Here is a 234,239-nt window from a genome sequence, read left to right on the forward strand (position 1 = left end):
GGGGCAATAAAACACAGAAATGTCCTCAGTGCTGAGGAAGATGCCTCGGTCACATTAAAAATGAATCTTATTATACTAGAAACCAGGAGTGAAGGGAGGTTTAATTTTTTATAATATCTATAAATTAAAGCTAAGCTATTTTTATCACCACAGCTCATGACAAACCACTGCCTGGCCCTTCACCTGTGTTGCACTTTAAATTCAGCAAGATCGTGGATTTCTCAGGATTAAAAAAAAAAAATTAAGAAGGTGAAAATCCACCATCTTCCTGAAACTCTGTGGATGGCAGAGGAAAAATTGGATCATTGGATTTGAGGGCATGGATTGGGATGGGGAGTGAGTGTGTTTGGGAGCCAGGGGGGTGACACTGATGTGCTTTTCCTCGTTGCCTCCCTGCACCTCCCCACCACCACTCTGAGCCAATGTCCATCTGTGTCCACAGACTTAATTTCCCTCCTGCTGAAGCTCCTTGTTGGCCATAAACCTCTGCCTGCCACAGAGGCATTGGGAGAGCAAGAAATTGTGAGGAATTAATTGTGAGGAATTGTGAGGAATAATTACGATGAATTGTGAGGAATTATGAGAAATTGTGAGGAACTGTGAGGAACTGTTAGGAATTGTGAGAAATTATGACGAATTGTGAGGAATTGTGAGGAATTATGAGGAATTGGATCTCTTCGCTCCCTCCCCTCCAAGCAGGCAGTGAATTCCAGCCAGGTCTGCGGGCTGAGCCCTCGGGCAGGGATGGAGCTCCGGAGCATCTGAGGCTGAATCCTGCCCTGGCTGCTGCAGATTAAAGCTCCTCGTTGGGTGCTGGAAGTGTCACCACTCAGCCCTGGCCGGGGAGAGCCTCTCTCTGTGCCCACCAGGTGAAAAACGGTGCTAAAAAAGCCTTTTTGTTCACAGGCAGCGCAACAGCGGAGCTGGGCTGATCCAAGGGCTGCAGATCCTCCCTGAGGAGCCCAGAACAGAACATCTCACCCCAAAATGAACAAACCATGGAGCGATTTATAAAATCCAGGGTTCTCTGCCTTGTTTCTCTGTGCTGACCCCTCAGGCAGCCTGGGGTGAGCTGTGCCCAGGTCTCACCTGGGGACAGATGTGGCCACCTGAGGCTGTGCTGACTTCTCCTCTTGGCTGAGCTCTGTTTGCCCACCCTGAAATAACAGAGGCCACAACCCAGCCCTGCCTTTTCTATCCATCCCCATCCCTGCTGGGGATGCTGGAAGCTGAGAGGAAGATCCCAAAGGTGTTCTGTAGAGATCCCAGGATCATTGAGGTTGGAAAAGAGCTCTGAGATCATCGAATCCAAGTGCTAACCCAGCACTAAATCATGTCCCTAAAGTACAACTACATGATTTTTTTTAACACTTCAGGGATGGTGCTTCCACCACTTCCCTGCACAGCCTGTGCCTGACAACACTCGCAGTGCAGAGATTTTCAATAATATCCAACTTAAATCTCCTCTGGCACATCTTCCTCTTGTCCTGCCAGTTCTCACCTGGGAGCAGGAGATGCTGCAGCCTCTGAGCCTCACTTGGATCTAAACACTGCCCAAGCCGAGTAGGAATGACACTTCCTTTTGGCTCCGTGCCTCAGTTTCCCCATCTCCACGCTGTGATATCTCCCTTTGGAACAAGGTGATGGGGTTAACCCCCTCCCTTGCAGGGCTAAAAGTGGGAACCTAAACCCCCCCTGGGAAAGGAGCCGGTCCCTGCCTGGGGCTGCCGTGGCCCGGGGCTCCCAAGGCCGGCTCCCCTGGCTCGGGGTGAGCTTTGGCAGCCGCCACGGGTCCTCTCTCTCAGCAGCTGCCGTGACAGACAGCTCCCGAGCCACCCCCCTCTGCAGTGCTGCTCTAAAATAAAAATACCTCCCGCCTGCTCCGCTCCACTCCCAGCCAAACTTCCTCCAGGGGCAAGGTGGGGGACGGCAGCCCAAAAATACCCGCGCCCTCCTTCCCCGCTCCCCAAGCCGGGCTGAGAGATGCTGTAGGGCAAATCAGCGACCCCCAAACCCTCTGTGGTTGTCCCCTCTCCCTTTGTCACCTCCTGTCCCCATCGCGGTGCCGGACGCTGGATCCCCGACCCTCGCCCGCCTCCCCCCCGGGGCTCAAGGTCAGTAACGGGGGGCGATGCGGGGCTGGGGGCGGGGGGACACCACGCTGAGGGTTGTGACAACGCTGATCCCGCCACCTCCGGGGCTTTCTGTCACCTCTGCCTGTCCCCAGCGCCCGGCCGGGCTGCGGGGAGAGGAGGAGGATGATGAGGATGATGAGGATGATGAGGATGCTGCTGGCACTCGGAGCCTCGGGGGGCTTTGCTGGGACCCCTCCGAGCCTCGCTGGGCAGCCCGGGAGTGATCAGGAGTTAAAATTAATTATCCGAGGGGTCCCCGGCAGTCCCCTCGCCCCCCCGCAGGGTCCTTCGCGGGGTGGCCTCGTCCTCCGCCTCGCCAAAAAATAAAAATAAAAATTAAAGAAAAGCTTTGTAAAGCGTGGAAAAGAGGAAGAAAAGCTTTTTAAAGGCAGCTCCGTGTGCTCCCTCCCGCCGCAGGGGCACCGCACCGCACCGGGACTGACCGCGGGGCCACCCCCCAAATTCCCCCCGGGAGGATAAACCCGAAATTCCCCCGGGAAAAAACGCGTTTGGTCCACGCCGGGGGGAAGATGGGCTCACCCCGCATCTCCCACCCCCCTTAAAACCTCCGGCGACCAAAGGAAAAATAAATGTTCAAAATGAAAATATTAATTTTAATATTATTTTAATTTTCGTGCGGGATTATTTTAATAACTGCAGAAGCTTCGCAACGCGGAGGGTCACCAGAGCAGGGTGACGCTTTAATCCCTTCAGCGCTCTCAGGGATGGTGGCGGGTCGGGGGACGCTGTCCCTGTCCCCTGTCCCCTGTCCCTGTCCCCGCATCCCGCCCGCCCCAGCCCCGAGCCGCTCTTTGGCAGTGCCGGACACGCAGCCGACGAGGCTGAGGAGCTGCAGGGCACGTCGCGCCGAGGTTAATTAACCCCGGCAGGAGTAATTAGCCCAGGGCTAATTGCGGGGCTGGGTGTCGCCATCCCCCGAGCGCTGCTAATGACACCGGGGGGGTTCAGATGTGTCTGCGGGGTCCTAAAGGCTCCTGACAGGGGAAATTTGGGATTTGGGAGCCCCCCAGGAGCCGGAAATTGGGGGAAATCTCGCAGAAGGTGAGAGGGGAGGTGGGAAAACCCATCACGTCCCCTCCACCACCAGCGGTGTCTCCGAGCTCTATCCTGGATCCCCCCCAAGGATCCAACTGGGAATTAGAGATGGGAACATCACAGACACAGGAGCCCCATCCTGGACATCCTGGAGCAGCTCTGAACATCGGGATAGATGGGAAGAGCCCCTCATCAGGAGCCCCTGGCCCCAAATCCCGGTCCCGGGTGGGGTTTGCAGGAACCTCTTTGCACCTGAGTTGTGCCCCGGGGGCTCAGCCCCAGGTGTGACCCTCCTCTCCTTCCCTTCAAAGCAGAGCTGGGGAGGAGCAGCAGGAGTTCAGCTGTCTGAGGGGTACGAGGGTCTCATCCTGGGTTTTCCTCCCTCCTGTTAGGAAAATTAATCCACAAACGCCAGAGGTTTGTGTCCAAAAAGGAGGCAGAGGAGTCCTTTTACTTTATTTGAATAAAGGGAGAGGCCATGGGGCGTTTCCCCTGGGGTCCCTCAAATTTTGGAGGACCCAGCCTCCTATTTATCCCAATTTCCCGGCCACATTTCCCTCTCTCTTTCCCCATTGGCTGAGACACTTGAGAGTTACAGACTGCCCAGAGTGCCTAATACCTAAAATTCCCCTTTAATGTATAACTCTTCTTTAAATTTTTTTAATTCTTCTGGAATTGATGGCTTTTCCTCCATTGTTTCTTTCATCTTTCAATATCCAATTTCATTTGTCGGGAAACTACAGTTTATTCATAAAGGGAAATGCCTTCTTTTCCATTCATCAGTGATGATGATGGTTTCTTTTACCTCTCAGTGCTGGTTTTATCTGCCAGCAAACCTACTGCTTGTTTGTAATGACAAATCTGTCCTTCCTCTCCTCTTTCCCTTTCCCAGGTGCCGGGCTGTGACCTCCTCTCACCATGGGGGTTAAATCGATGCTCCCCAGCTACGAGCTGGGGTTTTATGCCCTGGTGGTCACCTGTGCTGTGCTCTACAGCGGCAGCGGCATCTTCGAGGCATCCAGAGGTAACTCTCCCCCATCACATCCCCCAGGAGGGGCGACGGGTGCCAGGAGTCTGATTTTACAGTTGTTGATACCAGCAGCACAAGCCTGGCTTTAACTTTTGCAGAGAACAGCTTGGAAATCCTTTTTAAAGGGATTTTTGCCTCTTTTTTTTGCCTGATTGTCTTTTTGTCCCTATTTCCACTGCTTAGGGCAAGAGGCTGCAGGATGTCACAGGTCCCCAGGGAGTGTCACATCAGTCAATCACCACCACCTATAAAGGGCTGATTCCCTTTTTGTTTGATTTGGTTTGGGGGGTTTTGTTTTGGTGGGTTGGTTTGTTGGTTTGTTTGTTTGTTTGGGGAGGGTGTATTTGTGGGTTTGTTTTGGGTTTTTTTTTTTGTTTGGTTTTTTGTTGGGGTTTTTTTTGTTTGTTTTTGGCTTTTGTGTGTTTGCTTGTTTATTTTTGTTTGGAAGCCCACAAACATGAAAACTTTACAGGATCAGCCAGGGAATGTGTAATGAGAAAAAGCCTTTGCTAAAAATTCCTGCAGAAACCTTTGGTCACTGATTCTTTTGACTGTCCGTGACACTTTTGGGACGGGGTATTTGAGCTCTGATGGCTCCTTATCACAATGATGAAAGGGCTGGGTCTGGTTTGAATGCGGATCCCATTTCCCAGAGCTGTTTATCTTCCATAACTCTGGTTCTTTTGCAGACAGCATGAACAGAAAAGCTTTTCGGGATGGCATAAAGCCAGGCTGGCACTACTTTGGCAGGAAGATGGTGAGTGAGGAGGGGCTTTTCTAGCTACAGACAACCTGGTCAGTGGAGAAACAGAGCTGGTTTTTCTGCTACTGACACTCATTTGTGAAGTCCAAGTGACTCGTATTTTTCTCCCTAAAATAATAGGGAAAATCCCAGCCCTGTGGGATGCTCCATGAGTGACTTCTGCGCATCCCTCCTGGGGTTTTATGCCTGAGCTAAAGTGCTCTTGGGTGGCAGATGGGCAGAAAAAGCTTTAAAAGTGGTGGGGCTGGGGGCAGTGAAGTGCCTGGTGCTGCTCCTGCAGGACGTGGCCGATTTCGAGTGGGTGATGTGGTTCACCTCGTTCAGGAACATCATCGTCTTCGCCCTCTCGGGACACGTCCTCTTCGGCAAGCTCTGCTCCATGACCGTGCCACAGGTGAGCAGGGATGGGATGGGCACAGATATGAGAGCACCCAGGGGTGGCCTGAGGTCTGTGGAAGGGTTTTTGGGGGTGTTATAAATGAAGCAGCCAGATGTAAAAAATAAAATAAAATAAAAAAACCCAAAGTTTATTTTCGCGTAACAATAAATTTGGAAAGCCATGATAAAAGGACAACCTTGACTCCGGGACCGGGACTAGGTGAACGTAGGGACAAGCCTCTATCCTCCCCCATTCACACATCCCACCACCATGAGTCCAATTCTTATACAGTTTATTTCCCCCAAGGCTAAATCCTTTGTCCACTATTCTGGGATGATGTATTTTTGAGATTTTCTTTCGAGGCTGTCCAAGTCGTTGAGTCTTATTTGGTTCCACTCATCCTTAATTAATCGTCACCAATGGCTCTTTTCTGGGGCCGGGAACTTTCTTTCAGGTGTTGGTTTCCATTATTCCCTTGCTGGAGATGTCACAGTTAGGGACATGAAAACAATCACACTCACCCATCAGGTAGAAGCAGGGAAAAGAGGAAGGTTTATTATGATTTAGGGTTTATATAGTATTTGGGATTTGGTCAAGGATTGATCCATGAGAGGAACACCTCTCTGACCCCAGTGGTGAATCCAGAAGTCCATCACCGAGAGGAATGAAAACAATATACATTGTTTTGAGAGACTTTGAAGGAAAGTATGTAAACAATCATCAGAAGGCTTAGTATTATGGCAATAGGAGACACCCAACCTGGAATGCAAGCCTAGTTTTCCCAGAACTGGGGCTTGTCCATTAATTTATTTATATTATATTTCAGCACAAATTATTAAATGCAGTACATTCCCTATAACAGGGGGGATGCTCTGGGGCTGGGGCTTTCACCCCGCTGACCACAGCCTCTCTCTCTCCCCAGCACCGGGCTGTGATGTACATGATCTATGGGGCCCTGGCTGTGCTGGCCAGCATGGGGCTGGTGTACCTGATGATCATCCTGTCCCACTGCCTGCTCCTCTACTCGGTGGCCCTGGCCAAGCAGAAGTGGCTCTGCTACGTGGCCGGGCTCTGCTGCCTCGCCTCCTTCAAGGTGGAGCCCTTTGGCTCGTGGCAGGTGAGTGATGTCCTGGCCCTGTGTCTGTCCTGTTTCCAGCCCACTGGTGTCCATCTCCTCGGGGTTATCCCTAAGGAAGGCTCCTGGGGCAGCCCCAGGTCCTGGCCTGGCTGTGTCAGAGCTCTCACAGCATTTTAGAGGGAAGGGACTGTTGAGGTGTGAGTTTGGGGATAATCCCATGGTGTTTATATCATGTTTTGGTGGCTTCGTGCTGTTCCAGTTGAGTCCTTCTTGCTGCCCAGGCAGTAATTTGTCAGCCTGTTGCTGCCCTGTGCCTCAGTTTCCCCAGCTGTAGCACAGAGCTGGGATGGATTGGGTGATGCACATCTCTTAGGTCACAGCCTAGCTAAGATTTTACCTCACTGGTGAGTGGAGAGAAGCCAGGAAGGACCTTATAAAAATATTCAGTCCCTCAGCAGGACAGTGTTGCCTCTCCCTGCCTCCAAAGATGTGTTTTCTTCCTCTCCATCAACCCCATCCATGGGGACACCTGTGACAGGGTCACATTGCCACCCCAGACCAAAGCCTGTGTGCCACCAACAGCTGCTTGGTGACATGGCCAAGAGGATCTACCCCTTCCTGACTGCCCTGAGCTGCAGGAGCCAGCTGGGAAATCAAGCCCCAATTTTATCTTCACAGCTCATTAACTTCAGAGACAATTGGTGTCAGAGCATAATTAAAGGTTTTCCTTGAACTGAAAACTAAACTGACAGAGGTCAGGGTTAGATGAAATGTTAGGAAAAAAATTCCTTGTTGTGAGGATGGGGAGGCCCTGGCACAGGTTCCCAGAGAAGCTGTGGCTGCCCCTGGACCCCTGGAAGTGTCCAAGGCCAGGTTGGACAGGGCTTGGAGCAACCTGGGACAGTGGAAGTTGTCCCTGGCCATTGCAGGGGGTGGCACTGGATGAGCTTTAAGGTCCCTCCAAACCAAACTATTCTCTGCTGCCCCAGGAGTGTGTCCTGTAGGAACAGGATAAAAAGCTACCCTGTCATTTCTCCTAAGTGCAGCTCACAAGTAATGTGTAAGTTCCTATATGAAGCTGTTTTGAGAATGAGAAGTTCCTTTAACACAACAATCTATTCTGAGGGTGAAAAATGAGTGCACCTGTAATAACAAGGGCTTTGTCCCATGAGAATCAGTAAAGAAAATATGTAAACAGTCTAAAAATAGATAGATTTGATAGACAAGTGAAATGTCTTTTACTACCCAATAGAATAATTAACAAGAAAGCTATTATTAACCAATTAGAAGTTGCCCTCGAGGCTTGTAAAAGCTGTGTAAAAGACAGCATGGGGCCATAATAAATAAATATAAATAATATGTAATATATCTATAAATAATATAAAAATAATTTTATTATATTAATAATAATAGTTATAATATATTGTAATGTAATGTTATATAAATAATATTATATAATATTATATATTATGTAATATAGAGACTATTATGTTATATAAAATATATAATGTTATATATAACATTATTATATAATATATAGAATATTCTATAAGATATAGAATATTCTATATATAATTTTATATATAATTATATATATATATAATTTTGAAAAAATATATATCCCTTTATTTTTTAATATATATATATATATAATAAAGGGCTTTCTGAGCCTTCTGAATTTTTATGGTGTCACTCCTTGTGTCGTGACCATCCCAACAACAGTGTCCCCCACAAAGCAAGGCAGCTCCTGGTGGTAACTCTCTCTCTCTTATCCAGAGTGGGTTTGTGACAGGAGCTTTTGATCTCCAAGATGTCCTTTTCTATGGAGGTTGCACCTTCACCATCATGCGCTGCATGAGCTTCGCCCTCGAGAGCTGTGAGAGGGAAGAGGGCATCTACTCCATCTTCGACCTCCTCAAGTACAACTTCTACCTCCCTTTCTTCTTCTTTGGGCCTGTCATGACGTTTGACCAGTTCCGCGCCCAGGTGAGTGATCCTGAGGCCAGACTGGAGCAAGGTTTCTCCCCAAAAATTTATTTGCTTGGGGTTAATGTCTACAAAACTTTTGCCACAGTGAAGATGGAAACAGTTGTAGCATTTCTTGTGGTCACCTCTAGCCTGTGGCTGTGCATTTTTGTGGGGGGAGGGCATAAATTGATGGATTTTTAACCTTCTTTTTGGCCAGCTGCTTCACCCAGGGAGCAGGAGCTTCCAGGGATGGCTTGTGTGTCTTTAGGTCAAGTTATTTCTCAGGAAATAAGTAAGATTGGGTGGAAGGCTGAGTTCCAGCAGTTGGGGGCTCCATGCAATACCCTGATGTTCCAAGTCTTTGCCTATTCCACACAACCAAGGGAGCTTTTGGATAAGCAGACTTCAACAGAACTGGAAAACACCAGGAGCAGCCTCCCAGCAGAGGCTGGGACCTCTGGAGCTGTTCCACAGTCCAAGATCAAGGAAACCAGCAGTGCTGTGTCTCCCCCCTCACTCTTCCCACCTCACCCTCCCTCTGCACCAAGGATCAGCCTCAGCAAACTGGGGACTCTGGCAAAGGGAGGTGTTTGGTCAGCAGTGATGCTGTGGAGGATTCCCACCACCACCCCTGGTTCCTTTTGCAGAAGAACAGCTACATTGAGTTTTTTGACCCAAATTGATGCCTGGGTACAAGAATGTTTTGAAAAAACATTTGTGAATTCAGAAGAAAAAACCAGCCCAGGGCAGGGGAGAGCAGCCAGAGCCTCCTGGTGAGGAGAAGACCAAAGACTCACCAGCCCAGCACCTTCTCTCACACCTGGTTCTGGTTACCTAAGAAAGGGGCTGCACTGGGATGTTTCCTCCAGGATGAGCCATGATCCCAGTCCTGCTCCTTGCCTGCTTTTCAGCTGTGGAATTATCAACTTCATGATGCCTCTTAAAAAGGAACAAGAGCCCTCGGGTCCTACTGGATTTATCGATTTTTTGAGCATTTGACCCTGAAGATCAAAAGTGTCCCCATCAGGGATGCAGCCAGGTACTTATAAATGGGGGCATGAAACTCATGTCTCCAGCACCTGAAATCCCACTGCTCCTGCAGAGCTGGATCCAGGCGGAGTTTTATTTCCTGCTGCTTTGCACAGCCCCAAACCAGAGGGTCTAAAGCCACTTAATGAGCAGTTCCCCTCTCTGCTGCTTCAAAGGCTCATCCCAAAGGCACAAGGATGAAGTTCCCTGCCCCGGCCAGGGGTCGTGGCTTGGCCTGGCCACCACTGCCATCTCCTGGCTACATCCCCCCTGCACTGCTGGAGCTCTGTCTGGCTGCAGAGGGTGAATTCTTAATTGCCCAAGAACAATTAGGGCAGGAGGGAGACAGAACCCTTCCCCGGGGTGGGATGAGTGTCCCAGTTAGGGATTGGATCTGTCCCTTTGGATCCTGCTGGCCCTACATCCTGGTGGAGTTCTTACATCCCTGTGTGAGATGGGAACTCAACTGTACCAGGGCTTGGCCAGCCCAATTTGGGTGGAGAAGCTTCTTTCTTACTGAGGTCAAGGGAACAAATCCCCTTCTCTAGGGCTGGGAGTGTGGGGGACACAGCCCTGATCCCAAAGGGGACAATGGCCAGGTGCTGTCACCACACACAGATGTGAGGACGAGAGGAAACAACCTCGAGTTGCACCAGGGGAGTTTTAGACAGGATATTGGGAATAATTTCTTCAGGGAAATGGTTGTTGAGCATTGGAACAGGCTATCCAGGGCAATGGAATAGTCATCATCCCTGGAGATGTGTAGATGTGGCACTTGGGGACAGGGTTTAGTGATGGGCTTGGCAGTGCTGGGTTAATGGTCAGACTCAGTGATCTTAATGAGTTTTTCAAGCCTAAACCATTCTGTGATTCCATGGAAGGAGGGTTCTGTGTTGTCCCTCACATCTCCATACCAGACCCTGCCCTCCCTCAACTCAGGGTCCAGCGACTTCTTTGTATCTTCAAAGCACCTGGTACTTAACAGACGCACACAAAAAAAATCAGGCAAAGGCTTTAATTCTCAGGAATCATCTGGATTTGACAACAAGGCTGGTGCAGCAGCCTGTGGATTATGCAGGGAGAGCTCCCACCTCTCACAGGGAATAAAGGGGAAGTAATAAACATAAGAGGATTTTGAATACAGCAGCAATTTTACGGCAATGCGGGGAAGCAAGGACATCGCTCTGCCCCGTGTAATCCTGAGAGCTCACCCTGCTGATGTTTATGTGACAACAACCAGAGATGTGACAGCTCCTGGAGGCAAACCCCAGCCCCTGTTTGTGCAAGGTACAGCAGAGGTGAAATCCCCATCAATCAGGTCCCACTGATTCAGGATGGCCCCTCGAGCAGGTTTCCCTCTGGTTTACAGCAGGAGTCTGCAGCAGAAGCCTCAGACATCAGCAGCCCTCCTCCTCCTCCCAGATGACCCTGGACAAAAATACACCAGGCCCTGGCAGAGCTGTCAGGTTGGGATTCCAGCCCTGGAATCCATCCTGGAGATGTGATGGGTGCAAGCATTTGCTCCCCCTTTTGAAGGGGTTGTCCTTAAGCAAAGTTGATTTTCTGGGCACGTTGTTGCAGAAAGAACAGGAAATGCTGGGACCTCCCTGGTCAGAGGGGATTTCACCCCACCTGGAGTCCCTGAGTTCAGCCAGACCTTTGTCTGACCCCTGGGAAACCCCTGGGAAGAGAAGGATGCTGCAGTAGGGACATTCCTGTTGTCCTCAGCACTGCTGTGGGTGGAACATGTCCTCTTCCTTGTGGATGTGCTCACCTGAGCCAGCCCTTGGGTCCTCCTTAATCAGTGTAAATTTGGGCTACGTAGTCCATGGCGTGATTTCTAAAGGAGACTGATGATCAATCCCTATTTGAACCTTGACCATCCTGTGTGACAATTTTGGTTTCTTTCCTTCTCTGCCAAGGTCAAGATGAATACACAGGAAACATCAAGTTCGCATTTGGACTTGGAATCTTTATTATCTCTTATCTATTTACAGTATTTACAGACTTGCACACTGTGAGCTCTTAGAAAATGAAGATAAAATGGAGAACTTCTAACTCTTTCCAAGATTATTTAAGTGATAATTACCCAATACCAAGGTGACAGCAATATTATTTATGCTTTTGACTCAATAATGACCATCCAATGCCCGCAATGTGGACCTTTTTCACCCAGTTACAGAAAACCACCCAAACCCATGAAGAAGAAGGACTTAGATAACACCCCAAATCCTCCATCTTGACTCACATGTGTTACTATACACTAAAACCCCAAATTCTAAGTTTCTATGACACCAGCACTTCTGGATGAAGGAACAATGCCCATCCTGCCCCTGAGCTCAGCCCTGTCCTGGTTTGTCCCTCCCTGCAGGTGAGCACCCGAGAGTTGCGGCGCAAGGACGATGAGATGAAGAGCATCCGTGTCAACGCCCTGCTCCACGTGGGGGCCATCGTGGCTGTGGACATCTTCTTCCACTTCTTCTACATCCTCACCCTCCCTTCCGACCTGAAGTTCGTGAACCGCCTCTCGGACTGGTCCTTGGGTGAGTGGCCGTGCTGGGGCACGTTCACCCCTGTGCTCAGCTCCAAGGCAGTGGTGAGTGATCCAGATCTCCATTCACCTCTCCTGAGAGGCTTTGGGAATGCCTGTGTTGGACAGGTTTGAGTAAAAACCCATTGTCCTCACTCTGGACACATGCAGAGCTGGGGTTGGGCAGCCCTGGAAAGCTCATGGTGCTGGTCTGGGCTTTTCACAGCATAAATTGGTTTGGGATTTAGGAAGCTGAGCACCAAGATTTTTTTTGTTACCTTTGGACTGGAAGGGAGCTCAGCACCTCTAAAAAATCAGCAATATGCAACAAACCACATGCAGCAAGGCAAAGCCTGATTGCATGTAAGGAAAATTGTCCATAGAGTGGTCATTCACTGGGAGAGATGCACAGAGAGGTTGTGGATTGTCCCAAAAGAGTCATATTCAACATTTAAATGGACAATGTCCAGAGCAGTGTAATCTCTACCTAAAGTTGGGTGTTCTCCAAGCATGGCTGGGCTAGACACCTCCAGAAGGCAAATTCCCAGGATAAGCGGTGGAAGCAGCACTGGCCATCAACTGGCAGCTGGATGGAGGATTCCAGATGATCAAACCCATGTCTGGTGGCAGCATTCCAGACACCACTACACAGCAGAGGCCAAGCAGGGGCCGGAGGAGCCTCATGTCTCTCCAGAGTGGCAGCTTGAGGCCAGGATAAAATCCTGATACAGCTGGAGTGGCACTAACATGGATTTAGGGTGTCCCAAGAGCCCTGGCTGGATGGATCCTGTGCTACTCCAGAGGGAGCTGAGCTCTTCTGACTGTGCTAACCACACCTGCCTGGCCCACACTGGGAGTATCCCTTAATCTGGGAGCTGGATCCCACCAAGACAGGGGGAATTTTAGCAGCTCTTTGCAGAGACATTTGAAATCTTTAGCAGCTGCCCCTGCAGGGTTTGTTTCCCAGTGTCAGACACCTCTTTAAGGCAGAGGTTCTGACCCTGGCTCTGCTGTAGCATGGACATTACCTCCATGGCCAGAGGGAGCTGGGGTGGGGGGAATTCTGGTGGAGGTGTCAATAAAACCTCAGAGGCAAGGCCTGAGAACTGTGATTAGCTCATCACAGCCTAACAAGCCTCAGAGGGAAGGCCCAATGATGGAATAAATGACTGTACAAACAGAATTGCTTGGCCTACTAAGACCAATAAGCACTTTGCTCCCTAATACTCTGAGAAGGAATTGTCTTTTTGTTCAAGCCTCTTAAAAAACTTAGTTTTAAAATATTTGCTCTGCAGAAATCCTGATGCATCCCATGTTCCTTTCCCCCCCTGTTTGACTCCCATTTTTGCTCCAGCTGGCCTGGCTTACTCCAATTTGGTGTATGACTGGGTGAAAGCTGCTGTCATGTTTGGGGTCACCAACACCATCGCCAGACTGGACCACCTGGACCCACCCCAGCCCCCAAAATGCATCACCATGCTCTACATCTTTGCTGAAACGTGAGTACCCCATGAGCACCAACCAAGAGGGTTTGAGCTGGACAGGACCTGCCTAGAGGGGAGGACACCTGGGCAGCTGCTCTGTGAGTCGGGGACCACCTGAAACCACAGTCCAGACCTGGCCAGAACCCAGGGAAATATTTTTAAGTGGGGAGAAATTGATAAAGAGAGAAGTTAAACCATGTCTCTAGTGGCCTGTGTCCAAGGAAGGAGCCTGGAGGATTTCTGTGAGCAAGGTTTAAGATGTGCCTTGCCAGGGGATTGGGTGTTTTCTCTGTTTCAAAAGGTTTTAATTGTCACTGTGTGTTTTAACATTGTTCTTATCATCTTATTTTAGGCATTTTGACAGAGGGATTAATGACTGGCTGTGCAAGTAAGTGTCCAGTTGATCACCTCTAGTCTGGTTCAGTCTTCCCTTCCATCCCAGAGCAATGTAGCATCACATGCTGTTCATCCCAAAGCTGGGGTGTCCTCTCCTCTGGATAAATCCCATTATTTGCTCTGTTTAGCTTCAAACCTGTTGAATTAATTGCACACAGAGCAACAACCCCTTCCTCCAAATCTGAGAATAAAACAATCTGTCACAAAATTCCTTCGAGTCTGGTGGGTTTAACGTTCCCTCAGAGGAGGAAGAGCCAGCTTTATATTCCTCCAGGAGGAAAGGGGAACTGAGTCCTGTAGCTCCACCTGCATCTTCCTCAGCCCTTTACCTCCTTTCATCCCTGAGTTCACACCAGCAAACCTCTACTGAGGGGGGTGGTGGCTGATTTGTGATAAAATCCTGAGCACCAGCAAGTCTGGGAGAGCCTCCAGCTCTAGACACCCCAAGTTTTACCTGCTGGAGGGGGAAAGTGGATATTTTGTCCTTGAGTATTTATAGGTTTGTAGGAACACAAGTCACAAGCAGTTTGGGCTCAGCAAAAATCAAAAGTTTATTGCAGAATGAGCAATAAATTTGAAGTTTAAACCAAAAAGTTTGTTGCTAGAATGAGCCAGAACATCCTTCCTGTTTTACTGGGATGTTCTGGACTGACCTGTCTGTGAGGAGCTTGGGGGAAGAAACTCCAGAGGTATCTCCTGGACTAGAGGGAGCACCAACCACCTTCCTTGGCTTTTTAGGTATGTGTATGACCACATTGGGGAGAACCACGACCACATCCTGAAGGAACTGGTGGCCAGCATTGCCACCTTTGCCATCACCACACTGTGGCTGGGGCCCTGTGAGGTCGTTTACATCTGGTCCCTGGTCAACTGCTTTGGCCTCAACTTCGAGCTCTGGGTGCAGAAGTTCTTCCAGCTGGGGCCCTTTGCCAAACTGGAGGTGAGGAGCTGGGCTGCAGAGGGGGTGGGAGAGGTCAGGGGGGCTGGGGACAAGCTCTGGTGCTGGAAAATATCTGTGACTGCAAGGAGGGAACTCACTCTGGTTTGTAGGAGTTGGATTTTTGACTGAGGCTGAAGAGCAGAATCCCTGAGGATGCCATGAGGCTTCCATGGCCTGGCCACCTGCATGGAGACCTGAAGCTCTTTCCTTAAAAATCATGGAATCATTAAGGCTGGAAAAAACCATCAAGTCCAGCTGTCTACCCTGCACCCCCATCATGTTCACCCCTAAACCACATCCTTAAGTGCCTTATCCACACATTTTTCTGAATGTTTCCAGGGATGGTGATATCCCTTGGGATCAGCTACTGAGCTGTGCAAGGGAAGCACAGTCCTGGTGCTCTGTGTCCCTTCATTTTACCCACTTTGTCACCCACCCAGAGCAAATAAACTCCTGCCCCTGTGATGCTTCACAGGAAATTTAGATTGGGGTGGAAATTCCAGAGAGAGAACAGAGGTCCAAGAGAAGCAGGAATGCATTTCCAGTGAGGCATCAAAGTCCCACAGATAGACACAAAATACAATTCTGTGCTTGAGAATATGTCTATGTATATGGAATGCCCAGATTCTGTGATCCTATGGGGAAATTTGTATATATTTCCTTATGGGAATAATTTGTTCTTGTTCTCCAAAGCATCTTGGCATTCTCAGTGGTTTTGATCTGATTTCTTTCAAAAGCAAGTGTTTGGATGCTAGAACAAATTATTTTTTAAAACGCTCCAAAGTTCAGTGCCCTGTGTCTGTTTGGGATCAAGGTGCCTCAGGGACATAATGGGGGCAAAAAAAACAACTTTAAAGCTTCTACCCTGGAAAGAATTATATTCCTTATTTTTTATTTTTTTTCTCAGCTTAAAGTCTGGAGGTCTTAAATGAGTTAAATAAAGATCTATTTTGAATAAAAGCCGTGGAGAGCAATCCTCCTGTTTGCTCTCCTTGTTGAACTCCTAATCAGATTAAAGCTCTCCCAGGCAGTGAAATCTCCTTCCCTGCGGCACCACAATTGCCAGCACTAAGTGGCCTGGGGATTCACCGTGCTCTTTGAAGGCTCTATAAACTCCTTCCCTGCTCCACTCACAGCAACTGATCCTGGAGATTATGTGCCAGTGACAATTCAACTCTGCTGTTGTCATTAGTTTTCAGCTTTTTTTTTTTCTTTTTTTAATTCCTAAGAAACTATTTTTACCAGGACCCAGGAGTGATTTGCATGTAGGGCTAATAATAATCCTGAGAATACAACAGGATCCTTCTGCCTTGAGGAGTGGCTTACCCAAGGCAAGAGGTGGAGAAAGCAGGACTCAACCATTTCATTTTAAAGAAGCTCTGAGAGGGCTGGAGAAGGACTTGTGACAAGGACATGGAGGGACAGGACAATGAGTAATAGATTTAAACTGATGGAGGGCAAGGTTAGGTGGGATATTGGGAAAGAATTCTTCCCTCTGAGGGTGCTGAGGGGTTGGAATAGAACTCCCAGAGAAGCTGTGGTTGCCCCTGGATCCCTGGAAGTGTCCAAGGCCAGGTTGCTCAGGGCTTGGAGCAACCTGGGATAGTGGAAGATGTCCGTCCCCATGGCAGGGGGTGGAATGGATGATCCTTAATATCCTTTCCAACCCAAACCCTTCCATGTGTCTGTGATTCTACAATTATCATGAAACTGTGTCTGATATCTTGGTCCTACCCATGGGACCCAGCCCAGAGTCCCCAAAGCAGCAGGGCACTTTTGCCTTGTCCTTTTATTTCTCCATTCCAGAGGCACAAAAAGCTGCTCTGATTTTTTGCCTCCTCTCTGGGAGAGGAGTTGCACCAGTCACCCCTTTTCCTTACAGACCTTTTTCCCTCTGTTCCTCTCCCTCCTCCACAGGCCAAGCTGTCAGGGGCCATGTCTCGGAGGATCAGGGCAGCTTTTGGGGCAGTGAACTTCTGGGCCATCGTCCTCTACAACATCCTGGCCCTCAACAGCCTGGAGTTTGCACTGCTGGTGACCAAGAGGCTCCTTGTGCTGGGTAAGGTGCTGCCAGCCTTATCTTAATGGGGGGACACTGGCACAGCAGCTGAGGACGGGGATTTTGGATCCTTTTGGCTCCAAAGTGCCCTGGCCACAGGCTTGTGGCGTGGCTGCTCCAAATGTCCTTATTTCTTAAGGTGCAAAAAGTGCAGGTAGTGGTTTCTTAGCCCCTCGCTGAGTGCTCTGGGGTAGTAGCTGCCTTCCAGGTGTGCTTGCCCAGCTCTTGGCAATGGTTTAGTCTCCCTGGAGCACTGCAAAGGTCATGTTCACCTCACTAAGCAAAGCTGAGTCTCTGCTTGTGAAATTGTCTCCTTGCTGGAGAAAAGAATTTACTCATCCTGCCTTGTGCTCACTGCTCCAGCAGACACTCCTGCATCATCCCAAAGGTGACAGGCACAAATCCTCATCCTGCAGTCTGTACACTTCTAACCAGTGGACTGTGGCACGGCTTTGAAGTCCTCTTGAGCTGCCCAGGGTATAAATATAAATAAATGACATGAGGAGCTGTTGTCCTGCAGCCTCTGCGGGACGGGGCTGGCACAGGGAATGGATAATGTCACACTTGGTGTGCCAGGAGTGCCTGCCTGCTGAGCTGGCTGCCTTTTGCTGGTTGCATTATTCATTGCAGAGCTCCTGGTTTAGCAGGGACAAACCCTGGATCCACCCCAGGATCTGCTGTGGATACCAGGTTTGTGATTGCAAACACCGTCAGGCCCTTCTGAAGAGGAGGGAGAGCTCCAGGCTCTGTCACTGACGTAGGTGACAAAAATACGTGTTTTCCTGGGTGACACTGTGTCCCCACTAAATACAGGACAAGGCTGGGGTTGATCCTCAGCATCAGTGGGGCCCAAATCTTCCAGAAGGTCACAGTGTTGAGCAACAATTGACAGGGGCAGGTTCAATGGGCAGAAAGTCAACATGATTTCTGACCTTGGGGAACAGGAGGATTTTTGGGGGTAAGAGGAGCTCAGAGCCCCTCCAGCACATCCCCACATTAGCTGCAGTCCATGGTGCCTTGATGGGCTCAGGAAAAGCTTCATCTAAAATCCAATCCTGAGGATTTCCTTCCTCTCTCAGTGAAGCTGCCGGGCTAGATCTGTGATGAAAAATATCATTGACCACCATGAGCCTGTGGGACCTCCCTGTGCCACCTCAGAGGCAGCTGTGCTGGTGGAGAACTTGCATTGTTGGGCCAGCAGCCACAGGTGCATGACCATGTCTCCCTCCCTGCCCTAGGTTTCCCTGTGAGCACCTTGTCCATCTGGTTCATCACCTACTGTGGGGTGCAGCTGATCAAGGAGCGCGAGCGCATCCTGGCCATCGAGGAGGAGGACAAGGGTGACAAGGCCAAGCTGGAGTAGGGGGAGGCACCACAGGCTTGTCCTGAAGCCTCCTCTCTCCTCCCAGCCACTGCTGCCAAACCAGCCACTGGCCAGGGCTCTCCAGGCCCTCCTGACAATCGGACTGCTGTAGCTCATCCATGTAGAAGTCACCTGGAAGGCACAGGTCACCCCCTTGCTGCAGGAACGATTTTCCATCAGGCACAGCGGGCGTTTCAGTCTCCCCAGGCGTGGCAGGATGCTGAGGCAGCTCCCAGGATGTTTCTTTCATGCCAGAGCCATCCCCATTGTTCTTCTGACCCTCTGACATTGTGCAGGCCCAGAGATTTCACTCCCTGCTTCCCACAACGCTTGGTCCACCAGCACTGGCCTCCCCCACAGCCCTTGTCTCCCAGAAAAGACTCTCTAGGTCCCATGGCTGGAGGTTTTAGGGCCTTGCACTGCTGGATGTGACCACCACGACCACCCCTCTGTGACACACGTCCTGGGACTCAAGACAAACTCCTCAGTTTTTTTATACGCCACGGACAAAAGTCTGAGCTCACATTCCTGCCACGGCTGAGGGACAGAACTGTAGCCAACCTTTGCTCATCTCCAGCCACCCATCCCTTTCCTCAGCTGCCTTTGGTGTGCACAGCCCACAGCTGTAGGGCTGAGTGAGCACACAGGTGAACACAATCAAAGGACAAAAAAAAAAAAACCCAGATGAAGGGCAGGGACTTGGGGCTGGGTGGCGGAGGGAAAGCCCATGGGAGACTCCTTGGAGAATTAGACTTTAGGAGTGTGTGAAACACGGTGCCTTTGGGGGAAAAGGTGGGTTTGTAACAGAAGAATAGCTCTGTCTCTCTTGCACTTTAGAGTAACTCTCAGTGGCCTTATGTCTGAGTTATGTCGCTGTTTGGCGAGGGCAGGATCCACAGCCTTCACAACAGGGGTCCAGACTCTTGGTGCATCCCTGTGGATGAAGCAGGATGGGTTCCTAGCCAGCTTTCAGCTCTGCCAAAGTAATTTGTGGAGTCCCTGATAATTGTCACTTATTTATGTAGGCAATAAATGTTGGATAACTGTGGCACCTGCTGCTCATCCCTGTCACCCTGCAGGTGACACCCCCAGGAATGCCTCACCATGGGAGATGAGAGGACAAGGGTCTGTTTGCAGGTCCTCACTTGCCCCCAAAAACAGTGACACAAGACATTTTTGACTTCAGCAGAAACCCACTTTGGATTCGTCACCAGACTGAAGGTTGTGCTGCAGCTGGATTCATATTCAGCTTTATTTTGACTCTGCTTTCATGCATATCTTGAGCCTGTGGTCAGCAAACTGTCACCTGTGTGAGTTTTGGGTGAGAAGCCAGGTTGATTTTCCTTTTGGGAGCCTGAGCAACAATGCTGGGGGTAAGGAAAGGTATTATGCCTTGGTGGCATCTTGTCACATCCCTTTTTGACACATCTGTCACTGCTGGACGTTTCCTGGGTGTTTCTTGGCATCTCCATTATTTCAGTTTTACTTTTTCCCCTCAAACCAGCTCTGCCACCACGTGCTTCCTGCAGGGTTAAATTCCTCTCTTCCCCTCCAGAGGGGTGTCCTTGCACAGGTGGCAGCACCCTGAGGTGCTGACACCAAGAGCTGTGTCACTGTGGTGGCTCAGGTCAGGTCTGTGGCTGCCTGGGGGGGCAGAGTCACCTCCCAGTGTCCAAGTGAGTGACTCACATGGCAAAGCCCAGTGACTGCACTGCCCTCCTGACTTGGATACTCCAGGAGAGAAAATAGCCCATTCACTAAGGGTCTATATTTACCCAGCAGCTGCATCTGCTGAAGCTGCCAGAAGGAGCTAATCTTAGACACCAACCCAGCCAGTGATCTGTTAGAGACAGTTCATGGGAGGATTTGGGTTTTTCCCTCCTTTTCCAGGAGTTATCCCTTCAGCTTTTGCTGCTCTGACAAGCCCAGGAGGTCTGGTGGGCCAGGAGCACCACCCTGGTGCTGTCTCAACCAACTCAGCCTTGCACAGGTCACTCTCAGCCTCACTGGCTGCCTCTGTAGGATGAGATTTATCCATTGCTCATCTCTCTGGAAAAGATCATCTCATCTGCCCTGATTATTATTGCCTGCCCCTTCATAAAACTCTACCAAGAAGCCGAGAAAAGCAATTTTTTTAATTACAATTACAAATCCCAGTTAATAGTCTTACACTGGACACTTTCTTGATGTGGCTAAAATTCCTTCATCCATCCTTTTTTTTCTAACATTTTGTGTGGGTGGGAGTGATGCTGCATCCCTTTAGGATGTACCTGTGTCTCCTCACTGTCGTGGTTTAGTCACACACAGTTTCTCACTCACTCCCTCCCCCTCACCCCGTAAGGAGGAGAATCAGAAAGAAAAGGTAAACAGGTAAATCTGTTGAGATTAGAACAGTTTAGCATTTAAAAGAAAATACAATGATGATAATAATAATAATGACAATGAGAGGAGGAACAGCAACAGTACCCAAGAGAATCAATTTATACACAACAAAATTGCTCATCACCCACTGACTGATGTGATGCCCAGCCTGTCCCCAAACAGCAAATGGGCTCCCTGCTGGGTAATTTCCAAAGTTAATACCCAAGAAATGATAGTTTGTGGAATGGAATATCCCTCTGGCCAATTTGGATCAGCTCTCCTGGCTGTGCTGCTTCCCAGCTTTTGGTGCAGCTCCTCACTGGCAGAGTATGAGACGTGGAAAATCCTTGACTCAGAGTGAGAACGACTCAGCAAGAACCAAAACATCAGTGAGTTATCAACATTATCCTTGTCCTAAATCAGGAAACACAGCACTGTGGGAGGAAAATTAACTCTCCCACAGAGAAAACCAGGACATTCACCCATTCCCATGTCCTGGGGGATTATTGCCCACTTGGGGACACACTTAATGACTGTGGGAGTCCCCCTGGTGATTGGAAATCCCTGGCTGTGGCCTGTCAGATCTGAGGGACAGTGTGCCCAGTCTCTTGGAAAACCAGGGCTGCTTCCCCAAGCCTTGGAGCTGCTCCAGCTGCTGGGCAAAGCCATGGAGTCCCCAGGGCAGGTTTGGGAACAGCACTGTGCCCTTTCCTTGGGTGAGCCACCAGCCTGGGAGATGCCAGAGAGCCCCAGGTCCCAGAGCTCCTCCAATGGATGGGATGTAGCTGCATTTTAGCAGTGACATCTCGTGGGGTGAGGCACAAGGAAGCAAAACTCGGATGACAGCACAACGAAAAGGAAAACAACGCAGGGCTCAAGGGAGATTAAAGGCAGAGGGAGGGGGGGAAATCCCAGCTGGTGGCACAACAACACAGGATTAAACTTGGGATGGCACAGAGCTGATGCAGAGGGAGCAGAGAGGGGAGGGTGGAGGTGCCCAGCCCCAGATGTGGCGGAGCAAAGACTCCTGAAGTTCAACCCAGTTCAGTGATCAGCACTCAGAGCTTGATCCCGTCACAGATGAGCAGCACAGAAGAGCTTATGATGTGATCTCTGAAAACAGCTTGTGATTATTTCCCTGCTATTTTGGTACTTCCCAGATGCTGCTGGAACCACACCAGTTCAGGAGGGCTTCATACTGGTATAGCTCCCTCTCTCTCCCCACTTTTAGAGATAACCCATCATGGCAATTTTTATAAATACATCCCTGCCAGGGTAAGGGGTTGTGTGGCTTTAAATACACCAAGAATAATGGCTAATATTTTTTCATGGACTTAATTAAATCGTTAATTAAATCTGTGCCATCACTGAGTGTCAGACAGCCCAGGGGGTCCACAGTAAGAGATAAAACAGATTCATGCTCGAGTTTTACTATGGCTATAAATAATTATAGCTACTCTGCTCGCCCATGTCTGTCAAAACTAATTTTCTTCTTTGTGAGCTCCTTGGGAATAGCTGGACCTGGACTGGCCATTTGAGGGCCCAGGGGACTTCCTAGACATCCATGGGTAGGCAAGCAGGACACAAGAGCTGCTGGAGAGCTCAGCCACTCTGCAGCATCAGCTCCAGGCCAGGCAGGTTGTCCTGCTGGGGCTCTAGATCTCATCATGGGGGTGATGAACCAGAAGGTCTGAGCAGAAGACCCTCAATTTACCTGGAGATATTTGTGTTTAGATATCTTAATCTGTGAGTTGAAGCCCACCATTGTATTTCCTTTACTTCTATTCTGCCTCAGACACTCTCTCTGTCACCAGGATCTGGAAAGGATGGATTTATTGGTGCCAAGTGTTACAGCTCTAGCTTATTTTTCTCTGCCAAGGTCAGGATGAATAATACACAGGAAGTAGATTTTGAGTTTGGACTTGGATTTTTATTATTTCTTATCTATATTACAGTCTCGCAAGCCATGAGTTCTGCAGTACCTCTAGTTAACAAGGTGCAAAATGGAGCTGTTCTCTATCTCTACCAGGTCTTTTCAATGACAACCTGTCCAATATGAAATGCCATCTATATTATTAATATTTTAAACCCAATAACTAACTACCTGCAATGCAGACCCCATCAACCAATTACAGAAAACCATCCAAACCCATGAAGAAGAAGCAGGTGAAGAAGAAGGACTCAGAAAACACCCAAAATCCTCCATCTTGACTCACATGCATTACTGTATACTAAGACCCCAAATTCTGAGTTTCCAGAATTCCAACACCAAGGTGCCCAGAGACTGTGCCACTGAGGCCATTTGCATGTATGACAGAGCCACAGAATCAGAGAGGTTGGAAAAGAGCTCTGGGATTGACTCCAATCTATGATTGAGCCAGACCATGGCCCCGAGTGCCTTATCCAGTCTTTCCTTAACACCTCCAGGGATGGTGACTCCATCATCTACTGCAGGGAAAAAGAGTCATCCCTTTTCCATAGTCCTTAAATCTCCTCATTTGGTGAGAATTTTAAAGAAACTTCCAGCACAGATCTCATATCCCATACAAAGCTGTAAATAAACAGCTCTATCTCCATTTCCCACCCCCTTCCAGAGCCTTGAAAAGTGACTCTAGAGGAGAATAAAGGACAAACCTGTGCACCAAAGCAGCCCTGGGCAGGAGCTGGCTGGAGCTGGGGATACCACAAAGCCCACACAAGACCCTCCCTTAGCACATCTTTCCAGCTTTGACTTCATGCTCTATTTTTAGCTCAGCTAAAGGTCCAGCACTTTCAGACCAGCCCATTTAGCATCATCAGGAGGAAGCCCCAGCCTTTCCACCCATGACCCAAAAGGCAGATTGGGCTGTTAGATTCACCCAGAGGCTGCTTCCCAAAGCCCGAGGGTCACACGTGTCCCCCCGTGGTGTCACAGCAGCGACACCTCCTGCTCCCCCCGCGGTGACTCACGAGCTGACAGACCCTTCCTGAATTACTGAGGCTGGAATTACAGCTGTTCCCCCGGCCCCCTCCCTTCCTCCTTGTCCAATGTGTCATATTAAAGGGTGATCGGCTTACACATGCTGCAGTATGGATTCCTTAAGCCCTGCAGGGTTGTGTCTATATATAAAGCCCCGAGCTGGGAAGTGAAGTGCACAGACAGCTGGGAGCGTCGCGAGTGTTTCGCATTCCCGGTGTGCCAGAGAGCCCGTGAGGCTGTGAGCTCTGCTTTCAGCAAGTTTCTTTACTCAGGTGTAGATATAACCCCCAATATTTATCCATAAAAGGAAGGATTGGGAGCAAAGAACGAGCCGTTACTGATCACCATGGGCTTGCCTCTTGATCAAGTGGAAGAACTGCGTCTCTACCAGCAAACTCTTCTCCAGGACGGACTCAAAGACATGTTGGACCACAATAAGTTTCTGGACTGCGTGTTAAAAGTGAAAGGGAAGGAGTTTCCCTGCCATCGGCTGGTGCTGGCAGCCTGCAGCCCCTATTTCCGGGCCATGTTCCTCTCAGACATGGAGGAGAGCAAGAAGAGGGAGATCAGCTTGGAAGACGTCGACCCAGATGTCATGGGCAAGATCCTCCACTACATCTACACCTCCGAGCTGGAGATCACTGAGCAGAACGTGCAGGACATCTTCTCCGTGGCCAACATGTTCCAGATACCCTCCATCTTCACCGTGTGCGTGTCCTTCCTGCAGAAGAGGCTCTGCCTCAGCAACTGCCTGGCCATTTTCCGGCTGGGCTTGATGCTGGATTGTGCCCGGCTGGCCGTGGCCGCCCGGGATTTCATCTGCGACCGCTTCGCGCTGGTCTCCCGTGACGAGGAGTTCTACCAGCTGTCCCCCGACGAGCTGATTGCCATCATCTCCAGTGACTCCCTCAACGTGGAGAAGGAGGAGACCGTCTTTGAGGTGGTGATGAAGTGGGTGGGGACCAAGGACCGCGAGGGCCGGCAGAAGGCCCTGCCTGTCATCTTTGAGAGCATCCGCTTCCGCCTCATGCCCAACGACTACATCAGGGACCACGTGGAGAAACAAGCCCTGGTCAAGTCCAGCCCGGAGCTGCTCAAGAAGCTGCAGATGGTGAAGGATGCCCAGAAAGGCAAATTCACTGTGGTGAAGAAGAAGAAAGTGAAGAAGAACAGTGAGAATCAAGCAAAGGAGAATGTTGTCAATGGAGCAGTGGATGAAGGGGAAGATGCAGAGGAGGAAGCTCTCCCTGGGATCTTGAATGACACGATGCGCTTTGGGATGTTCCTCCAGGACCTCATTTTCATGGTGAGCGACAGTGGGGCAGTGGCCTATGACCCTAATGCCAACGAGTGCTATTTTGCCTCCCTGTCTACTCAAATCCCAAAGAACCACGTCAGCCTGGTGACCAAAGAGAACCAGATCTTCATTGTTGGAGGACTGTACTACAACGAGGACAACAAAGAGGATCCCATGAGCTCCTACTTCCTACAGGTACCACCTTTATCTTCCTTTTGTTTCCTTGTCCACCTGGGAGCATCACCAAGCTTTAGCTTCCATGCAAAACCCATAATATTTGTTGTTATGTGATGTTAAAGTGAAAGTTGTAAACAAAGGAGAATGATCTGGGTTGCTTTACTGGAGATTCTTCTCCTTTTATTTTAAAGGCAGATGCCACTGAGGGGTGGTTGTGATAGATGAACAAAAAGGTTTGACAGTGTAGGAAATAGGAATGAGCCTTCCTGATCCAAATCCTGAAGGGAGGATTGTTTAGAGCAGTGAATTTGGCCCAGCCCTGGCTGCCATAAGGTTCACAGACTGGGAGGTTCATGACATCACACCCAGGTTCTGCTTTGCATCCCCTGGAGTCCCTGGTTGTGAATGCCAGGAAAACCCAAGGGTGATGAAAAAGGAGCAGCAGCAGCTGCAGCCACAGAGCAAACACCCCAAGGACACAGGGCATGTCCCTGCCTCCCAACATGTGCCCCATTCCCAGTGCTGTTCCTGCCCCTGGAGATGGGCTTGGTCCAGCTCAGAGTCTCTGCCTCAGCCATTTCCATCCTGCAAGGGGAAATGACACTATGAGGTATCACTGGGGATACTCCCCAGGGGAAGTGGCTGTTCGAACTCAGCAGTGCCCAAACTGTGACTGGTTTGAGCTGTGCAGGCAATCTGAGCCCCAGCCTGGGCTGCAGCCCAGATTTCTTTCCTTGTAGACAGCTAACACAAGGAGCCTACCCTTCCTGCTGACCCCGAGGAATCCAGTAAATCCTCTATTCTTCCTCCCATACCAAGAAATCCTTTTTTGTTCCTCTCCATGGCTCGAGTCTTCTGGGAAGAAACAATAACATGTCCCAGGCTCACATCTTCTGGAGAAAACAATAACATCTCCAGGCAGAAAGGATAAAATGAGGGTGGTTGCCAAGCTTAGAGCCCTGATCCCTCCCTTGACTCACTGCCCTCATCAGTAGGGCTGCACATCATGCGGGGACCATGCTTGTCCTCCCCTGCAAAGGGGCAGGGGGTTGTGCAGGCCAGGTGAAGTCCAGGGAATGAGAAGCCAGGAGGAAGAAACCCCAGCCCAGTAGAGCAAGAGTGAGTGGGGAAAGCTGAGGAAGTGCTGGGGGTGTCCTGTTTGAGATACAGCCTTTCACACTGGACAATCTATGATGACAGAGATGTGGCCAACCCCATCAGTTACCTGTGAAGAACAACAGGCTGATGCATTCAGCCCAAACGTGGGCCTAAAGATATCTTCCCAGCAAAGGTGGAGCAAGGTCCAGAGAGGTCACAAAACCTTCATAGGATCATAGAATGGCCTGGGTTGAGAGAGACCTTGAAGATCACTTAGTTCCAAACCCCTACCATGAGCAGGGACACCTTCTACTACACCAGATTTCTCAGAGCTCCATCCAACTTGGCCTTGAACACTTCCAGGGGTGGGGAAACATCTTTGGAAACATTTAATATTTGACTGCACAAAGCCCTGGCAAACTGCTTTTACTCCAAACCTGTGCCCCTTTGAACATGTGGGTTGGATGAAGAACCTTTGGTGGTCCTTCTCCCCAAAGTACTTTGTGATTCTAAGCTGCAAACACCAAGATTTCTCTATTCAGTTCCCAGTTTGACACTGACTCAGTGGCAAATGCCTTGAGCATCATGATTTTTAGCTCTTCCCCACAAGAAGGGTCTCTTCACACATCACCATGTCACCTATGCTTGGGAGAATTGGACTAATCCTGGGATTGGAGAGTGCCATCAGTTTGCAAATGTTTAATTTATTACATCAGTGTCATTATGTAGCTCACCATTGCTGTATAAGCAAGAGAGGTTTTGAAGCCCTTTTTTTTTCAGCTCAATGTATTTAGACATGCAGGTCTATGAGAAGCCACTGTGCCTCAGCTCATTACCCTTTCTGACTCTTTCTATCTTCCAAATTTCACATTCCCCCTGCTGAAGCCAGGGGCATTAGGTCAGGAATAATTTAGATTTAAGTACAAGCACCAAAATATAAAAAATCCTGATAAATCCCAGCGGCCTTGCAGATTCTGGCAGGAGCAAAATGATTCCATTGACATTTCGGATGGAAAAGGGTATCCTTCCTTTGTCACTTGCAAGATTTATGACTCGAAAACAATGCAGAATCCATCAAGAAGCAGGAACTATCCTGATGACTGAACTGCTCAGGGTTGCACTATAAATAACCCGTGTGTGGACCACAGCTTACAAAGAGACAAAAACCACAGGCAGCCAGCTGAGGCCGAGTCTTTGGAGCCAACCCATCAGGCTGGAGCTCCTTGGCCTGAGCCCATGGCAAACAATGCTCCAGGCAGTGCTGCGTCACAGCTTCATCCTGCAGCCCCACAAAAACTGCCTGCAAGACATCCCTCCCTCCTCTATCAAGCTACATTAATTTTTCCCCCATTAAGCCACAGTGCTCAGAGTCTCCAGCCTAAGAATTTTCCTTTTTTTTTTTTTTTTTTCCCTGGTGGGAGATGAGGCAATGCCTTGACCTACAGATGCCAAAGGATTTGGTGATCTGATCCAGCAGCTTGCTCATCTATCAGATGGGTCAGGCACACTTTGTCTGCTACCTGGGAGAGATGGAAAATACCAGGATGAAATACTGTAAGGTGTTCTATGCATGTAAATGTTCAGGAAAATTTCTAGGATTGAAATGCTTCCATTCCTCCAGTCCTAGGAACAATCCATTATTAGTCCAGCAAGGGAGTCTTTCACCCAAAGATGACCCTGCTTTTTCCAAGTTCCAAGTTTAGAAGAGGAGACTCAGGAGGGAGCTTATCACTCTACAAGTCCCTGAAAGGAGGCTGTAGCCAGGTGGGGGTTGGCCTCTCCTCCTGATGCCTTGGGAAGGCTGAGCTGGAACAGAGACTGGATAGAGCTGGAGAATAAAGGAGATATTTATTAAAAGGCCTTTAAGGTACACCTTGGGCAGAACAAGAGCCTGGCCAGGGCTACACCCAAGGTAGACCCAAAATGGACACAAAATGGACAAACGGTCACGAGGTCTCACACTTTTCTAAGTTTTGGTCCATTTACATCTTAGGGTTCAGCTGTACAATTACAGCTTCAGATTAGGAAGACCCATCCTTCTTGTTTTCTCCCTTCTGCCCACTTTAATCACTTCAGTTTGTGCTTTTGGGCCTGAACACTTGTGCCAGTTGTCCTTGGTGTGCAGCAGGACAAGGGTTTGTTTTGTGTCCCTGCTGTGTGCAGAGAGCTGAGTGACACTGACTGTGAGCTCAGAGCTGCACCCCTGGGCACCATGAAATACATGGAAATAAAACTTCAGGCATCACTCCCAGGCAAACAGTGACAGGATGAGAGGACAAGGCCTCAAGCAGCATCAAGGGAGGTTCAGGTTGGACATCATGGAGAATTTTTTTACTGAAAAAGTGGTCAGGCATTGAGATGGGCTGCCCAGGGAAGGGGTGGAGTCACCATCCCTGGAGGTGTTCAGTAAATGACCTGATGTGACACTCAGTGCCATGGAATTGACAAAGAGGTGACTGGTCAAAAGTTGGACCCAATGATCTCAGTGGTGTTTTCCAACTTTGATGTGATTTTGTAAAATCCAGGCTTTGATGAACGGAGCAGAACGTGTTGCTGTAGACCTGTCTCTGCTCTATGCCTTGTCATAAAAGGTTTATTATACAATATCTGACTTGAATTTGCTCTCAGATCTCCCACCTTGCTCCAGGTGACAAAGGCACAACCACAGGAACATTCCAGGCAGCGCTGCTGGGCTGCCCAAGCTGCACATGGGAACAGACTTTGCCCTCCACCTCTCCACCCTTTCACTGACCAAATGGGCACACCCCAGTGACCACGTTTTCCCTTCCAGTACGACCATCTGGACGCAGACTGGCTGGGGATGCCCCCCCTGCCCTCCCCTCGCTGCCTCTTCGGGCTGGGGGAGGCGGAAAACTCGATTTTTGTGGTTGGAGGGAAGGAACTGAAGGAGGGAGAGAAGACCTTGGATTCGGTCCTGTGCTACGACCGGCTGTGAGTGATCAGTGTGGGGTGGGAGGGGGCTTGGGGGACAAGGGGGAGCAGCTGCCAGGAAAAGTGACCCCATGCAAAGTGACCCCACCTCCCCAGGGGTCAAAAGGTCTGGGAGAAAGGCTTGAACTCTGCATGTGGATTCTGGGGGTATCTGAGCTGTGCCCTGGGGCTTTGGGCTGCCTTGCTCCAGCTGCTCCCTTTATTGAGCCTCCTGGAGAGGGAAGCCTTTATGGGGATATTTTGTTATCTGATATTAGTAGATGTTCATGTGAGACATGTACAGAGGTGTTTTTTTCTCCTGCTAAATCTTCTGCTCTTGCCTGTTGATTAAAGGTTCAGTGACATCCGCTGTGGTCTCACCAAAAGAGGTCTGAACAGAAAAGCTTGTTTTTAAAGTGTTCAGATGTGTCACAGAATGGCTCATGCTGATTGATATCATGCTCAATATCTGATTATTTTTGGACAATAGGCTCTGACCCATGCTGGCTCGTGAGCTTTATTAAAAGGCACCATCCTGTTCTTCTCTCAGGAGACAGAAACTTCCAAAGCCTGCTGCTCTCTGCCCCAAAGAGCCAGAGCAGCAGGCATCAACAAGCTTTTGCTTGGTCTATATTTAGATGTGTGTGCTTCCAACTCTGTTTTATAGGCAGAGATTTGAAACCAGTTCCATCCCAGCAGAGCAGGGCATTTATCTGCCCCTACAGACTCTGGAAAAGAATTTTTCTGCCCCTGCTAAGTGTTCAGGGGTGGTGTGAGTACCAGTTTGAAGCTGATAGAGATGTGATCAGCACCTCTTTATCTCTGGTTTTGTTTGGTTGATATTATTTTGCTTGACAATGCCTGAACATGAGCCAGCTGTGTGCCCAGGTGGCCAAGGAGGCTGGTGGCATCCTGGATGTATCAGCAGGACCAGGGAAATGTTTCTTCCTTTGTGCTTTGGGCACTGTGAGGCTGCAACTCAAATCCTGTGTCCAGTTTTAATCTCTCATGACAAGAAGGACATTGAGGAGCTGGAGTGAGAAGGGAACAGAGCTGAGAAAAGGTCTGGAGTGCCAAGAGCAACTGAAAGAACTGGTTGGGATCAGCTTGGAGAATAGGAGGCTCAAGGGGTCATTATTGCTCCCTATACCTGCCTGAAGACCTCAAGAAAATAATGGATATTAGCATAAATATTCTGCTAATTTCACTGTCACCCTCTTTTGGGATCACATTTACTGTCTGAGCCTGTCTCATTGTGTTTCTGAGATTGAGTCCAACCTTGTGCTCCCCTCTAGGTCTGGGAAATGCCATCTCCTCTAGGTGTCACCCAGCAAGCTACAAATCCTTTTGCTTCCCATCTCTCCCTGACCCAGGTCCTTCAAGTGGGGTGAGGCTGATCCCCTTCCCTACGCAGTCTATGGCCACGCCGTGGTGTCACACAAGGACCTTGTCTACGTCATCGGGGGCAAAGGAAGTGACAAGTAAGTCAAAGAGCAAGAGAAAATCCAGGAGGCAATCCCCCAAAGCAGTGGGAGTGCAAACTCAGCCTGGTTTAAAGAGGGCTGGATGGGACGGGAGATGTGGATTTTTCCCTCTCTGCTCAACTTTGTGCTTGCAGCCCTTTTCAAAATCTTGGGAGGCCAACAGGGACATCAGGAAGATGGCAGTGTCCTTACAGTGCCCCATTCCTGGAGGCAGGCTGGAGAGAGCTTTAAGGAAAACTGGTCCAGTGAAAGGGAGATGGCCTTGTCCATGGGGGATGGAATGAGATGAACTTCAAAGATCCTTCCAAATCAAACCATTCTCTGCCCACAAAAAAGTAAATGTCACACAGATTGGGAGAGGCATGAACAAGAAGCCCCTTCACTTTTAGGATCTCCTGTCTTGGACTTGTGGAGCAGAGTGGTCACCATAGTCAAATCCAGATGTGTATTTGCAGCAGGAGGGAAAAACCTCAACCTCCCTGACCCCATCCCACCCTCCTGCAGGAGATGAGCCCAGCAGGAAAAGCCTCTCTCAGGAGCATCACAGTGGCTGCCCTGCAGGGCACAAATATAACTGTTTGCAGAGCAAACATTCCACAATCCTGCAAGGATTGGTCCTGCTCTGGAAGGGTTTTGATCTGAAAAGTGTGAACCTGCATACAGTTCACACCTCACACTGCCCACCTGGTGATAGGAACGTCACTGAGGATATTTTGCAGCATCACAGTGGATCAGGAGCACTAAAACAATGCCTCGATGGCTGTGAGAAGTCCTAAGAGGTTGTTGGCTGCCTGGACCTGTATCCAGGTGTATGAGCACCAAGCTGAGCTCTCAGGACTCCTATCCAAAGTGGGCACAGCAGGAGGGGATGTGTTACACACACAGCTGGTGACCCCAGGCATGTACATCCTTGAGTGTACACTCAAAAAAGGGGGTGTGTTCCTCCACTCATGCTGATGTGAAGGAGCAAAATCCTCCCTAGAGACCCCACCTTCCCAGAAGACACCCCCAAACCCCTGCAGTGCCAAACCATCCCTTGGCAGGCCATCAAGGCTCCTTTCCCTTCTCATTTTTCTCCAGGAAGTGCCTGAAGAAGATGTGTGTCTACAACCCAGCCAAGTTTGAGTGGAAGGAGATGGCTCCCATGAAAACTGCTCGTTCCTTGTTCGGGGCCACCGTGCACAAGGACAAAATCTACGTGGCAGCCGGTGTGACCGACTCTGGTTTGACCAGCTCGGTGGAGGTCTATGACATTGCCACCAACAAGTATGTCCTGAGTTGTGGTTACACAAGGAGTAGGTGCAGGTGTACCTTCAGCAACTTCCAAATATTTTGGGGTTTGTTTACAACTCCTGATAAACTCAGTATATGCCCATGGCAGGGGAGTTGGAACTGGATAATTTTTAAAGTCCCTTCCAACCCAAGCCATTCTAGGGTTCTGTGGTTCCTCAGAGAGCTGGGCATCACCAAAGTCACTGTAATTGAGCTGTGGATCATCTCTGGCTCATCCTCAAAGTGGTTTCACCCACTGGGCCATCCTTGGGTTCCCTGGCAGCTTCACCCAACACAATAAACCCTCTGAGTCTGGGTGGCTCTTGCAGCTGCAGTCCCAGAACTGGGACACACTGGTCCATGTACTCAAAGCAAAACAAAGCTGAACAATGATGATGGGAACAGTTTCCTTAAAAAAACAGCCAAGGTATGGTCCCATCCCACCTAGACCTGCATGACTGGATCTGTCTTTAGTGAGCTCAGTCGTTGAATCCTGATTTGAGGCCACGTATCTGTCACTAGTGAGCTCAAATCCTGATTTGAGGCCATCTTCAGTGCGGGGGTGGCCAGGATGCTCTAACTTGTCCCCTCTCTCAACGTGGCAGGTGGGACACCTTCCCTGAGTTCCCTCAGGAGCGCAGCTCTGCCAGCCTGGTCAGCCTGTCTGGAGTGCTCTACCTGCTTGGGGGCTTCGCCACGGTGGAGACAGAGTCGGGAGAGCTGGTGCCAACAGAGCTAAACGACGTGTGGAGGTGACAACCTTCCCCAGGGCTGTCCCAGGGAGTGTGGGAGGGATGTTGGCAATGATGATGCCTGGAGAGGCTGCCTGGAACCAGAGGTGATGCCTTAAGTTTGAGCTTTCATGTATTTCAGATTCTGTGGTGCCCAGGGGTGCAGCTCTGAGCTCACAGTCAGTGTCACTCAGCTCTCTGCACACAGCAGGGACACAAAACAAATCCTTGTCCTGCTGCACACCAAGGACAACTGGCACAAGTGTTCAGGCCCAAAAGCACAAACAAGGGTGGGCTGAAGGAAGGAACAAGAAGGATGGAACCTCACAACCTGAAGCTGGAATTGGACAATTAAACCCCAATATACAAATGGACCAAAGCTTATAAAAATGTAAGATCCTGTGACTGGCCAGCCATTTTTGTGACCATTTTAGGTCCACCTTGGGTGTATCCCTGGTCGGGCTCTTGTCCTGCCCAAGGTGTGTCCTTAAAGGCCTTTTAATAAATGCCTACTTTATTCTCTATCTCTGTCCAGTCTCTGTTTCAGGTCAGCCTTCCCAAGGAATCACAGAGGCTGTGACAGTGTTAAAGGAACAAAATAAGTATTTATTACAAAGGCCTTCAAAGGATACACCTTGAGCACTACAAGAGCCTGGCCATGGCTCCACCCAAGATGGACACCCAGTCACAAGTTTTCACACTTTTATAAGTTTTGGTCCATTTACAAATTGGGGTTAATTGTCCAATTACAGCTTCAGGTTATGAAACCCCATCCTCCTAGACTGCTCCCCTCAATTTGCTGTTGTTTGCACTTTTTGGGCCTGAAGCTGCAGTGATGTCCTTGGCTCTTGGGCTGGAAAAGGATTGTTTTGTCTGACTAAACTGTGAGGAAAACTTGCTACCACTTTATATGAAGTTCAGAGTTATATATCAACGCAGTACAGAATCTGGAAAATACAGAAGCTAAAACTTAAAGCATCAATGAAATAAATAATTTCTGCCTTTTTTTATGCCATCAGTGTGAGATGGAGGTTGTCACCTCAGCATGAGGCTGCAGGCTCAGCACAGGATGTCTGGGAAGTTTGCCCTGTGCTGTGCTGGAGGGCATGTTGGTGCTTCAGTGATCTCTCCCAGCCTCACACAGCAACAGACCAGGGAAAAATCAGTCCTTTGGCTTTGTTGTGCATTGACATTTTGCCTGGAGCTGGTTCCAGCCTCCCCTTTGGTGTGGAGCAGCATCTGTGCAATTCTTCCTCTCCCTGGGAACAGCCAATGCTTGGGCTGGGAAGCAGATAGACTTGGTTGGGAAGCAGAGTCTGGACTAGGAAGCAAAGAAGCAAATAGGCTTGGCTGGGAAGCAGATAGTCTGGGCTAGGAAGCAGAATCTGGGCTGGGAAGCAGATAGTCTGGGCTAGGAAGCAGAATCTGGGCTGGGAAGCAGAATCTGGGCTAGGAAGCAGATAGTCTGGGCTAGGAAGCAGAGTCTGGGCTGGGAAGAAGATAGGCTTGGCTAGGAAGCAGAGTCTGGGCTGGGAAGCAGACAGACTTGGCTAGGAAGCAGAGTCTGGGCTGGGAAGCAGATAGGCTTGTCTGGGAAGCAGATAGGCTTGTCTAGGAAGCAGAGTCTGGGCTGCGAAGCAGATAGGCTTGGCTGGGAAGCAGATAGTCTTACATGCAAGAGGAGTGGGCAGAAAGCACTCAGTGACAGCTGCTAATGCAGCGTTGGCTGCTCCTGTCCCTCATGTTGGTGCTCTGGCACCCTCAGCAGGATCCTGCTGTCCTTCACCATGGATGTTCCACCTTGGTGCCATCAACTCAGTTCCCAGAAGGAAAATATCCGCTCCCCTGAAAGACCATGTGTTGATACCCACATGCCCCAAACCAGAGCATACCAGGGCTGAAAGTCCCCATGCAGACCCTTGTGGCCAAATAACCCCTGTGGGATGTCACCACGCACTGACCAGGGTTCCCACCACTGTGGAGTGCAGCTGGAGGGAGGGACAGGAGACCTTTCCTCACCATTAAACATCTGTCTGTCTCTCCCCAGGTATGATGAGGAGCAGAAGAAGTGGGAAGGGGTCCTCAGGGAGATCCAGTACGCCTCAGGTGCCACGTTCCTCCCCGTGCGCCTCAACGTGCTGCGCCTAACGAAGATGTAGCCAGGCTGGATTGGGCAACTTTCCACGGGGTGTGGGGCAAGGAGGGGTGGGGGGAGATGGGGAGATGCTTATCAGGGATGTGGCATCTGGACACTGCTCAGGACATTGTATCTGTGATTGGTATTTTTTTGGGTAAGTGGGAAAGAGCGGGGAGTATCCATAAAACCTCTGGGAATTTGAAGGCGCTCGCAAGGTAATTAGAGAGGGGATCTGGAGCCTGCAAGGAGCTGGGGAAGACTGAGAAGCACAGGAAAATTAGTTATTCCAGTCTCAGGAGACAGGACAAATAGATCATACATTTTTTAAGTTCTTTCTCCATTTTTTCAACTGCTGTTGGACCTCTCCAAGAAACAGTAGATGCAGAAGTGGGGAATAAGATGATGTTCCCCAGGGAAAGGTGCCTACAAAGTATTTCCCAACCTAAGGTGTCTGTGAGCATGGTGTTCCTTGGAGAGGAGAAGGAAGGGTTAAAGTGATGTGATACAGGAGAGACCTGACAGAATTTGATGAGTTCCTGAGTGAAGAGGGTTGCTGGGATGAGACAGTTAAAAGAAAAGATCATGTGAGCAGCAGAAGCACCTTGGAAGTTGCAATGAAAAGCAAATAATCTTAGTTCTTTGCCTCCACTTTGACTTTGGAGTGATGAGAGGAGAGTCTCAGGAAGGGAGGAGTCATGGAAGTTGTAGAGTGGGAAAGGGGGAGAGATGGACAGGGGATGCCATGAGTGGTCATCTCCAGCCTTTTGGGCTCCTCATCCTCAATCACAGATCACAATGTCCTCACCTATGGATAGACAAATGCTGTTTTTTAAGGAAAGGTTTTATATTTTTGCTGTTTGTCTTATTTTTAATGTTCAGACTTTTTTTTTTAAGAGTATTTTACTTTGTTAAGGAGATCTCAGATGTGTTTGGCTCAAAGAGAGCTTCTGATTGAGGAAAAATGTGTATTTATTTCAAAGTTTTCAATAATGATGTTTTGATAGAGACATGACTGTACAGGCAGCAGGGAAAAAAGATCTGTAAGAGCAAAAATCTCCTGATGCTCAGTGGTTTATTTAAAAATAAATGTGACTATTCCAAAAGCCTTGTATTTGCACATTAATAGAGCTGAAATTTATCCTTCACAGCAACCAAAGACAAGGACTGAGCACGAGTTGTAATGGACACATGCAGCAAAACTGCCCCCTGGAGAGCCCTATCTTTTCTTTTTATTTTCCCCCATTTGAGAGCTGAAATTTTAAGATCTGTATCCTTACAGATCTTCCCCATGGATACCACAATTAGGAGTTTACCCAGGACTAGGAGGAAGCTGGATGCCTACACTGACAGGTTGAGAAGCAACAGCCTCAGGTTGTGCCAGGGGAGATTTAGATTGGATATTAGGATGGTGTTTTTCACAGAAAAGATTGTAAAGCACTGGAAGAGGCAGTGGAGTTCCAGTGATGGAGTCACCATCCCTGGAAGTATTCAAAAAACATGTGGATGTGGCACTTAGGGACATGGTTTAGTGGTGAATATGGTGGTGGTGCTGGGCTGGTGGTTGGACTCAAGTAGATTAAAGGTGTCTTCCAACCTTAACAATTCTATGATTCTGTGATGCCATAGTACCATTAACAGGAGTGATAATCAATGATAATTTACAAAAAAAAAAAAATTTATATATATATATATATATATATATATATATATATACAAACCTTGCAAAATAATTGCCTCAAAGTGGTATGAAAATTCTGGTATCACAAATGATATCTGGCTGATTCATCTAGATCAAAACACAGTTGTGGAGAAACTAAAACATGTTTGAAAGGAAAAAGAATTCAAAGAAAGTAAAGAAACCAAAGACTTGTCCTGGTTTCACTTGAAGGATTTAGGAAGTTACAGGATAAGCTCCTTAGAGGACAATCACATCAGAACAGTAATGAAATATTTCAGAAAAAAAAGAAATCCAAGATGACTGGCTGTCACAAAGCAGCTTAGAAAAAAAAAAAAAAAAAGGAATAAAAATCTTTGAAACAATCAAATGTGTGAAAAACGCACGGAAAAGAAATAAACACCTTCTGCCTAGTTCTGCAGAAATTCATGTAGACAATTCCCAAGCTAATTAAAGTTGAATCTTCCAAATAGCTTCTGGCAGAAAAGAGAAAAAGAAAAATTAAGGGAAAAAAAATCCCTGCATAGAATAACAATTTTTAGAAGTCATTTATTGCAGTGTCAGGATACCACGTCCTGCCTCCAGCAACATCAGATCCCTGAAAGTCTTCAAGGAATGAGTGGAAGTTGCACTCAGTGCTCTGGTCTGGTTGACAAGGTCCAAGGTTGACTCAATGATCTTGAAGGTATTTTCCAGCCTTAATGATTCTGTGATTCCATGACCTTTTTTTAACTCTTCTTGCTGAATGCAGGCTGGAAAATTGTTGATGATCCTAACAGAGGTTTAATCCCCACTCACCTCTTGCAACATTTCTTGGCTCTCCTGGAAGAATTCTGGGCTCTTTAAAGCCAAGAGGAGAATGCTGCTAGTCTTCCATGAGCTGTTGTGATGTGGGCCCTGATAAGGGCTCGAGACATTTCAAATAAACTGGAGTTTGGTGGTCATGTGTGGTTCACATCCTTACAAAGCTGTGGAGAAGCCACCACTGGCACAAGGCAGGAAACTATAAAAGGAAAAATGGTTATTATATGAAAAGACCCAGAAGAACTTGAAATATCCCATTGCTTGAGCAACAAGAGGCAAATCTCAGCACTTGTTGGTCTGAGGAAGGAGGCAAAGCTGGACATCACCAAGTGAAATTGTGGCCTGGGGATGTTCCTCCACATCTCCAAGAGGCTGTGTCAGTTTAAAGGCCATCACAGATAAGAGATGCCACCAGGAATTCTCAGAGACATCACTCCTCCCTGCTGCCTGGTGTTTTTCTGGCTCAGATGCATTAGCTCCAGTGGCACAGGTCTCCCTACAGATAATGACAGTGGCAGCAAAGACTACATCCAAAGGCTGGGGGAAAACTGCCTCCTCTTCCATTATCTTCCCAAAATCCATGCTGATATTGTTGGTGAGGTTCTCCCCGGTCCATTTTAAGTCAATAAAGGCACTGGGTGCTTTTGGATGTGCTCCTTGATTTCTCCACAGCCAATAGAGGAGATCAGAGAGCCCCTACTCAGAGTTCACACTGACCTGATGGAGCCAGTAGGACCAGGTGCTCAGTCCTTACCCCAGGGCTGTAAGCACCGAATTCCTACTTCTATCCACTCATCACCCTTCCCTGAAAAGCTCTTTTTTTTGTTGGCCCCACAACAGTCAAGTTGTCTCACACACACACGCACACACCTCCCACCAAACCCAACACAGAGCCTAAACATGCCAAGCAGTGGCAGCAGTCAACATTCCATAGGAAGCTCATCCTCCCTGTCTGACTGCTCACACACAGTTGCCTGAAAAAAAAACAAACAACCCTTTTAAAAGAAAAAAGAAGAAAAAAGGGGGGGAAGAAAAAGATAAAGCAAAATTAAAGTAACAAAGAAAGCAGTGGAGCTTTCGGTTTTCTTTTATAAAAGACAAATCGTTTATTGATTCAGTCCTTCCACTTGCAACCTCTTTGGTAACAGTCATAACACTTCCAGACTGGGAGAACGCAGTGGAAAGGCCCAGTTCTGACCTCTCACCAATTTCAGAGCTCAGCGAGCCCCAACGTGCCTTGGTGAGAGGCCAAAAGCAGATTTCAAAGCATGGCCAAGGACCTGGCCTCGAGGGACAACCCAAACCAGCCTCCCCACCGTGACTCGTCGCGCTCGTGGGCAGCACAGAGAGCAGCCCCAGCACCCCCAGGCAGAAGATGGCTTGGGATGGGGATGTCTGACTGGGAGTTGTGCCCTGGGAGGTGGCTTTGATGAACTTCTTGGGACCTCCTGGACATTGGTCAACGGGACCATCGACGAGGCAAGACTCGCCCGTTCCTGCGGTAGACAATGACTTGCCTCAGTTGGCCCCATGGGGATGGACTAATCCAACCATCTCAGCCTCCCCCTCCTCACACCATCCCAAAGAGAGTAACTGCTGTACTTGGAGTTAAAGATAAACATATATTGATTACACATGGTCATAAAAAAAAAAGTAATAATAATAATACATTTCCTAGAACATTACTTAAGACGCTTCCGAAAAGCATCCAAGCTTCCCCTCCCCTCCCCGCCTTCCCTTAATCTATACAGAATAAAGTGCTTCGTTTAGTTTGTTCACACTTGTAGAGCCACCAATACACTCTTGGCATGTTTGGGCAACCGATACTGAATGCCGTAAAATAATACAGAGCCAAACACTAGGCATGAGAAACTAGTTTTGAGGCAAGTGCTTGGGGTTTCATTCATTTCCTTCAAGTTCCATGCTACAGAGGTTGTTCTTATTCCTATTTTTTTTTTCTTCCTTTTTTAAAAATTATTATTTTCCTCCTTCGTAAGTTCAACCCAACTCCTGTCGTGGTTCCGTGTCTCTAGGCAGGGCTGCGTGTGGGGAAGCTCTCGCCGTCCGTGTGAACAAAGGGCGTCTGTCCATCTGTCCTTCCCTCCTGACTTCAGGCAAACCAAGAGTCACCTCAGAGGAGTTGTCTAGCAGCGGATGCTCATCTCTATTGCACTGTCACAGCCATTCCCACCCGTCCATCCGTCCGTCCATCCGTCACCTTCCCACCGCGCCAGGGTTATGGCTGTGGTCCGAAGGGCCAGCTGTGCCTCGTGGATACGTGAGGCGAACTGGTCTGTGCTACCAGGCTCCTGGGATATATAAACCAAAAAAATGACCCTCCCCACATGATTCCCTCCCCCCCCCAAAGTTCAAATGAAGGGTGGAGTGGGGGGAAAAAAAATTTCCAACCCAGACAGGTCTGGGGTTTAGGAGTGTGGGAAGAGCTGTCAGCTGAATGTTGCGCTACGGCGTATTCTGGAACTGCGTAATGGAAATCAAGCCCCTCTCCACCCTCGCGGTCTGTCAAAGAAGGGATGTGAGAGATTAAGGTGCAAGAGTTAAAAAAAAAAAAAAAAAAAAAAAAGAATTAAAAAAAAAAAATTAAAATAAAACATAAAAAGCTTGAAAACAACGGACCCAGCTCTCCTGCCTTCTGCCCTGTCTAACCCCAAGGGGTGCGACAGCACTGGCTGGGATGGATCCGGGATGGACGAGGCACTGCGGGAGTGACTCGTCTGAGCTCTTAGTAGGCAAATGAAAACCAGACATGAGGACACACTGGGGCTGAGTCAGGGTGTAGACAAAAGGGCTTGGAGGCCTTGTAGGACTCCTGGGAACTACCCGGGCCTTGGAGAGGGGAGGGAGCAGCAGGGATCTGGTTCTCCAAAGTGCTGTGTGCATGGTCACATCTCGACGTCTCCAAGTGGCTCCACGAGCAGGCTCTCGAAGGGGACCGGACGTGGCTGGGATCAGTCACTGGGCTTTCTGCTGGGCTTCCAGCCTCGAGGAAGTGCTCTCATCTCACAGAGATGTCCAAGGGGGGCAGGTCCTCACTGGGAGAGGATGAACCGGGACAGGAACAGGGAAAGCCACCTCCAGGTGAGTGGAATAAGGGAGCGCAATGTTGGCATGGGTGTTTACATGGGCAGAAGTCTATCAGATGATGGGCTCCATCACAGAAGACCATGAAAGCAAGGTGAGCCCTCCTCGGGGCACAGCGCTCCCATCCTGTCTCAAGGCTAAGCATGAGAGGAAAGAAGCACAAGGAAGCCCAAGGGGATGGGATCTGGGAGGCAGCAGAGGAGGAGGCAGCACGGATCACTCCAACTCCTCCACGGGTTTCACTGAATGCTTCTCTAAAGCAAACATCTTCCAGTATGGGTCATGGTCCCTTCAGACAGCCAAGGGCCCCAGGAGCCTTCATCCCTCACAGGTGTGTTTGAGAAGGCTTTGCACCATCCCAACGGGCCCCAGGATCATGGAGGGGGACAGCAGGGAAGCCCTTGGAACTCACCTGAGAAGGTCAATATGGTGAGGCAGCTCTGCCACAGCAACCTCCTCATGCGTGGAGCACATGGAGAAGGGGGTGACCTTACTGCTACTGTGGGCCATGCTGGGAATCCACAGAACCCCAGCCAACACAAAGAAAATGACTTTGTGGCTCCAAAATGCTAATATCAGTCAGCTTTCCCAAGATGCCAGGCACCAGTGGGGCACCACTCAGCAGGAGGTGACACCAGTCACCTCAAAGAGCACTCAGGAGGACAGCAGATGCTCTCCAGTGCTGTCCTTGTCAGGCTCCTGCATGTCCCCAGTCAGCAAAGCTCATGAGCATGTGGCTGAATCCTCCCATCTCTGCAGGGACAGCCTCAATGCTGCCCAAGTGCTTGGCTGATTTGGTCCAGGAGACAAAGCACCAAGACTTTTCACAGAGCCAAATGTGGCTCCCTGTCCCCAGCACTCTGCTGTCACCCAGCACAAGCTGCATATGAGAAAATGTTCCTGCAGCCCACTCAGTGACCTCTTCCCTTCTTACCTACCAACAGTGCTTTCACCACCTCCTCCATGACATGACCCACAGGTGACCTCAACACTGGCTTTAGAAGCACTGGATCAGCTGGAACACCTCCCACACCTTTTGTCAGCCCTTCTCTGCCCATGCTAGCTGCTCCCTGTATCCATGCTGGGTGGTGACTCCAGAGGGGGGCACTTCCCCAGGCAGGGACCACACAGCCATGGTCAGGACAATGCATGGCACCCTGTGGCATAGCATAGCAGTGAGAGATCCTGCTGGGACCTCTGTGCTAAAATAAAAAGGGGACAGCAAAGCCTTCCCTCTTCTCCTCCTCCTCAGCATGAAGCCAGCCATATTATTTGTAAGTGAAACCAAAGACCAACTTGATTTCAACATCTCCAACAAGCACTAAGCAACACCACAGGACATCACCAAAACAACCACAGCCCTCACTGGTCCCCTCTGGTCCCCCCAAACCAGGACAGGGCAATGAATGCCAGCACCACAAGAAGTGAAGCTTGGGAGAGCAATGCAGACAACAAACTGGAGATTGGGACATCATCACCCCCAGGCTGAACAGGGTCTTGCTGTAGCTCTGAACCTTGCAATGGGACCGACCTGGAGCTCACCCATCCCTCAGGGGTTTATTCAGATTGTTAAGGCACTATTCTGGGCCGATTCTGCCGAGAAACAGAAGCGTCCTGCTCCTCTGTCCCAGGCTACCCTCCTGCCAGTCCCAAAGGTATCTGAGCTCTCCCAGGAACAGCTCCCTGACTCCAGAGCATCCCCAGGAGCCCAGCTTCTTGCTGGGATTTGCAGAAAGGGCACACCAAAACCCAGCTCCCTTAGGGCACCCCCAAACTGAACTGACAGTGAGCTGTAGATGCCCCGAGATGCAAGGTGGGTGTTTGTGCTTTTGCCTGTGGAGGAGGAAAACCTGTTGTAGGGAAGGAAGACGTGTTGAGGGCTGCTAATGAGAGCATGCTAATGGCTTTCCAATGGGGACACCTGCTCGCTCGCCATGGGCCACTGGAGCTGGCAGTGGTGGGCTCCTCTGGGGTGCCCACCTTTCAACCCCGTGGGTGAAGAGCCTGACTTGAAAGACCAGCTTTACAGTACAGGGATTCAAGCACCACTAACTAGAATTCGGCTTAGAAATATTGATGCACCGGCCAGCAAGCTCAAGCCTGGATATCCTGCTCCTCCCAGCCTCACCAGCATCCCAGCAGGAAGATGAAGCTGGGTTGTGGGAAGATGAAACAGAGAGTGACACCTTTAACCTACACCCTTATGGACGGACGGCGGTTTCCCCCACCAACACCCACATTCCTTGGGATGAGGGTCTTCCTCCTGCTCCCCCTCTCTGCAGAGAATGAAAAAAGGAATAAAAACCCAAAACAACCCCAAAATGAGGAGGGAGGGAGGGAGAGTAGAGTAGGCAAGCAAAGCCTTGGCTCCCCGGGGGAAAGGCGTTCCCGAAGGGCAGAGCAGTCCGTGCAGGCGCATGGCCGGGGTGGGGTGCTGGGGAGGGGGCACCTAATTGTTGTTTGAATTTATCCTCCCCGCTGGAAACAGGGGAGGGGGCGGCGGTAGGTGAGGAGGAGGAGGGAGGGTCTGTGGAAGAGGATGGAGCAGCGGCAGGGGCAGGGGGGAGACACCAGGGCCAGGGGGCAGCGGAGCCGGGCTGGTGGCGGGTTGGGGGACGGCCGTGTCCGAAGCCAAGGGGTTGCTGACGCGGAAACATTTCTCCTTGTGGGCTTTGAGCATGTTGGAGAAGCGGAAGCGCTGGCCGCAGACGTCGCAGGGGTACGGCTTCTCCCCGGTGTGGGTCCGGCGATGCCGCTTCATGTTGGGGCGGCTGGTGAAGCTCTTCCCGCAGATCTCACAGATGTAGGGCTTCTCCCCTGAGGGTGGGAGGAGAGGGGGGAATCAGACACTGGTTTGGTGTCTCGAGGAATTTTGGAGTGCAGGTGTGTTGTGCTTTGCCCTTGTGAGGCAGTGAACGGCCCCACATCCCAGCCCTACGGCCTCAAATGACCACAAGTCCCATGTGGGAGAAAGGCCTTTGAGGACCAAGAGGTATTTAAAGCCAAACACCAGGACATCACATTCATCATGACCCTGCATTTCTCTTGGAAGTTCTGTCTGAACCCAGGTGTTGGTAGCTGTATATGCGCTCTTCTCTATCTTTTCTGTCTTTCTCTCCTTCTAATTCCCTCTCCTTGGAATATTTTGAGTACCTTAACATCATCAAACTTTAACATGTTTAAAGTTTGCTAAGTTGAATGGGCCAAGTTAATGCTGAGAGAAGTGTTTTATGTTGTTTAAGTGCTATACAGAACCTTTTGCCAAAGCTCTCCTGATTTTTCTCAAGTTTGCCAGCCAAATTTTGTGCTGTTTTGACCTCTTGAGAAGATCTTGTTGGTCTCTCTCCTGTGTGTCCAGCTCAGAGATCATGAACCATTGGAAGCCATTCCAAAAGTCTTGCTAAACGAGTTGATTGGGACCTTACCAGTCCCAATCCTGCCGCCCATCCTAAGATGTTACCCCCACCCCATCACTCTTTCCAGGGAGATCTGGGGCCAGGCAAGGGGGGTCTCACCCGTGTGCGTCTTCATGTGCTCATCAAAGTACTGCTTCATGTTGAAGTCCTTGCCACACCACTGGCACATGAACTGCTTGTGGCCGATGTGGATGCTCATGTGGGAGCGCAGCTGGTACTTGTACTGGAAGCGCTCATTGCAGTTCTGCAGGGGCGAGAAGTTGTTGATGAGTACCCAAAATATCCCCACATTCCCCTCAAATCACCAGCAGTGAAGAAATCCTTTTCTTTCCCCCCAGGAAAGCCCCCAAAGGTTTTTTTGGGACATAGCCAGCCAGGTTTGCAGGCTGGATGGGCTTGGATTGGATGCAAAATCCAGGCATTTGCGGTCAGATCCTGGCATTGATTTAATCATAAATTGGGTGGGACCCAACTGGTCAGGAAACTTCCTGGACAAGGTTTACCATAAAGTTGGTGGGACCCAACTGGTCAGGAAACTTCCCGGACAAGTTTTACCATAAAGTTGGTGGGCCCCTCAAACCAGGAGGTGATGCAAAGTTTGTAAAAGCTGTGGGACCATCCCTACAGCTGCACTGGCACAAAGCACAGTGGAAGCCCCAAGGAGTGGAAGATCTTTCCCCAAAGCAGTTGTTTGAGAGGCTGAGGGGTGGGGTGGCAGCCAGGACCTTACCTCACATTTGAAAGGCTTTTCCCCAGAGTGCTGGAGCGAGTGGACCTTGAGGGACATGCTGCGCTTGAAGGACTTCCCACAGGTCTCGCAGGTGAAGGGCATGTCCTTGGTGTGTGCTGGTGGGGACAGGGGCAGGTCAGGAGCCTCTACACACCTCCACCATCCATCTCCCCACACCCCAGCTGTGCCTGCCCAAGCCCAGCAAACTCAAAGCATCTCTGGAAGATACATGGCAGCGACATTGCAAGCATTTCTCTTCCTGTCCTAGGGTGACTTTATGATGCTTGTATCCCCAATCATCTGTTCTGTTTGTGCTGTATGTTGAGTTCTGTGCCTTTAAGACTGGTTTTGAGGGTGAAGCAGGGAGAAGAAGGGTGCAGTTTGTTTTGAAAACAGTACTCACCCTCTCTGCATTCCTTCTCTGGACTGTGTGTGTTTGTCTGAAGCACAGACCAGCAATGGGGCAGAAATCTCTTTCCTTTTAGTTAGTTTTAGCTAGCTGAGGCAGAGAAGCTTCCTGGACTGTTTTTTTCTCTTTTTTTGGGGACTGTTTAAACCTTCTCTAAACTGAAAAACCCAGAGGAGCACTGAGGGCTGGCACCTGCAGCCTACTGGGGCCTGGACCTCTGGAGGGACTGGTGGGAGACTGGGCAAGCTGAGCTACCCACAGCAAGGACTTTCTGAATTTACCCTCTCACTTCAGAGCAATGAAAGGTTTTATTGTTTCATATAATTCAGTCTTTATGCTTGTGGGCACTTTGTTTGTTAAATAAATAGTTTTTTCCACTTTTCTCCGAGGAAGTTTTTTGCCAGACTGGTTGGGGGATGGGCTCTTTGGGTTTGCTTCCCAGAGGGATCCCATTTGGGAGGTTTTCCCCCAGATTTTCCCTAAACTAGGACACTTCCAACCCCCCACTCTTTTCGATCTCTTTGGTGGCTCCAAGGCCTAGGGACCCAACCACCAAACCACCATTTGCTTTTCAAAGCTACAGCACTGGTGCAGTCTGGTCCTTTCACACTGGTTACATTTCAAACCTTCCTCTGATCACTTCTGATCAATAAAATAAATGGGATTCCCCAGCACCACGTCCAACCCCAGCACTGAGCAGACATTTGCTCAGCACTGAATATCAGGCCAAATTTCAAGATGGGGATGTGAGAAAGCTCACCCAAGAGTAATCTCAGCCTGGAACACCCAACATGACAGCAACAGAAAACACCTTTCATTTCCAAGTTGATGGAACAACACTCCTGTCCTGGGTTGTAGTGTAGGATGTGCACAAAGTATATATTCTATCACCATCTTCATGAGCTATTGGAACCAGGTGGGGCAGTGTTTTCCCAGGCCCCTCCTTTGGGCTCTTCTGCTAATGGCCCATCAATGCCTTGCCCAGGACTCACAGGGAACTCCTTCCAGGAGTTATCTCTGTTTAATGGGCCATCAAGGACACACTTCACGACTCATCACCCCATTGGGAAATGCTCTGCCCAGGGGGAGGAGCCAAGCATTCCCACCTGGATATAATCTGGGATTTGGGACAGGACAAGCAGCCCTTACCCACTGGATTCCCAGAGTTACCAGACCTTTCTACAGGATCACTGCCTCAGGAAGAGCACCTCATCTGGACTGCTTCCAGCACCCTGCTCAGGTTGTGTTTTGACTCTGTCAGTGGTCTTTTGTATTATTGCATTTATTTGATTTTATTTTACCTTTTTACCTTTCTTCTTATTAAATTATATTTCTGACTTAGAGCCTCTCACTCGTTTTGCTTTCAAACCACGACAACCCTCAAAAAGATCTCCCTATGACGCCTCCCACACTCACCAACCATGTGTTTGCGCACGTGGGCCATGGTGTAGAACTTCTTCTCACAGATCTCGCAGGAGAACTTCTTCTCTGCATAGCCATGGACGATCTTGTTGTGCTCGTGGAGAGACCAGAGCTTCTTGAACCCCTTCCCACATGTCACGCACTGCAAGGACACAGGAGATGGTCAGGGAATGGCAGGGGAAGCAGCTCCGTCCATGGAAAGGGAACATCAGTGTGAAAGCTACAGCTGATATCAAAAATCCTAACAACCTGCAAGTCTGGTTGACCAAGACCTTTTCACTTCAAAACCTCCAGAGTTCATATTTCTACCCATGGGATGAGCAAGGGACAGTGACCTTCCAGGGGACGATGTGGAATCTCCCACAATGGCTGTATCAGGACTTGGATAAGCAATAGCTCATGCCCTATTCCCAACTGGGCATTTTATTCCTAAATGAGGATGTTACGTAAAATTATCCCAACTCTCTGTGCATTGGAAATCTGCAAAAAATATAAAAACAAGGAGAATCCCAAGCCAGGGCAGTACAACTTCAATCTTCAGCAGATATTATGGATACTTCACCACTAAATTGGTTTTCCAAGCAGATTTATGATTCCATGATATCCAAAAGGACAAAAATGGACCCAAACCACCAGTCCATCAGCACAAGGAGAACAACGTGACATGCAAACTCTTCCCAAAGAATTTAAGGTAGAAAATCTCTTCAGCTCCAACAAGTTCAATGTTCTTCTGGAAGTTCCCAGGAAAAGCTCCAGATTCAGTGTGAGATTTCTTGGAGTCATGTGAGACCAGTTCGCTGCTCAGGGAGATGCAGGAGAGAGATGTGATGTCCACAAAGGAAACCATGCCAGGAGCCAAGGGTCAACTCCTTCCCCTTTACCTTTCCATGGCTCACATTCCCCTTGCTCAACAGGGTTAAAACCATCCCTTCTCTCCTTGCAGATTTGTTGAGAGAATAATCCATGCCTTTGAAGGCATCTTGCTACAACGTGGCTGAATTGTGCTGGTGACCCTGGGGAGATATTCCTCCACTTCTCCTCCTTCCCAGGGGAACAGATGCTCCTTGATGGGCTTCAGCCAAATACCGTGGAGAACACAACATTATGCTGTGAAGTCACTGTATTTTTCCATATATATTTATATTTAGGGGCCCCAAAGGAAAAATTAAAGCAACAGAGCCGTTTCCAAGCCTCATCATCTTCATCTTGCCATGCTCAAGTGTCAACATGAGTAGTCCTCCAAGTCCTACTGTTCCCAAGTATGTATTTCCGTGGATTAAAACAGATTATTTCTGTTTTAAGGGAAATTTCAGAGCAAATTCAGGGCTGGAGCCTGCTATCAAAGACACATCAATATCCGTTTTCTTCACTTAAAATGAAAGAGGCAGGGGAATTTCAAAATGAAAGGTAGAGAGAAAGCAGCAGAGGTAGAAAAACCCCCAGGGCTGAGACAAAACACCTTGGAGAGCTGAGCTCTGTGTCCTCACTTACAGCTGAAAATCATCACTCAAAAATATGGAAGTAATGTCCAAATGAGGGGGTAAAAATGAGTATATAAATTCTTGCAGGTTAAAAGAAAAACCATACTGAAGCTGGCCAAAAAAGAGCTTGAGGGACAACTCAATAAAGCAAAGGATGAATCACTTCTTAGGTGACAGAGGAAGGATGCACATTATGGAGACGGGGAATGAACACAGGGAGCAGGATGGTGCTTAAATTCCAAAACTTTATGGATTAATTTTGGGAACAAAACAGGGAAAGCAAGCAAGAGACCAAACTAGAAAAGATGGGCAGTCCCTCCACGGATTTTATTAAAACACAAGAAATAAAAACTATTATATGTAGAGAGCTGAAAAAAAAATCCTCTTCCATCCAGACATAATTCTGTGGGATGTTGATTAAAGTTATTAAATACTATCAGAGCAAATGGAGTGGATTTGGCTATTTGTAAAATTAAAAATGCTCAGTTAAGTGGGAGACAATGATCCCTCTTTATGCAGAAGGAGGTCACTACACAGGCAGTTCTGGTTCATCCTATTCCAAAATGATCTGGAAAAGGGATAAAAAGGAGAAGGGAAAACAAAAAACAAACACTGGTGACAGCTCCATGTTATCCACCTGGAAAGCAGATGAAGCTGAATAAACATTCTGGTAATACTCCTTTTTAACTGCCCAGGATTTATGTTAAGCTCTGAAATAGCCACCACTACGCAGTATTGGAGCTACACTCATCCATCCTGGGAAAAAGCATCCAAAAAAAGCAATTTCAGCACTGTGAATTTGTCAGGAAGATGCACCAAAGGGTCAGTGACTGCTTCACCTACGAGCCAAGACTGTTCCTGCTTCCGTGTTCCCTGCTTGCCAAGATCTGCCTCATTCCCTGTTTTGTTTGGGATGCCATCAGTGAATGGCTCCAGTAGCACTTGGGTTGTGTTACCTTCATCAGGGAGAGCTCTGAAATCATTCAGAATCTGGTGGCAAGGGTGATGGGAGAAGCTCCCATCATTGGTATATTTGCAATTATTAGCAGCAGCATCCTGTAAAACAGCTCATCAGGAATTAAGAGATGGGAATTTGGAGGGATCTTCAGGAGCACACGTGCTTGCTGCTCTGATTGGGTGCCTCCTTATCCCCCCAAAATTGCACTGATTTAACCAAGTCAATTTGCCAACACACAATCTCATTAGCACAGGGAAAGGCCACACCAAGCCCGAGCCACGCATGGATGTCAAACGCACTCAGGAATTTGCTAATACGCACAAAAAAAGCACAAAAGGCAGATTAAAACCATTTTAACTCCTGTCAGCAAATCTTCAAATTAAGCTAAAATGGGTTCAGCCTGGGTGGGAATGCTGGAGTGTGTCTCCATCATGGGCTCACAGTGTTTTATCCAGATTAGCTGAATAAACTCAAAAGAAAAATTACTCCTCAAAAATTAACTCCGTGTTTCCACCCATCCAGTCAAGGGGAAGCCACAGCCCCCCTGGCACAAATCCTCTGATTCCAGGCCACTGTGGGACCCTCCTGAGTCTGAATACAAGACATGGGTGAAGGAAGGTCCCCTTCCAACCGCCATGTGCCAACTGCAACATCAATATTATCTGAGCACGAGCCCATCCCATGGTGTAGCTGGATGGAATGACCTCTGTGGTGTTTGGGATGCCCTTCCCTCACTGGGATGTCCCACAGGAGTGAGATGCTACTCTTTTGATAGGATGTCTCCACCTTGATGGGACATCCATCCACTTTGGTGGGGTATTTCCCCCTTGGAGGGACATCCATTTCTAGTGGGATGCTCCACCCTGGGGCAAGGCATTTCCCCCTTGGTGGGGCATCCATCTCTAGTGGGATCCCACCCCTTGGTGGGATGCTCACCCTGGTGGGATCCATGCCCTGGATGGGTCCCTGCTCACCTGGATGTTCTTCTCACAGTCAGTCTGGTGGTGCAGCAGGAGCTCACTCTCCAGCAGGAAGCGCTTCCCGCACTTGTCACAGATCTGCATCCGGCTGTGCGTGACGTTCATGTGCTTCTCCAGGTACCAGCGGTTGTTGAAGATCCGGGGACACTTCTTACACGGGTAATGCTGCTTCTCCTCCAGCTTCACCTTCTGGCCCAAGCCATCTTGCTCCTTCTTTCTCTTCCTTCCCCTCTGGCCTTCTTCTTCCTCCTCCTCCTCCTCCTCTTCTACCTTGGCCATCTCCTGGGACCTGGTTGCCATGGCAGGTTTCGTGGCTTTGGATGCCCGGCTGCCCCGGCGAGGCTGCCCGCTCTTTTCCCTTTTCATCTCTGAGGCGTCTTCATCGTCATCATCCTCCTCTTCCGTCGTCTCCTCCAGGTCTTCCTCCTCGCTGCGCTCCTCCTCCTCCTCCTCTCCCACCTCTGCATCCTCCTCCTCTTCCTCCTCCTCCTCCCCTTCCTCATTCTCCTCCTCCCCATCCTCCTCCGTGTCATGCCCGTCCCCATCCGGCCGCCCCATCACAGCTGCCTCACTGGCGGCCGCCTTCCCCTCAGTGCCCTTGGAGACGTTGAGGGTCTGGTTGTTGAGGTTCACCTCCACGATGATCTGCTCCCTGTTGTAGGAGCCCTGGCTGTCCAGATCCTCCTCGGACTCCTCGCCCTCCATCTTACAGACAGCACCAGGACCTCCATCCTTCTCCTCCTTGTAGTACTGCTTGGCCGGGCCAGGGGGGAGCGTCCCGCTGCCTGTCCCGTCCTCCACTCGCACCGAGAAGGGGTCGTTGCCCTCCCGGGCGTAGATCTTGGGGTGGGGAGCATCCACCTCCTGCTTGATCTCGCAGTAGTAGGGCGGGGGTCCGGCACAGCCCTCGGCGGGCAGGGCCATGTCGGTGGCCAGGCTGAGCGAGCGGGTGTCCAGCAGGTCCTGGCAGGATGACGCGATGTTGTTCATCTGCAGCACAGCGGCCGCGTTCAGCACATCCTGCACATTGCAGGAGTTGACCAGCAGCTTGGATGTGTAGATGAAGTTGAGGATCTGCTGGAGGCCCTGCGAGGTGAGGGCCTCCAGAGAAAGCTCCACGCGCTGCAGCTGCTTGTTCTGGGTGAAGAGGGAGTGGAAGAACTGGCTGTAGGCCGCCAGGACCCCCTTGTGCGCCGGGAAGATGCTCTTGTGCTGCACCAGCACGATGTCCACGTCGCACAGGTCCGGCTGAAAGAGGCGCTGCTCGTTCAGTCTGTCCATCAAACACGTGAAGTGGAGGGCTACATCCTCCACCAGGGAGTACTCAGCCGAAGGGTAGTCAGTCGTTTTTTCGACTATCAGCTGTAGGGAGGAAAGAAATAAAATCATTCAGGGCTCTTTCCCCCAAAAAACATGCTTCTGGCCATGCCATCCGTCTCTTTCTGTGCATCCCCCAAGTCAGAGATGCCACCTGAGAAGCTCTACTGCCTCCCCAGCTGGGAGATGCCAACCAAAACGTTCCGTCACCAACCCCAGTTTGGAGATACCAGCCAAGAAACTCCATCACCAACAGTTTGGACATGTCAACCAAAATGCTCCACCACCAGCCCCAGCTTTGGAACACCAAGAAGCTCCACTACCAGGCCCAGCTTGAAGACACCAACCAAGAAGCTCCACCACCAACTTGAGTCCAGGAGACCCAACCAAGGAGGAGAAGCCCCAGTGAAAGGGCAGGTCAGGGCCACAAGAGCACCCTCTGATATTCCTTCAAGGAATGGCCTCCATGGTCATCAAGAAGGTCCAAAGGCAGGCTCAGGTGTCCACACTCACTGAGAGATGTTACACAGGAGAGGGGATGCCTTGACCTCTTGAACCAGATGGACATCCAGGTGGATATCTGCCCCAAGCAGGAAGCCAATTTTAGGCACCTGCTGAGATTTAACCCCCTAAATAAAAGGAAATTAGGATTTTATAGCTCCCTGCTTCTACAGATAATTACATAAAGCCCAATATCCTCTGATATTTCTGAATTGCACCGCGTGCTCTCGCTCACGACAGCAGCTCACTCACAGCTGGATTCATTGGGATGATTTATGCACTTTTTAATGCTCATTTTCCATTGCCTGGGGAAAGGCACTACCTGGAAAAATTCAAATCAGGGAGCAGCACCCCCAGGCTGGGAGATGCTGCGACTGCCAACCTTCCCCAGGCTGAGTTTTCTGGGCATTTAATCCAACTCCCAGGTATTTCACATGGTCCAGATCATCCCTAGTGTTCATCCCCTCTCCTGGTCATACCTGAGCCCCAGGATGAGTCTGCCTGCTCCATCCCAAATCCAATGGATATCCCCCATCCTAAATCCTGTGTCCTGTATTAAAAGAAGGTGGGACACACCCTTTCTCTCTGCTTCCTTTGCTGAACACCCAAATCCTGGATGGAGACAGATCCAGACTCATAAGACCCTCCTTCCTGACCTTTGTAGGATGTGACCAAGGACATGGCGCAGAACCTCCTGCTCCAAAAAGAATTTTTTCAGCTCCCATTTTTTTCTGGAACAAATGGCAGCTCTTGATCAACACACAAATTCCAGCAAGACATGTTCTGTTTGTCTTTTTTTTTTTTTTTTTTTAGTGGTGAGCCAAAGGCAAAAGCACACACAGACAAAAATGTTTAAATAATAAAAAAGGGTGTTTTCTTCGCTGTTTTCCCAATAAGCAAAAAAACTCTTTCCCCTCCCTGCCAAATTTTTTTTCATTTTCATTGGATTTCTGCTCCACAACCAACCCATCCAACCAATTGAGATCTCAGCTTTGCATGGTCCTGATAGCCCTGGAGAGCCCCAGCAAGTGCTGGCACCCAGGAAAAGCATGGAAAAAGCAGTTCTGCTCCAAATTCTTGGCTCTGAAGCCTGGAGTGGGGCAGAGAGGTAGGAAAAGGGTTGGGTGTTTATATATATTTTTATATCCTTTTTAATAATTTGTATATATTTAATATTTTCAATATTTTATACATTCGTGCTTATATATAGTTAAACTACTTATATATAAATATATATGTATATTTATATAAATGCATTTTTATATGAATATACAAATATATAAACATATACATAAACATTCTTTATATACATATTTGTTACAAAATGCTGCATCCCAGCTGGAATATCCATCCACCCCACCATTTTCTGAGCCTCTCATGACTGCCAAGAACATTTTGATGAGATCTTGGATGGTTCAGCACCCCCCCCTCCCCACCAAAACACGTAGAAAATAATTAGGGATATAATAAATATCAAAAACTGACGAGACAGCAGGAATTCAGCAGTGCAGCTTGCTGTTTGCCAGGTTCTCTCCTGAAAAAAAAAAAAAAAACAACACTCCACCTAAATTCAGGTTTTTCCTCCAGGAATCCATCTCACCTCATTCCCTATTTAGGGTACACCAAGCTTGACATAGGAAGAGCCACAGAGAAATGGGTGCAAAATAGGGGGAAAATGGGTCTGTGGGGCGGCATCGCCCAGCCTGGAAAACAAAAGCCGGCTATTTTTTTTTTATTATTTTTTTTTTTCCCCTCCGGATCGAGGATTTTTGGCAAAAGGGGCTGATCCCTCACCCAGCGCCGCTCTTTGCCAGGCAGCTCTAATCAGTCCCAGCAGCGGCGAGGACAATGCGTGTCTTGGCCGCGTCCCGCCGGTGACTTCAGCCCAGGCTTGTCAGCGGGAGCCTTTTGCTCTTTATTGCTCTCAGATGCTTTTCGTGAGGCTTGCCTGGAGCCAGAGCCCCGGCCGAGACAAGAGGCGCCTGCCGGGGTGAGAGCCCGAGAAAGACCCCAACTTGCCCCAAAATGCCCCTCCGGCAGCTCCACGTCCCTGCAGCTCCGCTGGAGCGGAGAAACCTGACTAATAGGGGATTAATGGGGAGGTTAAATCCAGGGCTCTTCCTCGGGGAAAACGCAAATATTTGAAATATATATATATATTAATATTTCTTATATTAAAAAAAAAAAAAGAGAGAGAGATAAAAAGGAGAATCACGAGTTTTGCTCTTTTCCATCATCACCACCTTGCTCCTCTGCCAGAAGTAGGTCTCCCATCCCATCGCATCCCATCACATCCCATCGCATCCCATCTCATCTCCATCGCATCTCATCCCATCCCATCTCCATCGCATCCCATCTCATCTCATCCCATCCCATCCCATCTCCATTGCATCTCATCTGATCCCATCTCATCCCATCCTCATCCCATCCCATCCCATCTCCATCGCATCTCATCCCATCCCATCTCCATCGCATCTCATCCCATCTCATCTCATCCCATCCTCATCCCATCCCATCCCATCTCCATTGCATCTCATCCCATCCCATCTCATCCCATCCTCATCCCATCCCATCCCATCTCCATTGCATCTCATCCCATCCCATCCCCATCCCATCCTCATCCCATCCCATCCCATCCCCATCCCATCTCCATCCCCTCCCAGACCTGGGCAGCTCACCGCAGGTACTAAACCAGGGTGAACCTAAAAAACTGCGGGGCCCCACCACACCCTGCCAACGTCTAAGCGAGGTTCTGGCATCATCAATGCAGAAAATAAAAACAACAAACCACTCCTAAAAATTATTAGAAAGCAGCGTGGCCGTGAATTCCACACCCCGAGGGGCAGGCGGCGCCTCCAGCCAGCCCTCCCCGCCCTGACTCTGCCTTCCAGCTCTATTTTGAGAAAGTTTTGACGTGATGCTGCCCCAAGTCCCATCCCAAAACAGCTGCTGGGGCAAGAGGGCGGCCAGAGGATGGGGAGGATGCTCAGGGTGAGGATGAGCCCCGAAGACAGAGGATGGTGGTGGAAGGAGATGCTGGTGTTCACTAGAGCAAGGAAGCCTCTCTCCAGCCAAACCACCAAAAATCCCACCCCAAGCTCCATTTCCATCCCGCTATGTGCCTCAGTTTCCCTAAACAGCCCCACGAACACCTGCCCACCTGCCCTGAAAGGTGTTTGCTGCTGGATTTAAATCAATGTGCTATGACAAAATGCAGCTATTGAGAATGAGATTCCCCTGAATGTTCCTGCAGCTCTAAACCTCCCCAAAGGACCAGAAGGTTGGGCCACTCTGGATATATTTAAATGCTCAAATCCTCAGGCCCCCAGAAGATCATCTCTGACCTTCACCAGCCTCTTATTTATTTAATTCATTAATTATTAGTTTCTAGCGCCCTCATCGAGGGCCATGAGTAATTCTTTCCCACATAAGCACAAGGAAAGGGGATTTTAGGGCATAAAAATCACATTTAAGTGGTGACAAGACCGGCTGCCTGTGAACCACTTTCCATTCAGCACAAAACTTGGGGATTTCTTTAAATTTTTCACCCTCAAGATGTTTAAAAAAAAAAAAAAAAAAAAAAAAAAAAAAAAAAAAAGCAATCTGCTTTTCTGTATCATTTCCAACCACCAAAGCATTCATAGTTGACCTTCAGTATTAAATTGCATTAAAGAAAAGTGCTTTAATAAGGAGCTAAATACAATGTCAGCACTTACTCCTCAAAAAAAAAAAAAAAAAAAAAAAAAGTCCCCCATATGCCCTCTTCTCAATTTGGACATTGCTGCACTCCAGGACAAAAGAGCTGGGCTGGAACTATTTAATGTCAAAACTTGACTTTTTGCTACAGAAAGAAATAACACGAAACCCCCATTTTTTACAGATTAGCTCGGATGACACAAAAGGGGCATCGTTACCAATCCCCAACACTCGCGCTTTCGGTTTTAATCCTCGCCCTCCTACAACTTGCCCTCTGCCTTTCCAGACCCTCGCATGAAACTTCCAGCCTTTCCTCCTTAATTTTGAAGCCATTAAAAGATTTTTTTTTTTATTTTTCCAAAATGATGTGACGCTCGTGCCTGCCCAGAGCCTCCCAAAACCGGGATCCACCGAGCCGAAACCGCCCCAGAACGAGCGGACCGTGCACATCCCATCCCAATCCGCAATTCCGGAGCACAGAAACCTGGCAGAGGGATGGAGAACATCCCAAAGCTCCCGCCCCTCGCCTTGTCGCCTACCTTCACCTCTCTGCTGTCCCCTCCCTCCCCGGGGAGCTCCCCGTGGGTGCTTTGCTCTCGGGACCGCTCCGGGGGTGGGGTCCTCCCGCTCCTCCGACGGGTGTTTTTATTTAATTAAGAGAGGGTTGTCCGGAAAAACAAGCAGGAAGGGAAAACAATAGCCCGGCCACAGCCCCGCCTGGCGAGGCGCCGGCCGGCAGGGCCCCGAGCGCCCACCGCCGGCATCCTGCCCACCGCCGGCATCCTGCCCGCCGGGACGTGCCCGGCCCCGCTCCCCACCCTTTGGGGATGCTGCTGACACCATCCCAAGGGGGGATTTTTTTTCTCTCTGTGTTGCCTAAAGCAGAGCCATGTGCAGCTACAGTGACAACAGGAGAGGGGATGGGGCTCGACCTGTCTCATCCTGGGGTGTTGGGCACACCGAAAAACCTCACAGCTTCTGTTGGGTGAAGAAGAGCATTAACTCAGCTGTGGGACAGTCAGATGATTCTCAGGCTTTTTTTTCCCCCCTCTCTCTTTTGGTTGTTCCTAATTTTTTATTAATGATACTCAGCATTGACAGCCTTTGGCTCAAGGATGCTTTTCCCAGGAAGTTGGTAGCAGCACCAGGCCCACCAATGGAACAGGGACAACTCCTTTTCCCATCCCTGTCTCCCTGCAATCAAAAGGACACCTTGGAAAGGGGAAAAGGTTAATTTGGGGTTTCGTTGGAAGCACCATGCAGTACGGGGAGAGGAGCAGGGTGAGGTGGGATGAGCAGCACAAAGCTTCACCCACTGGGAACAGGCACTGTTCCCAACAGACAGCCCACAGAGGGTTAAAGGCTTCCTGCTTTTTTTATTTCTCCCATATTTTTAATTTTTTTTAAACCCTATCAGCCACTCTGGGTGCTTTTCTCCTTTCCTTTTGCACACAGAGCTGCAAAGCCACTGTGAGAGTTCCAAGGATGGATGGACCAACCCCACTGTCATTCCCCATATCCAAATCATCCCAGTGAGGTGATGCTGCTCCTGCGGGATGCCACCACCGTGATGCCATCGAGGACACTGTCCCTCTGTTCCACCAGGGGTGACAGTGAGGGCAGTGCCAAGCCCTGGGAGTCCATACAAAAAAAGTCAAGCACCATCCCTTGCTCAGACACAGCCTCTGCTGCAAAAATACAGAAGCTCCAGCAACGTTGCATTATTTTCATCCCAGGACAAATCCCAATCCCTCCAAGAGAGCAGAGGCACCAAAACCTGGATGGATGCACCTTTCTGTGTGTCCCTGTCCCCTGGGTCAGGGCTGAAAGAGGTGCAGCTCAGTCAGACCCAACACGTGGTACAAAAGCTCTGCAGGTGATTCCAGAGCCGCGCAAAGCCAGGTCTGGGCTTAAATCCCGAAGGGATGATGCTGGATTTCAGCAGAGCTGGCACAGCCCTGGCAAACGCTGAGGGCAGACAGGACAGACAGGGCAGACAGGACAGACAGGGCAGACAGGACAGACAGGCCATGGGGGCCCTGCCAGTGCCTGGCACAGCCAGTGACATCCAGCTGATGGAGATGTCCCCAAGCCACGGCGCTGGCACAGGAGCAGGCGGCGGGATGGGATGGGGTGGGATGGAATGGAGGAAAATGGGGTGGGATGCTGCCCTCCATCTGTGGGATCCAGGCCTGCCCACAAAGTCACTGCCGGGCTGGAAGAGCCCGGGGGACACGCACACACACGCAAAGCCACTGTCTCCCTCCCTCCCCTGCCCGAGACAAACAAGCAGAGGGAAGACTGAGGGAGGAAACGAGGACAAAACCCCAGGATGACCTCCCCAGCTGGGCTGGCGGCCAAGTGGCTGCGCCAGGGGCCAACTCCAGACCACTGCCCAGCCCAGAGCACTGCACAAAGAGGAGGCATCACCCCCCAGAGATGCCCCCACTGCCACTGAAGGAGGGCATGGATACAACAGGACAGGCGGAGCTCAGAGACCCCCATAGCTCAGAGGATCCCCCTCAGGAACCCCAAATTCAGTGCTGGGAGCAGGGAAGGGAGGAATGGAGGGAGGGAGGGAGGGATGGATAGATGGATAGAAGGATGGATGGATGGATGGATGGATGGATGGATGGATGGATGGAGAGATGGAGAGGTGGAGAGGTGGAGAGATGGAGGAAGGGCGGGACAGATGGATAGGTGGATGGAGGGATGGAGGGATGGAAGGATGGACAGGTGAATGGATGGAAGGGTGGATGGAAGGGTGGATGAATGGAAGGATGGATGGAGCCTCCTCCCAAGCACTGCTGAATGAGGTTTCCATCAAAGGGCAGCATCCCCTGCCTGGCACCACAGTGCCCATCTCTGGGGCAGCCACCATGACCTTCCAGGATCAACAATGTGGTGGGAGGTGACACCTCCAAGGTTTGTCCCACACTCAGCCCTCAGTAAACCCCAAAACCACAGCATTTCCTAACCCAACCACAAACTTGCCACAGAGATCCAAGACTGACCCTGTCCCAACATCTTAGGCAGGATTTTCCATCCATTCTTTCCAAACCCAGGAAATGGGACTCTGACCCCAGAGATGGTTTCTATCTCCAGTTCCATCCTAACCCCAGCCTTGACCGGGGCTCTTTGGGGATGAGCCACGCTCCTCTAATCCAGCCAATGAATGGTTTGGGCTGGATGGGACCCTAAAGATTATCTTGTTCCAACTTCCCTGCCATGGGCCTTCTTCCTTTAGATCCAGTTGCCCAGATCAAGGATCTGGATGCACCCAACACTTTCAACATTTTTATCAGCATGCATTATTTTTATCCTTACTTTTATCACAATTTTCCCAGTAGCTCGGGGAGCAGGGCTTCAACAGACAGGGTGTCAGCAGCCCTGGCTCCAGGCAAAAGATGTAATCATAAAAATAATAATGAAAAAAGACAGTTTATTGTAATGAAGTCTTCTACCCATCACATCTGCGCCACCATGGCCAGTCTTTCCCCATATCCAAAGGCATCCCAGTTTTCATCATCAGGAGAGGTGGGAGCTGGCTGAAGAGGGGACAGCAGTCCCAAAGGACATAGGGACAAGTCCTCAGGTGTCCCCATGCAGGAAACCCAAAGGTGCCATCCCTGCCCTGCACAAACTACTCCAACAATTCCCTTAAAAATAAGGAAAAATTAGGGGCAGGAGGCACAGAGCCTGACCCTGAGCTCATCCTGCCCAACAATGTCCACTCCCCTGGATTTACAGGGACCAGTGGAATGTCAGGGGACATTCAGGACACAAACCACATAGAGGATTTAGATATCCACATTTTTTATGGCCAGGCAAATGTGGCAGCAAATTAAAAGCTTTATCCCTTGCTCTTCCTGGAGAGTCACTTTGTCACGGCCACAACCAGGTCCCCTCTATAAAGGCGTGGGAGAGCCCTCAGTTTTCTCCTCCAGCTGGAGCACGGAGGGAGAACGGGAAAATCACCGATTCCCCAAAAACCTTCAAAGACCCTCTGATGTTTTGACACATTCAGTTCATCCGCAAAAGGTTTCAGGATTTTTTTCCCCCCCCCTCCTTATTTTTCCTCGAGCAGAAAAAATCCTCATCTTAAAAATAACCAATATTTCATCAACTCGCGGCCAACCGACCTCTCCCGTCTCTCCCTCCCTTTTCCAAAGGATCCATCTCCAAAGGCGGGTTATTTTTGTGGAGGGGGGTGACAATGTCTCTGCTCCAGACGCAGACACAGGGCCGTTTATCTCGCCTGCCGAGAGCCCAACGCTCCGTTAATTCCTTCCGGGGAGAACAAAGCTCCGCCGTCATTTCCAAGCCCAGGTTGGCAAAGGGGGACCCTCGAGCCATCCCAGGGAAAATCCCCCCGGAGCGGTGCTGAGCCCAAGAGGAAAACTCTGCACTTGGGAAGGCAGAACGTTTGCACCCAGAGAGATTTCATCACAGATCCAAGGAGGAAAAAAAAAAATAAAAAAAATTAAATAATAATAAATCCCTTAGTGTCTTTCCAAAGGGAGGAATTTTGCTTTGTAAAGCAAATCTTCCTCTGGTTCTTTGCCGAGGCAGGGTGTGGAAGGAAGGTTGAATTCCCAACTTTTCTTCCTCGTGGGGCTGCTTGCTTGGGTGGGCTCTGGGTGTCTCCAGCCCCAACCTCAGGGCATGAAACGCCCCCCAAAACACCCCGGGGTGCCCCCAGCATCTCCTCTGGGAAGGGATGCAGGGGTGGTTTCAGCAGGGATTCCACGCCAGGAGGAATTTCACAGGCCGGGTGTGAGTGCCCGGTGTGATCCCAACCCCAATCCCGACCCGTTTAACCCCAGTACCGCGGTCTGGGGGTGCCCAACCCCATCCCGCCATCCCATCCGAGCTCGCACTTTCTTCCCCTTTCCAAAAATTCCTCTCGCGCGTTTCCCGGGGCGTCAGGACGGGCGCGGAGCCAGCGCTGGGGCAAACCACAAGCCCGCACTTTTAGGGATGGGGGAGGCTCCGAGGGACCGGGAGCGGCGATCCCGCGGTCACGGCACATCCCAAGGGGATTTCCCGTGGATCCTCCGCAACTCCAACTAACCTCCCTCCCTCTCCAAAAAAAAAAAACAACTCCACGGGCCGATAAAATAGGTCACTGCTGCAGGCGAGAGCCCCAGCTCCGGTGTTATTATTATTATCATTATTATAATTAATTTTTTTTAAGTGCAGGACTGGAAAATCGCTTTCCCCACCAGGAGAGGGGTGGGATGCTGCTCCCTCCCTGCAGCTTCGCTCCTCCGGGATGAGACCCCCGAGACCCCCCCGGGAAAAGGGGGGCCCACGACGGGAACCAGCCATAGCAGGGAGGGGGGGGAATGGAGGGGGAAGGCGGGCAGGAATTGGCAAAAGGATGGAGTCATCCGGGGAATGGGAATGGCCGAGGAAGCGGCAGATCCTGCGCCCCCCCCCAACACTCCCCACCAGCGAATCCTCCGGCCTGGGGGCTCCAAAAGTGTGTGCGACCCCCTAAAATCCTCCCAGTGACCCCCCGAGCTGGGCTGGGGGTCTCCCAAAGAGGGGGAGGAAGGTCAGACCCCTCCTCACGCCCCTTCTGCACCCCCATCCCCCCTAAAGGTGGTGGGGGGCGCCTTTTTAATGCCATTTTAACAAAAACCAACCCATTTTCTCCTTGCGGGAAGGGGGGACTCCCACGCAGCCGCCCCAGCAGAGCAGCACCGGCCCCAAACCCGGCCGGGCTGCGGGTTTTTTATATCCTTTCCCTCCAAAAAAACCCCAAAAAATAATCCACGACACCCCGTTCTCCCCCTCCAGTGGTGGACGCAGCATCGCCCCTGCAGCCTCCCCCTCCCGCATCCCGCCCCGGCCGCGATTTGGGCAAGTTTCGAGGCCTTTTGGGAAGTCGGGAAAGGCCCCGGGAACGCGGCGGAGGAAGGAAAGGAAGGAAGGAAGGAAAGGGAAGGGGAGAGGTGGAAAATAAAAGCGAGGAGAAAAGGGAGAAAGGGATTGAGGGGTTGGGGGGGGTTCAGGCTCTACCATTTTGATGCAAAGGTCTCCGCGCTGAGGAGTCCCGGTCCTCCTCCGCTGGCCTGGGGTTTGTGCTCTCCATGAAAAAAACAAGGAATTGGTGGGTTGGGTGGGTTGCTGGTTTGGTGGCTTTTTTTTTTTTTTCTTCCCCCCCTTTTTTTTTTTTTTTTTTTTTTTTTTTTTTTTTTTTTTCTTTTGGCTGCCTTATTTCTGCTTTTTTTTTTCGCCTTTTGAAGGAGGAGGGGAGGGAGGGGGGAGGAAATCACCGCGCCAGCGCTGCTTGCATCCCCGTCCCTCTTTTCCTTTTTTTTTTTTTTCTCTTCCTATATTTCCCTTTTTATATTTTTCCTCTCCTCCTGCTTTATCTTCTTTTTTTCTTTCTTTCTTTCTTCTTCTTTTTTTTTTTTTTTCTTTTTATTTTTAATGTTTTCCTCTCCTCCTCCTCCTCCTCCTCTTCACCTCATCCTGCCCATCGCCATGTTCGCCCCTTTTGGGAAGCCGGAGGAATGCGGAGCGGCGGCGGCTCCGGCTGCCAAGAGCCCCGGGGCCGCTGATTGGAGCCGCCGCATCAGCTGGGGCCGCGGCTGCCCCTTTAAAGCGACAGCAGCCACCGCCACCCCCACGGGGACACCCCCCTGGCCCCTGTCCCCGCACCCCCAGCCCTCCGCTACAGCCGCCTCTGGCAGCGCAGCATCCCCCGGGAGCATCCCCTGCATCCCCTGGGGAGGGGAAACTGAGGCACGCACAGCCCCTGCATGACCTCATGGAGGGGTTTTATTTGGGGGGGATGTAAAGCCTCAGTTTGGGGTGTTGTGGGTTTTGCTTAAAACGAGATTGAAAATGCTTAAATGCTTTAAAATTAAAAATGTTTTAAATGCTTATAAAAGGTGTCTGTTCGCTTAAAATGGGATTTTTGGGGAGAGCGTTTTCTTGCTGTTTGAATGAAATGAGGGTACCCTCATCTGGAAGTGTTAAAGGCACATTTGGTGCTTTAATTGGGAGCATCCTCTGGATCCTGCTATGGAGGGGGAAACTGAGGCACGCACAGCCCCTGCATGACCTCATGGAGGGGTTTTATTTTGGGGGGGATGTAAAGCCTCAGTTTGAGGTGTTGTGGGTTTTGCTTAAAACGGGATTGAAAATGCTTTAATCCATTAAAATTAAAAATGTTTGAAATGCTTATAAAAAGTGTCCATTTGCTTAAAATGGGATTTTTTGGGGAGTGTTTTCCTGCTGTTTGAATGAAATGAGGATGCCCCTACCTGGATGTGTTTAAGGCACATTTGGAGCATTAATTGGGAGCATTCTCTGGATCCTGCTGTGGAGAGGGAAACTGAGGCACACACAGCCCCCTGAACAACCTCATCAAGGGGTTTTATTTTGGGGGGATGTAGAACCTCAGTTTGAGGTGTTGTGGGTTTTGCTTTAAATGAGATTAAAAAGGCTTAAATGCTTCAAAATTAAAAATGTTTGAAATGCTTATAAAAAGTGTCCATTTGCTTAAAATGGGATTTTTTTTTTTTTTTTTTTTTTTTTTTTTTTTTTTTTTTTTTTGGGAGGAGTGTTTTCCTGCTGTTTGGATGAAATGGGAAATGGGGATGCCCCTACCTGGGTTTAAGGTACATTTGAAGCATTAATTGGGAGCATCCTCTGCATCCTGCTGTGGAGGGGGAAACTGAGGCACGCACAGCCCCCTGCACAACCTCATTGAAACAACCCAAAGGTTTTATTTTGGGGGGATGTAAAACCTCAGTTTGAGGAGTTGTGGGTTTTGCTTAAAATGGGATTGAAAATATTTAAATGCTGATAAAAAGTGTCCATTTGCTTAAAATGGGATTTTTTTGGGGGGAGTGTTTTCCTGATGTTGATAAAATGGGGATGCCCCTACCTGGATGTGCTCAAGGCACATTTGGAGCATTAATTGGGAGCATCCTCTGGATCCTGCTATGAGGGAGGGAAACTGAGGCACAAAACTCTTTACTCCCTCTTCAAACCAATAAAAAAGTCCCCAAGGCTTTTTGGCGCATAAAACCTCATTTTGGGGTGTCATGGAGTAACAGCAATTAATTTAACATGGGATTTTTGGAGTGTTCTCCCAAGGTTTGGAGGAAATGGGGATCCCTCCGCCTGGATGTGTTTAAGGCAGATTTGGTTCTTGGGAGCATCCTCTGGATCCTGCTGTGGAGGGGGAAACTGAGGCACACAACCCCATCACCCCCTCTCCAAATCCACTGAAAAGACCCCAAAGCTTTTTGGGGAGTAAAACTTCAGTTTGAGTTGTAGTGGAATAAGGTTGGTTTATTTAAAAATGGGATTTTGGGCACGTTCTCCCACTGTTCACAGGGAATGGGGGTCCCCCACTGGGATGGTGTTTAAGGAACATTTCCTTACAGGAGAGGGATCCCCCAAACCCCCTCAGGGCCTGGGATGGGACCTGTGGGACACAGCCAGCCTCCAAAATAAAGCAGAGCTTCACTATTTCACCCCTAGAGGTGCTTGGCTCTCCCTGATGCTGAGCAAGGGATGGGTTTTATCACCCCAACACCCCCAGCCTCATCTAGTACCCCAAAATCCTCATTCTGGAGACCAAGAGGGCAAAGCTGGAGCAGCTCCAGGGTGTCTGTGGAGGCCCCATGCAGAGTCCCAGGGCCATCCCACACCTCCAGCACCCAGACACGCTCTGCCCCATGGCAGGAAAAGCCCCAGAGGTGCTCAGAGAGGCTCATTGGGATGGTGACCACCCCCAAAACCCATTCCTGCCCCCAACCCTGCTGCAGACACCACCCAAAACATCACGGACACACGGATCCTCATCCACCACCCTAAAAACAGAGCAGCACAACAGCTCTGGAGGGCACTGGGGGCATCCCCAGAACCCCCCAAAATGGGATTTTCCCCCCATCTCTGCTCCCCTGGTTCCCCCAGCCCCTCCCAGCTGCAGACATCCACATGTGGTAACGTCTTGCACTTGTTTAGACTCTGCCCCGGTTGCCGTGTCAGTAACTCCTTCCAGATGTGAGCAGCTCTTTGCATAACATCCCCGTGGCCACGTCCTGCCTGCACCAGCTTCATTTCTGAGCTTTTTCAATTTTTTTCTTTCTTTTTAAATTTTTTTTAATGCCCTTTCTCGCTCTCAACCCTGCACTGCTCTACAAGAGAAAAAAAAAAATAAATTCCTGGACAGTACCACCAGAACATCTTCCCCATCAGAAGGCTTTTTTTGTGAGATGAGTGTTTGGCCTGTCTGACATCTCTCCTAGCCTGGAAACTTTTCCAAAAAACTACATAAGCTCCTGGAAATGCAGCCAGTGCTGAGGGTGAGGGTGAGATGAGGCTGGAGGTGGGAGACAGAGATTTAAGCTCTGCTCCAGAACCCAAATCCCTGTGGCCTTTTCATGGATGTGGCACTTGGAGTCCTCATAGCTCTGAAATATGAAGGGGTGGTCCAAGCCCTGAGGCCACTCTGAGGGGCTCACCAAGAGGTCCTGGCTTTTTGGAAGGAGCTGAGCCCACCTCTCACATGGAGATCTGGTCTCTGTCAGGTGCAGTTTTTCCTTCCTGAAGGAAGGAGAAATGAAGAGATGAAGGAGAATCTGCTCCTGCAGTGGCCACCAAGACAAAGGGAAAAATCTTGGAAGGGGCACAGGCAATGTCACACTTCAGTGAAACCCTTTATTTTAGCACAGAAGTTATCCTGAGAGACAAACTCAGGTGGTTTCTTGGCCACAACCACCCAGAGGCTACATGGGGTTTGCTGAAACAACTTCCTGAAGCTCCCTGCAGATCCCACCCCACCCAGTTTAATTTCCAAAAGGAAAAGCTCCAGGAGGTGCCCAAAGAGGCTCATCGGGATGGTGACCACCTCCAAAACCCATTCCTGTCCCCAACCCTGCTGCACACACCCCCAAAATGTCACAGGCACATAGGTTTGTGCCCCTACCAAGGTTCTTCCCCTTGTTTTGGTGGCCACTGCAGGAGCAGCTTCTCTCTCTTCAGGAAGGAAAAACTGCACCTGGCAAAGACCAGATCTCCATGTGAGAGGCGAGCTCAGCTTCTTCCAAAAAGCCAGGACCTTTTGGTGAGCTTTCATTTGGTTTGGGGGCTTTGTTTTGTTGGTTATTGGGGCATGTGGGTGACTGATCCCTCACTGGAGCTTCTTCAGCTGCTGAGATTTCTGACTGGGGATAACTCCAAGCTCTTGGTGTCTGGAAGTTCTGGAGTCTTCTTGGAAGGCTGTGGGCTGGGAATTGGCTCTGGCATACCTTGCACAGCATCATTGACTGTGAAAAATGATGAAGGAAAGGTTAAACAGGGTCCACAGAGGGATCTGAGAGTCCAGAGCTCAGTTCAGTTGCTGGTTGGGAACAGTTCTCCCAACCAGGAAGTTGAAGTTCTGGATAAACTGGCAACAAGGAGCACATGGAGTGAGCTTGTTGACACAGGAGAAGTGTTGGGTCTCCTCCCTGGGACTTTCCAGCAGCTTGGTGGCCACAAAAGGGACTTTTCCTGTAGCTTCACCTCTTCCTTTCTCTCCCCAGGCCATGAGATGGCAACTGGAAAAACATGAGGGTCTTAAATGAGAGATCAGCCTCAACAACAGAGAAAAAAATGTTTGGGGAAACCAGAAGAGGTTCCTATTTTCTTGGTTAAACTGATAACTGATATTTCCATTTGCATTTCCGTAGTCTCAGACTTCTCCAGAGGAAGTGTCATCAAGGACAAGGGACAAGAAGAAAGCTGAGACCCTGTGAGAGCTCAGAGCGCTTTGGGTTTGTGAGGAACTGTGGAAGAACCGGGAGGTGTTTGTGTAGAGGGAGCCCTTGGGGACAGAGTTTGGTGGTGGATGTGGCAGTGCTTGGCAGTTAATGGTCAGATTTGATGATCTTGAGTGTCTTTTCCAACCTAAAGGATTCTGTGAAGAGCTGAGTGGACCTGGAATGATGAATTCCGAGGTGGATCCATGGCTCTGCCTGCCTGGAATTCCCTGCTTTTACAGCTGGACTCTGCTGAGCATCTCCTGCAGGCTGGAATTCCCATGGAAAGGTGCTCCAGGAGGTGCTGAGAGGAGGTTCTGTGGTGTCCACCCTTCCTGAGCAGGTCAGAGCTTGGGCAGAGCAGGAGGGAAGAGCCCTCCAGATTCCCTCAGGACACAGGATGGAGGCTGGGGACATGCTCAGCCCTTTGGGGACGTACCCTGGGCTTGGGCAGTGGTTTTCACTTAGCTGCTGGTTTTCTGAGCAGGATCATGGGAAAGAAGGGATCAAATCAGGCCAAAGGAGGGAGAGACAAAGAATAAAAAATAGAGGAAGCAAGAACATTCCTGGAGGCTCTCTGGCCTCTCTCCTGAGAGGAGCAGGAGGAGGAGAGAGACAAAACAAAAGGCACAAGAAAAAGAACGAGCCAAAACAACACAAACACGAGGGTTGTGAGGTCCAAAGCAAGCAGTGCCGGGGCAGGCCCCTTCCCAAAAACCCGTCAGCTTTCGGAGGATCCGGGGGTCCTGCAGAAAACGCTGCCCTTTTATGGCCAGGCGAGGAGGGCCGAGCTCGGGATGCTGCCCTACTAAGGGAAAACATCTCCCGCTCAGTGTTTGCAAGGAGAACACCCACAGTGAGTATAGACAAGCTCTCAAAGGACGACTGAAATACTGCTGCTCGTGTTGACCCCGATTCTTCTCTTCTTTTCTCCCTTTTTTTTTTTTTTTTTTTTTTTTTTTTTTTTTTTTTTTTTTTTCCTTCTTTGAGTTCTCACTTCTGCCTCCAAACCAGGGCCAGGGTGGGGGGTGTGGGAAAAAAAATAATAAAAAAGACATTTAAAAAGAAAAATGATGATCCAGGCAAGGCTGGCTGGGTCCAGGGACACCCTCCCAAGTAGGGAGCAGGTTCAGGAGGGTTGGGTGGGGAGGTGGGTGAGTGAAGCCCCCTGAGCTGTTCCCCTTCCTGCAGGCAGCAGGAGCAGCAGCTGTGCCGGTGTTTATCCTGCCCTGGGCCGGTGTTTATCCTGCCCCGGGCCCTGGAAGGGCTGTGATCCAAGCAGGGAAGACGTTGTTACTCCACTCTCAAACACGACAATCTGTGCCAAGCTCATCCATCCACTGCTGCAGATCCTGGCCCTGGCTGACCTGGAATTTTGCAGCCTGGGAGAGAACCATCACCTCCCAAAGCTGCAAAAGACACTCCATCCCATGGCAGGTGGTATTTTCACCAGGAATAACTGTTTGCTTTTGCTTGGCTGAGGTAGGGAAGGAAATGCACACTGCAAGTGAGACCCTGACTCATAGAAACCTCACTGAATTTGTATTTTCCATGCACCCAAAAATTTATCCACCCATGGGTATCTTCTGGATCTGGCAGCAGCCAGGTTTTAATTCTCAGAAGAGTTCATATTGGATTCTAGGCCTTTTTTTTTTTTCTACCAACTTTGTAACCACCAGGTTTAATTTGGTATTTGGTAGCACCAATATTGGGAACTTTTATCCTTTGAGTCAGTACACAGCGATGAGATGATCCAACAATTAATGAAAAAAAAAATGCTTAGAGGAGTGAATTTGGTTTGATGGTTGGGTTTTGGTAGTGGGGGGCTACAGGGGTGGCTCCTGTGAGAAGCTGCTGGAAGCTTCCCTGGCGTCCAGCCGAGCCAATTCCAGCCAGCTCCAGCATTGACCCAGTGCTGGCCAAAGCCAAACCCATCAGAGATGGTGGCAGCACTTCTGGGGAAAACAGATTTGGGAAGTGGGAAAAAAAAAAACAACCCTGTACAGCTGCAGACAGAGAGAGGAGTGAGGACATGTGAGAGGAACAGCCCTGCAGACCCCCAGGTCAGTGCAGGAAGAGGGGCAGGAGCCAGACCTGCCATTCCCTGAGATTCCATGGGGCAGGCCATGGAGAGGCAGCCCCTGCAGCCCATGGATCCACCTGCAGGACATGGAGCAGCCCATGGATCCACCTACAGGACATGGACCAGCCCATGGATCCACCTGCAGGACATGGAGAAGCCCAAGAATCCACCTGCAGGACATGGAGGATCCCATGGATCCACCTGCAGGACATGGAGGATCCCATGGATCCACCTGCAGGACATGGAGCAGCCCATGGATCTACCTGTAGGACATGGAGAAGCCCAAGAATCCACCTGCAGAACATGGAGGAGCCCATGGATCCACCTGTAGGACATGGAGGAGCCCATGCTGGAGCTGGGGGATGCTCAAAGCACCTTTTGACCCAGGAAAGCCCAGGCTGGAGCAGGCTCCTGGCAGGACCTGTGGATCTGTGGAGGAATGAGCCCACCCTGGAGCTCCTGGCCCATGCTGGAGCTGCATCCATCACAGCCCAAATATCTGCCCAGCTGTTGGACTTCAAGAAGAGCTTATTGGGTGCAGAACTGGAGCCAGGTGAGGCTGTGCTGTGTCTCTCCACACTGCCTGGCTCAGCGTGGCTTCAGTGTCTGTGTTGATGTTGGCAGACATCATTAGAGCTGGGGCCTTGGGGGAGGTTTTCATGGAATTCTGGAATTATTTGGGCTGGAAGGAACCTTAAAGATGGTTCATTTCCAACTCCCTGCCATGGGCAGGGACACCTTCCACTCTCCCAGGGTGCTCCAAGCCCTGTCCAGCCTGGCCTTGGACACTTCCAGGGATCCTGGGGCAGGTGGGTCACCTAAAGGTGTAACAAGTGAGGAGATCATGGAGCAGCTGCCATGACCCTGCTTTTGGAGCTGGCTCTGCTCATCCCTTTGGATGAGTTACAGCAGAGCACTGCCAGGTCCTCGTTTTTGGGTGGAAAAGGGCTTATTTGGAGAGTTATTTAAGAGCAGGTTTTACGACCAAGGTCTGTGCTCTGCATGCACCGAGCCAAGCCAAGCCAAGCAGCCCAAGCCAAGTTGTCCTCACTGCTGTTGTGTTGGAGGAACAATCTCTATTAACAACTTGACTTGGCAGTTTCAACATTTTGGGGAGAGAAATATTTTTATTCTCCCACCAGGCCTTTCTCCAGCCATTATTGGCTACTGCTTTCCTGCACAAACAATTTAACCCCCGTGATGATCACGGCACTGGACAAAAGTAAATTTAGTAAAATTTCACCTTTTCCTGATAAAGCATGTGGATTCTGTGATTTAGTTAGGAAAACCACAGGATTTTACTTTTTGTTTTTAAGCCCTTCACAATAGAATTAAATAAACTATGTTTATTTGGCTGGAGAAAATGTCCTTCTGTTGTTTGAAAACTGGTGAAAAAGACAGAAAGTGAGAGGTTTCAATGGTCATTTCTCAGGATGGAAATGAGTCCAGAGTGTGGGTACAGCAGAGATTGAGTCCAGGGTTTTTCAACATCCTCCTCCACAACCTGCAGGAGCAAAAGCAGCCCCACATCTCCATTTCTGCAGGAGAGATTTGCTGAGGGCATCAAGTGCCACACTGAGGGCAAGAAACTCCAAAAGGCTCTTAAAACAAATGGAAAAGCTGAGGAGAAATTTCAAACAAGCTTTGATGTAGGAACAGATAAAGCAAAGCATCTGGAGAAAAAAGACTTGAACACTTCTTGTGCTATGTCAAGGCTGGGCCTGGCACCACGAGCTGAGATCTTGGACAGCCCCCAGAAATCACTGGCTCAGCATGTGGCCAAGGAGTGCTCAAGGTGGCAGCTGAAAAGAAACAAGAAATTGTTGTTCCTCAGCCTTCCCTGTGCACATCCAAGGCTGAAGGCATCACTTTGCTGCTGCAGGAAACCCTGATGTGTCCTCATTTCAATTACTCTGTACCCTGATCTCCAAGTGGAGTGAGGAGGTGTTGGAGAGGAAAAAAGAACAATTTAGTGACTACTGAGAAGGGGCAGCTGCTTTACAAGGTGAGATGGCAGCTCAGGATTGTTCAGCCTGGAGAAGGGAAGGCTCATGAACCAGGAGCAGAAAATCCTGGAGGTAATGAGGTCAGTGAAATGTGAGATTATTGATCAAATTATAGAGATCATAGAATCCTATGGTTTGAGTTGGAAAGGGACCTTAAAGCTCATCCCATTCCACCCCCTGCCATGGGCAGGGACACCACCCACTAGACCAGGCTGGTCTTGGAGTGTTGCCTCCTTTTGCTTCAGGAAAACACCAAAAAGGTTTGGTAACACATAGAGATGGGGCAGTTACGGGAGCAGACTCTGTCAAATGCACTTGGATCACTGCTCACCACCTGCAGACTTCATCAGTCAGGAGCAATAAACTCCATCCCTCTTCCAACACACATTCCAAAGGTGGATCAAACAGTTCGTGCGTTCTCCTGTGCAAAGTTTGCCCCTTAGTTTAGGATGGACATTGAGTGCTGTGTCCAGTTCTGGGTGTCTCAGTTTAGGAAGAACATTGAGATGCTTGAGTGCATCCAGAGGAGGCAACAAGGCTGGTGAAGGACTTCGGAAACAAACCATATGAAGAACAACTGAGGGAGCTGGGGTTGTTCAGCCTGGAGAAAAGGAGACTGAGGTGACCTTATCACTCTCTACAACTCCCTGAAAGGTGGCTGTGCTCAGGTGGGGTTGGTCTCTTTCTCCAGGCAGCAACTGACAGAAGGAGAGGACACAGTCTCATGTTGCGTCAAGGGAAATATAGGTTGGATATTAAGAAGTTTTTTAATGGAAAGAGTGATTAAATACTGGAATGATCTGCCTGGGGAGGTGGTGGAGTCACCATCCCTGGATGTGTTTAATGAAATACTGGATATGGCACTTGGTTTAGTTGAGGTGTCAGGGCTGGGTTGGACCCGATGATCTTGGAGGTCTCTTCCAAGCTGCTCATTCTGTGATTCTGTGAAAGTTAAAGACGGAATTCCTGTGACAGCTCTGAAGGGCGTTGGTGTCACCCCCAGGCTTTGCCAGGTGTGGATCTGCACGGTCTGCCCAGCACGGGGCTGGCAGCTCAAAGGCAGCTTTGCATATCAAAGGAGAACGCGGTGAGAAGCAGCTTTTCATTAGTCAGGAAGTTATAAATTGATACCTTGATTGAAATAATTATCAAGAATTACAGGAAATACCCGGAGATGCATTTATATTCAAGAGAGTCTCCAGGGAGTTGGGGAAACTTTGCCCCGAGGAGTTTCTGTTTGGGGATGCAGCACTGCAAAATGAAGCCCCACCTTTCAAACCCCCACTATCAATCCTGCCTTTTACCTGTTTTCTTAGAACAGATCCTTATTTTCTCTTCTTTAGATAATCCTGATTTTTAAAGCTGCGCTGGAAGTGCTGGAGTTGCAAAGCAGATATATGGGAACTGCAATAATTTCACAGCCCTTTCTATCCCCTCTGGCTTTTAGGATTCCCTGGAATCCACAGGGAACTGCCCATCATAACAGGAGTATCCAGAGAAGTTGTGGCTGCTCCTGGATCCCTGGAAGTGTCCTGAACTGGTCTTGGAGCAACCTGGGATAGTGGAAGGTGTCCCTGCCCATGGCAGGGCATGGAATGGGATGAGTTTTAAAGTTCCTTCCAACCCAAACCATTCTAGGATTCTGTGAAATTGATGACATGAAAGACAAGAAACCATCTCACTCTGTAAATATTCATATACAGGAAGCATCCAATGAGTTTTCCTCCCTTGCCTAAGCCATGTTATATAATGCTCCAGACAAAACCAAAAATAAAAACAGAACAAAACAAAACCAAACAAAACCCCAAACAAATAAAAAAACAACAAAAAAACACAACAAAAACCCACAAACAAACCAACCAACCAACCAAAAAAAAAAAAAAAAACAAAAAAACAAACAAAAAAAAACAACAACAACAAAAAAAAACAAACAAAAAAAACCCACAAAAAACCAAACACAAAAAAACAAAAGAAGAAAAAAATCCAGGATGAAGAACATACAGAAATAATCTGATTTATATTAGTGCCAAAATCCCCCATTAACTGCTGGTTTTTGTGCTGAAATATTCAGCAGAGAAGGTTCCCTGCCCAAGGCAGATGGAGTGGATGACCTTTTAGGGTCCCCTTCCAACACAGGGTTTTCCATAATTCTATGATCCCAAGGATGCAGGGGTGAAGTGAAGGCCTCAAGGAGGTGTCTCGGGGTAGGAAGCTCAGCTTTTCAAGGATAAATTTTCAGGAGGGTTTAGAACCACCAAGGCTCCAAGGGTGGGTGTGGAAAAGAAGCCATGGGCACCTTCAGCCACATTTTTTTTTTGTAAGACACAAATCCAGGAGCTGAAGTCAGACAAGCTGAAGTTCAAATTAAAGATTTGATTTTAAGATTGATGCCAGGCAGGCCCTCCTCACATCCCTGCAGCTCCAGCACAGCTGGAAAGGAGGGAGGATGGCAGGGACAGATGACACTGAGCCAGAAGAAAGCAGCGCTGGAAGGAGGGAACGTTGCTCGCTGGAGTTATTTGTGATCCACCAGGAAAGCCAGGAGATACACAGCCTGGGACTCCCTGGGGATCTGTCCCAGGCCTGCCACTGCTCAAAATATTTTTTTAATAATTACTTGCATGAATAGAAAATTTGCTTCTTACAGCTGCAAATGATGCCGAGCCGGGAGGGACTTGGAGAGCTTTGGAGGATGGGCTGGGACTTCAAAACAATCTTGACGCAGTGGAGAATTAGGCTGAGAAAAAAAACCAAAACCAACAAAATAGTCTGCAATTTAGGAGAAACAAAGGGAAAATGCTGCTTGTATAAGAGGAGATGGGCTGCAGAGCACGGCCTGGGAAGGGAATGGGGGAGCAGGGATGCGGCAGAGGCGTCACATCCCAGCCTGGGATGAGCAGCCCTGAGGGAAAAGCAGAAAACCACAGGCAAGAGCAGGTGAATTGTTGCCTGCAGGACACGTGGAGTGGTGGTTTAGATCCGTGTGGCTCCATGGATCCTCACCAGGAATGGGTTGTCTGCATAAATATGGAGATTCGGGGGGGTTGTGAGCTGCACTCCAGGGGTTAATCAATCTCAGAAGCTGGAAAAAAGAAATCAAAACCAACTCACCTAAACTCCAAAACCCCCTCGAAGCTTCCCCAAAATAATCAAAGGACTTGGAGTTATTTATTGCAGAGAAGATCAGCTTTGGGCAAGAGCTACCTTGCTACCTTAGACCTTTTACAAATATTTAAGGCAGTCTGTTCTCTTCTGTTTAAATATTTACAGGGGCTTGGAGTGACAGGACAAAGGGGAATGGATTCACACTGCCAGAAGGTTAGATGGGATATTGGAAAGGAATTCTTCCCTGTGACGTTGCTGAGGGGTTGGAATAGAATTCCCAGAGAAGCTGTGGCTGCCCCTGGATCCCTGAAAGTGTCCAAGGCCAGGCTGGAGAGGGCTTGGAGCTGCCTGGGATAGTGGAAGGTGTCCCTGAACATGCCAAAGGGTGGCACTGGATGGGCTTTAAGGTCCCTTTCAACCCAAACCATTCTGAGATCCTCTGATTTTATTAGAAGGAAACAGGTCATTCTCTTCCTCTCTGTGACCAGCAGTGATGGGCTTATGCAACAGAAAAGGAGCTTTAATTTAGACAGCAACAACAACAACAACAACAAAAAGAAAAGTGGAGAGTTTGTCTTGGTTTGGTTTTGGATTTTTTTTTTTTTAATAGAGTGCGTAGTTCAGGCAATTTTGGTTTTGGCAGCCCAACTGCACAGTATCAGCCCTGATTTTTTTATTTTTTTTTTTTAAATTTTTTTTTTTTTTTTTGTAGATTGGTTGGATAAGAACTGCTGTGATTTATACAGCTGGAGTTGATCCTGACTCTGCAAAGGAGGAAACTGTGCAGAGCTGAAAAGGTCCCTTTTTGCCATGTTCTCTGGCACGAACTCCCTGTGAAAGGTGTCAGCTCAGATCTATTCATGGAAATGAAGGATGGGCATGGAATCTATGCAGCTTCCTGCAGAAAGTCAGGAGGAAATCCATTGCTAAAGCTGGATTTCTCCATCAATATGTGAGGTTTTGTTACAGAGAGCGGTTTTGAAAAAACAGAATTTTTTCTTTTTTTGCTTTGTTTTCCCCCCTGGTTTAATAGAAGGGAGGTGTATTTCTACACTCTTGGAATCAAAAATCACACCCGAGACCCAGCCAGGCAGGTTTGGTTTGAGATGATGTGAGCTCATATTCCCACACTCCCTACTGTTGACCAAATTTTCCTTAGACAGCTCTCACTTCTGTAATAACCAATCCTGCCAAGTCCAGAAGGGAATCACATCCTCACAGCAACCTGTGAGCTCTCAGCAGCTGAGAATTGTTCCAGAGGATACTCAGTGCCTTTGGTGGCACAGAGAAACCAAAGTGCCCCTCAAAGTCTCTGGAAGGGCTCCCACTCACCAGCCCTGCTTCCCACAGATGAGAACAACCAGTCCTTGCTATCCTCCCTCTCTCTTTGGTTTGTTTGGGTTTTTTTTACAATTTTTCATTTTTAAAAGGAGCAATTGCTTGTCACAAAGGGAAATATCTGAGCTTTGAAGAAGGGAGAGGTAAGGCCCAGGGTGTAGAGCCCATGGGCTGAGGGTGATTCCTGTTCAGCCAGAGGTGAAGAACCTGTGGATCTGTGTGGAATATTAGAGTTCCAACATGTTCCCTAAAATCATCACAGAATCCCAGAATGGGTTGGAAGGAATCTAAAAGCCCATCCCAGTGCCACCCCCTGCCATGGGCAGGGACACCTTCCACTATCCCAGGGTGCTCCAAGCCCTGTCCAACCTGGCCTTGGACACTTCCAGGGATCCAGGGGAAGCCACAGCTTCTTTGGGAAACTTTTTCCAGGGCCTCACCACCCTCACAGCCAAGACTTTATTCCTAATATCCAACCTATACCTATTCTCTCTCTGTTTAAAGCCATTTCCCCCCATCCTGTCACTCCAGGCCCTTGAAAAGTCTCTCTCTGTTGTTCCTGTAGCTCCTCCAGGCACTGGGAGGCCACAGTGAGGTCACCCTGGAGTTTGTCCCCTCCAGGCTGAACAATCCCAGCCCCTGCAGCCTTTCCTGGGTGCCAAACAACGATGGCACTTGGGGAGCAGCAGCTGCTCTGTGCCAGTGACACCAGGTGACACCAGCAGCTCATGGGGACATCCCTGAGCAGCCCCAACCACAGGGACTGATCTGTCCCTTCAGGGGAGACACTGGGAGTAAGGGAAATGAAGTGATAGGGGATATAATATCTAAAATTGACATTACTTATCAAACATTTTTGGGTTTTTGTTTTTAATCTTTATGCCAAAACATTTGTCCCTCTCAATGGAACGGGTTTGTTCTCATTCTTTCTTAAAGATCCTGTTTCTGCTGATTGATTCATCTCACATTCCCAAGAGCCAGGTGTTTCTTCTGGAAGTGCAGCAATCTTTGCCCTGTCTCCTTCACGAGGACTTTGCCAACTCTCCTCATGATTTTTCATTAGCCAAAATCCATTGGGGTAAAGTTACGTGGATGCTGCCCAAGGGAGTGGCCAAGGCACCAAGGAGAGGGGAAGGATCTTCCTCATCCTCCCTCACTGGGTACACCACGAGCTGGAAGAAAAAGACACCCCAAGAGGGAGGGCAGCCCCTTCCTGTCTGAAGGAATTAATTAAGAAATTTCACAGCCTGAGGCCAGGGCTGGGACACAATGGCAGAGTGGGAGCTACAAGTGTTCACAAGCTGTGTGGAGCTCAGAGCTCTCCGTGTCAGAACCACAGAATCCTGAAGGTTGGAAAAGAGCTCCAAGATCGAGTCCAAGCATTACCCCAACACTGCCCTGGTCACCACAAATCCTGTCCCCAAGTGCCACATCCACAGTTTTTTTTGAGTGTTTACAGGGCTGGTGATTCCACCACTGCTCTGGGCAGCCCCTTCCCATGCCTGACCACCCTTTCCATGAGAAATTTTCCCTGATATCAAATCCAAACCTCCCCTGGCCCAGCCTGAGGTTGTTCCCTCTCCTTCTGTCCCTGTTCCCTGAGAGCAGATCCCAAATCCCCTCTGGCTGTCCCCTCCTGTCAGAGAGTTGTGTAGAGCCACAAGGTCCCCCCTGAGCCTCCTTTTCTCCAGGCTGAGCCCCTTTCCCAGCTCCCTCAGCCTCTCCTAGTGCTCCAGACCCTTCCCCAACTTCATTCCCTTCCCTGGACATACCCCTCAATGTTTCTTGTGGTGAGGGGCCCAACCTTGCACACGAAATTCCAGGTGCAAAGTCAGAGATAAGGACATTCCTGTCCCTGGGCTGCACCCCATTCTTGCAAGGACAGATACACAGCAGCAATATCAATTAATCCCAAATTAGTGCCAATCCCTTCTTTGTGCACCCACCATGCAGAAATTTATTACCTTTATGAAAAAACTTCCCCAAATCTGGCCCTCTGATTTCACTCACACAATCCCATCCACTTCTCAGGGATTACAAGGATATGACAAAATTCAGGCCTGGGTCCCTTTAATTGTTCAGATGATTTGTAAGCAGTTTTAATGTACCAGGTGGAAAATCATTCCTGTTTCACCAGCACCTAAAATATAATTATTTCCATGGCTGTGAAGCAGGGGCGGGGCACACAGAGCTTGATCTCCTCCTGATTTAAATCCCAGGCAGCAGCTCCCTTTGGGAATGACACCAGATGGGATTCCAGGGTGCAGCTCAAGGTCATCCAAACACTCTGCTCTGCTCTAAACTGCGAGTGGGATCATCAGGAACCACACAAAGCCAGAAGAGAAATTTAATCCACTGCCACAGACCCAGAGATCCTCGGGAAGAGCACTGGGAATGCTCCTTCCCCTCGAGTTGAAGGACACAAATAGCCCTTGGTTGGAAGTGATAGAGTGGGAAGGAAATCTCTTGGCACAGAGGTATGGCAGGGAAAGTGTGTTCATGCTGTGGCTCTGTAAATCTGTGATTTAAAAGAGGAGAGGCAGATGGTTCATTTAATATTGTCTCATTTAAGACAAGGCACTCACCTGCAACTGAAGACTGAGCCACTCCACAATATCCTGTGGATAACCTATTCCCAAAACAACCCCAGACCTGTATACCAAACCTTGCTTAGAGCTTTTTTTTTTTTTTTTTTTTTTTCTTTTTGATGAAATCACTCCTAATTGAGCACTAATTTCACTTCATTGCAGGATTTCAGACCTGTTTCAATCCCGAGCAATCCATGCCTGGGTGTCACCACTCTATTTTTACCCAGCACTGCTCCAGCCCTGCCTCCAGAGCTGCCTCAAGGTGACAGTGTGACCTCCACAGCAGCAGCAGCACCTGAGAGCAGCCCTGGGATCCCCAGGATTGACTCCTGCAGGGAATATGGCTCTGGAAGCATTAAAAACAATGTGTTCTTAAAGGAAAGGTTGCTGACTACTTCTAACACTCTGTTAGGGGGGGATTCTGCCCCTTCAGCCCACCCTGCTGAGCTGTACCCAGCTCTAGGGTCACTGGAGCTGCAGGAATGAGACCAGAGGAGGACACAGGGATATTCCAAGGGCTGGAGTCTTTCTGCTCTGGAGCCAGGCTGGGAGAGCTGGGAATGTTCACCTGGAAAAGGATCCAGGGAGAGCTCAGAGCCCCTTTCAGGCACTGAAGGGGCTCCAGGAGAGCTGGAGAGGACAAGGGATGGAGGGACAGGACACAGGGAATGGCTTCAAACTGAAAGAGGATTGGGTTAAATGAGACAACGGGAAGAAATTGCCAATTTTCTCTGCAATGGCACAGGTTCCCAGAGAAGCTGTGGCTGTCCCTGGATCCCTGGAAGTGTCCAAGGCCAGGCTGGATGGGGTTTCGAGCAGCCTGGGACAGCAGGAGTTGTCCCTGCCCATGGCAGGGGTGGCACTGGATGGGCTTTAAGATCCCTGTTGAGGTCCCTTCCAACCAAGTCATTCCATGACAAGCTGGTTTATGCTGCCCTATGACACAAGTGTCCAACACTCACTATTTTACCTGCTCTGTGGTGGTGCCACTCCCCCTCCAAGGTCAGGCAGTGCCAGGTTATCCAGATCACACTGAAAACCAAGGAACCACCTCCCTTCATCCTTTTAACCTCAGACCCAGGAAATTCCTCTTTCCCTCATGCCAAAGGCAGCAAATTCCAGTTTCTGTGGAACAGAAGGTCTGAAAGACTAAAGGATCAGTCTGCAAGCCACCACATCTGCTGCCATGGACTAATAGCACATTTCCAATATTCTGAGGAAATGTGTATTTGGCAAAGGAGATTTAGCAGAGTGGATATGCTCAGCCCTTTCCCAGATTTCCGTGGAGATCTGTTAAGTGTTTCTTTTCACTGAGGAGAGGAACCTTTTATAGATCTCGAGGAAATGGCCAGACCTCAAATCACTTGGAAATTTCAAAATATTTGTTCCTCCAATGACTATTATGTAAACCCAGAGTCCTGCTGAGAAATCGTTCCCCTATGTAGGTCAAGAAAAGGAAAAGCAACTTTGTGTCTGAGTCTTGCAAGGGACAAAAACGAATTCTGAAAGTGTATTTTTAATGTTCCTGCCTGTTTCCTTCAAGCAGCACCACCAGATTTTCCCAGATGTAGAGAAAACAGCATTTGCAGATATGTACAAAAGTTTATTTTACAAACAGCAACTACTTTGGAATAGCAAAATTGCAAAAACATAGAGCAGCGTTAGAAAACCAGCTCAGGGGGACATTTTCTATCTGAAGCACAATTTAACAGACTTCACTAAGTAAAAATACCCCCAACCCTTCCCTCAACCCCTCCCCAACCATTCTCTACCTGGTGGAATTTCTTTATAAACTTTTGACTGAAGATATGAAAGACTTTAGTGACAGTGCAGTAATTTTTGATAACTACAATTAATTGTTTGACTGTATTTCCATTAACTTTTCCTGGCCTTAAAAAATCAAATCAGTCCTGAAATATGATAAAAATCTGATCCTGGAGCAATATTTTCACTAACAGGTATTGAATAGTAATGGTTCTGTTTGTATATTTTGTAAACTCTAGTTCTATTTTCTTAGTAAGGGGAAAAAAACCAAGTTACAGTTGTAGTGAAAATGATGAAACAACAACAAGTATCACTGAAATATTTGCTCAGGACTCAGAGGTGGCTGCTGCTGTTAGAAACACATCTGTAAACGTATCCTGACTTGGATATTAAATGTATTTAATGCTAAAAAGCATAAGAAGTTTACCAAAGGGTGGCAAAGTTGCAGGCACACACTTTGTCACTAAACTTGGAGTGTAGGAAAGGGGTAAGAGCAGAGTTTTGGGTACTTCTAGGAAAGTGAAAAACCTCCATGGCCAATTCATTTTCAGGAACGTGCTGTGGGTGGGCAGAAACGGAGGGAATCATCAGCATCTCCCTTTGAACTTGTTTTTCATATTTCATAAGTGCACCAAAAATTCATTGAATTTGGGGGAGCTTAATTCAATCAAAGAGAGAAGGAACTGATGCCTCAGCGAGAAATTACCGCTTTTAATTTTCAAAGCTACTGGGTCCTGATGAGATTAAGAAAAAAAATCATTTCCAATATTTGAAAATGAGGAAATGAAAGCATCTCCAAATATTACAGAAAGTCAGTAATGGAAACTGTTATGGTACAACAGTGCTTGTTAGCTCTAATCAAACCACATTTGTTTTGTCACTACGACCCCAATTTTCAGGTTACATTATGCCATTAAAAAATCTGGTTCTCAGTACACAACTTTCTGAACCACCCCCAAAGAACTTTACAGATTTTAAATCAACTCAATCAGAATATTGCAAGAATTACTCAATGGTCTTCAGCCTGAATCTTTTTTTTTTTTTTTTTTGCAAATCATTTGCCTGTAACCTAAGAGTAATTTTTGGTACTAAACTTCACTTGGAAAATATTGTCCGTGTTTTTTATGAGGCATCCCAGTATTTTTGTAGTCCTGCTTTAACAAGATATAGTTCAATATCTGCAATATCAGTATCTGATATTCCTTGTGGTGAATGGGATACAGAGCTTTTAGAAAGGATGTTTTATAAAGGAACCTTTATGGCTGGTTTTCTCAAAAAATTATCATCATGTCAGTTTTTGAAAGAGTGCTTTGGACAAGCTCATGGTTTACCACATTCAAAATGTGTTGAAGCATGCCAAGCACTGTAATAGGAACTGAAATCAAAGTCAGGAAGTGTTTAGAAACACTTTTTTTAGTTTCTGAAGGACATGGCTGTTTATCACAAAATTCCTCTTTCAAACATAAAAAGTTTAGACAAGTTGGATATTAAGCTCCAAACTCATTCATCACACTTTTGCTCACTGCTTGTCAGTTTGACAATTCCCACTGTGTATCATCTCACCTTTTCCAGCAGAATTCTGGAACATCACAGTTCAGGAGGGATTAAGACAGAGTGGCAGGCTTTGTTTTCCTCACCTATATCCTGTATAGAATGCAATAATCAACAATCAAGACAGCATGGAAACAGCTTCCAGCAATAAAAAAAAAGCATTTTCATCAACTAGAAATGGCAGCCTTTTTAAGAAATTGACTTCACAGTTTAATAGTTGCTAGCACATCTTTCCTAAGGTGTTTTATAAAGAAACTTGAAGACAGTCCTGACTGCTGCACCCAAAAAAGTGGCAGCAGCAATTCACCTAAGTGTCATTCATGGCTTGGAAAAGCTGATTCAAGGAAACCAAACCGGGGTGGTTTTTTTTATTATTATTTTGTAAAAGTTGCATTTGACATTAAAAAAAAATAAAAAATAACATCAGCTGTCGAGCTCAGTCCTTCTCTCTGTAAGCAGAGTTGAGTTCACCGTTAAACGGGAAAGTTTCAGCTAATTCAGCAAACAACCTTCACTCCTTCACTTGTGACACTGTCAGAACAGTTTTGTTTTTGAATGTAACACTGAAAAGATTCTGGAATCCAGTTTCCATCCTCAAAGGAACGTCCTCAGCTGTATCTGCTGCTCTCACTGGGGCTCCTGTTGTTGGAGTAGCTGCGGTCGCTGTCGCTGTCGGAGCCATAGGACCTGAAAGAAGAAAAAAAAGATTTAAATGCCCTCAAAGCTGCAGTTTGAGCTTCACATTTAAAATTGTATCATGTCAAAAAGCTGTCACAGATAAAAAAAACACACCAGTCTTTTACAGGATTGTATTTCTTTTTAAGTGAAGTATTCATTAAAGGACACCCAAAATGGAAATGATCATTAACTCCATATGATGAAAATTTTGTGCAACTCAAGTCAAAGTGTTTGTAACTTCTTGCTTTCTCTGTTACAGCTAAAAACTATCCAAAATGAATGTTTTAATATAAAAGCTAATTGAGCTGAGTGAGAAGTGTATTCTAACTGTATCCACTAAGTGGAATTTCACACTGCAAGCATTTCTCAATTAGGATAATTTCACAAATCCTTGATTTATATATTTTATTTTCTTGTTTGAAGGAGGGTCTTAAAAATTAGGCCCCATAACCACAACAGAAGTGCATTTGTGTGTCTCCAGTGTGGAAATTGTATTTAAAATGTTTTGGCTCCTCCAGACAAATTCCAAGCTCAGCACCTGGCCAAATGTCAACACAGAGCCCAGATGGTTTCAGACAAGCCACAGGACACGTTCAAATTACACAGAACAAGCTTTCAGAGATTTTCCAGCCTCCTGCCTGTAAGGGAAGCTTTCTAAGTGAAAGGTGAGCATTTCCTAATCCCACACTGTTTCTCTGAAGCTCCTGAACATAGTAAAGCAATGGTTTTTAAGTTTATTTCCACATTCTTCATTAAATCTCATTTATTTTCCCTCCGACACAAGGTAAAAGTTGTCTTGTGCAAACAGGTGAGAGCAAAATTCCATTAAGAGTTGGTATAAAGCTGTGAAAAAATTCATATGAGGAGAGGATGAAAATGTACAGTAGTCTTAGAAACCTGATTTATGACTAATAGGGGACATATTAAAAGGTATAAAACAAATCATCAGTGATATTAAATATCACTGCAACTCTCCATCCAGATCTCTGATCTCTGTGAAATGTGCTCACTTACACTTATATATCCCCTAGACTGCAGAGAATAAGATTTATTCTAAACTCATCAGATTTGCAGGTAAAAATATTCTTTCAAAATACATCCTATGTAGTTAAATTAGCAAAACCTTTAATTTCTTTTCCAGATTGTTTTAAATCCACGTCTACAGCACAACTAAAAAGAATTTACCATCCAGTGGAATTCTCTGCATACCAGGCACCTTTTAATCCATTACAGAGCACTTGATTTAAACCTTGTGAGGTATGTGGGTTTTAAGAAACACTTAATTATTATTAAAAAAAACCCAAATCATAGAATCATTAAGGTTGGCAAAGACCTTTGAGATAACCAAGTCCAATGGTCAACCCAGCCCCAGTATCTTCATTATTAAACCATTATATAAACTATTAAAATGCCATTTCCACAAGTTTTTAACACTTCCAGGGATGGGGATTTTATAATTTCCCTGGGAAACTGTGCCAATTTTGAATACATGGATACAATGAACTAGAAATCAACTTTTTCTTATCCTGGTTGTTTCCCCATCCTCATATTTGCAATGTCACAATTTCCAGCTTCCTCACTCACACGCACACTCTGATTCTAATTAGAATTTGGTTTGAATTATTGCTTTTGCTGAGTGTAGTTCTTATTCTTACAGGGAAAAAAACAGCACTGTGGGCTTGTTAAACATCCTCTGTTTGTGTTCAGCAAATCCTTGTGCACCAAGGCAGGGTCAGACTCACCTGGATCTCCTGTCGTAGCTCCGAGATCTGCGGTAGCTGTCGCTCCTCTTGCTCCTGCTCCGGCTCCTGCTGTAGTAACTGTCATAGGTGTAGGACCTGCTTTAAAGGGGGGAGAAAGTAATTGTGAATTCACCATTTCTGGTCTAAAATGCTGTTTAAAATGCTGGTTTAAAGGATATTTATATAGAGACATGAAGGGCTGTATAGAAATTACTTTTGAGGATGTGGCGAACAATTCTACACTTTATAAAGGTTTTGACACAACAATCTTCAAACTCACAGGAAAAATCTCAGATTTTATTAGGAAGGTCATACTAAACATTTATGAAGTTTTGTGCTTTCTCTTTTTTTTCTAGTAAAATTCTTGTTTGCTGATGCTTCCGAAAGCAAGCAAAGTGATTCCATTTATAACTCAATTTTATTTAAAAAAACAAAAGCAAATGTGTTCACTACTACTTATAGCATTACCTGCCACTGTAATGCCAGGATAGTTCGGGTATTTTCAGCTTTTGAAAGTGTCTTGTGCTCATTTAGCTTTGATTCCAGTTGCCATCATGATATTATATAATAGTTTTAAGTACTATAGATCCCTGGAAGTGTCCAAGGCCAGGTTGGATGGGGTTTGGAGCACCCTGGTCTAGGTGAAGGTGCCCCTGTCCACGGCAGGGAGTTGGAACTGGATCATCTTTAACGTCCTAACTCAAACCATTCTGGGATTCTATAGGATAAAAGTAATCTTAAAAAAGTATTTTAATAAATAAACATGTATTTAGGTAAGTAATTGTATTATAGTATGCATAATAAAATAGGTAGTATGTAGGATATATAATAGTATCACATACAATAATTACATAATCAAGTCTATTTTAAAGAAATGTAAATAAAAGTACACTTAGATGATTTGATGGGCAGCACATTCCTTGTAAAATTTGTATAAAAGGACAATCCCTACCTGGACCGACTGTGGTGACCATAGGAACTGCTCCTGGATCGGCTCCTGCTGTAGCTCCGACTGACAAAAATCAAAACCACAGAGGGGTTTTTAGTCAACAGAAAGCCAAAGTGCTGAAGAGAGCAGGGGCAGAGGGGGAACAAGAGGAGGAGAACACAACTGGCACCATCTCCAGCTGGATGAACTCACCTACGGCTCTTGTAGCTGTGGTAGGAGCTGCTGCGGCTCCGGGAGCGATCCCGGCTGTACCAGCCCCGGCTCCGGCTCCTCGAGTAGCTCCTGGACCTGCAACCAGGAGAGAACACAACTGAGGAGAAGAGCAGCAGAAAATGGGAACCAGAAGAAGTTATGGATCTTTAGCTTTCTAGCTAAATATTTATTCCATATTTGCTAGATGAAATGAGTTAAGTTAATCCAAGGGCTGGAGCCCCTCTGCTCTGGAGCCAGGCTGGGAGAGCTGGGGGTGCTCACCTGGAGAAGGGAAGGCTCCAGACAGAGCTCAGAGCCCCTTCCAGGGCCTGAAGGGGTTCCAGGAGAACTGGAGAGGAACTTTGGACAAGGGCCTGGAGTGACAGAACAAGGAGGACACTTCACATTGACACAGGGTGCCCACAGAAGCTGTGGCTGCCCCTGGATTCCTGGCAGTGTCCAAAACCAGATTAGATGGAACTTGGAGCACCCTGGGATAGTGGAAGGGGCCCATGGCAGGGGGTGGAACTGGATGGTCTTTAAGGTCCCTTCCAGCCCAAACCACCCTGTGGTTCTATAACACAGGACTTTTAAAAACCAAAAACCACAACCTGAAAAGCATTCCTTGAAAATATAAGAATATTCATTTTGCCAGGGCTGGCTGTGGGAGCAGCACAAGCTTCTCACCTATATGAGTATGTAGAACTTCGGGATCGACTTCTTGAGTGACTGTAGGATATGGACCTTGTTCTGTGTCTGGATTTAGACTCAGATTTACTTCGTGACCTGCTGAGACTCCTGGAAGGGCTGTTGTCATCTCTGCTTGGAGATTCCTCCTCACTGGAGCTTTCTTGGTTCCTTGGCCGACGATTTAGCCGAGCTGTTTTCCTCACTTCATCAAAAAGAGACCCAGGCCTTACTTTATTTTTTGCTTTTATTTCAATTCTTAAACCTGCTGGTTTAGGATCTGGTGCTGATGCTACATTTTTAACTTCTGTGGTTGTACTAATTGTTGCTGGTTTTAAGTTACCAACACCTTGCAAAGGCTTCCATTTATTGTCTATCATATTGCTTGGTGTATTTTCAGAAATTTCACTTTTTAAACTACAGTCTTTAGCACCAGACACAGGGGCAGAGTTACTTTCTTGCCTTCCCGTTTCTTTTTCTTCTTTAATATTAATAAAGTCTCTTATGTTGTTTCCCAGTTTGACAGCATCTTGCTCAGGGGTCTCAACCTGTAACTCTTTTTTTACATCAGCACTTAAAGGTTTAGCAGTGAGAATGACGGGAGACAAAACATCCACATCCACCTTCCCTGGCGAGTTACGATCTGGAGTACAAATCTCCATGTTGTCATCTGTCTGAATAACATCTTCCAGCCCATTCTGGTTATTTTCTTCAGCTTGTTTAATCTCACTCTTGCAGGCAGCCACATTTATTCCTGAGTTTAAAATACCAGTTGAAGTGCTTGTTTCAATGGGCTCTTTATTAAGGTTGCTGCGATCTGGCGAGGCCCCACATGTGGTGTTTTTATCTAAAAGGTTTTCATTCACACACGACTTTTCACCATTTCCCATTTTATCTGTGACTATTTCATCTTTTTCATAAACTTGTTTTTTATCCTTTATGTCCCTGCTAAGCTGCTTTTCTTTTTTATCATCCTTGGTAACCGGCTTTTCATTTATCTCATCGTCCTCTTCTTCCCCAAACTCAAGGGGGGGCTGCCAATGAAACATTTCTTTTCTTTTCTGGACTTTGTGTTTTTTCTCCTTTTTGCCTTTCGATTTTTCCTTTGCTTTTTTGGAATGTGATTTTTTAGGAGTCTTTTTCAAGCCATGTTTGTGTTTTTTCGACTTGCCTCGAGTGTCTGCTGAGCTGGAACAAGAACTCTCAGAGTCAGAAGATGACAACTGTTTGCTTGTCTTCCATGCGCAGTCAGAGCCCAAAAAGCCCTCTGAGGAGTTGGATTGTTTTTTTATCCTTTTGGTAACACTAAGCTCTGTGTCAGACCCTGAGGTGGCCTCTCCTTCTTCTTTCCCAGAGGAGGGTCTGGAATCCCCCCTATTATGCTTTGCCTCTCCTCTTTCAGAATTCGACTCCGAGTCCCATTTGCTACCTGAGTAGGATTTGCGTTTTGTTTTTGCACCACCTCTGGGTTGCTCTGAGCATTTCTCCTTAGCTGCTTTCTTTCTCGAGTGATCAGAATCTCGCTCACCCTTGGCTTTCTCCTCCCTTCTCTCAGAACTTACGCTGTTTTTATCCTGTTTCTCAGCATCCCCTTCTAATGGAAAGTGGCCTTCTTTTTCTTGGACCACTTTGGCTTTGGCAGAGTGCTCGCTGTCGGAGGAGAAGTCTGAGGATGACAAACTGTCACTCTCCTTCAACCCTTGGGAAGATTCATCGTAGTCCTTTGGATGCTTGTAAGGCAAAGTGCTTTCAGAGCTCGTTTCCTGCCTCAGCTTGAGGCCCCGAGCTTTGGGATCGCTGGATGTGGATTTCCTTTTGTTCCTGTGCCTGTCCTCATCGCTGAGGGAATAGTCAGACGTGGACTCGCTGTACCCCGACCTGTCGCTGCGGTATTTACTTGGGGACGGTGACCTGCCAGAAGAAGGAGATTTTGTCCTCGAGCTCGATGGGCTCCTAGATCTTGAGTAAGATCTGGAGTATGACCGGCTTCGAGAGGACCTGCTCCTGGACCTCTGCCAGCTCTCCGAGCTCCTGTCACTGCGGCCCTTGGAATAACCGCTCCGATCGCTCTCGGAGCTCCTCTCCTGCTTGCAATAGGAGGATGAAGTGTTGGCCTCCTTAACGACCACTAAATTGTAATTAGTTTGGGTGGGAATTAAGTGGGTTGTTTTAGCTTTCATCTCCTGAATTCGCTCATACGATGGCTTCCAAGGTTTCTGCCCAGGTTTCCACCTTGAAGGTGGGGGACTGTCACTTAAGGGTATGACGGGGAGATTTTCTGGGACGACTGGTGGCACGATAACCTTGTCACTGGGCAGGATCACTGCTCGGACAGGCTCAGCAGTCTTGGCCAACTTAGGGTCAGTTAACCGTGCTGAAATATTCCGTGGAGAGCTGGGAACAGTCTTTTGCTGCCTGGGGTTAGAACTTGACCGTGACCTACTTCGAGATCGTGATGATTTAGAGGCTGATCTTGATCTAGAACTTCTTCTGGAGTAAGATCTTGATTTAGATCTAGACCTGGATCTGGATCTGGACCTGTAGTATGATCGAGATCCTCTGCTTGATAAAGATGACAAGCTCTGGTCTTCCTTATCAGATTTAGACCAGTCTCTCCTGGACGAACGCCTGGAAGACAACGACGAAGAACGAGATTTCCTCTCACGATCACAAGATGATTTTGTCCTCCTGTGGAAGGAATGGGAGGATTCTACATCTGAGGAGGCTGATGTTTTCTTTTTCTTTGTTTGCTTGTGCTTCTTGAAATGCTTCTGCTTTTTCGATTTCTTTTTATGCTTCACCTTCTTCTTCTCTTTCCTGTGCTTCTTGTGATGGCTGGAGTATCTCACAGTGCTTAGATCAGCATAACCGTTATGGGACCAAGATCTGGATCTCCGGGATGCGCTTCTCTCATCCCATCTGCTTGTACAGGGGTCACTCAGCCTGGAAAACAAACAGATGAACCCCAGAGTAAGTGCAGCTATTTACATAAACCCTAGCACACACACTTTAATACCAGAGAACTGCTTTGAGTTCCTTACACTCATTTTAAGAATAGAGAATTGCATCACTAATCAAGAGCTACTTCTCCCTGAAAAATAAATCAGCCAACACCAGCAAATTTTGCATATTTTAAAGAGATTTAAGGTTTTAATTACCCCAGTCTGCAGGACTCTGACCTCTACAGCTACAGCATCCTTAAACCACATTTAAATACAAGTTTTAAAACATCTCAGTACATAAAAAAGAATAATCAGAAACGTTTGCAATTATTCACTGATAGTTATTGTCGTCCCTGAATTTCTTGGTTTCAAAGTGTTTGAGTCTTTGCAGCACCTTCTCACGCTGCTTCATGTAAACAATAAGTATTCTTAGAAATTATATCTATGTTTTGCATTCTTGTTCTCTGAGAGAGAACTTGACTGATGGTCATATTGACCAATGGAGTCAGGAGGTTGTAACCTCCTTGGGCCAATCTTGGCCCTCTGTACAAAATGTATATAAGCCTTTGGAGTCAGATAATAAAGAGCTTTCCATGTTTCACCAAGCTGCTGCCTGCTGTCCTCTGTCAAGGTCCACTCCCACGTCACAACGTGTTGCCCCTCTAAAGGCTGGGTCGCATCTGGTGACCCCTCCGTGTCTGGACTGCAGCCGAGTCACAAGTTATATTCAATATTTTTAAGTTTTCTTTTTAAGATTTATCTCTCATAATTTGATAGAAGCTTATATTTAATATCAAGCCATCAGGAATTTTGGAGAGCTGACTTCCATTCGTCACAGAGTTTGCAACTGCTGAAAGAACATACAATTAAAACAACAAAGGCTTGGTGGATTTGATTGTTTTACTCCAAAGGAACTATGTAATCCACTTTGAGGGTAAGGGAATCCCTGAATCCTTCAGGCTGTAAAAGGCCTTTAAGATCACCAAGTCCAACCACCAGCACCACCACCACATTCAGCACTAAACCATGTCCTCAGGTGACACATCCACAAGTTTTCTGAACATTTCCAGGGATGGTGATTCCCCACTTCCCTGGACAGTCTGTTCCAGTGTTTTCTGCGAAAAATAAAATTTCCTAACATCCAACCTAAACCCCCCATTGAGGCACAACTTGAGGCCGTTTGCTCTCACCCTGGTACATCCACCCAATAAATCCTGGCTTTTTATGGCCAGGACATTTCCAAGCTGTGTAAAGGCTCATCTTACTTGTCTCCTTTGCTCCACTTCTCCCCGCTGGGTGCTCGGTAGGTGCGCAGCCTCTGCATCTCCTCCTTCCAGTGGGGAGGGGTCTCGCTGCTCTCGTCGTCGTCGGACTCGGAGCAGGAGCGGGAGCGCGGCGGGGTGTGATAGCGCTGGGACAGCAAACACACACAGCTGCAGGGAGGCTCTGCTCACACAACTGCTGCATCTTTTATACTCTTTTATACGTTCTGCAAAGCCTGAGGGAGGCCAGCAGCTCACCCAGCTTTTTGAAAGGAGGAATCAAGGAAGAGGCCGCAGATTCCCTTTTTGGAATAACACAGTTAACTGCAAATAACCACCCTCATTTTTAAGGCACAGATGTTTTAGTCAGACACTTCATGGTTTGTAGGAGTAAAGACAAAACCCCATTGCAGAAGTTACTGCTGCTCGACTCTTCAGAAATGGGAATCCAGATTAAGTCACTTTAAAGCAATTTAAAGAAATAGAAAACCAAACAAAAAAACTCACAAAATACCTCCCAAACTCTTTCACAAAAAAAAGAGCAGTGATGCTTCACATTTAAAAAATTATGCATAGGCAGAGCATTTAAGTAGGCAACAAGAGCTACTTGTGCAGCAGAGAAAGAAGAACTGTGCTATTGCTAACTCATTATTTTCCATTACCCAGTGGGATACACACTTAGGTAAATTCTGTGAGGAAATCAGATGCTCCTTGACTCAATAAAAGCACATCTGGATTTGACTCAATTATTTTGAGCCACTTATGAAAGCAGTAAAAATGGGGGGGGGAAAAGTGTTGTCCCCCAGAATAAAATCCCAAAGATGCACGTATTTATTTATCCAGGTAATTACAGAAGGCTTTAAGACATCCTTATATAAAAAAACAAAATCAAGATAATCTGCCACTCAGAACTTCCCTATTGTTTCAGCTGAAGCAATGACTACTTAAAAAACAGCTTTTACAGAAGAATGGCCTAAAAGATTGCAGGGTGTCATAGACCTCCCTAATTCTCACATTTTATACTCTGGAGTCTCGTGGAACCTACAAACAAGTATTTTGAAAAACATCAGTGAACTTCACCTAGATAGAAACTGTGCTAATAAAGACTATTAGAGATGGAAGGAAAATGTGCCTCTCCAACTGCCAGCCCTAAATGATATAATTTTTCATTCTTAATTTTGCTGAGAGGGTGCCAAAATGATGAAAAGAAGATAGAAACCCCAATATCTGGCAGAAGCCAATTCCACTCCTCTTTAAGTTATTTTTCCCCCAAGTCTTTATTTACATAAGTACTTCCAAACAGTCCATTTAGGCTTTTTTTTTTTTTCTTCAACCAATCTTTAAGTAAAAAGACAGTAACAGGAAGGATAGAAAAAAAGTGTTTTAAAATCAACTACCTGACAAGATTTGAATGCTTTCTAAACTGGATCCTACAACATATAAATAAAGTGTCATACAAAGTCCTCCAGGGAAATTCAAAGCTCAAAGTCAGGGAAGATACTCTGGGTGAGAGGAAATAAAGAAATAAATAAAATTGTCACTTACTATTGTGCCTCTTCCTCTAATTTTTCGTCCAGATTTAGAGACTGATGGTTTCTGGTCAGTCAGAACTGGAGCAGCATCAAGAAGCTTCCTACATAAAATAATAGAGTATGAAGCTAAATAGTAAAAAAACAATTAACTTACAATTAGTTTAAGTTAAAAATGAGAAATATTCATCATCTTATTCATTCATTTTCAGACAGAATGCAGCTTTTTTTTTTTTTTCAAGAAACAAAGCAAGAGAGTTCTGCAACAAGGGGCAAATCAACACGTATTTGTTTTCAACCAAATGTGCAGCCTGATGTCTTGACACAGAAATTAATGCTAACAATGAACTTGCAAAACACTGTCACAAGAAGTTAACTTGTGTTTAGGGCACAAATCCTGAAGACAACAGGGGCAGAAGAGTTTCAGCATCTCAGTTCAGGATAGTTCACAGGTTCTAAAGCTTTGCTTCTTTCACCTTATGTAATATCCCCAGAACTAGTAAGTGAATCTTTAGGAACGTAAGTAATGTTCCAAGAAAAGATTTATGGGAGACTGTACCATTAAGGGAAATTAAAAAACCCAACACCAAACAAACCCAACACTGATTTTAGAGGTACCTGGGACTGTAATGGATTAGCTCTGTTACAAAAGCAAGGAAATTTGACAGTGGAGGTACAAAAACATTGAAAATATCTTGTGAACTTGTGACTTCCTTTTTAGCAAAGCAAGAGTATTTTCTCTAATTTTCAAATACTGATAAGTCACGAAAATCCAGGCGATTGATTCTGAACCAAAGTTTCTTCATCAGTCTAAGAAATATGAAAAATCACCTCTCCCAATCCTAAGTTTCCCTTGCAATCAAGTATTTCCTCTGGTTTGCACTGCATGATTACTTCTGAAATTATTCATTAATTGTTCTAAATTGAGTTTAACATCCTCAAAGACCAATGAAACAATTTTGAGATCTCACTGAAAACCCCTGGCACAGGTCACAAGGAATATTACAAAGGAAACTGTAAAAAAGACAACAAAATGACCTCATGTAGCAATTCTGACACTGCAGGCAGCAGCACCAGGAAGAGAACGTTAACAGGAACATTTCATGCACACTTTTGAGCAAGTCAGAATAAAAAGCTTGGAGATCCTTACGGTTCAGGCTCTACATTGACAACAGGCACATCTCTTCTGAGCAAAAATCTATTTTCAGGCACTGGGGGGATTTCTTCAGGACGTACCACGGGCTTGTCCCGCTTCGTGCTAAGGTCGACTTTGTCCGCGACATCGCTCTTGTCAGAAAGGCTGCTGAGGGAAAGGGCAGGGTGAGAAATCACAGTTACCTGCAAAAATCCCTTTCCCAATGGATTCCAAGGCAAGCTGCACTGAACTTAAAGTTGGCTTAACAACCAAAATGTGTTCCACCACCCATTTCAGGCTAAAGGGAGGATGGGCCACTGTTACTGGAGAGAAAGTTCAGATCTTGCTTTACAGCAGATAATTCTCCTTTTCATTTAAAACTTGTTGTGAAGTATTTTTAAAATCTAATCAAATGCATTGACAAAGTTCTGCAATTTGCATTAAGTCTCACGTTTACACAGGTGTGCTGAGCCCTGAATAGTTTCACATGCTGGGATTTAGTTATTTCAACATCACTCTTGTTTCTACCTACAAAGATCTTCTCAATTTCATGGAAAACTCAACAACAAGCTCAGCTTTAGAGCTTTTCGTTTTTTTATAAAATCATGCACCAAACCCCCAAACTTAAAAGCATTTTCATATTTATTGCTTGAGCACTTCATGAAAACAAAGCAGAATTCCCCAGATTTCACTGCAACTGTTGAATTTAAGAGACCAGTCACCGTCTTTGGCTTGAGGTTCGCTTGCACCTTGGATCCTCTTTCCTCCTCTCCTCCTTCCTTCGTTTCCTGGACTGTTTGGTTTTAGCTCTTCTTTTCCTCTTTCTCCTCCTGCTCCTTTCATTCTCAGCCTCACTCTCAGAGGAGGATTCTGAAGAGCTGGATGCACTGGAGGAGGACTCTGAGGCTTCTGAGTCAGAGCAAACCTTCTTCTTTTTCTCCAAAGCTGGAACAGTTATTTTCAATTTACACTCTGCACACAGGTATGTGCATGTAAAAGCACAAAGCACACAAGTTTATAAATGTATAAATACACAAATGGGCCATTTTATAAAAGCTCAGTGAACTTTTTCACAACATTAAAGAATCATAATAAAAATTCATCTGATTTTGCCCAGTCTAAATCCATGTTGGCATGATACAAATATTTTCCAGCAAAGACAGAATACAAAAATAAGCAAAGACCACTCCTAGTAAAAAAAACTTAGGTGCTTTTGGAAACAATGCACAGGTTGCAAATCAAAGATTAAGAACAAATTAGTTGCTGGCTCAGTTGTGTATTTTTGATTTTTAAAACTTTGTCATTTTCTCTTTTCTGCATCCTCACACTTTTACACTATGGCTCCTCATGACTTTCTCTAAAGGACATAAATAACCACCTTATCCTTAAGGAAAATCAGAAATTAGGTAAAAAATGCAAACTTATAACACTCCACTAATTCACAGAGACTGTCCAAACATATAGTTAAGATCATTTATTCTCCTTAAATCTTCATGAAAAGGAAAAATAAGCTTGACCACATACATTGCATATATTAACTTGACAGAATCGTGAAATAAACTTTTGGAAAGTGCACAAAATCCAACTTAAGGAAAAGTGCATTTGTATTTCCCTCTTTCAAACACAGAAAAAGGACTTTTCACTCCTTTTTGAGTTTGTCATGTCAACTTTTACCATGAATAGGGGACAAACGTTGAGGGCAGAAATAAATATATATTTTTTTTTGCTATGCCTTCCTCTCCTACACCAAGATCTACATTTTACAAGCTCACAAGAATTAATTAGGATTCTACACGTTGACCATAATGATTTTTAGCTGTTGGTGGAGTTTTTGTACTCTCAGAGAACACCAACATCACTAAATTTGGGAATGCTGGCACTCACCATCTTTGGCTGACCTGGTGACCAGCACCCCGCAGTCAATGACCCGGACGTCTGCGTAGGGCCTGCTCGCCGTGTCGGTTTTGAGATTTTCTATCTGTTCTATCACTTCAAACCCAGAAATAACCAGTCCAAAGACAACGTGCACACTGCAGGGCAAAAAGGGTATTCACAAAGTACAAAACATCTGTGAACCACTGAAATGATTTACCAATTAATTTCACATTTTAAAAAGTCAGTCTGAGGTAGAAACATTGAGCTCTTAATGCATTAAATAAGACTTTTCTTAAATTATTTTAAGTTTAACATTGACAACAATGCTAAGATTTTATGCAATGTGAAACAAATTTCCATTCTGACATCAAGTACTTCCCTCAAGTTGAAGGAGTCTTCTCTCCTCTACAAGGGCAGGGTAAACAGATTATAATTCCTAACCCACTCTTCTATTTTTGCAGTTTTGTGCAACAGAGATCAAAAGCCCATCTATAAACATGACAAAAGTCTTCCCCCCAGAGAAGAATAATTTATAGGTCACTACAAACCCAGGATACAATTCCCCCCCGGCATTGCAGGCACAGTTAAAATAAAAGAATCCTCGGTTTTGTTCTATGGTACCACATTTCTCTTTCTGTCTTCCATTTCCCCCATAAATTTTAGGGATAAAAACATGCCCCAAAAGAGATGACTGCTCAAATATATTAAACTTGGCAATTCAACTCCCAGATTGATGGGCTGAGGGCAGCAACCAGTTTTAAAGAAATAATCTTAGGATTTAAGACAATTCAAGTTTTGTCCAGCTTTAGGAAATAAGTTGCGACTTGAAATTTTTACAGAACTGAATCTTTTGTTTTCCATCTCGTCCCATTGTATAATCTTGCACAGAATTAAGGATTTGTTTCCCCATTGTTGTCTACTTTCAATACAACCCTCAAACTTTAGGAACCATTTGAGAAATTGGAAAGGATTCTTACCCATCAAGATGAGGAGCAGGTTTTGTTGTTCTGTTGGACAAACAGCAAGATGGGAAGATGGTAAAATAAAATAAAATCAGGGATTCAGATGAAGTAAAAGAGGAGAATGACACAGAAAAAAAAAAAAAAAAAAGAGGTGAAGGTAAGACAAAAATAGTGAAAAAATGCAGTTAAATACATGGAATTAACAAATTAAAATTACAGATTATACATATAGGCTTTATTAAACTTTTACACGGTATTTGTTTGAAGTTTAGCTAGGTGTGCATACTGAAAGCTGTACCAAGGATCATTTCATGCATGCAGTAAACGATTCCCAAGTGTCTCTAAATACACATTTCATGTAACTTTACGATTTTTAATCACAGAGAAGATACAATTTGGTGATAAATATTATGTGACCAGTGGGATTTAAATGTTTCTGAGCTTGTTAGATTGCAAGGTCACTTTAAGGACAGTTTATTTAAAAAAAGAAGAGTTATGGTACGTCAGAGATTCTCTGCTTCCCCTCACTTCCCACCACTTCTTTCTCACTCCCCATTTACCTGCTTGGCCTCCTGACTCAGAATACAAAGCAATATTTCGGTCTTAAATCATCAAACACTTCAGCTCAAAAACTCACAGGCTTCCCAAAATCAACAGCAGACATTCTGTGCCACCTACACTTCACTGATAAATGCAGATTTCCTCCCTGTTTTTCAGCTTCTCAACATTGAGCCTGAATGGAAAATGCAACTGCCTTTTGTAGAAATCTTTTGGATTCTAATGCTGTGAATTCTTTTCCAAAACCAAACTAAGTTACTTTTCCAAGTGAGCCTGAATTCCTGCTGCACAGGGGATCCTGCTGTGCAGGAATATTGAATAAAGAACATCAGAACATACTGAAATATTGGGGAGAAATAAAATAGAAATCACTTTTGAAGTTACTTTAATATGTGAAAACATTCTTCCTCTCTCTCCTCCCAAACACTATTGTGCTTTTAAAGCCTTCTTCCAATGAACTCTCCTCTCTCAAAATAAACAATCAATCACAAGTGATTTTTCTAAATTTACCATAACACAGATTTGGTATGAAGAAGTCAGTTTTTCACTGCTAGAATAAAATATTACTTCTTAAACACTTCTCTTCCCTCGAGTTTTGAACTATTAGGTCACAAAGCACTTCAGTGCTGAACACATCCCAGAAGGTGGAACTGTGAATCAGGAGTGTTTACACTCTTGATTTTTTTTTTTAAGCTCCAAATGTCAACCAGCCCATCCACTTCAGTAATACTGAATAATGCAGAAAACTTCTTTGGGTTAACACAGGGGAATAAATGCTATTAACACAACATTAAATTTCTCAATAGCAGTGGGTGTTCTTCGATTTTTTTTCCTTGCTAACACAGCATATTGCTAGAAAGAGAAAAAATCCTTACAGCTTTTGAAGCTCTGGAAGCAAGAGTTAACTGCATTAACAACCTGCTGTTAAGTAAACAGTTTAAGTGGGTTTAATTACGAAGCTGATTTAAAGGGGTGAAAAAAATAGAAGTGGGTTACTTCAATGAAACCAATAGTAGTGAAGACTTAGTGTTTAGAATTAGCTGCAAACAGCAATAGGATCAAACCCAGGGCTGGGGAGGCTGCAGGTGCTCCTGCCATGCTGCAGCAGCGTTTGAGACTAATTAAGCAAATTACCTAAGCAGGAGCTGCCTTTAGACTGGTCCCTACTGAGCAGAGAAAGGGGTGAGTGCTGCATTAAAACCCAGCAGAGCTTTCCCCACTCTCCTGGCTACTGGAGAGATAAAATGGACATGGTTTCTGTCCTTGTTCACCAGGAGAAGCTTTGTCCCAAAGGGAAACCTTTCAGCTGCACCACAAGGACTTGGGTGACTGAACAACTTCCAGAGCCCCAAATCCTTGTGGTGCCTTTGAAAGTTTTCTCACCTCAGTGTTAGGGTTGTAATCTGACATTTATTCTGCAAAGGTGCACTTTAAAAAAGCATTTCAAGGTTTTCTGCATCAATCCTTGAATGTTTGCTTTGGCTTCAGAACTTAACCAGGAGCAAACCTACCTCCTGTCTTGGCACTATGGAAACCCAAAGTCATGATGAGTTCATCCCCCAAAATAATATTTTGTTAGAACATTTCTATATAGAGCTCTTGTCATTTAAACCATTCAAAATCTGCCTTTTAATAGACACTGTTATGCAAGTTTATTTACAGAAGGACAAACACCTTGCTTCACTCAAGTTTAAATTAAGATACTCCTGAAGAGAAAAAAAATCATCTTTATGATAAAAGCACCTTCTCACCCTCCCCCCACAAAGAACCTCAGGCCTAACAAAGGGTTCAATGCACATAACAATATGATCAGAAAAACAAGAAAGATAAAAAACAGAAAGAAAAGGAAAGGACACAGCCTTAGAGGAATGAGACATTACCTTTGGAGCGCACGATGTAACACTGTTTCTGTAAATTTTACACAAAAATGGCAGAAATAAATTGTAATACATTTTCAGACAAAACTGAGTCTATGTTTTATTAAATACAAGTTCAAAATTAATATTAATCAAGTTGTATGCAGAAAAAGGATGCCTAAAAGAGGGCTCTAAATTTTCTTTAGAATACAAGGTACTTTGAAAACTAAAGTTCTCCTTAAAAACAAAAACAAAACTCAAGACAAAACCTGCTTGCAAAACTACTGCAAAAACAAACAGTTAGAAAGAGAATGCCCCCAACTCCCCTCTAAGTCTCAATCCAGCAAAAAATGCCCAACTTGAAGCAGATGAAGAACCAATTTCTGTGGGTTTATTCATGTGCTTGCAGCTCCACAGGGGTTCAAAGGTTCTGCTGAATTCATCCCTAAACAAAAACTTCCCAGGCTGCCACACAAACGTTTGGATTCACAAAGGAAACATGAACAGCCAGGAAATTCACAACTTCAGACATTTCATAATCAGCTGCCATCCTCCTCCTCCTACTATGAAGCTTTTCTACAACTAAGGAAAATCAGTGTTTTCTCTAAAATACGTGCATTGATTGCTTCTGTTCAGAATTTTAGAACAAAAACCACATTGCAGCTGCAAAAGAGCCTAAACAGCTGCAGCAGCTGATACTGGATTTGTCCTCTGGTGTAATTCTGAGCAGCAGCAATGTTTAAAAACTGGATTATCAGTTGAGCTTATCCATAGCCCCGCCCCCCCCACCAATAAACTATTGGTGATTAATTATCTCTGCATAGTCAAGCACTGAAACGGTATTTTTGTTACTGATTAAACATGAAAGTATCCTGGGAATGTTTCCATTTTTCCATAAGCTTTTGATTGAGCCAATGGGACTTGCTTGTGTGAGAAGTGCACGTGTACCAATCATGCTCAAAGATAATGCAACATCATCCCTTCCATTTGACATCTTTTCATTTTTGTGTTAGTCAACTGTTCAATAATTAGCTCAAAGGTATTTCATTCACAGAAAAAAAAAAAGAAAAAAAAGAAAAAAAAAAGGAAATTATTAACTGTTGATTAGAAAAATACCTGGTTTGGGACACCAAAAGGATACAAACTACTTTTAATGAGCTGGTAACATCTAGAAATAATTTGTAAAATCAAAACAAGAGTCCTCCCAAATTATTTTATCCTTCATTTAGCAGATCAAAGCAGTCCCTTTGTTTCAATTTATGAACTGGGCATGGCACCACACGTTAAAACATTTTTAAAACAAAAAATTCTATTTAATTCTGAGCAAGAAAGCTGAACTTGAGAGACACATTAAACCAACAACACCCTCAATAAGAAAAAAAAAAAAAAACAAAACTGTCAGTAATAGGAAATCAGACTCAAGTTTTAAATAGCTGTGGAACAGAGAGGCAAGAACTCCAAGCATTTGAGCTGATAAGAGAATCCAGGACTCCTCTTAAGGTTGCACTAAGGGCTTATTCCTCAGCAAATTCCACAGCTGGAAGAGGCAATAAAAGAATTATTACACAAAACTTCCCTCTTTTAACCAAGAGGTTAATTTGTTTTGCTTCCTATTGCTGCTCTACTCTTCCTTCTTGGGGCACTTGTGGTTTGTTACAAACGTAGCTTGGCAGATTTGGTGTGAGAGGGGAAACAGAGCTGAGCCCCTGGGAGGACCAAGAGTCTCATTAATGTGACTTTATTCCCCCATTTTCACCAGAGCTGCACTATTTTGGGCTGTGAATTTCCTCCCTGGCAGGTGGGAGATGGTCACAGGAATGATGGAATGGCTCTAAAGAGACAAGATATTCCCAGATGAGCTGGACTGAGAAGGGAGCACATGGCTCCAGAACATCACCCAAAGGAATCCAGCCACTGAGATGGAATTCCCAGGAACAGCCCTGGGTATCAGGGCCCTGAAGAGCTCAGCTCTGTTTGTGCAGAGCTCCAGTTGTGTTCCCCAGTAACTACTGCTGATGTTGGCAGCAGCATTTCAAAGCAGCTACTGGAGATAGAGAAAAAGAAAAGATTCTGGAGTGGTTCCTGCCAATCTCTGCCCCATCCTATGGATTCTGTATCTCAGCACCCACATGGAAACAGGACAGTTACAGATTAACATCCCCAGATGGTTTTAGAACACTTGCAAAATCACTGAGGGTTCTGCAGGAAGTTATTCACAAGGAAAAAAAAAAATCAGAGTGGGGCTCCCTGAAGACACAAAGAGCCAATTTCTAACCTTGTGCCTTTACAGTTCTCTTCACAAGCCTGCAATGAACTGCTCCAAACCTTTGGGTAAAGAAAACTGCAATTGCAGAATTTCACAAATCTAAAGGGATTCTCTCTGGATCCTCTCTGCTGGACTGCAAAATGCTGTGTTCCTCCAGAGCAGGAAATGTTTCTCAGGCACATGAGACAGACTTGGCCTATTTACAGCACATGTGCACAGAACTCACAATCCTCCCTCAGCTACACGTTCTCCTTCCCACCCAACTGTTGCTCCTACTCAAGTAAGGGAAAAAAAAAAGAGAGGGGGAATTAGTCTACAAGCATTAAACCAGCACTTCTGATACTACACAGACACACTTGTGACTCTTCCCACCGCTGCACTGTGCACTCTCTACCGAAGCTTTGATTTCAGCCCATGCTTTTCCTGAAGCTTCCTAACATCACCTCCACTGCCTTTTCCATGCCCAGTTCTCACTGCTGCCCATAAATCCTCCAAGTTCCTTCATGCCAGAGAAATTCCTGACTAATCTAAGAAAGCTGATGATTTTTTGAGGATGGGTCAGATGCCTGTTTACATTAAGGTAACTCTGGAGATTTTATTTCAAGTAAACCTGACCACTTTAAAGCAATTTTAAAACAACTTTTAGGCATTCCAGAGTCTTGTTGTGCCTGTTTTGTGGGTGCCTGATTACTTCCTGTGAAGACTTCTTATTCCAAATAAAACTTTTCTGTGGTGAGCAGGGAATTCTGATGAATTAACAATACTGCTAATAGCCAGAATCCTTGCTATTATTTTAGCCCTACTGAGACAAACTATTACATAAAAGAAAATCATTTATTTGCACTCCTTATCTGCTACATTAGATGTGGACAAGATACGGAGTTCTCATCCCTGAAAACAAATGCAGAGCTCTAAAGAAGCTAAAGAAGCTTCTAAAGAAGCTTCTAAAGAAACTCAAATGAACTATTTCCCTTTCTATAAACTTAATCAATTAAATTAAATAGATACAAATGTTAAAAAAACCCTGAAGGCTACCCCTGAGGATTGCCTATCACACACTTTTCGGGTTAAACATTTGAAGAATATTTTTTCTTATGATAAACTACAGAGAAACTGAGCATTACTGGGAGTATAAAAAACCTCACATTTTAATTTCAGCTTAAAGTGTAAAGGAAGAAAATATTTTACTAAAAGAAAGCTCTATAGATGCACTCTATATTCCCTAATGTAATCAGACAAATGCCACCCAGCAAGACTAACTGCTTTAATAAACTACATTTTAAAGTGAAGGCAGAAAATGCCTTTAGATAAAACCTTTAGGAGCTGTTTTTCCCACTTGGAATCCTGATTGTCCTCCCTGGCTCCAGGGCAGGCTGGTGCCTTTTCAGACATCAGAGATACCCCAAAAACCTGAACAGGCAGGCAGGTAAGGCAAGAGCTCCAGAGCATCCTCACCCTGAAGGCCACAGAGGACACCCCAGGAGCCTAAACCAGCTCTGGATTCCTGCAGGCAGCTCAGGTGGAAGATTTTAGGTCTCTTATTCTGCCTCAATTCCCACTGAACTCACACTTCTCCTTACAGTGATTCTATGAAAAAAAACCCAGAATTTTTCAAAGAATCTGCACCTTTTAAAATACTTCTGTATTTTATCAAAGTGCTTCTAAATAGTCTTCATTTATTGTCCTGTGTTAATTATAATTTAGTATCCAACACAATCTTGGGCTGTTTTGGTGTGTGAGGAGAGACAAGGTGTTTAAATCTGATTGAACAGGCTGAGCCTACCAAGCATCAGGGAAAAGAAGATGACTTTGGAATCAAATGCAGGAGAGAAAAGAAACTTTAGAGCCCTCAAATGACAGCTGCTTGACTGATGTGACATCATTAGGTTTTCATGTTTAATGTTCAGATAAGCTTAAAAACGGAAAATTAAGGCAAGAGAACCCAAAGGCAAGTCATCAAGGGAAAAATAATGAACAAACTCCTTCAGAGAGCTTATTAAGCCATGGAGTTGTATTTATATAAACTCTTTTCCATATTAATGTGCACATAAATCCTTTCAGATTTATTGTAATGAAGCACAACATCTAAAATTTCCTTTGAAGCGAACACAAAACAAGCTTTTGAAACTATTTTATTTCTCTTGCAGTAGTAACTGTGATAGACTTTCTTTTAGGTTCCCATGCATCTTCCATTTTTAGGACATTTTTTAGGAAAAAGACCTAAAAATGTTTCTTATCTGAACTATGTCATATCATACTGAAGATCTTTTTCAGGCAAAGAAAAGAAAAAAACAAAAACCAAGACTCTTGAGGACAATTTACTCCTTTACTGAAGACAGGGAAGCGCCATTCATTCTTATCCCCCAAGAAAGATGGCAAAGAAAAAAAACACTTTTTCTAGTTAAGTAACTATGCTAAAATTTACTTTTGAAACCCCAGTGCTGCTTCACAAAGTATTTCTAGACTGGAATTATCAACCTGCTCTTCCCAAATACAAACTGTTCAGCACTAACAGGAGGCAATTTTGAAAAGGGAGTTAAGAAGAGGAATAATCACAGAGTTTGCAAGCTGAAAAATACTGATAGTCAACCTAAAATACACCTGCTTTGAGCAGGAAACCCTCAATTATCAGACCTGAGTGTTTTATTTATGAGTAAAGGTGAATGTGTTTTATGTAATTTCTATAATTTAACAGAGTGTGGTTACTAAATTGGCATTTTTTTAATGGTAATGAAGTAAAAATCTGCTTATCAGCACATAACTTTACATAGTGTTGGTATATGCACAAGTTAATAGAATTATGCAGGATATGTATTAAAAAAAAGCATGTCAGGAACAAGTACTCAAACAAAATTAATAATAGTAATCACCATAATCAAATTAAAAAATAAACAAATAAACAAAAGCCTCACTCATTTTCCTCCTGAAAAAACAACAAACAAAAACACCCCTCTCAAAAGGAAACCATAAATCATCATTTTTTTTCAAGAGCAAAACCATACAAAGCACCTCTAGATCTCACTCCTCCTTGAATATAACACTCATCATGATCATCTGCAGATAATCTGATGAGATTTGTGCACACACAAAGGCAAAGAATCTTTTTTCTGGCCACTAAGAACTCACCATAAACCATATTTTTAGGGAAAAAAAAAAAGCCACAAAGGAGGAACATCCATGGAGCAACCAGCTTTAATCCAAATGAATGGCACAAGGAAACAGAGTGATGTCTAACATTTCCTACTGCAGTCCTAGCCAGGATCTGGATAATGGAGAATTTAGCAATAAATGGATCATGGATAATTTAGCAATACCATCTTTCTCATGAACAGCGCTTCTCTGTGTAAGAAAAGCTCCACTGTGGGATCACATCTACTCACATGAAAAATTGGGAACCATTGGTATGTTTCCCTCGGTTTGCCATTGACAAAAGGAACGCTCTGTCATGTTTGAGAATAAAGTTTTCATCTGTTTGAAGAAAAAACATGTTTGTCAGATTTTTCCCCTGGCAAGGGAGGCAGGTTGTTTTCTTAGTAACTTATGGATGATCTAAGGAGAAATTCTGCTGCTGCTGGAGAAAGGGGGAACAGGTTGGAGGGAAAAACAACAATCAGGTTTAAACAAGTCTCTTCAGCTCAAGTTACAGTTGAGACAAAGCTTTGTTTCTTAAAGAAAATGGTGCAGATATATATATAGTGCAAACATTTCTAATTAAAAACAATTCAAGTCATTATGAGTGTCTTCAATAAACATTCGATTATGGATTTAAATCCTGAATTATTTGGATAAGAACAAGGTTGGCAGAATTATTGACATTCTAAACCAAGCATTAACATACATGATATTGTTATTTACACTCCAGGTGGAATGATCAAGAGAAAAAGCCATTTATTTCCCTGCTATGGCACACTAAAAGATGCCACCTCTCCACTCAAAACTGGAAGTCTCAGCAAAAAAGGGAAAAAAACCACCTCTCTATATCTGAATCTAAGCATAAAAACAATTAAGACTAAACTGAACATGCATTTCATATTGCAGTGAATTAAAGAGGAGTTCTGGTTGTACAGCAGAATATAAAACCAGACCTTCTCAAGGTCATTTCCAAAGATAAAAATACTAATTTGAATGTGCAAAGCTATTAATTTTTAGATCACATATCAAAACACAATCCTGCATATTTAGCACTCACCGTGAGAAACAAACCCTCAGTAATTTCTTAGTAAATGGATCTGTTCAAGCCTTTCCTTCACTAAAAACTTAAATACTCCCACATCAAACTCCATCTCTTTTTCAAGAAAAACTTAATTTCATGCATCTAACCAGAGCTACTTGCAATATACACAGAACCAGCGGCTGTAAATAAATATATTCACTATCTTAACACTTGAATATCACAGTAACCACCTGGTTTCTTTTCAAGAAATAATTGTACATCTTTAAACAAGCAATTTATAAACTCACCATTTTCCTCCCAACAGATTTTTACAAGAGGTAACATAGTTCTACATTTATTTACCAATTCTTCGCAAGGAAAATTACTTATGTAGCATATAAATAAAATCAGGAACGAACCCTGAGCATACAAACCTTGAATAGGGAAGGGGAGGAAAAGGGACATTAACAAAAGAAGAAATCACTGTTTAGAGCTGGAATTACGGAGATTCTCTCTCAGAATAAGTCATTAACCCTCAGAAAGGTTAGACACAGAACTCTTCATTTCTCCAAGCAACACAGAAATCCATCTACAAAGGGACTTAGCAGTTGTCTATATATTTACTAGGGAGGGGACAAGGGAACAGAGTTTGAATTTGTGTTACTGAGCTTTTGTCTCTTACCTTTTCATTTTGCAAAAGACCACATTCTCTATAAACAAAAGAATATGTTGACAGTTTTAGGCAGGAAGATAGGAGTTTATTCATGAATAAAGTTGCCTAGCCTCCATGCTGAAAGTCATGTTTAACCAATTATGTTAGCCTTAATTAATTGTCAATTTAAGTTAAATATTAACAAAAAAATTATCTGAAAGTCATGCACATAAAAGGAATTCTCATGCAACATTAGTTTCATGCAAAAGGTGATCTATGAGTGGACCTGTTTTCATTAAGTAGTTTGGGAATCAAGACTTGTTTATCTCAGAACTGAACAAAGAATCTGCAAAGACATATTTGCTCTTACCTTTAAAATAGCCACCATAAATAGATTCACCTCCTTTTCCATTACCTACACATTAAAAGCAGCAATTAAAACTTTTGGTTTCATTTACACAAAAGCTGTGCACAACATCCCACCAGCACCATTTTGACTCTCAAAATAGGATATTTGAGGCTCATTTCATCAGGCCCAGCATTTCAGGACAAAGTGAAAACAAACATTTTGGTAAGTACAGGTATTAAAAGAAAGGAATAAAAAATCCTGGAAAACTCCTTCTGGAGACTTTTAAAACATTTCTAGCTCATTCAATGCTTTGTTATTAATTTTAAACTTATTCAAATGGTTACATTCCTGTACCAAGAGAACACCATCAATGTTGCCTCTACTGCAGCCACAGGAGTGAAAGGCAGTTAAGACTCAAGTTTGGATTTGAATTGTTTTAATAAGATGGAATATGATAAAACCCTCCAGTGAAGAGTTTTTAATACACTTTTCCAAACAAATATTCCATCAGTTGAAACATTTTAGAACTTCTAAAAATTAACAGTGAACGGGTGATCTATGCTCTACTTCACAGTAAATGAAGCATTTTTATGGCATTTTAATATTTTCATGGTATTCCCTGAAGTTATACATTAGAAACACATAAATGATAACATTTCTGTTCCATTTTAAACTTGGCAGTTTCCAAAGGCCATTTTACCTTCGCTGAAGTCCCCACCCTGAATCATGAAGTTTTTAACCACACGGTGGAATGTGGTGCCTTTGTAGCACAGCTTCTTTCCTGTGGTTTTGCCAATTCCTTTTTCACCTGCAAGAGGGTGGAACAAAAATAATCTACAGATTGTCACTGACCAAATTCCAAAGGTTTTCCCTCCCTAGTTCTAATGGATATAGGAGCCATAACTAAAAGATAACACAGTCCTACCTGATGCCTTTTCACCATCCAGAAGGAAAATCTTTAAAAGGGACTCTGAGGTGAAAATTAAATTGTTTCTTAAAAAAAAATCCTCCCCTCCCTCAAGAAGGAGTATGTAAATCTACCCAGGATAATTTATAAAAAATCAAGAGTTCAGGAAAATGGTGGGTTATTTTCTGTGGGTACAGCTACACTCCTATGCAGATCCCAGTAACCTTTTCAAACCGTGCCAGGTGATTCCCAGGAGAAAAACCAGGAAAACAGATTTTGACTCAGTCTCAATGTGACCCACACTTGGAAAAATGGGATTGAGCTACTCCAAGCTCCCACAGCTTTACCAATCCATGCACAGTGTCAGGCCACCCCTTTACACCAGCTGCAGATCAGGTGGACTGGGCATTTTTGAGTCAGTGATCCCAGAACCTCAAGTTTTATTAGCACTTCTTCCAAAATTCAGAGGAGAAGCTGCCCTGGGCTTGTGGATGAGGTCACAACGAGTGGCAGGGCTGAGGTTCTACAGTAGGTTCATGAGGGATTTATACTGATCAAGAGACACTGATTTGAGCTTCCCAGAAGAGGGGAGCTGGGAGAATGTGGCAAAAATTAAGAGTAAAAATCCCACATTATCCACATGTCCAGGAGATGCTGTGTACTGAAACAGGAATCAACAGGATAAATAACAGGACAAATAACCCAATGCTCAGTTTTATCCCATCACTGGTTATGGAATAGGGACTTGACACTGGGTTAGAGGATATTGCACCAATTTTTCTGCACTCTCAGAAATGCAGCTACACTCATTATCCAGAGCCAATACTCTCCTGCTGTAATTTATTACTCTGCCACCCCAAATTAACTGACAGCTCAATCACCCCAAATTTGCCATTCCACACCCATCACTGCCAGGATGAGGGCAAAGGGCAGTTTGTGGCACAAAAGCAACTCAGGGCATTGCTGTTTATCATCCTTCACTCTTGGGATAAAAGTTATTTACCTGGCTCTCCACACCCATAATCCCAATCCATGCCTCCTCCCACCCCATTTTTGTTTTCCACATGAGTTATGCAAGCAAAGCTATTTGTTACTGGGATGGACACACTCCTCCCCCAAAATATGCCCCTCTTTGCTACAGCACTGAAAACCTCTCATCCAACAACCCCATGGAATATCTGTCTGCATGTTTGGTCATGTTTCAGGATGTCCTTCAGGGTTGTGGAAAATCTCCTTAGAGGATGGGATGGCACCTGAGCTGGTACACTGAGCTGGGAGATTTGGCCAGAAGTCACAGTCCCTCTTCTTATTCCCCTTTAGAGTTCTGCCAGTCCTTTCCCAGTCAGGTAAAAGACACAGCAGTTGTTCCCCTGGCAAGAGCTGCAGCACCTCCCTGAGCTCAGACACTTTTCCACAACAACCAGGACAGTGCCTGTGAGCTCAGCTTCTCTTTTGTTTCAGGCCAAACATCAGCCTTGTTCTTCTTGCTCTAGACATGCATGAATTTTGTCTGGAAGAGAAAAATCATTGTCTTTACTCTCACCTTTCTTGCCTAAGGAGCTCCTGCCATGTACTTCAAATCCCTTGGAAAAGGGATGGCAGAGGAGAAGCAGCTCTGGACACCTGCACTGGCAGCTCAATGTGACCCACTTTGAACTGGGGACCAGTTTGAGATCAGAGTGGAATCAGCTCCTGACAAAGCACCACAGCAGATGGGGCTGTGTTCATTCCATAGGTGAACAGCATCTGCAAGTCCAGCTGCTGGAATTTATAAGCAGGAGCCTCTCTCTGTCTGGGCAGAAAGGACCTTTCCAGGGGCCAAATCTATTTCTGACAGCAATGCCAGAACCACCCTGTCCTCCTCCACCTGCCAAAAACACTCTGGCTTGATGATGGCTTTATGCAGATTATATGGGCCAGAATGGGACAGCATCTCCTCTCCATTATAATTCACCTCCTCAGGTGGGCACAGGCTCTTGTTTGTACTTGTATTATCAAATAATCATTGTAAGCAACAATAAAAATCTGAAATATCAGCCACGTACCTGAGCACAAGCAAAGGAAGTTTTTACAAGTCTTCGGACAAATGTCTGAGAAGAGCTGAAACATAATTCGACCAACTGGAAAATAATTAAAAAGAAAAAAATAATTAGCATTTTAGAACTGTTTGGAATGAGAAAAACTGCATATCAATCAATCTGTATGTTGCAAAAATGTAATTTTCTGAGAAAAGGTTATTTTATCAAGCAGAATAAGAAAACACCTTAAGTATGCATATATTAAAATACATAGCAAGGAAGAAGAATAACATAATTGTAAAAAGAAAAAAAAAAGGACATTAAATAATATCATTCCATCCAATTTATCAGAAGTCCTAGAGATTCCACTGTGATTTGAACCTGGAAAGCCAAGCTGATTTACTAAAATAGTTTAATCATGTCAGATCTTTTCCATTTCGAAAATGATTTCCCATAAATACAGCTCCTCAGAGAGCTGGAGCAATTCCCTCCCCAATTACTGTGTTTATACAAATACATTAATAATCACATTTCCACAGTTTTCCCTGTGATCATTACCTACAAAATCCAACTGGCTCAGCTCCATATTGTGCTGAGGATTACAGCTGCATTGGCACTCTTGGCCTAAAATCCTTTAGTTTAAAAAAACCCAGATAAACCAAACAGGGAGATGAAAGGCAGGCAGGACAAGTGCTCCACCTGCCAGGTACTATAACCAAATATTTTGTTTTTGTTGCTGGAGGTAGTTGTGCTATGCGCTTTCCAAATCTATTAAAATACTGTTGAAAAGTTGAATATAAAGAAAACTGTTTTAAAATTGATTTACATTCTTTATTTTCCAAGATACTGTGATGTATAGTACAAAAAAAACCAAAAAAAACCAAACCAAACCAAACCAAAACAAAACAAAAAAAAAAACAAAACACCACAACAAACTGCTCCCAAATGTATGAAATCTTTAAAAAATACATAATTAATAAAGAAAAAAAAATGGTATCTCTGTAGGTTGTAAAATAATCCATAGGAACCTCACTGTTGGGCAGGATTACAAAGAGACCAGTAATAATCTGTCAATGAGCACTACACTCTAGTGGTGCACACTGGTAAGGCTTCATCATTTTAAAAAAGTAACTACTCCAGGAACAACTTCTCTTTTCTTTAAAGAAAAAGACATTTTAAATTCAAATATATTTCATTCAATACTTAGTCACAAAAAAAGAATTTGAGAGGCTCCTAAGAAACTGCATTCAATTTTAAAGTGCTGTCCAAATATATACAATTATAAGATGGTGAATTGTTGGTTCAGAAAGGAAGAAATAAAATGACAGCACCAGTACTTGATAATCATAGATAAAAATTCAAGATGCTTTGAGCTGTTGAAAGGTCTGTATCCCATTAACTGCAGTAAGAATGTTCTTTAAGCATTCAGCACTACAGCAGGAAAATCCAAAGGAAATGGGTAATGAAGAAATAGGGACTATTCAAAGATCTCTCATCAAACAGCAGTTCTGTAACTACCACTATTTGCAAGTGAAGAGACCAGTCTAAGCTGTGAGGGTTGAATATTCCTATAGGGAACACAACAGAGAAGACAATTCAGTAAGAGAGTTATTGATTTTCATTATAGCCCAGGAATTCAGGAGAACACAAATCCCACTCCTCTGCTGCAAAAGCACCAACAGAACAGTGACTGAGTGCTTTAGAGAGCCACGTCCAGAGTTTACAGAATCATGGGAGAGAATCCCAGAATGGTTTGGGTTGGAAAGGACTTAAAAAATCATCCAGTTCCAGCTCTACTGTCACATGCAATGACACCTTCCACTATCCCAGGTTGCTCCAAGCCCCATCTAACCTGGTCTTGGACACTTCCAGGGCTCCAGGGGCAGCCACAGCTTCTCTGAGAACCTGTGCCAGGGCCCCAGCAGCCTCACAGGGAGGAATTTCCACTCAATATCTCATATAAACCCATCCTCCTTCAGCTTAACCCCACTGCTCCTTGTCCCATTGCTCCATGCTCCAATCCAAATCTCTTGGGGCCCCTCCAGGTCCTGGAAGAGACTCTAAGATCTCCCTGGAGCCTTCACCCTTCAGGCTGAACAGCCCCAACTGCGTCTGTCTCTGCAGAAGAAGATTCCTCCTGCATTCACAGTGTGAAATAACACACGACACTTTCCAGGGAAAAAGCTGTCACTACCCCCATCCTGCTCTCCAGCCCAGCTGCTGCTTCACCAAGGTGCCACCTGCCAAGTCCCTGCAGGCTCCAGAAGGGACTTTCACCCTGAGGCACAAATTGTAGAAGGATTTTGCTGCAAGCCCTACTTACAAACCCACCACATTTAGCACCTGAAGCAGCAGACACCAGCACTGTGGTGTTCCACTGCAAGAACTCTCTTATGTTCCTGCAGATGACAAGGCAGAAGATGGAAAGAGACATTCAGAACTAAAGTATCAGCTTCAGCAGTATTTTTCACCAGTGCTTTGTCAATAACAAATTCTGCCAGGTGCTCATAAAACCACAGAATGATTCGTGCTGGAAAAGGGAACTTAAATCATCCAGTTCCACGAGCAGGGGACACTTTCCACTAGATCAGGTTACTCCATGCCTCACCCAGCCTGGTCTTTTTATGCCCTTTAATCCTACAAAATGTAATGTACATATATCCAATATCCAAAGATTACAGTTTCTAAGGGAAGGGCCTGTCTCCTCCATAAAACCTGGAGCACTGCTTAGCCAGCTCCATCCAGCCACAGTCTGCTCCTGAGACACAAACCACACACTGTGGATCCATCTGCTGGGTTACTGTCTGCATTTTACTGCAACTGCATGAATACCATTAGCACTGAAAGGTTGTGTTTTCCACTGACAAACAGGCAATGAAATGTGCCAGAGAAAGATCAAAGCCACTTTCACACCTTGGTCAAAGATGGATGAAAGAACAGCTGATAATAAAAAAATTAATATAGGTATGTATGATTAGAACTTAAAAATCTTTCTCTTGCCTCATTCCTCACAAAAAAAAAAAAAAAAAAAAAAAAAAAGAAAAATCTCATTTTAAACTTGGAGCTGAGGTATATGCTGATATAGCACAGATAAAAAAAGCATTTGAGACGCTCCTTATTTCCCCAGATTTAGACACCTCTTCTCTCAAATGATACACCTTCACTGCAGAGAATTTCCAATGCTTTCTTCAGCTTCATTTCCCTGATGCAAAGGTTAAGTGATTTGCTGAGGGAACAAGCTCTCTGTGACTAACCATAATATTTAAACAGTAAATTAAATAAACAAACAAAAATCACTTAAAAAAAACCCAGTCAAGTAGGCAAAAGCTGCTCACAAACCTACCCAGAGTCCTCAGCTGGCTTTAACCAAGAAATGAGCCTGCACAGACACCTCAATTCCAGGCTAAAGTAAAAACTGCTGGGATTACATTTGCCTACTATTTATGAAACAATAATTTGATAAAGTGTTACTTGTAAGCAGGCTTTGAACTTATTTTTTAAATAATCAGAGTAAAGTGGTGAAAGAAATATGTACATTACATACAGCAAGTGATGCCTATTTAAAATCTAAACTGTTTGGGAATTTGATGAAGTGTTCTCTGTAGCTAATGAGCTGTACCAGCTACAGAAACCAGAAAGCAAAATGACCAAAAATAACCCAATTTCAGAACTCTGTCTTCAAAGTAAAAGATGAGGTGGTTTTTTTCTTTTGTTTTTGAACTCCTCAACAATTTTGAAGCTGAGGAAGGACTAGTACTTGATACAAATTAAGTGGCAGAAACTCAGGGTAGGAATATCCATGCAATACTGAAATAAGGGCTCTTGCTAGCCAAGTTTATTAAAATAATAATTGATATCAAATGTTTATTGTTTCAAGGGTAAATCCTCTAATTTAGCTGCTTAACTCTTTGGAAAAAACAAACTTGGGAGGCAAACACATATTGACTCAAGTAATTTTCCAAGTAATGTGAACTGTTTTGCTACATTTTATTATGTTTGGACCACACAGGCATCAAGTTCAGATACCCACTCCCAAAACAAACCTGGTTTTTTGAAACTGTTTATCTTTTTCTCAATTTCTTAGAGTAAACCAAGCCAGAGGTACTTTTCCCCAGCCTATCAGCAGGAACATCCTGCTGAAGGAGAAAGCAGGGATTACAAGCAGTGAGACAATGATGCACAGCCCAGGACGGCTGCCAAGGCCCCAAAGGCTCAGACAGATTTCCATACGAGTTTAAATAACAGCTCACTAAAAGGGCCCTATTTGAATTTTATTCATTTGTTTATCCTTAAATCTGTGAATGCTAAGGCACATGAATTTTAAAAAAACCTGCTTCAAAAGAGAAATGTGGCTACAGTTTTCAAGGAAATAAAACCTTAGCATGGAACAAGAATGGATTTTATTTAAAATATGAGTTTTAAGAATGGATGCCCCAGTTCCCCTGAGCAGGGATCTGTAGCCCTGACAGATTAACACTTTGTTAACACCTCCCTGCTCTCTTTGCAAGGAAAACCTCCATAAACGTCTCTCCCCTGCTCTCAGCCCATTCCTCCACAAATACCACCTGAAGTTCCCTCCATTCCCTTCTTCCTTGGTCTCCACAAACCCAAACTTATTTCAGTCCTGCACACACCAAACATTCCCTGGGGTCGGTTTTCCAGGGCTATGGAAGTGAGAGGCAGCACTTGACTTTTCTCCTCCCAGAAAAGGCTGAGCAGTTTTTCTTTCATTTACTGATCCAACTTGTTCCAGACCTCAAGGTGAGACTTCAGGGTCTTTCATCCTGCACTGACAACAATTCCACATGATTATTCTGAATAAATTTTTTATTGAATCAATTCCTTTCAAATCTCCATCCTACCACCCCTGAGAGGGGTTTTCTCCATATGGGATCCCCCCTGGCTCCTGCTGTCTCATACACAGTTGCTCATGGGTTCAGGGTCAGCCAAAGCTCTGGGTTTTATTTTCTGCCAATATACAACTTTTTCCCTTGTAAAGATTAAAAGTTAACGTGGAGCCAGTTGAGAACAGTTTCTGTGTTTAGGAAAGGTAACAAAAACCCCACAAGGCATCACTGGGTCTCTTGCTGCAGGCACAGCAGAGTGACTATTGCAGGGGAGCTCATTTCACATAAATTCATAGCAGCTGAAGTCCCAAAATACACCAAACTTCAGGCTGAAGTGACTAGAAAGAGAGAAGCAAGGAAAAACCAGACTGGCTGTTATGGGAAGGGACACACCCCAGGAATGAAAGAAACTAAAGTGGAACAAATCAATGAGCCAGGGGTCAAACAGAAGACAGGACAAAAAAAAGGAAGAAATAAAAAGATTTGATAAATCATTCTATGAATAAGAATGAAACAAAGCAAACCTGAGTAAATTTACCAAACTTTATGATGGATGAAGCCAGTTCAGGGGGTGGAGATGTGGGAAAAAGATCTTGGATGGCCACAGGAACTGCTACAGCAGCCAACTGCATCTGTGACATCCTAGTGGGACATCTGTTCCAATTATCACGGTACCTGAAAGGCTGCAGCTTCACACGGATTTTGCCTCACAGAGTAAAGACAGAATTATTTAAATAGGCATCTGCTGCCATCCCAAAATTCCTAGAATACTGTAAGCAGTTTAATCCTGTGTGCCCAAATCCACTGGTGGGGGGGCCCAAAAGAAGGGAGAAGCAGTTTGTGCCAACATCAAAATAAATGCTCCTTCCTGATTTGTTTTCCATTTGCCCTTTAAAAATTATGAGCCACAACCTGCATTCATCATATAAAAAAAAAATGCTTAACAGGCAACTTATTTAAAAGCAGACTAAATTTAGCTTTCAAAAAGCACCAAGCCGACAAAGTTTGCCCCACTGCAAGAGACAAGTACAAGCTGGCACTGAGTTTTAGTCCAACATTCCGTAGCTGGAATAAAATATGGACACAAAAGCTGTAATAAAGCTTCTGGAAGCACAGCCAAAGCAGAGATATTCACTCCTGCATTTTCCAAGGGATCTTATTAGAGTAAGAACTGACCTGACTTTTAATTGCTACAGGTACCCTGGCACACCCTGGCTGGGCAAGCAAGCCTGGGAGGGCAGAGCCAAGATTTGGCAGCTGCGTGGGGGGAACGTTTTTGGACTCGCAGCAACCAACGGTGTGAAAAATGACACAGTTTTTGTGTTCTGCAGGCAAAAAAGATGCTGCAAGAGGCACATCTCCTTCCCTCTGCATTTTGTGGAGATGTTGGTTCAGCTTTTCCATGCACACAAGGCCTTTTTTCCTTGGCTAGCAACAAAGTGCAGGGCTGTTCTGCTCCCCACTTCTCCCTACATCTCCTAAAATTGAGTAAGTCTACCAGCTTATTTATTGAAGTCAAAATAATCAAAATGTTCATTTGGAAATCTGCTGCCAGCTTAGAAGTTCAAATGAATACCTCCCCAGTGCCAGCAGGTGAGCACATCTCTCAGAGTTAGTGCTTGGTGTCATCTGGAGCTACTGATTTACCACTTGGATTCAGCTTTTGAAGGTCATCTTAGAGCTAAGAGAGCAACGTTTAAGCTTTTTAAATATATCCTTAAATCCCGAGACAGAGTTGCAGGGTGAATGAACAAACAGGCCCCAGAATAAAGCAGCGTGCCCAGACAGCACACAAGTCCCAGCACCAACATTTTACAAACTGGCATTTTTTCCTGCAAAAACAAAAAAAATCCAAGCCATGAGTCAGGTGCAATGAAACCAGCAGGGCTCCAAGTCTGGGAGATTCCTGTTACTTTCAAGAGAAAAAAATAAATGCAGAGACATACAGAGACAGAGCCAAAGCTCTGGGTCTGCTCCAGGTAAGGCAAAGCTCTGCACCACCAAGAACACCAACGCTGCAATTCCTCCCTGACAGCTCCATCAGTCACCAACACAAAGAGGTTTGGGGGAAAACAAGGTAATCCACTTTCACTGGAGATGCACAGCTCGAGGCTGAGGAGGGGGATGAGGCAGGAGGAGAGATTATGAAATGGGAGCAGCAACCTGTGCGGGGAGAGCAGAGAAAACAGTGCAGGGAGATCCTTCAGATGGAGTCAGAACAACAAAAAAACAAATCTCCACACTAAACCTAAAAAGATTAACAACAAATGAGATTGAGAATGAATTGTCTTTGCCCTAAATCAACCCCATCAAACTACCATTCCTAACTGGAATCCCATCCAACCTGGAATAGTTTCAGTTGTCTCATTCCATAGTAAATTCCACCCGAAATTAAAGCCACGGAACATGTTAGAACTCCATTCACATCACCACTTATCTGCTCGTTGGAAGTACTCAGAAAACACAGTGTCAATCAAAATAACTCAGACAGGAGTTACAACAGCAACAGATTTATAGATACGCCCTATCAGGTCTCTGAAGTTAGAACAGAACCTCTCCTCTGAAATCGTGGTGGAAATAAAACACTAAAAGGATTTCAGTTGCACCTGAATGAGGATGAAATTCGGAATCTCTGAGATATAAGCTCTTAATTCAAAGGTTTTAGGAGAAACATTGAAGCAGAAAATGAAAGTGAAAGCGTAATGAAGCCATCACATACATTCATTTTTTCCAGAGACAAGTGGTAGCAAGATAAAGCACGGAGTACGTATGAGACAACTAATATGGATTGATAAATGCGTGTTCAAAGAGATGGGTGAGAAAATCTCCACTCCCATCTTTACAGAGTGGGGGGGAAAACACAAGAGGGAACCAAGCTGCTGTTCAGCATTAAAACTCACAGCCTATCGCTTCTGGGCATTACATTTGTATTGGGAAAATCTGAGTTAAAAAGAGGGATTTATTTTAATTATTTTTTTTTTTTAAACAGGCCAGCTGGTGAGGTGTTTTGTGCTTCGATGACTGAATGCCCAGTTCCTTCCTTTACATTCAGGACAAGTAAAGATTTAGCCCAGATGACCTCCTAAAGTTCCTTCCCAATTTTAATTACTGTATCATTAAAAATACGTATAGGAGTAAATATCCAGTCTCCTCACAGCCTGCCCCGATTTTCCATAGTTTATAGAAGTGCCATAACAAAGGTATAATACAAAAGCTATAATACATCACCAGACGGCTTTTCTTACCTTCAGAACAGCGTTTTTCAGCCCTGCCAAGCTTTCACATTCATGCGTGCAAATAAAAATAGATCTCAAGGTAGAATAAGGAGCACTCAGCACCCCAGAAAACATCCGAAGTTATTAAAAAGTAACTCAGAAATAACGCATCAATGGCCAAACTCGCTGCTAGCGGCTTGGGCCCATTATGCAGACAAAAAACGTGCTTTAAAAGCCCCGAACACAGCCTTACCTGGCTCCCTGTTGATCTCTATCTCGAAGAAGCACTGGGGCCGGTCCTGCACCCCCATGGCCGCCCCTCGGCCTCGCCACCTGGACACACAAAGCACAGAAGGAGCCCCCGCGGTCCCTCCCTCCCTCCCTCCTCACCCAGGGGTTCAATTACAGCGGGGCGGCTCCGCCTCAGCCCCGACCCCGGCGGCGGGGGAAAAACTCGCTCTGAGGGGAAGCGGTTCCTGCCGCCAACACGCAAGCCGGAGCTCGGTGCCGTCAGCGCGGCCCATCTCCTCCTTCCAGCCGCTCCCCCATCCCTCCCCATACGGCTCCTTTCCCCCGGGGTGTTTTTACCTGGCGGCTCCAGCGCTTTGTCCCCTCACGGCGCGCCCCCCTCAGCCCCCGCTGCCCCCCCGCCCCGCCGCCAGGCGGCGCCGCCGCCCCCGGCCGCCATTACCCGCCCGGCCCCAATGGCCGCGCCAGGCCCCGCCCCTTTGCCCGCCCTGCCCGCCGCGCTTTTTCCCGCCCTCTGCGTGAGGGGCAGGAAGGGGGGCGGCGCCGTGAGGGGACGTGTGACCGACCTCACCCCGTGCCACGTTTAAAATGATGAATGTTTAAGTTATAATAATAATAATAATAGTGTTAAAAATAAATCCGACCCTTAAGTCATACTTTGAGGGGAAAAGGAGTGGCGCCGTGAAGGGAAGGGGGCTCCCCTCGCTCCGAGACACGGCGTGACGGAGCTTCCCCTTTGCCGCGTTTAAAACGATCAATGTTAAAAAGAAAAAAGGGAAGAAAATCCAACTCTTAACTCATGCTTTCCCCCTATGGGAAGTGTAATTGCCTGTAAGTGGTAGGCTGTGAGTTTTAATCCTGGAAATAGCGGCTCGATTCCCTCTGGTGTTTTCCCCTCAATGTGAAGATGGGAGTGGAAATTTGCTTGCCCACCTCTTTGAAAGCGGCTCGGGGAGGAGGAAAGGGGCTTCCCAGAATACATAACGAGAATAAATAGCATCGTAAATAACCTTTGCAGACTAAACATAACGAATAAATAACAGAATAAATAACCTTTACGGAATAAATCGTCTCCATGGTGAGGATATCTAACTGCCCTGACCCCTCACCCTTACGGCCCTGCTGACGGCTCCCCCCAGTTCCTTCACCCTTTCAATTTGACGTTTCTTAAGACAACTCTCTATGAAAGAAAAAAAATATTTTTCCAAGTATAAATAAATCCCTCAGAAGATTATGGATGGAAAATGTTTGCTGCAATGCATTCCTGGTTCCCCCTCAGGGTGAGAAGGTGGCTGCTGCCATCCCGGGATCATCCAGCCCTTTGCTCATTTTCAGCATTACCATGTCTTAGAAACTCAACAAAATTTAAACCAAATACATTTTAATGATTGCAGCAAGCCAGAGGTTATTTATTCCGCGCTGGTAATGTTGGATACCATGCTGGAGTGTGGAAGTGGTGATGAGAAATTGAAGCGTCAAACTGCTTAGGAAGGAGTATTAAAACTGTAAATCCTCAGCCTAACACACCCTTCAGGCCAAATCACTTCACACCAAGGATATCCAGAAGCTTAAAACAGTTTGTTTTATTAATTTAATTTACATAAATACTCTTGTAACAGTACCTTGAGTAATTCTAGAAAGAAGTCTTGTTTCTTTCTAAGTCGGAAGGACACTTAGTCCTCAGCACCCGAAAAAGCAAATTATCTCCAATGTTTCCCAAAAGTTGTACAAACCAGAACTCTGCAGTAATTTTACCTGGCAGCAGTATCTGCAATTATGTCCTTGTCTGAGGAGAAATTCAGAGATTTTAGATGAAAAAAAAAAAAAAAACCATCCTGCTGAGAATAAAGTAGCAATGTTTTAGTAGCTGGGAATGCAGCAAAGTGGGATTGTTTTAGATGTAATTTATCTATAGTTTAATGGTTGCTGTCACTATAGTGTTTGAGGATCTCTTGAAGTTTTAACAGCCAGATTCTGTCATTCTTTATTAGGTCTAATAATACGTGACTGTGCAAGTGGTCCCTCAGGAATCCTGTCACTGGAGTTGTCACACTGGTTTGCTGGTCCTTAGGGGGATACTTACAGGGTAAGCTGTCAAAAAATGTGGGGAAAAAAAAAAGTAGCAAGTCTTGTCCTCAATTATTTGGCTGTGAAATGTTCTTGTAAAGTAGAAGGGTGTTATTTGCCTCACTTTTCCGTGGTAGCTGAGAAACAAAACTACTGAGAGGTTGAGTTGCAGGAGGTCGGCAGGAATTCCTTGTCGGAATTAAAATTTAAAAACACATCTCCTTGATTTCCTTAATCTTCAAATGGATTATTAATTCCCTTTCACCTGCAGTTTCTTGCTTTTCTGTCCTCAGAACATGAACTTGCTGGAGGCAGATGAGCAAATAAATAAGCAGAAAATCTCAAAAAAGACATGGAAATGTGCTGCTTGCTCTTGATGAAAATAGCAAAGATTGTGAGTAATAAAAAAAAAGAAGTTGATTTCAAGCCCTGATTATTTTAATAAAGAAGCAAATTGGAAAGAAGTTCTGATCACTTGGGAGATAAGCTCTTAAGATTATGTCTAGGACTAGAGCTGATAAATATGCAGCTTGGTGGAAAAAAAAAGATACCCAAAAGAAGAGTTTCTGAGGCACATCTGAAGCTGGTCTTTTGAAAGATGAAACACTCAGTTACAAATGAAGATTTTTTTTTTTTTTCCCTCGTGTTCCTCTCTGGGAGCTGCTGCAGATGCTGCTCTGGTCATATCCTGTGTCCATTGAAAGCAGTGACAAAGTCCCCTTTGATGGCAGTGGCTCTGGGTGTAGGCTGTGTGAGGGTGATCACACTCAGCACAGTTATGAATAATTGCTTCTGTATCAGTCTAGTTTTTGATAAGCCATACATTTGTGAAACACCCTCCTTTTATAGGCTAAAATTTTCCTGGTTGTTTTCCAGTCCGAGACACAACTTTTGCACGCGCCAAGATCCGCGGATCCAACTTTATCCTACCTCCAATCGACTTTAGAGATTTCTTGGTGGTACAATTCATGCCTAAGAATGCACGTTGACAAATCTTGGCTGGAAGCTGCATTCTTTCCTGAGACAGAGCCCTCTTGGTCTGGGAGGTTGAAAAGTAGGAGGCTGCAAAGCTCCAGAGCCTGCGGGTATTTGGGGTAAAACTGCTTGAACTGGGGCACAGACTAATTTCTAAAGAGTCTTTGATTGCCTTAATAACTATTAGTCTCCATGTGGCCATGAAAGCTTGGACTAAGCAGCTTTTGTTCAGGTATTTGTAGAGGCTTTTCCTTATCTTTTTTTGCAAATTGCATGCATGGAACCTGAGATTGCAATGGGAAATGAGTTATTTTTCTGAGCAACAAGTTGTTGGTGGAGGGCTTAGTGCCTGAAAAGCCTCTGCTCTGCTCCTTGGTGCTGAATATTTTCCTATCAAGTTTGTTACTCAAGGAGAAGAAGGAATTTTCAACAAAGCTTTTCATTATCTGGGTCATTTGGGTTCGGGGGCTGGTGCTCAGAATACTTTGGTGAGGCAAATTCAGGGCTGCTTGTTCAAAATCTCACTCTTCACTGTTCCATACAGATTCTGTTCCAGGAGAGATGCAAAGTGTTGATACCAGGAGAAGAACTGACACAGAGCTCTTCACGAGGGTCACTGAGGTTTTCAGCATTGAAAGATAAAAAAAGAGCCCGAAAATTCTACATTTGAATTTAAAAAAACTTGTTACTGAAGAAGAGATGAGCACCTGGAGTGTTTCCTTCAGTCAGTCAGTCATGCAAAGCCATTTCTTTGGTACTTGTTATGAAAAGTAAATATTGCAATCCAGAATAAATGAAAAGGGACTTTAATTATGGCAAGCCTCAGTGCTGAGCACACACGAAATTAAAAGTGAAAGGCTGATAGGCAGTTTATCTGTTGAACAAATGGGAACAGCGAAAAGGGGCTTCATTAAAAAATCCCCAGGTCAGCATTTGAGTTTAGAGAGCTAAAGGGGAGAAAATAGCACATCTCATGCAAAACTTTTATCCCAGGAGTTTTTCTGGGAAGGACCATTGATGTGGGGACATACTTGGACAGGGTACAGGGGTATCTGTAACCTCAGACTTCCAAACGCTGCCTGTGGTTCTCTTGACTCAGGCTTCCCTTTCCCATGGGATTTCCTGTGAACCCACTTAATACCTGAACCACTAACACACTTCCTGAAGGATTACTGAGCATCCCCCCATCCTGCCCTGAAGCTTTAGGAGTGTTTCCATCCCTGGCATGAGTAGGTGGCCCCATCTGCTATCCAGGCAGTAAACAGAATTTGTTAATGACTGCCCCAGCGTGATAGAAATATCAGCAACTCATTAATCCATTATGTGTGAATTGCTTAATGGGGCAGGCAATATTCCTGTGCTCATGGCTTTTTCATGCCTTGAAGTCCACATTTCATCTGAGCTGCTGTAGGATAATCCCTACCTCCACAACCTTCCTGTCTACCTACATGCTTATTTGCTCCCCTGCCGTCATTAGTATGAGTTCTCCCCAAATAATTTTACAAAAATATCTCCATTTTCAAAATATTCCACTGTGTGTCGATAAAGGGGTTGATGATTTTACATTTCCTTAACTAAGAAATGCCTGATGTGTGGGTCGGTGTCTTGTGAATGTCTCAAGATCACACTTGGCCTGATCCCAATCCTGAAGTGATTGATTTTTTTTTTTTTTTCCATTTACTTCAGGGTGTTATAATTCAGAACTATGGAAAAAAAAAAAAAAAAAAACCACCCTGATGTCTTGCTAGCACTCAAAACTATTCTTTATGCAAAGGCAGAAGTGCATTACCTCATACCAGACACGATTTACCCACTCAGTAACACTCAAACTAGGTCAAAACAAGAGGTTCCTTTCCACAGCGTGTAATTAACCAGTGAAACCTGGTGCCGCGGGAGATTGTGGACGTTAATGATACCACGTCTGGTTCTGCATGTGGAGTCTTGCGTGGAAAGCCAATAAGTGGGACACGCTACAGAACAGCAGCACAAGGGAGTTTTTACCCTTTCCAATAAAATTAGACTGTTTGTGTTACCGCGTTCTTGCCATCTCCCATCTGTCTCCCCGCGCCTCTTGTCTCTCGTATTAAATCCTGAGCTCTCGGAGGGGGTGACAACAGAGAGCTTTTGGTAGGGACTTTGACAACCTCTATCGGTCTGCTGTCGGGAAAAGGGATAAGGCAATTTTGCCTAAAAGCTTGCTCTTGTTCGGAAGTGACACCGAGGCAGAGATTAGAAATAAAAAATGGTACTCAGCAAGTAGAAAAGGAAAATTCATGTATTGCTGGAGGCAGCCACACAAGCCTGTAAGAGGCTTGGTGTGAAGTGTAATATCCCCAGGATCTCTCCAATTCAAACTAATATTTAATTAATAGCTTTTTGAGGGGAACATGGCAGTTGATTCCTCTCCCCTCGATTTTTCCTTTTCTTTTTTTCCCCCCTAAAGTTTAATTTACCTTTTTACCTTTGCATTATTAAAGACATGTAAACCCAGCTCGATATTCTCACCCAGCACAGTCTGAGAACTCTCTGTTATGCAGCTTGAAACGCCTGAATCTGAGTCAGCTCAGGTGTTCAGAGCTTGTTAGCTTTAGCTCAGACAGCTTCTGCAGCCTGGTGCCAGCGCCGGCTCGCAGGAGGGATTGTTAATTAGCTGAGATGCAAATGTACGCAGAGATTCAGGGCCCTGCCTGTGCCGGGGACCATCAAAGCAGCTCTGCAGAACGGCAGAGATTCATCACTTTGCTGTGCTGAGCCAGAAGTGACTTCACATAGCACCAGTGGGACACCTTGTCACTGCTGTCCCAAACCTTCCTGCTCCAGGGGTGTGACATGTGGCACAGAGAGGCTGGAGCTGGCTCCGAGCAGAACCATCTGAGCTCTGCATTGCACCGAGACCCAGATTGGCCCCGGAACAAATACAGCTCCATTTGTATGCACTGCTGATCCTGAACCATTAAATCGTATGGAAACCACGCTGACTCCACACAAAGCCATCTCAGGGATGGATAAATCCATACAGCTGCCAGTGCTTTAAAAATAAAGAATTCAAGGCACAACGCGAAGGGAACTGGGTGAAATGTGGTGGCTCCTGTGAGCTGGGAGGTCAAAGTAATTGATACAGTGCTTTGTTCTGCTGTTAAAGTGGTGAATCTGCAGCTGAGGCTCCAGAGCAGAGTGATAATAACAGCAAGAGCAGTGCCAGTAAGGAAAAGCTGAGCAGTTGGCAGAGCCGTGGCTGCAGTGAGCTGGGGAATTCACAGAGGATCTGAGTAGGCAAAAGGGAACAGCTCCCTGCTCTTGAAGCTGAGGAATGAACAGAGAATCCTGGTAACAAATGCGGGAAGCAAAAAAATTCAGGTCAGCAGGTCAAGGGTGCTGATTCTGCTGCTCTACTCTGTCCTCTTGAGACCCCACCTGGGAGTGCCCTGTCCAGCTCTGGCATCCTCAGCACATGGCAGACATGGATCGCTTGAAGCTGGTCCAGAGGAGGCCATGGAGAGGCTCCAAGGGCTGGAGCCTCTCTTCTCTGGAGCCAGCCCGGGAGAGCTGGGATGTTCACCTGGAGAAGAAAAGAGCTGTGGGGTGACCTCAAAGCCCCTTTCAGTGCCTAAAGGGGTTCCAGGAGAGCTGGAGAGGGAATTTGGAGAAGAGCCTGGAGTGGCAGCAATAGAGGGAATGGCTTCAAACTGAGAGAGGGCAGGGTTAGGTGGGATATTGGGACGAAATCCTTCCCTGTGAGGGTGGTGAGACCCTGGCACAGGGTGCCCAGACAAGCTGTGGCTGCCTCTGGATGCCTGGAAGTGTCCAAGACCAGGCTGGACAGGGGTTGGAGCAGGCTGGGATAGTGGAAGGTGTCCCTGCCCATGGCAGGGGAGTTGGAACATGATGATCTTTCTGGTCCCTTCCTTCCCAAATAATTCTGTGATTCTATGACCCTGTGAAATTCTGGCTTGTGGGTACAGGCAGGATGGATTCCTGCTGGGAGTTCCGGCAAAGAAGTGGGCGGTTTCTATCGGAGGAATGAAGGATTGCCAGAAGCCCTCGATTGGCACAGTGCCTTTAAAGAACAGCAGTAATAAAACACTCAGTGCCTCCTGGTAGCAGTTCTGGTAATACCCATCCAGATGAATATTGATGTTGATATAAATAAAGCACTATGCAATTACAATCAGCTAAGGTTAGGATGATATTATTTTTCCAGATTGAACAATTAAGTGCAGTGTGTGCACTTATGGCTAGAGCAGGTTGGAAGAAGGGGAGGATTTATATTGTCTTCTGAAACATTCAACACTGGCCACTGTCAGAGACAGGAAACTGTATTGATCTGTTTGGGAATGACAATTTCTCTTTCCTGCAGCAGCAAAATATCTGTGCTGGGAGTTCAGTGTCTCACTTAATTTGATACTAAAAGATATCTTGGTGGACAGAGATATATAAAACTCTGGCATGATGCAGTGAAAATCTTATTTATGCCTCTGCATAGGAAGAGTTTGCCTTATGATGAGACAGGAGCATAAAGTAAAACCTGAATTTAAACCTGTCAATAAAATGTGAATCAGGAAGCAGCCAACCTCCATCCTGCTTCCTTCCAGTGCCTGCCAAAACTTCCCTTCCAGTGTGAGAAATTAGGATTGGCCATGTGAGAAACCACACAGCAATTTCAAAAATTATAGAACAGTTTGGGTTGGAAGAGACATTTTAAAGATCATCTTGTTGCAGGTGTCATGTTGGTGAGGTGTCCTGTATCTGCACTTGGAAATCCTGATCAAATCACATGTTCTTGTCAGTCAAATCCAGATAAATGCTGCTTTTCTGATGGGGGATTATGGATCAGCTGGGAAATCATTTCTGTTACATTCTGCATCACCCTATTAGATTTAGTCCTGGTGCTCAGATCTACCAAATGTTTGTCCAGGGAATCTGGCCTGGCCTTTTGGAGAGCAATGATGAATAACTAAGCCTTTTACAATCACAATAATAATGAAGTTTTAATGGTGAATTAAAGAACAGAATGAGGGAAAATCCAGCCATGAAGCTGTTGCTGCCAGTTGGTATCTAACTAGATACAGTCAGACGTGGAACTGTTAATAGATGTGGGTAAACGAAGGAGTGATAAAATCACACCATGTCTGTAAACATAAATCAGGATCAATACAGGCATGGCTGCACAGATTCAGCCTCAGATTCCGAGGCAAGAAACAGCTGTAAACCTCCATACAGGTTTGTATATAAACCCCATGGAACTGAGGCTGTTTAGTCCAGAGAAAAGGAGGCTCAGAGGGGACTTTGGATCTCTACGCTCCCTGATGGGAAGGTGCAGCCAGCTGGCGGTTGGTCACTTCTCCCAGAGAACAGTGACAGAACAAGAGGAAATGGCCTCAAGTTGCACCAGGGGAAGTTTAGATTGGCTGTTAGGGAAGATTTCTTTGTGGAAAGGGTGGTCAGGCATTGAACATGAACAAGATGCCCGGGGAAGAGGAGGAGGCACTATTCCTGGAAGGATTTAACAGATGTGCAGATGTAGTGTTTAAAGACATGGTTTAGTGGTGGTCTTGGCAGTGTTAATGGTTAACTTTGATTTTAGAAGACCTTCGCAACCTGAACAATTCTATGATTCCATTCTATGACTCTTTATGCCTAGGCTTTTAGATCCTGGCTACACTAGAATATGTTTCTTCCACATTCTGTAAAGTGCTGGCCACTTCAGTGCTGCTGACCAACATCTGCAGAGCTGACCAAACTGAAACCCACAGAATAGGAAAAGGTTTTGAGTAAAATTTCTGACCCGAAAACTGGATCTAGTCTAGTTAGAACATATGAGCCAAGGAAAATAATTGGAAAACTTCCTTAAATGGTATTTCATCAATCTCCATGGCCACATTTTCTCCTGCATCCCTGCTGCCACTGACAAGTAAGGTGGGGCTGAAACAAATTCTCCTGGTGCTATAAATGGGATTAATGTGTCCTTTAATTCTGAGGTGAAAACAATTCATTTCTTGAAGTAAAACTGTGTCTCTGCCTTAATTTTCATTCTATTTTCCTGCCAGAGCACCACATCAATCATTTCCCTTCTCTAAAGTCAACCTCAGCCACTGACTTGTCTCAAACAATTGTAGGATGAACCTGCTGTCAGAACCACCTTCTGCTGCTCAACCTGACTGAGCTGCCACTCACCTCTGGCAGGAACTCGCTCACACCCTCTACTACACCTTTTATTTGCTGTTCTACTTACAGGGAAATGAAGGGAAAAACCATAAAAATAACGAGCATGTAAACAACTCTGCCGGGGGAGAAAACAGCTCTGAGGAAGAGCCGTGAAAAATCACACAGAGCAGAGAAAGTCTCCGGAGATAAATGGGACTATTTAGGGCAGCCAGACAGTAATTGCAGCGTTTGCAGAAGTCAGCATGAATATGCCACATTATTCCCGGCAAACATCATGTTTGAGGGACACAGCTCATTTTCTGTTCCTGAGGCTGGTGATTTTCCTTTGGTTTCTTCTCTCCCTAATGGAGCAGACTTTTCAAATCATTTTCCCCGTGCTTTGGTCTCTCCCTTGCAGTTTTATGGGCTGTTACCAGCACTGGTGGTATCTGGTGTGTGAAAACTGAGACAAGTTAATTTGGATTAGATGTAACTGGAATGCTGTAGTGCCACGGTTGGATGAGCTTTGTCCTAGAAGGGAGGTTTCTGGGAGAAACAAGATCTGTGAGCAGAGGCATCATTTGCTGAGAGCATTGAAATGTGGAAATTTCTTCCCAGGAAAACTGAGAAAACAACATTGAAACCACTTGCAAGCCTGAGCCTGCCTCCCTGACTTCTGGGATTTTTGTGAATGTGAGCACATTGTCATTTTCTACATCCTTCCCTGCTTAATACCCACCAAATATTTGTTTTGCGGGATGCAAGGGATGTGTGGGCATTGCTCAGGGAGCAGCTCTCTGGATCAGGCTGCCGTGAGGTGTTGAAGGATGTGGGAACAAGATGGGAAAGTTTCTGTGAGGGTGGGGAGGCCCTGGCACAGGTTGTCCATGGAATCTGTGGCTGCTCCATCCCTGGAAGTGTCCAAAGCCAGGTTGGATGGGGCTTGGAGCAGCCTGGGATAGTGGAAGGTGTCCCTGCCATGGCACAGTTTCTATAGTACCTGGATAAATCACCTCCAGATGCTCATCCCTCAAGCCCAACCCCAAAGGACCATAAATCCAACTTAAAGCCTCTAAGATTTTTAAAGAAAAGACAGCTGGGGTCTGCTTTTTTAAAAGACAGCTGGTAAGCTTTTTAAAAAATGCTTTCAGGGATTCATATTTTTGCTCTACTCTCCTGTTATGATATCTACAAAATACCTTTGCTCTGGAAGGCAAGCTTGGATTATCCTCGGTTTCCCATTATCCCAGAAGTTTGAAGTTTAAATCCTCATATTTTAACATTGTAGTAAAACACTTCCCTGGAACTGTTCAGGAAATGAGTGGATGTGCCACTTGGGGACATGGTTTGGTGGTGAATGTGGCAGTGCTGGGTTAATGGTTGGACTTGATAATCTGAGAGCTCTTTTCCAATTGAAATGATTCTGTGAATCCATGAGACATCTCAAAGGTTGCATCCCTGTGGACAGGGACATGAAGCAGGGGAGGGAGCAGCAGCACCACTGTTATTCTCTCTTTGGATGAGCAGGGTGTGCTACACCAGTAGTGTCACTCACTGCAGGTGCCACAGTTCCTCCTCCTGTGTTAATCCTGTCCCCAGGATTCATTAAACACCATTTTGGAGGGGCTGTGAGCTCTGGTGCTCCTGGCTGCTGCTGCCACATCACAGTTCCCCCTCTAATTATCCCTGGCTACTTTTGATAAGCTGTTGTTTTTTTTTTTTTTTGTTTTGTTTTGTTGTTGTTGGTTTTTTTGGTTTTTTTTTTTTTTTTTTTTTTTTTTTTTTTTTTTTTTTAATTTGCAGCTCTCCATTGCTGTCAATTCAGCATGAAGATGCTCCAGCAGGGTGTGTTTGAGGGGTGGATGATGTTGTTACTCTCAAACACTAATTCTAAAAATCCCCAGGAGGAAAAAAGTCTTCTTTGAGCATTATAAAATTGCATATTTACCTACTGCTAATTAGTCAAATATAACTTGCAGTCTGAATCTTCTTGGAGACGGGGGAGAATAAAAATACCCTGAGAGCAGGCGGGGAAGGGTTAACAAAGGAAACTCGAGCTGTGAAATTGAAATATTCCTTCTGGCTCAGAGAAAGCAAGAGCACTCATCAAGCACAGAGGCTCTTTATCTGGTGTCTGACAGTGCCACAGGGGACAGCGAGATGCTGCAAACCAAGGTCGTTCCTGCCTCTTTGAAGTGATGCATTCCTACATGCTGGCACTGAGGGAAAAGCTGGACCTCCAGCTCAGCCAGACTGATCAGTGACACAGGTCAGGCAAGAAAAAAAAAAACAAAACAAAGCTGGAAAAGGCAGAAGTATCAGCACTCAAATCCTCAGATACTGAGAGCTAAAAGGGATGAGGATATTGTCCCATCTGACCTCATTTGGGATTGGATTTTTCCCCAAGTATTTCTCCATATAGTCTGTAACTTGTCATGTAAAGAGATGGAAGTAAAAGTCAGTAACTTGTGTATTGATGGCAGGTACATTGAAATTCTCCCGTTTTGAGTTGGGAATCAGAGGAGAAAACCAGACTGTTTTTAGGATCAAATCTTACAAAGAGTTGAGTACATATCCATCCCAAGGACTACATGGACACCTCCAAACCAGTGAAGATGGTCAGACACTGGTATGGACACTTGTCTGTGGCTGTGCTATGCAGTTGTTGGCATCACTCTGGGATGCTGTTGGCGTCTCCTGGCTGACTCAGGCTTGGTCTGAGAGAGCCATGGACCAGCAGAAGGAAGGAGCCAGCCTGCCCTGCGGGGAAAACAGGAGCTCAGTTCAGCTGCATAAACAGGAGCCCTGCTCTCAGGTCAGAGGATAAACCACGACCTTTATTTACAGGTAGAGAGACAGTCAATTAGCTTATTTGTGGGGCAGAAAAATGCCTGAGCTTTTAAACCATGTCCTGTTAGTGCTTGCAGCTGCCACAGCAACTCCTGAGAAGGAGGAGGAGCAGCAATGATGGAAGAACTGTTGTAACATTTATTCTGAATGACCTGTTAGTTCCCTAGAAACACCATAGCTCTCCAGTATGAAGCAGTTGACAATTTTTAAAGCCTGAAGATGTTGTGAATTACAGGGGGAAATGGAACAGAGAGAGGGAGGCTCTGTTTTAAGGAGCACAAAGCTGCAAACAACTCCCTCACAGTCCCAGTCTGCTGGAGAAGCTCCTGGCCTATGTCTGCTCTTAAATGTTAATGCAGCATGACAAGAGGATGTACAGGGAGAGAAGAGACTTCATCGGGGCCTTGCATGCACCACCGAGCTCTACAGCCTCCTCTCTTCCCTGGAACTATGGCTGCCTGTGCTGGGGGGAGCTCTGACAAGGTTCAGCCCTGGCCTTGGGTCCTTCTGCTGTGCTGTGAGTGTGTCAGAGGACCTGTTTGGGGTCTCTTTCCTGTATTTCAGGAGCTGCACTGAAGCTGATCCCCTTGCCTGAGGTCTCTCTGTGCCCTGCCTTGTGCCTTGCTGATCCTGACCTGCTCCTGACTTCCTGGACCTGCCTTGATGCTTTGGATTTGTCTGGCATCTGCTGGACTCTTGGCCACCCTCACTGGACCTGCTGTGCCCTCCTTGCCCAGGTGCTGTGGGACCAAGCCCAGGTTGGGAGGTTCTCATGGGTTATCAACGGCATTTCAATTCCCCTCCAGGTCACTGCAGCACCTGAGTGCTCCAACTCTGCCCTGCCCTGTCCTGCACTCTCAGGATTTGGCCTCTGACTTGGACACAGGATTCGCTTCCTCATTCTCAGCCACAGTCCCAGATTTATGAAGTGACCACCAACATCTTTCATAGACTCATAAAGTGGCCTGGACTGGAAGGGATCATCCAGTTCCACCCCCCTGCCATGGGCAGGGAAACTTTCCACTATCCTAGGGTGCTCCAAGTCCAATCCAGCCTGGCCTTGGACACTTCCAGGGATCCAGGGGCAGCCACAGCTTCTCTGGGTACCATGTGCCAGGGCCCCAACACCCTCAGAGCCAAGAATTCCTTCCCAATATCCCATCTCACTCTGCCTTCTAGCAGTGGGAAGTCCCCTTGCCATGTCCCTCCAGGCTCTTGTCCCAAGTCCATCTCCAGCTCTCTTGGAGCCCTTTTAGCTGCTGGAAATTGCTTTAAGGTCTCCCTGGAGCTTTCTGTTCTCTGAGTCTCTCAGTCTGACTCCAGAGCAGAAGTGCTCCATACCTCAGAACATCTTTGAGGCCCTTTGTGAGGGGACAGCAGGGGACAGAAGCCCTGCCACATCACTGCCTTGCTGGCTGGTGTGATCCCAGCACCGGCAGAACCTGCTGGGTGCATCTACACAGCTTTGCACCCCAAACTGGTGGCCCCTGGACACCTTGAAGCGAATCTGGCCTCTGAGGGACAATATCTGTGCACCAAGCATTGCACACCTGCTTCTCCAAAGCCGGACCTTTGTAAGGTGTGGGGACAAACAGTGATGGGAGAGGAGGTGGCTGTCACAGCCCTGAGTGCACCAACAGGTTCTGCAGCCTCTTCCCTGCCCCTCCCAGGGCTTTAACTGCAGGTGCTCAGGGTGTGAAAAACGAGGTTCACTTTTTAGTAAATTTTAAGGAATATGTTTAATAAAATAATTAAGACAATTAGGAGATAAGAAAAAACCAAAAACGGCCGGCCGGGTGACTTGGCATTCAGCCAAGTCCACACCTTGCTTTCTCAGAGACACTCGTTAAATATCCTTTTCGTTATATCGATATATGAAATTCCATAAACTAGTTTCCATATTCCAGGAACTGCCCTGCATGGTCCCTCCTTGGGTCCGCCTTTTTAGAGCATGCGTGTTTCGTGGCTGTGTCCTTGTTATCGCGTCCAGCTTGGGCCTTGGTCCGTGCCTTCTGCGGGTGGTAGATGCTGATACTTGGTGTTACCAGTAGCAGAGTCTTCTTTACATGTTCACTGGATGTTATCCCAACCAAACAGACAGTTCAAGCAGCTGCCGCATCAACTACTCCCTTTATATCTAGTCTTACCAATAGCAGAAATAAACTTATATCCTTAATATCCTTACTATGTTATTAATCATATAGCACACATCTTGCGAAAAGCCAATTTTATAATACACACATATAACAAACCCCACCTCTTCTTTTTTTTATAATTAATTTGGCTTTGAGCCATATTCCTTGTTTTCTAGCTTCCATTATTCCTCTTATAGACACTTACTTTCCAACCAGTCACCACTGGTTCTTAAGTTTTCCACAATTTAATATTTTCCCAATTATGAATACAACTATCTAATTTGGATGGGTTATAACAGTGACTGTCGATACGGGTATGTGTAATAAGAAAGGAACCTCGGTGTCTTTTCATATAGAACTTTCAGTAGTATCTGTAGCATGATTTTGCCAATATCCTATAAGGCAAAAGACAAAGAATGAGTGAAGTGACAGAAAAAGGAATAACAGAGGTCTGGTATGGCTTATACCTCCACCCTCCATGCCTATGGGGTTGCTACCCACAGCAGGAGTATATGATCTTCTTGGTGGCAAGTACAGCGGCCAACCCAGTCTTGCCCTCTATTTCCTTGTTAATTCTTTTTGTTTGTTTGTTTGTTAGTTTTTAGACAAATTGCCTTTGACTTTTTTTTTTTTTTTTTTTTTTTTTTTAACCGTAATTCTCTCCACTGTTCCTCAGGTATTTCCCACTCAACAGGCACTGGTAATCCCCATTTACTGGGATATATGTACACATGCATCACTAAAAGGCAGTAAAGTCTTTTAATCCAAAGGCCAGCTGCAAAGCCTTTTTAGAACTGACAATTAATTATGCTGGCCAGAGCTGCACTTCGAGTAAAACTGCATCTTTAGTTCAGCTATTCCATGTACTGTGATTTTTCCGCATGATCATTTTACTGAAATTAGGGTGTCATCTTCCTCTCTGAGGAATCACTTCTGCTACCATTTAATTTTTGAAAGCTTCCACCTTTTAACTGTAACTAGGATTGAGGGACAGGTTAAAAAGAAATTTAAAGAGAGAAAAAAATTTACTCAACAAAAAATAACTTAAAATACAGAGTGAAAAGAAGAGAAAAAAACCAACAAAAAAAACAACAGAAACTTCTTTTACCCCTTCTGATGTTAGAGTTTTATCATATTGAAGGTTTCTGTTGGGCCAATCCTCTGCTCAGCCTATTCTTAGGGCAGGAAGACAATGAATTCTTGCTATTCTAGAAGATTTTCCTTCACTATTTAGGAGAACTTAGAAAGGTACATACACTATAGGATTTATTTCTATCTAAGGCAAACACATTCACTCAATTTGACATGCATTGGTTTGAAAGATTAGATACTCCTTAGAAACTTCGATAAGAACCCCCTTTGACAATCAACACCACCAGTTTTGTGAGCCAGGTCTTATCTGCAGCCAGCTGGAAAACTAAGAAAAAAACCTTCCAAAACAGTTTCTGCAAAATTCATAGTAACTTATCAAGCAGGGAAATAAATGAAACTACTAGAAAAATTTTGCATATACCACAATAATATTTCCAAGCAGCAAGTATCTTGTCATTCATACTATATCTCCTTATATTCCACAAGAAAATCTGACATCTTCTTATATAAAAAAAAACAAAACACCTTTAAAAGTTTCTTAACAAAGACACACAAAGAACTGCCCATAGAAAAAGAAAAAAAAACCAAACAAACAACAAAAAAAAACTTCTCACCCAATATCTACATCTCAACCTCTGTCTAAGAGGCAGATGACAAATTTTTTCCACCTTATAAAGTTATATAATTAGTACCTTAAATTATTTTTGATCCACCCAATTGAAGAGCAAATCTTTATATTCCTTCTCATGACTTCTAAATAGTAGAAGAAAAATTTGCTCTTGAGAATAAACCTGACAGAACTAGATTTCTATCAGTAATTATCTGTACCTTTTTGTGGGGACAACGCTGCCAGCGTAACTGAAGAATGTCCTGTATTGGTTACAAATGTTGTGTGTGTACACAAAGGAATCACAGCTCCTGTATTAACTTTGACACAGTACCAGTTTAGTTGAAAACTCTTTCCTTAGTTCCCACTCTGCCGGGTAGTAGTTCACCCTATATTTTGTGAGCACTAACATATCCTCTTGGTATTTCACATAGGCGCTCTTCTCTGCCCTCCTTCTTTAAACAAAACAGATTAATAAGTAATAAAATGTCTTTAAGTTAGTATGAAAGAAGTACCTTAAACACACACAAAAATAAGAAAAATAAAGGAGGCAAAAACATATTGTTTGTTCTGTAAGATATAAAACCTAAAATAAATTAGCCAAAATGTTAGGGATATGGAGCCCGTCTTCTTCTTGTGATTTTCATGTACCTGCAATATTATACAGTGGAGTGACATAAACACTTTCAAAAAAAAAACAATATTACATATTTCAATTTCAACTCCCCACACTAGAATTACTTGAAAGTCCATTTCCTTTGTAGCTGTGAAGAAACAGAGGTAGCATTTGACAGACCGGACTGATTTTTAGGTGTTATGCAGAGAAGTAAAACAGAGAAAGTCCTTTGTCCACAACTTCCAAATTTACTTGAGTCTTTTCCAGTTCATGACCACTCAGCTCTGTTTAAAATTCAACTTTGTATCACCTGGTTTAGATGCTACAGTTCATTCTTGGGTTCTCACACTGGTCTCTTGATTTTGCTGACGTTGATTTAAAATTTGCAGCTTTAGTTTTTCAGCCATACCGCAGCTTCAGTTGCCTGCAATACCTGAAAAAGCATCTTCCCACTGTGGGGTTAAAGAACTTCCTCTCCCATTTTTGCAACTGTAAAGCTATACCCTCTTAACATTAATTTCTCTTTATTTCATAATTTAAACATTATCTCATAGGGTGTTACTTTCAGGTTCCAATCTGGGTTGCATCTGGACTCCCAACATACATTTTACTCATGGCATTTGAGCATTAATTTTGTTAAAAAAAATTCCCAATAACAAAAGATCTAATTTCATCCATAATTCCTTCTTCTTCTAATTCCTTCTTATCGAACACCAGAACTCTCACAACTCTTTTGACTCCAATCTCCTGTTCCATTAAAACTATTCCTTCCTACTTCTGAGGTCACCCCCCAGCATTTGATGTCTTATAGCTATCTCTTTAGGCAATTTCAATGCACTCCAAAAAAACCAAAAAACCAAACCAAACAAAAACAACTTCTAAGACCTCTAAGAATTTCCAAAATTCTCAAAAAACCTTTCAAAACCTCTAACATAAGACTCTCCAATCTTCTGTCCCACCTTCAGGATTCCATCCAGTCACTGCCTGGTCTCCTCTCTGCCATCCAACAGCCCGAACATCACCCCCTCCTTTTTTCCCCCGAGGCACAGAAAACTCATCAGCTCAGCAGCACAGCACCATGTGCTGCATAGACCATCTTTCAAAACAAAAACTCCTATTTTACTTCAGCAGTCTATATTACACATACATTCACTCAAGAACAACAATAACAACAACAATAAAAACTCTTCAAAATGAATTTCCCCATTCATCTGCAAAACTGCACCAATCCTCTTTTTAGACAGCCCTCTTGAACCTGAATTCTTCATTAATTCCCTTGCAGTTCCCCCTTTTCCATTCAGACATTTTAACCGTTTCAACAATTCACTTCCTTAACACAAATAAACTCCACAAAAAGCACACCTCTTCAGCTGCACTTACTTCCACTTACACAAAGACAACACAAAAAGATTGGTACCCTTTTTTAAAAAAAAAATTGTTAGTTTTTACTCATAGGTATTTGACTAACCCCCAGATGTTCTTAGATTATCACACTTTTCAAGCCTTTAGTATTCCTCAACCTGGCAGCCTTTTCCAAAGCCCAGGTGTCTTGGACCCTACACCTGCAAGGCTTTTTTGTGTTTCTATCCTCAATCTGGCAAAAACCCAAAAATACCTATATTTGGCCAAACCCTAAATGCTCTTGGGTCTTACGTAACCCTTTTAATTCAGCAGCAAGTCTAGGTGTCCTTTGCTTTCTTCCTTTAAGGGGTTGAACCCCTTTTCCTCGGACCCCGTCCCAGACCAGGGGGTTCAAACGTTTCCCCCCCCAGTATCCCGTTTTCCCAGTGGGTTGTATAGGAAAACTATCGGCTCCCTTTCTGAGGGTCCAACCCCTCCCTGGGACCATCCCAGCCACCCGGGGTTTTTTACAACCCCTCTTTCCTCTGGGATCCCGTCCCAATCACCCGGGGTCACATTCACACTTTTTATCTTTTGCTTCACCTCTGTGCTGGCCGTTTCCCTTGCGAGATAACGAACAGCATGAGAAGCCACACCACACTCACTTCACCAGTCTGAGGTACCCAGCCAGTGTCCCATTCACACAGCACACAGACCCCCCTTTTAACCCGCTCCCCTGAGAATTACTCACAACCATTTTCTTCCTCAGGTTCTTCGTGCACGAGGTTTTTACGGAGCAAAAAATACTGCAGTTTTAGGGAGCCTTTTCCCTTTTCCTTACTTGCTTTTTTCTTTCTCCTTGCTTGTCTCTTTGGATGTTTACCTGCAATCCCCAATTCTCACCAGGAAAAACAAAGTTTTGGGCCGCCAAAAACCAGGCGGGGCGCCTCCCTCGCTCTGCTTTTCATGGGGTTTCAGGGTCGAGGTATATCCCGGCAAGAGCCCCCAAATTGTGAAAAACGAGGTTCACCTTTTAGTAAATTTTAAGAAATATGTTTAATAAAATAATTAAGACAATTAGGAGATAAGAAAAAACCAAAAACGGCCGGCCGGGTGACTTGGCATTCAGCCAAGTCCACCCCTTGCTTTCTCAGAGACACTCGTTAAATATCCTTTTCGTTATATCGATATATGAAATTCCATAAACTAGTTTCCATATTCCAGGAACTGCCCTGCATGGTCCCTCCTTGGGTCCGCCTTTTTAGAGCATGCGTGTTTCGTGGCTGTGTCCTTGTTATCGCGTCCAGCTTGGGCCTTGGTCCGTGCCTTCTGCGGGTGGTAGATGCTGATACTTGGTGTTACCAGTAGCAGAGTCTTCTTTACATGTTCACTGGATGTTATCCCAACCAAACAGACAGTTCAAGCAGCTGCCGCATCAACTACTCCCTTTATATCTAGTCTTACCAATAGCAGAAATAAACTTATATCCTTAATATCCTTACTATGTTATTAATCATATAGCACACATCTTGCGAAAAGCCAATTTTATAATACACACATATAACAAGGGTCAGCCCTGGTGCAGGGCAGCTGTAACTTTGGATCAGGCTGCTGTGGAAACATGGAAACATGAGAATTCCTGCTTGGAGTTTTTGCCCATGAACCTGCAACCCTGGCCTTGAGAGCTCTGTTTCAGCACAATGCCCTGCCCCTGGTCCTTGCCTGAGCTGGGGCTGAGCTGCTCTGCCTTGCCAAGGAGTTCTTCCTGGCAGAGGGAAGTAGGAAGTAATAGAATAAAATCAAAGCTTATTCCCATTCTGTGCACTTAGATATTATAATGGTGGGATTCTTTGCCAGTATAAATGTGTAATTGATTATTAATTCCCTTTCCAGAGGCATCATGCCCTCTAGTCCCGTTTCACATGGACTGCAAATGGACACAGAATGAAAACTCGGTGATGGGGCTGCATTTAGCAGACAACAAGCACATCTGGCTTATTGCTTATGCTGTTCAAGCTTTTAAAAGTCAAAAGTACTCGGGGCTCCCTGCTGATAAAAATATTCCGAGCTGCTGCCTGACTCCAGGATGAACGTAACGTGAAACCTCCTCAAAGCTTAAAACACTCTCACCTCCTCCTGAACCGCTCCTTTGGTTGCACCGCCTGCCCCGGGGCTCCGAGCACGGAGCTGACAGAGCTCACAGGGAGACGAGTAGGTGCATCTCCTCTTTTTTCTGCCTCTGGTCTCTGATCTGTCTCACGGCTGCCCTCACCAAAACCGTCGTGGCAGAGCGGGACAGGGATGAGCAGCAGGGTGTCACAAGACTTCAAGCCAGTTGTGTCAGTTCTACCTCCTGTAAAACCTGGGCAGAAAGCAAAAAGCTGCTGAGAGCTGCCTGGAGGATCAGGCTGCTTTCCTTGTCCTTGGAATGGGAACCGGGGGGTGGAAGAGGAAGCCCAGAGGCTCCGGGTTTGCTCAGCGCTCATGGGACAGTGACAGCAGGAGCAATGGAAATTATCTGTGTAAGCCATGATAACATGGCAAGACACGAGAACTCAGGGTAAATTCATCATTTAAAAAACAAAACAAAACCAAACGAACAGGGTAGAAAAGGAGGTCACTGTGGATTTGCATATTTCAATATTAATACAGGGGAAGAAGAGATGTTTCTTCATGCTGTGAGCAGCTGAACCTTAGAACTCCTTGCCAGAGGTTGTGGATGGAGAAAGCTTTCCTGGCTTAAAAAGGAAATTAAGACAGGACTTTAGAGAGACCTGCTGAGGATTACCAAGTAGAAAAACCACATAAGGTTCACAGAATTCTCTGGGATGAAAGTAGTTGGAAAGTCTAGTTCATGTGGGAAATACCACTTATCCTTTCTTTGACATGTGCTTCTAGATACTTTTGAAAACTACTTACACATTCCATCTGAATCAATATCCCTTTGTCTGTATCAGTTCCTTTGCCCTTTTGATAGTATTTATATATTACCAAGAAACTATTAACATGAGTATGAAAAAGCAGAATAATTATTCAATGATTCTTCCCATATTAAGTTTAAAACAAGCCCTATATCCTGAGAACATTTAAACAAACCAAAATTACATTTCTTAAAGGCATGGATGCATTCAGTTCAGGAAGAGCAGTCAGACAAATAAACCTCCCATGTGCTCATCAAATGCTCACAAGATTGAAGATTTGGATTACAAATTTTGACACGTTCTTCTGCAATAATGTACAGCAAATAGAAGGATTTACCTCCTGCTACAGTACTAAATAAGTTGTTCTAGAGGTAAACAAATCTGCTTCCCAAGTTCTTAGGAAATGGAAATTTAAGACTTTCTTTCCTAAGTTACTCCATCATGGATGTGTTGGGAAGAAATGAAATGAGCATTATGATGTGGAAAATGTCATTACTGTTTGAATGAAGAGCTCAGCCAAGGTCTTACACTGATGTGTTGGTGACACAAAATGTTTAACGACGTCTCTCACGACATCCTATCAACCTTTCTGACAGTGTGGGACAGAAATGTGGCTGCTACAGAAGATCCTGAACTACCTGGTCTTGCCAGCCACTGTCAGAGGAGTGTCATGATCCACTGCTGTGGGTAAGACATCAAATCTCCACTCAGAAAGTGACTGATGTCTCCTCCAGCACCTTTCACTGAGGCTCTCATTCCTGGACAGGTGTAAAATTGAGTGTGCTGAGGTTTTAATCTTACACTCCTCCTCCACTTTGCAATATTTTGGATTTCTGTTTGCATGTCTAAGGTCACTGAATTGCAGAATGGTTTGGGTTGGAAGGAACACTAAAGCTCATCCTGTTCCACCCCCTGCCATGGCAGGGACACCTTCCAGGTTGCTCCAAGCCCCATCCAGCCTGGTCTTGGACATTTCCAGGGATCCAGGGGCAGCCACAGCTTCTCTGGGCACCCTGTGCCAGGGCCTCCCCACCCTCATAGGGAAGAATTTCTTCCCAATATCCCATCTAAACCTTCAGCTACACAGCAGTGGTTTAACTCCACTACTCAGACACACACAAGGCGCATCCACATATCATAAATAAACATTTGTGAAAGGCATAAGGGCTGTCAGAGTGTTGTCAGACCAGGATGTACCTTTCCTGTCAGGCAGAGCTGTGTGCTATCAGTTGAGTAATTCACAATTATTTACCTTGGAACCAGCACTGTGGCCTTTTAAACCCAGGGTTCGTGTCCAGCCCTCCTGCTCACTCAGGAAATAGTGGTGAAGACATTTGAGCTCTAACAAGCCGTTATGTCTATTTTAACACAACCACCAAATGCCAACTTGAATTCATCCAGAGAGCTGTCAAGGGTTTTGCATGTCAGTGTGTTCTCTCCTAGTTTAATTTAAAATTTTAGGGAAAGCTACAGTATTCGCCATGGTCTGTTCTTTCCCAGTCATGGCTAGGATCATTAAATCCTAAGAAAATCCCAAAGACAAGCAATCTAATAAAGCAGTCTTTTGTTTGGAGGCTGGCAGGGTAATTCAAACAGGAGGTCAGTCAAAAAATCTCCTGAGTGCGTGGGAAGCTGAGTAGATGAGTGCCCTGCCTATTTCTAACCCCTATTCCATGGCAAGAAGAAGTGAATTTGCATGTGATACAGCCTAAAAAACCCATTCAGTGAAATAACTGCAAGGTATTTTCACAGCAAGGCCCTGCTCACGTTGGCTGGCGCTTCCCCAGCTCCCTGGGGATTTAGGGAATAAATAATGCCTGAGTTTGTGTGATCCCCTTGCCTGGGCTGCCTGAACCTGCATGTGCCATTTCCAAAGTGTGCTGACCCGACTCCACAACATCCTGAGGAAGGAAACTTTCAAATATATTCAAATCAGGCTGTCATTTCAGAATGTCCTGGGTTTGGTTGTTTTGTGGGTTTTTTTGTTTGTTTGTAGTTCTTAACACAGAAAGATTGTCCCAATGATCCAGTATTCAGTGTTGCAGGTTTATTTTTATGCCTTTTGCCCCAAATACTCACTCCATGCTTTTCTCCAGTTTTTTTCTTCGACATAAGGATTTTCTGCTTAAAAATGGAAGCAAAGATTGGCTTCAAATTTCCTGGCAAAGCTTCTCATATGGGATACAGATTGTGTCAGCTTATCTGGTTCAAGCCTGGCTGCATGTAAACTTGTTTTCTTTGGAGCTTCAGTGGTGCTCTGTGCCTCATTGTTCACATTTCTTACAGCTGGGGTTGTGGCAGGAGAAAAATCAGCTTTTTGTTTCTCTTCTGCGCCACTGGGTAGATCATTGCTGATGTGTAGATGGAAATATTTTTTTTTCCTTATAAATGTTTGTACTCAGCAATCAAACTGGAAGTGTTCAAAGCCACGTTGAACAGGGCTTGGAGCAACCTGGGATAGTGGAAGGTGTCCAAAGCAGCAACCCTGAGCAGGGATGGGCAGATTGTGAAGCAAGGCAGACCTGCAGCAGTGGGATGTGTCCAGGGGCAGTGGGAGCTGTGAGAGGAACAGCAGAACACCAGTGGTTATTCACTGCACGTGGTGCTGAGCAGGGCTGCTACTGCTTAGAGACAGCAGCGACTCAGATAACATCTCCACGTCAAGGTTTTTGAGTTCAGAGCTCTCCCTTGTTCAGGAATGATTTATTGTTTACTCTTTTTATTCTGCTGTTTTTCTGATGAATGCTCTGTGAGAGCTATTTTGTGTTGTGTTACACCTGCAATGCGAAACACAGAATGATACCAGAGGATGGTTTGGGTTCATAAAGATCATTAAAGATCATCCAGTCCCACCACCTGCCATGGGCAAGGACACCTTCCACTGTCCCAGGGTGCTCCAAGCCCTGTCCAGCCTGGCCTTGGACACTTCCAGGGATCCAGGGACAGCCACAGCTTTTTTGGGCAACCTGTGCCAGGGCCTCTCCACCCTCATAGGGAAGAATTTCTTAAAAAATATATAACCTAAGTCTTTCCTCTTTTAATTTCAAACCATTCCTCCTTGTCCTATCACTAGCTGACCATGTAAAAAGTTAATTCTCATGCTTTTTTATAAGCCCCTTTTAAATTCTGAAAGGCCTCATTGAGGTATCCCCTGAGCTGCCTCTTCTCCAGGCTGAACAACTCCATGAACATGAACAACCACAAGGCACAGGTATCATGTCAGGTTAGAGCCTCCTGACTTGTTCCTATGCCCAGCAACCTCCAGAAGGAAAGGAGACGGGAATTTGCTTTGTACCCCAGTTATCTGCTGCAGCAGCTCCTAATTAAAAAGAAAAATCCATCTGTCACCTGGGATGTACAGTGGTACTGAGTTTGTCTGGAAGCACCAGCACAAGAACTGAACTCGGTTTTATTTCAACCACAGGTGCCAGGAGAGCTGGGTGAGCTGGCTGTGGTGTCCGAGCTGTATCACTGGATAAACCCTGCTCTTTCCCTTGGTGTTCCAGCACAGCTCCCACTGTTCAACTGGACAAGTGCTTCCACCCAAAGGCCCCCCTGACCCCATCCCCTCTGCCTCATCTCTGCACCCCATCCCATTCCAGTACCCCATCCTCCTGCCCGTCTGCATCCCCACATCCTCACATCCCAATCCCTGTTTATCCCCATCCTCATCCCCCACCCTGCACCCATCTCTCTCCCCATCTCCAGCCTCATCCCCATCTCTACACCCTGTCCTCATTCCCAACCCCATTCCCATCCCCATCCTCATTCCTGACAAGGAAGATGTGCACTGATGTCTTTACAAACAATTCCATGGGTTGAGGGGATGGTGTGAACGGCTTTGAAATGGGGGTTAATGTGTCTCTACTAACTTGGGGCAGCAGGTTTGTCACAGAGCCCAGTCTGACTCCTGAAACAGCCAAATGGGGCCGCACAAGCCTGAACTCCTGAAGTTTGGGGTGAAATGATGGGTTCAGGGGGGAGATGTGGTGGGTGTTGGGGAAGGCTGTGCGTTCCTGGTGCCTCGGCCAGTGGGGGAAGGAAGAGGGCAAAGAGAGGAATTTGGGATAAAAGGAGTCTGGACCCTCTGAAACCTGGAGAGAGAAAACCCCGCGGGGATGTGCCCCAGTGGCCTCTGTCCCTTTATACGAATACAGCTGTTGGACTCCTCTGTCTCCTTTATAGACACTGGCTTTTCCCAGCGGGATCTTCCGTGAAATCTCCACACGCCATCGCCATCCCGAGGCCCCGTTCCCAGCCCCCGGTCCCGTTGCCAGTTCCCGTTCTCAGCCCCGTTCCCAGTCCATGTTCCCGGTCCTCGTTCCCAGTCCCCACTCCCAGTTCCATTCCCAGCCCAGCCACCATTCCCATTCCCGTTCCCAGCCCCCGTTCCCAGCCCAGTCCCATTCCCGGCCCCGTTCCCAGCGCGTTCCCAACCTCGCTCCCAGCCCCGTTCCCGGCCCAGTCCCGCTCCCGGCCCCCGTTCCCAGCCCAGACCTGATCCCAGTCTCCGTTCCCAGCCCAGCCCCGTTCCTAGTCCCGTTCCCAGCCCAGCCCCGCTCCCAGTCCCCACTCCCAGTCTCCGTTCCCAGCCCGGCCCCGTCCCCGGCCCCGTTCCCAGCCCAGCCCCGTTTCCAGCCCCGTTCCCGGCCCGCTCTCTCCGCTCCCCGCGGTCCTCCCGGCGCTGTCCCGGCGCTCCCCGCGCGGCCGCTCCGCGCCGCCGTCTCGCTGGTGAGGCGGGCGGGGCCGGCGCCGGGCGGAGCGGGAGGCCGAGGCCGCGGGGCCGCCGGGGGACGGGAGGTGAGCGGCGGAGGGTCCTGGGTGGGCAGCGGGACAGTGACCCTGTTCCTCATCCTCCTCCTCTGTCCCCGTCCCCTCCGCGTCCCCGGGGCGGGGCGCTCCGGGCTGTGTGCGCGGCTGGAAGGGCGTGGGGGAGTGAGCTGGGAGGGGACTGGGGTGAACTTGGGCTGTGGGGATGTCTGGGCGGGTTTGGGGTACTTGGGAAGGCGATGAGGGGAGTTTGGGGATGTGGTGGGGAGCAAAGGGATGTGTGTGTTTGGGTTAGGATGCCGTGGCATGGATATAGGATTTGGGGTTCCTTGGGATGCTGGAGGGGTGGAGAAGGGGGCGTGGGTTGGGTTGAGGTGAGCAGGGATAACGTGAGGGTTTGGGAGCTGCGGGATGGGGATACGGTTTTAGGGGGCCTGCAGGCTTGAGGGATGTGTGGAAGGCCTTGTCAGTACAAAGCAGAGTGGGAGCATGGGTGTGTTTGCTTTCAAGGTGTCCGGGTTTATTGAGGAGTGTGGGAAGGAGGTTCTTTTGGGGATTTTAGGATGCTTAATGCGGGGGAGGAGAGGTGTGAGAAGGGTGTAGTTCTGTGTAATGTGAGTGGAGGAGGATGGATGTGGGATGGGTCCTTAGTTACATGGGCTTGTGAAGAGACAGGGATGAGGTGCTGGGCTTGGGGAGGCATCAGGATTCGGCAGATGGGGTGGGTGAATATTTGGGAACAGGTGAAGGAGCTGGTGTTTCTGAGGGGTGAAGGTGAGGTAGAGCCTCAGAGCATCACAGAGTTGTTGCGGTGTGGTTTGGTTAAGGGTTTGGAGGATTGTGTGTTGGCATAGCGGGATTGATGTGGGAGCTGGGGTTGGAATTTTCTGTGTGCTTTATTTCTGGTAATCCACAGGAGTGTGTGCAGACAGATTTGTGATGGGAAGGGTTTTCCACATGCTTCCCCTTGGGGATAAGAGTAAGCCTGTAGGATTTATAGGAGCCTAAAAGCTCTGGATGTGCACAAATCCTGAGTTAAATTTTGAGATAGCAGCATGTTTTCAAATTACTTTTATTCACTGCTCAGTCTGGAGAGTTGGTCTGGGGTATCTGTAGCTGCTCAGCACTGCTGGAGGCTTGGAGAGAGATCAGGTGGATACTGGTGCAATCTCAGAAAACCAGAAGTTTAACAGTGTTCTGGGTTTGTTTTCTTATATATATGAGAAGAAGATAAACTCCACGTTGTGATCCCTCAGGGATAAACCTCACTCGTGAGCCACATCCTTGTTGGGTGAGACCCAAAGCAGCACTGGAGCTGCAGCTCAGGTTTTGTGTTTGATGAGTCAACCTGAATCTCTTTCATGTTCACCCCACCTGTAGCTGTCCAGGACTCCCTCTGGGGTTCACCTGCCTGAGGAAGGATGCTTTAGTGCCATAGTTGTGGTCAGATATAGCTGTTGTGTGCCCAAAAAAACTTGACATTCTGCTTCAGGACCATGAAACAGAATAATAATTTACCATTGTCTGCTAAAGCTTTTGGCTCTTCCTTCAGCAGGAAGGACAAAACAGATGGGGTTGAAACTGGACACCTCTAGAGAGTAGGAAAATGTGTCTCTGAACAGAGAATACTTAAGAGAAATCCCGGTCACATTTTTTTTGTGAGCATTGCGCCATTCTTGGAAAGAAACCTGCTTTTGGTGGTGAGATAATTTCTGAAAGAACCAGGTGTTTGACATAATTCCCTTTTATGAACTCTGCACTGGTTTTGCATTTGCTTTCACAGCCTTTTGAGCAGATTGTTTCCTAAGTCCAGGCAATAAAGCAGGAGTTTGTTGAGCATTTGGGGAAGTGTGGCCTGGTGAGTTGGATGTAATCTTCTTACCCAGAGGAGCTTGCATAACACGCAATGAAGTGCAGGAGCTCTGATTGAGGCTGCCTTGATAATCCCTGCACAGCCACTGGAGAGTTGGCTGCTCCCTAGGGAGTGAGGGAAAGGGGGAATTGTGCTCCAGGTCGCTGAGATCCACTGAAGAATTGTTTATTCTCAGATTGGTGCTGTTAATGGGAGTCTGTTTCACTCTGAAGCACCCTTGGATGTACAGGTGCTTCAAGAAATGAAAAAAAACAACTTTGTTTCCTTCAGTCATAAATTATAACTTGTTCCTCGGAAATAATTGCTTGAAATACTTCCCAAGGTTCTGCCTTGTGCCAAAAGGGTTGGTCTGATGCCGACACGATGTTATCAGTTGTGAACTCTGCAAGGTTTGAATCCAAAGCCTGGAGTTCATTGTCCAAGCTCAGAGCCAAGGTCAAAGAGCTGCCACGTACAGGTGGCTGCAGATCTTTGGGCTGCTGATGGTGGTGCAGAGACTGCAGGAGGAAAGGGCAGCCAGTGTGACACAGTGACAGTGCTGAGCCACCTGCTTATGGGCACACTTTGGCCTGCCCAGGCAGCTGGGAGACTTTGTGCCTGCTCACAGGCGACGTGGCAGGGCTGGCTTGCAAGTGGTTAAAATTCCGAGGGCAGTACCATTGGTGCCATTTGTCACTGGCCAAAGCAGCACAAGCTCTGAACATCATCATCATCATCTGATGGGAAAGTAGCTGTGCCAAAGGAAAACCCAAAGCCTCATTGGTGGGTGCATTTCCTGAGGAAGGAGTGTGGAGTCATTTCTCCAGTGAAGTCTGGCATTTAATTTGGAAGTTTTCCTGGTGGACACCATCTGATCTCTCTTTCCCAGAGCAAAGGATCCCTCTCTGATGGGCAGCAGATACTCAGTGGCAGCATTTTGCACTGCAGCAGGAAGGTTTGTGTGTCTTGGAAAGTTGGAAAACTTCCTATGTGCAGTTGGTTAACTGTACATTTTGTTATTCTTGGTGATTTTTTAAACTTAGATATTTAAATTTAAACTCTTGCTGTTAGTGGCATAGGGAGCTGAATAATTTCGTGGACTGGGTAGGTTTTAGAAAATGTCTTTGATTTCTTGGTTTGGGACTTTTTCATTGTCCTGATCATCTCGTGGCTGTTTTGGAGTTATTTTGGAGCTGAACTTAATCATCATTACCAACCCTTCACTCTAAAATTGCAATTTTGAGCAACTGTGCTTAGAAGTTGGCTGTGTTAAAGTTCATATTTCTGTTAAACTTCATATTTTGGGGGTTTATTTCACTTTCAAGTAAAAGTTTTCTGCACTGTTTTATCAATGGCTACAAGCACATTGAAGATTGATGGGATGTTTCAAACTGGTTTATAATAATCACGATTATTGTTGAAATTGTTTTTGATGTGTGTTGAAGTTGGTGAGCTTAGTTTGCTTTTATAACTTAAATGACAGCTGGAGGAGAACTGTTGAGAGGGATTGTGGAAAAAAAAAAAATCACATCTAATTCTTTAATCTCCATTTGAAAAGTTCAAGATAACACTTCTCAAGAGACGTCTGATCTCCTGTAGTTTTAATCTGCTTTTCTAAGGAAACAAGTTTTGTGCCATTGTGCTTTCTGCTAATTCCCCTGATAATTATCCTGTGATAATTGCAGTTGCTTTAACGTGTCGGCACCTTGGACAGAGGGATGGTTCTGTGGGAATGATTCCTGTGGGGTGGAAATGAGACCCTCTTAGTGCTGCCTGTGGCAAGAACTCAACCCTTACCAGACACCAGGAGAGTTTGTGGTGCCTGAACTAGAAAAGGTTTTGCTCTCTGGACTTCTCAGGCAAGAAAAGCTCGTCCTGATGAGCCACATTTCAAAGACACTTTGAGCATCCTAATGAATTGTGTGATACAGGGCTGGTCAAAGCAGTTCTCTCTATCAAAAGTTTGAGTTCACAAAGTGTTTTATTTTTCCTTCTTTTTGTTTTCCCAGTGTTTTATTTATGTGGTTTACCGGAAGCCAAGTAAATGCCTTTGGTTTTCCTTTTTTCCCTTTTTTTTTAATTCCTTGAGTTGTTTGTGATAATACCTTAAAATCTGCTGATTTAGAGCTGGTTTTTTACTGATATAATTTAAAAAAATATGATTGGGGCATCATAAATATTTCGCATATCATTCCACAGTATCTTTGAATGAGTCTAGAAATGAATATATGGGATAAGGAAATGAATGGTTTGTTTTCCTTCAGGCAAAATAGTTTCTAGGATATGTTCTCCCACTTCACAGGAGATCTGGTTGTTAATATGCATGTAAATATGGCTAATTAACTAGGTTTTTTAACTAATTTTTAATTAGTTCATTCTGCTTCTCTTTCAGAGATGGTGTGGAGAGCTGTTAATCCTCTGACACAGTGCCCTGGATCCTCATGGTATGTCTGAAGGACACATCTCTGCATGTTCTGAATATGCCAGGTGAAGCCCAAGAATAACTTTCCACAGGAGTTTGTGACCTCTTAAAGAGGAAGAAGTCAAGAGAGGGCAACTTTTATTCTATATTTAGCCTTAGGTGAGTTTGTAAAAAAAGAACCTGACAGGCTTTAGCCTAAAATTTATTTTTGGATTTGTGTTTTACGCTAAAAAATAGAGAAGAGCCACACTCAGGCAGCTTTTTGGAGCTCCAGTGGAGGTGCAGAACATCAGTGGGGCTTAGCAGCTCCCACCAACACCTGGAAGGACTTGGCTCAGCGTTTGGGCAAAGCAGGAGGGAAATCAGAAATATTTTTCAGGTAGATAATTCCCCTATCAACTCCCTTGCCTCACCTTTTAATCTGAGAGGCAAGAATTGGGCAGAGCCATGAGCTTTGAGAGCAGTTTGGTGGCCTTGCAATGGCAGGGCTGTCACCAGAGGTGCTGCTCAGTTCCAGTGGTGAATTGACTCATCCTGACATGTTCCTGCCTGGAATTTTGGAATTAACTGACTTAAATCTTTCTTTTCCAGGTTGTCCTCATGAATACTCCCGTGGAGAATGTCCATGATCTTCTTTGCCTGCGTGGTGAGGGTCAGGGATGGGCTTCCCCTCTCAGCCTCCACGGATTTCCATCTCAACCAGGACTTTCTGGAGTGCAGGAAGAGACTGAAGGCGTTGTCCTCGATCCTGGCGCGGTATCCCAGCCGGGGCACGGCCAAAGGACGTAACCTGAGCATCCAGTGAGTGCCTGCTCTGCTTTGCTGGGCTGGTTTTTGCCTTTAATTCTTGAAATAATGCTCTTGGGGATTAGTATTTGATTGAAATGATATTATGGGTGTGGTCTGCAGTGCCTAATTCCAGCCTGACATCCCACAGTGCTTCTTTTGGGTCTGAACTCCAATGATTTTGAAGAGTTATTCCTCAGCTCCTGCTCAGTGTAGTGAGCATGTGCTTAATTACATATTTCTATATAATTCTAAATATATTCATATATTGTTTTTTGCATGTTAATTTATAGAAATATATGTACATAACTGCTATTTATTTTATACTGTATTATATTTCAACAAATTTCATTTTACACTTGCATTTATATATCTACATTCATACATATAAATATTTACATACACATACACAATATTTAGTTACATGTTTATATACACACGATATTTGTACATATTTAGTTATATATTTGTACATATTTAGTTATATATTTATACATATTTAGATATATATTTATATACACATGCATGTATATATACATGTATGTTTATATACACATACATCTTTATATATATTTAGTTATATGTTTATGTATTGTATGGATTATTAATTATATATATATACTTATTATAAATATATATATATATATAATATTTATTTAATTTATATATATTTGGCTCATTTCAATTTTCATTTTGTGTAGCAAAAAGCCTCCTGCCCAATGGGCAGGGCTTGTTACTCTTAGCAATTGGAGTCTCATGGATTTCTACAAATCTCTTTAAAAAAGGCATCCAAGTGCCTTGGAATGATTTAGTTGAGGAGAAAAAAATTATTAAAGAAATTAGAGAGAAGGAAATGAAGAAATTTGTTTAAACTCATTTAAGAAGTGAATTTTAGCTTGTGACTGCATTTCTGGTGAGCAAATGGAAGAAAACTTTAAGTGACCCTAAGTTGAAATTAAGCATCCCTTTTTGGGAGAAATTAAAAAATACACAAATTTACACTGAAACAGTTGGAAAAACAGAGATTTTCATCTCAATTCCTTTTCACTCAAAGCACTTTGATGCCAACAAGTCCTGCTGCTTTTAAACTGCTGTGACCTGTGCAGCAGCTCAGCCCTGGCTGTGGAATGAGGGCAGTGCAAGCAGATCCGTGGCAAAAAGGCCATAAATTATGGGCAACTTGGTAAGGTGGTTTTAGGCAGGCATGGTGTTGATCCCAGCTGGGAGCTGGGAGCAGCAGGAATTTGAGGAAGCTCTCCAGTGGCACTGGGCTGGCAGAGCCAAGCCAAACTGCAAATCCCAAGTCCACAGAGCAGCAAATAAATAAAAATGTGGTGAAATAGAAACCAGGAGTGTGAAATGAAGTTGGGATGAAATATAGGAACGGTAGGAAGGAGACAAACTGTTCAATTTTCAAAACTTGGGGTGTTGAACTGATTTCCTGCTGACAAATGGAAGATATCCCTGAGAAATTTCCTGGACCATCTGCAAGTGGAAGCTTTTACATAAATATGGATTCAGTGTTTGAGGAGCCCCTTTTAGAATAGAATTTTTATTGTGATGTAGCAGGAAGTGTTCAAAAATCTCGAGTTGTGCAAATTAGCAAATATTTCTTGCTGTTAATAAGATATTGCCATATTCAAGAGAAGCAAGGAATCCATCTGCTTCCTGGGCACAAACTTCCTTGCTCTTGCTTTTTTTTCTGTATTCTCCTTTAAAATTGGTTTTCTGGCCACCTTGGTTTTTATTAATGTGATTTAAAGCCAGCCTGGGAAAAGAAATGTCCTCGATTTGTACTGATGTACCAATTTAATAAAGTCTGTGTTATGCTCTTCACTGTGCTCAGGCATCCTGGATGAGTTAAGAATAAATAATTGTGTAAGAAAAAATAGATCTACAGGGATTGCAGGACTTTGACAACAACAAAAATCCCTTTTTTTTTTTCTTTTTTTGCAGTCTGCTGTCTCAGCTCAGTCTGTACATTTTGTCCTGACAGAAAAGCACAGCTTCATCCTCACGTTCAGCAGGACTTCCACCTGGTTATGTTGATGTGATTTTTAAAATTTTTTATTTATTTTCTATTTCAGTTTCCTTTCCTCTGGGGATATTGCCTGCATGGCAATCTGTTCCAGCAGCTACTCAACCATCATGGCCTTCTGCTTCCTGGAAGAGCTTCGGTGGGAATTTGCTGCTTCCTACAACACCAGGAGCATCAACTCAGCTTCCAGACCATATGCTTTTATTGAATTTGGTTTGTAGCTTTGTTCTCTAATAGTGAAAATCCTCTCTCTGCCAAATTGATGGTGTTAAACAACATCTCCTGGCCAAAGGGTGATGATAAAAGTGACTCAGGGTGTGCCTTTGTCTGCATGTGGAGGAGGAGGGAGATATTAAAGCCCTAAACTGTTGAAGTGTCTGGTTTGGAGTTCCTGAGAGTTCATCTATTATGAACAAAATGTTGTGGTGATTGATGAACAAGCAGAGAAGAAAAAAGAAATTGATATCTCAGACACTTTCTGACTTAATTAAAAAAATCTGATGAGTGGAGACAGATGAGTACAGGAAAAAAAGGAGACAGAATAGATTATTATGGGCAGCTTTATTTCTGGCATGACTTGGAGTCAGAATATTTCAGAACTGTGCCCAGTGGTTCTTTTTTAACCTGAAGTCATTTGTTTTCTTGCCAAATAGCAACTTCTCTACTGAACCTTACACCTTTGAAAGACACAATTTCCTTGCAGTGAGAAAATTTTCTGGAAAAGTAAAATATCCTGCAGTGTGTTTGTACATTTCTGTCCAGATTTCATGTAACAGTGTTCAACTCAGGCTTAAAAACTGGAAAAATCCATCAGGAAAGTTTCTTTTGGAACCATCTTGGATTTTGAGTCGATTCCCTGCAGGGCAAATTATAGCCAGGATCTAATTGCATATTGAGATCCACATTGCACCTTTTCTTTTTTTTTTTTTAACTTGAGTAGGAGTAGGGGAACTTCTAGCTTCTTTTAATTGCATAAAGCTTATTTTTTTAAAGAAAAAGCACGTTTCTAAAATAATTTTTTTACTAATATACTTTATTAAGTTCCTGAGTGCCTAATACTGCTGTGTGGTTATTAATTTATTTATATATAATTTTATATTTATTTATTAATTTAATCATCTTCTTTCCTGTGTTTAGATCTAAGACGCAGTGGATGCTCAAGATTTTTATATTTTGTTTGGTAGTTCCTGATAATTTTTATTATTATTTAGAGCAGATATTAGAAGAAATTCTTTCTTGTGAGGGTGGGGAAGGCACAAGGTGCCCAGAGAAGCTGTGGCTGCCCCTGGATCCCTGGAAGTGTCCAAGGCCAGGTTGGACAGGGCTTGGAACAACCTGGGATAGTGGAAGGTGTCCCTGCCCTGGATAATCCTTAAGGTGCCTTCCCTCCCAAACCATTCTGTACTATAAAATACCTAAAAGAAATATTTTTATTCTCTAACCAGCAGTGGAATTTTAATCCCTGAACTCAGTAAGAGATGAAACAAAGAACTGAAAACAACCATAGAGAGCTCCATGATAGGATAAAACATCACCATAATTAAGCTTTTAATGACACTAAGGGTTAATTAAGCAGTGATTTGAGCAGCTTTTCCTGTTGTTTCAGATAACACCATCCAGAAGGTGAAGCACCATTTCAACAGCAGCCGCGGCTCCCGGGCCAAGGGCAGCTGGGAGAGGGTGGAGGAGGAGCTGAGGCTGCAGCCCCCAGTGCAGCTGCAGCTGGAGGCCACAGAGCTGCTCAATGGGCTGAGCAATGGAGGGCACGCTGCAGGCCATGTGGAGGTTGGTAAGTTACTTCTCCACCAGGTGACAGGAGAGCTCCTCATCCTCACCCTGCACCTGGCAGGAAAAACACCTGGGGGTTCCTCGTGTCCTGAGAAATGTTTGTTTACTTCATGTGTGTGAAGCCATGAAAAGGGTTTTCCCATCGTAGTAAACAACATATGGGCTTTACATTGCAGCAGGTATTTGCAGCAGAGCTTTGGAGGCTGCTGTGGGGTGTTTTTCCAGCCTTGCGTCTTCCTCTCTGTATGGAAAATGTAGGCTGGGGTTGGTGTTTTCCGTGTGGGATTCTCTTTTCTCGAAATCCTCGCTTGTTCAGATTTCTAAAGAAGCTCCACTGATTCATTGCTTGTTGCAAATCATAATGAGAGGTTTGTAATTACAGTGTGAATGAGTTTCTTCAGCCATGAGGGAAAAGAAGATGAGAAAAATACAAACTGAGGGTTAAAACTCTTATTCTCACATTGTCTGGCTTGAGTCATTCTCCCCTCTTTGCTTTTTCCTTATACCTTATTTTCTTTTTAAATTTAATCCATTTGATTAAAATTCTGAAAGAGGCTTTGTGTGTCTTTATAAATAACACAGAGGCTTGACAGGGGCCTTTTTTATAACAAAACCTGACATTTTACCCGCTTTTGAAGTACCAACCTCTATTTATAATAATGATGTACCTCTTACTGGTGTTTCAGTTGCACATTCAAGGACTTGCCTACCTCCTCCACAAAGAAATCATAAAATTATTTAGGTTGGAGAAAACCTTTCAGATCATTGAGTCCAACCAGAAACCAAACCCTGCCAAGTCCACCACTAAACCATTCTCTGTTTTAATCCTATTAGCACAGTGGTTTAAATGCAGCTGAAGTGCCAGGAGCTTGTATTTCCTTTTTTTTTGTTGTTGTTGTTGTTCTTGGCTTATGAAACACTAATAAAATTAAGTTCCAGTTGCTCAATCTTACTGTTTGTGATAGATGAGCTGGAATCTGATTTGACATAGGTATTTTAAATTAGAGTATGGAAGGGCACTGGCCAGGAGGAATTAAAAATAGAATGGAAACCACTTTATTGCCAGTCAGATTTGTGAGTGCTCCTCAGAACTGTGCTTGAAGGTTAAATCTCTTCATGTTATGACAGGGCTTAGAAATTCTTTGCACTTTTTCTTTAAATTTCAAACAGCTTCAGTGCCAGTAAATATTTGTGATCCAGTCTGTGTCCACAGATCAGAAATATATTTTCACTTCCCTCTTATCCCTAATTGCTTTCCTTTACTTTCCATCTGGCTTTTTATTTCTGGCTGTTCTCTCTGGTCTAACCCAAATACTCTCACAGATTGTTCTGCCTTTATTTTAAGGATCATGTTTATGATCATCTGTTTGCCTCCACTGGAGTCAGCTTTCCTGGCTTGTGTCTCTCTCTCCTCCCATCATTCCCTCCCAGCTGAATCCCACTTTGCTGCTCTAAGTTTAGCTGTGTGCACAGTGTTTGTTCCATATTAATGTTATTTATACGATGGCTCTGCTCTACAAGAGGCTGTTTGAAATGCTGTGGCTGCAGGAGAGCAGGATTGAGTTGTGACTGCACTCCCTGGTGCAGATTGATGGATCCAGGGATGAGCCAAACATCCCTCTCCTCACATGGCTGGAACTGCTCCTGGCCTCTTTGGAGCTGGCTGAGCTCATCCTCTGGCTCTTCAATTTGGTGTGAAAAGGGGCCAGAAAAGTCAAGGCAGCTTTGTCCTCGTTAGTATTCATGAGAACAAGAGATTTTTCTTTTCTTACTTCCATTCTTTCTGCTGTTTGTTCTTCCCTGTGTTCACTAAACCCAGCCCAGCTCTTTGCTACAAAATCCCTTCCCTTGTACCCTTGATCCACACCCACACAGCCCTGGCTGCTGCTCAGAGCCTCACTCCTGGCAGGGTGGGCACAGCTCCAGGGGACACTGGGGCTGTCTGCAGGGCACAGGGGGGGCTCTGAGGAGCTTTTCATGGCCAGGGGAGAGTTTGCACATCACAGCTGGCTCTGGGAAGCAGCAGAACAATTTGTGAATCCTGCAGCTCTCCTTGATGAGTGTTCTTCATCTTCCACAGGCACGCAGGGAGTCCTTCAGAGGCCTTTTCAAGGGGCTGTTTTTGAAGCTGTCTCTCCCTCTGCCTTTTGTGTGCTTTTATTTTAGTTTAGGCTCTTGGAGTGTGATTTCGTTTCTCACTCCTGGTGCTCTTTCTTGCAGAGCTTTGAGTGACTCAATGTCCAACCTTGTGCTGGGCCTGCAGGAGCCAGATCCAAGCTGCTGCACACTCTTGTGTCTCCCTCCAATGAAATGGCCACAGGCCTCTGCCAGAAAATCTTTTATGGGCAGAGGTTTCAATTTCTTCACTGTGTGAGGGTGTTTGCAGTTGTTCTGTACATGTTCAAACCTGCTGGTGCATCACCCACACTCCCAGAAAGGTTTCTATGTGGATCTTGTGCTCTGAAGTGCACAACTTCTCTGCTTGAAGAGTCAAATCAATGTGAAGCCTAATTAGTGTTTATTTATGCTTGTGCAGAGTTGTGCTGTCTTGGACTGAGTGTTTGTACTTTTCCCTTTTTTAATGTAATAGGCCATTCCAGTATGAAATTCTGTTTATAAAAATATGACTGACTTCACCCAGGGAAGTGAAATAATTTTCCCTTAGCAGGACCCATCTCACTTCTCTGTGCAATTTCAGCTTGTGAGTTAAACCTCAGAATTTAACAGCAGAAATAAATCTCTGCAGCAGACCATTTCAAGGCCAGTTTTCACAGAATCTGAACCCTGAGCAACTGGATGTTTTAATCTTCCCTGCATCTGTGACAACAATTCTTTTTATCCTCCTGGACTAAAAAAAAAAAAAAAAAAAAGTAACTTTTACATAATATTTCATACTGCAGAAGCAGTATATTGAGACCTACATTGTTCCTCTCTAGAGACTGGGAACTCTTGGCACGTGTAGTTTGCAGGCTCCTGCTCAATGAATGACACTTGTGCTTGATAATTATAATTTGAGGAGACATTTGATGCCTCTGAAGTAAACCTTAGAATTTGAGGAAGAGAAACAGCCTTTATTAGGAAATATCTGTGGGAGAGTTACACATATATATAGCTGCAACATTATTTAATTAATCAAAAGTAGGAAGTAGGAATAGCAGGAAAAAAAATAGAAGGAAACTGAATTCTGGGGTCAGTGAAGGAATAAAGATGCTGCTACAAGTTCTTTTTAAATGTCATTGTGTGACAAAAGAAAAGCCAAATTGCCTTTGAGTGACAGAGTTCGTCACACCATTCTGTCTGTAATCTGCAGTAATGCTCCCTAAAGTGACACACATCAAATTGAGTTGATCCAGATCCTTTTGTAGTTGCTTTGGAGCTGAAATTGTGGATGTGTGAGTGCATGCCAGACAAATTAATTACAGAGACACGGATGAAAGGTGCTTTACATCCCTAGATTAATTTGGCACCAGAGTTTTTTACATCCATCTATCAATATGTGGCATGAAGGAGAAGTCAGGAGTGTTTTCCTCTCTGAAACCATGTGCTGGCTGTTGTGGTGGTTCATCTGTCACTCAAAAGGAACTCAGAGATGCAGTTTGTCTGTAACAGGATCTGGATACACCTGGACACAGGGAGAAGATCCTGAGGCCTGGATGGTTTATTTGAGGGCTCATTCCTTCATTCTCTCCTGTGTCTTGGGGACATTGGTGCAGGAGAAGATCTGGATTTGGTATCTGAGCTGCAAATTACCATTTTTCATTGAACTGACAGTGTCCTACTTGTGTTGATCCAAGGGCAGGGATGAAATGTGGGTGAGGATCAAGCTGTGGGATCTGTTGTTGAACAAGTGAGGGAAAACTGGAGGTGGGCTCTTGGACAAGCCTGGATTAAAGGCAGCACATTCCAAAGCTAAACACACATTTATGATAATTACTTTGACCTTAATTAGGGGTGTATCAATGAGATTATCCTGCAGAATTGCTGTTCAGCAGTGTGGGTGTTAAGTAGTAGCAGAGAAGGTGAGGAAGGGAGGCAGATAATTCACTCCCTGTGAAATGTGGGCAGCCTGAGCCCTCAAACTGCCATGGGTAGAAACACTTAATTACTGCTTAAGGAGGAGATGAATTGCTGCCCTGCTGTGATGCGTGGCTGAAATCCAAGCCCTGCCCCAGACCTTTGGGTGGTGAAAGCCTCTGGCTTTTCTGCTGACCTGTGAGGAGTGCTGAGCATCCTCATCTGCTGGAATAAACAAAAAAATTATCTCTGTGCACCATAGTAGGAGACGTTGATGCCAAATAGGTCAAGAAAAAGTCTGTTGTTGACCTATTTAAAAATACTCCAGAGCTCTTGATGATTTCTGGATGTGTGAAGAGCTGAATACTGCAATACAACAACAACAAAAGGAGTTTCTGTTCATAATCACTCTTCCCTGGAGCAAGCATGAAAGGTTTTGAAAGTGTTTAAAACTCACACAGGGTTTTCTATTAAAAGATTGAAAGGAATAATGCAAACTTTCACTAATATCTGGTTTTCATTTCATTTGAAGCCCCTACCTACAGGATGCAGCCTGTGACCCCCCTGGGGATTCTGTCACTTGTTCTGAACATCATGTGTGGAGCTCTGAACCTCATCCGAGGAGTTCACCTGGCTGAATATTCCTTTCAGGTAACCTGAGCATGAGTGAAAGGCAGAGAGTTTTTGGGTGACCAGTTCAAGGGTGGCTGTTCTGCCCCCTTGGCTGAGCACACATCTTTCCACAAGAAATGTTTTATTTCTCCAGGGAATGTACAGTTGGTTACTCACCTGCTGCACCTTGTGTGTTTTGCTGTACATCACAATATTCTGCATTTGATTCTGTTCTAGAGGAGTTTTAATTTTTAAGAAATATTTTATTCTTACCAGGCTGCCTGGATTTTTTTTTTCTCCATTCTTGTATTTTATTTTAGACCCTTTTTGGTATTTTTTTAAATAAACATGAGACTATAAACAACTTTAAAAAAAGGTGAAAAAAAAGTGTCCTGATTATATCCTGACAGTTTTATTTAGCAGGAACTGTCACATAAGCCTCAGTTCTTGGTGTCTTACCCAATGATATTGATCTTGGTGTTTAATACTGGTACAGTCAATCAACATAAACTGGGATAAGAGGTTCTTGACTATATTTATAAATGTTCTCAGATATCAAGCAGCACTTGCTAAAAGCTGTGCCTGACGTCGTTGTCACTTCTTTTAATCCCAACAGGAGGACCATGAAGGAATTGGAAATGTGATAGCTTTTTTTCTACCTTTTCTAGCCTGTGTTTTTCAGGTATGTTAAATGCAAATAATTTTGTTTTGCTGATTGTTTTGCTGTTACAATTCGCAAGACAAAGCCATTTTCAGCTAAGCAGAGGTTTTTATTATCCTACCTAGGTGATTCCACTGATTTATTCTAGCAGAGTGGCACAAAAGCAGTTCAGGGCACATTTTGACCCTTGGAAAATTGCGTTTGCAGGATTTTTCAGTGCTCTCATGTTTTGACAAGTCAGAGGGGGCTGAGTGTGATGGATAAATGCCATCCCAAAAATAGTTTCTTCCCAAAGGGAGGGACACCACATCATCCTGTCACTGTCAGACTCAGTGAAGGGGTTTTGGAGCACGACCACCTTGAAGGCTGAGCAAATATTGCACAGCAACATCATTGAAAATGGTGTAATTTACATGAAAAATTATGTTCAATCCTGGTGGTTCCTTAGATTTTTTTTCCCATGATGGGGTTATTTTCTCTGACCTTACACAGAAGAGTTTGAATGAGGAAAATACAAGATGTTCCAAATAAGTTTTTCATTAAAGGCTCCTTGAATTCCTAAAAAAATTCCACAAGCTTTAACTTGAGGGTGGTATATGCTGCAAAAATCTTCAACTTTTAGCCTGGCATTGGAGAAGGGTGCTGCAGTTTTGTTTCTAGAGATAACTGATGCCTACAGTGTATTCATTGGCTTTGTTGCACTTGGATCAGGGTTTGGGGACCACTATCTGCAGACTTTGAAGTATTTATGGGACTATTTATTGAATTAGGATAAAATTCAGTGCCTTTCAGCCTTCTTACACCTTTGCTCACGGCAGAGCTTTGAGGTGAAAAGATTAATTTTGATCTAATAGATTAATTTAGATCAAATAGATGAATTTAGATTACGAAATTAATTTAGATCTAAATACTTGGTGCAAGTTGTTTTTTCACAAGGAAAGGCTCTGTGCTGCTGCTTTCCCTGTTAGTACCTGAAGCCAGGGAAGCTGAATAAAGATTTCTCTCTTCTCCTTTTGATTTATAGCAGCTTCTTCCCAAAGTGCCTGTGCACAGCCTGCAGTGCTGACCTCTGCCCGTGGCATCAGCACAGTTGGAAACTCTGACCTGAGGTGGGAAAGGCTGATCTGTCACTGCCTGAGGGGAAAAAGTGACTCCTCTGTCAGCTCTGGGAGCTTTTCATTTTTTCCTCTTGAGGGTTTTGCTCTTCACATGCTCAGTAGATGGGTTCCAGCTGTCCCAGGCAGTAATTCCCAGCTGGATCTCTGGTTTTGTGCAGAGTTCAGTGCTCACTTTCCCCTTCTGCTCCTTTTGCAGTGTTACCTGTACCTCTTCTACAGCTCAGCCAGGAAGGTGAAGACATTTGTGCTCCTTCTCTGTGTCTGTTCATGCAACATCTACCTGTATGGATTAAGGAACCTCTGGCAAATCTCCTTCCACATAGGAGTGGCTTCTCTTTCCTCTTACCAGATCCTGGCAAGGCAGCTCCTGGAGAAGCAGCCTGACTATGGCGTATGAAAAAAACCAACCAAAACTTGGGGTTTGCTACTCTGTTCTTACAACTCTTTGGGTTTTTTTTGTATTCACCTGGCCAAAAATAGCTCAGAGTGTTTTTTAACCATCCATGGCAAGGAGAACAGTTCCAAGCAACTTGGGATAAGCAGAATCCTGGAGTTATGTCCAGCCCACAGCGAGGGGTGCAGCTGTATTTCACATGGTAGAGCCTGTCAGGTGTCACCAACACATGGAAGTTCTCACCATCAGCAGGCTCTTCCTCCTTGCCTGCCACCATCCAGACAGCATTTTGCCATTTGTCTCACTGGCTCTGGGACAGTTTGGCAGGTCAGTCTTACCCTGCTGCTGCAAATACTCAAATTGTGTGGTAAAACGAAGGTAAAGCAGTGGGTGACATTTTTGTCTCTAGAATTTGTGAAGATTCTTGGTCAGTGGGAGTAAAAGGATTGTTTGCTGTAATTAGATCAGCAGGAAAAATGCTGAGGGTGAGATTCAGGGTCATTTTTCTAGCTTTGGAAGGACAGGAAGAAGCTGTGGCTCTTTTATAAACCATAAAGCCTATAAATATCTCCTTGGCTGAACAGCACATTGCAGCTAAGTGTGTGCTCATGGGTTAATTGCAAATATGCTTGGGGCAGCAGAAAATAATCCAAGTGGGTGTAAGTGATCTGTGAGCTCATTTGGCCTTTGTTTCCTTGGCTAAGGTCACTTTTAGGATAAGGGCAATTCCATGTTTGCTTGGCCTGTATGGATAATAAATCTTCCAAGCCTATTTATGACAGGCCACTGACTCCTTCAGCTTTTTTATTTTTTAAATGAGTAATTGGTGAGCAGAAAGCCATTTCCAGGAATAGAAAGCAAGAGCAGGTTCTCTTTGTTTTATAAAACACCTGTGGTTAATGGTGATGAGTTTCTGAGTGTGCACTTTGGAGCAGGGGACTGCAGGGCTGGAATTCCCAACCTCTGCTGCACTGAGAGTTCTGCTCTCTCATGGATCGAGGTGCACGGGGGCATTTTAGGGCACAGAGGAATAATTTAGGCTGACTGTTAAAAAAAAAAAATGCTTAGCAGTTTGATGCAGCTGTCCTTGAGGGGTTGTAGAGATTCAGACTGAGCTGTAGAGAACTGTAGGTGTGTTGTTGTGGAATTATGGTCCTAAAATTTCCTTTTATATATATTTTTTTCTTTCTGGTCATTCCCATTTCTTTCACCAAAGATTTATTTTTCCTCTCACATAGTCTCTACCTCTGGTTGCAAAGAGATTAACATGCAGCAGAGTTGTCTTTTTTGCAGGAACACTTGACAAAATTCCTTTCTTTTATCTCAGTGAGTTTTCCTGGGATCTCAGGATGCAAACATGAGGATCAGGCCAGGAATTTGTGGTGCTGTACCTTGGAAGCACTTCTGGATGCAGCTGACTGCAGCAACAGCATCCATGGGCAGCCCATTACAACCTGGACAGTTTCTAGGACATCAGGAGACTTAGTGCCAGAGCTTTTCCCAGGAGGAAAATGGAGGGATTTCTTTTTCACTGCACTTGCTGTAACAGCAACGTGATAAAAACCTCCAAACCGTGAGGAATAGTCTGGCAGGAATGATGGGGGAATATTTTAGCCAGGCATTTAAGGACACAGCTCGAGCTGTGTGCCATAAGGGAAAGGTTTTCTGTTATAAGGGAGTGGATTAAAGTGGTTTGTCTGTCATTATCCCAGTTTTCTGTCAGAGTGCAAGTGGAGAAATGAAGCCACAATTCAGCCACTGTCCCTGAGACGCCAAGATGACCCCACAGATGTGAGAGGGTTTTGTACTGCTCTTAATTTTCCTGCTGTTCAGTCACAGTTCTCCTTGGTAAAATACTTTTGGGGACTGCAGGGAACTCAGCCATGAGTTTGGATTACAAGTTGTAAAAAAAAAATTGGGAAAAAACCACCCCAAAAATCTGACATAAGAAATGTTTCAGGATAATGGATCTGATGGCTGGTGGTGTTTTCCAGGAGCATAAATTGGGTATCAACCCCCTAGATTCCTGTAGGGAAAGGATGAAGTACTTTATACTACAGACAGACAAAACTTCACGAAAAGGACTTTAGGACAGGAGCCAACTCCCTGCTCCTGCCTTTTTATCCTCACTCTGGCTAAAGAGTCCAAAAGAGCTTTTCCTGTTTCTCCTGGGCTTGGCTGCAGCCAGCCCTGCTCTGGCCTGAGGCTCACAGAGCATTTACAGCTGGGCATTCCTCAGCCTTGTACAGAGCTGACTGGAAAAACTGTCACATTCCTGATGCTTCCTGAGCATCCAACTGCTCTGTCCTAAGATAGATCCATCCCTGAGCCAGGGGATGGCAGCCACAGCTCTGCAAAGGAGAGGTGGAATGGGGTGTTTGGATAATTGTGCAATTAACAGAGAGTGGAGAAAGGTGAAATTCAGCTTTTAGTGAATTTATTTTCCTAGAAATGATTCAATAAAATCAAACCAAATCAGTTGGTTCAGTTCTGCCTTTGCCTAAACTTCTATTTATTTTTTTTTTTCTCTCTGTGGATTTTTGAGGATTTCTGACTGAATCTTCAGCTGTTTTCTCCCCAGTGCCACAGCTCTGTTTTGGTGTTGGTCTTAATCCCTTTGCAACCTTTTATTTTCCTGCAATGTGTGTAAATCACATTAAGGAATCTACATGGGTTAGTCTGTGTGCACTTTTGGGATTCCAGGGCGAGGCAGAGCACACGGAGTTTGACCTGTTTTTATTTTTAATTTGGTATTTATCCCATATCCACACGGTATTTATACAGGTAAACATTTTCTCCTGGCAGAACAGCAAGAGGAATAAAACAGTTTACATTGATCTCAGTGCTTTAAGATTTAATAAAAAAGAATGACTTGCAGTTTGAGAACACAAAATCTGACTCATAACATGGGAATTTTCCTGTATTGAATCAAGTCCCCAAAGAGGAATCCATCCCTTTTTTTTTTCAACTTTAAACTGGTTAATGTGGTTTGAATTGCATCTTCTTCATTCTGTCATTTTGCAAGATAAGTCTTTTCCTCACCCAGCAGCTCAGCACAAGCAAATTAGCAAAGAATAAACTTCAATAATTTCCAGATTTGCAGTGCTTAGTCACTTTATGAAGCTGGTAATTCTCTGGGTTGTTTTTTCTTTATTTCCCTTTTCTCCCAAAGACCTATTAAGTTTGTAGAAGGTGGGCTGGTACCTTTTTTGACATTTTTGCACTGTATTAATAATTGAACCTGTGTAAATGTGTATAAAATCATTTTGCATGTATATGTATATATGTACAGATATCTAATAAATGGCTTTTTTTTTTTTTTTTTTTTTTTTTTTTTTTTTGTAATGTCTGTCTTCATTTAGTGTTTGGAATTTATTGATTATATGATAAACAAGGTTGATCAATCATTTCATTTTTGCAGGCACCTTCAGTCATCCCTGTGGCCAATTCATCAGCTGAACTATATAAACATATTTATAAACACATGTATAGAAATTTAGTTCTCCAAGCAGGGCTGTGATAGAATCTCTCTGTGGCTTTAACAGGCTTGCTCTGTATTTTCAGGGACTCTTGGAGGCAAAACTTCCGTGTTGAAGTGGTGAAATGAGATGTAACACATCCCAAAAGTGCCTTTCCAGCTGCCTGGCAGGGAGCAGTGAGGATGTGGCAGTTTGCAGGTGGATTTTTAGCCTTAATGAAAGCAGACCTACTAATTAGTCTGTCCCTACTAAGAGCTTGTGGATTTTTTGGGGGGAATTTCAGCCACCTTTGGTAATGGCTCTGAAGACACCAATTCACCAGCTTTAAAGCAATGACGGGCTTTAATGTGACAGAAAATTCACTTTTCCCCTCACTGGAATGGGATGGGTTCATGTGTAGGGGAGATGCTCTGTGTGACAGGACTCAGAGGATTCTGCTGAATCAGGAATCAGAAAATAAACCAAAAATCAAAGAGCTGGAAGAAATCAGGCTTGTGGAACTACTGCTTCACATTTTCTTCACATTTTTCCGCCCCCTTGCTTCTCCACAGGATATCTAATGGCTTCAAGCTGACAGAGGGCAGGGTTAGAGTAAATATTAGAAAAATTCCTCACTCTGAGGGCGGGGAGACCCTGGCAGAGAGTGCCCAGAGAAGCTGTGGCTGCCTCTGGGTCCCTGGAAGTGCCCAAGGCTGGGTTGGACAGGGCTTGGAGCAACCTGGGATAGTGGAAGGTGTCCCTGGATGATCTTTAAAATCCCTTCCAAGCCAAACCACTCTGGGATTGTGTGGCCAAAGCAAAACGATGCTCAGAGAGAGGGAGAAGCGCCTGGAATGGGGAGAGAGGCAGAGCAGGGGCTGTGCAGGCACGGGGTGGGAATCAGCAGAAGCTGATGGCTGGGGAGGGAGGAGAGAGTTCCTCTGCCCTTTGAAATACAGATGTTATTTTTGTTCTGTAAATAAATGATTGCTCAAAGCTGTTTCTTCTCAGGATGCCAGTGGAGGGGGAACAGCAGCCTCTCCCTTTCTTCTGTGGTGAGGGGGGAAAGAAAGCAATTATAACTCCCTTTCTCTTTTGAAGATGCTGATAAAAGGAGGTGGGAGGATCAGAGGGGTCCCTGTGCCGAAAGAAACAACTCCTAAGGTGATAGAAATACATGTTTTTATTTTAAACAAAGTAACTCCACTTCTGCTGACTTTCAAAGGTGACCCAGTTGCATGGAAAAGCTGTTTGTGATGGGGGAAGGAAACCATGGCTACAAAAGCAGGGGCAGGCAGGAGAGGGGGAACAGGTGAAATGTCTCTCTCAAGTGGTCATGGCTTTAAAAGCCCTGGGCTACTTGTCCTAAATTCAGGACAGGACTTGGAGTAACCTGGGAGAGAGTGGAAGGTGTTCCTGTCCCTGGCAGGGGATGGAATGAGATGATCTTTTAGGTCCTTTCCAACCCAAACCATTCTGGGGTTCTGTGATTCCCTCAGGCCATTTTTCTCCAGCCCTTGGAAAATTCCTTTACAGAGCAATTAAATGGCAACACCAAAGAAAGAGCCCTAAAAGTGTCTTTGCTTCCTGTTCCCACTTAAAGTACACAGTAAGCCAAAGACAGATGCCTTTAAAATTCCTGTTGGTGGAATAAATGTCTTATGATGTAATAATGGTAAGGAAGGCTTGAAATAATGACCATTAAAAGGTAAAGAACCTTTCAGTACAACATAGAAGGCTGAGATTAATCCTTTCATTATGCAGGGCAAGACATTAACATCCCAAATCCTTTATTTCATGGGCTCCTGTAGAGAAATAATAGATAAATTAGGCAGAAAGTTCAGCCCTGAAATGCTTTAGTGCCCACCAGAGGGTAAAGCAAACACGAGCTGCAAAACCTTCCCCTGCTGTGGTGGCCTTGAGTGGGAGCAAAGGACAAAATATGGCCCCAAAACATTCCTATTTACCTGCTGGATGAGCTCAAAAACCCCACCAAGCTGCAGGGAAGGTGCTGAACAAACCAGTGCAGGTTCCATTAAGTTTGCAGCAGCAGAGCCCCCTGTGTTTGATGGGGCTCAGCGTGCCCTGAGTGCTGCTCAGAGGATGTGACAGAACAACCACAGCTGCTGGGACAGGGACAGGGACAGGGACAATCCCTCGTGCTGGGATTTGCTGTCTCTGCATCACCCAGATCCATTTACAAGTGGTTTCTTGTGCCAGGTAAGGGACAAGACCAGAGGAAACAGCCTCAGGTTGTGCCAGGTTCTGTCCCTCAGCCAGGGGAGGGTTGGGTTAGATTTTAGGAAAGATTTTTTTAATGAAAAGATGGTCAGGCACTGGAACTGGCTGCTCAGGGGAGTGGTGGTTGAGAAGCTTAGGTGATCCTGACGCCTGAAGTTTTATTTCCATGTATTTCATGTGTCTGTGGTGTCCAGGGGTGCAGCTCTGAGCTCACAGTCAGTGTCACTCAGCTCTCTGCACACAGCAGGGACACAAAACAAACCCTTGTCCTGCTGCACACCAAGGACAACTGGCACAAGTGTTCAGGCCCAAAAGCACAAACAACGGTGGCTGAAGGGAGAAAACAAGAAGGATGGGACTGCATCACCTGCAGCTGGGATTGGACAATTCAACCCCAAGATGCAAATGGACCAAAACTTATCAAAGTGTGAGACCTTGGGACTGTTTGTCCATTTTGTGTCCATTTTGTGTCCATTTTGTGACCTTTTTGGGTCTACCTTAGATGTGTAGCCCTGGCCAGGATCTTGTCCTGCCCAAGGTGGATCCTTAATATAAATGAATATCTCCTTTATTCTCCAGCTCTGTCCAGTCTCTGTTCCAGCTCAGCCTTCCCGAGGCATCAATGCATCAATCCAGAGCAGGAACCTCTGGTGCTTGAGGCATCTCAGAGCTGCCAGCTGGGTTTTTGGTTTGGACTCAGAAGCTCAAATTCCCCTGATGAGTCAGAATCACAGAATCAATGTGGCTGTAAAAGCCCTCTAAGAATTGAGTCCAACTTTGCCCAGTCCCCCACTAAATCATGTCCCAAAGTGCCACATCCACACGTTTCTTCAACACTTCCAGGGATGGTGTCCTGTGCTGGTGGTACTGAAGCTTCTACTTTGTGTCTGTTATTTAAATAAATAAAATTTATTTATTAATTTTATAATTAATAAATAAATAAATTATTTAAGTAATAAAGTAATTTTCCTCCTCTTTGAAGCTTCTTCCTAATACATTCTGGGGCTGGAGGGGGCAGGTGGGGAGCAGCAGCACTTTGTGGTTAATACACTAACCCGAGCAGGGAGGAGCCTTGTTCCCCCCATTCCCAAGGCTCCTTGGCTGTTCCCTGAGTTCACAGAGGATTTCCTGATCCCCTCCAACCATTAACAGGTACATAACACTTCCCTGGAGGTGCTCAGGGTCAGGTTGGATGGGTTTTCAAGCAGCCTGACCTAGTGGAAGGTTTCCCTTCCTCAGAAACTGATGATCATGAAAGTTTTCCCCAAGCCAAACCATTCTCAGATTCTGTGGTTCTATGACGGCAAGGGATACTTGCATGTAAAACAACAACAACAACAACAACAATAATAACAATAATAATAAATATAAGAACAATAATAATAAATATAATAACAATAATAATAAATATAATAACAACAATAATAAATGTAATAATTATATATATATATATACACACACAATCTTAATTTCTCCTCCTGGAGCTTTCTGCTTCTCCCTTTTCCCGGCACTGGGAGGCACCAGTGCACAAGGCTGGGAAGGGAAGCCGAGCAGCTCACTCGGGGAACCTGCTGAATTTTTTACCTGCTCCTACAAAAGCTACACTTTCCCCAGCAGATTTGCTGTAGGATTTCTGAAACGGAGGTCAAACACCTTGGAGACTACAGGAGGATCATTTCGGGGCTGGAATCAGTTTGTTAGAAGAAAAAGGTCACTGCAGCTTTTATTTTTTTTTGGTTTTGCTTGTCTTTAAGGAACAAAGCCTCACTCTTTGCGCTGAGTGCTGGCACAGCTGGTCTGAGCCCTGGGTTTTGTCTCCAGCCTGAAGGATTCGGGAAGGGACTGGAGGGTTTCTGAGCGGAGCCACACATCCACAAGTTCCTGGTCCATAATCCATCTGCAGAAACTGCCTGGAAAGTTGAGTTTTGGAAAGGGACTTGAGGCAAAGCCTGGTTTCCAAAACTGGTGATAAATGGCCAAGGGGTGATGCTGCCCTTGCAGTCTTTGCCTTGGCAGGAGGAGGTGGCACAGAGTCCCAAGAACAGGTAAAAGGGATGGATTTCTCCCCAGCTTAATACCACAGTAAATTTGCTGCTGTTGAGGAGTGAAGAGGAGCTGCCTGGGGAGGAGAGTCCTGTTTGCATCTATAAGAAGTTGCCAAACTTCTGGTATCACCTGCAGTCAGGGGAAAAAAAATCCCAGCCACAATTTTAGGGATTTTTTTTTTTTTTTCAGGAATTTCTTTCCCTGTAGTCTGGATGCTGCCCAGCTACTTCACACCACTCAGGTCTTAAATTAGCACAGCATTGAAAAAATCCCCACCAACAACCCTAAATCAAATTTTTTCTCCCTGAAGGCTCTTTTGGTAGAAATTGAACATCAATAGAATTTAGAAAATCCTTTATTTTCGCCCCATTATCAGGGATCTGACTCAATAAACTTTCAATTTACAAGTTTCTAATAGGTTCATGGGAGAGTTACAATAACCTGACACCACCAGTGCCTGCCAAAGCAAAAGTGTGCTGGGGATAGAAATGTGGTGTTGTTCCCATATATTAAGATAATTAACTTTTTTCTCATAATTGAGACACATCAGCCTCCAAAAAAGACTTAAAAATACTTTTAACCTCAGATTTGCGTGACTGTATCTCCCCATTCCTGGAAATGTCCAAGGCCAGGTTGGACAGGGCTTGGACTAACCTTGGATAGTGGAAGATGTCCCTGCCCATGGCAGGGGATTGGAATCAGAAGATCATTAATGTCCCACCCAACCAAACCATTCTGGGATTTCTGGTGTTTCAGTCACAAGCAGAAAGAATCCAAATTTGTCCTTAAGAAAAACAAACTTGAAATGCTGCAATTTTCATTCATACTGATACTTCACTGTCAGCCTCAATCCTGATAAAAGTCAAAGAGAAAACACCCTGAAAATGAAATATTTTGTTCAACTCGAGACAGTTTTTGTCCAGAAAAGCCTTGAAACAGCAACAGTGGGCCCTGATCAAAGAGTTTAATCACATCAAGATTTTAAAGGCAGGGTAGAACTGCTCTCAGCCCTTGTTCTGACAGCCTTGAGTCATTAAAATTCACTGCTCAGTTTTGTGGAGACCCCATTGCCTTTTAAGACTGCCTTAAAAATTTAAGTGCTTAATAAATTAATGATTGCAAATTAAGTCATTCTTTGGTGCCTGGTCAGCGGTGTAGTCCCCAAACCCATTGATGTACTGAGGAATTATGGGCTTCACTTGGTTAATTATGGCACCTCCTGCTGCTTTGGGCACACTTGGGGATGTGGGCAAGAAAAGAAAAGGGCTTTGAGAATATTTCTGACCCAGGTTATTAAGCAGCTCTTCCCCTCAGATCGGATCTTTCCATCAATCACTGCCTGAGAGGGAAATCAATCCTTTTTATAGCAATGAGCATCTTCAATAATGCAAAAGGTCGTGGCATTAAACATGACGTGGAGGTGCCTGCAGTGAGTGATGGGGTTTGCCTTTTCAAACCTGCACAGCTCTGGTGATGCACCCCACACACCCAGCAGGTGTTTCCACACAGGGGAAGTTTAAGGCTCATTTGTTGGAAAAGATGGGACAGGAAGGGCTTCTGGATATGATTGCCTGGTAAGAAATACTGGAGATGTAAAACCTGTGAGTGAAATAGAAATGAAGTCCAGCTTTGAGATGTGATCATGGCAGACAGGAAGATGGTGATGAGCTGGAAATAAGTTGAAAGACAGAAAACAAAAGGACCCAAGAATGCAGCCCCTCTCCACTCTGCCACAGAATCAGGGAAAAAGTAGATAAGAAAAGTAGTCTTTAGAGTTTAGAATATAGGATGATATGGTGATATAGCAGTTCTCACAGGCTGTATGCAAAGTTTGTCGGATTTGTATCTTGCTCCGGTTGGTCACTGTAAATTAGAATATTCAACACAAAAGGAGATTTAATGTATTGTAACAAGGTCCTCGCTCTCTCTCTCTCTTACCTTACTCTTACCTCTCTTACTCCTCTTATCCCTCTTAGCTTTTTTACCTCCCTCACCTCTCACCCTCTCTCTCCCTCTCTCTTTGCAGCTTCCCTCCAGCCCAGGCTGGTGGCTGAAGGCAATGCCCATTTTACCCACGACCCTTGCAATAAAACAAAATGTTTCTAGTATATCTCAAGTATGCAGAGTTCCTTCTCCCTGCCCTCCATGGATGCTCCTACATCACCCCTTAAGGTAAAGAACCTGGATTCTTCCATGCTCTTCCTGACAAGGATTGGCTCAGGGCCAAGAGAGAAACATCTGTTGGATCTTGTCACTGTTCTTCAAACCCTGTGTCCCTCTGTATCGGCTGCAAGCCAAGTTATCCCTCCTAAAACATTTAGTACTTGAGAAAGAACACAAAAGGAAGAAAAGGCTTTTTGAGGTGTCATAGCAGGGTGTCTGAGGTTTTCTCAGACACCTGTGCATGTTTTATTATTTGTTTTCTGCAACATTTTGTTTCTTTGTTATTTTTTCTTTATTAAACCTTTTGATTTACGAAACATCCTGGAGGAGCAGTCTCGCTAATTATTTTTCTGCAAGGCTGGACCCTCAGAGTGTGGAGTTAAACCTACACAGAGCCCCACTGCAGTTTGGCACCTCCTGCACATCCATCTCCCTCAGGATGGTCAAAAAACCCCCATCCCCTCAGAATGGTAAAAAATCCCCTGGTGTGAGGACCTCTTTCCCATTGGAATCCACTCTATCCACACAGAGAACTGGCCAGGATTGACTGAGACCCCAGAGAAGCTGTGGCTGCTCCTGGATCCTTGGAAGTGTCCAAGGGAGGCTGGATGGGGCTTGGAGCAGCCTGGGATAGTGGAAGGCATCCCTGCCCATGGCAGGAGGTTGGAAATGTGGTGATTTTTAAGGTCCTGAAGGTGGCTCACTGGAGCAATTTTGTTATTTTATTTCCCATCCCATTTCTTTCACTCTTGACAGTGGAAAACCACAGAGGAAGTGGCATGTGGCCTGTTTGCCCTGTCCCTAAGCAGGGACAGGAAAACAGGGAAAGAAATACCCAAATTTAATCTGCTCTGGGTTATTTTGGAGCCCCATCTGCACAGTTCAGCTTTTCTTCCCTCCCATCCCAGGGAAGGGAATGAACAGTTCAGATCAGGGATGCACCAATCAACAAAACTTGAGAGCAAATCCCAAGGCAGGTGAAATCCTTTCAGCAGCTTAAGTGGCTCAGAAAAAAAGAGGGAAAGAAACTTCTACACAGGCAGAGAGTGACAGGACAAGGAGGAATGGTTTTAAAATGAAAGGGGGGAGATTCAGATCAAGACTTAGGAAGAAATTGTTCCCTTTGAAGTTGGTGAGACCCTGGCACAGGTGCCCAGAGAAGCTGTGGGAATCCACTCCCCTGGATCCCTGGAAGTGTCCAAGGCCAGGCTGGACAGGGCTTGGAGCAGCCCAGGATAGTGGGAGGTGTCCCTGCCCATGGCAGGGAGTGGGGCTGGATGATCCTTGGGGTCCCTTCCAACCCAAACCATTCTGGGATTCCGAGATTCCCTGAACTTGCCATTCCAGCAGTATCAACGTGGATAGATCCACTAGAGGGAATTCTCTCCACAGCTAATCCTGATTTTCAGCAGCTTAGGACTCAGGTGATCTCCTTTAACCCATGAGAATCAAGTGAAGCTGGAATTTCTCATCATTTCTTCTCTCCCTTTTTTATTGTTTCATATAAAATGCTGCTGGGCTGCATTTCCCTCACCAACCCCCACCAGCAGAGGAGTAATTACATTTATTGGAAAAGCTTTCTGATCACATATTCATTTACCAGCTGCTAAAGGAAAATGAACTGGGCAAAGTGCCACTGGAGACTTGGATCCACAAGCTGGGGAAAGCAAATGAAAGAACTGCTCAGTGTGCATTTGCTCTCCCTCTCCAGCAATTCATTATCCTCCTGTTCAGCTGATTTAGGAAGTTAAAAGGCAGTCAGGATGGCAGCATGTGAGGATTTTCAGCACGAGGACAGCTTTGGGGTTGCCAGATTTACCTTTGGCTGCACTGCAAAGGGCACTAAAACTATTCTAATTTTACATCTTAAATATGATGTAATAAATAAAACCAGAACCACTATATTCTTACTTCTTGGTTGGTCTCAGTCACTCTCATTGGTGTTGTTACTGACCCATTTTCACCCTTCTTGTCCTTCTTCTCCCTCTCTGCATCCCAGTATCTCTTTTCTGTTTTCTGGATCCCACAATCAGCATGGGAAACAACCAGCCCCAAATGAAGAAACCCCTCAGAGGTTGCAGAGACACCACTGGCAACTCCAAACCCACCATGGAATTATTTGGGTTGAAAGGGAACTTAAAGATCATTTTATTCCACCCCCTGCCATGGGCAGGGACACCTTCCACTATCCCAAGGTGCTCCAAGCCCCAATGTCCAACCTGGCCTTGGACACTTCCAGGGATCCAGAGGCAGCCACAGCTTCTGAACCAAATTCCAAGCTTATCTGTAGGTATCCATAAGAAATATATTAGTTCAAGTCCCGGACAAAGAGAGATTTCATTCCAAGTACTGCCAGAGAGCCCAAGGTGGTGAAAAAACCCACAATGAGCAAAATATTCAAAATAATGCAGTCAGAGACCCTTCAGTGCCCAGCTGAGGATATTTTCCCAGGCTTCACCCTTTTGTGTCTGCTCACTCAATGCTCACCACCAGGAAAGACCAATAAGATCTGTTGGAACATGAACCTTTCCAGTCAAACAGATCAACCTACTGGATGTGGGGGAAATCTTTGGGCTTTGATTTTATGGTACATCACATTGCCCCTTCCCCACTCTGTGCTCATTCCCCACACCAGTGGCAGAAATTATTAATAAATTTGATTCCTACAGCTTCCTCATCCCATTATTTTGTGTCTCAGGAGGTCTGATAAGCTTTTAGCCCTACCTGAGTTCTGCAGGTGTGAACTGCTTGCTACTTGCAAGTTGCCTAAATTTCTGGTTTCGGTAGATTCAGGGTGTTTCCCTCTCAATTTGTATTTTCCTGCAGAATTTTATTTCAGTCTGAAAGTTGGAGCTCACCCTCTTTGGCTTTATTTAACAGATGAAGGAACTGATTAAAAACCTGGTCTAGTGGAAGGTGTCCCTTCCATTTAGATTGGATTAGAACCAGATGACCTTTAAGGTCTCTTCCATCCCAAACCATCCTATAATCCTGTGGTAACTCTAAAGAACACGGGAGACTCCTCTGATTTTAGATTCAAAAGTCACTTGGTAGGGTTTCCATCATTTTGCACCTCAGGTGCTCTTTGTCAGTGTGGCTGCATTGTGGTTTTCATCCAGAAATTTAGACAAAACTTGTCAATCTGAAGACAGGTTATTAAACTCATAAAATTCAAACAGAGTGTGTAATACACAGCCTAGACAAGCAGACACTGGGACTGGGATGAAAAAGGCTTGAATTACTTGAAGAGAGCTTAGCATAATTGCTGGTTTCCTTCTGCAGAGAGATTTCTGCAGAGCACACAAAAGCAGCGCTTAAAGAGAAATGATTTGTGGCATAAGTGGTGTGATAAACATCTGAATATTAATGTCGTTCTGGGGAAGAGCCCTGTGAATGTGTGTCTTTAAATGTTCATGTTCCTCAAGTTGTGCACAGGGACATTCAGGTGTCTGAATATGTGTGGATGGTGCCGTTTGAGGTCTCCTGTTTGGCCCCAGGAAGTTTGGGTCTCCTGTAGGTTTTGTCCCAGTCCTGTGGGGACATCTCAGGTGTCACAACACTGATTTCATGGAGCCACAGCACCCCAGAATGGCCTGGTGTAGCCCTGGTTTGTGCCTGAGGTGTTTTGGTTTTCTGAAATTCCTTTCCCAGGGAATTTTCTGTAAACAAGAGACAGGTTTTTGAAATGGCAAATTTGTTTACATATTTTCCCTTGGAGGGACTTCTTCTTGATGACCCTCTGGTCTGACCAATGTGAGTGAAGAGGTTTGTCTTTGTGTCACCAATTAAATTGGTCTGTGTAGAATAGTATAAAAGGGAGACACATCTCAAGAATAAAGGAGTCATTTTTCAGCCTTCTGAAGCTGGAGTCTGTGTCATTGTGGTGTAAAACAGCGTCAGCCTGGGGTTGAAGGAATCTTAAACATCATCCAGTTCCACTCCCTGCCATGGGCAGAGACACCTTTTCCACTATCCCAGGCTGTTCCAAGCCCTGTCCAACCTGGCCTTGGACACTTCCAGGGGTCCAGGGGCAGCCACAGCCTCTCTGGGCACCCTGAGGTCTTGTATTGGCCTCAACCTTTTATCTTCATCTGCAAATGTGATTTATTTCTTGGATCACCACATGCAATAAAGTGTCTCCCTCAGAACACAGAACTCCTTCCCTCAGACACCACTGAACACCCACACAGCTGGTGGGGTTGATGATGGGGTTCATCCTGCCCAACTCCTCCTGGATGGCTCTGCTTCAATCAACTGCTTTCCTATTTTATCCAGATTTCCTGGTCTAGGCTGTGACAGTGGTGTAAAGCCAGTCCAGCTCAGGTGTGTGTCCTCTGGAAGTGAAGTTATTTCTTTATTTCTCTACTGCCCCTTACTTTGTTTTGTGTTTACCTTGAATTTACTTGGGGCAAATTTACCTTTTTTTAAGTCAAGTCACTGGACTCGAAAGTGGGAGGACCAGGTGACAGTGGGATCATTCCTCATTCCAAGGCGTCAATGATCTTGACTTGCTAATTCTCCTTATATTCTTGCACAATTTCAAGGTCTGAAGCTTCAGGGGAAAAAAAAACCAAAACAACAAGGGTGCCACAAGACTGACACATATTCCTGAGCTGGCAGAAGGGTGAATGATGTAAATCTTTTGTGTCTCTGTTTGCACTGGGAGCTGTTCTGGAGTCACAGAAAGGCTGAGGTTGGAAAGGACCCTCTGGAGTCACCAGCTCCAATCCCCACCTAGGTCAGGCTGCCCACAATCATTCCCCCTTCAACGAGCTGAATTTTCTTTTGAAATACAGATTTTGCCTCTAGATCTTGGCTGAGTCCTTTAAGAAGAGTGATGAAACCCATTTATCTCTGCAGAGGGAGGTTTGCCAGGAGCTCTCCTGCATTATCCTTCACACGGGGCATTCGCTTTGTCCCGGGGTAAGTTATGCCTGTGATCATTTTAAAAGACTGCAAATGGGCTGCAGGAAACAAAGCAGACAGTCAGGGTGTAATGAAGTACCTTCCATCCCAAAATTGTGCTCAGTCTCAAGGATCCCTCTCATCCATTAGGTATTGATTTGAGGGGAGGACACAAAACAAAGCTGCCAGCTGGCCCCGAGCGGTGTAAATCCAGAGCAGCTCCTGAGGAATCGATGAAATCCCATCGATTCAGAAATGCTGCAATTAAATGAGCTAATGGGTGAGGGTTTGGGGGAGCTGAGGGGGCTGAGTGACAGTGACAGTGATGGCATCAGACTGGCCAGGTGGCAGAAGACATGAACTCAATGAGTTTGAGTTGGGTGGGACCATGAGAGGGTTTGGGCACATATTTTTGGGTGTGTTTGTTTTTTGTGCGTGTCCCCTGGGTGCAGCCAGGACCCCAGGGTTGGACATTGCTCTGTTGTAGGAAACATTTTTGGGAATTTATTGCTCAATTCTGGGAAATCTAGGAACAGAAAATTCTCAAAACCTCAGGCTTGCAGGCCCAAACAGAGAAATGAATACAAGGTTCAACTTGAGACTTTAGAAAAGTCTTCTGGATTTAGAGACCATAACTAAAAATGTAGGTTTGTAGTTTAGATAGAAACATATTAAGCTAGGTAGTGAAAAGCTTTAAGGTTTTAATGTTTGGATATAGAAGTAGTTACAGAAATAGTAAATAGTAAATTATAGAAATAGTAAAAGGTTTTAAGGTGTAGCAAGTAGGTTTGTGTGTTATTATATGATTGGATAAGAAAGTCGGCACTGCGGCAAAGATGTAAAAAACAAATTAATTAGCTGCTGGTGTGGAAGTAGAAACACTCTTCATGGCAGTAGTTTATTGGCTAATAAACCTTTAAAACACCTTGTAACCTTTGGTCTTGTGACCACTGACCACAAACTTCTGGTGTATGCAGTAAAGATGTTCACACTCCCTCATGAGACTGTAGAAGAAGAATAATAAATCATGTTTTAAGACGTCTCCCAGTGGTCCCATCTCTCTTAATATCCCAACAAGCAGTGACATGAGCTGCTCTGGAAAACCTTTCCATTGTGGTAAACAGAAGACTCTTCAGATTTTAAAATAAAAGAGCCAGAGGTTGAGCTCAGGTGCCCAAGGCTGGATCATCCTCACTTCTAAACTACTTGTTTTACCTCCAGCTGCACCTTTCCAAGAGTGAGGAACGGTGCCCAAAAGTTGAGGGATGGATTCTCCCCCTCTGCTCCACTCTCATGAGCCCCCACCTGCAGTGTTGTGATGGCTTGGGAAGGCTGAGCTGGAACAGAGACTCGACAGAGCCAGAGAATAAAGTAGATATTTATTAAAAGGCCTTTAAGGGCACACCTTGAGCAGGATGCACAAACTGGGCTGGGAAGGATCCTTGGAGGTCTCCAGTCCACACCCACTGCTGAAACCAGGCCAGGATGTTCACCCTTGGGTTTGGAATATCTCCAAGGATGGAAATTCCTCAGCATTTCTGGGCATCTTGCTCCATGGTTTGAACCTGAATGAGCTTTCCCTTATGTTTAAGGGGTATTTCCCCTACTCTGGATTGAGTTGTTGCCTCTTGCCTCTTGCCCTGTCAAATGAGTACCACCAAGAAGAATCTGGCTCCATCTTCCACACATAAGGAATTTGTAGGAATTGATAAACCCCCAAGAGCTTTCTCTTACTGAGGCTGAACAACCCCAGCATTTTTCAGCAGAGGATTAATCTTCCTTAACATGTAAAAATTAAATTTCATATCTAAACCTGTCACCCAGGACTCCTTTTCTAGGAGAAAAAAAAAAAAAAAAAAAAAAAAAAAAAAAAAAAAAAAAAAAAAAAAAAAAAAAAGACACCAGTGGCCCAAAATTCAGCTCCCTGATCCTGCAAATCTCAGATTCAATTCCTACACACAGCTGCCAAATACCATTTGGGATGGCATCTGAGACATTTTTATGGGACCGGCAGGCGTCACAGAGGATTTATGAGTGACCAGCATCCTCCTGACAAGGCAGCAGGAGGCCAGGAGCGATATCTGGGGATCCAGAATGGATTTAGGAGGGCAGAGCCTGCCTTAGGATGGGAGTTTCTGTTGAGAGAGGGTTCAGCAGTGTGAGCCCAGCTCCACTCCATGTGTAAGCCTGGCTTAGCTGTGGGGGAACAGGGACTCCCAAAGCTGGGCTGAGGATCCCAGTGGCGCTGGGGAGACCAGGAGCTGCCACATCAAATCCTTACCTCATCCATCACATGTGGATCTGAGAGATTTCAGCCTGCTGGCAGCTGCTAACTTTTTCCCAAGGAAAAATTTGTCAAGAAAACTATTTCTCCAAACAATCTTGGCAAACAACTCTCCTTTCTCAAAACAATCTTTCTCCAGGTAGTGTTTTGTTTCTCTGGTTTAGAGAGGTGTCGTTCCTATTCGCCAACCAGGCTCAGTCTGTATGAGAACAGCTTATAAAAGGTAGCAAGAATTAGACAATAAAGCCTTTTTTCTATGTTCTTTGCCTTCTGAAATATTTGGAGTCTTTCATCTCTCTTTCATGTCCTACAGCAACAGTTACCTGTTTTTCGCCCTCAGCCTGACTGGGTGGGATATGTTGAACTCCAACCCCCATGGCCCAGCAGCTTTGCAGGCAGCTAAAACCAGAAAAAACAACCTGGAAAAATATTTAAATTATGCCAGGGGCTCCACCAGCCCATGCAAAATTTGGTGAGGGGAGGTGACAACTCACACTTGGACACTGCAGAGCGTGGTGGGAGCTGAGGTGGCTGAAATGTGTGTGCATCAGCAAACAGAAGGTGGTGCTTTGCCTTCTCCTTTTCCCTGCTGGTTCTGTCTGTACAAAGGGGATATTAAAGGTCTCAGGGTGCTGGTGCCTTCCCCACTCTTTGCTCTGTAGCAGCAGGGGAGGGCTGGGACAGGTTTTATGTGTCCAAGGTAAATGTGGTGCTTGTTTTCCTGCCAGGAAAATGCCCACATGAGGCAGAAGGGAAAACCTGCTCCTTCCCCTCCTGTCAAACACAGGGACTTGTCATCCCAGCTCCTGGTGAAAAGGCAGCCAGAACTGTCAAACTGGGTGTTAGGAGAAAGCAAATTTAACCCTGCCTGTGGGTGGTGGAGCAGACCCCTCTCCTCTAGCAAGCTTGATATGAAGTGCCATAAATAATTTTGGGGAATAAACAAGATAAGGTTTCTCTTGCTGGAGATGTAGAGAGGTTGGAATAAAAGCAGGTGCCTTTCCCTGAAGTATCACAGAATTATTAAGGTTGGAAAAGAACTACAAGACCATGGAGCCCAAGCTGTGACTGATCCCCACCTTGTCCCCAGCCCAGAGCACTGAATGCCATCTCCAGCCCTTCCTGGGACACCTCCAGGGATGGGGACTCCAAACCTCCCTGGGCAGCCCCTTTCAATGCCTCACTACCTTTTCAGTGTGAAATTTTCCTTAAAATCCAATCTAAATCTCCCCTGGCACAGCTTGAGGCCATTTCCTCTGGTTCTGTCCCTGTTCCCCAACTCCCACCCAGCTGCGCCCTCCTGTCAGGGATTTTTAGAGTGAGAAGATCCCCCTTGAGCCTCCTTTTCTCCGAATTAAACACTCCCAGTAATGTTAAATGAAGTTACACCTAGTGAAGCCATAACACTGCTGGTTTCTTCCTCCTGCAGCATCAGCATCAGCAGCTGGGGATCCTGAATGGAGCAGAATTGTGATGGGAAGGTCCTGACCCCCCATGAAGGATGATTCCCCCCTTGGAGACCCAGGATGATGTTTAGCTGTAGCAAAGTGAACTCCTTCCCTCTGTTTAACCTTTCAAAGGACAAGACATTCCTGACATAACACATATCCTGATTTTTTCCTTGCCTTGCCAGTGGTTTTTAGCTCTGGCAGACCTGGCAGCATCTTTTTGATGTACCTGACAGTTCAAACAGACTTTTTTTTTTTTTTTTTTTTGGTGTGGGGGGGGTTAAATCCAGGGAAATGTTTAAGCCTGGGTGATCTTTGGAGGGGAGATGCTCTAAAGAGCTGCTGTGCATGGAGACAATTCTCAGTGTCTCCTTTTGATTAGGGTTTCATTGCTAACCCGGGCAGGCTGTGTGGTTTTAAACTTTCACTGAAGTTTCTCATTAAAGAATTAAAGCCCTAAATACCTCCTGGCACCAAAAATCCTGAACCCCAGTGCAGGATTTATTGATTCATTGCATGTTGGAGTTGCATAAACCATGAAGCATCACACTGGTCTGCAGGAAAAAGTCAGAAAAATCTCTGGATTTGCTTTGGTGTGAGGGGGAGCCAGAATTTAAATTGTCCTGTGCCATTTCATAACTGTAAAAATCTGTTTGGAAGGGTCTGGCTGTGCTGGGCAGTCCTGGACTGGCCCAGAACAGCAGCTACAGGCACAAATGGGGCAGGGAAGGAGCTTCTGACAAAGAACCCGAGGTAATTCCTCCTCTCTCTGTGATGCCTTGGGAAGGCTGAGCTGGAACAGAGACTGGACAGAGCTGGAGAAAAAAGTAGAGATTTATTAAAGGCCTTTAAGGACCCACCTTGGGCAGGACAAGAGCCTGGCCAGGGCTACAACCAAGGTGGACCCAAAATGGTCACAAAATGGTCACAAAATGGGCAAATGGTCATGAAGTCTCACACTTTTATAAGTTTGGGTCCATTTGCACCTTGGGGTTGAATTGTCCAATCCCAGCTGCAGGTGATGCAGTTCCATCCTTCTTGTTTTCTCCCTTCAGCCACCGTTGTTTGTGCTTTTGGGCCTGAACACTTGTGCCAGTTGTCCTTGGTGTGCAGCAGGACAAGGGTTTGTTTTGTGTCCCTGCTGTGTGCAGAGAGCTGAGTGACACTGACTGTGAGCTCAGAGCTGCACCCCTGGGCACCACAGAACATCAAATACATGGAAATAAAAATTCAAGCATCATCTGCATTACCTCCACTCCTAGATAGTTTTGTCCTTTTGGGCCTCTGTTTTCCATGCAAAATGGACACAATAATTTTTTAGTGGCTGAACTTTGTCCCTGGGAAAGCCTGTGGAGTGGTGAGGCAGGATTATTTTGGGTTATTTTCTGGCAGGAGTTGCTCTGTGCAGTAAATCCGAAGTGACAGAGCTGCACACCAGGCCCTGTGTGTGCCTCCATGAGAACCTGCTCCCAGAACACCTGTCCCACAGAATTCCCTGGGACTCAGATGCTGTTTTCTCTCGTGCCATTAGGTGGTGGTGGAGGAAGCAGGACAGACACAATCTGCAGAGTTTAAAACCAGAAAAATCAGAAAATTCCTTAAACTTCTCACAAGGGAAAATTTTCTTTGCTGTGTGTGCTCAAAGAAATGAAAAATGGTTGTGGGAGGGTGATCCCATATGTGAGGGATTGCTGGGGAAGGGGGAGCAGCCCAGAAAACCTCTTGGAGAGGACAGGGAGCACACAAACCTCAGCCTTGGGGCAGAGGAATCACAGGGAGTGAAGATCTGCAGATTTTTCTCCCTGGTGAAAATCTGGGGAGGAAGGTGGGAAGGGGTGGGAGGCAGCACTGGGGGGAGACGAAGGAGGTGTGAGAGCCAGGCAAGGTCCTGGCAGCTTGATCTCAGGAATAAACCTTTTCTCTTAAGGGATGATGTGTGAAAACTCAGACTTGGAGAGGAACAGGAATGGGGAAAAAAATAAGACAACTCAGAATAAGCAACCGACCACACACACAAAAAATCTCTGCTTTACTCTCCACAGCTTTGATTGACAGCGAGGGGCTGGTTTGGAAAATCACAAAATCACAGAATCATTATGGCTGGGAAAGTCCTCTGAGATCATTCAGTCCAACATGTGGGAAAATCAAGGCACAGAAAATACTCAAAACCTTGTTCCTGCAGGCCCAGACATAGAAATGAATACAGGGTTTGACCTGAGACCTTGAAAGAGGCTTCCAGATTTAGAGACCAGAACCAAGAATGTGGATTTGTAGTTTAAATAGAAACATACCAAGCTAGGCAGTGGAAAGCTTTAGAATTTAAAATTTATATATAGAAGGTATTACTACAAAGGTAGTAAGAAGTTTTTAGGTGTAGTACTGTAGGTTTGTGTGTCGTTATATGATTGGTTAAGAAAATCACACGGCAACAAAAAAAAAAGTGTAAAACAAAATAATTAGTAATTTGTTTAAAGACAAAACCAGTCTTTGTGGCAGTAGTTTATTGGCTAATAAATCTTTAAGAGGCTTTGTAACTAGAGATTTGACCATGGATTACCAACCTCTAACTTATGCTGTGAAGACATTCTCACCCTTCATGAGACTGATGAAGATAAGATCAATAAATCATGTTTTTAAACATCCCTCAGTGGTCCTGTCTCTCTCACCCTAATCCCAATAGCAGCACTTAAAAAGGTGTCTTGTCCTCAATGTCCTTGTGCTGTCACCTCAGCAGCAGAGGAGCCCTGGTGGGTACCAGGAACACCCCACAGGAGATTTGTCTTTCTGTCTAAAACATTTGTGCTCTCCTTAGTGCCAGGAATGAGGGACTAGAGCCTGAACACTCCCCATTTTTGCCACTGAACTCAGCCTAAAGCAGCAGCCAGTTTTTGTGTTGCTTTTCATCTTCTTTTTCTGGTTCCACATCCGTGCTGTAACCCAGTAGGGTTGGATTTCACTATTTTGCTAAATGAAGTGCATGGAGGGGCTGCACACACCTGCAAGGATTAGGAGCTCTAAACCCATTGCATTTGGCATTTGTTCCTGCAAAAACCCCAACCTGAAATTGTGTTTTCTGAGCTAAATTAGTGATGGGTGGGATTGAGCCACTGTCACAGCACTGCAGGAACTCTGCAAGGATAAACCTCCAAGGAAAGCCAGGACCAGGGCTGGAGAGAAGGAAACCACTGGATGTCCCACATCCTTGCCTGAGCCTTTGACAGTGAGAAACTCAATTAAAGCCTGAAAACTTCAAATGCTTTAATGCAAAGAGCTTCCAGTCCTTCAGAGGAGAATTTCCTTTTGGAAATTTTCATTTTGGATGCCCATCTCCAGCTGCCAGCAGGGAACATCCAGTGGAGTATCTCTCATATCCTGGGTGCCAGCATGCTGTGTTTTCCACTTTCTATTATTTCTGAGAGGGTTTTTATTTTTATCTTGCTGTGGTAAGAACAGTCTCTCTCATGTGAAGGGCACAGTTTGGTTTCCAGCCTGCCCTGTGCTGTTTGGAGCTGCTCTGTCTCAGAGTGAAGTGCCCTCAGAGCTGGATGATGGCCCTTGAATGCTGAGACCAAACTCAGCTGAATGGGGAAACAGAGCACTGAAAGGGATAAAATAGGTCAGATTCCTGGAAAAGGACCCTCAAGATCACCCAGTTCCAACCCCCTGCCATGTGCAGGGACACCTTCCACTTGGCCAGGCTGCTCAGGCCCTGTTACAGTTCTGGTTTCTTTTCCTCTGCCAAGCTCAGGATTAAGACATTGGAAATGTAGAAATTGAGTTTGGATTTGGATGTTCATTATCTCTTATCTATGTACAGTCTCATAAGGTGTGAACTCCCACTAGCAGGTTAGAGAAATGAGGTAAAATGGAGAGCTTCTAACTCTTTCCAAGGTTATTTAAGTGATAATTGCCCAATAACGAGGTGACACCTAATTTATTTATACTTTTGACCCAATAATGACCAAGCCCACAATGTGGACCTTTTTCACCCAGTTACAGAAAACCATCCAAACCCATGAAGAAGAAAGAAGAAGGAAGAAGAATGTGAAGAAGAAGGATTTAGACAACACCCAAAATCTTCCATCTTAACTCACCTGTATTACTATATACTAAAATCTTAAATCTGAGTTTTTCACCCTGTGGGATCACACAACACTATTCAAACTCCACACCCACAACCCCAGTGCTATCACACAATTTCGGGAGCTTGTACCGAGGGCTCAGGTCAAATGTGGTGTCTGCCTGAGGGTCAGCACCCCTCAGCTCAGAAATCCTGAAATTTTCCACCTCCAGGGTTCCAACAGGGCCCCATCCAGCCTGGCCTTGGACACTTTCCTCTGTAGCCTGAGGTGTTGAAAACAGCAGCACTGGGCACTCAGCCTGGAGAAGCTGCTGATTTTGGCCAGTCTGAACCCAGAAATGCCTGTATTTCCTTTAAAACTGTTTTCTCTGAGAACTGTGTAATTGCAAGGACTCTTGAGTCAAACCTGTCTCTTGCTTTTCAGAGGGTGTTTCTCCTTGGGCCAGTCTGAATTTTTCTCCCTTGGCACTGTAAAACTTATTTGGAGAGACATTTGGTCACACCAGTGTCGAGGTTGTGCAAGAGAGATGAGACTGCTGAGAGACGTTTTAAAATGTGATTTATTGCTCTTCTTCTACAGTCTCATGAGGGAGTGAGAATATCTTCACCACACATGCCAGAAGTTTGTGGTCAGTGGTGACAAGACCACAGGTTATAAGGTGTTTTAAAGGTTAACTAGTCAATAAATTACTGCCACAAAGAATGTTGCTACTTTCACATCAATAGTTAATTAATTTGTCTTATAGATCTGCAGCTGGGGGCTCATGAGAGTGGAGCAAAGGAGGAGAATCCATCCTTCAACTTTTGGCCAGCATTCCTCACTCTTGGAAAGGTGCAGCTGGAGGTAAAACAAGCAGTTTAGAAGTGAGGACCATCCAGCCTTGGGCACCTGAGCTCAACCTCTGGCTCTTTTATTTTAAAATCTGAAAATTCTTCTGTTTATCATGATGGCAAAGTTTTCCAGAGCAGCTCATGTCACTGCTTGTTGGGACATTAAAAGAGATGGAACCACTGGGAGACGTCTTAAAACATTATTTATTATTCTTCTTCTGCAGTGTCATGAGGGAGTAAGGACGTCTTCACCACACAGGCCAGGAGTTTGTGGTCAGTGGTCACAAGACCACAGGTTACAAGGTGTATTTAAGGTTTTTAAGCCAACAAACTACTGCAACAAGGAATGTTTCCACTTTCACACCAATAGTTAATTAATTTGTATCACACATCTTTGCCCCAGGGCAGACTTCTTTAACCAATCATATAATGACACACAAACCTACTTGCTACACCTTAAAATTTTTTACTATTTCTGTAACTATTTCTATATCCAAACATTAAAACCTTAAAACTTTACACTACTTAGCTTAATATGTTTCTATCTAAACTACAAACCCACATTTTTGGTTATGGTCTCTAAATCCAGACGCCTTTTCTAAAGTCTCAGGTTGAACCCTGTATTCATTTCCCTGTTTGGGCTTGCATGCACAAGGTTTTAAAAATTGTCTGTGCCTGGATTTCTCACCATCAGGAGACCTCAAATCCATCACCATTTCATTTCTGACATAATTTTCCTGAGTTTCCCCCCAAGGAAGGACAGCTGGATGCCTTTGAAAGGCCAGCAGTCACCATGCACTGCTGTGTGTGTGTATTTGAGAGTCTGGATTTAATATTTGCCTCAGCAGGGCCTTAGCAGGGGATTGAATTTGCTGACCTTGAGGCTGAGACCAAACTGTGACCATCACCCCATTTTCCTGATTACTCCTAGAAGTCTGCATGGCTCAGTGAGCAGAAATGATGCCACCAGTACATTATAAATTCTGTCCCTTTGCTGCTCTGGTGGCCAGAGAAAGCCCAGGAGTCCCACGTTCCACCAGCTGCCACTGGGTTAATCAGGATTTGGTCACATCTGGAGAACTGGGACCAGTTTGTGGTGTTTTTCCCCAGAGGAAGGACACAAGGGAATAGCTCAGTCAGGTGTGGCTTCTCTGCACTGAGTAAATTCACCACCTCATTCCTTTTACTTTTTTCTTCCCCTGCTTTGTAAGGAATCTCTTCAGCATGAAACACAAGTGACCTGGTTTCTTATGAAAAGTGTAAAAGAGGAATTCAGGTGGCCCAAAGACATTAAAACCCCAATTTTGTGCTTTTACAGCATAAGTGACACTGCTCTGGCCCATTGTACATCCTCCTGCAGGGACAAAGCTGCTGCACCTCAGTGTGGGCTGTTAAAAGACAATGAAATGTTCTTTGTAGGATGGTTTGGGACTTTGAGATCACCTCATTCCACCCTCTTGCCATGGGCAGGGGTGCAACCACCAAGCTCAGGTTGTCCAAGTCTTGTAAAGGATTTTCTCACGTCTGTGAATCATCCTCATGGTTATCTTCAGAACTCCCGTTTTTTTTTTTTTTTTTTTTTTTTTTTTTTTTTTTTTTTTTTTTTTTCCCTCTAGAAGCTTTTAAAAAATATTTGTGAATCATTCTTGTGGTTATCTTCTGGATCTTCTCCTGTTTCCTTTCCTTTTTTTTTCTCTAGAAGCCTTTTAAAAACATCTGCATCCCTAATCTTCTGTCTGCAAATTGTGTTCTTCAGGCCATGTAAATGAGTTCTTAGAGAGAACTGTGCTCCCTTTGCATGTTTGTCATGTTTTTTCCTCTTTCAAGCAAAATAAAAAGTTGCTCAGGCTGCCAGGATGTGCCTCCTCCTGGTTATTTGGGAGAGCTGGTCTTGGTTTTTTGGGGGCTGAACTGAGTTTCATGGCTGTGATAATGAATGGCAATATTTTCACCTCCTTGGGGGGAAACTCAGAAACTCCCCTTGGAAAAACCAGCCCAAAAGGAGGAATCTGGTGATTTCACAGCCCTGAAGTACAGAGCAAATGTCCAATTGTTTGTACTCTAAATGAACAACTGTCAATTTTCCTTGTGCTGTTACCATGCTCTGCAAAAGCCACCTGTCAGATCTAACAGTTTATAAAAGTGACTGTGAAGGAAGGGAATCAAATTCCAGCCTGAATAGGAGCTGTGTGTGCTTTGCTGGTTATTGAGTGTGGGCTCTCTCCCTGCCTGCCCTCAGCAAAGCCAAAATTGTCATTTCTGCACAGCCTGAGAGGGGAAAGAGGAGGAGGAGCTGTCTGATACTTGGTGTTGATTGACCACAGATTATAGACCATGTCCAGGGTGTCGTGGCTTGGAGGCATTCATTGCTGGCAGGGGAAAATCACTTGTCCTCAGCAATTTTAGCTCTGGAAACGATTTAATCTGTCAGACTTTGCTGCAGACTGTTGGACTGCTCTAAACTGAAGAGCAGGAGGATTTACTTAGCTTTGGAGCCCTGGAGAGAAGCCTGGATTTCAGCTTGTCTGGTTGGGAATGCAGAGACCAGCAAATGACTGAGGGACAGTTCTCTGCAGGGCTCTGCTGATGATAATAAATGGTTGTGGCCAAAAGATAAAACTTCATTTCTTGGCTTTCTGGAGAACCCTGTGACCCACATCACAGGAGGAGCAGCACAAAGGTTTGGTGCTGGGTTATTTCCCTGGGGTGAAGGGATGCCAGGGGGGTAGGACCAGTGCCAGGAATGTCACTGGTTGTGTCCTCAGGCATCTGATCTATCTCTGCCCATGTTTTTGGGTGATTCCTTTATACCCATGCTGTGTAAGGAGCTCTGACAGGAACCACAGAATATCCCAAATTGGAAGGGACCCACAAGGACCATCGAGTCCAACTCCAGTCCCTGCACAGACCCATCCCCAATGAAGTTGTTTGCTCCTTCTGCTCCCATACTCAGCCTTCATTTGAGCATTTTTAGTCCCATTTGAAAGAGAAGATACTTCCACTACCTTTGCTTGATGGGTTCCACAAAGCGAGCTGATGTAACCACTCCCCTTGGTACCCTTTTACCTTTTGAGCTCCTTTCCTCACTCTTCTCATCCCTGATTTGTTACCGTGACACAGGAAAAGTGACAAAAGATGAAGTCAGAAAGCCACTGAAAGTCCTGATCTTTGCATCACCCGAGTCTTCAATAATTCCTGGTAATATTTGATTTATGCAGCACCTTTTATGCTGAAGTGTATCTCAAATTCCATAAATAAGTGCAAAGCTGTGCTAACGAGGTCTCAGCTCTGCCAAGGAGCCCCAGGCTCTGTAATTGCAGGTATTTCTCATCAAAAAATCTGTTTTTTCTCTCACCTTCATCCTGAAACCAAGTGTTTTCAAGGCTACCTTGAGCAAAGGTGGATCTCTGGCTCTCTCAGAGCCACAGACTGATTTGGGTTGTAAGAGACCCTAAAAATCACCCATTTCCAAGCCCCTTCCATGGGCAGGGAACACCTTCCACTAGAAAAGGTTGCTCAGAACTCAGTGTTTGCCTGAGGTAGAGGAAAAAGGCTGAGCTGAGCTGATGGACTGAGGAAAGATGTTGCAGTGAGAAAAAAAAAAATGCATCTATCAACCCTTGGGATAAATTGTGCCTCTCAGAGTTGGTGAAAGCAGAAGGGACCAAAAAAACAGGGCTGGCCTCTATGAACAGGGAGAAAATGAGAAAAAGAGGGGCTGAGAAGGTGGAGGTTGTGGGCAGAGGTCCCTGAGGGTGATTTTGTGAGGGACAGGCAGAGGCAATTACTACTTCTATTTATAGATGTAAATTTATTAGCCCCAGATCCAGAGATCAGGAACAGGCTGCTCAGGGAAGCTGGGGCTGCCCCTGATGCCTTGGGAAGGGGAATCTGGAACGGAGACTGGACAGAGCTGGAGAGTAAATTAGATATTTATTAAAAGGCCTTTAAGGTACACCTTGGGCAGGACAAGAGCCTGGCCAGGGCTACAACCAAGGTGGACCCAAAATGGTCACAAAATGGACAAACGGTCCCAAGGTCTCACACTTTGATAAGTTTGGGTCCATTTGCATCTTGGGGTTGAATTGTCCAATCCCAGCTGCAGGTGATGCAGTCCCATCCTTCTTGTTTTCTCCCTTCAGCCACCGTTGTTTGTGCTTTTGGGCCTGAACACTTGTGCCAATTGTCCTTGGTGTGCAGCAGGACAAGGGTTTGTTTTGTGTCCCTGCTGTGTGCAGAGAGCTGAGTGACACTGACTGTGAGCTCAGAGCTGCACCTCTGGGCAGCCCAGAATCTGAAAATCATGAAAGCTTATGAAATCAAACTTAAAGCATCACCTCTGGATCCCTGGAAGTGTCCAAGGCCAGGTTGGACAGGGCTTGGGGCACCCTGGGATAGTGGAAGGTGTCCCTGCCCATGGCAGGAGGTGGAAATTAACTCTCTTTAAAGTCCCTTCCAACCCAAACCACTCTGGGATTCTGTGATGTGGGAAGTGATCATTTTCCTCGTTGGGTCATTTTAGGGATCAGCTCCTATGGACCATCACACACCCCAGTGATGGGACCTCCTGCAAATTGCCATCAAGTAAAGAGCAAAGGAACGAGAGAGGCCGAGCTGCAGCAATGAGAGTTTCTCATTTAAAATAATGGGGGATTAGAAATCAAAATGTTATTGCTGCCATAAAGCTGATACACCTCCCTTGCAGCTTCCTCCCTCTTTTAAAGCTGACATTCACAGGAGCTGTAGTGGTAATAGCAGCAGCTTCCCACTTATTAGGAGCTCTCAGAAGGATCTCTGTGAGCCAAGCAACCGTGATTTTTATTAGCACTGATGGTGTGTGTCAGTGGTTGGCCTCTCTTTATGTCGACATTAACAAGGGCTGGGAGAAAATTGTGTTGGCAAGCTCTAGCCAAGCAGAAATAATGGTGCTTGAATTCTTTCTCTGCATCCCACAAAGTGACAGCATTTGTGCTCTTTAGCATCTATTTCATGCTTATGTGTCACAGCCAAAGCCTGGCCTTGCAATATCCTGGGTTCTCTAGTGTGGGTTTAATTTTGTCATTCATAAAGTTGTCTCTGGGGTTAAGAGCTCATTGTTTGCAGCCTCTTTCCCAACATGTAAAATCTGTTTTTACCAAGCCACATCTGGACTGCAGAAATCCCACACAAGTTTCTCTATCCTGCTCTTCCAGGGAAGTCCCCACGTGTTAGGGAGGCTCAGCTGATGTGCACCTGCATTTTCAAAGCTGGGATGCTCATGTTTCCTGCCTGTGCTGTGACTGCAAAGAGAAATTTGTTCCAGGTTTCAGGAGTTCAGCACATTTCAGGTGATTTTGATTTACTCCCATGTCCTGTCTCTGCCTCCCCAAGTGACCCTGGGGGAATCCTACACTCCATCTGTGCCTCACTTCCCAGTCCATAAAAGAACACATTCTTTGTGAGTTTTTTATCTTTTTTTCTTCTGTTAGAGCCAGGATTAAAGCGTGGGAGACACCGTTTTTGTGTTTGGACTCAGATGTTTATTGATTCTTATCTATAGCACAGTGTCCTGGATTGTAATGTAGGATGTACACAAGTATTTATTCTATCACCATCTTCATGAACTGTTGGAACCAGGTGGGGCAGTGTTTTCCCAGGTCCCTTTTCCTTTGGGCTCTTCTGCTCATGGCCCATCAATGCCTTGCCCAGGACTCACAGGTAACTCCCTCCAGGAGTTATCTCTGTTTAATGGGCCATCAAGGACCCACTTCACCACTCATCATCCCATTGGGAGATGCTCTGCCCAGGGGGAGGAGCCAAGCATTCCCACCTGGATATAATCTGGGATTTGGGACAGGACAAGCAGCCCTGCACTGGATTCCCAGAGGAGCAAAGCTACCAGAGCTTTCTACAGGATCACTGCTTCAGGAAGAGCACCTCATCTGGACTGCTCCCACCACCCTGCTCAGGTTGTATTCTGACTCTGTCAGTGGTCTTTTGTATTATTGCATTTATTTATTTTATTTTACCTTTTTACCTTTCTTCTTATGAAATTGTATTTCTTACTTGGAGCCTCTCACTCATTTTGCTTTCAAACCACAACACACAGCCTCACAAGTTGTGAGTTCTAGCTAACAAGGTAGAAAATGCCTCTGTCTCTATGTCTTTCCAAGGTCTTTTAAGCATAATTTGTCCAATAACACGATGACACCAATATTATTTTTACTTTTAACCCAACAACCAACCACACGTGGCCCACAGTGTGGATTTTTCTACCTAATTACAAAACACCACCCTGACCCATGAGGAAGAAGGTGAAAGAAGAACTCAGCCTACACCCTAAGTCCTCCATCTTGCTTTATATATATTACTATATAGTAAAACCTTAAATCCTAAGTTTTCCACCCTGTGATATCACACACTTCTATTCAAACTACACCCATAATCCCAGTGCTGTCACTCAATTTTGGAAGCCTTTTCCATGGCCTCAGGTCAAACATAGTCCTTGTTTGAGGGTAAGTGCCTTTTAGCACAGAAAGGTCTAAAATCCTCAGCCTCCAGGGTTCCAACAGTTCTCAATTTTTCTAGCCTATGTTTGGATTTGGAGACTTTTGGAGCAGGAATTTTCTGTTTCTTTGTGTGGTTTGTAACTGCACCAGTGAGGCCTTGATCTGCTCCAGAATCTGCAGGACTCTGTCAATGCCTGGGGGGGTCACAGCAGTTCTGGCTTTCAGGAGGAGCTGGTGGCTTTGAGACCCTTTCCTGACAAAAGGACACTCACCAGCACAGCAGCACTCCTGGTAATGGTGGGGTGGCTTCCAGGAAAACATCCTTCAGGATGAAATTGCAGTGGCCACAGTCGACTTCTTGCCCTAATTAATGACCCCAAGAACCACAGAATTTTAGTTCCTTTAATTTGTCTTTTCTCTTTATTTAACTTGAAAAATAAAGTGTTCCCAAAGCTCTCCTCAGTTATTCACCCCTTGCTGTCACTCTCTGGAGAATGAACACAGTCAAGCCCTCACTTCAGTTCTGAGTATGTTTGAAATCCATCATGACCAAGATTTAAAACCCCTTTTTCTTGTCCAGCTGCCTGGCTGTGTGTCTGCCCAGACAGTCTGTACCTCCCAATGCATTTGTCTGGTGAGTTAAAGGACCTCAGCACAATTGATTGTTCATGCCCAGGGAATCAGAGCTCCCATCCATCCTGCTGAACGAGGAGAATTTGTCACAGAGGGAGAAGCTCTGCTGACTGGTGTGAGGTCACTGCTGCCTTGGGGAATTTCCTTTGATGCCTTGGGAAGGCTGAGCTGGAACAGAGACTGGAACAGAGCCAGAGAATAAAGTGGGTATTTATTAAAAGGCCTTTAAGGATCCACCTTGGGGAGGACAAGAGCCTGGACAGGGCTACACCCAACATGAACTTAGAATGGTCACATGACGCAAAGGATGATTGGATTGGTGGCATAAAGAGAACTTGGCTCTCCCCAGTCAGTGAGGGAAACACTGGCAGTGTTTCCAAACCTTTCCCTACCTGTGGGTTCGTGTTTAGCAGCAGCTCATCTGTGCACCAAGAATTTTTTCAGATGCCTCAGCAGGCTCAGTGCTGGGCTGAGGCAGCTCCCACGAGCTCCAGGAGAGCAGGTGATGGCCAGGGCACATCACAGCAACAGAGTCTGCTCTATTTTCTCTACAGAAATTGGTCTAAAATTTGTCCCAACACAAACCCTGTGCCAAGGTTGTCCAGTGGCATCCTGTGTCTAGAAGGATTTTTGAGACTTTCTCAATTAATGGGTCAAATCACAGAATCCCAGAATGGTTTGAGTGGGAAGGGATCTTAAAGTTTATCCCATTCCACCCTCCTGCCATGGGCAGGGACAACTTCTACTATCCCAGGTTGCTCCAAGCTCTGTCCAACCTGGCCTTGGACACTTGCAGGGATCCAGGGGCAGCCACAGCTTCTCTGGGCACCTGTGCCAGGGCCTCACCTCCCTCACAGAGAAGAATTTCTTCCTCACATCTACTCTAAGTCAATCCTCTCTCAGTTTAGAGCTGTTCCTCCTCATCCTACCACCACAAACTCTTGTAAAATGTCACACCTCCATCAACAGCCTGAGATGGAGGAGTGACATTTAGATTTGCACTTCTGGATTTGAAATGATTCATCTCAATCATGCTGCCATCATTAGAGCTCATAAGAATGAGCTACTTTACATGCTCATGGTCACATTCCTGTGCCTGACCAGGCAGGAGGAAGGGGGATTAATTAGGGGTATTTAATTACTTTCAGTGCCCATTGCACAACAGTTGTGCTGGACTCAGGGACAAGTTACATTTGCTCAGCTGAGTGACAGTGGCTTGTCACAGGGGAGCTCCCAGCAGCAGGAAATTGTGGAGCAAGGAAAGAGAGGAAGAACAACTCACACTGGTCCAAGCCAGGAACACATCCATTAACCAGAGACTGATGGCTTGTCCCATAACTTGTCACCCATTAAAATATTGCAGCCATATCCATGCTGATGTACTGCCAGCTGCACTAAAAATAGGCCAAGTGTGCAGTTTTTAGTCCCTCAGGGGAAAAAAAAAAAAAAAGTTTTCGTGCATTTAAAACACTTCACCATGACTCACATTCCTTGCTTGGCTTTCCTGTGCCCTCAGATGGAACATTTTGCCAGAGGTGTTTGGTGCACCCTGAAAGCAGCTTCTGCAAAATAAAATGAGGATGTGCTGCTCATCAAAGCTCTGTGATGTGAGATCCCCTTCAGCCAAGGAGCCCCAGGAGGGGAGGGAAGGTTGTGGGGGTGTTGTCAGTTTGATGCTGAGGAGCTTGGGGACAGCAGGTGTGGGAAATGGATTTGTAGAGAATTTTTAAAGCTTGACAGAAGGCTCACACAGTGTGCATTTGTGTAAAACTTGAGATAAAGTCTGATGATTTGGAAAGGCCATGGAATAGGACAGACGTTGTTGAGAGAGAAATGGAACTGGAAACAAGTTTCAAATGATGACTTTGCAAATAGACCAGATACTTTAGAAAAATAGAACTATGAAAGTTGTATTGTAGTGGGACCCATAAGGAGTATTTTTATATGATTGGCTTAGAAGCATTTGTGTAGCAAAATTTGGTAGACAAAATACCACTTATAATGGATTGTAATTAAGAAATAGTTTGGCTTCTGATTTTAATAGCCTGAATTATAACACCTGCACCATCTCAATCTTCACGTAAGACTAAAAATAGAATGAAATTCTTTAAAACACCTCCCAGCTGCCTGTGGTGCTGCGAGGGTGGCAGGGGCTGCCAGGAGGTGACATCCAATTGGCAGCTGGAGCATCTGGAGTTGATGTGGTGCCTGCTGGGGAGGGTCAGGTTGGGAGGAAGATGATTTTTTATCCTTCTTTGGACCCATTTATTGGGGATCTATTTATTGACAAAGAATGAAGCAGAGGGTTCTTGAAATGCACCTGCCTTGGAGAGGAGTGGTTTCATTTCATCAGCCTCACAAACACACAGGAAAGACCTGTCTGGTGAGGGAAGGCTTGGTTTTGAAGCCAAATACATCATAGAACCATGGAAGAATTTGGGTTGGAAGGGATCTCTAAAGGTCACCTAGCCCAAGAGCCCTGCAATGAGCAGGCACATCTTCAAATGACAAATGTTTCACCGAGACAAAAACAAACACAAAAAGTCGGTCAGAACCTCAGTGAGGTGCTTGTCCTCCTCAGCCCAGGCAGTCCAAGCAGCCCCTGCAACAGGGCCACCATTTCCTCTGCCCATCCTCTTTTACCTACTGAAACAAGAGGGGAGGAACAGTTTTTGTCTAAAATCAGATGTTTAAAAGATAACAGGCCATTTCAAATTAGTCACCCAGGCTCTTTCTACATCAGACATGAGAAGAAGCTTCCAGAGCTTCCAGCTCATTTCCTGGTGACATTTTTAAGGCAATTACGTGGCCTTCAACCATTTATCAGTAGGTTTATGACCTCCAGATAGAATTTAAAGCTGAACATTTTGCAGATCACAGAACAGTTACTCCACATCCTTATTTTTAAACTTTCTCCTTTTTTTTTTTTTTTTTTTTTTTTTTTTTTTTTTTTTTTTTTCTTTTTCTTTTTCTTTTTCAGAGCAGCAAATGCTGTTTGCTCCTCTGTTCAAGGTGCTGGTGCAGATCTCTCATTCCTTGGTGACATTTGCCACCCGTGCCCTGCTAAATGGTGCCCTGATGTGTCCCAGGAGCTCATTCATCCCCCTGGCTCTGCCTCAAGCTTTTTGCCTTGTTCATTAACATAATTACTTCCTTGCATTAATGTACGCCTGTAATAAAACCTCTTCTCCTCCTGTTGAAGCCACAGAGGTTGAAAGCTTGGTCATAAAAATCAGCAGTGACTTAACAAATTACTTTTCCCCTCAACTATTTGGCTGGTTTGGCAGAGCTCTCACTTCCTGTGCTGAGTTTTTCCCAGTGTAGAGGCACTAAAAAAACTCCTTTATTAGTGAACTCACCTTGATTGTGATGGCCAAGAGCAGATGGGACATAAGAGGAAATTCCCTGCATGGAATAATATCCATTCCTACATGCAAGGACAACACTCAGTTCTGGAAATGATGCTGGGAAGAACCAGAATTTGGTTTTTAAGAAGACTTTTTGTACAATTCCAAGTTCCGTGAGCTCCGTGCTTTGCCTGAGATTGAATTCTCTTCAAGAAACAGCTTCCATTCAAATTTATTTTTGCCCATACTCTGCCTCTTTCTGCCTTCCATGGGAATTATTTCTCAACTGGACAGTAAATCTTGCATTAAGACCTCCCAAACACTCTGTCCACAGAGGGATTAAATGCTGTATTTAAAAGGACATGGCTGACAAGGAGGGGTTGGACTCTAAACGAATTTTTTAAATCTAGACAAGAACACAACAAAACCAGGAGAAAAATATCAAAAGTGAGAGTAAAAGTTCACTTATTAGAGCAAAATCCTCAGAGAATGACGTTTTTTTCTGTCTCTTGAGGTTTGTGATCAGCTCTAAACATGTGTTTGGTACCTTTTCACACAATCTGGGGACAGGCAGGATGCACAAGGTGCTCAGTGCCGGCTGAAGTGGAGCCCCATGGCTCTCAAATAACATTAGAAGCCTGATTTTAGGCAAATAAATTCTATCCCTGGGCTCTGATAATGGATTTAGGGAAGAAGTGAGTACTTTTAGGGGAGCAATATGCTTGACCTATTTATATGTCCTCTTAATGTGAATTGTCCCCTTGACCGATTTGACGTGGGCTGAGGAGCTCAGGGAGAGGCATTCAAACCTCAGGGAAGAGCTGGAATTAACTGGAATTAACCCTTGACTCTCAAGCCCATCTCCACTGCCTGTCTCTCAAGAACAGCCAAAACAGAAGCACATTTTTGGTTTTTTATCCTGGCTGGGAAGTCGTGGTGTCCTCAGCTGTGGCTTGGCCATTTGTCACCTCCTGTGCCAGGCAGGCAAATTGCCCCGACTCTGCAATCAGGCTAATTAGGGAAAAACAGTGTTTTGAGCTGCTGCAACCCCTCAGAATAAAACATTTCATTTGAATCAAAGTGCTCTGATCAAAGTTGGAGAATTAAGATAACAAAAGAGCAATTAGGGAAATTTGCCAAATGAACGACTCGCGTGGGTGGAAATAGGTTCTTTCAAAAATGTCATCAAAACATCTGAGCTCTTTAAGGACGCTCCTTTTCTTTTTTGTTTGGAAATTGCTCGTTTAGGAGAACAACAACACAGAGTGTGTCATAGGCTGGTGTCACCTGCTCGTCTCCGCTTTTCTTCTCCCTGAGAAGGAGTGTCCCAAATCCCAGGGCGATGGGGACAGCTCTGTGGCCCAGCTGTGTGGCCCAGATCAAGGTCTGGCTGCTGAAATGTTCACAGAGATGCCCAGAGCACTTCTAGGGACAAATGCAAACCAGCAAAGATTCTTCCCTCAGGCTCCTGCTCCTTCCTGAAGGATCAGGGGGTGTGGGAGGTCGGGGGTGTCCATGGATGAGGAGCTGGACGAGCCCCAGCCATGAGGATTTGCAGCCCTGGGGACCAACAGTGCCCTGGGCTGCATCAAAAACATGTGGCCAGGGTTTGAGGGAGGGGATTCTGTCCTTCTGCTCTGCTTGGGGAGATCCCACCTGCACTGCTGTGTCCAGCTCTGGGCACTCTGATGTAGGATGGACCTGGAGAGAATCCAGGGGAGGCCATGGGGATGTTCCAAAGTCTGGAGCCCCTCTGGAGCCAGGTTGGGAGAGCTGGGGGTGTTCACCTGGAGAAGAGAAAGCTCCAGGGAGAGCTCAGAGCCCCTTGCAGGGCCTAAAGGGGCTCCAGGAGAACTGGAGAGGAATTTGGGACAAGGGCTGGAGGGACAGGACACAGGAATTGGCTTCAAACTGAAAAGGGCAGGTTTAGGTGGGATATTGGGAGGGAATTCCTGGCTGTGAGAGAGGTGAGACCCTGGCACAGGTTCCCAGAGAAGCTGTGGCTGCCCCTGGATCCCTGGAAGTGTCCAAGGCCAGGTTGGATGGGGCTTGGAACACCCTGGGACAGTAGAAGTTGTCCCTGCCCATGGCAGGGGGTGGCACTGGACGATCTTTGCTGACCCTTCTAACCCAAACCATTCTGTGATTAAAAACTAAAGAAATGTGGCAAGATCCACAAGGGCTGGAAAGTTCCCAGACTGTGAATTGTCCCACTTTGCAGAGCTGCTTTGTAAGGAAAGAACCTGAGGGGGGAAAACAAAGCAAACCAAGGCTGGCAGACAGAGCAGCTGCACCTCGAGCAGGCAGAGGGGTTGGCACTGCAAGGCTCCTGTCTCAGGCTGAGCAAAAAGCCTCTGCCTCACTGACTGGTGATTTTCCTGGAGCTGGGAAAAGAGATGAGCTTTCAGTGGATGCCTCTGAGCACTAAGGAGCTGCTCTGACTTTGATGAGAGCAGCTCAGGCTGGAATTGTCCCCCTGCAGGGAGCGGGACCCAGAGCTGCCACTGCTGGAATCGTGCAGCAGGGAACAGCCCTTTGGATGGAAGGGGATTCAGCCAAGATTGTCTTCCTGTGCATCTGAAATGATCTCACAAACCTGTTCCTGAGGTCAGCAAGCAAAAGCACACCTGGAATATCCAGGAACCCCTGGATTCTGTCCTCTCTTGTGTGAATGAGGGCTCTGGATCGGCTTTGGGAAGCCCCAGTTCCTTCAGTGGAGTGATCTGGTGGGATAATCAAGCTCAGATTTCTCATTTTCTCCCCCCAAAAAAACCCTTGAAGTTGTGCTTTTCTTGCTGTAGCTGAGCACCCATCCTCAACACACAGATGTTGGTTTCTCCCTCAGCCCCAAGGAGTGGGAAAGGGCCTGACACTCCCTTCAGAGATGGAAAAGGAGGGTCCTTTCCCTCATCCCAGCCCTGTGGTGGGGGAGGATGATGATGTGGAAGAAAAGGGTCTGGTCCCTTCAGGTGGTGTGGGACCTGATTCAGAGCGAGGGATTTATGTTAATTTTGTGCATCTGGAGGTCAGATGAGTTCCTGCACCTGCATTCCTCATCCTGGGATCCCTTTAACCCTCAGCTCTGGGAAAGCTCTTCCAAAGGCTCTTGGTCACCCTGACCTTGGTTTCTCATTTTAGGGTGAGGAATTCCCCTCTGGATGGGACCATTTCTATGGACTACAGATGGAAACTGGGGGGAGAATCTCAGGGTTAAATATTTGCACTTTAGCCAGAAGAAGGTTCCACCCTCACCTTCCCTGCTGCCCTCAGAGCTGCACCTCCCCCAGGCTTTCAGAAGAGCAATAACTGCAGAGAATTTGGTCCACAGCACATTGCAGGATCCAAAAAATCCTCTGCATCTTTCATCTTTTGTCTGCTAAACTATGTCTAGACAAAGCAGGGCAGCTTGTGCTGAGCTCAGCTCCCTGCTGCTCCTCTGGGAGACTGAAAATTACATGAGCAGCAGTGAAGAGGATTTTATTTTATTTTATTTTATTTTATTTTATTTTATTTTATTTTATTTTAATTTATTTTATTTTTCTATTCTGTTTTATTTTCTTTTATTTAATTTTGCTTTATTTTTATTATCTATTCAATTCTATTCTATTCTGTGTTATTCTATTTTTATTTCATTTTACCTTATCTTTATTATATAATCTACTGTATTCTATTCTGTTCTGTTTTGTTCTAATTTACTCTATTCTATTCTATTTTATTCTGTTATATTCTAATTTATTTTATATTTTATTTTATTTTATTTTATTTTATTTTTTCTATTCTATTCTATTCTGTTTTGTTTTATTCTAATTTTTATTTTATTTTGTTCTAATTTTTATTTTATTTTATTTTATTTTATTTTATTTTATTTTATTATGTGGTGGAAAGTTTTCTGAATTTTCAACACCAGACTTTCAACTTGGCAAATGAAGATATTCCTGGAATAGGTGAGGGGCTCATCTGACAGAGACTCTATCATGATTGATTATGTACAAACACATTCTACATCCACAAGAAATAAATATTAAGTAGCCAAAAAAACATGATGAGTGAGGGGTGAGTGCTCACCCACCTTGGGAGGGAAGTACAAGGTTCACATTCTTTCTGCCCTGTCCTCCTTTTATCCTTATTTTCCCATTGCTGGAGATAAAATGGGGAAAGGAAAAAAAAAAAAAAAAAAAAAAAAAAAAGAGGAAACCAAACATCCAAACTGCTGAATAAGCTGCCAGCAGTTCCCCTCTGAGACCTGTAATCAGAACAGGGATTTAATAGTCCCCATCCAGCCCTTCTCTGCCTGCATTTGGAAATTGTGATTACACCACCAGAGGCACATCTCCCAGTGATGCACATCAATCCTGAAGTGGCCTCCTCTGCTGGGAACACAGGATGGGCTTATCCATCTCCATCAAAATAAATCAAGAGCCTTTGGGAAGAAGATTTCCAACCAGGGGTCACCACGTCACCTGGAAGCTGCAATTTAGGAAGAAAAATGTGATTAAACTTCTGTCAGTTTCTGATATTGGGGGTATGTGGCAGAGCTGTGGAGTCACACAGGGCCTCCAAATGCCTGCAGGGAATGTTGTGAGTTCCCAGAGGAGAAGCAATAAAGCCAATTCATTTATTCCTCTGATAATTGTGTTAGACTTTGGTGAATGCGGATGAGCCAATGTCACTAACGGTGATCAGACACTCCTCAGCAGTGGAGCCCAGGGGCTGGGAAAGGTGGGAAATCTGGGAAAGCCTCCTGGGCTGTTCCTCTCACTGCACCAGGATGAGATGTCAGGGCAAAAACGGAGCTGAAGGAGACATCATAGTTCTGATAAATTATTGAGATGTTAGAACATTGGAGCTGAAATTAACAAATGAAATGAGAAAATGAGGCTTCCTTTGGATCAGGGCAGCACTCTGGGGCTGTCTGGACCTGTTTGGAGCTCCCTGGAGCTGTTTGGAGCTCTCTGGAGGTCTCTGGAGCTGTCTGGGGTTGTTTGGAGCTCTCTGGAGGTCTCTGGAGCCATCTGGAGCCATCTGGGGCTGTTCAAAGCTGTCCAAAGCTTTCTGCAGCTGTCCAGAGGTGTCTGCAGCTGTCTGCAGCTCTCTGGAGCTCTCTGGAGCTGTCTGGAGCTGTCCAGAGTTCTCTGGAGCTGTCTGGAGCAGTCTGGAACTGTCTGAAGCTTTCTGGAGCTGTCTGGAGCTGTTTGGAGCTCTCTGGAGCTGTCCAAGCTCTCTGAAGCTCTCTGGAGCTGTTTGGAGCTGTTTGAGCACCACTAAGAGATAAGGAACAAAATTCCTGTAGGGCACCAGGGAGGCTGAGAGCAAGCAGGGAAAAGCTGTGATGTCCCTGCCAGGAACGGGAGCGTGGGTCTGGCTGCCAGATCCTCACCCAGGAAACATCTGGCTCCCAGCAGCCAGATGTTCCCATCCAGTGATGAAGAGATGCTGAATGCTGATGATTTTGGGGAGAGTTCTGTCAGAGTCCAGGGCATCCCTCTGGGCGCTCTGGAAGGTCACAGACCTCAGTAGAGCAGCCTGAGACCTGAGAAAGAGGGTCTGGGGTCTGTGCAGGGGGTTTACCTGGCACAGAGCCCAGGAGGACACAGGCTTTGATTTCAGTCCATGAGAAAAAACTTCCAACACAGAGAGGAATTACAAGTCACAAAGGTGTGAAAGACAGCAGTGTGGTTTATCACCGAGTGGAAAGTTTAGTAGTTTAGGGGTTTTTAGAATGTAGGTGCAAGGAGACAAGATGGTGGAATTAGGGTGTTGCCCTGGGTTCTTCTCCTTCTCCCTTGGCATCCATCTTCTGCAGTGACATGGGCACAAGGTAGTTTGAGGGGATTGGGTCAAAGTAGAGATGACCCTTCTAGTATAGGTGCTACGCATTGGTATGAAATTGTAAATAATAGACACATAATTATCTGATTAAGAGGCAGCAACCTCCCATCGTGGGAGGAGTCACATCGTGTCTGAGCTGCTGTGAACATCTTGGCCGGGCACAAAGAAATTGTAAGATAAGAATTAACAAACAAGCAAGAAACCAGAGAAAAACAAGACCTTGAGACTCCACTTCATTCTTGTGCCAAGCAGAGACTCAAAGCCTTCAGAGAGCAAAAAAGAACCACTCGAACCACCACCTGACTCTCGGGCAAAGAAAACAAACCCCGAGAAGTTCAGAAGGATTTGGGGGCGCGAGCTGAAAAGCACAAGAGACCAGGAGAGTTTGAAGGCTCAGTGGTGATACAGGTTTAACATGTGGCCAGAGTCTTATAAACCACGTTTAATGTGTCAATCTCTGAGGGTCCAGCCCTTGCAGATTGGCTTAAAATAATTTCAGCCAGACTGCTCTTCAGAGGTGTTTTTTAAAGCAAAAGGTTTAATAAAGAAAAATAACAAAATAACAAATGTTACAGAAAACAAAAGAAAAGCCACTCACAGGTGTCTGAGAAAACTTCTGACACCCTGCTGGGAACACTCCAAAAATCCTCTTAGTTCCTTTGAGCTCCTTCCTAAATACTGAATATTTTAGGAGGGACAGGCTGACTTGTTGCCAACAGGGAGAGATACAGGATTTGAAGAACAGCATCAATAGATGCTTTTCTCTTGGCACTGAGCCAATTACAATGAGAAAAACACAGAACTTTCTAGTTAAACTTCCTAAAATTCCAAAAGGTAAACTGAAACTCCTTCCCTATTTGGAAACCATGACTTGTAGAAAAGCATCCCCCACCCTCAAGTGGGGATCTCTGTATAAGGGAAGAGTTTCAGTTTGCCTTTAGACATTTTGGGAAGTTTAACTAGAAAGTTCTGTGCCCTTCTCACTGTAATTGGCTCAAGGCCAAGAGAGAACAGTTGCTCTGATTTTTTTCAGCTTTCTGATGTTTTACATTTCTGTACTGGAGTTCTCACGCATTGCAACATAAACAAAAAGTGATATTTTGAAAACTGTGCATTCCTTCCTGGGGGAAACACAAATTGATGGACTTCTAGTTTGGCCAGTGGAGTCAAAGAGGTGGCAACCTCATCCTCCAATCCCTGATTAAACTCCAAATAGTTTAGTCAAAATCCCAAATAAACTTCCTTTCTTTTCCGTTCTCACAACCTGACTGGGTGAGTGTGGTTCTTTTGTGTCCGTCTAGTGACAGAGAAGCAACTGTTGGACTTTGTCACTGTTCTTCAAATCCTGCACCTCTCCGTGTTGCCAGCAAGCCAAATTGTCCCTCCTAAAACATTCCGTATTTAGGAAGGAACTAAAGGGCTTTTTGGAGTGTTCCTAGCAGGGTGTCAGAGGTTTTCTCAGACACCTGTGCATGGCTTTTCTTTTGTTTTCTGTAACGTTTGTTATTTTTTTTTATTAAACCTTTTGCTTTACAAAGCACCTCTGAAGAGCAGTCTTGCTGAAATTATTTTAAGCCAATCTGCAAGGGCTGGACTCTCAGAGATTGATACATTTACAGATGGCTCATAACACTCTGGCCACCTGTTAAACTGTACCAAAGACTGAAGGAACTGGAGCTACGCAGGTGTTGCTTCAAAAATTGGTCAGAAATTTTGGGCCTCAGTGCTGGTGACTCTGGATGCAACTCCAGAGCATCCTCTGGCCAGAGATTCCTGCCTTCCACTCCTCTTTGCAGCTGTAGAGCTCTGCTTCAGGCCTGCTTATGTTTGATAAAACTACAAAACCTTGGACATCAGTGCTGGCTTGTTCATTGTGCCAAACTTTAACAGGCAGTGGTACTCATCTTCTTCTTGTTCCCAGCTTATCCCTGGGCAGCCAGGGGATGATTTCTTCTCCTCAGCTTGCTCAGGGTGGGAAAGAAAACCCAAACACCCCAACACCTCATCTAAACCTCCCCACTTCTCATTTAAAACAATTCCTTGTTGTCCTGTCGCTATCTACACATTTTAAAAGTTGCTCTTCCTCTTTTCCTTATGATCTCCTTTAGGATTTGGGATGGGTTCAGCACAATTTCTTGCTGATGGGAGTCAGATCAGCAAGATCTCTTTTGGCAAAGCATTCACAGGGATTTATGTGGCAGCTGTAGGAGGTGTCCGTGTGTCTGTCCCCACCTCCAGGGATGAACTCCTTGCTGTGAGTGAGGCTGGTGGTGTCATCAGGAAAAGGACAGATGATGGTGTTTAACACCACAATGACACAGACTCTGAGATTCAGAAAATGACTCTTTTATTTTTGGGATGTGTCTCTTTTATATATTACTTTACACAGACCAATTTGATTGGTGAAACAAAGACAAACCTCTTCAATCACATTGGTTAGACCAGAGGGACATCAAGAAGAAGTCCCTCCTAGGAAAATGAATGAATAACAAAGGTACAATTACAAAAACATTTCTCTTATTTACAGAAAATTATTTGGGAAAAGAATTTCAGAAAATTAAAACATTTTAGGCACGGAACCAGGGCTCTAGACAGAGAGCATGGAGAGCATCCCAGGGTGGAGAAAGGAGTGGTGCTGTCCTTCAGGGCATCGCTCCTCCCCCCTGCTCATGAGACCAGCCCAGGGATGGTGCAGATGGATGATTTTCACCCTCGTGGACCAACACATTTGCATCTGTTTTAATGCAGACCCGACCTGCAGTTTGTAGAGCTGAGTCCTGCCTCCCTGGTCTCTTTCTCCAGGCAGCAACTGACAGAAGCAGAGGACACAACCTCTGACTGCACCAAGGGAAATACAGGTTAAATATTAGGAAAAAGTTTTTTACAGAAAGAATGATAAAGTACTAGAATGATCTGCCCAGGGAGGTGGTGGAGTCACCATCCCTGGATGTGTTTAAACAAAGACTGGATGTGGCACTCAGTGCCAGGGTTTAGTTGAGGTGTCAGGGCTGGGTTGGACTCGATGATCTTGAAGGTCTCTCCCAACCTACACATTCTGTGATACTGTGATTCTGTGAATCCTGTGATTCTGCCTGCTCAGCACTGCAGTTCCTGTGGAACAGAGCATTAATTTCTCTCTGTTTTCTCACCAAGAGGGTTGGGGGGATGTGTAGACACCAGGCTGAGCAGTTCTCTGCAGGTTCTGGGGATAGTTCCCATGACGAATGCACGAGGCTCGTTCAGATCTCTGCCTGTAGAGATTCTGTCAAAATGATGGATGAGTGCATTGCCTGATCCTCTTTCCTATTTGTGGAATTCTTGGGCTTCCAGTCACAAAGTTTGGGTTTTTTTCCATATCAGACCCCCCCTTTTTGTCTAGGTTAGCAACCCTGGAGCCCCTCTGAACATCCCCACATTTCCAGTAGTCACTAAAAATCAGAATCTCACTGCCAGTTTTGGGATTTTGGGGGCAGCTGCAAAATGAAAGTAGATGAGAAGATGAAAACTGAATGTGTTAAGTGGCACCAGGGAGCCAACCTGGTGTCTTGTCCTTCTCAGAAGTTTGCTGTAGGGTAAATTTAAATGGGATTTTCGGAAGGAATTCCTCCCTGTGTGGGTGGTGAGGCACAGGGTGCCCAGAGAAGCTGTGGCTGCCCCTGGATCCCTGGAAGTGTCCAAGGCCAGGTTGGACACTGGGGCTTGGAGGAATCTGGGATAGTGGGAGGTGTCCCTGCCCATGGCAGGGGGTAAAACCAGATTTTTAAGGTCCCTTCCAACCCAAACTGTTTGAGGGCTCTATAATTTCCCTCAATGGATCTAAGTGCAGGCTGCACTTAAAATATGCTTGAAAACATTTTAAATTTGCAGCCCAAGTTCAGCCATCGCTGTTGAAAACAGCAGATGCAGCAGTGGATTTTTCAGGCTTCTGGATCTTCCTGCACTTCCCAGATTGATACAGCAGCACAGAGAGTTCAAACAATCCCTCAGGGAAAAAGAGTCTTCCAAACAAACAGGAAAGAAATGAATGTTTGCTTAAAATGCTAAACATACCCTAATTAGTAAATAAAGTGTAATTCAAATAAGGCTTAAGAATTCCTGCCTGACACTGTTATGCCACTTGTGATATTTCTGTGTGTAGTAGGAGAGATGAAAAAAAAAACAAACCCCACAAAATAGATGAAAATCAATGCAAAAGGAAATAAAGCTTTAGATTAAAAATGGAGATTCAAGTTCAACTCCTTTGAAGATCCTTTGGAATCAGCAGAAAATAAATGTCCCCAAATTTAATCAAATTGACCTTCCCAAGAGCAGAATTTTTTTTTTTTTTTAACAGGTAGGAGCTGAAGCATAGACACAGCCACAGCAACAACCCCTCTTTTACTACCACAAACATCAAATGACATTAATCTATTGAAGGCAATTGTAGGAACAGCCCACAACCTTCACCTCTGGGCAGCAGATCCCCAGAACTCTTTACAGCACTGACTTATCTCAGTTTGTACAAGCCAGGCTGTTAATCATTTATTTGATTCCGTTTTTCTGACCTGTGACCAAGGGAAGTCTGTGGCTCAGTTTTCACTCCTGAACCTTTTACCCCCTTGCTGACCCTTTTCTGCTGACATTATTGAAGTCAAGTGGAGGTGTCTATATTCTCTTATTTATGCTCTGTGTGTGTTGCTCTCTGAAGCTCTGGTGCATTAATAAATGTACTGCCAATGTTAATATACCCCATGCTGGTCATGGGGCAGAGCATGGCCTTGCTGAGAGCTTTTCCTCCACAGAAAAAAAACAAAAAACACAAACCAAAAACAAAAAACCAAAAACAAAAAACACCAAACAAAACAAAAACAAAAACCAAACAAAAAACAAAAACAAAACAAAACAAAAAACCAAACCAAACCAAACCAAACAAAAAAACCAAACCAAAACAACAACAACAACAACAAAAAACCCCAAAACAATTTATATCTCTCTAGGTAAATTTTCACCCCTTCTTGCTGGGATGAAAATCAGAATCTTTATGATTATTGGAAAGAGGCCGTCCTGGAAGGAGTGGTCAGGGACAGAGACTGGGTGTGAACTGAAAGAGGGGAAATTTAGGTTAAATATTGGGAAGAAATCCTTCCCTGTTAGGGTGGTGAGGCCTTAACAGAGATTGCCCAAAGAAGTTATGGCTGTTCCATCCCTGGAAGTGTCCAAGGCCAGCTTGGATGGGGCTGGGAGCAACCTGGGATGGTGGGAGGTGCCCTGTAACTTAAAACTGAATTCAGTTCTCTTCCAACCCAAACCAGTCTATTCTGTAATGTCATGACTGAAGACTTCCAAGGGCTTTGTAGTGCTTTTATCTATGGATCCTTATGAGTTTTTCCAATACCTCTGAGTGTCCAGCCTTTGCAGAGAAGTGGCTAAAATCAATTAGCGAGATGGCTGATCAAGCGTGTCTTGAAAAAGCAAAAAGGTTTTAATAAAGAAAAAAATAATACAAAAACAAAGGCAAGGCAGAACACAGTATAGAGACAAGTCTCCTGCTTGCTACAACACCTTGAAAAGCATGGAGTTTCTTTGTTCTCTCTCTTTAGTACTCAACAGTTCAGGTGGGCTTTTTGGCCCTTGGCCCAATGAAATGAACAACAGACTTTGAGTTACTGTCGGGGTTTGAAAGCAACATGAATAAGAGGCTCCAAGTAAGAAATACAATTTCATAAGAAGAAAGGTACAAAGGTAAAATAAAATAAATGCAATAACACAAAAGACCACTGACAGAGTCAGAATACAACCTGAGCAGGGTGCTGGAAGCAGTCCAGATGAGCTGCTCTTCCTGAAGCAGTGATCCCACAAAAAGGTCTGGTAGCTCTGCTCCTCTGGGAATCCAGTGGGTAAGAGCTGCTTGCACTGTCCCAAATCCCAGATTCTATCCAGGTGGGAATGCTTGGCTCCTCCCCCTGGGCGGAGCATCTCCCAATGGGATGATGAGTCATGAAATGGGTCCTTGATGGCCCATTAAACAGAGATAACTCCTGGAGGGAGTTACCTGTGAGTCATGGGCAAGGCATTGATGGGCCATGAGCAGAAGAGCCCAAAGGAAGGGGGCCTGGGGAGACACTGCCCCACCTGGTTCCAACAGCTCATGAAGATGGTGATAGAATAAATACTTTGTGTACATCCTACACTATAACCCAGGACAGTTACATTCCCAGAGCCCAATCCACACTTCTGTGATGGTTCCGAGCCAATTACAATGAGAAACCAACAGAACTTTCCAGCTAAACTCCCTAAAATGTCTAAAGGTAAACTGAGACTCTCTCCCTATTGGAAGCACCTGCTGGAGGTGTAGGGATTGCACCCCCACAGCTCCTAAATTAACTTCTCCCACATAATTTCCAGGGTTTTTCTCTCCTCCTGTTTCAGTCCATTGTCGGACTCCACATCTGAAGAGTTTTATTATTTATGAGTCGCTCTCAGCTGAATGGAAGCAGATCATGTTTTATTGATGTCCTTTCAGATTGAACACGGGCTGGATGTCTCTTGGAGCATTTCCAGTCCCCCCCCCCCCTACTTTGTCAGGGGTTGCAAGCCTTGTACCAGCCCTCCCTTTGCAAAAGATCCCGCAGATTTTCTGAGTTTTAGCTGGAAATTATTATCAAGACATTTGTTACTTAAGGAAAAAAAAACCAAAAACCAAAGACATTTTTCCTTCTGTTTTTTTTTTTTTTTTTTTTTTTTTTTTTTTAATAGAAGGTGATAAATACACACACACAGAAAAGGAAGATTAAAAAATGACAAAAATACGTGAACTCAATTTGTCACAGATCCCTTTTACTCCCTAACTTTTGTGTGTGTGCTGTTATACCACACGTGGTCTTTGACTTTGCATGTCTAATGGGTTTACTCCCCTACCTTTAATCAAGGCAACAGTTGGCAAACCAGGGAAAAACGGCACTGGGAGATGCTCTGGCACAGTTTGGGCTTTAAGAACATTTTGTAAAAGCAGCTGTAAACTCAGGGATTTGCCTTGTGCCTTGTCTTTATGAAAGTGGGGCTGCTGCTCTGGCTGCCTTCAGCAATAAATGGTGAAATGTGTAAGAAAACAGCTCCAAAACATCCCAAATGCTCCAGTTTCTTTGAGGCTGCTGCATGTCTGATACACAGAATTATATATTGCATAATATATTATAGATATAATATATAAAATATATAATAATATTTAATATTATATACTATTACATTAGTGTATGAAAAACAAATTATATTCTATATAATTATTAATTATATAATTATTAAATATAAGTATTGATGGTATATATTAATTATATATAGTTATATATAGTTATATATTATAATTTTATTTTTATTATTTCTATTTTTATTTTTATTTTGTAGCGTGTATATATAAGATTATACACAGGCATATGTTTTGTGCTTATTAACATGCAGAAAGCAGCAGCTTCTGCTCTTTTCCGTGGAATCATATTCTCCAAACCCAGCAAACTGCACATGACTGCAGTGGGAAGCTCCAGGCTCCCAGATTTCACAGGCAGGAGCAGCAGGATCTGGTGGCACACAGGGAATTCCTGTGCTGCAGATGCTGTTCTCAGGCACAGGCACTGCCTGCAAACCCACAGCGGGAAGGGGGGAATAAACTATAAATTCATCTCCTTTTCCTGGGATATTTGCAGTGTTGGGAGCTGCATTCCTGATTTTTTTTTTTCAGACTGACAGCAGAAGTCAAGCATGCAGATGATGTGCCTGTGGCTGCCCTAGTTTTTGGCAGCTTCAGGAAAAATCTGGACAAGAGAGGGGAGATGGATTTGCTGCGCCTCATCCCACCCCTGCTTTTTATGGAGTGGAGGGTGGGATTGCTCAGCATCAGTTCAGCTCTAGGGAGAGTCCCCAGGGTCTTTGCAGGTATGTGGAAAAGAGAATAAGAGGTGTGGGTAGCAGATTTTTGCTCAAGGTTACCCCCTGGGGACGGTGCCAAAATCCCTGGCAGGTCCTGCCAGCCTGATGCATCTGGAGGTCAGTGTTAGAGGGAGTGGGGAGGTGGTGGGAGCTGCAGTGGGCACAGCCAGACATCAAATCTTTCTCCCTGAGGCTCTGCCTGACCTGAAAATATCACCTGTGTGGGGCAAAGCAGATAAAAAAAGGTCTCCAAGCAGAGTCTGGGCACTGCTCCAGTGGAAGGAAGGTGTTCAGGGAGCTGGAATGTCTCTCAGGAGGGCTGGTGTGTCCAGCCCAAACTTCCCCTCTTTTCTCCTGCAGGGACAAAGTCCTGGTCACTGCTGCTCCAGGTCTGTCCAGTCTCAAGTGTGGAATGAGGACTGGATTGACCCTGACTCTCAGGGAGGGTGGCACCTCAGCCTGGTCCCTGGGCCACCAGAGCCCTGGTCCCTGGGCCACCAGAGCCACATCTGAGCTGCCCAAGGTGCCAGCAGGGCTGAGAAGGGCACAGAGGGGCTTGGGAAATGAGACTGAATCACAGAATCATGGAATGGTTTGGGATGGACTGGATCATCCCATTAAACATCATCCCATCCCACCCCCTGCCATGTGCAGGGACACCTTCCACTAGCCCAGTTGCTCCAGTCTGGCCTTGGACACTTCCAGGCATCCAGGAGCAGCCACAGCTTCTCTGGGAGCCTGTGCCAGGGCTCCAACACCCTCACAGGGAAGGATTCCTCCCTAATATCCAATTTAAATCTACTTCCTTCACCTTAAATTTGTTATGGTTAAATCTGTGCATGGTGCTTACAGCTCCTCTCCCTCCCTGTGGCCACAAAATCACAGAATAATCAGGTTGGAAGAGAACTCCCAGAGCATGGAGTCCAACTCACCTGTTCTTCATCCCAAAAACACCTCTTGGAAGACACATCCTGTTCAAATTGTGCTGTGGGGATTTTCTGATCTCAGGTCAGGAGGAATGTGAAGAGTCAGGAGGGTTTCACGCTCACTGCTGAGAAACCAGCTCTCTCTGAGCTGCCTGTTACACTGGGATTAGAAAAATAACTGACCTTAGCAACTCCCTGACTATTTCTGGGCTTCTTTAAGCTCCATGTGCCTCCAGGAGGTCCCTTCCTGGAAGGACTTTGCAGGTCTAACCCAAGGCTCCTCTAACACTCTCCAGTTCAGGGAAGGTTGATCTCCTGGAGGGGAGGCTGCCTTTGTGTTGAGCTGTGGAGAAAATCCCCGTGAATCCCCTGCTTTGTTAAAAGCTGGAGTTTGTATGAAGTGAGCCCAGCTCTGGGATTCTCCCAAACACACCCAGCACTTGCTCTGACTTTGATCAGTGAAGAGAAGTCACCTCAGGAGGGTGTTTATTATTTTTTATCTTGGGTCAGGGCTCAAATGTCTTTGGTGGGCATCTTCAAAAGCTGCCCTGGCCCCAGCTGCTGTGCTGATAACAACGAGCTGCTCTTTGAAGCTGGGATCTGTGTGTCTCGTGTGTCAGGTCTTTGTAGCACTGAACATCCTTGCTTTGGGATCAAGGACCCCTCTGCCTCTTAAATTTCATGTCAGGCATGAAGCTGTATCCCTCTGACTGGAAACAAGAGAGATTTATCAGCTTGGACAAGGAAAGTCCACAAAGATGAAGAGGAAACTGAGGCTCGTTATTTTGTGTCCTGATTTTGGCTGGGGCAGAGTTAATTTTCTCCCCAGCAGCTGGCTCAGTGTGGCGTTTTGGATTTAGCATGAGGATAATGTTGATACCACACTGATTTTCTGGTTGTTGATAAACTGTGCTCACTGTAAGTCAAGGAATTTTCAGCGTCTGCCAGTGAGGACAGGAAGAATACATTAGAATGCATTTGTTATAAATATTCATTGTATTAGCTGAAAAACTGCTGGCCCCAAAGTTTATTTATCTGCTCTGAGAGGTGTTGTGCTGGATCTTTGGGCTGTGCTGTGGAACACTTGCAGGGTGTGTTCCCTGTGGGAGCTGGGATAAGGTTGTCCCTTGTTGGCTTTGTAACTCTGACAGGATGGAATTGCTGCTTGTGGAAATAATCTGGTGTTTGTCCTCATTACCCCCACACAGAATTTGTGAGCCATCTATTGGTGATTACTGATTATATAGCTTTTATCTTTTCCCTTCAGATTCTTGATCCATGGGGATGACACCTCCCTTTGTCCTCCCCTTCTCCTCCAGGCTAACTACAGATTTTGAATATCCTTGGGATGTTCAAACCATCCTGTTCCCATTGCTGTAACTTCTGAATGTGATCCAGGCCTGCAGCTTGAACAACAATTTCAGAATTCCATGCAGAGATCTGCCCCAGGGCTGGATAATTCCCAGTGGATGATGTGTAGGGTGGGCCTAGGACAGTGGGCACCTCCAGTGTTTTGCAATTTCTCCTCTGAACGGGTGTAGAATCTGGCCAAAACCATCATCCTGGAAGAATAGAAGGGAGAACCCCACTAATGTATTTTTACCTGAGGTATTTTGGTGTCTCCCTGGGGTGGGATAAATGGCCAAGCTTCCTGTTTGGATGACTTTTAGGTTCTGCAGAGCTCTTACCAGAACAGCTGTGACCTGCTGCTCCACCCCTCCTTTCAAACTATGTCTGGTTTTCTGGAGCGCTTTTTACCCTCATTTTTTCTCAACAGAGGGAGCTGGAAAAAGCTCTCCTGGATGGCCTTTATTAATTCCTGATGGAGCAGACCATCCCCTTATCCTCCCAGAACTCACCCAGCCCACCCTGCAGTAGTTCTGTGGTACCAGTGCCATCCCTGTGGTTTTGGGGTAGCACCAGGCAGGATTTTGGATCCTTTGTATCTGGAAAGAAGGAAAAGTGTGAAGAGCCCCATGTTCAAGTACGGCCAACAGCAACATCTATCATCCCAACCTGAAAATGCTTCAGTTCTGAAAATCCAGGCCTAAACCCCTGCAGGCACCAACCAGCACAGCTCCAGAGGTTCCTCTGTGAGGTTCTTAATGATGCCACCACATTTTCACCAAAGGAGATGCTCCAGTTTCAGTTTTGGAGAAGATGTAGAGTGTGAAGAGTGGGTGCATGTGGCAGAGGAAAATCATAAAACCAGGGACTTGCAGGTTGGTTTGGGGTGGAAGGGACCTTTCAGATCATCTTGTTCCAAATTCATGCAAGGACACCTCCCACTATCCTGGGCTGCTCCAAGCCCTGTCCAGCCTTGCCTTGGACACTTCCAGGGATCCAGGGGCTGCCACAGCTTCTCTGGGCACCCTGTGCCAGGCCCTCAGGGAGGAATTTCTTCCTAATATCTTATCAAAACCTACTTTACTTCAGCTTAAAATCTTCCCTTCTTCTGTTATTCCACACCCTTGTGAAATGTCCTTCTCCAAGAGTGCCACCTTGATGAAGTTAATAACTTATTTGTGATACTTCAGCCTTGGAAAAAAAGGGGCAAAATTATTTTTCTACCAGCCAGATATTGGAAGATTTCTTACAAATCCTCATAAATCTTTAATGCTGGTAAAGAGCTCTGCTCAAGCACTCTTCAAGCTGTGAGGAGCTGAGCTGGGTCCTCCTTTTTCTGTGAGATTCCCTGCTCTTCCTGTGCCAGGGCTGCAGGCAAACCACGATGCATTGGTTATTCTGAGCATCTGTGAGTGTGACCCAATTACTGCTCAGGATCTGTCAGTGCAGAGCAGCACAGAGCACAGACGTGCCTGGTGCTGGAGCTAATTAGTATTTCCTTTGTAACTTCCTAAGGAGCTGAGGAGAGGGAGATATAGTGAGGAATATGTTAAAAAAAAAAAAAAAAAAAAAAAGTATTTCAGGAGCTTGCAGTAGTTTTAATTTCAAGCCTGGCCAGGGTCCTTTCTGCCTGCACTTTGGTGCTGAACTTGTAAAAAACCAAAAGCATATCTGTCTCTATAACTATCTACGCACGTGTGTGTGCATATAAAAGGACAGAAATATATCTGGAAAATCTGTCAAGCTCGGAGTGCCAGCATATAATTAACACAACAATCAATCTGGAGCATAATAGACTGAGCTGCTCTGACTGTCAGTGAAGAGAGCTATTTAACCTTTTCTAGACCAAAAAAAAGCAACAGTGGGGGAAATATTCCCTGTCAAGCTGATTTGTACTAAAGAGGGAATGAGTTTTAACCCCAGGCTTGAGAAAACAATTCTGGGAAGATCCAAGAGCTGTGAATTCCCATAATGTTTATGTCAGTGTTGTGCATAGCTGGTTTCTCCTGCTGGAGCTGAACTGTCAGGGCCAGGGGTGCAGCATGAAGTGGCATTTGCAGATCTGCTGTGTGGGCAGCTCTGGAAAAAGGAAGGGTGAGAGTTTATCTGATCCTTGGGAAGGCTGAGCTGGAACAGAGACTGGACAGAGCTGGAGAATAAAGGAGATATTTATTAAAAGGCCTTTAGGCTACACCTTGGGCAGGACAAGAGCCTGGCCAGGACTACACTCAAGGTGGACACAAAATGGTCACAAAATGGACAAATGGTCATGAGATCTTACATTTTTATAAGTTTTGGTCCATTTGCATCTTGGAGTTGAATTGTCCAATCCCAGCTGCAGGTGATGCAGTCCCATCCTTCTTGTTTTCTCCCTTCAGCCACCGTTGTTTGTGCTTTTGGGCCTGAACACTTGTGCCAGTTGTCCTTGGTGTGCAGCAGGACAAGGATTTGTTTTGTGTCCCTGCTGTGTGCAGAGAGCTGAGTGACACTGACTGTGAGCTCAGGGCTGCACCCCTGGGCAACACAGAATCTGAAAATCATGGCAGCTAAAACTATGATTCTGTGTTCCAGAAGGGATTTGCTCCTGGGAAAAGTTCTGGGGGTGAGGGTTGGCTGCAGCTGAGGGTGAGCCCAGGTGTGCCCAGGTGGCCAAGAAGGTCACTGGCACCTGGATTGGATGACCAAGGGCAGGGGAATTTCTGCCTCTCAGAGCAGACACCACCCCAGAGATTTGATTTCTAACAGCTGTTGCCACCAAAAAGCCACTTCTCAGAAGGAAAATGAGCATTTGGCTGAGTTCTCCCTCAAAAAAATTACACTGAGGATCCTGAGAGTCTTGACACAGACTTCTGGCTGCTGCAGCTTTTGCTGCAGTTTGGAAATTCTCACTGCTAAATAAAGATAATATTGGAAACACCTTTCCGTGGAAATGTCAGGACTTTAGTGATTTATTTCTGTGGACTATATTTGTGCTCTATTTCCAGTTCTCAATCGTCCAGTTTGCTCAGAAAAAACTCTTCTCCTGCAGCTCTGGATATTGGATCTTAGAAAAAAATGTGTCTTCTCAAATATTTGTAGGCAAGGAAGAGTGCAATGAAAAACTAGGCAATAAATTTACAGTTAAAATTTATTTTTCTTCCATAGGAGAGATTCAGATTTAGAGGCCAGAAGGTTTGTTCTTCTGGTTTAATAATAAACCAGAATGTTTATTACTGGTGTTTTCAATTCATTTGTGTAGCAATGGGAGAAACAGCAATTTTTGAACATGCTTGTATTGCCTCTTTTCCTGCTTTTCAGAATTAAGTCCTTCACCTTATGAATTTGAGTGAAATTTTGAATTTGTAGTGGTGCCATTTGAGCAAAAAGCCCTTTACCATAGAATCCCGTAAAGAAAACATTTGAAGCTGAGACTGAGAGTATTATTTACCTCCAAACAATGAAACAATGCTTTTGCACTATTTATTACTTTGTAGGGTTTTATTTATTTATTTATTTATTTATTTAGAATGGGATTTGTTTTATCCTGAAATTATTTTTTTCTGTCTGAATTATGCACAAGCTGAGAAGGAAATGCTCTTAGAGCTCTATTAATAAGTGCTGTGAGAGGCCTTGGGCTGCAACTGATGAAAAGCTACTGCTTAAGGACAACTCCATATTATTCTCTATATTTATTAAATAAAAGCAGTTGTTTTTTCCTCTCCTCTGACTTGTGCTGCTGCATTTATATAGGAAAGTGGCATATTTTTCTAAGGGTATTAGAATCTTTTATTTGAAGACGCAATTACAAACTTGCTTTTCCCAGCTGAAAACTGAATTTCCTCCTGCAGAAATTAGAAGGAAAAAAATAAGTCTGGGAGAGGTTTTGCCTGCCAGAGATCCATTCAAATATTTTTTAAGGTTCTGCATTCCCTGGAGTTTCTGTGATGAAGGGGTTTTAGGACGTAAAATGGAATTTTTCTGATTTCATTGTGTTTGTAATTCGGTCTGGAGTGTTGAGGTTTTTTTAAGTCATGATGCCAACATGGACATAACCCTAATTTGGGCAGCTGAGGGTGACAATTTCCCAAATGGCTACAAGGGACATACTTTGGGGGAACAGGAAATGGTCACTGACCCTTGATGGCTCTTGGGGACACCTGGGCAGGGACTGAAAAGGTGCTGGTGGAAGGCCAAAACTGTGACAAAAACCTGCCTAAGGGCTTCAAGAGTTTGGGTGAGCCTGTGACAGTGTTTGGTTGCTGGTGAAGACGTTTCTGGGGAGTTTCCCCTGTTTTTTTCCTCAGCTCAGACTTCTCCAATGCACCAACCTGCTCTGGAGGGCTTTGCAGCTTGGAAAAGAAGGATTTACTTCCAGTGAGAGCACAGAACATGTTGAGGTAGGACACAAAAGAAAGATGAAAGACTCCAAATATTTTAGGAGGCAAAGAACATAGAAAAATGGTTTTATTGTCTAATTCTTACTACCTTTTATAAGGTGTTCCCATACAGACTGAACATGGTTGGCGAATAGGAACGACACCTCTCTAATCCCATTGGTTAAACCAGAGAAACAGCAAAACACCACCTGGAGAAAGATTGTTTTGAGAAAGGAGAGTTGTTTGCCAAGATTGTATCGAGAATAAGCTTTCTTGAGAAAGTTTTCCTTGGGGAAAAAGTTAGCAGCTGCCAGCAGGCTGAAATCTCGCATTTGGGAGAGTGGTGTTGACCCCTTTTTCAGGGTGTACACTTAAAGTAATTGCCAAATTAAATAATTAATAATTTCTTCTGTAAATTATATGCAATCAAATAATTGTTTTGTTTTCTCTTCCTCTTTGAGGCTTCCAGAACAATATCTGGAGGCATCCAAAACATCCAAGAGAAGATGGAAGTTATGATGAAGATTCAGTGGGAGACCTTCAGTGTCATTCTGGAGCAATATTTGGAGCCTAATGAGGTGCCTGGAAGCGTCTCAAAAGGCAACAGACCCTTCTGTGTGGTCACCTGAGATGAGTTGCCTCTCCAAAGTCCCTCAAGAGACAAAATGGCCTCAAGATTTACCTGGGAATGTTTAGGTTGGGTATTTAGGAAAAATTCTTCATGGAAAGGGTGGTCAGGCATTGGAACAGGCTGCCCAGGGAAGTGGTGCAGTCACCAGCCCCAGAGGGATTTCGAAGATTCAGAAATGTAGAACTTGATGACATGATTTAGAGGTGAACATGGTGGTGGTTCTGGGTTGATAGTTGGACTTGATGAGGTCTTTTCCTGTAGAAAAAAACACCCCAAAAGGTGTTTCTATATAAGGTAAAGAGTTTCAGCTTACCTTTGAACATGTAAGGAAGTTAAACTAGAATTTTCCACAGCCTTCTCATTGTAATTGGTCCAGTGCCAGCACAGGGGAACTGGTTGGGCTTTAGAAATGTTTCTCAGAACCTGTAGCTGCTTCTATTGGCAGTGGGACAAGTTGTTCCTCCTAAAACATTAAGTATTTCTGAAGGTGCACAAAGGTGCTCGATGCTTTTTAAGGTGTCTTAACAAGGTGTCAAAGGCTTCTCTGGCACTTATGTTTGGTTTTTGTTCTGTTTCTGTATCATTTGTTATTTTGTTTTTGTTAAAACCTTTGCTTTACAAAACACACCTGAAGAGCTGTCCTGCAAAAAATTTTTAAGCCATTTCTCTGCTTTGTGTGGCCCCTCAGAGGTGACAGACCTTCATGGGGTTTATCACATCTGACCCCACTCAAGATTCCATCATTTTCCAACCTTAAGGATTCCATGATTCCAAAGTGGTGGCCATGCCCATGAAGATGCTGCCTGCAGGTGAGAGCCAGGTGTGAATTAAAACCCTTCCAGGTTTTCCAAGGCTTGGAAGGTTGGGCTGTCAAACCATCGATGGATTAACCCTGAGGATTATTTCCAATAGGGATGATTCCCTGAATTCAAGGAGCAAGAGATTGCTCTGCACCTCTTTTCCCCTAACAAAAATATCACTTGCAAAATTCAGCTTAATTCCAGAGCAGCTGGATTGGTTATTTCATCACAAAAGATTCATGACAATGCATAATCATGGAGAGCAGGATATTTACAAAGGCATAAAAAATGAAACCTTTTCCAGTGAATAATAGAGGGCAGGGATACAGAGGAAATTATTCTGCCTTTCTTTAGATACGTACTTAAAAGAATCAGCTTTATCCCAGCTCCTTCATGTTCATTTTTTCAGGGGAAAATCAGGGTTTTGCTGAGGTTTCTTGAATGCAGAACTGTTTCTAACACTTGCGTATTGATGCCTGCAGCATTGCAAATTTAATAGATGCGCCTCATTTGCATAAATCATTTAAGAGCACGGCTCCACGAGGGAACAGAGAAAAAATTAACCTCAATATTTGATCCAAATCCTAATGAGGCCAATGGAGAGACTCATCAGGGCCCTCCCAGACCATTCCTGCCCAGTGTCTGCTGTGGTTGGACTGTGATGACAAAGGTGTAGTTTTTATTCCCACCTTTGACCTCTGGGTAACCTTTAAACTACCTGTGCTGTTTCTTCATGGCTCCAATTCCTCTGTCTGAAAAAGGAGTGAATTCTTAATGTGATTCCTGGTAAATTGTTTGGGGCTAGTTCCCAAAGCATCAGATTTGTTAATTTATCCTGAAACTGGGGTCTTCAAAATTAATGCTCAACCCCTGCTGGCTACAGCCAGGTGCTGATGAAACCCCAGACTGTTTCAGGCAGAGGTATTTCAGCTGCCTCGTTCCAAATTAACTTTGATGCCTGCAGGACACAGTAATTTGCCATGGAAACTTGCTCCCAATTCCATGGAGAAGATCTTTGTAAAGGCATTTGTTCTGCTGATGGCAACGTGTTCAACCTACAAGACAAACACGGATCTTCTGGATTTGATCTCGGAGGTCTTTTCCCACCTTGGAAATTCTGTGATTCTCTGTGGGTTTCCAATTACCTCCCATCCTTGCCCAGCCTGGTAAATTTGCCATGCTGGGAAACAGTTTGCTGGCTTGGGATTCTTGTGAACAGCCAGGAAAAAATCTGGGAAATGTCTTTGTGGGAAAAGCCCTCATGAGGTTAAAACCTTGATCCCAGTCTAAAACCTTGATCCCAGTCTAAAACCTGCAGGCAGCAACCTGAATGCCCTGCTGTGACAACTGCCAGGCTTGGAGCTTGACTGTTGGGTGGAAGTTGATTAACTATTATAAATATTGGAGTTAAAAAAAAAGAAATCAAGGGAGGTTTTAGACTTTTTTTGTTTCAAGGGAGCACTTTTCTGGGGTGTCTCCTGCTGAGAGCTCACTCAAGGAAAAATTAATGTCCTTAATTCAATGAGTGAAACCATGAATAGAACAAGAAATGTTGCTCCTAAATTTGATATCTGTATTATCTTCCAGAGAATGAGAGCAAAAAGGAGAAAATTTGCTCCAGTGGCTTTGGACTAGATCCTCACACCTGAGGAGGAGAATCTTCTTGTTCCTCAGAAAACCTCCCCTTGGGCCAGGCTGAAGGTCACTGTGAGAGGAGTCCAGAACTGTGACTAACACTGGTTTAGTAGGTTTTGGTTATACCCATGGATTTCTAAGCTGCTCTGTCGAAGTTACAAAGGATTTTCCAGCACAGGGGGAACACAGAGAGACTTCAGGAGGAACTTTCTCATTTCCTCTGCCACTGGTGTGAGTGGTGTCTCCATTTGTGCCAGGCTTCACCTCATCCAGCTTTCCCCACCTCTTCCTGAGGTCAAGTCAAGTCTTTCCATTTATTTTTCTGACTCCTGGATGAAAACACAGCCCTTAAGGTATATACAAGAGAAAAGTGTATTTTCATGAAAACCCTTTGCTGGAGTTACAAGTAACTGGATGGAGCCAGTTGAATGCTGCTTCATTATTGATTAATGCCTAAACCACCCAAAAAATCTCATTTATAGATCCATTCATAGAGGAACAGAGTATTTCTCTGGAGTAGAGACACTCAACTGACTGGTTTTAAAGCACAGGAGAAAACAAACCTCTCCAGGCTCTTTCCCCAGGCACCCAGAATTCCACTTTCACCATCACAGTCAAAATCCCATTTCTTCCCCTCTGCCAAAAATAGTTTTGGCCATGAAAGGCTTAGAATTGAAAAAGGGCAGTACCAGGAAACACTGCAGAGATCCCAAATTATTCCTGTTCTGGACCACTCCTGGATATGGATCTCTTCCTCTCCCCTGAGTGGAGGTAAGAGACTGGCCCCACAAGTCTGCCTTTAGTTTAAGCCTACAAATATTTTAATAAATATAAAAATATTGCTATTTACACTACGCTCACCTCATTTTCTCGTTTTCCTCACAAAATGAACAATTTGGGCTAGGCATGCCTTTCTATCCTATTTTTCCTTGTGGGACTGTTTTAGTAGGGAATGTGTTTCTGGAATGGTTGAGCAAGTTCCAATGGCAGGGGCAGTTTTCCTTCTTTAATCCTGCAATCTGTTTCCTTGGGGGATTCCAGTCCTGCTGCAGAAGAGGGATGAGAGCCTGAGGGGTGATTTATGCCACAGGATGGTGTTTCTGCTGTTTCTTGATAGCATACGGTTAAAAATGTTTCAAAAAATCATGGGAATTCATGGGATTCAGGGGAGGTGGAAAGAAAGGTTGGGCCTGGATAGGCCTGGGAAAGGGAACCAAAACTAGGTGGGCCCTGGAAACAAAGGTTGGGTTTTGTCTTTACTAGATCCTGTGAAACTGCACCTTCATAATCCTCATATGATAAATGATATGATTGCTAAATGTAATGGTTGTTTGGTAATTGAATATGATTATTGTTTATTCGTAATAAGAATCATGAGAAATGATGTCTGGGGGGCCTGATGAGAACTACAAGATTCATGCTTGGATAAGATCAATGTATACAATAGAACAATATGGGTTTATTAATTAATATGTAGTTACATAACAAAAGAGTATAAGAACATGTCCATCCCTAATCCATGTCAGAGTCAGATTAAGGTTTGTACCCTGTACCCCTGATTCCTAGAGCTCTTCAATAAAAGCACCTGCATATAATCACTCTGTGATTATGTGTTTCAATGCTAACATTTCCAACCCCCTTTTTTTTTAACGGGATATTTCCCACTGAAGTTGCATTTCAAAAGCACTTCTAAAACTGCAGAGCCAAACCTTCTGAAGTTGGGCAACTGTTACAATGTGCATTTTGGGTTTTCTAAAGTTCTGTATGATTTTGGTTATTAAGTTTCTGTAATGGTGCATTCCTACCCCCACCCCCTTTTCCTTAATCACTGTCATTAATCCACATAATAGGCCTGGCTCTCCCCATTGTATCTCCTTAATATCCCTGTCCCAGTGTATTGTATCCCTATTGTATCTTACCTATTGACACACCCCGGTGTTTGATGGCCCTGGCTGAGCAAGGTGGTTCAGCCAAGGCTTCAGGTATCCCCACACCCCTTTTACCCCAAAATGACAATGTCAATGCCCCCTGTATCTAAATCACTCCCCCTCAATGTCAGGGTGTGCAAATATATGCGGGAAACCTGATGGTTCATTTTAGGGATCTCTGAGCGCAAAAGACACAGCAGGGGACAACTCGGTTTACTCAATCAAAAATGCACCTTTATTGCAACAAATGCGATAGTGGGGAGAGAAAATAAAGAATAGTGAGAAAGAGAGAGAAAGAGGGGAAGGGGATTATAGCTACTAATGTGGAGGGACGAGTCCTCAAGGCTTGGAGATCCCTATAGACATGATCTTCTTTAGTGGGGTGATCACAGAAGTGAGCGGGGGTCTCCAGAGTTTTTATAGGTTGGTCAAGGTGGGGACCAAAGCGAGGGGCACAGAGCCAAAGGGGACCAAAGCGAGGGGCACAGAGACAAAGGGAACCAACCTGTGTTGAGGTTGGATGCTCAGGAACAAGCTGCAAACTGAACCTCTGGTACAGACAGACCAGTTTGGACAGGCAGCCTCAGCTCAGTCCACTGTGACCAGTTCCATTGTTCCTGCACTCCGTTCTCATGGAGATGCAAACCAGTCCTTCGAGACTGGAAAAATGTTCCACCTCAGCCAGGCCAGGGGTTACCTTCAGAGTCCAGGGTCCCAGTCCCCAACCACTGGAGACAGTCGTGAGGCAAATCACATCCTTGGACAGACTCTGACACATTTCCATCAGTAACACCCCTGCACTTAAGGGAAGTAGGAGAAAAAATACTCACACTGTCACACGCTCAGCACCCTGGGCCTTCCCCCTGAATAAACACCTTCCTAAGTACCACCAAGTGTGAGTCAGCTCCTTGTTCCAAGCAAGATCATGTCTCTGTCTGAAATCTGGGCCCAAAAGATTAACTCGTTTGTGTGGTATCTGAAGAGCAGAGCTGGCCAGGAGACAAGCTCGGAAGAACCAAAGGCAACACTGACAAGACTTGGGCAATCGTAAAGAGAAGGATGAGGGAGAAAATGCTCTCACATCTGCCTGCTCACACTGCCCCCCGAGGTGAAATCCCAATAAACAAGTTACAAACCAGACCAATTCATTTACATGGCTTGTCTGCCTTGAGGAGAGACTCACAGAAAAGAGGAATTGCAGAGGACTGGAATGAGTCACTGCACTGCCTGCAAGGCTGAAGGGAGCTGGGATCGCTGGGCCTGTGAAATATTTGCTGCTAAAAGTAGATAATAGGAATATAAATATCTAAGCATCAATTTAAATATAAACATAAATATGAAATAAGCATAAATATAGATATATTTCTTATGAATAAAACATAGAAATAGAAAGATCCTATAAATTCAAAGCTGTACCAGGAGGAGAACATCCACAGTCACCTCATCAATCCTATGTGGAGAAATACATGAATTTTAATGGCCTCTTCTGAAAATTTTGGGGAGAGGAGGAAGAAAATCATAATCCATGGAGAGCAAAGAGTGCCCTGATGTCAGATTTCTTCTCATGACTGATTTTGGTGGCACTGCAGACACCCTAAAGCCAGCACAGAGATGCTGTTTGTGCCATCCTGCTGCCCAAGCAATTGTCCTTACGACCTGTAAGGTCTGACAGTGCAAAGGGACCCAAAAAAAAATTTGGAATTAACACTAAGGATACAGCCATTGCCGTGGGTGAAATAGGTTTGGGATCCTACTCTGGTGTTGAGGCATGCTGGAATAGCCCTCTGCTATTTTATTAAACTCTGACTTTGCAAAATATGATGTTCCATTCAAAATGTTGGTCAGGAATGACCCACACTGCCTTCCCCCATGAGACCCTCCCAGAAATTCTTTGGGAATGTGCTATTTATCCCTGGCACAAGGCACATCAAAGAGGATTGTAGCAGCATCACTACAGGGATGATAAAATTGAGTTTCTGGGAACGTTCCCTGGCACTTTGTGGACATGATTTCAATTGTTAACAGGACTGTCTATGTGGTTAAATCCAACCTGCAGACCTGGTGTTATTGTAGCAGGGACACAGGGAAATGCATCAATGTCATTGTGGTCTTCTAAGGAGACACAGAATGCTTTGGGTTGGAAAAGACCTTAAAGATCATCTCATTCCACCCACTCCATGGGCAGGGACTCCTTCTACTATCCCAGGTTGTTCCAAGCCCCATCCAGCCTGGCCTTGGACACTTCCAGGGACCCAGAGGCAGCCACAGCTTCTCTGGGCACCCTGTGCCAGGGCCTCACCACTCTTACAGAGAACAATTCCTTCCCAATATCTCATCTAAAACTTATCTCCTCAAATTAAAGCCATTTCCCCTTGTAAGTGTGACAAAAATCCAGAAAACCACCCTTAGCCAAAAGGAGAGTCTTTGCTACAATGGCAGGAGATACTTTGGAGAAGGAGCTGTAGGATTTGAGTGAAAACCCTTGATTCTCTATTTATTTCTGCTCTACCAACAGCTCTACCATCAGCTGCAATGCAGGGATGCAGCAGAGCTTCCAGAGCAGAAACCACTTGAGGGAGGGCAGGAATTCAGCTCCTCCTTTTACACAAGGAGAGACACTCCTGTGGGCCTGATATTTCTGGGCCTGAGAGATTTCAGCCTGCTGGCAGCTCCTAACTTTTCCCAAGGAAAAATTTCTCAAGAAAGTTTCTTCTCAAAACAATCTTGGCAAACAACTCTCCTTTCTCAAATCAATCTTTCTCCAGGTGGTGTTTTGCTGTTCCTCTGGTTTAACCAATGGGATCAGAGAGGTGTCGTTCCTATTCACCAACCATGTTCAGTCTGTATGGGAACACCTTATAAAAGGTAGTAGGAATTAGTCAATAAAGCCTTTTTTCTATGTTCTTTGCCTTCTGAAATATTTGGAATCTTTCTTTTGTGTCCTACAGAGACACAGGCTGGTGCAGAGATGTGGAAAAAGTGAACAACACCCAAACCTGATCCTGGTGGACATAATTTCAATATCCACAGGGCTGTCTAGGGGTTTAAATCCAATCTGCAAACCTGATTTTACAGCAGGAAGGTCACAGGTCAACGTATCAATGTCATTGTGGTTTTTCATAGAGTCACAGAATGGTGACTGCTCCTTGTGCTGCATCTCCATCAAGGCAAAGCACAGAGATAAAAAAGGGATTCATAGAATAAAAGAGTGGTTTGTGTTGGAAGGGACCTTAAGGATCATTCCTGCAGTTAGGAACAGTTGCCTGAGGTATCATGCACAGGAAAGAAAAGGAAAGTTTTTTCTTAATGCTGTGGGAATGGGGAATGGGAGAAGGACAATGAGTTAATAAGCTTTGATCTCTTTTTCAAGTGCCTCCAACAGCTGCCAGGCCCTCCTCCCTCCTCCTTTTGGGCTTCCTGCCAGTGCTCTGCACCTCTTGAGCAAGGAGAGAGCAGCTCCTCTGCATTTTAATGTCTTGCAGCTCCTCCACGGGCCAGGCTGGGCCAGGACACGCCTCTCACAGTGTATTTTTAATTTCTAAGATGCAGAAAGGCTGTGCAACCATCTGGGACACCCCCATGGTGAATCCCCCCAGCACAAAGGCTCCAATGCAGCCTGCAGGAAAGTGCAGAGCTGCAGCACACACAGCACACACCAGAGGATGTGTTTGCTGCTTCTACCTGGCAAGGAAATCCTCGAGGTGCTTCATCTGCAGCTGGAAAATGGGCAATGGAAGCACCTGGCTCTTACCTGTGTCTCACTTGTCACAGCTGCCACCACAGATGTGGCACCTGAGCTGTCACTGCAGCAGTTCAGGTGATGGTGTTTGGTAAATAAGTACTTTTGGTAAAAAGCAAAACTTGTCTGAGGTTATATACTAAATCAGAGGGATCTCTAGGGAGCCCAGGCTTGTTCCCAACACTTGGGATTTAGCTCCTTCTCCGATTCCAGCTGAGGAGTTCACTCTGGAAAAACCAGGGGCAATTTGGCTGTGCAGTCTGTCCTTGTGCTCAACAGGATTAGGCTGAGCTCAAGCAACAAGCAAATCCTCTTCTGTGCCAGAGAATTTCATTTCAAGGTAGAGCAGAACCCTTCAGTCCCAAGGTACACACACAGAAGGGTTGTGTGCAGTGACTTCAGCATCCCAAAATCCCACCTGACCATCCTAAACATGGATCCCTAGAACGGTTTGGGTTGGAAAGGACCTTAAGGGTCACTCAGGGGGTTGGAATTAGATGAGCTTTAAGGTCTTTTCCAACCCAAACCATTCTGTGACTCTATGAAAAACCATAATGACATTGATACATTGACCTGTGACCCTGTTACAGTAAAATCAGGTTTGCAGATTGGATTTAAACCTCTAGAGAGCCCTGTGAATGTTGAAATTACGTCCACCAAGTGCCAGGGAACATTTCCAGGCACTGAATTGATCACCTATGTAGTGAAGTTGTTATAATGCCTCTTGGTGTTTCTTGGGTTTGTTTTTCTGCTGCTACAGCTGCCTGCATAAAAATGTGATTATAAAAGTAAAATAAATGAGCCTGATCAGACCCCTGATCAGCTTGAGAAATTTCTCTCACAGTTACAATAAGTAAAACAAAGCTATTTTAGGACAAGAAAAATTCAGAAAGAGAAAGTTTGAGAGGCTCCTGAGGCTTTGCAAATTCAGCTCAAAACTTGAGGCCTTTAGGTAGCAGTGGCAATACTCTTACACGGTGTAGGCAAGGCATCTTTTTTCTTTAATGTCCCTGTTGGAAGCCTTCCAAATGGCTTATCATCGATGCTTTTTAATCAAAACAGACAGTCCACAGAGGTCAGCTGCAGGGGAGGCACTGACTGGAGCTCTGGCTTAACTTGGCAGTGATGGCACTGGCAGCTCAAAAGGACATTTTGGCCAAGTGGAAGCTGGAAAGCCCTCAGCGAACTCCTCACCCTTGTTTTTGATCCAGGAATGGTCATGACAGGGAAGCTTGTCACAAAATATTAACCACAGGCCTGTCTGGAGGAAGAGGTGACAGCAGGCAGGGAGATCTCCCTGGTGTCACCCACACAAGGAGATGTGGAGATCTCCATCCAGGGCCAAATTCCTCCTCTCCAACATGCTGTGTTAATGGAAAAATCCCCATCCCTGGAAGTGTCCAAGGCCAGGCAGGGCTTGGAGCAACCTGGGATAGTGGAAGGTGTCCCTGCCCATGGCAGGGGGTGGAATGGATGATTTTTAAGGTCCCTTTCAACCCAAACCATTCTGGAATTCTGGGATTCTTGGAACGAGTCTGTGTGGCCAAAATATTCAGCATATTTTGATCAACCTTTGTAGTGCTGTAAAATCCTCCTTAGGCTTTTTTTTTTTTTTTTTTTTTTTTTGGCTGCACCCCTTATTTCAACTCTCATCTTGCTCAATTAGCACTAGTCATTCTCTGGAAGATAATTATCTGATTCTATGGCAGGATTTCTTGCAACAGAGGTCCTCCCCTGCTTGTCAAGCAGTTCTTTCTCCACTTTAATTCACCTTCTAGGCAGACAAAAAAGTCACTATTGGATGTTTTTATTTCAACAAAACTTATCCATTTAGCCCATTTCAGCGAATGAAGAAGGATGGCTTTGCCTGTCTCCATGTGCTCAGATCATCCCAGTGTCCATGGATCAGAAGGCTTCATTATTAAAAGATGTAAATGAATTAATAAAGAAGCCTTCAAATGCACCTTTGTGGCTGATCCAGGGGTCACAGTGCTGTGTTTCTCAGAGTAAACCAGGCATGGCACAGAGCTCAGGAAAATTCAAAACACATACAAAAACCAAACCTCCAATATAAAAAGCTGCCTGATATGTTTTCACATGGGGTCATATTAACCAACTTGCCATGACTTAGACAAATAGTCTCATTTGTTCAGATTTTGCACAGAAAACAACACTAGTCTGGCCACTGAGCAGAAATGTTCCTCTACGATGGTGTCTGGACAAATGAAAACAACTTTTTGTCTCAAACACAGACCCACTCCTGGTTATTTTGGGGGTGAACGGAGATCTGTGGATGCTTCTTCAATATTCTTGTTTCTCTGTGGGTTTTGGCTCGATAGACAAATATCAAGCATTCCCAAAAGATGATGTGAGAAGGTATCCTGGGGTAAAGGAGATATAATTGCAGCAAGAGAACAAGGTCAGGGGGATGAGTAAGAACGAGGACAAAAAGAGGTGAAACATGTTTGGCCTTTATAAACTTTGATTGCAAATTTGCTCTGTGCTTGGAGTGTCTTCGTAATTCTTTTTTTACATTAGATTTCAAACTTAGGTCTACCAGCAGCCGTGAGCCAGCCACTGCTTCCTACCACTGGCTCAAGACTTTACCAGCACTCCTCAAATTTCTGCGTGATCAAGAAGCTGCTCTAAATCCCACCAGTGGCTGGGAAACGAAATCTCAACTGTCTCACTTCCAGCTGGATTTTGTGGGGGGAGTGTTTTGTGAAAATGCTTTTGGAAGCCAGTGTGGAAAATGTGACTTTTACTTCCAGAGCCAGAAAGTTTATCTGTAAGGACACAGGCTGCCCTAGGCCATTTCTCTTAGGGACAGAGAGAATGAGGCTTTCACCCTTCTGTTTTAGGGCTCTGGTGAGGTTGTTCAGTCAGCTTCTTCTTCAGTAAGACCACCTTTCCCCACTTTTGCTTCCCTCTTAGGCATCCTACAACTCTATAGACAACTTGCAGTTACTGAGATGTTATTTTTGAAGCCCAAAGCTAATTTGGAGAAGCATCACCAGCTCCAAGAGAGGCTGCTGTGATGAGAAGGAGCAGCTGGGATGTCTTGGGTTGCAATGCAGAATGTAACCAGTGGTGTGTGTTCTATTTTCATCTGCTAAAACCAGGAGGGGCAGTGTTCTTTATCTCTTCCACCACCCATCCTCCCTCCAGGGGATCTCTGCTGTCTATGGGCCATCCAGGCTCACTGCAGGGCTGATACAATTCCATCATCCCATGAGGAGATGTTCCACCCAGGGGGAGGAGCCAACCATTCCTACCTGGATAAAACCTGAGATTCAGAACAGCAGCACAGCCTGTTTGCACTGGATTCCCAGAGGGAGACCAGACCCATCTCAGCACCACTGGACCTTCAGAGAGAACCTCCACCCTTGTACAGGATCATCTCTGCTCCAACAGAACCACATCTGTCACTGCAGGAGGACTTGATTGGACTGTTTGGTTGTTTGCTTGAGGGTTGGTTTTTTTTTTTTTTTTTTTTTTTTTTTTTTTTTTTTTTTTTTTTGTTTTGTTTTGTTTTGTTTTGTTTTGTTTTTTTTTTACTACTACATTTGTACTTTTAAATATTCCTAGTAAAGGACTGTTACTCCTATTCCTAGATCTTTTCCTGAAAAGCCCCCTTAACTGCAAAATTATAATAATTTGGAGGGAGGGAGTTTACATTCTCCATTCCAAGGGAAGCTCCAGCTTTCCCTGGCAGACACCTGTCTTTCCAAACCAAAACAAGGGAAAAGCAAAAGAGGATTCCAGCCTTTTTTATAAACCTAAAGACATTGAGGTGGATGACCCCTTTACATACCACATTCCTAGATGGTAAGAGGAACTGCGCCAGGATGAAAACTCCCAGCAGCGAACCCTTCCCCTTGCATGAAATTCTTGGTGTTTTGATGACTCGTGTTTGCAGGGTCACCCTGTCTGGGAGCTGCCTTTTCCCTGCCCCTCGCGCCGCCTCTCGCGGTCGTGGGCAGTGACATAACGTGCAGAAGTGTTTACATCCTCCTGGAAGCGCAAGGAACTGGAAATAAAACATGGGAAAAATGTAATTCCGGCTCAGCCACTGAAGTGCTTTGATAAAAATAAGCAGAGATATCAGATAAATGCATTCCTAAGTTACCAAGGAGGGATGAGGCGCTCTGAAAACCTCATTGAAAATGCAAGTGGTAGTGGATAAACATTCCCTGTGATATCCAATGGTTATCCATTCCATTGCCATCAGTTTCCATTTCCAGACATTTGGGACATGCAGGAAAACAGTTTTGAACCTTCCTGAAGGAGCTGCAAGCAGGCTCTTCATGTGCAGGAAGATGGAGGCAGTGGAGAAGGTGGAGGAAAGCAGGAGCTGTGTGAACATCCTGAAAGCCAAAGATCTTGGCTCCATCTTCAGCTGCAGCCCCATTTCTCTCACAGTGGCAACTTTATCCAGAGTTGGATGTAAGTTTTATTCTGTTTGGGATCTTGGAAGGTGTAGTGTTGCCCTTGGACTGTACTGGCTGGTCCAAAACTGTCCCGAACAATAAATTAAAATAACAGTGGGTGAGTTGTCCTGTTGTCCCAGCCAGGCATCAGACACTGTCACTGCTGACATCTCCAGCTAAACCAGTCCTGAGGAACTCTTTATTCAAGGAAAGAAATGGGCACTTTGTGTGAGGTTTTCAACTGCCAAAAACAGGCTTGGAGAGTCCTAGCAGTAGGTTTAGATTAGATATCATGAAGAAATTCTTCCCTGTGATGGTGGGGAGGTCCTGGCACAGAGTGCCCAGAGAAGCTGTGGCTGCCTCTGGATCCCTGGAAGTGTCCAAGGCCAGGTTGACAGGGCTTGGAGCACCCTGGGATAGTGGAAAGTGTCCCTGCCCATGGCAAGAGGGGTGGAATGGGATGAGCTTTGAGGTCCCGTCCCAATCCAAACCATTCCATGATTTTATGGTATTGGCAATTCTCCCACAATTACAAAGATATTCACTGTTAAAACCCAACCCAGGAAATGAAAACATTATTTCAACTTCAACAGATTTATGGCAAAGTTGAAAATTTGGGGCTGAGAAGTTTGTCTGACCCGTTTTACGGGCGCTGAGCCGCCTTTTTCATGGCCACAAAATTAACCTGTGGAAAAACGCCTCAATATAATCGCACATTTGAGAAGGGACAGAGTCAGCAGAGAGCAAAGCACATCTCTTGTCACACGTGCAGCAGGATAAATGGAGCAAGCAAAGGTCTGGTTTGTTATTGCTCCCATCTGGAGGGTAAACCTGACATTTCCATCTGCCAATAGCAATTCATTGTGAAGCTGAGCCGTGGGGAAGGTTTCCTCATGCTAAATCAATGAGCAGAAGAAATGAACCTTGTGTTACAACCAAATAAGAGGCTTAATCACAGCCTACATGTCTGGCTGCATAAATAATTCAAATACATGCAGCTGCAATTTCAATATATTAAACCCAAGCCTCCCAAACAGCCGTGTGAAAAACAAAAATTAATATTCCATTAGTAAAGAAACGGAATAAATTGAAATTTAGGTTTGTTCTCACTTTGTCTTTGGGGAAGGAAGAACTTTTTACAACCCTGTATTAATGATCATGTGGGGGTTATTCTATCCCAGTTAAACTCTCTTTGTTGGAACCACAGTCAAATTCTCTGTTGAACCCACAGTGACCCAAAAAATTATTCCTGTCACTGAGCCAAGGTCATGAGTTTTAGGTGTATTATTGGAGATAGAAAATATTTTCTCCACTGTTCTTAAAAGCTCTGATTTTTTTTTTTTTTTTTTTTTTTACAAATAGGAATATTCACTAAGTGCTAAGGAAAGATAATTATGTTTTCAACAACAGCAGTGTCCTTTTTGGTGACAAGTATTTTTTAATACTGTAATATTCAAGGTTTCCATGCAAATTGCTCACCAAAAAACTCTTATTATAACAATTTGATTTCAATATTAACAGAAAGCAGAAGCAAACCCTAATTATTTCTATAAGGAAAGAGTACTGGATATCCTGTGGGGTGGGCAGGTGTGTATTTCAAGCAAAACTATAATTGCTGCCACTTTTCTCCCCCAGCTTTGAAGTGAAATGGGTTTGTGTAGCACCTTCTCCATCACACCTTTTTTACTGGGTTGTTTCCCATGACACAACCCTTTCTTCAGCAGAACTTGTTACCAGTTTTTGTGTTCACTAATCTGACAGGAACCAGAGCACCTGTGTCTCAGAAGGCCAAGGACAGCTGTGGATGCTGCTGGTCCATCCATTCCTTGGAATTCCAGGTTCTCATTGGCAGCACTTCTGCAATCATCACCCTAGACCTTTGCAGAGGAGTTCACATCCATCAGGAGTCCCTAAATCCCTCCTTTATGGTCTCCATGCAATGCATTCAGTGAGAGGAGGACTTTGTGTGGTGCACTTTCTGCCCCTTTCAAAGAGAAAAAATGAGAATTTCAGTGTCTTCTCTGTCTTTTAGTTTCCAAAGTCCTAAATCAGACAACCCGAGGTTATTTAAGTATATTTAAATTGAGTATAAATTTACCTGCTGCACCTGCACAGATGAATTTCCTCCTAAACTGAATTAACTACATCGACAAGAACTCTCTAGAAAGGAATTCTGATGAGTGTCTCTGGCATTAATTGCTGCTTAATTGTCACCCAAAACCAGGTGAGAGGATTTTCCCCCAGAGAGTCAATGCTACAATAACAATTCTCTTTGTGTTTACAAAGCTGACAATAGTTTTTCACACCTTAGCAGAGGGAAACCAGTGTTGCTCTATATGCAATAAAATGTAGTTTTGCAGCTTATGTCTGTAGAGACACATTGTTTTTCTGGAGAGAAACACTGGGTGGAATGTTTGTCCACATTCTATGGCTGAATTCCACCTGTGGGATCTGTTGCTGATGTGAGGACTGGATGAGGAAAGCAAACCTATTCAGCTGAAGTGCTCACACCTGAAGAAGGTCAGACCAGCTTCAAATCAGTTTCAGAATTAACAGGAATTCAGAATGAAGGAAATTTTCATTGTCCACATCACCAGGCTGAGCTGTGTTGGTTTAAATTTGGTCTTTTTTTGGCTCCTGGAATGTAAAAGCTTTGGTAATGAGCTTCTGCAGCCGGATGACAACAGTGAGGACTCTCATTTATCTTCATCATTGAAGTGCTTCAAACCTGAGTGCCAGCCCTTGGCTTCTCAAGGACATGTCACCTCCTGACAAGGGATGTGTGTGTGGGACCCCTTCTCAAAACCTCCCTGGAAATTTCTCTCCTGTTGGAGCAACTGCTGCTTTAAACTTTGCCTTAATAACACCTAAAATGCTTTTTCCCCATGAAGAGAACATAGCACTTGATGTTGAATCTGAAGAATTTCACTCCTGTTCAAAGCTTGGGCAACTTCCAGAACTGGCATATTACTATGGATGTGAGCAGCCCTCCAGAGAATGTTGCATTAATTTACATTTTGCACTGTAATTAGAATGCATTTGAATGATGAGAGTTGCTGAATTTTATATATCTTTTGTTTATGTTAAAAAAGGTGCTCATTGACTCTTTCCACTCCTGAGCTCCACAGAACAACCCTTGTGTTTCTAATCTGCCATGAGAATGACAAGTGTATTATAATTACAGACAAATAAATCATTATGTACATAAAAGAAATGAACTGATGCAGTTGGATATTAAATCCCAGAATCCCAGAAAGGTTTGGGTTGGAAAAGGCCTTAAAAACCATCTTGTTCCACCCCCTGTCATGGGCAGGGACGCCTTCCACTAGAGCAGGTTGTCCAAAGCAAGGAGTCAGTCTTGATCTGAATTGTTGCTCTCACGTTATTTAGTTGCTCTGACTAAGATGAGTCAGTGGGAGGGAGGCAGTGCTGTTCTCTTTTCTGCAAGTCCTTTTGAGTTTACCTTGACTTTTTATCTTTTATTTCTTTTTTTTTTTTCTAAAGTATTTTCAAATAGCTGAAGTGAAATGTTCCATTTCATTTCACAGTAAGATTTCTTTTCAAATGGCATTTTTATGATTCTCTTTTCAGGGAAAGAAAAACCCCCCAAAAAACATAGCATGTCTGGTTTTATATTTTGTTCAAAGTAAAGTACAGTCAGTTTTGTACGGGCCTCTCCTCTCCTCTCCTCTCCTCTCCTCTCCTCTCCTCTCCTCTCCTCTCCTCTCCTCTCCTCTCCTCTCCTCTCCTCTCCTCTCCTCTCCTCTCCTCTCCTCTCCTCTCCTCTCCTCTCCTCTCCTCTCCTCTCCTCTCCTCTCCTCTCCTCTCCTCTCCTCTCCTCTCCTCTCCTCTCCTCTCCTCTCCTCTCCTCTCCTCTCCTCTCCTCTCCTCTCCTCTCCTCCCCAGCAGCCAAACAAACTCAATCAGTTGTTCACACAAGCCCTAATCACTGATCCAGCTGATGAATTCCAAATCTTTCCTTGGAGATGGGGGAGCTGTTGAGAGCCCAGAATTGAGTTGTACTCTATAATTTTGATTCCAAGCTTCATCCTTGCCCAGTTCTGGATGAAATTACAGTAATTGCCTCCAAAACTGAGAGTTCCTTGCCAGTAATGGGAACAGGGGAGGATAAAACCATCCAGTCTTCTCCAGGTCAGGTAATTTGCAAAGAGATCCTTGGAAATTTGACCATCATGACCTGGGAAAGGGCTGAGTTCAGACTCAGCAAAGAGGGACCTTCTCCCATCATGGACCAACGTATTTGGAATTTTCTCAAGAGCCAGAGAACTCCTGGAACCCCCTGTTTAGACCCCTACATGTGAAGTGAACAGGACACAAGGAGAGCTGGAATTTAGTGACCAACTAGTTTACACTTGATGGGAAATACTTGATGGGAATGAAAACCTGCATGCATTCCAACCCAAAAATCATGTTACACACATAAATCTATTACACGTAATAAATTCCTTTATCACTGCCAACTGAAGTCGTATTTCTACCAGATACCAATTATTTTTTTTAGCTGGGAGCAGATAGGACATAATGAAATATTGTGGATTCTAATGGCTTTATGCCAAAGAGCTCAGAGTTAAGTGGCTGATAAGAAATAGCCATTGAATTAGGTATCCCAGGGCAATAAATCTGTAAGTGCTGGGGGAGGCAGATTCTTGGCAGCAGTGCCCAACTCCGTGCTGGAGTCTTGCTGCTGGTATTTTACTTCCTTTGTAAAATAAGTTTCACACGTGGATTCAGGTAAAAAATGACAATAGGATACGGACACTTTTCAGGAGAAAAAGACAAATGTGTGGGTGTTGGTTCAATCTTAGTTTATTTCACATCAAATATTGGCATCCCTGTGCTTTAAAAGCCACTTCCTCGATTTGGAGCTGATGTTAAGTGACAGAACTCCTGTTTGTCACCCAGGATACCCATTTATCAAGGTATTGAAGTTCTGAGTTGAATTAATTGTCCCATCCCTGGAAGTGTTTATGGCCAGGTTGGATGCTGCTTGGAGCAACTTATTCCAGAAAAGGTGTCCCTGCCCATTGCAGGGGGTGGAACAAAATGAGCTTTGGGGTCTCTTCCAACTCAAACTATTCTGTGATTTTAGGATTCATCCTCGTGTTTGAACAACAAAATGTGCTTTAGAGGGTCCTGTCTCCCCCAACAAGCACATCAGATCACAGGCTTACAAGCCAAATGTTTTCCTTACTTTTTCCTCCCTCAATCTTGGTCATGTACAGTAATTATGTAGATTTGCTCTGAAGACCTAGGGCAGGGGTGGCACTGGCTGGTTTCAGCATTCCAAGTCACTTCCTGCACCCTTAGGCTGTATGTGGGAAGGATTCAAGGTGTTGATCTGGACTGGGAGGAGGGGAGATGTTTCCAAGGGGAGAGGTTCAATCAGTATTGGTGGGTGGGGATGCACTCTAGGAGAGGGTTTCTCACTTGGAACCATAAAAAGGGATCTGTTGCCATGTACAGGAAACTTTTGCCTCTCTGGTCTTTGGATGCAAAGCCAGTTTTGTTCTGAGCTTTCCACACCTATACCAGGGCCTGACAGGAGCTGGTGAGGCCCCCAACCCCTGGAGGTGTCCAAGGAAGGGCTGGGTGTGGCACTCAGTGCTCTGGGCTGGGTGAAAAGATGGGGATCAATCACAAACTGGACTCAAAGGTCTTGGAGGGCTCTCCCAACCTCAGTGATCCTGTGATTCTGTGACCTGGGAAATGACATTGCCACTCACCTGCCTTTGTTCTTATGATCCAACAAAGGAGTAAATGCACAAGGTGTTCTGCAGTAGAGATGATTTCTCTGTGAGCACTGTCAGTGCCAGAAGAGGCTTTTAGGCTTTCAGAGAGTTCAGTGTTACAGCTGTGACACCATGCCCAGGGTCTTTGTGCCACATGTCCTTGGGATTTTTGGACAGCCCAGCATCAGAAAGGGACCTGAGGGTTCTGGTCAATAACTGACTGGACATGAGCCAGCAGTGTGCCCCAGTGGCCAAGAGGGCCAATGGCTCCTGGCCTGGATCAGGAATGGTGTGGCCAGCAGGAGCAGGGAGCTCATTCTGCCCCTGGACTCACCACTGGCCAGGCCACACCTCGAGTGCTGTGTCCAGTTCTGGGTGTCTTAGTTTAGGAAGGACATTGCAGAAAGGATAATAAAGTACTGGAATGGTCTGCCTGGTGAGGTGATGGATTCACCATCCCTGGATGTGTTTAAGAAAAGACTGGATGTGGCACTCAGTGCCAAGGTTTAGTTGAGGTGTTAGGGTTGGGTTGGACTTGATGATCCTGGAGGTCTCCTCCAACCTAATGATTCTGATTCTGATTCTGATTTGATTCTGATTCTGATTTTTTCTGAGCTGAAGACAGCCAAATTCCCTCTGTGGGTTGTACTGAGTCACAGTTCAGACTTTATATTCCCCAGAGTGAGGGTGTAGATACAACCCATTGCATGTGGAGTGAAGATGATTTAACCGCTGGCATTGATCCATTACATGGGAAATTGCTTTAATGTCATGAAGATCACAAAATCCCTCATCCTGGTATTTCACCATGGAAACCACGGGGGATCAAAGGAAGAGAATGTCATTTACCATCTTTAAACATGATTCTTTCTAATAGAGAAAGATGCTTTTGCAGTCATGAAAACTGAACTTACACAGAGAAGCCCTAAAAACCAAGCTCAAAACCTTCCAGAGGTTGTGATTGCATGTTCCATCAATTTCAGAATAATGGTGTGTGCCTAAGAAAAGCCCTGCTTTGCTCTTTGCCAACCAGGAAGGACACAGGGGACACACAGCTGGGACCAAAGAGGGTTGGAGTGATTTTTTTCCCAGACTTCTCTAGTGACCTTCATCAAACCCACTTACATTAATTTCTGAGCAGTGATTTGAGTTCCTCATGTGGAAGATGTTTTTTTGGTGAGATGGGATTATCCTCACCTCTACAGACATAGAATAAATGTAATTGGCTGGTTTTCCCTTTCCCCAGCCCTCACAACCTGTTCTCCTGATTTCTTAACCCACTGAGAGATCCAGTGGAACTCAGTACAAACAACTTTGCTTCTCAGAATGGTCCAGCACATCAGACCCCTTGCTTTTAAATGAAATTGGTTAATCCATGCAGAAAGAGGGACAAAAATAGCCAAGGCTTGTCATTTCAAGTTGTAGGGTTGGCTTTTATCAGCAGTGTGAACGCTGGGTATAAATCAGTTAAAGAAGGGGGTGAGTGGCCAAACTGTCCCCATGGACATGGCAAAGATCACTGACCTCTTATCGAGATCTGTTTTCACTGCCTGACATTCGTGTGCATCAAATAATGTGTCTTTGATATGGACAATTATTGTTCTCTTGTGGTTGCCTGCCAGGCTTTTCTCTGGCACAGAGGAAGGCTCGTGCTTCGTTCTGAGCAATAAAGACTTTTTTTGGAGGATAGTCCAGTATCACATCTATACTTGTGTGTAAGGCTGCTTTATTCTGAGCAATAAAGACTTTTTTTGGAGGATATTCCAGTGTCATATCTATATTTGTGTGTCGAGTTTGTACCTTCCTGTAAATGCAGGAATCATTTCACACCTGTAGATTGTGACCAAACAACAACAGTGTTTGTATTTTCATGGTTGTCACCTACATGCATCAGTCCTGCCTCCAAAATTCATCCCTGCACCCAGCTCGTGCAGTGGTGGAGGTTTTGGGGTCACTTATGTTGGATTTGGTTCATCTGCTGGCACAGATGTTCTCAAAGAAAGTCTCCTCAGAACCCCCATCTACTTGAAGATGTAGATGAAGATGCTCACTGCAAGGACTAAATGGCCTTTAAAGGTCCCTTTCAACACAAATATTTCTGTGATTCTCTGATTTTAAGAGTGATTTGGTCTATTCTGGTCAACCTTTCAAACTATGAGGTTGTTATGCTTAACTTCAAGCAAGAACCTCCCCCAGCTCACAACTTCCTTCTTAGTTTGCCTTCTCTGTGTCTTCTTCTCCAGGACTGTCAGGAATAAATTAAAATATCAGGTAGAACACCTCAAACTCAATGTCTTCACGATGGTTTTATTGCTTGTTTTCAGCAGCGTCAACCACAGAGAAGAACCCCCCTCTGGAGCAAGGAGGTGAACCAAATACAAAAAAAAAAAAAAAAAAAAAAAAAAAAAAAAAAAAAAAAAAAAAAAAAAAAAAAAATTAGCCATTTCACTGCATATATACAGGATCAGACCAAAAATAAATAACATCAGGCAAAAGGCCATGAAACAAGGCAGAGATTTCACCTGTGCTGAGCAAGGCAGGCCTGTTCTTGCTGGCATGGAGGATACACCACAAGCACCTGGTACAGAAAAGTCCACAGAGACAGAAATTCTCTGCTCACAGTCAGTCCCCATCACCCTCTGCTGTCAAAGCCTATTTACAGGAGGGCAGAGCAGAGGTGTTTACAGCTCGAGTGAGAAGGGTCAGCTGGCACCAGCTGCTGACCCACAGCTTGAGGTGTTGGAAACAGGCTCTGAAAAATACACTTTCGAGTTCAAAAATGCCTTTTTGAGCTCGATTTATCATCATCATCATCATCATCATCAGAGTATCAAAAATGTAGCTTGTTTATTTATTTATTTTTTTAAATGTGCTCTTCAGATTTCCTCTATGTACAAATGTACAATGTCCACAAAACTTGGGCATAAAACACTGGTGCTCTGCTGCTGCCAATGTGGGTGTCCTCAAGGTCTGGGCCCTCAGAACACAAGTGGGAATTATTTTCCTGACAGACCTGTCCCAAAGTTTGTTTTCTCCCCTGTGATTTTGCAGTTTTCTAGAAATAACCAGAATTTCAAGCCAAGGGCTCTCCAGAATATAGGGTCATGCAAGCAAGGGATTTCAGGAAGGGGGGGAAAAGATGATTTTTGCTCCCAAGAAACTCCTGATTAAAGGCCAGAGTTTACACCTGCACAGGTCTCCTGGGGAAATAACGAGGTCAGTCACTGTAATTACACCCCATCAGACTGATATGCAAATGCTGGGTTTGGAGAGGAGATGAAAAGCTGACTGACTGAAAGGAAATGGATTACAATCCACATTTTGGGACATCTGACTCCATGTGCCAGTCCGAGGTTTGGATCTTTTCCTTATTACAGCAGTTTAGTGCCTGAATGATGCCAGCAGAGTCATTCTCGATGGATGTGGGTGTGTGTGATTGTCCTGGGTTGTAGTGTAGAATGTACACAAAGTATTTATTCTATCACCATCTTCATGAGCTGTTGGAACCAGGTGGAGCAGTGTTTTCCCAGGCCCCCTTCCTTTGGGGTGTCTTCTGCTAATGGCCCATTAACGCCTTGCTCATGATTCACAGGTAACTCCCTCCAGGAGTTATCTCTGTTTAATGGGCCATCAAGGACCCACTTCACACTCATCATCCCATTGGGAGATGCTCTGCCCAGGGGGAGGAGCCAAGCATTCCCACCTGGATATAATCTGGGATTTGGGACAGTGCAAGCAGCCCTGACCCACTGGATTCCCAGAGGACCAGAGCTACCAGACCTTTCTGTGGGATCACTGCTTCAGGAAGAGCACCTCATCTGGACTGCTTCCAGCACCCTGCTCAAGGTTGTATTCTGACTCTGTCAGTGGTCTTTTGTATTATTGCATTTATTTTATTTGATTTTACTTCTTTTTCTCCTTTCTTCTTATTAAATTGTATTTCTGACTTGGAGCCTCTCGCTCATTTTGCTTTGAAACCATGACAATGACCCTGTGCTCTTTGAGGTTCATCTGCAGTGAAGCAGCTTTGTGGTGCTGGCCCCATCAGCATCAGGGTGGGAAAAGTGCAAATTTGCACTGTGAGCCAGGGAATTCAGGATTGCAATCCCTGTCCACAGGAGTTTGGCACATCCATGGGTGCAGAGATGCCATGGAGGGAAGCACGAGGCTGGGAGGGAACCTGAGCTGTGCCAAAAAGCTCAACCTGAAAGCAGGAGCTGGGACACAGCAGGAGGAATGTTTTATGTGGGCTTTCCTCTGGATTTAGCTGGATTCACCTTCCAGAGAAGAGACATTACTTCTGATCCACCTGTGTTTCCCCAGGTCATTTATCAAACCAAGATGTGCTGGTGTGCTCAGAATACAATCAGCTTCATGAAGACACACTTTGGCATTTCCCAGTTTGAGAGATTCCCTTTTAGTCTGAAATTATTTCATATTTCCCCGTATTTCCTTTCCCCTTGT

At 45.2% G+C, this 234,239-nt stretch overlaps 5 protein-coding genes across 13 annotated transcripts; 3 read left to right on the forward strand and 2 right to left on the reverse strand.

Annotated features, from left to right (window-relative positions):
- Positions 1-1,908: 1,908 nt before the first annotated feature.
- On the forward strand, positions 1,909-19,252 carry HHATL (hedgehog acyltransferase like). The gene is made up of 12 exons (XM_083879777.1): positions 1,909-2,114; positions 4,084-4,215; positions 4,911-4,978; positions 5,265-5,378; positions 6,286-6,480; positions 8,218-8,427; positions 11,810-11,981; positions 13,323-13,467; positions 13,805-13,840; positions 14,587-14,788; positions 16,706-16,847; positions 18,086-19,252. The coding sequence occupies exons 2-12, from the start codon at positions 4,110-4,112 to the stop codon at positions 18,208-18,210; spliced, it is 1,515 nt and encodes a 504-aa protein (XP_083735903.1). The 5' UTR covers positions 1,909-2,114; positions 4,084-4,109; the 3' UTR covers positions 18,211-19,252.
- Positions 19,253-23,724: 4,472 nt separating this feature from the next.
- Positions 23,725-35,718, forward strand: KLHL40 (kelch like family member 40). The gene is made up of 6 exons (XM_083870786.1): positions 23,725-25,022; positions 28,894-29,054; positions 30,407-30,514; positions 31,598-31,783; positions 32,395-32,541; positions 34,568-35,718. The coding sequence occupies exons 1-6, from the start codon at positions 23,877-23,879 to the stop codon at positions 34,677-34,679; spliced, it is 1,860 nt and encodes a 619-aa protein (XP_083726912.1). The 5' UTR covers positions 23,725-23,876; the 3' UTR covers positions 34,680-35,718.
- A 4,366-nt stretch (positions 35,719-40,084) lies between these two features.
- SEC22C (SEC22 homolog C, vesicle trafficking protein) lies at positions 40,085-160,168 on the forward strand. 3 transcript variants are annotated; one of them, XM_083869420.1, is made up of 8 exons: positions 40,085-40,095; positions 145,141-145,192; positions 145,762-145,971; positions 148,044-148,207; positions 149,601-149,783; positions 154,329-154,447; positions 155,025-155,090; positions 156,384-160,167. In XM_083869420.1, the coding sequence occupies exons 3-8, from the start codon at positions 145,790-145,792 to the stop codon at positions 156,582-156,584; spliced, it is 915 nt and encodes a 304-aa protein (XP_083725546.1). In that variant the 5' UTR covers positions 40,085-40,095; positions 145,141-145,192; positions 145,762-145,789; the 3' UTR covers positions 156,585-160,167. The 3 variants fall into 3 exon arrangements, with proteins under 3 accessions (XP_083725546.1, XP_083725547.1, XP_083725545.1); XM_083869421.1 differs by lacking the exon at positions 40,085-40,095 and adding an exon at positions 140,872-140,926 and having other exon boundaries at positions 145,141-145,329; positions 156,384-160,168; XM_083869419.1 differs by lacking the exon at positions 40,085-40,095 and adding an exon at positions 140,873-140,926.
- Positions 42,623-61,782, reverse strand: ZBTB47 (zinc finger and BTB domain containing 47). 2 transcript variants are annotated; one of them, XM_083869401.1, is made up of 6 exons: positions 61,176-61,782; positions 49,629-50,996; positions 46,210-46,357; positions 44,385-44,500; positions 43,754-43,898; positions 42,623-43,055 (listed from the first exon to the last, which is right to left on the reverse strand). In XM_083869401.1, the coding sequence occupies exons 1-6, from the start codon at positions 61,176-61,178 to the stop codon at positions 42,688-42,690; spliced, it is 2,148 nt and encodes a 715-aa protein (XP_083725527.1). In that variant the 5' UTR covers positions 61,179-61,782; the 3' UTR covers positions 42,623-42,687. The 2 variants fall into 2 exon arrangements, with proteins under 2 accessions (XP_083725527.1, XP_083725528.1); XM_083869402.1 differs by lacking the exon at positions 61,176-61,782 and adding an exon at positions 55,688-55,782.
- Positions 78,623-115,749, reverse strand: NKTR (natural killer cell triggering receptor). Of its 6 annotated transcripts, none has more exons than XM_083860163.1 (17): positions 115,718-115,749; positions 115,383-115,462; positions 107,095-107,169; positions 104,843-104,950; positions 104,164-104,208; positions 102,369-102,456; positions 94,324-94,353; positions 93,356-93,501; positions 92,221-92,416; positions 91,487-91,636; positions 90,353-90,440; positions 88,811-88,956; positions 84,604-87,546; positions 83,917-84,012; positions 83,728-83,787; positions 82,776-82,874; positions 78,623-81,042 (listed from the first exon to the last, which is right to left on the reverse strand). In XM_083860163.1, the coding sequence occupies exons 2-17, from the start codon at positions 115,438-115,440 to the stop codon at positions 80,964-80,966; spliced, it is 4,407 nt and encodes a 1,468-aa protein (XP_083716289.1). In that variant the 5' UTR covers positions 115,441-115,462; positions 115,718-115,749; the 3' UTR covers positions 78,623-80,963. The 6 variants fall into 6 exon arrangements, with proteins under 6 accessions (XP_083716289.1, XP_083716291.1, XP_083716287.1 ...); XM_083860165.1 differs by having other exon boundaries at positions 82,776-82,871; positions 92,194-92,416; XM_083860161.1 differs by having other exon boundaries at positions 92,194-92,416.
- Positions 160,169-234,239: the final 74,071 nt, after the last annotated feature.

The sequence above is a fragment of the Zosterops lateralis genome (genome assembly GCF_965231275.1).
Source record: "Zosterops lateralis genome assembly, chromosome: 1".
In the NCBI taxonomy this organism is placed as follows: domain Eukaryota; kingdom Metazoa; phylum Chordata; class Aves; order Passeriformes; family Zosteropidae; genus Zosterops; species Zosterops lateralis.

Coding starts and splice junctions, on each gene's coding strand:
- HHATL (XM_083879777.1), top strand. CDS start 4,110: ATGGGGGTTAAATCGATGCTCCCCAGCTACGAGCTGGGGTTTTATGCC. Junction 4,979..5,264: donor ACTACTTTGGCAGGAAGATG/GTGAGTGAGGAG, acceptor CTGCTCCTGCAG/GACGTGGCCGATTTCGAGTG. Junction 16,848..18,085: donor CAAGAGGCTCCTTGTGCTGG/GTAAGGTGCTGC, acceptor TCCCTGCCCTAG/GTTTCCCTGTGAGCACCTTG.
- NKTR (XM_083860160.1), bottom strand. CDS start 115,440: ATGGGGGTGCAGGACCGGCCCCAGTGCTTCTTCGAGATAGAGATCAAC. Junction 104,951..107,094: donor CTTCCTTTGCTTGTGCTCAG/GTACGTGGCTGA, acceptor ACCCTCTTGCAG/GTGAAAAAGGAATTGGCAAA. Junction 88,957..90,352: donor TTAGAGGAAGAGGCACAATA/GTAAGTGACAAT, acceptor TTGCTGTCCCAG/CGCTATCACACCCCGCCGCG.
- ZBTB47 (XM_083869401.1), bottom strand. Junction 46,358..49,628: donor ACTGTGAGAAGAACATCCAG/GTGAGCAGGGAC, acceptor GTGTCCTTGCAG/TGCGTGACATGTGGGAAGGG. Junction 43,056..43,753: donor GCACATGAAGACGCACACGG/GTGAGACCCCCC, acceptor TCCCACCCTCAG/GGGAGAAGCCCTACATCTGT.
- SEC22C (XM_083869420.1), top strand. CDS start 145,790: ATGTCCATGATCTTCTTTGCCTGCGTGGTGAGGGTCAGGGATGGGCTT. Junction 148,208..149,600: donor ATATGCTTTTATTGAATTTG/GTTTGTAGCTTT, acceptor CTGTTGTTTCAG/ATAACACCATCCAGAAGGTG. Junction 149,784..154,328: donor TGCAGGCCATGTGGAGGTTG/GTAAGTTACTTC, acceptor TTTCATTTGAAG/CCCCTACCTACAGGATGCAG.
- KLHL40 (XM_083870786.1), top strand. CDS start 23,877: ATGGGCTTGCCTCTTGATCAAGTGGAAGAACTGCGTCTCTACCAGCAA. Junction 25,023..28,893: donor TGAGCTCCTACTTCCTACAG/GTACCACCTTTA, acceptor TTTCCCTTCCAG/TACGACCATCTGGACGCAGA. Junction 29,055..30,406: donor GTCCTGTGCTACGACCGGCT/GTGAGTGATCAG, acceptor TCCCTGACCCAG/GTCCTTCAAGTGGGGTGAGG.